At 39.0% G+C, this 288358-nt stretch overlaps 1 protein-coding gene across 1 annotated transcript; it reads left to right on the top strand.

The window, feature by feature from the left end:
• The first annotated feature begins 62081 nt into the window (after window positions 1-62081).
• LOC150080823 (LHFPL tetraspan subfamily member 6 protein-like) lies at window positions 62082-204046 on the top strand. The gene is made up of 3 exons (XM_090381346.1): window positions 62082-63033; window positions 198829-198927; window positions 202506-204046. The coding sequence occupies exons 1-3, from the start codon at window positions 62649-62651 to the stop codon at window positions 202622-202624; spliced, it is 603 nt and encodes a 200-aa protein (XP_090237472.1). The 5' UTR covers window positions 62082-62648; the 3' UTR covers window positions 202625-204046.
• Window positions 204047-288358: the final 84312 nt, after the last annotated feature.

Raw genomic sequence — 288358 nt, forward strand, 5'->3', positions numbered from 1 at the left:
AGAAGAGGTCTTGTTCCTTGACATTTTGTAGAGAAGACCCCACTGGTTTGCGTTGGCAGAGCTGTGGACGAAATTCATCCAGGTCTCTCGTTTTCGAGAAGCTATAACTTTTACGTATGTTTTTTAAGAGATGTATATAATGAGTGAAGGTGCTCCGCATCAGCAGAAAGCCAATGCCGATGTCGTTGGTATCTACGACGGGCTTGAAGGTCAGATTTTCTAAGTGTTGTGAGTTCTTGGGACCACCACGAACAAGTTTTGAAATTGATCTTTTTTTCCCTTGAAGACTTGTATGAGGCTTTAATAATCGCACTTTGGATTGCAATAGCAGTTTCATTAGAAGAGAAGTCCTGAAAAATATCTGTATTTTTCTCGGGAAAATCCATGCAGATTGAGGCATCAAAAGATGGCCAGTTAATATTTTTTATTGAAAACCTAATAAGGTCTTGTTGAGGAGTATAATTTTCGTCGGAAGTTCTGGAGCTAGTTACGTAGAAAGAGATAACTCGGTGATCGCTTGTTGTCCAATCATATATATTCGGACTGAAATTATAAGTAGTAAGGGTCACATCGATATATGAGTCCCCTGAATAACTTGAAAACGTAGTAAATTGTTGTGGTCTGTTAACAATAGATAAGTTATGATTAATTATGAACTCTTCCAGAAGTTGGTCTCTTGTATCAGAACTAGTACTAAACCACATACCAGATTCAGCATTTACATCAGATGTGATTATTATATTTTTAGGTCCCAAGAAGTTTAATGGAGATTCAAGGTAATTCAGGGAATTATTAAAATCCTCAGAAGGGGGACAATATAGAGCCAAAAGGTAAAAAGTAAAAAAAGTTATTCAACCTGAATGGCTCGGATGGGAAGCGATATGCCAAAAGACGAAAATCGGAGGCATACCATCCTGACTGCATAACACCGACTGTAACGTTCCCCGCCGGTCAGATGGTCTGGGGATGCATAAGAAGAAAGGGGGGGGGTGGAGAATTAAGTTTATTAATGGAACGGTGAATGCAGAAACCTACACTGCTACCTTGGAGGAGTGCCTGAAACTCGTTATTAGTGATCACCATTTGGACGTCCAAAACTGCATTTTTCAACAGGACTTGAGCACCTTGCCACACAGTAAAATTGATAAGTTTTAAGCTAATTAGATTTAATGATCAGTTTGTCTTCTTGTCTCACAAAGCTTAAAACATACTTAAGCAATGTTTTCCCTCGTTTTTCTCCCTTGAGGTGCAGTCATCCTCAGACATGCTGGCATTAACAGTGTTGGATTGGCCCGGCAGCAGTCCAGATTTGAAAATTGCTGGTACATAATGTCATCAAAATTGCTCAGAAGAAACCAATAAGTAAGTTTCAGCTGCAGAAGAGCATTGTAAGGGTATGGTACCACGAAATTGGGCAACCGTATATCCAAAAATTGATTAACTCTATGCCAGATCGTTGCAAGGCTGTAATTGCAGCTCGAGAAGGAACAGCAAAATATTGAGGACTTATTTTGCTGATTTACATTACATAAACTATTACGTTAACTCGTCATTTCAGTTTGTACACGTAAATGCAATAAAATATATGTTTGGTCATGATTGCCATTTGGATGATTTCTCGTATTTCCATTAATTAAGCATTCTACCCTTTGGGGAGATATTTATGGCAATTAGGTATATCAGGTGGAGTCTTTTTATTGTATTTCATTCACAGAGATATATATCCCATCTAACAAATGCATTTCGAACATTTCTGCAACCCACAATGCAGCGCAAAACACATTATTTTCAAAATTCACGAGTGATGCAGTTTTTTTGTTCGCCACTGTATATAACTTAACAGAAAAAAAAGAGATAAATCATAAGGAAAAGTATAAAAATAGAAGGCAAGTAGAATGAGAATGCAGATTATGAATGAAGTAAATGTGTGTCTCTCCCACCCTTTCTCCTGGTGGGTTACCCACGGACAGCTAACATATCCCACCCCCAGAGCGGGATGGGTAGTTTGACCTTCCTACCGGGTTCGACACTACATGGACCTGACAACCATCACCGACGAAGACATACTGCGGCTTGCTGCCGACATGCCATCTGGCGATCTGAACTGGATACTCTAACCTGGTTCCCTTTAAAACCCCATCTCCAGGCGGGGGAGGGAGGAAATGGGTCTCTGTCTTCCCCCTCCCTGCCTCTCTCATACTTCGCCTGGTGGGGGTCGTCCCCATTGACGAATGGTTTCGGGATGCCTACTCTATCATCCTCATCCTTCTACCTGTTTTCCCCCAGTCTTCAGTCTCCTTCCCCACTTTAAGTACGCCCCTACAATGTAGCCAAATTCTAATCAACGTCTAAATTCAATCGCTTTCTCGTAAACCTCTTTCGGCTTTCGAAATTCTAGAGTTCACTCATTTTTATATATATAGGCCTTGCCACTGAAATCCTCGGAAATTAAGTGGCAAGGCCTGCCAGAGTACTTAAATAATGTACTGGGTGCCTAACCTGCCTCCTCGTGGCAAAGTAGTAATGGTCAGAGAAACAACAGAACATAACACCAAACAACAAACCACTCCCCACACACTTTTTAAATCTCTGGCCTCCACAGAGTTCTGTGTCACTCACAAAGAATACAACGCGGAGATGGGGGAACTCCCTGGTGCCGTCAGACAACTAACAAACTTTACACTTTGCGCCTTATACACAGCGAAGATGGGAGTAACCCCTGGGACCGTTTGACAAAAAACATTTATTAATTAAAAACTGTTTATTCTCTAAAAGTGTGTTTTATTATAGTTACATGCATAAGCATCCATTGAATTCACTATGACCGTCCGCTGTTCTGCATGTAAACTGGACTAGCAGGGGACGACGGATATTCCAGAAATTTTGTATTTGGGCCTTTAAATAATATTTGTCGAGCTATTCCAAATAGAAATCCGGCAATTAGTATTTCTTTTATTCCATACAAATTGTAAGCAAAAAAAAAAAAAGAAATTCATATATTAAACGCAGCTTCAATGCAGTATTGTCAGCTTTAGAAGTCCGTGCACACCTCGCGGAAGAGAAAAGAGACTTAAAAATATATATGAGAGAAGGAAAATAAATATTATACAATTGTAATTAAACTGAACAGTTAAATTTGGAGGACGTAAACTTATAGTTTTTCTTAAAATGTTCTATAAAGTTATAATCTTAGTAGTGAATTCAAAAAGAAGATAACTATATTAGTCTTCATTTCTATTAATCAAATAAAAAACATCAAATAATCTATTAATCAAAAAAAAAAAAAAATATCCGAACGCGCTTGAAATGTAACGCACAGCGTACATTAAATAACTTGTTTGTGAATTCTTCTGGTTGTTGTATTTCTATGTTTAAATGCTGATTTAATCTCTGGAATGCGATGTTGGTTCTCGCAAGTTTTGAGATACTAAATGTCAGCATGCGAATGGCTTTAGCACGGCAACAAAGAGGATTACCGATAGCACCCCCAACTTATGGCACATCCCTACATTCTTAGCATTCTGAGTACGAATCACAGTGAGTCACTAATAAAGGATAAATAAATTTTCTGTTTATACTCCGGGACGACCACGGGGTCAGAAGAATTCAAAAGATAGAGAGAATACAAGAAACAGCGCCATACACTGGAAGGACAGAATTCATGGGATACAAGACCTGGTTCCTGGGCAACGCGACGCTGTCATCCTCGCTAGTGGACGATCCCACCGCTTGGCAGGTATATAGGTACACTACATCCCTGCATTCACGTAGACGGTAATTCGATATTAGCATGATAAACGTCGTGAGTTAATCGACTTTGAAAGAGGGACGATAGTAGGTGCCCGACGTATGGGTCAATCTTTCTCGGAGGCGATACAGATATTGCACTATTCCCGTTCGACAGTATCAGGAGTGTATCGGGAATACGCCATTTCCGGAATAACATCTCATCGTGGACAGCGCTGTGGGCGGAGAAAGGTGATGGATGAACGTGGCCATCGACGTCTGTCTCGCATTGTTTCAGTCAACCGGAGAGCGACAGTGACACAAATCACCGCCAACTTCAACAAGGGAGGTACCAGAAACATCTCCACCAAGACCATCAGGCGATCATTAGCCGCAATAGGTTATGGGAACCGCCGACCCACCAGAGAATGGTGGGTCGGCGGTTCTGGACTGGACCTTGGATGATTGGAGACGGGTCTCCTGGTCCGATGAGTCCAGTTATTTCGAGCGAACGGGAGGGTGCATTTCTGACGAAAACCGCACGAAGCTATGCATCCATCATATCAACATTCACTATGACCGTAGGTGAACGGTCAGTAATGGTCTGGGGCCTGTTCAACTGGCGCACGTTGGGCCCTCTGGTTCGTCTAGACGCATCTCTGAAAGGTCCAGGTTACGTGTCCATCCTTGCAGACCATCTGCATCCCTTCAGGGTCATCGTGCACCTACAGGACAATGGACTCTTCCAACAAAACGCACCTCCCCACAGAACTGTGGCGACTACAACATGGTTCGAAGAGTATTTTGCAGATTTTACCACCATGGAATGACCTCCCCGTTCACCGAACATGAACCCTGTGGAGCATCTTCGGGATGCTGTGGAAAGGTCCGTTCGAATTTTGGATCCTACACCCAGGAATGCGACGGAATTACGGACAGCGGTGCAGCAAGCATGGATGGAAGATGGAAATACCTGTGGAACGCTTTCGTGAACTAGTGGATTCAATGCCTCGCCGTGTGACTGCCCTTATCCGGTCGAAAGATGGGCCTACCCGTTACTAGGTAGGTATCCCATCATTTCTGTATTTAGCAGTCACAGGTGGTCAATCTAAGGCGGGGTTTAAAATATTTGTATTATCTTGTAAATATTTGTATTTCTTCTATGTAAAAATATGTTTTAAGGATGTGTATAAGAATTAATAAGGATAATTTCCCATAAAATGATGTAAAGCTGTATGATGTATTAATTGTTTAAGATCAATTTTATATTGACCAATACTGAAATAGTTCTAAAACGTCCCTGGTGAGACCAAGGCATGATGTTGTTCATCTTCGCCCACCTATAAAGACGCTGGGGAAAGGAGCAAGAGTATCTATGATTTACTAGAAACTTTTGATTGAAAAAAAAAAAAGCTGCACTAAAACCTCTTAATGCCATTTATACAAATAATTTTCAGAGCACAGAGCAAGATGTCCACGGCTGGAATTGGAGGAGTTAGCAACATGCAAATATGGAATTTGAGAAACATAAATATAACATTGCGCGGAATTTAACGGAGACGTTATTTTAACAGCATCGTTTAATTCGCTGTAAAGATAAAAAGAGCGATTAAACACGATTGTTGATTTGTAATGAGAGAGAACAATTTCACTCGCATAAAGTAGTTGGCAAAATCCAGTGCGCTCTTCCGCGGTGCAGCCAACGAAGGGGATCGAACACTTGTGTGCAAGCAGTGTAGGCAGTTAAGAGGTTCTTAATAAGTAAGCGCTCCACGCTTCATTGCAGCGTAGTCGAATATAATCCCATGAGTGATGGTGGAAGGCACTGCAAGACGTCCGACTTCCTCGTCCGTTACCGAATCTCGTTAAGTAATAGCCAGACGACTGATTTAGCAGAGGCATCCTTTGAATACGTTCCATTTAGCCTGTAACTCGGGGCTTTCTTTCGTCTCGTGTAATGTAGTCGGAACAAACGGACCGTGGCGTGCATACATAAACAGGAATGGTTATTTCACGGATGATAGTTCTGCCATAAGTTTAAAGAGGAAAGTTAACTGGTTACTGTGGTAACTGGTGTGGGATGCGACTCCGGCCTTCGCACTTACAGCAGGTACGCCACCTTGTCGGTGTTCCGTTTGATCCTCTCACTAATGGGAAGGGAGGGGGGGGGGAGTTAACGTCATTCTCTGCAAAACCACAATGGCACAGTGATATACTAGGTTCAATTAATACGATTCTATCTCCCCCATTCACGGTCAAGTATAGGCCGAAGCGGTTTATGTTGTGAAATGGATTAAATGATCCGCATTTTTTCTTCCCCATTCATCTGCTCCAGCCCCATTGTGACCTGTAAGGTAATTACAATCGCATGGTTTGTAGGAAATTGCTGATAGCCATGCTCTCTCGCGAGAAGTACGAAATTATCCAGCATAATTCACGAGCACACATACAAATACGTAGATCCACGTAAATAGATAATCAATAATTTGCCGAATTAGACATGAATTTAAATTATTTGTTGTGCTTTTTATTTTTCTCTTCCTTAGAAATGATGCAATAGCCATCTGTGAGGAAAGTTCGTTTTTCTTGATCTGTTCATTCGAATTTTTAATAGTTTAAGACCATTAAGAATGGGGCGAACCTCTCGAAAGACATGTTCCCTTGATCCATGCACACGTCCTAATGAGAATAAAGTGTATTTCCAAAAGAAAATATCAATTTATATTTTTTAAATCTATTGTTTAATAAAAACAGGCTACGAATAAAATATCGCGAATCCAATTCATATACAAATGGCAATTGCTCAAGGACTTGTTAATGCGGCAGAAACACAACCAACAGTACTTCGGTACTACTCAATGGTCATCCTTGTGGTGCATGATCACTCTTACCCCAGTGTCTCCTTCTGGGGGCAGTTGGCTTCTATCTTCTCAATCCTACTGGGACATCAATCTGTCTTCTCTCATGATCAGCATACTATATGGGATGAATACCGCTGTCTCAGTGTTTTTCGTTGCATCTCCTTGTGGTGCAATGGAATGTCCATCTTTGAGTTATATCTGAACAGCATCTGGATGGACAGGTTCTGTGAGTATTCTATGATCCGAGTTGTATTCTACGGCTATGTGAGTGTAGGATGCTTGGATACGCAGATACGTATTAAAATTGTACAGTATTATAAATAGGCGGCAAGGATGCCAGAAAAACTGACTGGGACCGCTTATTTTAATAAATAAAAAAGGAACCGCGTAATTATTGGCATATCTCTTACACAGCTAGCCATGCAGAACTGAAATGAATTGTGGACTTTAGAAGTGCTAACGCAAAGGCGTAACTAGGATTTTTGGCACCAGTAGCCAAATATCAAAATATCAGAAATGCGCCTAAAGCAAAAAGTTTGGTTAAAGAAAAACTTTCAATAATCCACTATGTACATACCCTTTTCCCCTTAGTTTGAATTTATACCTCCCATTCAAGTGTTATTAATACATAAAATCTTCGCCTTCATTCATTTTATTATCTCCATTCAGAGACTTAAAACTTCATTCGTATCCCTTCTAAATTATCCAGTTACCACGTTCTGTAGCTCATATATTTGAAGTCAAAGTCTCACCCGATATGGGCGCCCTTTTAACAATTACCAGATGTGTTCCCTTCTTTGGACCAAGACTTTCAGAGCAGGCGTGGAAACTACCTGAGGGTGTAATTGAACCAATTGTGTGTAATTCGTTAAAAAAGGGTTGCACTGAGGCTAACTCCAAAGCAGTGCATTAGAACTGGTTGTATAGGTGGAGATTTCATCTCACTCATGTTCTTAAAGCACTCCAGTGACATGGAAAATTTTTAGGCTATGGAATTACTATCCCTGAATAAGATTAGCATTTCGTTAATAAGAAGAGGCAGGTTACTCAGTTTACCACTCGTATATGAAGTATTAGACTGAAGTTATAATCTATTAGATACATTTACTGGCCAATGTTTTTAGAACTTTTAGAGAGTCGTTTGTAAAAAAAAAAAAAAAAAAAAACATAATCACAACAGCTTCATTGATTTATCATTGCAAATATGCCGCATAAAAGAAATTAAGTGATCCAGAGGAGGGTGGCCTATCAAAAGACATGCAGTCGTAAAATCTGTTGTGGAAAAGTTGTACGTTTGAACACACTCGACGCTCAGACTTCTATGAAGCAATTATATGAAATAATTTTATTTTTACTGTATTGTACATTATGTACTGCACATTTACAGTCTGTGTCTCCGTTAACAGGGCATTGTAGCTTGATCATCTGTATAATTAAAATACGAAATAAACTTATAATAGGCCGCTGTAGCCGAGTTGTTAAATCTCGTGGGTGCAATGAGTATATGCGCTTGACCTACCATAACTGCTAAATACGGTGCTGTTCTCCAATATCTTGCAAACTCCACTGATCTTATGTGGCTGTCCCGGAGTATAAACAAAAATTAATTTTAATTCAGCAATGTGCGTATGCTTTACACAACCCAATTATTGTATGTTTAGTTTAATGCAAAATTAATTGTAAGATAACATCAACCAACACTGCACGTCAAATAAATTTTTAAAGGAAAAATATGATCGAATAATAAGTCCATGTTTTTGATAATAATTATAATTATTATATAAATATTAATTATGTATTACTCTGATCTCCACAGAGAAACAAAAAATTATATAATCACTAAGTCCTCTGCACAAATACCCTCAATTGACGTATCACAACATATAAAGCATCGGGTTTGTAGAGATCTTTATAGCAGGGACTTGTTTTCACCCTCAAAAGGGCAGAAAATAACGAAAGTCAAGTAAAAGACAAGGATATAGCCTCCAGAAAAGATTCATTTGCTGGAGGCTGTATTCTTCTTCCGCTACAACTTAAAACAACAGTACAGTTCACCAGATCGCTACAAAATGGCACGGAGAACATCCAACAGCCAAATCTACCTTTTTCAGGTTTGATAAAATTTATGAAACCATAAAAGTGTCAAACTGATATCGGACAGATCCTTTTGACCGAAATGAATCTTATATAAACGCAAATATTTTACAGATGAGTGCGGTTGACAGGATATCAAAGTGACGTCCCCACCTCTCCTGACTTACAGAATTAAGAGTCGAATTTTGAGGGACCGCCATGTAACATTAGTAGATTCTATATGCCGGTACAACAAATTATTCGTAAGATCTACTCATATAAATAACGAAAGTCATCATCAATGACGAAATTTATGGTACTGTATTTGAATAGGAAATTCATTATAAGTTGGGACTGTATACGGCGCAGATGTCACATTGGAATGGTGCCTACAGAAATGAATAAAAATATTAACTGAGTTTAAATATTAAATATATGAATTTATTGGAAATAAGATTCTATGAATACTATTAATTATTGGACCAGAAATCAACTTAATAAAAACAATTATTCATTAGTAACTAAATTAATATAGTTAGCAGAGATACCTTTGGAAAAATATAGTACGTGTGTACTCATTCGAAGAACATTCTTTTTCAGCATTTTTCTCTCTTTTGGGGAAATATGCATTAATCTAATAAACAGTGAAAACAATAATCCGCGACATTACTGGTACATAGTCACATTTCCTCTTCTGCAGCATCTCTGACGTTAAAGATTATTGTCCAGCACAACGAACATTGCTTATTCACAAGAGCATTGCTATTTGCACTGCTGCCGGACAGACACCACCCAGAGAAACCATCACCCTTGCTTATTTTACGAGTACAGTATATATGTATTAAGACATTTAATATCTTTTGCTTGTTGAAATATATTACAATGGTGTGGCTATCGTTAATGATTCCAGTTAGTGGCGCACGCAATAATTGAACCTGTGACGATTGAAACTAAACAAGGGCGAATGATAACAAAGAGAAGGTCCGTTACTATGTATCCACCGAAATAAATTACACGCAAAGTGCAAAATATTACCTCAGGAATGGCTATCGTGCAAAATATTAAGCTTCTGGGCAAGCGCATACTCCATTTCTTAATGTTACTTAATAAGTTAAAAACTTATTTGTCTGCCATTTCTTGCAGCAAAATTCTTTTATGGGTGGCCATTAGTCTTCTCGCTACAAAGCATAATTTCACTGTTTTCCGAACAATGTATAATTCATAAATAGAACGCTGTGTACATTTTCTTAAGTGTAAGCGAAACCGCAGTGGAGGCTCTTATCGCATCCTCAGCTGCAGCAAGAACATTCGATGTACTTCAGAGGGCCGTATTTGCTAAAAGTAACAGGTTTCATTAAGGACTGCTGTGTGTGTGTGTGTGTGTGTGTGTGTGTGTGTGTGTGTGTGTGTGTGTGTTCGCGCGCTTTTCTGTCGCAGTGGTCGACTCTTTTCTTTCACTCTTGTCTATTTTGCTTCAGTCTATTACTGCAGTGTGCACTCTAATAGGCTTGCTTGTTTGCTCGCGAAAATTGCGGCACATGCAGATGACACATACAGTTATGACTGGTACGGTGAAGAGAGCATATTAGATGCACGTGCAGCAGTTGTGTCAACACATTTTGTTATCACTAATGACATCATTCGTGATTGTCACCGAAAGGCCGTTGAGGGTTTTTATGTTTTAATAATGATGGCAAACAGTTACGGAATCTCCCACGAGATAGGATTAGGCTTTCAAGGTTAATGAATGTAATTATAAAATTACTTCTTGACAAGTACTTTAGTAAGCGGAACATCAACGAATACGTTTTAAACTTCTTAGAGCAACGTTCGGTTCTCTTTGCATACGTGGAACAGCACCATACACAATTCTGCTTTCATCCAAAAACACGACGAAGTGGCTAATTCTATTGTTCGGCTGTATCCGCAAACTGCTTTATGCGGATCGATTTATTCCAGCTCTTTCACTTGACAGGGATCTGTTTCTACCGATTAACCGACCTTTAGAACGCACACATTTACCGGCATAGTAAAACAACGGAATGTTTTCAATATTTCGGTGCATGTGCCTCTCACAATCTTACGAACGGCTTCAAATAAAAGCGCACACATCCAGGAAGGCAGCCCCCAGTCATGATTTCATTTTTAGTTTATTTTCTCACGCTCTGGATAACAGGGAAACAACCTCCTATAATTCAAAGTTTGCGCGACCTTTACGATTCGGCCGAGCATGGTCGGGAGAGCGTACCAGTGGTGCTTCAAGTATTACTCTCGTGGTTACTGAGGCATTGCATTATCGCTGCTGTTAACCCACCCAATAAATGCTCCCGGAGAATGGCTATTTTCTGTTTCACCTTCGGTAGAGTATTTTCTCGTGCCATGCCGCAGCCAAACCTTGTCGAAGTGACAGCAGTCACCATTGCACAGAAGACTTTCGCTGGCCAACACCAGCCCTTCGAGCTGGCACCGAGAGTGACGGAAAATGGATGGGCTATTTCGGTTTCTTTTTCACTGCGTTTCAAGTCGTCATTTTATAACTTTCTGGAAGTTTGCATTAAGTGTAATAACCTTCTAAAAGCAGAAAACTAATGTACACGAGAAACTTGTTTATCAACACAGGTCTTTTTATTAAATTGTAATCAATAATTCTTTCTCTTTTCAATTTGGGAAGTGCTATATAAAAAAAAGGGAAAAAAAGTCGTTTGCATGCATCAGATGTTGTTTTTGCCAATAATAAAAAAACTGCATCAAAACCCTTCCATCTCACGCTTATTTCCTGATAACTCATTTATCGTACTCTATTTTCTTTAATTTTTACTACGAGGGGCCACGCTGCCTGCTCGCTTTGCTCAACAACTCCCGCGCACGCTTTTCTAATGTAGAGGTATCAAATCTTTTCTACATAAATTATACCTGTTGAAACGCACTGATCGATATCTATTCAGGAAATGACCTATGTAATTATTTACCCGTGCATTTCTAACGACGTATTGCCACGCGCACTTGTACCACGTGACCCGCATTCCTCTTCTACCTTTGGCTACCCCACCACGCGGCATTCTCAATGTCCAATAAATATCACTATGTAATTATTTACCTGCGTTTGCATATGTCGCTTAGGAAAAGGCCTTTTGCTTCGGGTTCCATAATGCATGAGGGATATTGTTGCATCAGAAAGAGCAGGACTAAAATATTTACAAACTATGCATATATTTAATATATTTACAAAATATTAAACTATTTACAAACATACAAACTATATGGAGCACAGTTATCTTGCAATGCGTCCCACGTACGCGCTCACATTGTCAACAGCAAGTGTCTGATTCTTCCCAGTAATCTACTTGCGTTTCTTCCATTTAACGTTCAGTAAACTCGTGCACGTGCTTCACTGTCGAAATACATGACCACGCCCGGCATCATTTAATGTTCCAATATAACGTTTTTTGTATATTAATATCAGCTGAAGAAGGAACTCATCTTCCCGATATAGTAGAGGTATGACTGTAAATGGTTTAGTATTTCGTAAATATTTGTATAGTTTTGTACAATAATAACATTATAACGCGCTGATCGAAATCTAATCAGGAAATGAGCTATGTAAGTATTTACCTGCGCATTTGTAGTGACGTAATTTCCCCGCCCTCTTCTCCCATTGACTTGAATAAATATCACTAGGAGGAAAACTTTTTTTTATGTATAGAGAGAGATATGTAATTTTCGCTAATTTCGAGCTCTTTTTGGAATGCCGTTCTACCCATATATACCCTCATTGCTGAATATCCTACTGTTTTATAATCGTTGCTAGTACATTTCTTCTGCAAGCAGAAGACTGATTGTTGGTAACAACTTAATTGTTAACTGACGTCACCCACGAGTAATTTTCATCACGCACTAAAGGGAAATAAAGACTTTAAATTATGTCCGTACTTTGTTAATAATATTAAGTGGAGCTGTCTGTTTCTCACTCGTGAAGAACAGTTATAAAGAAAAAAAAAAGGGCGAGCAAAAACAAGTAAAATACTTAATATTCATCTTGTACCCTCCCAGTTTTATTAGAGTAAAAGTGGTTTCCCAAGTGAAACATTATGAACAAGTTTTTGACTGGGTAAACAATGGAAATGAAGCCGATAAAAAACATTGTAATGCATACCAGACAGCGTGATGGACAGACGGGAAATTCGATTCAATTAGATACCCTCAAAAATGGCAGAGTCCAGCAGACAGCAGTCACATCGAGATCTACTTAATATTATTTACAGCACGTCATTATTCAAATGTATTGACGTGGTTATTAAAACCCTGCAAATCCTACCTTCGCGTATTACTGAGTTTTATGAATATTTACAACAAAAAGTGTGGGTGTTTAAGAGTCCAGCTTGGCCAAACAAACTACGAACACCATTTTGCATAATTGCAGAAACTTTCCGGTTACTTCAATGTCAAAATATTTGTTTCCAGGGGAAGGAACGTGAAAAAAAGGATGAGAAATTCGCAGGAAGAGAAAGCCCTCATATGAGGGAGGGGAAGGGAGTCGCCAGCTCCAAACTAGTCGAGAAACTGTCGTAAATGATTGCCGGCAACGTGCACTACAAACAACTGGCACCGTTTCGATATCTTCAGGCAGTGGGGAGATCCTATTAAATTGTGCACTGTGTATAATACAGTGCACCTAAATAGAAAGCAGCCTTGAAATCAATAGCGTTTTCATTTCAGGAAAATTTGTTCCAGAGCCAATTTTCCTTCCAATTATAAAGAAATACCATTCCCATACTCTGAATCTGGCTTGGACAACAATCACTAGCTGAACTCTTACTTTCGTAATTACTGCTGATACAACTGGCCATATTTCAATAAGCCGTACCTGCAACTGGCTTGAAACACATAACTGGAACTTTCTTAGCATCAAGATTCGTCAAAATCCTTCTGACATGCTTTTGACGGAAGATCACAAGAGGCTTTGAATGGAGCCTGTTGGGAATGGTGGGAGGTGTTTTAACAAGATCATTAATACACGAGTTGGAAGAAAAATGGGATGCTAGCAGGTCAGTTTTATCCTTGGCTGAAGTGACAACAGAACCATCTGGTTTTGACAACGGTAGAAGCAGAAATGGGCAAAAGTTGAGGCCAATAACTTTGGCAAGAGATCACAATGGATCACAATGCTTGGTTACCATTAGGGCAAGAAGCAAGTTTTTTACTCTTAGCCTGTTCAAAATCTAGTTTGGACTGATTAATAACTGCTTTACAATTGTTGCGATCTTTGGTGTAAGCAGAAAATGAAACTGAAGAATTGGAAACAAGCCAATTACGATATGCACTATTCTTCTCTTGAACAATCTCAGCACATTTATTGGAAAACCAAGGTTTAGATAAAAGACGAGATTTTAAAGTGGAGTGTGGAATAAAGGATTCCATTCCTACAAGAATAATTTCACTGACACGATCTGAGCAAATGTTGACATCAGAAGTTTTGAAACAGTAATCCTACCAAGGAAAAGAAATCTCCCAGGTCATCCCATTTTGTATTCTTGTAAAGCCAAACAATACGAGGTTGTGAATAGCCATGAGATAAAGGCTCCATTGGAGAAGAGATAATCACCAAGTTGTGATCTGAGGTGCCTAAAGGACCACTCACTTCGACCGTGTACTTAGAATGTTTAAAAAAAAAAAAAAGATCAAGCGTGTTGGTTGTATGGTTAGGATTGTCCTGTATTCTTCTAGTTAAATGAAAATCTGTGCTAGGTCATTAGTAATTGCAAAAGTCTCAGCATCTCGACCAGCTGGGTCGGTGTGACTAGAAAACGGAAGCCAGCTGGTGTTGTGAACATTAAAATCACCAAGGAAAATTACCTCACTGTTAGGAATGTTGGACTGGAGAAAGTCAAGTTGCAAAGAGAGGATGTCAAAGAGCTCCAAGTGATGAGTGGAGTTGGGAGAACGGTAGAGACAACAGATGAATTTGACACAATGAGGTAGAGAGATTTTAAGCCAGAGCAGATCGAAAAGAGGAGATTCTAACCAAGTCTCTGACAGGGAATATCAGAACGGACATATGCACAAGTACCACCTTTGAGGCGAAAGGAAATCATACAGCGAATAATTTGGGCAACTGAGATCAGCAGTAGTTGAATCAACCGATGACTGAGATTCTGTCAGAAAAAGTACATGGGGTTTCGGAGACTGCAAGTGGAAATTGACATCGTTGAGATTAGAACTGAGACCACGCATATTTGTGAAATGAAATAGGAAGTGATTGAGAGGTTTAGATCTTTTCGCAGATAAGCTTACTCTATTAGTTTGACAATTCATGGTGTATTCAATAGTAAGAAAAAGTTTGGGGGGGGACATGCTGTATGAAGTAATGAAATTTTTGGATATACCTAGATCCTTGACACAACGTGGCCTCGACAATGCCCCCCGTATACTAGGACCCCCTCCAGTCACTATCTGGCAGAGTAGAGGTAGAAAGATTATACACTAGCTGATTCGGAAGCCTCCTAAAGAATTACCAATAGGTTAGATCTGGTGTACTAACTAACGTCCGGCCTGCGAACACCATTTTAGAGCTGTACCCTCAAAATGTAAGGAAGATCGGATCTCGTCATGATGTTCATCATAACCTCAAAAGTCATCAGTCATACTACATGATGGAAGAGATGGAGAAGAACTGACCAGAACTTAGTTCTGGAGACTAAACATGGGTTCCACCACTTCAAGCCTCCAATAGGCAAAGTGATGGTATTGCACCGGTTGATGAAAGTCATCTATCACCTAGTATTGCCTAGTAACAGAGGGGCGGCATTTCTCGACCCCTGCTTACGTTGGTTCATACCTGGGTGGTCACCCACAGTGTGCTTGTGCATGGAGGTTATACCCAGAATTACTAACAGTCCCATCATCGTGAAGGTGTAACCAGAGGATTTGGCTGTCACAGACCGTCCGGAAGTCGCCGAAATTGGGTCTACTCCGCTTGAATGTCGCCCGAATATCAGTTCCATGCGTTTTAGACTCCCAGGTAGCAAGTACAGCTTGTCTGGCAATATCTGAGATAATGTCTGTGAAAACCTCAAGGACTAAATTAAACGGAATAAATTAAAGGAAATATTAAACAAATAAAGCCATGGGTGGTTTTAATTAATTTTATCTTGAGTTATTTTTTCCAAATAGAGTTTTCCAGAAATATGATATAAATATATTTTTTTAGAAAAAATATACATAAACGTATAGTCTTAATTTCTTTCACATCTTGCCTCCCTATAATCAATATGTATACTTGGTTTTACTATCACACAGTACAATTCCATTATCTACAATTGGACAGATTCTCGACTCTAGTCTACTTAATGCACATTTTCATGTTAAATTACTATCTACCTATATGCTGGCGTATAGGTCGACTTCTATTCTCGTCCTTAAATTTGTTTTTAACCATATATTCGTCGTATAAATCGACCCCCCCCCTCTGTGTTTTTAGTTTCCTAATGATATCTAGTTCACACCCAGTCAATGACGCCAAGAAATTCATGGGCTTTTTCACAACGTTGCTGAGTTAGTCGGTCCCAGGCGAGAGTTTAATGGCGTATTATCCCGGAAACTCCACGAAAGTCCAGCAAACCGCCAGAAGAATACATTTAATTACAGACACAATATACAGATGCCTCATAGCCTTTGCTACATCATTTCTCGGCCTTCTGGCTTAGATCGTATTGTAGCCTTCGCTGCTTTGGCAGCGCATACATCTATAAAATCAGCGCATACATCTATAAAATCAGAATTATGAACTTACTTATACTTTTTAAATCAATCAAGTATTTCTGCTCTTTTTTAATAGGTTATATTGTAATATTTTTTTTACACCGCAAAGCAAACTCTAAAGAAAGTGGTAAGCATATATAGTACTTCCTTCTGCAGAACTACACAAAACCAAAACCTCAGTAGTAGGGGACTTCGTTCCTACAAATACTGTATGAGTACATGGAAGGATTTTATTATGCAACCAAAACATTCCTTGTTAGTATTCAAGTCAAATTGGTTTCCCTGCAAAAAAATTACCTCAATATGGAACACCGTATGCTATAAGATACTAAGAGGCCTTGTAAAATTTCTGTTTGGTGGTCAAGAAATTTAGAGAACAAAAAAAAAAAGCAAAATTATCTCTTCAACAATGCACAGTACTTTTCCCACCACATCTATCCAAGGGAATTCACATAGGCGGTCTCAAAATCATGGAATATGTAGAAATCTCTGCAGTTACTGAGAGTACTGTTTGCGTCAAGTGCCGCCGTCTTTTTGGAATGGATACAGGTGATACTGTTAAGGCGTAACTGATATAGTGACGGCTCGCCTGAGATGACTCAGCAGTATATCCAGATGTATTTATTGAGACGAACGCGGTTCGGCCATCCTGGAGACTTTGCGACTCAATTGTTGACGGCGAGCTCATCCGAGACCACCTTTCTTTCACAACTTTGTAAAGTGATGGAACATTTACCTCTTGATGCACTCTACCAAAGAACTACGGATTACAATCACCACGTTAAAGCACAAATTAATTGCTAATCCATGTCTGATTAGCAATTAATTTGTAACCGCCATCGTTTGTATTGATTGATTAACCTTTTTCAGTTTCTTAATAGCATTTATCTGATTTAACAGTGCTGGGATTTTGTTATAATAACTTTCCAATGTGTTAACAGTTTTACTTACAGTGTTAAGCAAGTGTGGGCAGCCATATTGCCAACTACGTCGTTTCAGTACTGTGTAATTTCCAACGTAAAGTTTGTTCAGTGCATTAAGAAACTGCAAGTTAAATTGAAGAAATTCGCATTATTGAAATTATCTGGATTATTGAGGTAATATTTTGCTGATAGTGGCACAATTAAAGCAATAAATGATATTGAATACTTGTGTCCTTACACACCTTGAATATGGATAGTAAGTTACAGTGTAGGAAGTCACAGAGAGAAGGGAGAAGAAGAATTTGGTTCTTTCCCTCCATTGCCATCAAGAGTTCCACGATTGCATTCGGATCCAGCTAAAAAGGTAGTTGAAACTAAATATTTAAAGGAAATGTAAAAAGTAGTAATAATCTAGGAACTAGTGCCGAAGTCAATGAAGGATCTGGGGTCCTAGTAGTGCAATGATTAATTTAGGAACAGGTATCACAATACCTGGGGACACACAGTCAGATATTCAAGGTCAAGGTGTGCACATAGAGGGAATTACAGAGGGTATAGAGGATTTGCAGATAGTTGATGAACCAAAATTAACTGATATAGCTGATCTTCCTTCTGATAGCCTGAGTGCAAATTATGATATTTATGAATTAATATATGAATTAATAGCACGATTTATGAATTAATAACCAAGTTGAAAAAATTGGTAGTAGATTACTCAACAAACGAGGTGAATAAAATTATAAAAGCTGCATCAATTTTTTTAGACGAATGGGTTGATATGGGGATAATAACTACAGCTCTATTAATAGACAATGAACGGATAAAGACTAAAAATGAGGAATTGCATATGATTGTTAGTCTATTCGATGATTTGTTGCACGGCCCACGATAGTTAATGTGGTGGACCAACAACCAGTAACTTATGCTAATAAGGTTAAGGTGATTGAAGACAGAAAATCAGACTGATATGCATAAACCACTTGAATCAAATAAACTGACTATTAAAGGGATTAAACCTGACAGGATTAAGTTATCTAACCCTACAATACTTGTGCAGTTACTGAGAGTAACTGCACATTTAATTTATTAAAATTATTTTAATAAAATTAAAATAATTTTAAGGATTATGGATTTACTGAGAGTGAGGTTCAGGAAGGAACAGTTTTTAGGTTTAATACAGGGACTATGACAAATTGGATTATTGGTTTGACATCAAAACTGTATAAATGGATTTTTGAAAAAGATAGAATCTTTATAGGATTTACATCACATGAGTTCCGTAGATTTACAGTAGTTAGTAAGTGCTTTAAGTGTTTAGATTTTGGTCACGCAGCTAATAATTGTACTCGTAAAGTGATATCGTGTGGGCATTGCGCACAGGGAGGGCATATCTTTGTGGAATGCCCAAATAAAGAGTTATCCCCTAAGTGTATAAATTGCAAGAGAGAGGGTGAAGATTGTGAACATTCGGTAAGAGACAGTAAGTTCCCTGAATATACCAGGGCTATAGAATTAGCCAGTTCTAGGATTTATAATGAATAGTATTGATAGTGGTAATGTTTCAGGTGTTACTGCTTCTATATTGTTAAGCCATGAGGTTATTAAGATTATGCAATTGAATGGGCAAAGGGCGAGAGCTGTGAATGACGAAGCTAGGGTAGCTATGATTGAGAATGATTATGATATTCTATCTTTACTGGAGCCATATTTTGGCACTTTTGAAAATGTATTTGAAGTCACAGGTTTTCCTGTTACTTCACAAGTCATACATGTGATAGATTGCAAATCTAAGACAGCCATAGTAGTGTTTAACAAGAATTTAAATGTAACTGTTATTTCTAAAATGGCAGTCAGACTGCTACTTGTATTCATGTATCAACTGCTGCTATCTCTTTCTATCTGGTATCGGTATATTGCCCCCACCCAACTATGAGTATTGGTTCTTAACAGTATTTCGAAAGGGTAATGAATTTTATTTCAGGTAGTAATGATGTATTTACAATTGATTCTAATGCCAAATAAAATTTGTAGGACAGTAGAGGTATGGCATTTGAAGAGTTTATATTATGTTATTATCTGCATGTGTTAAATTTGAGTGGTAAGCCCTCAACATTTGATAATGTCCACGGACCATCTAATATTGATATAACATTGGCAACGCAGGCTATGAACAGGAGGATCTTTTTTGGAATGTGGTAACTGAATATATTAACAGTGATCACAGAGCTATTGTATCTTACTTATCGTTGAAAAGTGATATTAATAGTTTTCAGATATTTGATGAATGCAGGAGATTTAATTATAAGAAAATAAATTGGGAAAAATTTAAATGTTCCTTAAATGTTAATTTTTCTTACCGAGGTGCTGAAGTTAATAAACAAAATGCTTTGGAATACGCATATTTTGTGCAGAATTCAGTATCTTTAGCTATAGGCTATGCTGCAAAAAGAAAAAAGGAAACTCCATAGTGGTCTAATGAATTGGCTAAATTACGTAGAGGTTTTTGGTTTGAGGAGGTTATATCAAAGGTACAGGGCCTGGGAGTCAAATGAGGCTCAAAGGTATAAAGAGTTATACACATTGAAAAAAAGGAATTATCATAAAGAGATTTATAAGCATTTGTAAAATAATAAGAGAAGTTTACCTCAATATAGTACGTAGAACACTTGCAAGAACATAAGCATAAAATGAAAGCTTGGAAAGATTTGGTATCTAGTGTTGTTAATGATGACCTTTGGGGACTTTTTTTTAAGTTAACAAGGAATAAATTAAGTGTTAATAATATCATCTATACTGTTAATACTGGGGATACAGAAACATCTGAATGGTTATCCACAGTTCAAACAATTACTGATGAATTGTTTAAAGTTGATTGTTATGAGGATGATAATACGGTCCAGAGAAGAATTAGGATAGAAAATAACCAATATTATAGGGCGAATAATACTCAGTTATTTAACATTAATGAATTAATATCAATTTCCTCTTAACTTAATGGTAATAAAACTCCCGGACTGGATATGGTTGGAAATAACAGTATAGTGAAAGCCATTGAGTATTTCCCTGAGATTGTTTTGAATATGTTCAATAAATGTTTTGTGGCAGGGATCTTTCCTAATTTTTGGAATATTGCTCTTTTAAAATTGATTTTGGAGCCAGCTAAGGATAGGTAAAATCCAAGAGCTTATAGACCTATTTCTCTTTTAGAAAATCTGGGTAACGTTTTTGAAAGACTATTGAGATTGCAAGAATAATTTAACATGGCTAATTTGACTTTTCCGTAACAATTTGGTTTCAAAAGAAAATTCCCTGCAGAGGATGGTATAATTAATCTATCGTAGGTTAACTAATAGTAAATATGTGTTAAACTTTTTTGTGGACTTTGAGGGCGCTTTTGATACTGTTTGGTTCGAAAGCGCCCTCAGGTCATTACAATCATTGATTGCCCAGATTTGTTATATAATACAATAAAAAATTATTTAAGTGGTAGACAGTTTGTTGTAAGATCTCAACATTTAGAATTTAAAAGGTTCATTAATAGAGAGGGTCAGTCTGGTCAGTCATAGGTCCAGTGATTTGGAACTTAGTCATAAACCAATGGTTGGAAGATGAATCTCTGGATTGCCACAAAGTGGCATTTGCAGATGATTTGGTTATATGTGTACAAGAAAATTCCAGGTCGACAAAAAAAAACCGAATGAATATTGTAGTTGACAGTTTGATTGACTGGACAAATAATAATAAACTTACTGTGTCATCAACTAAGACTGTTATGATGTTGTTGAGGGATAAATTGGATTGTGGTAGACCTCCTAAATTAATCATAAACGATAGGCAAATACCATTAGTGCCACAGGTTAAATACCAAAGTATTATCTTAGATGATAAGACGTTGTTTGCCCCTCATCTAGATAATGTGAGAAATAAAATAAGAAAAATTTACGACATCCATTGTACGTTTAACAAAGACAGAACGGGGACTCGGAAAAAGAGTTTTTAGATTATACTATAAAGCAATATTTGTACCTGTTGTGACATACGCAGCCCCAGTATGGTACCACAGAATTATAAATAATTTATAATATATTTAACATACTGTAATTTATATTTATAATAATTTATAAACAATTTAACAAGTCATGCTCTTGACAATGGTCAGAGCATGCAGAATGGTATCCACAAATGCACTGCAAATTCTTTTAGGGACATTCAAAACTGCTAAGATATTCTAGAATACTCTAAGATAATCTAGGATACCCCTAGACTTAGCAGTTTTTAATATAGTTTTTGGATACTTTTTAAGGAAGGGGAAACAAATCTCGTGTATAGGTATAACTAATGATTTGCAACTGATGTTAAACAAGAAAGAAGGAATATACTTAAGAGGATGTCGGAAATATGGCAAAAAAGATGGGACAATAGTGACACTGGAGGGGCTGTAACTAAGTTATTTATCCCACAGATTAGTTTTAATTGTGATAATAAGTTGAATAGATGGTTTTATCCAAAAATGGAATTCTCATTTATAATTACTGGACATGAGTCTTTAAGATATAAGTTATACAATCTAGGAATAGAATCTCGCCCTTTTTGTGATTGTGAAAGGCTCGAGAGTTGGGATCACATTCTCTATGATTGCGCCATCTATGAAGAATATAGACATACATTGAGAGGAAAATATGATATCTTAGATAGAGAGGGTATGAAAGATTATTTATTGGAAGTAAGGAAATTAATTTTTTAGTTTTCCAAGAATTCTGTAGTTAGTTTCCAAAAGAGGAAACTTTTGGCAACTTTAATTGGCACGGTATAGATAATTACTATATATTTATTTATTTATTATTATTATTTTATTATTAGTTATTTAATTTTGTTTTGTTTTGTTGAGTTTAGTTATATTTCGTATTATTTATTTTATATTATGTTGATTAATTTGTTTTAATTCTGCTCCGCTGTCTCTTGTGTCGGACAGGGGGAAGGAAATACTATTATTATTATATATTTTTTTATTGTTATGGAGTTTAGTTATATTATGTTGATTAACTTGTTTTTGTTCTCCCTCACTCCCTATCTGTTGTGTCGGACAGGGGGAGAATAATTTTTTAAGCCCTCAGGTGTGGGCAGTCTGACAGTATGATTGTTGGCTCCCACAGGTATTGCACTACCTCTAGTGGGAGTGCGATTCAAGTGCACATTGCACAGAAGGAGTGATGGACCTGGGCTCGGTTCCGCATGCAGGGGAGGGACCCCGGATGCCCTAGTGACATCGGCTCCCTGGTGGCCAGGTAGCTTGATTATAGAAGCTCTACCAAAATTGAATGTAGATTATATTGGTGGAGATAGGCAATAGCCGGAGTGCCACCTAAGCTAAATATATATACAATACAATACAACCCTTCATTCGGCAGGCGGATTTGAACGGACGTTCTGGGAGCTGCCTTACCTATATATACATACATACATACCTTCATTCGGCAAAAATGTTTCCAAGCACTTTAAAATCGAATGCCAGAATTAGGAAAAGAAAAATAATTTTATTTTTAAGAACGTTTTTGTCAAAGGAAAATTATGCCAATAAATATGGTAACAGACTATTAATAGCCCATTTGCTCGTGTTGGCACCTGTAATGAATATGTTGGAATTTTTAATTTGTTTTGTAGTTTGAACCCGCGAAGTTGAAAGATGAGAGCTAAATAAATCCGCGGACTACATTAAATCCTTTGTCTTCATCTGTAAAAATGCAACGACTTCCTATTTGCTTGAATACATTGGATCTTTTGAAGAGCAGGGATGCATGGAGGACAGCAGCAGAGGCATCTCTAAAGGTCATTCCACCAATGCACAAAAAATGGAAAACTTTTGTTTTTCGTTCTCACAGAAAGCCAGCTGTTTGGCTCAGTGGGCAATAGAGTACCAAGACAAAGGATTTACTGCAGCCTGAAGAGATTGAATTATAACTCGCTGCATACAACAGGGAAAGACAGCTTTATTCATTAAGGTCTATTCATTAAGATCTAATTGTCTGAATTTTGTAATATTTGCCAGGATCGATGCACACTCGTAGATTTCTCTTCAGAAAGGATGCATTTCTTCAGGTTTATTAGTGCGCATGAGAGAAGGAGAGACTTAATTTATTGATTGATGCACATTCAAGCTTTTATTCGAAAAACAAAGACGCTGGAAAACTGAGTAAATTAAATTTATACTCGAGAAGTGGTTCTTACCCATATCCCGAGGGTATCGCAGTGATAAATGAAATGTATCCCAAAGTTAAGCTATATCCAAGTCTTTCCGTTTTTTATTGAGTAAATTTTTATACGGAATTTCAATAATTCGGAATATTAAGCCCGACTGGAAGCTCCCGAACACGTTCTTCTGAAATGGCTTCTATAATTCCCCCTCTCTCTTCCGAACCAGTCCGAACACGTGCCGCAACTGGTGAACATCCACATACTGTCCAGCTTTCAAGCTGACAGTATCAACTTTTCTTCTTCCTCATTTATCCCTGCAACTTCCGTTTTCTGGAACAATTTCCCTTCACATTCATTTTCTGAAAATTACGATCTACAGAAATTAAAATTTAATTTCAACAAGTATTGTCTTTCATCTTCTCAACCTTAAACCCACTATAGGTTCTAATACTTTTCGTGTTTGAGGTTTTCCTAAAAAAATCAGAAGGATGTAAATGTGTGAACTACAGCAGTACCATTCTTTATACTCCGGGAAGGTTATATCTATTCTATTCTAAAATAAAATAGAATACAATCTTTAATTGCAGTATAAAATGTATACAATTAATCCCATTACGACGTAGTACTGGTAGAAGTTTACAAATACATATATAATTAAATAATTACAGTAAACTAATAAATAAACACATAAATTGGCACAGGGATATCACTGTAATATTAGAGACAGTGACGTTGTATACTCTTAGCATAACAGTCCAGGACTGGAGCGATGAAATTTGTGCAGTTCGGATCCGAAACCTAGAGCTGAAAAAACGCTCTGAGTCCAGATGGCGTTCCAAGCGTGGTCTGAAGGGATCGCACATACAGACAGCGAATGTCATTTCGAGGACACGTCTGTAGTAGTCACGGGTATCACTATACACAGGTAAAAATGCAGTTGGCTGGGACGTGGAGTTCTAAATTTTTAGTTTAACGAGGATTTCCTCTCTGTATTTCATATTGTCTACCACTTCTTGTGGATTTCTACTTTTCTACCACTTCTTGTGGATTTCTACTTTTCTACCACTTCTTCTCATCTATGAACTGTACCAAGACTACTGTAGTCTTGCTGATAGGATGTCAATTAGCGATCATTACCAGCTCTCTTGTCTGGTACTTTATTCCTCTCCCTGGCAGGGGGAGAGGAGACAGTTTTTTGGTTCCTCCCTCCCTCCCCTAATACCCCCTTTACTTCGCCTGATGAGGCATGGGCATGCCCCACTAACCACTTGGGGTCGCCTTCCCTATCGTCCCTATATTTCTATCTTTCATCCTCCCAGAATTCAGCCTCCTCCCCAACTCTACCTATACGCCAGCGTGCCCCCATAAGTCCAATATTTAAGCACGCCTAAATTAAATCACATTCACAAACTTTTGGCCTTTTAATTCTAGCGTTAACCCCACGATAGGTTTTTTGTTTGTTTGTTTTTATATATATATATATATATACACACACACACACACACACACACATTTCAGAGGGCCCTAGCCACTGAAATCTCAGAAAACTAGGTGGCAGGGCCTGCCAGAGTAAAATAGAGGTACTGGGTACCCGGTCAGCTTCCACAGGCCCAAGTGTGGGCAACGGTGGGTCCCGTCAGGGACCCGACGACTAAATGGCCAGATGGACAACAGAACATAACACTACATCTATCCAATATCCATACACTTTTAAATCTCTGACCTCGCCAGGGTACTGTCTTACACATCTACAATGAAAGCAATGTGGAGATGGGGGAAACCCCTGGTGCAGTTAGACACTATATACACTTTACTTCTTCACATTAGATCTCTTGCAGTGAGAGCAGCATTTACTTAGGCAGCAATCTATCTGTGGGTGCTAGACGGGTATGATTTTCTGATAGCTGTGACAAAGACTGGAGATAAGACGACAAATTCGCCAAGAGCACTGATCCCAAAAATTCAGCTTCGTTATTTTACCAGTGTAGAAAGAAGGTTGCTGTTCACGATCAAGATCGTGAACAACAGCCTTCTTTCTCCGCTGTAGGACCGTATCCTGGGCAGGTGAAGGGCATCTTCTAACTGCGTTGCTTTGATAGAAAGAGGTAAAGTGGAGCGTGATGTTAGCCCAATTTAATTCTGCGCCAAAGATCGTTTAGGTTAAATTGGGTAGCCGAGGCCCATATCTCGGCTACACAGGATCATGCAAGATAGATATATCTTACCAGCGTAAGAAACACACTAGTCCACTATCTTGTGAATTTTAACAAGGCTGAATAGTGCAGTCTTAATACGATAGCATGATTGAGGCTCCTTTAATAACGTCAATTATTAGAGATCAAAATATTGAGGTAGTAGTAGTAGTGGTATGTGATGCAAGAAAGCAAGTGTATGAGCTTATGCAGCATCAGCCAAAAAAAAAAAAAAAAAACAATATCCTCTAAATGTTTGTCCAGTTCCTTCTTAAATTTATTTAACCTATCAACTTCCACAACGACAGATGGAAGTTCGTTCCAGCAATTAACCACCCGCTGGCTAAAGGCAAATTTCCGCACATGTATTCTACATCTGTCCTTCCTCAATTTCAATTTATGCCCCCCTTAGGTTCGTAATCTGAACAAGTGTAAGAATCCCATCTCAGAATTCAGCGTGCTCAACCCATTCAATACCTTATACACCTCAATCAGATCACCTCGCAGGTGCCTAGTCTCCAGCTGCTGCAATTTGCAGAACTTGCCTCCCCTGGTAAGAGGATCCCTTAATTCCCCCCACCAATCTTGTTGCCCTTCTCTGTACACGCTCAAGCAAATCTGCATCCTTCTTAAATGGGGCCTCGAGACCCTGCACGCAGTACTCAAGGCCTGGGCTGACCATTGCCTTATACAGAGGGATAATCATCTCCTTTTCCCTGCTAGAAAAATTCCTGTATATCATTGACAACACCCCATGACCTGCCATGACAGCCTCTCTGCATTGCTCAGTAAAAACTTCATATCTGACTGCACAATTACTCCCAGGTCTTTTTCATTTTCTACTACCTTAAATGTAGTACCACACAGTTGGTACGTTTCTTTGGGGTTACTTCTACCCATATGCAGTACTTTGCAATTTTCAAATGTTAAACTTCAGCTGCCACTTCTCAGACCATCTGTCCAAATTTTCTAGATCCTGTTGCAGTAACATACTGCCATTACTGTCATTAACAACCCTGCCAACCTTTTTATCATCTGCAAACTTCGATTTTAAGCCTGATATACCTTCATCAATATCATTGATAAATATACAAAACACTCTGTGAGACTACACTAATAACATTAGTCCACGAAGAGCAGCACCCATTGATTACCACCCTCTGTCTTCTCCCAGTCAACCATCTTTTATCCATTGTAGCAACTTACCCTTAATACCATTTTTCTCCAATTTGTACAGTAGTCTTCCATGCGCAGCAGTGTTAAAAGCTTTCCTGAAATCCAAGTATATGATATCAAATTATTTTTTGCATCCCTTTTCCTTTGTAACCACATCATAATAACCAATCAAATTTGTCAGAGAGGACTTTCCCTTAACAAACCCATGCTGTGTCTGAATTATTGCTGCAGTCTTGTCTAGATAATCCTGCAATGCATCTTTAACCAGTGACTCCATTATTTTACCCGGAACAGAAGTTAAACTAACTGGTCTGTAATTACTCGTGTCACCCTTCGATCCCCCTTTGTGAATTGGGGATACATTTGTACATCTCCAGTCCTTGGGGACCTCCCCTGAGTCCAAGGATGCTCTCATAATTATAGCTAAGGGTTTGCTTAGTTGCTCTGCCGCCTCCTTTAATATAACTGGATAGATCCCATCCAGCACAGGTGCCTTTCTTATGTTTAACTTCAACAATTTCTCCTCCACTTTGTTCTCAGTTATTACAAAATCATTAAGCACCCTGTTACAATTTGATAACCATGCGGCATTTTCAAACCTTAATAACTCCTCATGTGTGAATGTAGATGCAAAATACTCATTGTTTCTTTGCTATCTGAGCAGGATCATTAACAGTTGAACCATCGATATCAAGTGGATCAATCAGATTCATCCCCTTCCTTTTAGTTTATATTAGTAAATAAATCCTTTCTGTTTTTCTTAGCATCCTTTGCCAAAGATTTCTCGTAATCTGCCTTCGCCTGCCTAACCTCCTTTGTGACTTGATTACAGACTAGCTTATATATATTATAAGTTTCTGTGTCGCCTGATAATTTATATGCATCCCATGCAATTTTCTTCTCTGCCACGAGTCTCATTAGTTCATTACTATACCCCCCCCCCCGACATGTGTAGAGTGAGCTCATGCGGATAAACAGTTCTGCATTTTGTACGCAACTCTGTACTTGGACGCCGCCGCCCGGCTACAGTCGTACCTACAAGCTCATGTGACCAGAGCAATAAATGTGTTGAAAATACTATAGTAATTTCAAAGCTATGACAATATCGAGGCATTTCTAAGGTCTGAGGGCCAATTTTCCAAATAAATGTATCCTCGTGGTGATCTGGTGAACCATCGTGATAAATGGCCATGATAATGAGTTTTACATCTTTGAAGAAGGCACCTTGAATGCTGAAAGATGGATGAGATGAGTCAGCACTATTTGAAGTTTTTGAGGAGGTGGCAGGGACCTGAATTTATTTATTTATTACTTTTTTGGACGATAATCTCTTTTACAGAGCTCCCCAACGAATTCCTTCAAAAATGAAGATGAATGACCAACGAGATATCAAATATGAATTTAGATGGAATGACAACCAGATATCAAGTATGAATCCACTCATACATGTCTAGGATTCCTTAGATATATAAATCAAGGCGCATCGACATTCTTCTAGTACAGTATCTCCAATATTCCAAGTTGAGAAATGGAGTTTATTATAAATAAGGGGTTATGATCATCCTTGTAAACAGCTGGTTACTTAACATGAGAACTCGTTGTGCGAGCCATTTGGCTATCAGGTGTTGGTTAGTTGGTTCTTTGGGTTTTAATGGCTATCAGGGGTGCTCGCATCCCCTATTAATTAAATACTTTGAATTATGTAGGACTGGCATCTCATTTTTGGTAATGAAGAACGCATGATTATGATAACCTTTGACCAAAGATATAAAAGAATTCCATGAAGTACGTACTGTTAGTATATTTTTATTTCTAATATTTGCCGGAATTTAACAGCAGAAAATTCATTTTAATATGACAGTTGAAATTAACCTTCTGGTTATAGATGGTGATGTTATACTTTCGTTTGCTATTTACATAAAATAACAGAGATATTGTGATATACGTGTTCGGACTGTTTCTGCTGCATGCCTTTTCTACAGATACTTCCATGGGCACTGTTCTTCTGAATTGGCTTCTATAATTCCCGCTCTCTCTTTCAAAACAGTCCGAACACGAGCTGCCACCAGCGAACATCCATTTACTGTCCGACTTCAAACTCACAGAACCAACTTTTCATCTTCCTCGTTTATTCATTCAACTGCCATTTTCTGGAACAACCTTCCTTCATACATATTTTCTGAAAATTACAGTCTACAGAAGTTCAACGCTAATGTCAACAAATATCTTCTTTCATCTTCTCAACCTCCAACCCAAGCACGGTACTAAGTACTATAGATTCTAATACCTCTCGTGTTTGTGGTTTTCATAAAAAAAAATACGGCAAACTTCAAAAAGACTCCTCTCAACGCATTCTCTATGACCTTGACTTGGACCTTTACATTTCTACTAATTTCTTCACAAAACTCGACCTATAACTTCACATATTTTCATCAGTTTCTTGGATTTCCTTAAAGTAATCATCTTCTGAAAAGGCTTTCTAAGACATGATTTATAATATCCACGAGTAATCAGACTTCTTTCGAAGTGGTATATCGAAGAGGATTATTGTGCTGCTTCCTAAAGAGTTTCGAACCAGTGGAGAAAATTGCTGAGCTCTAAATATACATTCGAAGTTCATTGTTATCGCTGAAAAGTAATAGGGATTTTTTCTTACCACGCCGGGTAGTATCTCAAGTAACTGAATAAATCGAAACCGCACTCAGCTGGCCCGTCACGAAAATGCATTCTGAATTTCGAATTCGTGTCTGCAGAACGAAACACAATGAATCTCAAATTCCGACCTTTCCGCCGTATTTCAAGTTTCTGTGTGTTCGTAGCGTGGGTTTACAGTCAACAAGCAATTAACGATCGCTGTGTTGTTTCTGTTAGTTTCACAAAAGGGCTCGTTCTTCATTAGAGCGTTCTTCTCAATTGACCTGGTCGATATGGTGTTGCGTAGCTAGCTATCGATTCGGTAGTTTTATGGATTACGCCTTTAGCCTTTGTTGAGATTCGTTATGTCGATAACCGTCTTCAATCGTCGGCAAGGTGCTTAACTAACTGGAGTTGTACGGAGCCACTTTCAACTGCTTCCAGCTTTTCCGGTATTCGAGTCACGTGTCACTGAAACAGCTGGGTCACACGTACACCATACAGATTTATAATCACGATTTTTAAATAAAGTATTCGGTTATTTTAATAGAATATTAAGATTTAATATCAAATCTAGTTTTATATCAACAATAAATTTAAATATTTTAGAACAATTTTAAATTTAAAAATGTCTTTAGTAAATTATATTTATCAAATGAAGCGGATCAGTGTTTAGTATAAATTTCCAGTATGAAAAACAAATGAAAATTAACATAAATGCAGTTTCACTAATTTAGATAAATAAAAAAATAACAAAAACATTAAAAAATGATTGTCGAGTACCCCCACGACATCACGGTGGTGATAAGTAAACATCAATCGCACAACAGAAACTTAACTGTAAGGAATTTTCTAGAAAAAGCAAAAGTGGCCAGGTGGGTCGGCTTCACGAATTTTTCTGGGAGAACGTAGTCAACAGAGTTTAATAAGAAAATTGATCATTATTTTTATATGAGATACTGGCGATAATTTTTCAGGGGTGTCGTCCTCACTGCCAGAGCTAACTGGCTTCCATAGCATAGGGCAGCGTTTCCCAAACTTTTTTGGTAACGGCACACTTTTCATCTCACAATATATTTACGGAACACAAGTTTAGCGGGAGCCAAAGAACTTTTGTAATATTTTATTACATACGACGCACTGTGCATCAGGAGCATCTTTATTTCCAAACATGTAAAGCCGAAATTCAAATAATCGTCATCATACTTTCGTTTTGGTCTTTTATTAGTTGGTTCCTGTTTTTTTCACTTCGGATTTTTGGGGAACAAAAGGCTGCTATTGTTCATCCTCACTTTGAAGTGTGACAATATTGTGTTCGTTTTCATCAACCACAATTGCAATACAAGAAGTACGTGCTTCTCGTTTTAACCACAAATTCGTGTTCATTTATTTTAATAATAATATTTCGAAATACTGATTATCGAAAAATACTGAAATTATCAAAGAAAAATTTATACAAGGAAGTGAGTTTAGCTATGATGTCGATTCGCTTCCCCCCCCCCCCCCACCTCTTCAACCAGTGTACTCCAGGCTAAATCGCATATGAATGGCATATTATACCACCACATTGCTACTTTTTCCTAGATGGCATTACCTCCACGCATACTTTTCTATGCAAAGCCCGCCAAAGTAAAGTGTACCGCGGTCTATTTGATTATTAGTCTATGCCAGCATATTAATAACTGAAAAAAATAATGTTAAAATTATAATGATACAAAAGGTGGTGTACGCCACAAATATTATTTATTTTACTTTTTTAAAATTATTAATTACGAATTTTCTTGGAACACAGTTTGGGAAACGGTGGCATAGGACATATGCTATGGTGTAGCTGGAGAAGCTTCCTACTCTTTTACGAAGAACCATTCGTTCTTCGTACTTCCAAGTTCCGAAGGCCCCTTGAATTTTTACAGCGAGTACCTGACAGACTAAATATTAATCACATAAATACACAAAATTATGTCCATTATCCAAATTCATCTCATTCACGGTGACATTTTCTTATAACATGCGCCCTTCGTGTGATACAATCGCCGCTGCAGCGGGGCCAGGCGCTAGGGGCGAAGGTACAGAAGTACATACGTCTGAGTGACGGTGGACTGTTAATGCGGTACTATTTTTGTAATCTTTCTATCGTGTGTGCACTTCTGACCTTATGCGGTGGTCCCGGATTATAACCAGAAAATTTATTTGTATTACACTCGGAGAGGCACAGAAAATGGTATTTACAATACAAACGTGACGTTCATATACCATTTTCTCCATTGTGATATTTCATTTGTAGGGAAAAAACTGCATCGTTTAACATCACTAGCAGAAAATCGAACTGAAATCAATGCAGACCACAAAATATTCAACATCTGAGCCATCTACATTCATGGAATTTCCTACCATTTGTGCATCTCCTTCTTCAATGCCGCTTAAGTATGCGGTTCTTATTCTTCCAAGTAGTTTGATTACCCACCTTCTTGCTCATTTATCCGTCCTCAAATAGATGTTTTAACTGTAAAACAAATAACGGACAAAAGACTTTACATTTTATTTTCTAACAGAACCAAGGATTTTGCTGCTGCAAAATATCTCCTTTTGTGTTGTCTTGTGTCAACTATTGATGTATGAAATGTGAGGACGATGTGATCCAGTTTGGACGTCGTAGATATTTCAGCGTCTCCAAGTGTTACTCCGAGTCGTGCAATGCGTTTTGTTTGGGATCATCATTACGTAAAGTTTTCTTAGGCACTATGTTTCTTTATTTCAATAAGAATGCAATGGGAAAAATAGCAATCGGAATAAAATTGGCACCGATACGGTTAAAGTGTGCTAGTTAGTCTCAGTGAAAGATCGGAAAATTTTTTTAATAGTTTGAACTTAAACTATTAAAATTTTAGCGACCTTTTGGTCTCTAAAATAAGATAAAAATCTCCTACACATGTGGGTGCCACCGCCGATACTAGCATATTTCAAACGTATCGGTACCAATTTTATTTCAATAGCGATCACGTTTATTAAAACCTTTAATTTAAAAATTTTAATGAAATTTCATTTAATGCCTCTTTAGCATACCAGTGTACCATCAGCCTTGGACTACTAAGCAAGCTTAGTCCAAAAAATATGTAATCATCGTAGAGTCACGATGAGAGAAAACATGTGGGAGATGTGGGATGAGAGAAGACAGCTAGCTACAGATAGCTATAAGTTTCGTGCAAAAAAAGATAGGAGACAACAAAGGTCACGTTTTCGTGATATACTAAGGACAATTGAGGAAAAAGAGACACTTGACATCCGTGTAAAATTTGGAAAAGAAATTCTCTATATAAATAGCTGGTGTCGTAAGCACCAGTATGATGCATTTTGCCACTTGCTAGGATCTGGAATGAATCTTCACCTCACGGAAAATTAATTATTAAGAGATATTTTTGAACTTGGGCCTCCATTAGCAGATGAAGGTAGAATTGTACCTAACATTAGCAAGTTTGAGAGGCACATTGCAAATGTTGCTGCCTGCAAGGCCCGTACAAAGTCACGAAATAAGCTAAGAGACAAGAGAGCAGATGTTGTGCGCTAAAAATCCACTTGGTTTTATTTATTCTATATAAATTGTGTACAAACTACCATGGGCATTCTTCAGTTTGTACAGGAATTAATATATTTCTCCCTGAAACTTAGTTTGTGATATAAAAGATTTGCAGGAATGCTAATCATTGAGCCTATTATAAATTAATGTACAGGTTTACAGATTTACTGTAATATAGTTTGGCTTTTGTAGTTGAAATTATGTACATGCAGATATTTATATTAATGATATTGTACTTTGATTTCGGTTAGTGACGCAACCAACTAGAGCGTATCAAGCGCTGGACCTAATCTTCCACAACTTGCAAGATATCAAACTCCTACCTAGCAACTTTCGATTCCAATCTGATCACTCGCCAATTGCATGTAAACTATCCTTACGGAGCAACTCCCTTGGGTTACCTGACGAGTACTCTGCTGAATTGCCTAGGATAGCCTTCTCTACCAAATATCTGAAGCTAGAGATCATTCTCCAATGCTTGATTGGGTTTGACTGGGGGCGTTTCTATTCTCAGCCGTTGGAGGATGCCGTCATGCTCTTGTCGGAGCAACTGAAGTTAATTGAGCTACAGGGTGTTGTAGAAAATATATCTGCAGCAAGAATCACCAGGATTTGTAACAGGTCGAATCGGGGTTTCAATAAGGAAACTAAGATGGCTTTCATCAAGAAGCAGAAGGCCTACCGAAAATGGCAGAAAACTCAACTTCCCTCAGACCGTTCCATCTTTAAGAAAGAAAGAGCTTGCTTCTTGAAAAAGAAAAGGCAGGTCCTTAACCAAGCTGTTCTCAATAGGTTGAAGAGTGGTAGAAGGATCCTTTCACATCATCATCATCATCTAGCCATTGACAAAAAGCTTGTCCAGGAATGGGCACAGTTCAACTTACTACAGGCAGATTTTCCTGACTCTGATTCCTCTCTCTCTCAGGAGGACTGGCTACCTAGGGCACACTTGTCTGAAATAGAAATAATTAGAGAGGCCCTAATTGATGTCATCAATAAACTACCCAACAAAGCCACTGTAGGTCCAGACATCTGGACCTACAGTGGACAGATGTCTACTTCCTAGACATCTGTCTGTGATCCACAATGACTTTCAAGTAACTATTGACGTCTCAAGAGGCATTCCACAAGGAAGTGTACTGTCAGCTATCCTGTTTGCAGCAGTTTTGGAACCTTTCCTTGCTCAGAATCCGAAACTTTGTCTCTTATGCCGACGATCTGAAGTTCTACGTGAGCTCAGATCATAGTCATCAGATTCATCATATCAATGAACAAGCTTCTAGGCAGATATTAAGCTTGGAAAGTTATCTTGCCACAATTGGGCTGCATCTGAGCTCTTCCAAATCAGCGCAACTGACGATAACCAAGAAGAAAGTCAAAAATTATATCCAAATCTTTGTTAGTGGGGAACCGGTGCAAAAGGTGACCTCTCGTACTGATCTTGGCCTCACCTGGGACGTTGGGCTCACATTTCGGCCTCACTTTGCCAGGATGAGGCAGAAGACGTACGCTGCTCTTTGGGCAGTGCGTCAAGAGCTCGTTGGTGTGCATCAGCCAGCGCTGCTTGTTCGGCACATCCTGAGCTGTATTACGCCGATTCCTTTCTATGCTTCAGAAATTTGGTCATCTGCCCCTGCCTCATACCTTCAGAAGTATCTCAGTTTAGAGTACTGGTTGCTTAGATGGATGAACAGGGTGGTAAGCCACCCCCTAACTATCTCCAGATCTATCCTACAAGCAAATCTGGGCACCACTCCCTGGAGACATATCATCATGACAAAAAATGTCTTCACGCTTGCACGGCTTATAACGAGGCGAATTGATGCTCCATCGGTATCCCCATTAATCTCTGGCCCGAGGAGGGCAAGAGCGGGAAACATGTTCCTCAGGAAATCAATGTTTGACAGCGTAAGGCTACGCCTTACGCTGTCAAACATTGATTCCCTGAGGAACATGTTTCCAGTCAATTGCCTTCGGATCTTCAATAAATTTAGGATCCACCCTGATAGGTTCTGTGAAGACAAGCCCTACAGGAAGGAAATCCACAAGAACTGCTACCAGATTATGAACTTATAATACTCACCTGCTCCTGGACATGACTGCCTGTTTTTTTTTTATTTTTATATTTTGTATATTACTGTTTATTTTGTATATTTTTGTATGTTTAATCCTGTAAATATCTCGAGTCGAGCACGCTTGTACTCTTGTCTATTGTACATGTGTTCCTCGCACCTTAGTCTGTAAATATTCACACCCTTCTGGCACAGAGCCGTCCCAGGGTGACTCAAGGTTTCTTGGGAAATAAACTGATTTAATAATAATAATAATAATAATAATGTGAAAGATTGAAGCAGTGCCATTTATTTTCTGAACTGTGAGATTCAGAATGCTTAGGTCAGTCATCTACTATTCCTTTGAAAGTGCAGTGGGTTCGCCACTTTCCAACAGTTTAGAGTGGTGTGGGTTTGGATGCCACAGAAGAGTGGAGGAATTCTTAAAAACTTCTTCAGCCGCGGCTCTAATTAGCGGATCTCAGGCGGAGGAAGTAGGCAGTTTCCTGTGCGAGTTATTCCAAGCTTCTCTCTGCCTGCTTAGTAGGCAAATCGTTCCATTGATGGATAGGCTTCTCCAAACGTAAATAAATAAATAAGCTTTAGTGGTAAACTAAAATACACACACACACATCTCTTCACAACAAAGGAAAACAAGGGGTTCAATCTGAATGATATAGTCATAAATAACAATTACGTTAATTGGACGATGCCACATGTGAGACTGATTACCATGGATTATAACTTATTACAAGTATGCCATGGGTGGACATGGACAGCTGTTTACAGTCCCTTGGGGGGAGGTGCTGAGGTCATTAGATGATAATACCCAAACATAGGAGACATCAGAAGTGCATCGGAGTATGTATCAGCAGGTGCGGGTACGTCAACTTTATTATGGATCTACAAACGCTTCGCTATTTAAAGCAGAATGGTGTAGGAAAGTCCAAGGATGGTGATGTGGGCTCTGTAAAGTTGATTCGAAAGTACAATTAATTTTACTGAGGGTATCGAGTATTTGGTTCGAAGGACTCTAACATAGAGAGCAAGTCTGTCATGTAACTTGCGGGCTTTGGAGAAGATCTAAGCCGTGGTTGTGTGCTCCTTCAGGAGCAAACGCTAATATCATTTTACACAGAAATACGCTTCTTATTTCATTAATAAAAAGAGGATCCTTCTGATTGGCAAAGCAGCTGCCATTTCAGTGATAGTGATCCTGGAACTGCGATTTTTTGGCATTGGCCCACTTCAGTAGTCATTACTCTCCAGCGTACACCTCTTTATACTAGAGGGAACCGGAGGCCGAAATTTCAGAACCGTACAGCATTGCTATATAGACTGAAGTGAGTAGGAAGGCCGCGAGGATAGAGGGTTCCCGTATATGAAGCAATTGCTCCTTGGCGGCCCACCGGGAATATACTATATGATATTATGCAAGAAATATATTGAAGAGAAGATTAATATTCCTCTGGATATCTTTGTCAGGAACCACTGTTATACAATCATTTTTGTTAATAAAGAATTACTATTATTATAGTAATTCTGTACTATAATAATAGTAATTCTTTTAATGATGATTTCGGAAGCAATGGACATTTCAACAGGCTTTTTTCCTGTAAATATTGTGCCATCAGTTAAAATGTTTTAACAATAAAACAGATTAACTCACAGCTAATGGATTAGCCTTGCTGTTCATCAATACAACTTTAAATAATCTGATAATATACAGTAAAACCTCACCAATTCGGATCCTCTATTGTTCGAACTGCTACCTTCGTTTATATGTTTGTATTTTATTTATTCAGAACGGAGATTTTTCCTAAACGAATTTAATGATGCAGTTTTGAAATTATTTGTGAATAGTTTTACAATAACTTTGTAAAAGAAGTACAATCATTGAAATCAACAAGAAAAATTAAATGCAAATGAAAACATTAAGACATTTTTATTGTTAGATAATACTCCTATTGTTCCGAAGATTTACCAAGCAATGATATCAATATAAAGCACCTTTTCTTACCTCCCAACATCACAGCCCTAATGCATTCTGATTCAGAAAATCATACTTAGCCGAAGATTTAAATCTAAGGAAACCAGCTGTTTTGATGATTTTGACAAGAGCAATGTTAAAATTGTAACATAAACTTTGCTATTTACAACTGGACTGCAATTTGTAACGAAGCAAAGTACAGTTGTAAGTGCATCGAAAAGCTAATAAATAATGACGATGTTCCTATTTATATAGATGCAATTAGAGACAAAGAGCACCAAACTGTGTTTCACAAAAGTGGCAAAAGAAATATTAATTTGGAGAAGTAAGAAGAATGTGCGCAGAAGAAGAAATTACATTTCAAGGGTAAAAATCGGTAAGTGAAGTGCGATGTGAAGAAAAAGAATGAAGTAAAAACGAAAAAGTTAAATTAAGCAAACGACAGAGGTTGCTCGATATTCTTATTAAATTGCTAATTCCGAGAAAATATTTCTACTCTCTAAGAGAAATAAAGATCAACGTTAAGAAATGGCCATACAACAGGGCCTTTATTTAACAGAACTTCCAGTTTCTTTAAAACACAATGATTGAGGGGAACCGCGTACATCTGATTGAACTTATAGTTATTAAAGCTTAACACAAAATTTATCCCACTTGCTTTAAATGTCGACATTTTCATAACTTTTTTTTTGTCATATTTGTGTTCTAATAAGTTTACACGTATTGATAGATTATGCATGAATTGGTTCGTTTTCGGGAATTACAAATTAAAAATATTTACATTAAGACTAAGATGCATTAGGGCTCAAGTCTCATGCTGCAAGAGAATTAGACTACGTACAAGTTAGTGCAAATGCATCATATTAGTGCATAGCTAAACTCTGAATTAGCAAATTTTTGCAAGGCGGCATCGTTTAAGTTATATCTCACATTGTGAGATATAACGTAAACGATGAATACGTTGTGAATACTTTCACAACGAGTTGACATGATATTGCACTACTTCGAATAAGTAACGCTTCACCAAAGGAAAAGACTATTGTCACTTATTCTCAGCGGATACCACCAGCCAGACGGCACCGTTTCAGGGCTGTTTTTTATATGTGTGGGATAATAACTCTACTATCCACTTGTCCCTATTAGACTTAGAAAAGCAAAAAGGTAGAGGGAAAGTAATAGTAGGAGTGGAAGAGGAAAAGAAACGGTGTAGAAGAATGAAAGGGACAGTAACTCCTTCAACTCACACCACTCAAAAACTCCTCGAATAGGCAACGCTTCCCCAGTGGAGAAGGTTGTTGTTACCTATTCTTAAAAACTCCGGGCATCATCAGGCTCCCCCGTGCAGTTTCAGGGCTATTTGGCCCTTCTTCGGTGGGTGGGTAGGTACCCGAGTGATGTAATGATGGCAAAAACAGTTATGAAGTATAACTCCACAATATGAGAGAAGCCTGATGGTGTATAAGATATATTAAAACTAAGATGCATTAAGGGCTTATGCCACAGGCTGCAAGAGAATTAGACTACGTACAAGTTAGTGCAAATAGTCCTGAAATGGTACCTTCTGGGTGGTGGCATCCACTGAGAATAAGTAACAATAGTCTTCTCCTTTGGTAAAGCGTTACTTCTTCGAGGTAGTGCAATATCATGGCAACTCGTTGTGAAGGTATTCACAATATGAGATATAACTTAAATGAGGCCGCCTTTGCAAAAATTTGCTAATTCAGAGTTTAGCTGTGTACTAATATGATGCATTTGCACTAACTTGTACGTAAATATTTACATATAATTATATTCTATAATTCCGACTATCCACCCCCTTCCCCCTCAGAATTACTGAGGCTCTGCTGTAAACATAATAATACAGTTTGAAACATTGCTTTTCATTTTTATAATAAGGGAAGTAATCTGTTATCGAGCTATTTTATATAATTCACATTTTATGTTTCTAAATGAATTTTATTTCAAATATTTTTAACTGTAGTATTTTTTTAAAATTCAAAGTACAGAAATTTTTGATAACATTCTGTTAACTTCGGTGACCATATTAATTTCCTTCGATTCTGTATCAACGCCACAGCTTACCCCATATAGTGCATTAAATAGAGGTTCTAGTTTATTATTATAAACAAAATAAACTGGAAACAAAATAAATCAATCAGCCTATTTTCACCAAGTCGAAAGCACAATTAGGGGGACTCGAGAGATTTCGCAATGTTTTACATCCCTTCCAACTTTGTATACCATAATTCTTACACGGGTGAACGAAATTCTCTTAAATAATTATTAAAAATCATATAGTATTACTAGTTATTAAGAACTTGGAAATAAAACAACGCGTAACATATTTATTTCCTCCTGTTACACTGGCGGAAAAATGTAAAAAGTATAATCGAGTTTGCACATTTAACCTTTGTAAACTGAACTGAACTTGTGCACACAAATCAAGTAACCGATGCAAATGAACATTGACGTTAGCAAATATTACAATTTCCACGAATTGCACGAACATGCCAGGGAATATTGATTCGATAGCAAAAATTAGAACTAGATGAATAACAGGCCAAATGAAAATGATGAAAATAGGTAAAACAGACGGAACATTCTGTCACTTGGTGGAACTTTGTCTTTTCAAAGAGTTTTCTGGTACTGCAAAACCAGGTTAATTAGTTCAATTTAGCGAAGTGCTGTTTATTTACTAAAATCAAGTGAGACACAGATAAACAAGCACATTTTATGCAAATATGTAAGTTATGCAAATACTGTAGTATCTATCATGCAGCTATATATGAAGCTACGGAAGATACAGGCGTCATTTACTATCAGCATGCCACCCGGAAACTAGCTTGGCGAATTTGAACGTTTGCAGGGTGGTGAAGAGCAAGACTATGCATACGAAGTCTATGCATTCCGGGGATTGTTACGATTTGAAGATCTTCGTATGCAAGTGAAAGGCAGCGGGCCATAGCAAAACTGAACACTGACTTGGGATATCGCGTGTTTTGACAGTACATTTTCGAACAGCTGGTCGTTTTTCCGGAAAAAAGAAAAGAAAAGAAAAAAACACACCCAAAGTTTCCGAAGAATCACAAGGGGTTTCAAAGAACATCATCATAAGGGGATAAAGAAAAGTACAGAAAGTTTTCAATCATACACACACAAACACTTCACGAAAGCTGATCCACAGCGACAATTTAAATACCGCGACAAAAGCCATAAAAATTCTTTCCATTTTTACGAGGTTCGAACCCAGACTTTTTCTATATGGTGTGAAAGGATAATGATAGTAACCAGTGCTAGCAGCAAGGTGGAACAATGCATGAGGGATTAATAATGTGGCACTGATGAACTAGGCCGGTTCAAAACACTGAAATGAGCCTACTAGATCGCTATGGGAAGTACTGGTAAGACGTGTACGGGTCCACCCATGAAGACTAACATCACTTGCTCAATTAAAAACTACTGTGATGGAAGAAGAGAAATGTTTCTGGTGAGGTGTCGAACTGGTGGAATCTGTTCCATTGAGACTGCGTGCTATACTGTATGCCAAAGATATTAAGATCTCATCTATAAATTTTGTTATCTTTTATTTTAATGTCCCAATACTTTCAGTAAAGTAGTGCATGTTGCAGTTTGTCTTTTGCGTGCTCATTTAAAGAACTGATCGGGTCTAACGCAGCCCAGCTTTATCATAAACGAGTTTAAATCTTTTAGAACAGCAAGAGTGTTTAATATAGTTTAAATAGCAATCGCATCATATTTAAGAAAAATATAAAATACGAGGAAAAAACATCTGGTCCCATAAATATCACACAATTGCACTTTTGTAGTTATTTTAAAAATTTGTCATTTTTATTACATTTAATTATAGTCAAACGTCCGGAGTCCTGAGGATCACGATGCTCTGTCCCAACCGCATCACTGTGGCAACTAAATCCGGTATCGTCCAGCCAAGTTTTTTATTTAGTGGAATTTCATATAAATGGAATAGAAATGTCCTCTATTGATATCTGTCATTTGCGTAGCGGGCTTTAAATCTTTATTTGGTCCCGTTCATTTTATTACAGGCATGCTTTACAACTCTTCACCCTTGCGTCTTACATAAATGAACCGAGACCGGCGCTGCACTGTTCTAGCTATAAGGTTTTAAAGCGCATATTGGTGTGCGTTGTATTAGTTAACAGCGACTAACAGCTGAAATGCTAACTCACGCGTGAACAGCCTTCTCCCGCAACAACCAATGAAACACTGTTTGACAAATAGCGGTACCTCTATTAAAACACTTTGGAAACAAAACAGCTTCCGACTTCGTCTGGCGACCACTAAACGGAGATGCCGTAACCTCATTGCACCTCAAGAAATGGACGGCAGGAACATCAGAGTCTATAAAAATATAGTGGGCACTCGTGCAACATCTGCTTCTGTTTATAGCTCACACCCCATTAAACCATGTTCAGTTAAACGCTTGGCAAAGCAGCGCCGACAATGGCTATCCACCACACAAACACCGGAGTGTGCACTTAGCAAACAAACTGCACACAACACTCAGCAGTTTGTTGTTCCTGTGGGATGGGGAAACTTGCCTCTTGGCTCGCTATCAGCTGCACTCTTCGACAATAACTGAAACCGTGCAGAAGATTTCAGAGTTTTACGGCTATCATCACCACGCTTACGTCATCCACGGCCTCTGATGAGAACAGAACTCCTGATGGGCACAGCAAATTCAGCCTTTGTGTTCTGAACCATATTTCAGAATCGCATTGTTCACTGGAGCGAAGTTGGCCTATTGAGTGGTGGCCGAGCCACCATAAAATGCAAATATCAGGGAACACAGGCGAGACAAGTCACATTTGGGATGACATTAAGGCGAAATAAAAGCATATTTCCGAAACTTGCGCGATATGCCTTTTACAGTATTGAGATGACCAACGCCACCTAACGACAATCTGGGAAATTACTTAAGATACGTCATTGAAGTTAATGTTTCTTCGAAACATAAATGCAGAATTTTGCAAAACAAGTTAGCGAAACAAACTCGGCATCTCCGGAAGTGACAAACGAGTTTGATTTACTTAACAATTCGACCCATTGCGATGACTGGACTCGATATAAGAGTCTTGTTTAAGGTGTCTCGTGTGGATATCCCCCCGTCGCTCTGTATTGCAAGGCACTCGTGTGTTGCATTCTAATTCGGATACACGTGGACAATGAAGAAGCCCCGTGAAGTGTTCGAACTGTCAAAGGGCCAAACTTCGCTATTTTTCATAAACACATCCGAGAAAAACAGGAACAAAATTCCACTCTGGGAACACGCAATGGAGAAGGGCAAATTCACGATGAATTATAAATGTGTCTCTGCAAGATTCACATGCGCTGAGCGATATGAGAATGTACAAGGACGTCCGTAGCTCAAATTCCTAAGCGCATTTCTGGCCAAGTTGTCATTTGTAGTTGTCTTGCACGTTCGCAACGTCAGAGACCTCCAGGCGGTTCGACCGAGGTTATAAATCAGTCTTAGAGGTTGCTACTGGAGAATAAATGATAACTGCTGATTCTGTGCATTCATCACACACACACGATAATACAGAAATCTCTATTGATGCCACGGGCTGATGCTGTCACCATGAACTGGAAGCTTTTCACTACATGAGTAGGGCACCGAACTGCCTGGAAATAATTAAAATATTACCATTACACTCTGGCAAAGAAAATGCGCTTTGGAAAATTGCTTACGCTTTCTCAGAAGAGGCATAAATAACAATTAAAGAGAATGTAAAAGAAATAGCGTGAATCGCTTTGATTAGCCGTGAGTTATTCTGCATGCACGTCTAACACGAAAGGTTTAGGAGGACTGCAAAAGTATGTTTCCTTTCCATAGAGTGTAAATAACTGTCTTAATGTTCTTAGTTACATCGATATCCTTGATGGCCATTTTTATGAAAAAAATTTTCAGATTGGGATTGACAGTAATACCAAGGTTGGTGTGGATGAATAATAGGGTAAGCTATATGGGGCTGAGGGGAAAAATCAATTTGGGGGTGGGGCTGTTGTTGTTGGTTTAGGGATTTGTTAGGCGCATCGGCAACTATGGCCATAGTGCGCCATTGGGGTTGGGGGCGATTTTTTTTGGAACCTCACATAGCCAAAATTGGAGAAGATATATCGAGACGTCTTCTGTCTCTAAGTGAATAAATATAGCGCAGCTATAGGACTGGAGGCGATATTATTTATATTATCTGCACAGTTGGTGTGTGCAACAAATTTGTCATCTGTGTAGCGGATCAGATCATGCTTCCTGTGCACAAAAGGAATTATCAAAACTCGAAGTAACAGGCCTGAAAGCAGGCCTTGTGGGATAGTTTTGATCATATTGCTGAGAATCTGATTTCCCCATTTTAGGGGTGGGTGTGTGTTTGAGAGAGAAAGAGGGGGGAGATACAAGAATGAGCACGCGTTTCCGGAAATGTAGAGGTGCTTTTGACGCAGTAGGAGTGCTGAAACATCAACAAAGTCAAAGGCGGATTTAAGGTGGAGAATGGTATTATCCGAGTACATTGAGAATGACAATTGCGTTACTGAGCGCAGGTTGGCTGTAGTGGATTCATTTTCTATGGCAGAGCGGATTTTCTGGTGATTTGGCAGAAGATGACTTGTCAGAACTGGTAGGAGTATTTACTTCAGATCGTAGACGTATGCAACAGAAAATGAACTACTGGTAATTGGGTAGCGTTGTGGAATGGATGTCAGGCATATCTTGGAGCTGTAGTCATCTTGATGAGGACAACAGCCCCAGAATGAAAGGAGTAGGGCACTCCACAAATGTTATATCCCGATGTTGCTTAGAAATCAGGACGCCTGTTGAGGGCAGCTGAGAACGATGAAGGTCCTTCGCTCTCTGATGATGAAGTTATTTGTTTGGCGAGTTTGAGACCTTGTAATCAGATCAAACCATTCTGTGGGATTTCCGAAAGAACCCTCTGAGATCGAATATGCCATGCATATGGATTCGAATATGCTATGCATATGCAACACCGACTAACTGTATTTAAAATACAGTACTTTAATACCACTGAATCACTATTTACATAAAGTTGTATAAATAAAAATAAATTGTACAAATAATTTTTTTAAATACATAAAACTGTATATATAAAATTACATTATATTACTATGCAATTAAAATAGTGGAGAGTTAAAATATGAATCAGTAACTTCGGCGCATAAATAGTGTCTTCCTCGACGTAACCATCTTATATTTCCCAATCTGACATGTGGGCTGATCATGCGAGTTCATTGGTACTTAAATAATATCCCTGCCATTTTTCGATAAGTCTATTGAACCGTTCCCCACTTCCCTCTTTTTGTCGACCGCCCTGTTAGCGATTCAAAAGCAAGCTAAATACGAGTTTGCCTGTCTCAGTTAATTATTTTGCGCAATAAATATATGGCTTCGAGCCAGCGTTTTGTTCTTGATCTTTTGCATAATCGATGAGAGACGTTGACTGAGGGATTTTATAGTGGACCCTCTGCAACATGTTTGGCAACTGCCGATATGAAATCGACGTTTCGTATACAAAACCACGTGGTTTCCCAGCCGATCCTTAAAGCCAGAGCCTAATCATACTGTCGCAAGAAGGATGGCAGAGAGCGGGGAATAAACCAGGCGAAAGATCTGCAATCATATGGTATCCCAGGGTGGATCACATTTAAGAAAAGTATAATAGATAGATAAGTATGAAGACTTGGCTGGACAGAGTTCAGGCCCAAAAGAACTTCCAGTCAATGTCGATGTGTCTTGCATCCCATTTTACTCTGGAATGTCACAAAAGATAGAAAGAATATTAAACAGTACAGTATTCACTGTAGGCAAACAACGTGAAGGAAACTACAGGCTACTCTTCCTTCCCAAGTAAATCTGCAACTCCTAAAATAAATAAATAAATATTCATTATTGCAGACATAATAAGTACACCTGCAATATACCCTTCAGGGCCAGCTCGGGCCAAGGGTTTCACAAAACAAAACAGAGGACCTGATAGATTAGTGCCTATATCAGATAATTTCAACAGTCTGCCAGGTGTAAATTAAGAAGTTAAACTGCACGCACGCACGCACACGCACGCACACACACACTGGATGAAAATAGTAATAATAACAATCAACATAAAAATTGTTATCCTTTCAGATAGCAGGAAAGCAGAGATGACAGTATCACGCAGAAGACGTACTGCCACCATCACGGCCCGAAAATTACGTTAGGAAAAAGGAAGGCTATCCAGGATCTTCACACCTATATGTTTTGTTGGACAGAAACTTTCTGCAGTCGCAGCCGAGAGTTTCAAGAGTTTATAACATTTGGGTTGGGAGGCGCATGCCCGTCAGCACCGACTGATAATGATGGTGTCGCTCAGAGGTTGGCCCGTGGAGTCCTCCATGAGCAAAAGTCTCAGAAGTTCGGAGTCTCGACCATTCCGGTGAGGCGGTGTTCCACATGCAGAGCTGGTAGTCTCTTAATTCCAAGAGAATGAATCATCTGGGTTGTCATCTGTTGGGAACAGGTGCGCAGCTTCATCGCAACTCAAATTTCGGCTCCATATAAAATGGTAGAGTATGTGGCTGAATAAATGAAGTTTCTTCCGAGTACTGGATCGTTCACATGCAGCAACTGCTGTTTGGCGATGGTGGTCCAGCTGAGTTGGCGAAAAACGTTGGTTATTCATTTTATCTGAGTTTGAAACGTGAGCTTAAGGTCAAAAGTTATCCCTAGTTTACTGTGAGTTGCGACTATTGGTATTTCTTTTTTTTTTTTTTTTAACTATGGCTCTCCCTGGCAAGCTCAGGCACAGCCCAGGATTTCGCCCCCCCCCCACAACCAAAGAACTCTTTCCTACTCCACTCGGTTGCCTCTCCTAGACGGGGATGGAAACTCGGGTCCCACTAGGGGGGGGACGGGCTCTGGCGGCCAAATGCCGGAGGAACAACAGACCAACCTAACCCAACAACACTAAAACCTACACTAATCTCTGGCATTTACAGAGTTTGAATTGCGTTACAGAGTATATTTTGCGCTTTGTAGGGGGGGGGAACCTCCGGTGCTGCTGAACAACAACACTATACTGTACACTATCGGTATTTTGTCACAACGCAGTACCACCGATTCAAAGACGGGGTGAATATTATATCACCTCTCTCTGCTCATTGTTTTTCGCAATAAATATTCATTGCTTATCAAGAGATAGACTTCTGTGGGACGGTTCTTCAGTGAGTGCACCATTATGGCTGATTTGGATGGATTAATTCTACGGTTAAAGTTATATAAGTATGCCTGTAGACTAATTTCGAGCCGATGACACACGGTTGATATCAGCGCATTGGTCATTCGGACTGATTCTTGAAGATTTTTAGATCTGCGTAACAGATGACGTCACGGTTTTCTTGTAAAAAGGAAAGGAGTGTAGCTACGAATTATAACCTGGAGAGAACGCCCTTTGGGATACACAGCAGAAATGTTTCTTGACCACGTGTTCTGATTATGTCGGAGAATGACTATTCTTTCTTGTAAGATGGCACTGAGGAACCAAAGTACATCACCTATAATATATGTTTAGCAGTGAAGTGATTTATAAAGTCGACTGTCCGGATTATGATGCAAGCTACATCGCCAAAGGAAACAGACAACTTAAGGATCGGCTGGGGAAAGACGTGGACGCCATACGAAACGCGGCTATCAATTCGGCCGTTGAACTCCCAATCCACATCTATCATCGGTTATGATAAGGATCAACAACAAAGACCCTGGCTCGAAGCAATGAATATTTATTGCGAAAAACAATGAGCAGAGAGAGGTGATATAATATTCACCCCGTCTTTGAATCGGTGGTACTGCGTTGTGACAAAACCAGTTGGAAAGCAAGGAGGGGAGATAAGAAAGTGAGTCAACCGGAAAAAAAGGCAGGGATGTTAGTTACCTGTCAACATGAATACCATGATCAGTTCACATATCAGACAGAGCAGGCTGCCAGATTAATACAAGGTGATTATGTTGAGGAAGAACTATCTATGTGCAAAGGCTACCGTTTCATATTTTAACTCTCCAGTATTTTAAATCTATAGTAATATTATATTTTATTTTCATTTATACAGTTTTATGTATTTCAAAAATTTTAATTGTACAGTTTATATTTATTTATACCTTTATCTGAACAGTAATCCAATGGTATTCAAGGTTTTTAAACACAACTGGTCCTTATTAGATAGAATTAATATGCGTTCTGCAGGCTGAGCTGCTCAGATGTTCGTGTCTCAATATTTGCTTCTCAAATTTATGTATAAACATGACATTCTCTCTCTCACCACCAGATGCACAACAGCCCTGAGATTCCTACTCTAGCCGTTAACTAAACAGGCTTTTTATATGCTGACAGATTTCTCAACATACAAATGGTGAAATTTGCTTGATGTAGATCTCCGTAAATTCGTTAAAATAAAATAAAAAAGTTGCTAGCAAATCTTAAGCTACAGGCCAATTCCTATTCCTCAACAAAGTTAACTCTCTCATATTCGCTAATCATTCTACAATCTATCCATCATTAATTCCACCATTCTCTCTCTCTCCGCACTAATCAGTCTGAAATATTCCAAGACAACTTTTGGGCTTCCCAGCTGATCCCGTTCTCTGAGCATCCCTAGTTTTGCGAATCTCTTCTACCCATCTGGCAGATGTGTTGCATCTTATAGTATTTCATATTCCACGTACGTTAAAAACAAGTATGTAATAACTTTTCAAAAGGTTATGTTTAATTTTTCTGTATTTCTTGTCCCTATGAATTTGAGTATGCTAATTCCAAATATCACCGTAGTTTTTGTATAGCATAAATGGTTTTCCCAGGAAGCAAAGTAAAGTAAGAAAGCAATAATTGCTTATTATATTTATTAACAATCTCTAGCTTCTGTATGGAATAAAAGTATTAACCTCTGCTATAATACAGCTGAACAACACGCTAAAAATCACAAATTAAAAACGGGGACACCTTCTTTGGGTTAATATCCATAAAATATACATTCGTAGTGTATGTGGTGTTTTTTTTTTTTTTTTTGTGGCCCGTCGGATTATTCCGAACCAAGAACCAGATAAAGTCGTCCATCAGGGCTTCATCCCACCTGTTTAATATCCCTTCTTTACTGACTGTGGAATCTCACACCATGCGCTCTTCACTAATATCACTCAAGTTTGGTCTGGAAAAAAAAAAAAAAAAAAAAAATCCAGGTGGGAGTATACGTGATGAAGTTTGTTTGGCATTCTTCATCCCATTTTCCATAATTTTCAGTGAACTTGTCTATTAACTCTTTGTAATTTTCACTCTTAATGTTTTCAACCACAGCGGGAATACAGGTCAGGTGTAGAAGAGAGAAGGCAGGATATGTAGGACCTTCCCTTCTACATGCTATGAAGACAGGGCCTACATGTCTGGTTACAAGTAGGTAGGCTGGTAATCCGAGTTTTGGTGGTGGAGAAACCTTAACAGATTAACGGCAGCAAACGTAGCTTCAGTTAGAGGAAGCTATTACCAACAGGGAAAGAAACAGGAAACTACCCTGTAAAGTAAACATATCCCAAGAAATCCATTGAGCGGGGAAGAGAAGACTGAATGAACTGGAAAACACAAAGGTGGAGACAGCTCGTCAGAGGAAGTGACCAGTCAAAAGACAATTACTGGATGGATGATGGAATGTTGCCAGGAAAGCGATTCATTACAAGGATGATTGCCAAACAGTTCGTTCAGCATCAGTCATGTTGACTTCCAGTTCTTGCGAAGCCAACATCTTAACTTGTGAGCCAATGAATATGCAACATCTTAACTTGTGAACTAATGAAACAGTGACTGTATATGCTTCAATTAGTCACCTTAAGTACACAATGCTTTAAAAAATTGTCTGACTGCTCCCAGCAACAGTTTTGTTTCTTAGAATCAAGGGATTGTTTACTACATTGTCTGAGTCAGGTTGCATTCGATCTTCTCTAAAAAAAAATTGAAATTTCTTTAGAGTAAACATAGTGCGCAATAGAAATCGATGGACATACGGTATTACCATTGTGAAGCAATGCAGTTTTCAAACTGTTACTTGACTCGTTGTTGTTGGTTTTTAGGAACATTAGTGATTTAGGCCGTATTGCGCCATTGTGTGTGTGTGCGTGTGTACGCCATGTTCGCAGGCCGATTTTCCTGATTTTTCAGTCTGTTCTGTACAGTAAATCAGAGAGTCTTATAATGGGGGATTTTAATTTCCCAGATATTGATTGGAATTTGTGGGTTGGTCCCTCACACACTAGCAAGGCTTTTGTGGATTTATTGGATGATTGTTTTCTACAGCAGAATGTTCGGGATGCAACTAGAGGGAGTAATACTCTTGATCTGATTATCAGTAGTGATGCTTCATGCATTAAGAATCTGCAGATAAAGGAACCACTAGGTGGCAATGACCACAGGGTGCTGAAGTGGGATTTACTCAAAGAGGTAATTACCATCAGGGGTAAAGGGAAGTGTTTTTGCTTTCGTAAAGGCGACTACGGTGGTCTGAGACAGTATTTAAAAATTCTATACGGTGGGACCAACTGATGATGTTACCAACAGCAAATTCAAAATGGGAAGCATTCAAAGAACTTATCTTGGAAGCTACTAGGCTTTACATACCAACTAAGAAATATTGTTCAAGGTTTAGGCCTAAATGGATGTCAGATGAACTAATGAGACATATGGCATAGAAAAATGCAAGGGATACATATAAATTAATGGGTGACATGAAAGCCTATGATAGATATAAGTTAGTCTGTAACCAAGTCACAAAGGAGATTAGGCAGGCAAAGGTAGATTATGAGAAATCCTTGGCAAAGGATGCAAAGAAAAACAGAAAAGAGTTCTTTACCTATGTAAACTCTAGAAGGAAAGGGATGAATCAGATTGGTACACTGGATATTGATGGTTCAACTGTTGATGATCCTTCTCGGGTGGCTAACAAACTAAATGAGTATTTTGCATCTACATTCACCCATGAGGAGTTATTCAGGGAGAGGAATGCCAGAGGTGAGTTAAACTCTGGCAGTGAGCTAGATGATTTTGTAATAACTGAGAGGAAAGTTGAGGAGAAATTGTTGAAGATAAACATAAAAAAAGCACCCAGAGTGGACGGGATCTATCCAGTTATATTAAAGGAGGCAGCAAAGGAAGTAAGAAAACCCTTAGCCATAATTATGAGAGCTTCTTTGGACTCAGGAGAGTTACCCATGGATCTCTCCACATCATAGTATCCAATTTGATTGGATACTATGATGTGGCCACAAAGGAACTGGATGCAGGGAATAACTTTCATATCATATATTTGGATCTTAGAAAGGCATTTGATAGAGTTGCACATGGAAGACTGCTGAACAAATTGGAGCAGTGTGGCATTGGAGGCAATTTGCTGCTATGGATAAAGGGATGGTTGAGTGGGAGAATACAGAGAGTGGTAATCAATGGACACTGCTCATCGTGGACTATGTTATTATTAGAGTCCGTCAGGGTTCAGTGTTTGATCCATTGTTGTTTTCTGTATTTATAAATAATATTGATAATGGTATATCAAGCTTAATGTCCAAGTTTTCAGACGATACGAAGGTTGGCAGGGTTGTTAAGGACATTAATGACAGTACGCTGCTGCAACAGGATCTAGAAAAGTTGAGCAGATGGGCTGAGAGGTGGCAAATGAAGTTTAACATTGACAAATGTAAAGTACTACATATGGGAAGCAGTAACCCCAGAGTGACGTATCAACTCTGTGGTACTACCCTGACAGTCGTAGAGAACAAAAAGAACCTGGGGGTAATTGTGCAGTCAGATATGAAGTTTTCTGAGCAGTGCAGACGGTCTGCAAGAGTAGCTCGTACTGTCTTGCCAATGATATATAGGAATTTTTCTAGCAGGGATAAGGAGGTGATTATCCCCTTGTATAAGGCAATGGTCAGGCCACACTTTGAGTACTGTATACAGGTCTGGAGGCCTCATTTTAAGAAGGATGTATAGCTGTTGGAACGAGTACAGAGAAGGGCAAAAAGATTAGTGAATGGAACAAAGGGTTGCTCTTACGAAGATAGGCTTACGTTTTGCAAATTACAGTGTCTGGAGACTAGGCACCTGCGAGGTGACCTGGTTGAGGTGTATAAAGCCTTGAATGGTTTGAACATGCTCAATGCTGATGGGATTCTTCCTCTTGCTCAGAATAATCACCTGAGAGGGCATAAATTCAAATTGAGGAAAGACAGATATAGGATAGTTGTGCGAACATTTGCCTTTAGCCAGCGGGTAGTTGGTTGGTGGAACAGACTTCCATCCTTTGTTGTGGAAGTTTATAGCCTAAATAAATTTAAGGCTGAGCTGGACAGGTGTTTGGAACGAACGGAGGGGTGAAATGGGAGCGGTTTTTTTTTTTTTTTTTTTGGCTGATGCTGCATAAGCTTGCTTTCTTGCATCATATGCCTCTACTAATGCTAATGCTAAAAAGCCAGCCATCTTGTGGCTTAATACTAATACCAATTTCTTCATAAAGACAAACAAATCAAAACAATATTACAAGTTATAATAAATGACAATGTATTTTTCAATGAAACAATTTTAGACAATGTATGTTTATAACAGTCCAATGTAACTGTTTTAAACGAGATGTCAAGGGCTATGAATTTATTTGGTGGCTCAAATCCAACATTAACTCATACAGTTCTTGCTGATTAGAGAAATGTGGCGTTTTACTTGAACAAGCTACTGATATGCAATCATACTTGTCCTGTTCACCACATTCATCATCTAATTCTGGAGACTTCTCTGGAAGGTGGATATGGGAATTGGTAGGCCTTCTTTCTGTGGCACTGGAGTAATAGAGGATGGTATATGGGTATACACTACAGCTTTTCAAACTTTGATATGTCCATCATACAAAAGTAGCAGTTGGTTTGTGGGGCTCTCTTCATATGCTCAGTATAGCAAAGGCATACACTTATTACTATCACGAATCCATCCCTCTAATGCTGACCTGCAACTACCACAGCAGAAATGGCGTGCTCATATTTTCTGTTGATCGTTCGTAGGTATTCCAAAAGAGGCTTCAGAAAGATGATAAATTCTCTATAGTTTGTAAATAACGTATCTTTCTTCAATAGCCGTGGAAATTCGTGTATATACAAAGGGTACTAGGAAAATTTTGCAATACAGCTTTGTTTATTTAATTTTTTCAAAGTAATTTCCTCTACATTCAATACACCTCTCCATCCTCCGAAACCAATCTTTAAACCAGTTCTGCCAAATTTCACTAGGGAGTAAAGCACACTCGTTTTCCCAAGCCCGTAGAAGGTCCTCATCACTGGAAAACCGCCTCCCTTTTAGCTTCATTTTCACATGCAGGAACAGTGCAAAGTCGCAGGGAGCAAGGTCTGGACTGTAGGGAGGGTGCTCGAGAAGTTTCAGTCCTGTCGTGGTCAAATATTCGGTGCAGGCTTTGGCGCGGTGAGCTGGAGCATTATCGTGATGGAGGTACCAGGTGTCCATTCTTGACTTTGGCCGCAGGTTCTTCATAGATCCAATGACTTTAGGCAGGCATTGTTCAGTATACCACTTAGCTGTGACTGTCTTCCGCGTGTCCAAAACGACACGTTCCACAATTCCACTCGATTTGAAAAATACAGCTATCATTTTCTTCTTTACAGATCGGGATTTTCTGACAATTACGGGTGTGTCGTCATCATCAAAGACCCAAACTTTGTTTTGAGCCTTGGTCGGCAGATCGTAATAGTACAGCCAAGTCTCGTCACCTGTCACGATGTTGTTCACATACCGAGATTGTCCCTTATCAAACTTTTTTAACATCTCCCGGCACCAAGTCACACGTCGTGTCATCTGCTCTTCAGTCAGTTGATGCGGCACCCAGAGAGAACAAAGTTTCTTCACGTGCAAATGATCTTGCAGAATCGAACGAATTGCTGGTGCATTTAGGCCCAAAGTATCCTCTATCTGTTGGTAGGTCACTCGCCTGTTTTCGTCAAGCATTTTCCTCACAGCAGTAACGTTTTCCTCCGTAACTGACGTTCGTGGCCTTCCCAGCCTCTCAGAATCCTCCAGAGTGAAATTTCCCCTTTGGAATTCTCTATACCACCTGAATATCGTTGTACGATGTGGACAATCATCATCTAGTGCAAGAGTCATTTCTTCTAAGCACTGGTCTATGGTTAAACCACGCACGAAATTATACCGCAAAACTGTCCTTATCTCATTTCGTGACCACGATGCCATCGCAAGCACTTTACACTCTCACTACTAATGAATAACTGAGCCCATCGACTTGGCGCGGCGGCTACTATGTGCGTATGAACATGTCTCAACATGCAGCAACAAGCAGCTTCCTGTGATTCATTGTTGCGTCATATTGCAAAACTTTCCTAGTACCCTTTGTATATACACATATATGTATATATTCGTACGTATATATATATATACACAGTATACGAATACTACAGCAGGCTCTTACATCACAGTATTCGAAGGTACTTACGTGATACATATAATTGTCCCAAGCATAAAACGTTCAAATGCCACCAAAATATTGACACTATGGGAAAACCAGAGATACCATTTAATTCAGCACACAAAGTACATATAAAAATTTGTGTTACCTAATGTAATTGTCTCAGTAAGAGTTTATTAATTTACGGTTATTGAAAAATTATTTAACATTTATTAAATAATACATAATTACATGTTTATTGAAAATAAATATACGCAAAAAATAAACATTTTAAACTGACGTTTATTGAAACTTATCTGATACACCATATATGTTCAATTCGCACAATTCCCCCATTAGAAATACACTCCCCACTGTTAACTGGATGCTGTAGCAATTAAAGTTCTAGGCATATCTTCTTACAGGCTGTTCCAAACTATACAAAGAAACGTTTTATTCTGGAAGGGCAGCAGAACGTGGCAGTGATACGACAAAAAATAAATCATACCTTATTAGTGTAAAAGGGAGGGGGGGGCAATGTACATAGACTGAATTTTTTGTATGGTTAAAACTATGTTTTGTTGCTTTTATTTTTTAGCGACAACGTTTGTAAGAATTCAGTACTAAACAAATCATTTACAGAAGGGTCAGCGGAAATTTTTCCAGAAGCGGGCAGCTGCATTTATAACTGATCTCAGATTTGAAATCCGCAAAATACTGTAAAAATATTTCGTCTTACAAGAAAGGAAAAGTCAATTCTCATATGATCTCTTTATTTGTACAGCACGGTACTCATAAATAAAATTTAATATCCTCTTCGGAGTGATCTATTAGTACATTTACTTACCACTCCCCATTTCTTCCGTGGGACATATTTCTTTCTTCACTACAAATCCAGCCCTTGAACATGGCAATGCATCTCATCTCCACCCAAGTAGAAGTAGCGAAAAGAAATTCAGCAGGCCATTACAACTTGCTGGAGATTACTAACGATAATAGATGGTCCCTAAAATACCTCCCCCGTGGGTTGCAGATATTCATTTATAGTCCATCTTTCATAGACTCAAGACATGAAAGAACCCTGCAAGGTACACGATCACACTTCACCTGAAAACTATTACGGAGTATTAGTTTTCCAAATAACAAAAAAGAGGGTTCTATTGTCCCCCGGAGGGTTTGAATACCAGAGAGCAGAGATCTCGTTGTTAATTACACACGAGAAGATCGTCGTAAAGTTCATTCAGAGAGGAAGTCATCGCTTTCGTTCCTTTTGCTTCTCTTCCCCCAACTCTGCTTTTCCTCTCTCTTTTTTTTTTTTTTTTTTTGTTAAAGAGATTTGAGAGAGATGGAACTAAAGCCAGTCTACCTTATAAATTATTTTTACAGGACAAAGACTTTTGCTCCAATAACAACAGCAACAAGGGACTGGCAGATTGCCAAATACAGACCGTCTGAAGGGTTTCTTGGCCAGTGTAAATCAGAAGAAAATGCGTTACGTGGGCCTCAATGGTTTCCTTATGAACGTCTTCTCTTAACAGGGTGAAGGTCTGGAACAATACGTCAACAAGGTCCAGCTTTTTATTCTTGTTCTTTTCATACGACCAGCACTAAACCAGCCTCTTGAAAGGGAGCTGACGACAAAGACTAATTCACCTAGCACGCCAGAGTTTCTGAACACTCGTGTGACGTCATTCGAAGGAAAAGTGCAACGGCTTTTGTCCTGCCCCTCTGTGGCGCTCAATAGGAGAGAAGTGAAGGCCTGTTAGAAGAAAGAAATCGCACTGTTTAACTCAACTAATAGACGCATTTAGAGGACGACTCATTATCTGAATACTGTTGACCTACCGTAATCCATTTTCGGCAAAGGTCTTTCTCTCAGTGTCTAGACACGTAATGGCTTAAACCCGCCGTTTTGTAACTTTCTACGAAAGGGCGGCCACATTTAACTACCGCGTCTTACAGGTAACCCAATTATGCAAATCGACTAATTTCACGGATGTGGAACAGCCATAATCCTCCTTTCTACTTTCGTTCTTAGACAGCACTCAGACCGAAAATAAGAAACCAATTTTTGTTGGAACAGTTTGCTCAACGATCGCTGTCTGGAAACTCACTGGTCGGTGTGATTATTTGCACGTGAAGCGGCTGCATACAGATCGAGAAATAATGGCCATTGATGACGGTAGCATCGTGGATAAATTTCAATCAGGCCTTTGGAAAGCGGTTCAATTTTCGGTGCCTCCTTTGAATCGTTTCACATTTTCTTAGCATAAGTTTTTCAGAACAGTGTTCTTAGAATATGCCCGATTATCGTCATCTTTGTACTACTGTCTTAGAATATATTTTTTTGAATTACTGTGTTGTTTTATGAATCAAATAATAGAGCGACGTCAGTCACTTTGATGAAAATGATTTAGAAATTCCATTGAAACATCAGTCCCTTCAGTAAATACTGTTTCGTTTTTAAAAATATCAAATAAATAAATAAATTTTCTGTTTATAATCATATTTAACAGTTAGTATTAGCCATATAGTCCAAGGAAACCACCGGCATTTTCTACACTGGCCAACATAAATAATAAAAAGTTAATCGGGCTCGAGCCACAGTCAATTCAATGGTAACCTCGCGTTAACCATTGGGCCACATCAGGCCTATCCTACGTGGTGCCTAATTATTTATTTTTTACCAGTAATTAGAGTATGAATCATACCCGGGATCAGTTTTAAATAAATACATTTTCTGTTTATACTACGAGACGACCACACCGTCAGAGGAGTTCACAAGATAAGAGAGAATACAAGAAACAACACCGCATTTAGTAATCATGTGGACTTGAAACGGAAAAGTCATTCATTAGGACCATATATGAGAAGATATATGACCAATAGAGAAGATATTACTTAGTAGTCAATGTGTACAGGGTGATCATAACGTAAATTAAAGTTATGAAAAGCATTTAACATATTAATTTGCACAGAAGAAAACATAATAACCACTTTTATTGGGGCCGCACTCAATTTACAAATCTACAGATGTTGAAAATGCAGTCTCGTCAGATTCATAAAAGCTTTGATTCCAGAAATGAAATCATGAACAGCGGAGGTAAGCTCATCTCGGGATACATACATTATATCTGTTTGAATCACTATCTTCAGCTGAACGACATGTTTTAGATCTTGTCTGTAGACGCAGCCTATTAGATAATCCCACAAGCAGTGATAATAAGCAACGGGTCGGTCTTGGAGGTCAGTAGGACCGGGCGCAAGAATTAGGGTTGGAGAAAGGACGAAAAGAATGAGGCGTCCTTGCCTAGATTGAGGACCCCTTTGTTGAGATTTAGGGCGCGGATGTCTGCATTCACTGCATCCCCTTCCCCAAAAACTGGCCCTATCAGCGGGGTTCAAATTATGACTGCAAGGCGGATACTTTGCTTCAAAAACTCTACTGATGTCTCTTCCACTAAGTTGTTCTCATATAAATCTAATAACTCCGGTGAACATGCAGTGCTACATCCTGTTGAAAAATCACCTAGTACAATACCACCCGTCTCTAAAAACCGAAATGATACCATTTTTCAGAATATCTGCAAATCTCTGTCTATTCACGTACACAGTAATAAAGTCACAATTAAAAATTTCTTTCTTCAAAAAATGTGATCCGATTATGAAAGTGGATTATAAACGGCATTATACTGTTATTGTCTCATCATTTGATGACGTGTCAATTATTGTATGTGGGTTTTCTTTGTAATACACAACACAGTTATGAATATTAACAGCAGCCGAAGATAATAGTCGAATTATAACACGTAATGTAACCATTGTAGGTCATTGCAGTACACAACAACATACGGGCCCATATTCAAGTTTGGCAATACAAACAAAAGTGAATGAAATTCAGAGGGTTTTCTGGGCTGGAGGGAAAACAGCTCTAACCACTTTGGAGAGGGGCCTGGCTTGATCGCCCCCTCCCAAAAAAAATCAGTGGATACAGTAATGGATCCGAGAACGTTTTGATAGGCACATTTGAGATCCAGTCCGTATTTGTCAGCTAGTATACAATAGTATACTAGCTGACAAAATGAGTTACAGAGAAACTATAAACTCCACTCTCCCAAGCCGCCTTGGGATTGTATTAAGTATAAAAAGGATATTTTTGAATTATAAGGGTGAAGTTTCAGGGTCTTCGTCATTGTTTCGGATAAATGTCTTAGGTATTTATAGGATCCTGGACACCTCGAACTGCATTTTCGTAAGGACAGGGTTACCGGACAGCTGAGGTTAAAAAGGAGGACGTTGAAAGTGAAAATGCAGGAAAAGTACTATGAGTCACATACCATTAAAAAAATGTTTTCCCTTAAGTTTAACACTCGTGCATCAACAGCATTTAGCGATTATTGAAAATAGATTAATAATGCAGGAAAAGCGCAACAGCTAATATTTTTTTAACTAATGTGTTGTTTAATGCAATAAAAATTTGAATACTGCATACATAAGATTGGTTATAAAGCAGGGGAATTCTTACAAAAGAGACTAAGCTAAATAAGTTATGTTTGGAAACCAGACATCTGAATGGCCATTTGACTGAGTTATTTAAGGCTTAAAAGAGTTAGGGAAACAAACCCATCAAAGCATCTTTACTCTTTCTCATATGACATACAGAAGGCGACATAAATTTAAATAGAGGAAGGGTGCGCATGGAATATGTGTGCGAAAATTTCCTTTGTCGAATAAAGGAACTGGCTGTTGGAATTAACTCCTACCTGTTTTTCGGAGGTGGGAAAAATATCTAGAGGGACTAAACAAATACTTGGAGAAAACAGTACGGAGGAGTACTATATAGTATATAGTATACCGTATTATATATATTATACCGTATATTTAAAAAAGAACGAAATTTTAAAGAGGGCATTTAAAATTTACTTAAATATACCGAAACATTAGTGTAAGTCGAGTTTCATCGAGTACACTTCACAATGTACAGTAGAGAAGATACTATGATAAGAATATTTTTAAATTCAGTTTACTGGATGATTTGAAGAATATATTACAAAGGTTTAGTTTATAATAAACTCCAAATCGGCGATAAACTAAACAATTTAGCTACATTTCGGAATTCGTTCCATATTTTGTCTCCAGGCAATGATGAACAAGATTCCCAACATGGAAATGAGGCACATCATTTTGGTATTAATAGAATGATTTTAGAACAGTTCAGTTAATAAATGGATTTGTGACACTAAATATAGGATTAAAATTTTACTATGCATAAGCAACGAAATATGAGTTTAATATTGAAATTGGCTATTGAAACTGTGCCAATTGTCATATATAAAAATAAAATAAAACATATGTACATGGCACAAAGATTTATATCTAAGTTTTTTTAAGATAACGTTAGTTAATTTCAGGAAGCCCCACAATGATCTTTTAATATGTATATTATAAACACCACGTAAGTTATTCTCTAATCGTATCAAAATTCCCCGGTTTCGTGAAAACAGAAATCATAATATCAACAAATATCCCAAGCAATAAATGAACTACAATATAACAGAAGAAACAGCAAACATAAGTTCAGCACAGTTAAAAAAAAACAAAACAAAACTTATGCCTCTGGTCTTGAAAGAGAATAAAAACACTGACTCTCTTTCATTTATTTTTTATTTTATTTTTGCCATCTGACGTTGCAAATAAACCTTTCTCATTACTCTGAAATTAGCTTCATTTAGTAAAATAATTTAACTAAGATACAATAAACTTGTATACGTATAGCACAGAAGCATATATCGTTATCTACCGGTTCCTTAATTAAGAAAGAAATAATAATAATAGAACTGTTTATACTCCGGTACGACTACATAAGTCAAGAGAGTTTAAAACTTGTCATTATGATGAATACACTCGTTACCGTATTTAGTATTCGCGTGAGCTCGAACAAGGACAATTCAAATGCGTGCGCTATCGCATCGTCTCCCCATCCCATGACCAGTCGACTACGTCTCGAATAACAAAAAATCCACGTTTCAGATAATTCGTTTTCTTTCGGATAATCTGCAACCAACTGCATTAATACAGGCATTAAATAAGTAATTATAATATCAGTTAAAACAAATAATAGGTTCAATTATTTTCAGTGAATTGTTTACAATGTTTACATAAAACATTTTATGTTTGCAAAAGATTTGTTTAAAGCCACGACCACAATCTCTGTTCAGATTATAACTTTTCCTCATAAAGAACAGATTATAAGCTTAAAAAAAAAAAACTAGCAGCACATTCGATAATGGGCATCCAAGTGTCCTCGTGACTATAGCACAATACATAAGGGAGAACTATAATATCGGTGTAGATACACCATAGTTTATCCATAAATGAAACTACGTACGTAGTGTGAAGGCATCGTTTTTAATTGTACTATATCCCATATTGTGGCTACTTTCACAATGAGATACCAGGTAATGCACTACTTCGAATAAATGACGCTTCTCTAGTAGAGAAGACTACTGTTATTTATTTTCAGCGGATACCACCACCCAGACGATCGTTTCGAAGCTGTTGGCCTATCATCGGTGGGTGGGCAGGTACCCTGATAATGAAAACATGCCATCACAGTTGTAAAGTGGTTCCACAATATGAGAGATGCCGAATGGTGTCTCCCATAATCCACTGAGAATAAATAGCAGTAGTCTTCTCTACCAGAGAAGCGTTACTTATTCGAAGTAGTGCAATACCTGGTATCTCGTTGTGAAGGTAGCCACAATAAGAGATACAATTAAAAACGATGCCTTCACACTACATACGTAGTTTAATTTATGGGTAAACTATGGTGTATCTACACCGATATTTTATAGTTAATTTAAACCCATATCATATTATGGCTTGCGCATTGAATCTTCAAATATGGAGGAACTGGAATTGTTCTCTCTCTCTCTCTCTCTGTGTGTGCGTGCGCGCGCGCGTGCGGGCTTGATAGATGATGAGGTGTTACATGCCACCGTGAAAAATCTGCAGCCAGTGTGAACCGCTGTTAATGTCCAATTTCGGAAAAGCGATGCTCCTTTCTCGTGAGTTTGACGGCGCCCAACCTTCCCGTACTCTCTGACCCATCGGTAAGCTTACAGACAGTTAACAATGCTAAGTAAGAGAGGTTACCTACACGCATCTCTCGCAGTCAGTCCCCTCCTCTAGAGGAAGGAGCTATAATTACAGGTGACCTTGAAGCACGGACGAAGTCCTAATATCATGGCTTGGGAAAGTGGATGCTCTAGGCGATTTTGTGGAGGGAACGTCGTTGCTAGCTAGGATCTGATTATGCCCACATAAGGGAACTGAAACACAGGTGGCCACCATGAGAGAGAGAGAGAGAGAGAGAGAGAGAGCGAGTACTGAGATTGTTGCTTAATTAAAACGATGGGATCTAATCTTCGATATAACGAACACTTCTACAACAGCTCTGTTTGTGTCCTCCAAATTACATTTCCACAGAATTCTGCTGTCAACCATTCGAGAGTATTTAAGGCGTCGAGAGGCGAACAAAAGAAGACGCCTGTTCTTAGCACGAGACACTTGAGAGGGAGGGAGAGAAAGACCGGACGTTTTGAATCGAATCCTCCAGCGATGCATTCTGATTATGTTAGTGAATTGAATTTTTCTTAGTGGCATTCGTTTCGTTCGTCGTAGCCGTCTCTCTAAATCGCTCCCTATGTAAACGAATGGCGATTGTACACTCGGAAAGGATTACGGCTGTCACAAACATTTACGACAGCGTGACAGAGTCGAGAAACGCACCTCCTCGCAAGCCGAAAGGACTCATTCATTGAGTGCCACACGAAAACCAGCGACGTCAGCTACAGGCCCGCTGATGAAGCATATTTCCCGAAAACTGACAGTCGCCAGGAAGCGCGAGACAGAAAGGAGGAGCTGGCACGTAATTTTGCTTCGTTGACAGAACAAGGAGATTGCGAGAGTCGTAACTGTTCGGACACGGCCGACACGTCATCGCAAACGAGAAACGGCGGTCAAGCAGTATCGAAGAATCGTTCTTGGCAGTCCTGTACAATCGTTACAGTTTTCCATGTTCGCTGATGTCATGCGTGTCCGTTCTAACCACTACGAAGAGAGAGATTTTACACTAAGCACAACTTTTCCACGCGTATTTTCTAATCCGCTGAAGCGAAAGGGCTTCAGGACAGAAACATCCCTCATATTTTCCCGCACTAGATTCGACCGACGAGCGATAGTACAATTCAGGTCATCTTCGACTGCCTCCCTTGTCCATTACAGAAGTACTTATCTCCCAAGTTGGGTTTCTAACCGCCAGAGGCGCCTCTGTCGTTCTTCGGGTCACGTGGTTCTTGAGAAAAGAGCGGCCTCAAGTCAGAAGCGCAGAAACAGACGGCAGTCTGTTGAGTGAGGTGTTCGCTGCATTTCAGGTTCTTTCAGGGCTGCACTGCATGCATCATGCGCGTGTTTCGTTCTGTTTGTTTTATTTTCGTTTGACACTCAAAGTGCAGCGCTGAAGTGCTGTCGAGTCGCATCCTGTTTCGATGGTTCACAGAGGGCGTGTAGTGTGCAGGGATTCCTGGTGAGGCCTGCAACTCGGTCGCACGTGGAACTGCGTAATTCCAACGACTCGATTGCCCTGTCAAAACGTAGCAGAATTTGTTTCCTTGTACGGCGCCATCGCAAGATTTCGTGTGTGCGCGCGAGCGCGGAATTCTTCCATGACCTCGCAAGATCGGCTTCACATTTCTGAAAAGTGGTCGTGTGACGACCCTACCGAAAACGGGAATGCAGTGTTGGATATGAGTAGTCAACAACGAAGCTTTGTGTTGAGTTCGTATGCAGCGCTTTAGTGCGACTCTGAAAGACGCTTCGGGAGTGAAGTGTGCGTGTCTCTCCTCGTGACCTCGTCTGAGTGCCATTCGGCTGCTCTCCGGCTAGCCGCTTCCAGACTCCCTCCCTCTTCCCCATGTCTTGTCGGATTACAGCTGCAGGGGCCTTCTGGGCCTTTTTCTCCCTTGTGGCGTCAGTTATGAACTCCGTTGGTTTCTATTTCCCTTTCTGGATGAGGGGATCCCTGACCAATATCACCGAAGTGACCTTTGGCTCCTTCCGACGATGCAATTACCCTCGGGTGACGGAGGACGGTCAGCTGGAGATGGTGTATGAGTGCGGTCGATATACTACCTTTGCTGACATCCCCAGTGTCTCATGGCAGGTCGTCACAGTGACGGTGGGGTTGGGAGCTGCTACCTCATTTTTGGTGGCCTTTACCGTCCTGGCTTCGTGCTGCGTTTCAGATGTCTTGACATCATCGACAGCGAGAGTTCTAGGACTAATTCAGATGGCTGCAGGTAAGTGCTAGAACCCCCTTCCCATTCCCCATCAAGTCCTGTTCATTCGCTCATAAAACAATGTAATAATCCACTGTCAATCGTGCTTTTCTCTTTATAAAATGCCTACAGGCCCTTGCCACACTATATAGCAACTTGTGACTTAATACGTGGAATAGGTTATAGCCAGAATCAGATGTGTACAGGTTCATGATAACAGGAAGAGATTAGCTATTTATAGTTACTTTTCAGGTCCATCTGGTTTTATTAAGGGCAGTGATGACAGCTAGGGGACTGTTTACTAGGAGCATCATGCAGTCCTTCAGAATGTGTCGGCATTCAGGTCACTTGAGAATGATGCATTAGGTCTGCATTAAAGGAAGCCGAGTGAGTTTTTGTGACGCAAAACCCATTTTGTATTTCACATCTATATAATGTGGACAGCAAAACTGTTCAGAACGTTTGCTGCTGTCTTTATTTACCTGTATCAATAAAAAACGTAAATATGTACTACCTTGCCATAATAAAACATGAGAACCTATGTTAAAAGCCCATGCTTTATCAAATCATCGTTTCCTCGGTATAGAGTTACATTACCACATGCGAAGAACAGACTCGGACATGAAGTAGAAGAGTGTCAGTGTTTCCAATTTTGTTTCATTGCAGTTGCTCAGAACATGCATATCGAACTCATACTGGCGTTGTGGAAGAACCCAAGAAAGCAGCTGGATGCTGTTTTGACTTTCCACGCTGATGTGGTGTTTGCAAAGTGGGAGGCCGTACCACTTTCCTGGAAGGTGTTGGTGCGAAACTATAAATTACCTGTCTGGAACAGCGGCTGAGGGTGATGCCGTAAGTCAACCATGCGATCAGCGGCGTTTAAAGAATCATTAACGAAAACAAGGTCCGTTTTTCCATTGTGGAAAATTCAGCCCATACCACACATGGCTACTGCATGTAATTATTGCTGGCTACAAACAGGATGAATTTGTCGGATGCCATTGCTTTCCCCATAACAAATACGTCGGCTGGAGTAACCTGCCGGAAACAGATTCACCAGAGAACAAGGCAGAACTTCAGAGGATGCTGAATCATTCGACGTGGCAAGAGGTGTTATTATCGCCTTTTATATAATGCTGCTATGAGCAAAGGCCAATATTAAAAAGAATTAAATTGTACGGTTTTCGCCCATTATGTATTATATAATGTAACTATGTAATTATTACATAATTACATTTGAAAGCCAAGGAATTTAGAAACAGAAATATTAAGGTTTTGAGATACAAAAATGTTATGAGCTCTATTGCTAAACTATTTGGAAAAGTGATAAGATAAAAACTGGAACAATAGATTGTTATTTCGGAAGAACAGTGTAGCTTTTCGACTGGACACTCATGTATAGATAATTTATTCACTGTTAAGCAAATTCTGGAAAAATGTCAGGCTACAAACCAAGATGTAGGTATGCTGTTCATAGACAAAGAAAGTGTATGATAATGTGCCAAGGAATCTTCTATGGAAGGCTAGGGCAAAAATGTCAATAAGCCAGCCATTAATTGAAATAATTAGAAGCATTTACAAGAACAATACATGCTGTATAAAAATTGGTTCAAAAATATCAAGAAAATTCGACTTCCAAAGGACAATTTCAAGGATGCTGTTTGTTACCTACTTTGTTTAAGCTGTAAATAGAAGTTGCTCTAAGACCATGGTCACAGAAGTGCAGTCAAATGGGTGTTCCCCTTGGTAAAAATATTGTTTAAAGCCGACCAAGTCGTGGTAGCACAGGATGATGATGAGGTAAACTGCATAGGCAGAAAGTTACTAGAACAATAAAAAACATGGGGACTGACAGTTAATTTTAATAAGACAGAAAGTATATGAATCGAAGTGAGGAGGTTCTGGATTTAGATGGAATACAGGTGAAAACTGTACAGTAATTTAAAGACCTGAGTTCAGTTATTCAGGCTGGCGGATCATCTGCGCAGGAAATTGAGAGAAGACTGGGTGAAGGTAGAAAAGTCATAGGAATGCTTAATTATGTGATATGGAATAAAAATATTATTAATAAAACAAAACATCAAATATATAATGCAATATTACAAAGTGTTTTATTATATGGATGTGAAATTTGGACCTTAACTGAAAGACAAAAAAATAAACTACTGGCCGTTGAGATGGATTTTTGGCAAAGATAGGCAAGAGAGTCTAGGACTGAAAAAGTTAGAAATGAGGTGATAAGGAATACAATGAATGTCCAAAAAAAACCATCATTAATAAAATAGAGGGGAAAAGATTGGAGTGGTTTGGCCATGTGAACAGAATGGAGCACGACAGATTGCCGAGAGGAGTCATGAAATGGATGCCATGGAGAAGGAAAAAGAGAGGAAGACAAGAATGACGTGGATATAGGGTGCGAGAGCAGCCATGAATAGAAGAGGACTGGTGGAGAGAGATTGGGAAGATAGAAGAAAATGGAAAAAAAAAATAAAGGAATGACTTTTCGATGTTAGGTTGAGGAGAACCGTTATAATAACGGAATAAATCCTAAGAAGGGGAAATGGGTCAACCTACCACTTAGAATTTTGTATAATGGGATCAAAAGAATATTCTAAGTAGTCGCATACATTTTGTAGATCACTAATGTTGTTCCAGATTTCTAATAGTGTTTCTGAAGGGTCGGAAATGGATGCTACAAATGGAAATTCGACTTAAACTTCCACACGAACCAAAAAGATATGCTATGAAAATGTAGTTAATGTCCAATTTTTCCTTCTAGAATAATACTCGAGCATCCGAAACTTACTTTATATATATTGACAGACTTCTACGGAGAAGAGGAAACTGTGTATACGGAATTGAAATCGGAACTAAAACTTCCCCCAGGGATTGAAAAACGCGTTTGATCTGACGTTCCTTTTCAACTAATATCCAAAAATACTTAATACTTTCATTTATACAATGTAATTCAAAAGTATATATAACGAGTGTCGAAAAATGGTTTATTTCGAAGCTATTATACTATATCTTTATTGCAATCAGTGAAAAATTTACAAGTATGTCTGATGCAATGCCCATAACAGCAACAATGGTATTTCAATTCTTTTTTTGAAATAAACTTTCAAAAGAATTAAAATAAAATAACCTTAATTTCGAAGGGTCATATACTGATTTTGCAATTATTGTTCAAAGCCCTTGCGTTTGAATAGAGCCTTATTCGACGAGAGACTCGAAGACTCATCGAATTAATTTGCGTTCTGCGATATCCGGAACGCCCGTTTCATACACCTCCTCTTTCAATAATCGCACACGGAATAGTGATAAGGTTCAAGTAGGACGACCGTGTTAGCCAAGCAATAGGGGTTTCCCGACCTCTTCATCCGAGTGAATAGGTAACATCTATCCTTTGGCCGAAATGGGTGGGCGCGTGCATGAACAAAATTGATTGTTTGTTGGAGGCGCATTAGCAACTTAGGACATATTGCGCCGTATATAATGTCCGTAAATTGCGTGCGTTCTGTGGTCGATTTCTGTTTTGATGGGCGAAAAACCCGAGTTTCTGGGAGAAAAAAACCATGTTACACTTGCCTGAGACCGACTAACTCAGCCATTTTGTGAAAAATGGCTAGTAAAAATTTCTCGCATCATTGTCGGGATTCGAAAATGGGTCTTTTCTACCTGGTGGAAAAGACAGTGATTCAACCAACTCTGCTACTCACGAGGGCATGAACCACATTTCACCTCTTGTCTAGAGAGAGAGAGAGAGAGAGAGAGAGAGAGATCGTCAATTAATCCCAAGAAAATACAAGCAAAACGTGTGGATAAGCTTGGCCAATCAGTCCCAGAAGAACATGTGGCCGGATTAACGGATTACCGCACCAGATCAGTTCACAGTGGACTTCTCTTGTGGTTCTTACATTACAACGTGCGGATATGCTTCCACATGCTCATACAAGTTGTGCGAGTCGATGATTCCATGCAATGCAAAGCTGGCTTCATCAGTAAGCAGTATACAACTCACAAAATCAAGATCTTCGGCATGACGACGAAATAGCAATTTCGGATTTTGGATTCCGATGATCCTTGTGCGTATTTTTGCAGAGAACTTCCTCACTCATAAACAACAACAAAGAAAAAAAAAAGGCAAAAGGTATATTTATTTACATCTTTTTGTTATTGTTTTTAAAGTCATTTTATAACGTGATCGAAAAAGGTAAACGTTGCAATAGAGTTCTGTCGATCACAGTTAGATCAAATTATAACAGGAAAACATTAAAAATATGATTTTTTTTCGATTACCTGAACAGTTTTATTTCTTTATTTTATTTGTTTTTTGGGGGAGGGAGGAAATTAAATTTTTGGGCCCTGCCGCAAATTCACTGTTCCCATTAAATCTGGCTTTGCAGGGAAGCCACCAACAGAACTGTCGTCGCTAAGGGTTCATCCGATGGAGTCAATGATTGCAAAAAAAAAAAAAAAGATGTGTAGAGCAGAAATTCGTCGGCTACTGGTCCGTGGATCTTCTTTTACCAGTCAAAAATTTGGTTTCTGACGTCTTATTGGTAGGCCTGCGGTCGCTCAGGCTGCCCTCCAGTGCGAAGAAATATTCGAACCCCCAAATGGCCACAAATAGTTGGCAATTTTTATCATTCTTCTGTTAGGAAAGTTTTTGTGGTATCATCGTCTTACTTCAAGTGAATTTCCTCCGCTGCAACCATACACAAGATGTACATCTGCATATTCAGCGTTGGAAAATGAAATCTGCTCTGAAGCCAAACAACAAATATTATACACAGGACTGACCCGCAAAAGCTTCTCCGTTATTCGTTGTTTTGAGATCGCACTCTTTCGAACAAAACAACAATATCAGCGAATTTTATTTTTTACTTGTTCCGGCTTATCCGCACCTCTGTTCCCTTCATTTTAGTTTTTTTTTTTTTTTTGATTTGGTAGTTGTTGGCGCATCGGCTTCTGTGGCCATATTGCACCTCCCAAGGTTTTTGCAGTACTTTGATCCAAGCCCAAGGCGAGAATCGAACCCGCGACCTTTGGGTTGCCGGGTAGGTACTTTACCCACTCGGCTAGCCCGGTCAGCTCATTTTAGTTGTAAATGAATTTCATGTGTGATAACTCCAAAATAAGCGCTTTCGGAAGCATGCCAATATGGCTTGTTTTCTTCTCTTACTTTGGACCACATACTGTAAAGAATTTTTTTGCGCACACTTTTCAAACATCCTATATAATGCACAGTGATTAAGAATACTGTGTAATTTCAAAAACAAATATCAAGAGTAGAAAATATTACGATGATTTCATCCAGTTTGGTAATTTACTGGGGACGAAGAGCATCCGTAACCGAGTGTGCTATAAGCGGGGAAGTACACGCCACTGTTTTTTGAAACAGCAACGAACAGACACATCTGTTCGTTACTGTTTGTCTGCAAATCGCCATTAAGAAACAGACAGACAACTAAACAAAGGGTGTTTTTTTTTAAAAATAAACTCAATCTTTTAAAGACGAAATCGACAGAATCAAGACGTATAAACATCCTTTAAGCATCTTGCCGAGATAACTGCAAAAGCTAGAAAGTCCACACAAGTGCATAAAATTGATTGCTTCACGTGCAAAAACGATTGTTCATTGTGCAGGTGAAGAAACGGCAATAGAAACGAAAAAACCACATCCGATATCTTTTTCTAATAGCACACGATTTCCATATTGTATCGCACAGAAAACAGAAAAAAGCCCATTCTGAACCAAACATGGGCATCCTAGTAACATTCAGAGAATATTTTCCACTAATAGCAGAAAATTACAACTGGATTCGCAGTCCCTATGAAAAGTATTGCATTTCTAAAGATAATGACTTTAGCACAAAAAGGAAACTTGATAGCTACGAGGAATTCAGCTGATTTGGGCCTAAAAACTTTCTTGAACAGTCCGTTTCTAATGTGCTTCTTTTGGATGGGTTTGAAGCAAGAATATAACAAGAATACTTTACCGAATAGTAATCTGGATCTCGGTAAAAAACTTACATCTCGTTAAAATAAAATTACGTATGGGTCTGGTCTACAACAAAAAGAATGAAGCAATATGGAAACGAATAATATACGTGTGATGCTGTTTTCTCGGTTTTTTTTTTTTTTTTTTTTTGATTTTGTTTTCTATTCGCCTTACGTAGAATCGCCTGCCTTGTTTCTCGAACCCCTTTCCCGCACGAATAACATCGTTGCTTGCTCCACAGTTCGTTCTTTCCAATGTTCTTTCAATGCATAAAATGAGCAATAAGCCAAAGGAGACCATATCTGAAGAACATGGTGGGTGTGACAACAATTCATCACTTAAATCGTTGATAATATCCATGGTTACCCGAGCCCTGTGATGGGAGCGTTATCATTCAGGAAGAGGATTTACCCTTTCGGGGAAATCTGCGAATATAACTCTTCGTTATTTTTTCCAAAGAAACTGTTTTTTATGGAGACGAGATCCTTTATGATTCCACTGCATTCTGTTGTTTGATTTCTGGGTCACATTAGTGAAGCCAAGCGTCATCTACGGTCACCGATGGCTGACAAACTCTTTTGAACCTTAGGCGAATTTTTCAAGAATTGTCTTTACAATTCTCCCTCTTCTAGTCTGCATTCAAGTCATTTGGTAACCGTTTCACTGAATGTTTTTTTTTTCGTACTAAATCCTAGACAATATGATACTCTTTTACACGATTATATGTTTAGTGTCGTTGCTATGTATCGCAAACCAATCTGACAATCTTTCAGATTCAGATCATGAACACTAACAATATGTTCTGTAATTGACAGAGTAACGGGTAGTTCAGACCTTGGTTCGTCATTTGTGACTCTACTGTATGATGGATAGTCGTCATCTAATGTAGCCCTCATATCCTCTGTTGGATTTTCTTCACAAGCAGTCCTTTCAAAAAATGTATTTCATTATTGCGCGACCCTCTTCTTTTGTTATTTCAGTTATCCATGACATGTTTAAGATTAAAAATAATACTTATATTTAGGATATTATTCTGGACTACAAGTATATACACGCTTGTAATTTAATGTTATCCTGTTTAGTGTATATTCATATAATCAATACATGGAAGGAGATATCGCGCTGAGAATGAATACAATTGAACTGTGGTACGCTTTTAAGACATTAATCACAGATGCCTTGAATGCGTATATACCATTAAAAAAATACTCCACGAGAAGGGTTCCAAGTTGGATGAATAGTGAAGTTGCCACATTACTTGAGCAGAAAAAGGTGGCATGGAAAGATTACAGAGCAATAAAAAGTACTGAAGCCTATAACAGCTACAAGGTGATCTGTAATAGAGCCACAGAAAAGGTTCGACAGGCAAAGACAGTTTATGAGAAATCACTAGCAAACAGAGCAAAGAGGGGGGATAAAGAATTCTTCACATATATAAATGCCAAGAAGAGCAGGACAAACCAGATCGGACCTTTACGTAAGGGAAAGGGGATAGTAATAAATACACCAGCTGCCGTTGCAGATGAACTCAACAGTTATTTTGCATCGATATTTACAAATGAAAAGCCTTTTGTGGCAATGGGAAATTGTGGGAGCGAAGTTAAAAAATATGTAATTAATGATATTGAAATTTCGCAAGATTATTTAATGAAAGAACGTTCGAGCCTACAGACCAGTAAGGCTCCTGGAGTTGATGGAATATACCCTATAATCTTAAGAGAGGCGGAAAGCGAGTGCATTGAACCATTGAGGCTAATTATGCGAGCATCACTAGACTCTGGGGAGATTCCCTTGGATTGGAAAAGTGCAAATGTATCTTCCATACATAAGGGTGGCTCTAAAAGTGAAGTTGGAAATTATCGACCTGTCAGTCTGACTTCAGTAGTAGGGAAAATCATGGAGGCAATGATCAAGGGTGGAATTCAGGATCATTTGGATCGAATTGAAATTCTCAAGAATACTCAGCATGGTTTTGTAAAGGGAAAATCATGTTTAACAAATCTGGTTCGCTATTTCGAAAGGGTCACTCACGAGCTGGATTTAGGGAATAATTTCGACATTGTTTATTTAGATTTCAGCAAAGCTTTTGACTCAGTCCCACATGAGCGGTTGCTTTATAAGCTGGAACAGGTTGGAATCACTGGGGAAATCCTTAGATGGATAGAAGGATGGCTTCAGGGCAGGAGGCAGAGGGTTGTGATAAATGGCTATTCCTCAGATTGGGTTGATGTAAGAAGTGGGATTCCCCAAGGATCAGTATTAGGACCACTGTTGTTTTTAATTTTCATAAACGACATTGATGAAGGGATAGAGGGCGTGATGTCTAAATTTGCAGATGATGTTAAAATTGGTAACGTAGTTAATGATCACTGTCAAGCTGAGCTCCTTCAGAGAGACCTAGATAGACTTCAAGAATGGTCAGAAAAATGGCAGCTGTGCTTTAATCCAACAAAGTGTAAGGTATTACACCTGGGAAACAGTAATCCCAAAAAAACTTATTCACTTGGTGCAGTTCAACTAAACCCAGTACTGGAGGAAAGGGACTTGGGTGTTACGATACGGTCAGACATGAAATTCTCTGAGCATTGTAAACAGGTTGCAAGGAAGGCCCATGGTGTCCTATCGATGATCTATCGAACTTTTGCAAGTAGAGATAGGGACGTGATAATCCCATTATATAAGGCTTATGTTAGACCACACTTGGAATACTGTGTTCAAGTATGGAGGCAGCATCTAAAGAAAGACATCGAGCTTCTTGAAAAGGTGCAAAGACGGGTAACTCGCCTGGTGAGATCGGCAAAAGGGCGTCCTTACGAAGAAAGACTTCGAATATGTGGGTTGCAGAGTTTGGAAACTAGACACCTTAGAGGAGATTTGATTGAGGTGTTTAAGACTCTGAGAGGCATCAGTAAAATGAATGAGGACAAAATTTTCAAGATTATAAATGATGCTAGAACTAGTGGACATAAATTCAAGTTACGGGGGGGAAATGTTTAGATTGGACTGCAGGAAGTTTTATTTTAGCCAGCGAGTTATAAATTACTGGAATAAGTTGCCTTCATGGGTGGTAGAAGCCGACAGTTTGGGGAAATTCAAAGGTCATCTGGATAGTACTTTCGGGTAAGGGAAGCGCACAGGATGATAGGTTTAATTCCCTTTTTATTTATATTTTATTCTATTTATTTTTTTTATTTATTAATTATTATTATTTAGTTATTTATTTTATTTATTTATTTATTTTTTGTTTTTATCATTGTTTTGTTCGGTTTTTTTTTTTTTTTTTTTGGCTGGTGCAGCATAAGCCATAGGCTTTCTTGCACCATGCGGCCGTTACTAATACTAATACTCAATATATGGAAGGAGAAACTTTTCAAACACCCCTCATACACCATATATATCTCTTTTGTTAAGGTGGACTGGAAAGCACCATATTTTTCAAAACAAACACAGAAGTTTCATTATTTTAATTAATGATTTTGTTTTAAAATGTTAATTGTGTTTCGAGAATTATATTTTAATATTACTACGAGCCCAGTTACAACTGATAACGCCGACCGGGCTAGCCGAGTGGGTAAAGTACCTGCCCGGCAACCCAAAGGTCGCGGGTTCGATTCTCGCCTCGGGCTTGGATCAAAGTACTGCAAAAACCTTGGGAGGTGCAATATGGCCACAGAAGCCGATGCGCCAACAACTACCAAAAAAAAAAAAAAAAACAACTGATATCAAAATCTAAATTACAATGTAAACGTTAACATATTGTGAGTTATAGTAACTTTGTTTTAACAAACTAAACTTTCAGAAAAGTTTTTATTTTAAATGTTTATTAATAACTAAAATGTGTTAGCTGGAAAAGCCTTTACAACTCAAAGTACTCGTATATTTGTGAGGAGACTGAGTGTTCTGGTATAATTTCCCTTTCAAATTAAGTAGGGTTCCTGAACGTTAGTGACACAGTTGAGAATTCAAGAAACCTTATAATCAATAGTCAGAAATTTAGAGTAGATTAGTCCAAAACCATTCTTCTCCAATTTAGAAAAGCGTTATAGTCCATACCTAAATTTGAAGAATGGTCTGCTCCCGATGGTAAACGGGACATCAAATGTACACACGACGGATTTTGTAAATGCACAAACAATGTTAATGTTGTTCATTGAGCTACAATAGCATTAGTATTGGTCAGCTACGAAATGCGGAGTCTAGATTTTTATAGTGGTGACTTTTCCTATTATTTTCGCCAAAATATATGAGCACACACTTGATATTCTCAAAAGAACCTTGTGTTCGCTTATACTAAAACGATTGGAGGCTTCTCCTCTAAATATTATGCACTCGCACAGTAGATATAATCAATGTCTTCCTCCCACTGGGTGAAAAATGCCCAGGTTCGAATCTCTTCAATGACGCGATAAATTTTATGGACTTTTTTTTTTTTGAACAACATAGCCTAGTTAGTTGATCTCACGCGAGGGTTATATAGTTTTTATTCCAGCAAATAGAAAACCGATCAAAGAATACACGAAATTACAAACACAATAAACTGTCGCCTCACAGCCTTATATGCTTTGGCGCCTCTCTCTCTAAACATTACAGGGAAAGATTTTTATTGACCGTGGCTGCATTACTGATTGTTAACACACTTTAAGCACACTTATCCTCCGTGACAAATATAGTGATTTAGCCACTTACCACTCTTTTAGAGAGCTCTAGGTTCAATTCCCATCATGACTTAGAGAAATTTCTAAAGTACTCTTCTCTAGAAAAAGAAGCTGTATTTAGCCGATCTCAGACGGAATGTTTTTGTTTGTTGTTTGTTTGTTATTTGGTTTTTAGGAGCATTAGCAACTAAGGCCATATTGTTCCTTGGATATGCGGTGGTCATTCCCTGACCTTTCAGAATCCTCCGTATTTGGTGGTCACGGGCTCGAATCCCCGTCTAATCAAGAAGCGTGTGCTACGCACTACTGCTCCTGCCCACCTGGCTACGGAGGCGCCAACAACAACCACCTTGCGTATTTAGTAGCAGTACCTGTCACTGAGTGGAACTCCTCATCCCAATCAGAGACAAATAATAAAAACAATGTTCTTGATTATACTCCAGCATGACCACCAGGTCAGTAACGTTTACATTAAATGATCAATACAAACGTTAATCGTATTTAGCAGTCACGGGCTTGAATCCCTGTCCACTAAGAGAGCGTGTGCTACTGCACTCACGTGCCTGACCACTCGGCTACGTCATAAAACCTTTTTCTCTTTTATGGGATATTTTCTGCGCCATAATGGGTACTGGCACAAAGTGGGGTGTTCGGTTCTGTCCAGTTACCATTTTATTGTTATTATTACTGTTGGTTGAGGAATTCTCTTACTATCCTACAGGTGTTCAGGATTGCAGCTTTCTGGAGTTCCATGTAAATTTTCTCTGGGAAGGCGATTTCTGCTATGTCCTTCTGAAGTTCTTTGGCACCATGCCTGTGGTTGACACGGTGTGGCATATGGAACATTACTTGTTCCATATGCGACATATCTTTGACTTCCTGTCTTAGGTCTGCGTACTTCCTGATCTTTTCCTCGTAGGTTTTCTGGAGGTTGATGGTGTTGGACATCGCTATATCAATCAGGTAGCTAGCAATTTCCCTTTTGTCGACGAGGGTTACGTCTGTTCGTTGTCCGGGATCGTCTTGTCCGTTATTATGGCACGGTCCCAGTATAATATTTAAGTAGAGTATAATATTTAAGTGTCTCTAGTACGATCTGAAGCTCGTACTTTTAATACGGCAAACTATCTTTGATCAGCTAATATTTTTAGGCTACCTTCTGATATATTATCTAGACCACCTGATTTTGTCTGTGTGTGTACTCCGTCTGGGTGATCACACCACATCTTGCGGTAATGTGCTAGATTGTTTCTGGGGAAAGGTGGCATCGTCGGGATGTGTCATCTGTTATTCCGGAATCCTTTCGATGTATTTCCTGTAGTTTATAGCAAGCGCGCGCGAACACACATATTTCTGGCCTTTTACAGAGTTCTGTATCCATCACAGAGTAGCAACGCGGAGATGAACTGACGTTCAGGTGCCGTCCTACACAAGAAAATATGCATGTCTACATACAATACATACATATAGTTTCTAGTGTTTGTGAGGTAGCACAGTGATATCGTCACCGTCCTCCCCACATCGGGTGGAAAAGGTCTGGGGTTTGAATCCCGTCGATGACGCGAGGAACTTTAATGGGCTTTTTTCACTCCGTGGCTGAGTTAGTCGGTCTCAGGAGTAGGTAGCAAGATTTTGCCTCAGAAACTGGGGTTTTTTCATAAAAAAAACCCAGACAAATCGACCACCGCAAAACACACGCAAATAACAGACATAAGACGCACAGCACGGCAAATGAATTTAATTATTCGGGTGGCCTAAAAATAATAATTTTTTTGTAGTTTCTAGTATTGGTTAACTGATCTTGGATGGCGAGCATGAATCCTTCGGTCTCGGAGAAGAGCCTTCCGTTCGTGAGCCAAACGTTGGAAGCCACCTACCTATGTAGTCTTGAGGGAGGTCATTGTAGTGTCTGCCATGGAGTGTCTTCTTCTCCCATCTTCCTGTCTTTGTTTCTTCTGTCTGTATCAGCGAGATCTCCTTGTTGGGGATGAGTGTTTTGTCCCGTTTGTCTATTTTTCTTATGGCTTGGTAGATTGGTGCGGTGTTTTCCTAGAAATAATCCTGCAGATTCTTAATCGCCTTCTCTTGTTCAATATTATTATTATTAACATAAGTTTAATCACAAGTCAACGAGGTCTGTAGGTGGTACATGACTTTCATCAACCGGTGAAATACCACCACTTTGCTTATTGGAGGTTGAAGTGGCGAAACCCATGTTTAGTCTCTAGAGCAAAGTTTCCGGCACCCCTCTCCCCCCATACTTCTCCTTCAACCCATGCACGGTACTAAGTACTATAAGTTTTGATACCTTTCGTGTTTGGGGTTTTCATAAAAAAAAAAGGTCAGTCAATTCCCTCGCTCCGACTTTATGGGCTATGATCAATCTATCGATGGCCAGCTTCGGGTGGTGTTGGCGGCTCTTGGTCATCAGTATCCTGATCGATTCCATAATCTCCTCCAGCTCGGTGTTCGTCCAATCTATAATCCCGAAGGATTATTAGTATTCGGACTGTGTAAGTGTTTACAGCATTGACAATGTTCCCTCCACTCAGCTTTGATTTTAGCAGGCTTCGGTCTCTGATGATATTTTTCACTAAGGCGGGCACCTTTATCTCCTTGTGTTCTAACTGGTGGGTCTGCATCATCACCAGATATTTGTATGTCTCTCCCTCTGTCATAGTTTCAATCCCTTCACCGGTCATCAGCTGGTACTTTTGTTTGACTAGATGTTCTTGATGTAATCCATGGTCTCATATTTGTCGAAGCCAAATTTCATCCTGATGTCGGTGCTTAAGTCTTCGGTGATCCGGAGTATTTTTTTTTTTTTTAGTTAGTTGTTGGCGCATCAGCTTCTGTGGCCATAATGCACCTCCCATGGTTTTTGCAGTACTCTGATCCAAGCCCGAGGCGGGATTCGAACCCGCTACCTTTGGGTTGCGAGGCAGGCACTTGACCCACTCGGCTAGCCCGGTCGGCCTCCGGAGTATCTGTTGGAGTTGATTCTAGGTTACGGCGTAGAGTTTGATGCCATCCATGTACATCAGATGAGAGAGGGTGTACAGGTTCTTTTTAATTTCTTTTTGGGTATATCCTTACTTTCTGTTATTTAGCATGGTGGAGAATGGGTTGAGTACCAGACAGGACCGTAGAGGGCTCAGGGCATCTCCCTGAAAGATTCCTCTTGTTATAGGTATCGCTCTAGTCGTTATGTTCTCGACCTTGATGGTGGTCCTCCATTTTGCCATGGTTGCTTCTATGAAGTGTGTCAGAGTTGAGTTGACTTTGTAGATTTTCAGTGTCTCTATCAGCCAACCTTGTAACATGGAGTCGAAGGAGTTTCGGTAGTCAATATAGATCGTGTACAGGTTGCGGGGCTTCTTGTAAGCTTGCTCCATAATGCAGAATCAATGTTCAATTGTTCCTTCAATCCTTTGCTCGTCTGTTTGCACCCCTTCTGCTATACGGCCATAATGTTCTGTTCTCCAAGTGGTCTGATGTCATTTTAGTAATGCAACTTGTCAGGATCTTGCACATTGTTGAAAAACCGGTGATTGATCTGTACTTTACTGGGTTCTTAGCCTTCCGGTAGCTGATTCCTTGAGTGAGAGACTATGGGACTATGTCAGGGTGTCTTATTATCTTGCTGAACTTCTCCGCTATGGGCCTGTGTGTGTGCAGCTGAACTTCTTGTATCAGTAATTGTAGATGTTATCTATTCCTGGGGTTCACCAGTTGTGGGGCTTACCGATTGCTCGTCAGGATTGCGACTTTCTGGAGTTCCTTGTAGTTTTTCTTCTTATTATTATTACTGTATTATTGTAAACACACCAATCACTTGTTTCTCGATGAGATACTGTTTTATTTTCTCTGTCGTCATTTGCCTAATTCTTAGTTGTACAGTTCCTGTGTAAATTTCTGAAAACCTACAACCGACCAGTTCCATCACTGGAACAATATTGTACCCTTAATTTGAATACTACGTATATTCAAACTAACTGTACAATTTCAAATGGACATATTTCCTGATGGAATATATACTGTATATTCCATAAAGAAAATGGCCATTTGAAAGTATGAAGCAAAATTTTGGACACCCTGTAGAACAAATCTCACATATAGTAGCTTGTTATCAAAGTTGCCTTTTAATATTTTGTGAGAATACACTTTGCTTGAATACAATTGCAAAATCCGAAGATGAACTACAGATAGCAGCAAATGAACTTAATAAAATAGGTAAAAGTACGAGATGAAAATCTCCACCTCAAAAACAAAATCAATGGGATTATGTGGAAAAAACATACAAAGAGTCAAAATTGTTATTGATGATAAAATAATAGAACAAATATCTGACTTCACCTTTTTGGGAAATTTAATATCAAATGAAGGGAAAGACATCCACACTAAACTACAAAAATATAATAAAATGAATGGAACGATTAAACGCCACTTCGGAAAACAAATGACAACTGAAACAAAATTACGACTGCACAACATCACTTCAAAACCAGCCCTCTTCTACAGCTGTGAGACTTGGGTCATAAATAAGAAAGATGCACACAAACTAGACGCAGCAGAAATGAGATTTTTAAGACCATTATTAGGCTTTACAAGACTAGACCACCAAAGAAATTTAGATATCCGCGAGAAATTAAAAGTAGATAACATAGTAAATGACATAAAACGGTATCAAGAAAAATGGACCCTTGTTCTAAAGATCGGAACAAAGACCTTCACGCGCCACATAACTGCCGGTGTACCTCAAGGGGGGGGGTCCTGTCTGGCATTCTCTTCTCAGCAATCATGGTGCCATTTGTGACCAATAAGTGCAATTGGATTACATATGCTGACGATGTCAAGCTCCTTACTAAAATATCGCCATCCAACTCGGCAACCGAAATCACTCAGCAAATCACTAGCAAACTGCAGGACATGGCTGACTACCTCAATACCTTCAACCTCCAAATCAACCCCCCCCTAAAATCAGCACAAATAACTTACTCTCTAAAGGGCAGCCCAACAACGTTGGAGCCTGTGCTTAACGGCTCCTCAGTTCCAAGTGTTCAAACACACAAAGATCTGGGGGTCGTCTTCGACTCCAAACTATCTTTCAACGATCACATAAACCTCATACAGTCGAGGCTGAACTCACTACGCTGGGTCGCCAAACAACAGCTGCTCCACACCACCGACCCACAACTGGTAAAAAGATACATCGTATCAATCCTTTACCCGACAATACTGTATGCTTCAGAGATATGGGCCTCGGCCGCCGAATCCAACATCAAAAGAATATTCTCTGCCGAATTCTGGCTTCTAAAATGGGCCAACAGCAAACTCCACCTTCCCCCAGCTCTCAGATCAACGCAGTTAGCAGAAGCTCTTCAACTACGCAGGCTCCGGTCCTACATCGCAGAAAGAAGGCTGCTGTTCACCATCAAGATGGCCACCGGTAAAATTACAGAGCCGAACTTCTGCGATCACTGCTCTTGGCGCATTCCTCCCCCTTATCTCCGGTCTTCAGCACAGCTGCTAGCAAACCGTAACCGGCTAGTACTAACCGACAGATTCCTGCCAAAGCAAATGCTGCCCTCACTGCAAGCCATCGACGTGGACCTCCAAGAAGTGGTCAATAATAAAAAATACAGGAAGGGTATCCTCGTCGAACTGAAAATGTAAAACTGTGCTTTGTTAATAATCTGATTTATCTTTTTTTCTCATGTGTATCTCTTTTGTAAATATGTTTTGTTAACCCCTGGCACCACCATGCCGTGACGGGACTAATTGTATGACTATCATTGCTGCAATTAAAGATTCTATTCTATATTCTGTTCTATTCTATAAATGGATCAGCCACATAGAAAGAATGAACTCAGACCGGATCTCAAAATTAGCCTTTAACTGCAAACCGACAGGCAAGAGAGATGTTGGTCGACCAAGACAACGATGGCGAGATCAAGACCACCCCCAAGAGCTACAACGGAACAGGTCTTAAAAGACCTAAGCCGGACCAAGTTCATGATGATGATGATGACACTTTGCTTGAAGAAAATTTCCGGTACTTTGCGCCAGAACACGCACACACAGAAGACGAAAAATCAACCATAGTTTTCATAAACTGGAGCATTTCGATTAACTTCTTAACAAATCACGTTTCAAACTGTCACTTAGCCTCTTTCCTTAATATAGTGGATTGGCACAGATTTATCTCCACATTATAACCAATTCTTAAAATCAATTAAATTTCTACCAAAGATCATTTCAATTGAAATTAGTTGACGAAAATCCATGAAATTTGACCCCTTCTTAGTTTAGAAATATTTCCAAATGGAATTTCTTTTGTTTTCGCCTTTGAAAAAAACATTAAGAATACGCGAGACTACCTATGCATTTACATTCTCTGAAGTCAGTCGGATGAGACAGCGGTAGTTCTCAGAAGCATTCTCAACATCTTTTAATCATTATTTTTCGTGCTTTGTAGTGAAGAAAACGTCCCTTAGAAATGATAAATCAGTTGACTCTCTGATGAATCTCTCCTCCTATGTGAAAAGATCGCATCTCAGGTACGTCGCATGATTTAAAACATATTCTTCTATTGTAGTATCTCAACAACAGTATATTCAGACAGTCGGGGGAGGGGCATGAACAACTGTCCTAACGTTTTTTGAGCTATCATGCTTAATATAAAAAGTTATCGTGCAAGAAAATCCACAGCAGGGCTGTGGCTTTTCATTAACAAGGTGAACTGTACAGAGCTGGGAACCACCACTGACTTGTTTGTTTAGGTTAGGTTATGCTCATTCTCTCCCTTTCCCCTCTCTCAATGCTCTGAGACGTAGCAGGCATACTAGTACTTGTCAAAGGATAGTCAACACGGAAAGAGGTTACAGCAACAAAGAGTATGGGGACATGCACTTCATGTATGGTAAAGTCAACGGCAGTGTGCTCAAGGCTGCACATTTGCACCAAAAAGAATTTCCCCGCCGAAGGCAGCTCAACAGGCGCACGTTCATCAAAGTCTTAGAGAACATGGGCGCTTCGCACATGGAGTACAAGCAGGTGGGCCCAGAAGCATAACACCTGATGTTGAGGAAAGGATGTTATAAACAATAGTGGACATAGTGTTTTTTGTTATGCGGTTCCCGTGGTTTCCCACAAATCCGCGTTAAATACTCTGTTAACATAGCAAAGCCAGTCAGTGTGGGTTATGTGTGAGTAGTGTGTTGTTTGTGTTGTTTGACTGGCCTCTTCGTTACTGGGAGGCGCGATCACCAGGAAGCAGCCTCCCAGCATCCGTCCACTGGCACGAGGAGCCGGACCAGGGAGTAAAAGACATCTGACGGGCCGTCCACACTCTTGCAGGAGCGAGAGTGGGGAGGGCCAAGGAAAGAGTGGAGAAGAGACAGGAAAGTGGAAGACAGACAAGATAGCGAGGATGACAGAGCGTAGGCATCCTCCCAGGCGAAACGGAGCAGGAAAAGTGCTAGGTGCAGTTGTGGGAGTCCTGGAGAAAGACTGTGGGTAGGAAGAAGAGAATAGGTAAAGTTCAAATTAAATAGTCCAGGATGGTCACAATGGAGAATCACGGAGCGGCGTCGACAGGGCTGTCCGCCATTTGCAGTTCCATGTCTGGAAGTTTCCGGTGCTGGGTATCAGTTGCTGTCTAGAGGAGGTTATCCAGGAGTAGTGTTCGGGAGTTGCAGGTGATGCCAGCGACGACGAAAGACCTCGTTGGCATAACTGGTCAGTGCACGGAAGGCATCATTAGATTCCAATAACTTGGTTTCTGGCCGAAGTGATGTAGTGTGGAGGTCTAGGAGTAGTTGGATTCTTAGATCTAAGTATACGTTGCATGAGTGCATCACGTGATCCCAGTCTTCAGGTTCTCCGCAGGTACAGAGGGCATCCTCAACTAGGCCGAACTCTAGAAGGCGTCTCTTGAAGGACCCGTGGCCAGTTAATAGGAAGGAAGCATAGACGTTAGGGAAGAACCAAGTGGAACGTTGCTTGTTGATGTAGGTTACCTCAGGAAGGAAAAGTTTAGTAGTTGCACCAGTTGTGGAGTTATTCCAGCGGGTTTGCCATAAGTTTATGAATTGTAGCCACACATGTTTATGTTCCTTTTTGATATCGGTATCGGTACGGGTTTGAATAGTGAGGAATTCAGCTTCCTTATTCTTCTTGATAGCATGAGAAAGTCCGATAAAAGCGACGTGGAGGTCCAAAGGGAGGCGGCCTGTTAGTAGCTGTAGGGCGGCAGTTGATGTCGTTCTACATGCGCGGGTCATTTGTAGTAGCATAAGTCGTTGATTTGCTGAATTTTACGTTGAACATGCACTAAGGTCAATCGGTGGTACCATACTGCAGTCCATATGTGACAATTGGTATAAATACTGCTGAGTATAAAAGGCGTTGAGTTGGTCCTTTAAGACCCCAGTCCTTGCGGGTAAAGCGTGCTAACATAGTAATGTAATTTTTTATCTTTTCTTTGATAGCTTGGATATGAGGAATGAAAGTTCCGTCGTCCAAAATTACTCCCAGGTACTTCACCGATCGGTAGTTTTTCAGTGGGCGGCCATTAAAACGTATGGTAGGAGGTCTGGAGAAGTCCAGTTTGCCTTTTAATAGGAGGGTTTTGCTCTTCTCAGTGGAGACTGAGAGTTTATTTTCCATGGTCTATACGGACAGAGCAGCGAGAACAACCGTAGCCTGGGTTTCTATGGTGGCGCGGATGGGGCCCTCAATGATAATAACCATGTCGTCAGCATAAGAAAGCTGAGTAGTGTGTGGGTAGTCCCTCAGGAGCCAGTCGTCGAGTATCATATTCCAGACAGCTGGCCCCAGGATGGAGCCCTGGGGACAGCCTCGGGTTAGATGTCGGGTGATGCAGTGATATTTTGTTTTGATGCTGACCTTGCGGTTAGAGAAGTAGCTTTTGAGGCAGTGGTAGAAATTCCAAGTACAGTTAGAGACTCTGGCCCTCTGAAGAACGCCCGGCCACCACACTGTGTCAAAAGCTCCTTTGAAGTCAATGAAGATTGCCAGTACATAAGTTGCATCCGACTGTTCTGCAACTTTGAGGGTTTTAGATAGAGCATCAATTGTGGAGCACCCTTGTTTGAATAAAAATTGAAGCGAGGATGCCAAACCACTGGCTTCATATCGGGGTTGGAAGGGGAGAGCAGCAGTCTCTCAAAAACCTTGCCGAGAATGGGAAGCAGCGCAATCGGGCGATATGCCTTGGAGGTACATGTGGGATCCTTAGGTAAGAGCCTCAGGTTAGCGTGCTTCCAACATGATGGAAAGTTACCCTCATTCAGACAGGTGTTGAAGAGCTGAAGATAAAGAATGAACAAAATCCAGGAATTTCGACAAGGAGGGTTGCTCTGCAAGAGTGTGTACTAAGTCATAGCAGTGTGTGGCGAATTTTACATCGCCAATTACTATACCCCTACCATATCCAGCGTGTACAAGGTCTCAGCAATACAGACTACTCTCCCAGAGTGCTGTGCTCCCATAGTCAGTGGCGGATCTTAACAGAAAATGTGCATTATCTCTAATACGGTTCATTTGCGGCTCAATGTTCACTGGGACTTTTTTTTTTTGCTTATTTTAGTTTGTACTTTTCACCTTTAAATTACTGACCATCATTTTTGAAAAACCCTGTATAAAGCGATCAGTGGATGGCACTGCGAATGAAAGCATTCTTGTGCTTCTAATGTATTTTTCTAGGGTTGGCCGGATATCCTTTTAGGAGTGTTGTTTTGAAACACCATCAAGGATGAGGTTTATGCAAGCCTACAAATTACTTCTATTAATCTCCGTACGCAATATGCGTGATACAGTGGAAGCTTATTAATTCTCCCTATTGAGTAAACGTTCGAATTCTTTACGTCCTCCAGATGTCCACGACGATTGTATAAAGTGTAAACATCCTTGAGCATCCTCCCACACAAACAGCAGCTGCTAAAACTATATTCCAATAGTCCCACCCAGATCCTGTTTCTGCCTTCCTTTGTAATGAAACCACACGCACACACTCCACAAGAAATAAGGGGTAATTTTCGTAGGAGGCCAAGAGCCACTCAGGAATGAAAATGGGGAAATCAAGCGCTCCTGGATGATGGCTTAATTTTACTATTGTAACCGACTGAGTGTTTTTTCGAGGTTGACTCTAACATAACTAATCGCTTTAGGATACCCACACATTTCGTTTCGCTCTAGCTTACGTAACGGACGCAAGAAGAAGAATTAATGTTTGTTTTCTTCTGTAAATGCACAGAAAATGGAACAGCTCATTGTGAAGAACAGTATTCTTAAAGATTGTGAAAGGAATCAGATGACCTACTTGTGAACTTCAAAAGTTGGAAGCACACCTTTGGGAATTAATTTTTCACATTTTGTAGATCGTAGCAAATAGGTCAGCGCGAAGCAGTAAAGCACGATGGGGTATTGGTGCTGCCCTCTGGTTTCTTATCTTATGGAAAAAGTGCCAGTTAACATAGAAGGATAAACCGGATATTAAAGATGTTAAATTTCAAACTCGTATTTTTATTCCCATAAAATTAAAGGTTAGTGAAGTAATAGTATCTTTAATTGAAATTATAAGAACACGATCACTCAACGTAGCCGAGTGGTCAAATTAAAAGTATAGTTCAAAATACATGTTTATGCTACATGTGCAAACTCATATATATATATATATATATATTTGTTATCATTTTTATTACTTTTTTTTTATTTATCCCGTGAACAAAGTGACATGTCATGTAGGCATGTTCAGAGCCATTTTCTCATCCCTAATCCTTCTAGGTGGGACACCTCACTACCACAGTTTTTTATTTCTTTCATACTTTCGGAATATGATCATCTATTACGTAACACAAAGTCTTACGCTGGGGTGTAGCCTCTCCTCTCTAAACAGATTAGCAAGCCTTTGGAACCACAACGCCCTCCTCTTTCATTAAATTGTCTGGTCCACCCATCGTAAAAATATTTCTCCACGTCTTGTCGTTAATTACTATGTGTGAATGTTAACCAGCCCTTCACGGTTTGCGTGTAATCACAGGGCCTTCTGTGACAGTGAAACCCTTCACTGTTCCGTTTCTAGGGCGGGAATGATCTGCTATCGACAGGATTGAGGGATATCGCCAATAGGTGGCGCCAGAAACAGGACACTGCAAGCAGCAGTTAGGTGTACCTAGTGACGATGAACTCGCGGCATTTCTTCCTCAAATGCCGCGAGTTCAACAGGCAGCGATAGATGATGTTCCATGGTGATAACGGAGCACGCATGGATGAGAAGACGGGAGAAATTTGTCAATTATTAATTAAATCGTGTGATGGCGTAAAGATCATCGGAATGGACGGTTCTCTCACAACTTTTTTTTTTTCTCCCACTTCTCGAGAAAGTACAGTGCGCATCTTCATGAGGACGCACCTGAGCAAAGACGGCAATGAAGTTATATTTCTTTCAGGGATGGTACGCTGCATGTGACATTTATCGTGGCGAGGTGCAAATATAGATTGAGAATGGAATGTAGGCAATCTAAGCAGCCGGATTTGTAGAATCATTAGACTGCCCCTGAAGACAGCCTGTTTACTTTGTGTTAATATCGATCAGAGCTCAGAATGTCACACCCACATCACAGATCTCGCGCATGGTATCTTTTTAATTCCTACATTTGTTCACGCGGGGTAATATCCAAAATGTTCCCGAGGGTTATTTTATTCTCCTTCCCTCATTCTGGAAGATGGCATTAATATCTCCGCAAACCCACACAGTCATCCTTCAATACGCGTTTCAAAATTAATCAGTGATGCTGCAGTCGCACTTCTAAAAGCAGCTTAAACAGTCCCTTACGTGTAGTCAATGGGATAAACGACGCTTCGGGAGGGCTGTGAAAATCGCGTTAAGCAAGGGACCGATTTTCGCAGATGAACCTTGAGATGGGAAATAGCTCGAAGGGCAGACAATCTGAAATGCCCGGAGAAATACTGCTTCGCGAGGAATTTCACAACAAGAAAAGCTGGCTCCCCGATCACAAACGTGGGTGCGGGAAGGCGATCGCCGATACAAACTAGTCACTGTTTCTCCTTGTGAGAATACCATCCGCCGCCAGCGACGCTCTCTGCTGAAAGCAATTATTTGTACAAAGAAGGAGCGTGGCCAGTGGTTTCTTTAGTGGGGCGCCTAGTGACAATGAACGCTGTGGAGAAGAATGCCACAGGGCTCTTAACGGGAAAATAAAGAGAGGATAGTAACAGCCGTAGCAGGGTTCCGCGCTGCTGGTCACACGACTCGGGCTACGAGAGGCCTCCTAATTGGGGAAAAATTACAAAGGCTCCAAGACTCTTTTCTTCTTTTTTTTTTTTATCTTTTATAATAGCTCTTATGAAAATTTTCTCCTACCTATAAGTTCAAACTGAGAGACACATTAGTGGTGTGTGTGTGTGTGTGTGTGTGTGTGTGTGTGTGTGTGGCGGTGGAGGAATCGAAATGAATAAAAAAAAAAAAAACGAAATGTCATATCTTAAGATACAGTTGTCCTATTTAATTGCTGCACAGTATCTGCACCTAACGAAGATTCGCTAACGATCACAGTAACTGCGAGATTACTGCCTGTCCGTTATAGTAATGGATGCTATTATCTTGAAGGGGCAGTCGATGGTCGGAATGCCATGAGAAAGCGTACTATGTTATCTGAATACAACCAAAGCCACTGCAGTGTATAGAAAGATTCTCTGAACCAGTGGTTACAGGACACGAACAATTACACTCAGTGATCACCGAGTGTAAATGTTGGGCCACTGTTCGCACGGATAACAGCAGCTATTCGCCTAGGCATTGACTCCACTATTTGTCTGAAGACGTCCGTAGGGATCTGCAGTCATGCTGCTTCCATGACTTTCCACAGAATCGAAATAAATGCGGTAGCTTGTCCATACGCCTCACTTCCCCTTCCAAAACATCCCACAGGTGTTCAGCTGGATCCAGGTCAGGCGAATTTAGAAGCTAATCAAGATAGGTGATATCTTCGTTGTGTTCCTCGAACCAATCGTGCACATTGCGGGCCCGATGGCATGGCGTATTATCGTCTTGGAAGATCCCGTTTCTGTCGGAAAAAATGCCACATGGCAGAGTGCACATGGTCTTCTAAGAGTTAACGGTGGACCTCACAAGTGAAACATTGTTCCATACGCACGAGGGGTCCTAGTTCTTGCCAGAAAACTTGTCACATATTACGCAACCATCTCGACCTGTCTATACGCTATGCGGCACAGTCCATTATGGATGGAGTGGTCATGATTCTGTGATCACTCTCATAGGTGTGTATAAGATGCAGTAAGAAAGAGAAAGCCTTAAAAGTGAGCTGGCAGTGTAGTGGCTAAGCCGCAGATAAGTATGCACGTTATCTCCATCACCAGACTGGAGTGATCTATTTCCGTCGGTGAAGGTAACATCTTGTAAAGAACTTTTAAAGTCGATGAGTGAGCTCGTCAGTCTCAGCACGAGGGATTCAGGCTTTTCTTTCGCTACTGTGGTTTTTCATCCAGCAAACATTAACTGACAGCAGAATATACGAAATTTATAGACAGAGTATGCTGATGAACACGATCTTTGTATATCAACAAATAACGGCTGGTTTACGAAGGTTAACGTCTCTCTCTCTCTCTCTCTCTCTCTCTCTCTCTCTCTCTCTCTCTCTCTCTCTCTCTCTCTCTCTCTCTCTCTCATTTAGTCTATTGTAGTAGCTAAGAACAAAACATTCTTAGCTAATGCAATAGACCAAATCATTATACGCTCTCTTATTCTGAGGTGAACAGAACACAGTTCAGGAGGAAAGCTTCTCGAAGTTAGTAGAGTTCATGTAATCACAGTCTTATGGGCTTTTTTCACAACTTGGCTGAATTAGACGGTCTCACAAGAAGTTCCCGAAAATTCGGGGTTTTCGTCCAGCATACTGACCGAAGAATATATACAATTATAGACACAAATATACTGTTGCCTCATAACCTTAGTTAAAACACACACACAGTTCACGAAGGAAAAACGGGAAACCACACAATAAACAACCTTAGAAATATTTCATAGAGTTACTGGATAAACACACAGCTGTGCATGGTTTATAATCGCTACCTCAAAACCAACTTCGCGAATCAAACAAATTATAAATTATCGGCAGAGCAGTTTGAGTGATGCTTAACCATGCGGTGATGTAGCCTAATTACGCTGATTATGTGAGTGTGTCAGTAATGTCTGATTAACTGGTTGACAGAAAGTATCACAGGAAGAAGTTTGTTTTTCAATACTAAGTAAACGGTCATGAAGCGACACTGCACCCCGCTGAGCACGTTCATTACGCCAACAAATCCGACTGAAGTCTTGTATGCCCAAGGGATGTTGTTTCCAGATATTTACCTAAAACAAAGGGGATGGAATAATTATGTTCGGAATAGTCCCAGTATTACAGCAAGAAATTCAGAATCACGAGACTGAAAACCGATTTCTAAGTGAATCAGTATTACCTCGGTGAGTCTGTGTAATGTCGAAAACTTTCGCTCTTTCGAATAGAAACACTGCGATAGACGATTAGAGGATATTGATGTTCGATTATCCGCTCAGTGTCACAGCGAACACTACGGCACCAATACTCCAATACTCAACCTCGCACATTGATGGCGGGTGCTATGGAAGCTTTCTCCCCGTTGGGTCAAGAAATGGGAGATTGACAAGGGAAGAAGAAGATTCGGGAGGGAAAAGAACAACTTAGATAAAAAAAAAGAAAGCAATAATGGAGAGAATGACAACGGAAGAAAGAGAGGAGTGAAAGATAGGAGGAAAGGAAATAAGAGAAAGAAAAAGGCATATTACTATTCGAGGAAGAACTCTGATAAAGCAAGCGATTATCTCGAGCATAGCGGAGTGAGAAAATAGTCAGAAAGTAATCCATCTAAAGTAAGTGCTGTGGGGACAGACAGAACACACGTGAGGCACGTGTAATAGAAACTTTTCTTTATCGGTAACATTTCTGCTAAAATTACTGGAAATAACAGAGTTTCCTTGTTCCGCCTATATTGACGGATTGATCGTACGTGCGCCCTCTGCCGTTACATCATCCCTGTGCGAACTGGCGAACAGAAAAGTCTTTGATGGAAACAATAGTGTGGTGGGCTTTGTGTCACGAGCTCGCGGGCTTCTATTATAGCTCTTCCCTTTCTTCCACTTAATGTCCTGCTCGAGGCCAACACTCTGTAGTTACTGCACAGAAGGGATTTCTTCCCCTTCAAGACACTGCTTTCTCACAAAAGGCTTCTCTTCCAACAATTAGGGCTTAGTTGTGGCTCGTGTGCCGGTACTGAAGAGCAAGCTTTTGTAGTGTGTTTAATCCGACATGCAGAATCCCAAGAGGAAGGGAAGCCAAAGTGTCTTATTTTATACCTTCAAATTTATCTCCTCGTGACAGCGTTCTCAACGCATTATTACGCGCACACTCCTACCTGGACTACCGCGAGGAATGTAACTCTACAGAATCGTTTGGAAATATTTTTGCTTTTGGCTATACTTACACGTTCTCTCACACTTTTCCGCCCTCTAATGTCGTCAGATTGAAAATATAGCGTCTTTCCATAATTTCCCTACTTGTTAAAGAGGTTTCTTTCTGGAGGATCCAATGCTAATGCGTAAAGAATCGTAAGGATATTTCAGAGCGTCACTCTCCAAAATTGAAATGTTGCCTTTGATAGAGGTGAAGTTGTATTCAGCTTCTATATTCTGGATAGTGGCACATCCTTGAACTTCGATATTGAAACGATAATAATTCTTTTGATTACTGCCAAATGTGAAAGCACATCGAACGAATCAGTGGTAAGCGCAGAACTGCTTATGCACTGCCATTGCGAACAATGGCTTCACTTTACTTCATAACCGCATGTCCCAAAACGTAACAAAAAGTAATAAATTTCGTTATATTCGATACAACCACTAATTGGCCAGAATAATTTACATCTTCATCGCAATTATCAATTGGCCGTGAAGTTCTTATAGTGGGGGTACGGATTCAATCTTATAACGAGCATATCAGTGGTCCCGGACGGCTGTGCTCCAATCCAGTCCATTTCATGCAATCAAAAGCCTTACATTAACCCATTCATTTGTATCGTGTTTACGTTCAGCTTACTGAGTAGAACCTGCATATGGCAGCGCTATTGAATATCTGGATGAACATTCACTAGAGAGAACCGTGATGGGCGGTCTCAATTTAAGGGCTGTACCATAGACAGAGCAGACTGGTGCGTGTTACAGCAGCAGAACTGTGTGAATTGGCGGCATTCTCACAGTTCTCGTGTTGCAGACTTATCTTCTCTCCACTCACAAAGTCCTCAGATGTATTCGTAAACTTCTGTTACACATCGGCACAGATAACGCTTTGTTCGCAGAACAGAAGTATTCCTATTGCTACAGCCCGAATGGCCTATCACGTGATGACCACAGAGGTACAGAGAGAGAGAAAGCGGTTTATATTTCTCCCAGAAAACGGTTCAACCTCGAGGTAAATTCTATATATCAATGACGTACTGCGTTTTTCTACACAGTAGCAGTATTTGTCGTGAGCTCCCAAGTACTTTCGAAAAGTGACACATTCGTTTCAGGTGTTTCGGAATGAGTACGTTCAACAGTGCTTTCCGTTTTCAAATGGAACTCATCAGCATCGTAATCTTAAAACTACAAAGCTGCGGTTCTTGACCGATGTGCCGTAATATCAGTGGGCCGCAGAAAGCTGGGAGATGCTGTCCCAAAAATCTGTAATGACTTCTATAGGTAATAAAATTTTAAAATACATTAAAAAAAAAAAAAATACAGTCCCTTTCAAGTTCGACTATTTATGGCATGTGGCATATTGTGCATTTTCAGGTAATTTCGTGTCACGAATAAAATAGGTTGAGCACAATAGAGATAAAGAAATCCAGAGCTATGATTTCCTGGAAACAAAGAAAACAACAAATACAAAAATTACGATACGCAAAATGTCAGACCACTTTCTTCTTCAATTCCTTCTTGGTCTCTATTCTGCAAAAATTATTCTAAAATCTTTTCGCTTCTCTTCTCTTCTCAGCGTCTATTTCTGCTGTTCGTTTTGAAACTAGACGCAGAAAGGATACTTTGCGAGGGTATAAGCACTTATGGGAGGGGGAACCAAAAGTAGCTGGCCTTGCGAAATTTCCTGAAAGAGAAATACTGAGGTTTCTCACTCACTCTATCTCGCATGCAGTGGCATCGGGAATTCTGTTTCTAACGCAAGATTTTAAAATTTTAAAATTGTTCTGCTCAATTCAGCATTCTGCTTTATGTTAAATGCTCTGAATTTCTTCGCTTGGTTTGTCCATAAACTAGATTCCGATATAATATTTGTGACAAATGTCGTTCTGGGTCTCCAGTACATTACTAAAGGCTGATAATGAAAGCGAAAATTGTCTGCTAGGATTCACAACACTGGCAGGCTGTAGCATCTATCAAAAAAATTCTTTCCCATATTTCTTACAAGGCATGGTTCCAGTAACTACGTATGCGTATAAAATATCTGTTGATAATACTAAAATGCAAATGCAATATACAGGTACACCTCGCTTTAACAATCGCTAAGCGAAATCTTGTTAAATGAATAGCGATTTTCCATGTATTACCCCCCCCACCCTTCCGTATTGTAATGATGGGGGCGATATTTGGAAAATCTCTATTCCTTACTTACCTAATTTGCATAAAAGATGAAATAGCAGTAGCCTAGCGATATAACCATATAATAATAAGAAAAGATTGAAACTTCATGTCGTTAGTTTATTTAAAGTGTATCCATTTCCATTAGGCCTATAATCATGGAATAAAGGAATGATATAGTTGTGTGGTTGTTTTCTATCAAGATTGTTACTATAATTAAAACCACGTGAAATGAATAATATAGTTTATTAAGCTAATCGCCTGAGTCACTATACAATTTAAGGTGACTTTTCGGCTTTTTACCGATACCCATTATCAGACTACTGTCAAACTCCTCTTGCCGATGCTCCCAGAAATCTGTATGCACTTCAGGTTTCTGGGAGTGTGGGCAAGAGGAGTCTAACAGCAGCAGCATGATCTGATGATGGGTATCGGTAAGATGCCTGAAACATCACCTTAAATTGCATAGTGATTTCGGTGATTAGCTTAAAAAACTATATTATTCATATCACGTGGTACATGAGTGGTATTAATTATAGTAATAATCTTAAAAAGGAATGAACTTTTTTTAAAATTTATTTTTTATTTTTGATTAGTTGTCCAAAGACAGTAAAGCTTCTCTTACAGGTGGTTGAAGTCGTTTAAATTATGTGCAAATCTCAGAGACCCTAAAAAGTTATCGCAACTGCTTCAGGCTCTCCATTCACATCTATGTACTCTTCTTTTCTACGACAATACTTGGAAAAATTCGGATGCATTAATTCTGCTTCCTGTGCGTGTATTAATTTTAATTTTTCTTTGTAAAGATTGGTCATTGAAATTTCTAAATCTATAAGAGCTTCTGACTTATCCTCGATTACGATTAATTTTTGGGACTGCAGCGTTAGCATTTCTTGAACGCCGTCTTGCATTCCTTCAAGTTGAAGGAGTTTTTCGGTATTCCACTCTTCGCCATGTGATTCGAGTAAACAGACCACATCAGCCTCCTCAACATTATCCAGGCTAATCTTTTTGGAAGTGTCCACTACGTGTACTTCTATATTATGCCCTTGCTCTCCTAATCCAAGGTAATTTCGGATAAAAACACGGCTATAGTTTTCGCTATGATCTATTTACATTTGATGTCTTAACTTCCTTTCATGACCGCTTAAAAGTGTGACCGTTAAAGCGAAATCAATAAATGAATCAAGTAAGCAGAGAACAAGCAAAAATAGCATATACGGAACCTTCTACATATTAAATGACGCTTCGTTTGTCTGTAAATGTCTCAGCAATGATTCATTTTTAATAAACTTGGAGCCCTGCTGTTTGGTGGAACTATATTTCTGGGAATAATGTGTTGAGGTGCTGTTATAACAGAATGAGGGTTGCCGAATATCAAATACTGGTGGTAATTTAAATGTCAGTATAAATAAAGGTCGTATATGCATATACGAATACAGATTACATATCTGCACATGGTAAATATTTTATTGCGTAAAATAGACTTAAAGTAATATTTAAATATACAATCTGTCGTTGTTGTTTGATTTTTCCAGAACAACTAAAACCATATTGTATTGATTCAACATCATATGTTATGCTGATGATTTATATCATCGATCGAAGATACTAACAAGGATTAATTCAGAAGACGAAGTGACAAACATCAACAATAGAATGAATGTAAATCTTCGCAACCCGTGAAGCTAAGTAAAATGCTTCAGAAGTTCAATCAGTTGATTAAAATCAACTCAGATCATCTTCCACAAAACTAATCCAACACTGACATTAGCGCTACTATTGGAGGATCCTAGAAACAAGCCGTCCCCATGCACACGAATCTATTCTTCAACCCTAATTCCTCAATCACATCGAGAAAACACTTGCTAAACTCCACCGAATGCACTGGTTAGTGAAGTGCCAACTAATCAGTGTGCATTACTGTGATAGCTCGTAATTGCATAACCACCTTCGTCTAAGTTGGAAACTTATATGGTGCTGCACTCTGGGCATTAGGTGCCCACACTAACGTAATGCGCATTTATGCCGAGAAATAGTAGTTGGCAAAATGGCTCGCAAATTACAACTTCTAACTGCAAAATAATCAACAGAAATGACACAAGAACTGGGGATAAGAAGGCCACCAAACCTAGCCGAAGAAAGAAGACGTATTCGCTGAAAAAATGGTGACATGCATTATATCTGGAACACCTATTCATGCTGCATCACCCCATGCACTACTAAGATCTACCCCAATGCTTATTATGCAATCCAACAGGCTGGTCTTTCCGGACCATTTCTTGCCCAATCAGATGGTCAAAAGAATCCGATGGTAAACTGGATACTGATCTATTTGCCACCAACGCAGCTTATAGACGTTCTGTGCTTCTTATAACGAGTTCCTATGATGATTCGTCATTTGAGTGAATAGAACCATTCAACATCGGCCGATTTGCAACTGGCTTCGGCACCGCACCTCCAGCTCTGGATGGACAATCCTCCATGACCTCGGGTTTGACTTTCTGTGTATGCCACAGTGCTCCCCAGGACTATTAGGTCTCCTATATTTATACAAACTCATTATGTTATTCCTTCTTATCACGAAAGGAGTTCTGTGCTGCCATAAGAAGCACACGACGTCTATAAACTGTGTCGGTGACAAACAGTTGGAAGTCAGCGTCCACTTCTTAAATTATTTTTTGCATGTGATTATGCAAAAAAAAAAAAAAAAGCTATATTATGGTTACCGAGAACAGCTCATTCACTCACGTTTATTATGTCCATAAATTGCGTGTATTCTTTGATTGATTGACCTGTTTTGCTGAACGAAAAACCCAAGTTTCCGGAATAAACAACCTTGCTATCCTCGCCTGAGATCGACTAACCCATCCATGGAGTTAAAAGCCCATGAAGTTTCTTGCGTCATTGATGGGATTCGAACCAGGTTTAAAGACGGCTATTATACCTACTGTGCTACCGGCGAGGACATCTCATTAGGCAGAAAACGGTTTGATAAATCAAGCCTGTTGGACTGCATAATAAGCGTTGGATTAGTTCTTTGTCGTGATGAGGAAAGGGACGCCATGAATGTGTGTCCTGAACATAAGCATTGGGCTCAGGTATAATACCCGTCACCATTTCTGCAGTGAATACAAGTATTTTGTCTTCAACCAGGTTTCGTAGCCTCCCTTGGCCCCAGTTCTTGTGACATTTCTGTTGCCGGTCGTCATATGATATTTATTATTTCTTTTCTTTGCTATTTTATGCATTTTTCCCACATGCGCTTCTGTGTATGAAATATCCTTTAATTTTGAAAGGTTGATAACTTAGCATGATGGGAACAAAGGTTGTTTATTTACTTATCGTGTTTGCAAAGTTTATGTATTCTATGGTCGGTTTGTTAGTTTTGTAATAACAAAACTAAAAATAAGGTCGTTAATAGAACCATGCTACTCTCGTCCGAGACTAACGATGTGTAAAAAAAGCCCACAAAAGTTTCTTCTATCGAGATGAGATTCGAACTGGGCTTTTTTCCACATGGTGTGGGAGGACAGCGATTATAAGCCCTCTGCTAGTCCTTAGTCGCTAATGTGCCAATAAAACCCAAACCAAACTCTCTGATAGCAGCGAGGATTCTAGGTTTATGTCCAGTCCCAGGTATTGAAATCACATTTTATTTCTGGGATATCTTATTTGATTATGAATACGAACGGCTCTTCCACAAACGATGAAGCAAGAGCTGGTGATAGGTCTAAAAATCAGACGAAAAGTCTAAAAACTTCAGTAATAAAAATAAACAGAAGCACATGCATGTAACAATTATCGGACATAATCAGAAACACTAATAATGTAAAGAACAGGAAACATGCATTGTGAAATCCACTAAGAAGCCGTTAAGTGCATATGAGTTCAAAATTAAATTTAAGCTGTTCCCCAACAAATCCAATTTGTCCATTATTTTCTTAAAATCCATGTTCCACCTATTTGGTGTTTCTTGGGAAGATATGCATTGCGGTTGCTATTGCCTAAAATAGTAACTGCCTTGTTTGTTTCCTACCATACTCGACCTGTCTTACTAGAAGCCCCAAGTCAAAAGATCAGCAGCTGTCTCACCCCTCCCCTATTTTTATGGATCCTGCACAATATTCTAGCTCCCTCCTTGGCATCACACAAAGCAGTCTTCTGGAACAGGGTACTATCTCTCCGACCTACAAATACGTTCTTCTCTTAGTTCTCGAAATAAACCGGCTGCGGACGGATGCATTCACACCCTCACGGCCTCTTCTAACAACAGTCTTGGACCAATGCAGACCGGAGGAAGAAAGAAGGGACAGACAGGTAGAGGCGGAAAAAGACAGAGAAGCGTGACTGGGACCACTAAGGTGATAGCAGCTCGATATCCTTGAGGGTTAAGGAAAGAGGAGGTTAAAAAAAAAAAAAAGTCCTGCAGCACTTGGAGCTGTGTGCTTTCAGAAGTGCACGATGGCCAGCGGGGGAAGAGGGGGGGGGTTTCTGCGAAAAGCTCATGAAGGCAAGGTCATGTGATGTAGGCCAGGGGTATCTGGAAGGTAATTGTCATGTGGATACAGGGAGAGAAGGTCTCCTTTCCTTGTTTATTTTGCGATGTAAATTGCAGCGAAATTGGAATTGCGATTCACAGAAGGATACTGGCATAGATTCAATTAAATTAATATGCACATAGATTATAACGCAGACAAAACATAAGCGGAAAAAAAACGAAACTATTATATTAGGATTGACTGGAAAGTAACTTTTAACTATCCATGTGCATTGTGTCTGTAAATTGCGTGTATTCTCTGGTCGATTTGCCTGCTTTGCTAGACGAAAAACTCTAGGTTTTTTTCGGGGAAAAAGCTTTGTTATCTAAGCCTAAAAAGCCCATAAAAGTTCCTCGCGTCATCGGCGGAATTAGAACCCGGGCCTTTTCCACCAGGTATGTGGAGGATGGTGACAATACAACTGTGCTAACCACGCAGACAATATAGCATAAGGAAGTCTACACAGTACTGTATTTGAGAACACTACAAATAGTATAATACAAATAAAACAGAACATACTGTACAATTAAACTTAAATTAATATAGTCTGTGTAGTTTGTAAAGCCCAACATCAATTAGAAGGCAAGTTCCTGAAAATTACTAGATATTTCATCCGTTTATGAAACATCTTACGGGGAAAAAATGAATTTACATTCTATTTTCCAGTAAGTGATGCAACCTGGATTAGCGGATTGTATTTGATTCGTGGAAGAAGGGTTTAATTTGCTCGCAACTGCATTTGCAAGGTTTAGATTAATATCAGAAACTTCGCACTGACTAAAATAAACTGGGTACCCTTATTTAACCCGGTGCGTGTCTTGTCATACCACCGACTGTCACATTAGCCTTTAGCACGCACGTCATCACGCAGTCTCCGTCTAGTTACTCAAGAAACCGTGGAGTAAACAGATGGAGAAAATCTTACTGTTTTATATGCAAAGTAAAGGAATGAAGTTACTGTCTAATCGCATCCTTGTCGAAGATGCTGAAATCCCACAGTCTTCGGCGTCTTACCACTGACACCGATAAGCCACACGCACGGCAAAGTAGGGGTATGTGCCTGGATGTTCGCGTGACTTTTATATTCATCTTTCTGCTGAACACACACTGCTTTCCAGAAGTAAAGTTACTGTCCCTGCCAATGGAATGATAACATTCGCTCCAGGGTAAAACAAAGGAAATTTGTAATTGATTTTTAATAATTCAACTGATTTTAATAGGACTATTTCCGTCAATGCCTAGGTTAAGAAACAGATGCATTTCGTTTTGATTTTCTCAGTTTATAAAAAACTTAAGTCGATCTTCTCGAATGAGCATGCGTTGTAGTTTAAATAAGTGACTAACTTCGCATTTAACAAAAACTGCATTATGTTTGTTACTAGAAACGTCGGCAATCATTACTAGAGATAATTTTTACTTTTTTTTTTTTTTAACAGTTAGCGCCTAAAAAAATGTGAATAAATTTACATTTACTAACCATAAACATTAAAATAATATTTCATTATCTTCATGTTAACTTTAAGCAAAAGAACTTTTTAAGGAGAAAATATATAGCGAAACTAGCAGCGATATCTGTTATCAAAAGCTAACCTAAAAATGGTATGGGTGGGGTTCGTTAAATCCCTTACGATCTTAGCGAACGTCATCACTAAAATTCTTTCATGATATTAGCGATGAGGCTAACAAATCTATTTCAGATGGTTCTCTCTCTCTCTCTCTCTCTCTCTCTCTCTCTCTCTCTTCATCCGTCTTGTTTGTTTCTAATGCGTACGCTATAAGTTCCTCAGTAATATTTTCCCTCAGTGGGGCGGAAATCTTTCGCGAAATAAACTAACGGATGCTGAAAAAAAGGGGAAAAAAATTGCGTTCCTGAAAAAACTGAAATAAATTAACTATTTTCTTACATTACATACTGGTGTTCTTTAAAAATGTTCTTGTTTATAATTCGGCACAACCGGTCAGAAGAGTTTACAATAAATCTTAAAAAGAATCGTTAATCGTATATAAACCACATACTGATGAACCTAAATTCATTATAGTGTTGTTCGCGCATAAAAATTAGGAAAGTAAAGTTACAGTTATCATCATCTACATCAATACATTTATATTACATATACATGTATCATCAATTACAATTAAATTAAAAGTGCTTTCACTAAAACATATCGTTGTTGAATGCCCAAAATATGCAAGAGAACACCAGAACCTCTTCACTCCAACCACAACAGAAGACTCTCTTTCACTTACTTCACTTTCAGGCAATAAAACAATTGTCTCAAGCATTTTTACCTCTCTCAAAATGATTAATGTATGCCATCTCCTTTAACTTGTTAAAAACTAACTCGCTGGTACTATTTTTTGCAATTATCTCTATCTGACAGGAAACAGCAATAAATTCTTACCATATGTATGGCGCACTATGATCATAGTTGCCGATGCGCCTAATAAATCTCTAACCCAACCAACAACAATTAAATTAAGGAATTCAAACTTTTTTTTAAGCAGCCACATGTAAAAATTAACTTGACACAGCGTCATATCAAATACTGTAGTAATATACTGCTTTTGTTATTTGATGAGCTGCAAACGTCCGCGAGACGTATTTTCTTGTGTTTATAGAATAACAAGGAAAATGGCATTATTACCGCCCACGACAGAAGTCAATGCATACTTCAACAGCTATGGAGAATACGCAAACGAACTTTATCTGGTATTTATAACTTAGCTTTCCAAAATGACCGGCTCTTTCATGTGTTGAAAGAGACAAGAAGTTGAGCAAGAAAGCAAGCAAGTACTATGAAGGATTTTTAAAAAAGACTCCGACACATTGTTTCCTTTCAGCGAAGAAAGAGGCTGTAAAGGAAATTCAGGCATCATTCCTGATTGTTTCCTATTATTCCTCACATGGAGGATTACGTTACGTTACCATCTCTCCCACTTCCATCAATTTATAATAGGACTTCAAAGTTATCTGATACTAACGTGAATCCATCTTTAATGCACTTGTTTGTGGATCAAAAAATACACGAGTTATATGCTGAGGCCCAAGCGTTGTTCAGAATATTTCTCGTATGTGCGTGTCATAACTCCAGAGAAAGATCTTCGTAGAAACCTTACCAGTGTCTCACAGAGAATAATGATGACAATCTTATAACTTCGCGAAATAGCACCCATCATCAAGTATCCTCTTCAGTTTGATGGGTCATTCGCGAATATATCGGGAGGCATACTCCGATGGTTACGTGTCCTGTTCAGCATCTCTAATCGTGTGACAAAGCACGCCCAAACCTATTTGTGAATGTCGCTGAAGTCTCTATTTTTGCCACACCCCAAACTAAGGACGCACCAAAACATACTCTGATGGAATGTTTAATTTAAAAAGAGACGCAGCGGCCGAAGCGAACTACCATTTGAGAGCTTAATGGCTTCCAGCAGACAGACCTGACTGGTCCTAATCACATTGGCCAGGTTGCAAGAAGTTTCTTTCCGATATAGGAAAGAAATAAAGAAAGCGAGTGCGAAAGAGCAAAGGAAGGGAACAGTGACGGGGAAAAGCAGAGTGAATACACAGTAGCCGCCTCTCGTAGATGTGAAAAGAAGCAGTCATCAAGAAAGCATTAAGAAAAGGCTTTAATAAGAAATAAAGAAAAAGAGCACCTGGAAATTGTTTCGGAGAATCGCATTTGGGAAAATTTTCTCTAGAATAATAAATTATTATTACACAGGAGAGAAGTCATCCAGGTAACACAGTGGGCACGATACATCGCCATATACCACTCTTTTGGAAAGGTCTCGGTTCGATTCCCCTCGACGACTGGAGGAATTTCTGAAGTCCTTTCAATTGAGGCTATAATTATCTGATATCCGGAAATTTAGGATTTCTCCGTGAGTTATTCCGGGTGTTTCATCCCGCACAACACGGGAATCGGCCTATAAACGTGCCTTTCTACAGAAAAACATATATGGATATAAGCGTACGCTTTGGAGCCGTTAAAATTAATGCAAGTGAGAGAGAGAGAGAGTTCTGGAACTAATTGTGTATAATGTCAGATTGCTCCTTCCATTACACGGTGATTCTACATTCACGAACCAAATATATAGGCGTCGAAATTTCTCTACGCTATTTATTTCGATTAAGTCTAATCGCGTAATAAACGCAACAGTACAAGCAAGGAACCCGGATGACCTTCAGGCCACACCTAAAGTCAGTACACTTTAGTTCAATGCGCTTTCATGTTTCCCACATCGCAACGCCATTCAGTCAGCGGCTGCTCAAAGAACCGAGCAACCGAACCAGATCGTACAACACAAGAAACTCTATTGATAACTTGTCAGTCGAGTGCTTGCAGGGACGGAAATCGCCCAGACAGATAGAGTATATTGAAGTTTACCGGGGGCTTATCGGAAAACTTTTATCATTGTTTACTTAGCTCTGGAGGTAGAGACTGCCTCTAGCAGATTTTCGCTGACGTCGATTTAAGGATGTTATTGTTCGGTCGCTAATTATTATTCGTGCAGTCAGATACAGCAAGTGTACGCGCTACACCCTATCTCATGCGACAAGGTCGTTGCCCAGCCTCTCAGAATCTAGGCCATCTTCAAGAATTGTTCCAACTTGTTTCCCTTCGAGACCAGCTTAGTTTTGTTGTTGTTTACATTTGGAGAGAAAGAGAGCTGTTTCCAGGTGGAACTGGGAACTAAAAATGCATTTGAACAAACCATCAAAATTGTGCACGTATGCTGTTTGACAAGAAGAACTATACATTTACAGGTTTGCAGAAGAAACATGAAAATGGTTTCCTGGAATTCTTTACATTATTGCTGGTTGCTTTGGCTGAGCCACAGTCACTAATGAAGGGGATGGCATGTGTCTTGTAAGGATTTTTGTCTCGCCCGGGACAATTATGTCGGCTTAATTTTTTTTTTAAGAATTACAGGCTGCTGCCATTTAAAAACAGGCCAGGCGAAAGAAAAAAAGTTAATTTAACGTTGAAGTAAGTCCAAGGGCATTTGAAGTATAGTCGCATGCAAAGTGCCATCATGCCTGTAAGTTCATTGCTGGAACTTAAATTCTTTTGTTGATTGGTCCTTTACTTATTGTTATGGCGATAAATTTTCGGGACATTTACAACCAGAAATTATAGACCAACAGGCCGATGTTGTGAAGAAAGAAAAGTTAATTTTCGTGAGCTCTTTTTACCCTTCTTTCTTTTTTGGGCTTCCCTGGTGAACCAAAACTTTCAAAATTATCGTATTTTCTTAGTTATGTACTGTACCTATGTGTACCAATTGTGCCACTATTGAAGACAAAACACAGTTGGAGTGAAAGATGGCTAACAAGCATTGGGGAGCGATACCATTTATAATGACAAAATTATCGTCATGTATCGAAAATTCCATCAAGATTCAGTGTTTTTCTTTAGAGTAAATAAAAATATCAGAACAGCCATGCTTCCAGCTACAACATACATCAATAAAATTTGCACCAATGTGTTTTATATTTAGAGCGAAGCCAAACAATAATAATGCAGTAATTAAACAAAATGATCTTCGTTCACTTTCCCATTGTCATTTGTTGTACTGTGCAGCTGCAAGCATGACTCTATCATTTCGAATGGATCCGGAGTAGTATTCACGTGGAAGCATATTCTACATGAATCTGTGGGTCATTTTGATACCCTACTCAAGAAAACCGAACAAGTTATATCCTGGAGAATGTCCCTTTATTCCTCATAAAATATTTGAAGAAACGTAAAAAATTTTCTTAGCCAAGTGGTTCTAAACCAAAAATAAGCTATAGTAATTCCTGGCTAGCGACTCTCTTTGTTAAAATGTCAACAGAATAATGAATAACTGTATGTTTAAAGTATTATCAGTATGTAGTGATTTTCCTTTTTAAAATGTAAACTGACAGAATAACGAAAAATTATGTGTTTAAAGTATGTTTATTTTGTCCTGTTGTGATGTTTAGGAAGACACTCAATGTAGAAAAATTCAAAGTTCATTTCTTGGTTTATGAGAGGATATAAATACTTGGATAAGGTTGTGCTCAATGAAAAAGAATCCATCTTCTACACAGCCCATGATCCTCCTGCTCCAATACCTGTTGTGGCCCACCACAAAGAAGTAATCTTCGACAATATACTTCCGTTTTACCAACACGTTGCCACCTTGCACACCGAACTCAGTGTTGGAAAGCAAAATGTGATGATATTTTTAATCAACTGTAATCTCCAGATTTTAATCACATCATATTCTCTATAACGTGGCATGAAATCGACGACAGTACAAAGTATTCAAAGTATTTTTGTTTACTGCAGCCTCCAGGGTTTCCCCTATTGCCGCAATGGTTCTTGTAGGTTTTTTTAAGCCGGCGAGTGTGTGTATGGGGAGGTTTTTGTTTGAGTGTTTGTTTTGTTGAGTGTTGTATGCCGGCACCTGAAGACTTTGCAGCCAGGAGGCAAGAACAGATATATCTTGCGTCCTGACTCCCGTCCCTAGCCACGTGGAGGCGCTCCAGGGAGTCTGGTTTTCACAAAAGGAGGTTCTTGAACCTCTATATGTTTATACAATAATATTAAAATAGAGATAAATATAGCAATAAAAGAGTAAATCATCAAGTGTGGATAGAGTTGGTTTAGTTGAGTGGGGATCAATTAATGGAGTGAATGTTTCTAGTGTGTTTTACATACAATATGGTAATAATTTAAAATAAGTTAAGTTTCGTCAGGAGATTAAAACATAGCGTGTGGATGAATTTAGATTTAGTTAAGGGGAGCAGTAAAGTAGTGGGTGTTTCTAGTGAGTTTAGCATGTTCAATGTTTAGGTTGTCCAATGATCTATACCAAATATTGGCCCTTGTAGGGGCCCATCCTGCCAGAAGAGGGCACGGCGTAACAATCAATTCCATGCACCTGCGGCAGCCACGACGGAGCCGCGGCGACAGACACAAACCAGTGCACCACAACCGCGGCACCCCCGGAGCCACAGCAAACCTGAACAAAAGTGAACACTTCTAAGTTAGTAATTACTACAATTTTACAGTTGACAATATAAATACTTGGCAAAACAGCCACTGTCGCAACAACACTACGGCCGAAGACACAACCAGTGTCCTTAACCACAGCGCTACCGCAACAGCAACTTAACAGTTCTAAGGTAGTTAAGAATATCTTATAATTATCATAGCTATACAGTTCACAGTTATCTTTGCTCGTCCTACAGGGTTTAATTTCATCTTGAGGGGAAGCACCGCATTCAAGACACACATTCTTGCAGGGCTCAATCCTGTCCTAGAGTGTGTGGAGATGAGTTCATTGTGTGTTTTGCGAGTAGAAGGACGGACAAGCCAGTGTGGCAGGGTAGTTAACGGGAAACATGATTATTGCCAGTGGCTTCGACCCAGTCCTGTAGGGCTATAACCAAGTGAAATTCTCGATTGCTCAGCTTCTCGTAGATCTCGGTCCTGTCCTATGAAGGTAGGGTCCTCACTAATAAATAAAAAAAAAAAAAAAAAAAACGCACATACTGAAGACACTATGTGGCCTATGACATCGACCCAGTTCTTTAGGGCATGTTCAGTGTTAGTCACTAATTTCAAGGAAGCTACATCACAGTTATGTGTGCTCCGCTGCTCCTAAGCTGTGGGATGTCTTGTTCTTGAGTCCTTACTTTTGCTTCTTATTCAGTTCAGTATAATTGTGCTTCCGTTCTGCGTTACTTCCTATTTTCTTGTTCTGTTGAGTCCCTTCCACTTCATTCCTTCTTTTCATTTTCCCATTTACCTACTGTCTCTCTGTGCTTCCTGCTGGAGGGCCGCCCTTCGCCTGAATAATTTTCCTGCAAAAGCTGAAAGAAGTTTGAGCGATTCTGCCCCAGCTATCAGTTGTGGGAATTCTCCAGCGTTAGTTACGTTAGTCCCCAATAGCAGGGGATGTCTCAGATCTGTGTAGAGGTAACAGTCAAGTATGAGGTGTTTCACTGTTTCTTCTTCGCCGCATTGACAAAGGGGGGAGAGAGTTAGGCCTAATTTGTGGAGTTTGGAGTTGAGACTACCATGTCCTGTGATTAGAAAAGTAGTATGCATGCTTGGTGTCCACCAGTTCCTGGATTTGTCTCGCAGATATATTTGTGGGAAGAAGGTGAAGGTGTCTCTTCCCTTAGTTGTTGTTTGCCAGATATCCTGCCATTTTGTGCCTATGTCCCTATAAATTCTTGCTTTGTTTTCTTTTATACTTTGGTTGGTGTCGTTGGCAATTCCTCCCAGCGTAGCCTGTATGCCTAGCCGTTGGTTGTGTGCCAGGTAGTGGTAGATTACATCAAAGTATACGGGTGGTCTCCCGCACAGTACCTGGAGGGCCTCAGTAGAAATTGTCCTGCATGCTCTGCAGGTTGCCAGGAGAAAGACTCTTTGTGACTGCAATAAGTATTTTTTGCAAGCCGAGTTCAGTGCTCTGTGTAACCCCAGGCCCCGGCTCCATAGCAGACAATGGGAATGTACAAGCAGGAGTAGTATAGGCTTAGTGTGGAGGATTTAATTCCCCATATGGCTTTTGTGATGTTAATGAGCCATCCTGCTATTTTCCTGATTGATTTGACGATATGCCTGATGTGTGGCAGAAAGGATAGCTTGTCATCTATCCAGATGCCCAGGTATTTATGCTGACGCACTAGTTCAATTCTTTGACCTTCTAATTTAATATTTGGTGGTCTATTGAGGTCGAGGTGGCCTTTGAGAAGGATTTGCTTGGTCTTTGGTATTGATATTATCAACTTATGCGTATTGCTCCATGTGTAAAGTTCCTGCAGGATTGTGTTTGTTTTATCCTCGAGTTCCTTGCGTGAGTTTCCTGGGATTACCAGGGCGAGATCGTCCGCGTATGCGATGGGTATAATCTCTCCATGTGGTAGATTTAGCCACCCGTCCAGCACCATATTCCAGCACAGGGGTCCCAGGACTGAACCCTGCGGGCATCCTCTTGTTATCTTTCGCATAACTGAGCAACAGCCCGAGGAGACTACTGCACGCCGGTCTTGAAAGTAACTGTCCATAAGCTTGTAGATTGGAGCTGATACCCCAGCCTCTCGGAACCTCGCAAGGGCACTCGGCCACCATAGTGTATCGAATGCCCCTTTGAAGTCCACGAAGAGGCCGAGGACATATTTGCGACGACAGTACAGAAATCTCGGCTCCAACTTCATTTCGACCTTAGAACAGGCGAATACTCGCTCTTAAACAAGCCGGCGTTCGAACACCGACTCCAGCCGATGATCCCCACTTCTTATATGATAATGGCTTTATTTGCTTTTGACTATAATTATAGTGGTTTAAATTGGCAAATTATGCACCAATTCTTACGAGAATTGAGCTCATTCTTCTGATAGCCACCATCAAATGGATTGATCGGAGGATTAACATCCCATAATCTGCGATATTTGCCAGTTGGCAATCCCCCAGCCACGACTTAGAGCAAATCAGCCTTATAAATTAATTATTCCAAATTGATAGAACTTGTTAACAATTCCTCCCGATAGCAATGTTCGACAATATCTTGTTTGATGGAATTTGCTAAAATTTTGTGATAATACTAATAAGTAGTACGAGTGATTATAAAATACATTATTTATACACTCATTATTATTTACTTCTTAATTTTAAAGAATTGTTTTTTTACTGTTAGTCCACATTGTTTATCCCTGCTGTTCATGGCCTGCGAGCCGCATCAGAATTATTGTAGGTCCTGCGCAGCATTTTCATTATTAACAATATATTTTTCTGCATGATTAATACTGTCAACAAATTGCCCCGAAAATAATTTCAAGTTCATTTTTCAAATCGGAATATGAATCGTTACACGTATTTATAAGTAACGGCTCAAATTTTTCTGCAACAAGTCAGTCTAATATACCAATAATGGTGTCTCCAGTTTTTATTTCCTGCTGGTACAATTCTCTTTTATAATAATGTAATCATTCCTTTCACCTTGCTCTATCCCTAAGTATCGGTACACACTGAACAATTGCTCTCAACTCACCATTGACAAATTTACCTACCTACTTTGAACGAAACATTATGTGTTTATAAAATTCCAGGCAGAGCTAAGCAATCACCTAACTTTTTGCGTTTGTGTTAAAAAAGTGGCTGGAATCTCACGACGGAGAATATAATTAAGTAGTACCATAGTTCCGTTGCGCTCTTAATCCTGGAGTATGTCCCTTTATTTCTCATGAGAGGAAACTTTTTCCACAAAAGCATTTGAGCCCATCACATTGTAAATAACTTCCACTGCGCGGCTGGTTATTGTTACCCGGGACAAAAGGGATTACATCATTTTTACGTGCTCGAGTCGGAGAGCTCGCGTGTTTTCTTATTTTGTCGCAGGGAATTGGGTCGAGAATATAGACAAGCAGCAAACAAACCATTGTATAAAGAAAACAACGCATTTATTATTACACTGCAGGAAGTAAAATGGTACTAATCACAACACAAATTAAAGTAGATTTAGCCATACGTGGTGGCCAGTATACGCTATTTTACGGTAGGTAAAAGTAAATAAATTAAACTGCACACAAGCTCTTCCAGCATAATTTGCCAATTAAAACCACTGTGCTAGGGTATCTCTTGACAGCCACTATACCAACAAGCTTCTAGGCAGATATTGAGCTTGGAAAGTTATCTTGCCACAATTGGGCTGCATCTGAGCCCTTCCAAATCAGCGCAACTGACGATAACCAAGAAGAAAGTCAAAAATGATATCCAAATCTTTGTTAGTGGGGAACCGGTGCAAAAGGTGACCTCTCATACTGATCTTGGCCTCATCTGGGATATTGGGCTCACTTTGTCAAGATGAGGCAGAAGATGTTCGCTGCTCTTTGGGCAGTGCGTCAAGAACTCGTTGGTGTGCATCAGCCAGCGCTGCTTGTTCGGCACATCCTGAGGTGTATTACGCCGATTCCTCTCTGTGCTTCAGAAATTTGGTCATCTGCCCCTGCCTCATACCTTCAGAAGTATCTCGGTTTAGAGTACTGGTTGCTTAGATGGATGAACGGGGTGGTAAGCCACCCCCTAACTATCTCCAGATCGATCCTACAAGCAAATCTGGGCACCACTCCCTGGAGACATATCATCATGATAAAAAATGTCCTCACGCTTGCCCAGCTTATAACGAGGCGAATTGATGCTCCATCGGTATCAACATTAATCTCTGGCCCGAGGAAGGCAAGAGGGGGGCACCCCGACTCCTGTCTCCCTCCGCATCTTACGCTGTCAAGCATTGATTCCCTGAGGAACATGTTTCCAGCCAATTGTCTTCGGATCCACCCTGATAGGTTCTGTGAAGACAGGCCCTATAGGAATGAAATCCTCAAGAACTGCTACTAGATAATGAATCTATAATACTCACCTGCTCCTGGACATGACTGACTTGTGTTTTTTTTTTTTTTTTTTTTTTTTAATTTGCCTATTTGTATATGACAAAGACTTTGTCTCCATGCAATCATATAATTTGTATATTATTGTATATTTAATCCTGTAAAAGTTTCGGGTCGAGCACGCATGCACTCTTGTTTATTGTGCATTGTGTTCCTCGCACCTTAGTCTGTAAATATTCACACCCTTCTGGCACAGAGCCGTCCCGGGGTGACCCAAGGTTTCTTGGGAAATAAACTGATTTTAATAATAATTATTATAGTCAATAGCAAATAAAAAAGAAAGGAAAAAAATACATTGTCCCTTATCATTTACTGAAACAAAAGCGAAACTTTGTCCAACGTAGCAGTCCACCGTACCAGCTGTCAGAACGATAGATCGCCATCTACCACTCGTCTCGGTTCGATTCCCGTCGACAACTAGAATCGAATGTAGGTATTTCTTAAGTTCCTCTTCAGTACCATAGTTATTGTTCCCTGGGGGATTTGCCCACATGTGTTATTCGGAGTTTTTCAGCCAGTACAACATCGGTCTGTTAGCGCGCGCGCGCGCACACACACACACACACTGGAGTTTGTCCAAGGCACCAAGGAATCCTTAGGTACCTACTAGACAGCGAAGATATACTATCATGCCCAAGGTACCCAAACAGAGTTCCTTGAATAGCTAGTAAATTATTTACCAATAACTTTCCTCCCATTGCATAAAAGGACTATGAAAAGCATGAAAAACTCTGTGCTAATGGAATCATTATCCCTGTCACCCATCTTTCCTCCAGATAAGGCCTTGCCGTTAGTATAATTATTACTGCTATTCTCCCACACCGTGTTTTTAACACACTATAGGTTCAAGACCCTTCCAGACGAAAGGAACTTATTTGATCTTTTATTAGTAGTAGTATTTTTTGTTGTTGTTGTTGTTATATCACAGCGCATGCAAGTCAGTCGGCTGCAGGTGTAGGTTGCATGTTTTTTCTCCAGCACTGATTAGTTTGTGTGTTTTTCAGAACTCATATGCAAATCAGTAGTTGCTTTGACGCTTATTCTAAATAACATAAGTCAACTCAATCCATCCTCGGCACACAAGTTGCATAAATTTCCCATTCAAAGTTCCTTCACGACAATTATCATTAGCTCGACACCATTCTGAGAATAAAAGGAACTTTCACGCTAACTACATATCCCACACTTATAATCTCATTTTCTCCAAGGGCCTCACTGTCCCACATGTTCCACTGCGAAATTTATTTTCTATCTTCTCTCTCCTTGGATTCACTACTCACAAATAAAAACTTCGGAAGAAGCAGTAAGGAAGATAAACTGTCTATACATTTAATGAGCTTCCTCCAATAATCCATCTCTCGATTTTCAAGAGAAGATTACACCATCAGCTTGGACTGTGGGTCACTCCAATCTTCTATAATTAACTGGATCAGGATCAGCTTAAATCTGAAGACAATGGGACAACCATAGTGCCACATACACGATTAAAATTGCAGCAGTTTTAGCGTGGGATTCACTATTTTCAGTTTCTTATTATTTAAATAATTTAACTCAAGTTAAATTCATGCGCTCCAGAAACTATATTAAATATTACCGACAGGAATGCACACTATTATTTAAATGATTTGAGATAAGTGCCTTTATCTAAACTCTTTTTATGTAAATTCTTTTCTGATTAAACATCAGAAAAGAATTTAATCTTATTCACCTACACATGTTACGGTCTTCCAACTAACACTAAAGTTCTGCTTTGGCAATGGCATTCCAATGTTTCAGGCATATAATGCATGCACACCTATATTTTGGTTGCCTTCTGGCAAAACGCGGTTCTTGGAACTGAGTCTGTTGTTCAAATATGCTCGTCTAATCGATTCGACCGAGCTTGACATTTCCATTTACCTCCAGCATCTTTCAAAGAACTGCTATTGAATAAGCTGGAATAGGTGCTTACGCCTAATATGCCAGTCATCAATATTAAATTATCGTCTCGTACTATCTACTGTATTTATCCGTGCATCCTGACCTTTGTTGTTTCTTGTCTCACTATTGACATGATGATGTTCTCATGTTCTGTTCCTCTTGATGCTGTTGGCGCAGCTAGTGACAGTGGTTTGTAGATTTAGCCAGTCAATATATGTTTAGCGTGGAGAAATTCAAAATTTAGCCTTCACTTTGACGCCTTCTCAAGATAAGTGCTTGTAATCACACCCTTAATCTTCAGCTGATTTGTTCTCTTCTGAAATTTTATTCTCTACTATGTGCGCATCCCAAGATTAATAATAACAATTGCGTAAATTGATATTTTCCAGGAACGCTAAGAGATAAAAGTTAAGAACCAAAGGACCAGTCTGCCTTAAATGCATCAGCATTCCTCCACATAAAATTATGTGGTGGCACATCTTTGTGTTCTTACTTTCTTCTCCATGGCACACATAAGATAGGATTACCTAAACTGTAAATGTTTGAGGTTTACCTAAACTATAAAATTAATGTTAATAAAATTAGAATTGTGCATTGTTGTATGTCAAATAATTGAATCCCATAATTTACTGTGAAAAGAAAAAGAAAGAAAGAAAATGAAAGAAACTCACAGAAATATAACATTTAAATAGGATATCAGTAATCCACTTCACTCCTTAATTCGTGTTAATTAAACTAATTTAATGCGCCACATTCACATCCAGCTGGCTGCTATCGTGAATAATTACTGTTCTTCCTACAACAGGTGAAAAAGACACGAGTTAGAATCCCATCAATGAAGCGAGGAAATTATGTCCTTTTTCATAATGTGCTGAGTTAGTCAATCTCAAGCGAGGGCCGAATGGTTTTTCTCTCGGAAAGTCTCGTTTTTCCTCTAGCAAACAGACAAATTGACCACAGAACACACGCAATTTACAGACATAATAGGGTGCAATGCGGTCCAAGTCGCTGATACGCCTAAAACAACAACTGCTATCGTGAACACCAGTACACAATAGTAGCCAGATGGAATTTAATGCCATTTCTCCTTCAAAGCGTTCGTTATCGCTGCAGTCGAAATCGGCCTTAACAAACGCAGCTCTGAGCATGCGTACTGGCGCTCATCCGAAAGGTTTTCTATGGAATTCAGGTCGGGACTCCAGGACAGCTAGTCCAATTATGAATCTTCGTTTTCCCTCAAACCATATGCTTACAAGCCTAGCTTTCTGGAACCACGAGAAGAAACATTATGACCATGATGCACCCTTTTCCGAAATTCATCATTCGGCAAATGCGTTACGGTAGGTTTCACTTAAACATTGTGTAAACCCAAACTGGACCATCAAGCCTGGACATTACATAGCGCGATTCGTTTCTCCATAAAATCTTCCCATTATTTCAGTCCTCGAAAGTGGACTAATAAAAGGCCTTTGAGTTGGTTGGTGTGATGTAGGATTTTTCAGCTGCAGCTTTCATGTAAACCAAACGCGTGAAATTCCCTGAGTGCAATTTACACACACTTACCAACAGTCCAGTTGATGTAAATAAAGTAAAAATAAATTCCCGTTTACTCTCCGGTATGCAGGCCTTTGAGCAAGCATTGGAGTTTACCGTGGACTTTAGCTAGTCAACTGAAATGCTAGTACTATTGTACCATCGCGTTTGACCACTCTATTATGGAGGTCTTCTCTATTTTGAATGCAATTATTGGCTTAAGTACAAACCAATTCCTGTACATCCGTTTCCTTGGTCTCAAATATCATGGTTTTACTACTGTATCAATTATTTCACGACCCCGTCCAATGCTGATTTCGGGCGGTTCAAGGAGTTTGTGTAACACCGCCCTCGAGGTAGCAGAGAGGGTCCTCTCCACACTGAATGGAAAAGACCTGGGCGAAATCCCGTCAGTGATGCGAGAAGTTTTATGGCCTTTTTTCACAGTAACTGGCAAAATTAATTGAAGTTAGTCTCAAGCGAGGATTGTTTTTTCTCCGGCAACTCGCTTTTTTTTTTTTTTTTTTGTTCAGCAAAATAGGCAAATCAACCACAGAATATAAGCCATTTAAACACACAATAAACTGAAGCTGCATAGCCTTCGTTCCTTTAGCGCTTAACACACACGGCTGTAACAACAATGATATCTTATCGTCTTGAAATTTGACCGTTATACAGCTCTTTAGAATTATCACCTTAACGCTAATCATAGTGATTTCCACTGATATGAGCGGTGTTTTTTTCCTGCATATCTTATACCGATTAATTATTTGTACACACCGGTGTTGACAGATATTCAGCTCTGACCTGGACAGGAAGCTCAAATAATGGAGTGCCCGGTTCCAAACTGAACAACTGTCAACCTCTAAATATGCAAATAATTAAGCGGTATAAGAACATGCAGGAAACACCACATCACAGTAGGCAATCACTGTGATTTTCGATAATTCGAATAGAATCAAGTTTTAATCAAGTTTGAGGCCACCCGAAACCCGAATAATTAAATTCATCTGCTGTGCATTATGCCTATAAATTGCGTGTATTCTATTGTCGATTTGCCTGTTTTGCTGGAAAAAACACCCGCGTTGCGCGCAGGGGGAGCGTTGTTATCTACGGTGAGACCGCCTAACTCAGCCACGGAGTGAAAAAAGCCTATCAAAGTTCCTCGCGTCATCGACGGAATTCGAAACCGGGCCTTTTCCACCCGGCGTGGGGAAGACGGTGACGATACCACTGTGCTACCGCGCAGACAGGTTAACGTAACAAAAAAAAAAAAAAAAAAAAAAAAATCAAATTATGATATTAGGGTTCGTGTAAATGAGTACATCTACCCATATATTTATTTTGTCTGTAAATTGCGTGTGTTCTCTGGTCGATTTGCCTTTTTGCTGGACGAAAAAAAAAAAAAAAAACAAGTTTTTGGGGAAAACCTTGCTATCTACGCCTGAGACCGACTAACTCATCCACGGAGTGAAAAAAGCCCACTAAAGTTCTTCGCCTCATCGACAGGATTCGAACTCGGGCCTTTTCCACCCAGTGTGGGGAGGACGATGACGATACCATTGTGCTACTGCGCACAGTTTGTCGATGAATATGCATGAAGTAACTTTTTAATAATTTTTAAAATAAAAACTAGGGAGCTTCGCCCGCGCACGCTTTTCTACATAAATTGCAGAGGTATGACGGAGTAAGTCAAATCTTTTATATGTAAAAGACACACCTGTCGAAATGCGCTGATCGATATCCAATCAGGAAATGACCTATGCAATTATTTACCTGTGCTTTTGTAACGATGTAACTGCCCCGCCCACTTGTACCACGTAACCCGCATCCCTCTTCTCCCGTTGGCTACCCCCACCAAGCAAGCATTCTCAAGGTCGAAAGAAAAGGCATTTTTCAAAAGGATTCCACAACGCATAAGGATTATTGTTGCATCCGAAAGAGCAGGACTAAAATATTTAACTAAAATATTTACAAACTATATAAATATTTAAAATATTTATATAGTTATTTAAAATATTTACAAATATACAAACTATATCGGGACAATGGGTCCCCTTCATCGGCTGACATTAATATACAATAAAACGTTACAATGGAACATCAATGATGCTGGGCATGTATTAAACAGTGAAGCACCTTCAAGAGGTTGGTGAACGTTATGGAGGCAGTTGTCTTGCAAGGCGACGAACGTTGGCATGCGTCCCGCGTACGCGCTCTACATTGTCAATAGCAAGTGTCTGATTCTGCCCAGTAGCTCATTTGTGTTCCATCCATTTAACGTTTATTGTATATTGTCAGCAGATGAAGATCACACCTCTAATATATTGGGACCCATCGTCCCAATATATTAGAGGTATGATTGTAAATAGTTTAGTATTTTGTAAATATTTGTATACTTTAGTTATTACTAACATTATAACACATGATCGAAATCTAATGAAGAAATGACCTATGTAATTATTTACCAGCGCATTTGTAGTGGCATAATTTCCCCGCCCTCTTCTCCCATTGGCTCGAATAAACATCACTACGAGGAAAACTTTTTTAATCTATAGATAGATAAATATATTGTTTGGATGTGAAAAATGTTTTCTGTGCAAAAAAAAAAAAAAGCTGCGAAATAAAAATTTAAATTATAAGTTGCAGGTTATTGCAACTTATAAATTTTGAATAAAATTTCACTTCAATTCCATTATAGGATTCACTCTTGTCCAGGGGTAAATCATACAGGATTAATAAACCGATAGCAATAATAATAATTTTTTTTAATTAGCATTTCTTACAATGAGATCTTTATTATTATTATTTTTTTTTTATTTACGCCGAACTTCCTTCGTATGTTCAGTATTTTCATGGAAGTCATTCAGCAAGCCTATCTACTTTGAAGTAATTACACAAAACCAGACATTTCGGATAAACGAAACCAAAAAGAGAGATATGTAAAGTTGTGGAAAGGTGAAACCGAAAGCGATCAGGTTGACTTGCGTTGTTCACCACCATTTTCGCAGAGACGAGTAAATATTACTGAAAGAAGCCATTATGTAAGACACCAGATTAATTCTTATCACAGATTATGCTATATGTAACTGTGGGAATAAGTTGTGTCTCGGGCGGCACCTAATCTGAGATGAATATAGGAGAGCAAAAAGCATAAACATAAATAAAAATGCCAATAAAAAAAAAATTATTCCTATTTTTATTTATGCCTTTTAACCTTTTTCTTGCAGTTTACATCAAAAACGAAGACATGTTACTATTTTGCTTGCAATCCTGGCAGTTGACGCCTGACGAGAGGCCAGTTTTGTAAGTCGTGTGGCAACATCCTTATTTCGTCATTTTTGTGATATTTATCTCTTATTATACTTTTCTGCTGCCTTCTATCACTCTCTAACTCTCTCACTTTTTTTTTTCAATTTTATACATGTCGCTTCCGAAACAGTGGCTCTCTCAAGCTATTCAATAATTTATCTGTTTGCTCTCCATACACCGTCTTCCCAGTTGATCCAGGTCATGAAGCATCTTGAACTGTTAATTCCCTTTCCTGAAATTGAAATCCTTGCCCTCACTGTTAAATACTACGACTATCTTCTCATAATTAGTACTCCATGTGCGTATACTGGCAACCCTATGATACTATTTGGACTGCAGGTGACAATGGCGAGTTTAGATCGGTTGGGATCTAAACTCGAGTTGGCGAGTTTAGATCGGATCTTATGGCGTTGTGAGATTTTGGAGAACTTATTGCTATCAAATTGTGCACAGTAAAATTTAACTTAAATTCTTGAACCCACCCAAAAGAAATTCGTTGTAATGAACTGTTCGAGATGCGCGAATCATTTCATTATAACGAATCTAGCAAAAAATATTTCAAAGGAATCGTTATTTATATAAACAAATTCTGTTGCACTTTTCTAATATATAAGTAATAAAATTTTGCTTTATTTTACTTAAATATCGATTTTATCTAAAAACATTTTACGTTTGTACTGGAAATGTAAAAATATTTTATTCAGAGAGTACGTTTGAACGCATATTTCAATTTTAAGAAATCACTCTCTACTTTGGTAATACCCCTTGAATTCAATGCAGGTCCTCCGTTTTGAGGGCATAGAAGAGCTTCTTTTCAAAAGAAGAGGGGGGGGTCTTCATTTTAGGATAAAGAATGGTTTAACTCATAGAACCTGCAATTTCACAGAGTAGCAATTGCTTTATGGGATTTGTGTAGAGCATTGCCATGAAGAAGCAGTATACCTCGAATTTTTTTTTGGGCGATAGTGCCCATGGTCGCGCTTTTACTTATATTTTATTTTATTATTATTTTTTTTTTTTAGGAAAGGCCGAGGTAATTTTCCGTGAAATTTATCTCTCTGAATAATATATACTCTTATACCACGTGATTTTTTTTACGAGTTTATTCAGCCTATTCACTAAATATACTATACAATTAGGCAACGTTTTGGGAAGCTTTCCAGAATTTATCCTCAAACCGTACTTGACTGTTCTGTTTACAGCCTCCTTGTACTTAACAGCAAGCAGGATGATGTTAACAGTAGAACCAAGTACTGTTAACTGGAAAACACTATTACTTCTCGGCACTGAACAGATTATCTTCCTTCAATATATTTTTCAATTCTTTTCCCTCACCTGCAGCACGTATATATAATTTAAAAAAATCAGCTTTGAATTCTGTAGAACGAATATATTGAAAACATTATGTATAATTTCAGGATCCTGACTTCTCACTGCTTGTCCACTACGAAATTTCGGCGTTTTAATTTAGAGAAGAAACACTTTTTATGCAGTATATTCAAAGCCCGATTCTAATACGTTGTTTTAGAAGCAGGACGGCATAACGTAATGGTAAATACGGTTTAATTATCGCCTGTGCGGAGCTTAACACTGGTAGCCTTAAAAATACACTATCCGTCTAGTCCATGCTCAATTGTGAACCTGTGCAGGCCTTCCCCACCATTTAAGTTGTTTAGTCATACTTTGCGAATGGACATCTCGATTAGGTGACAACCTACCATCACATCCTTTGAGAAGGAATCTAGGTCCTATTCTAGTCCCGTTGTTCCATATATCTGTCATTGAGTGCGCATGACTTTTATAATCTACTTTAACTGCTATTTCCATATGCTTTTTATGTAACCTCTGGAATTAATTTCCCACATTTTGTGGCCTTCAAAAGTTGTTATGGGTGGCTTTACAAGAATTTCTCTAGATTTTAATCTCTTTACTGATCGTGGGTATCCTGCCAACCCTTCTAAACCTTTCTGGATAAAGAAGGGTGACATTTTCCCCTTGAGCTTGTTCCTTTGTTGAATGGATGATCAGAATAGAACGGACTTCTGTATGAAATATCTCTCTCCCTTCACTCCTTTTTACTGAGTTCGGCTAGGTGATGTCATTTTCCCAATTAGGTTGGGCCTTCAAAGAAGACCAAAAAGGAGCAAAGCTTGCCTTACTCACTTGTGCCCTTTTAAATCTGGGAAGGCGCCTTTCCTCTCCCAGGTTTCCAGCCTGCCACGTGTAGGTAAGAGAGGTACCACTAAGTGACCCAATACTCATGTAAGTAAATTAATATGTACGAGGAAGATAAGGAAAGGAAAGCATACAAATAATACTAGTTTTTAATTGCATTTCTTTTTAGTTTTGTCTAACTGTGAATGCGAAATAACAATTAGAAATCAGGAATAACAACAAGTCACACAGAAAGTCGTTGTGATCACAAGTATAACGCCTGGAACGAACTAAACACTGTGTTCGGATGAGCAACGAAGAATGCATTGATTGATTGATTTATATTTTGAAGAAAACTTGAACCAAGGTATCTGTTAACAGTGCAAAGCATACTGTCTTGCCAGGAAAGCTGAAATATTAAGAGGTGGTGACCTTCTACTCTTGTGACATACTAGATTTCTGCCCAGTAGACTTCCGACGCCAATATCGCCAGTGGAATCTGCTGTACGTTAACTCCCACAGGTTTCTGCTCTCTACCGGAAATTTTATAAATGTATTATTAAAAAAATAATAATGAAAGAAAAATAAAAGGCTATTTATACTTCGGGAGAATCATATAGGCCAGAGGAGTTATCAAAATGGAATACAATAACATCACCGTATTTAGCAGTCATGTGAGCTTGAAGTACGGTCAGTTCAAATGCGTACATATTGTTACGAATATCAATGATAGGATTTTCCTTTTTTTTTTTTTTTTGTCAACTGCAAAATATTAAAAGAAAATCTCGGTTAAACCTTGAGTTGGCAGTAGTCACTCATTAAGTTTCACTCAGCCATGACTGAAAGTTTTACTTAAAAAAAAACAGAAAAAGATTGCCGCAGAAGGCACCTTGCCACCTACCTCTACAAAGTTAATAGTATCTTGTTACAGCGCGTTACCGCCACAACTGACCTTGGAGTCCAATTTGAAATTGTCTCTTCAGTTAACACATCGATGCTCTTATGAGGAAAGCATTTCATCTGGTAGGAATTCATTAAAAGCTACTCTGAAAGCTCTAACAATGACAAAGTAGTTTTAAAATGATACTCCTCTCTTTTACTGCCGATCGTAGACTATGGTGACGTCATCTGGTGCCCTTCTCAATTTTGTTTCGTCGTTAGAGTCGAATATATTCAGAAGGATGTAATGAAATTCCTATGCCCGCAGAATGGTATTACTTATCACAGTGATGATTACAGGCAGCTTTTCATAAATTTAATATGAACTTTTCGTTTCTCGAAAGGGGAGTTATTCATAACCCACAGATGCCGTTTAGATTAATTAGTGGACTGATTAACTGCTCACAATAATTTGCCAAATTATATCTTAATGTCCTAAAAGAATCGCTGTCCAAAATTACAAAGAACAAAAATAAATCTACAATAATAATAAGTATCATTGTGGGCACTATACGATTCAGCAGAACCTGGAAGGCTAATAACTGTGTATTTTATAAGCAAGGATGAATATATGTCAGTGCGCGTTTTGTATTATTCACTTCTTTTGCAAATTTCATGAAATTTGCAAAAGAAGTGAATAATACAAAACTTTGCTGTAATTAGTTTTATTTTTGCTTACCTAGTATCTGTTAAAATAAATAAATAAATAAAACGTCACAAGAAGGTAACATTCCAAGGGACAGCACCCATGCGAGAAGAGGGGAACAGCACGTTATCAAAAAAATATATCGCTTCTGTTCTCGTTATTTAACCTTTCTTCATATAAAAATTGAATTAAGTTAATCGTGCATGATGAAATGTAAATTTAGTTCGTTAATTTTAATAGTTAATTAAAATGTATTCACATCTTCCTACGATAAAAAATTATTCTCATTTGACTTTATGCCAATCACCCGGATTTAATAAATTTGATATTTATAAGTGCCAACTGACAGCATTTTCACGATATTCCATGTTAATGTCTCAGGCTATACAGTGCCCTAAGAAAATATTACAGAAATTATCTAACAGCAAGAATATCTACCTTTAGCGGGAATGACAGTGGAAATCCTGGGTGGCAAATCATGAATTCGATCGGGTGTTCCACAGATTTTTCCATTCATGCTTGGGAGTGATCTTTTGAATCCATCAAATTCGTTGATTTCTGAGGCATATCATGGATATCTCGTTCCAGAGATCCCGCAGATTCTCTATGTGATTTATGTCTGGTGACTGAGCGGACCATGGAAGATGCTGCATTCCTGCACCATTTATGCTCTGTGGGCCGTGACATTATCGTCTTGGAACATCTCATAATGCTGACGTTGTGCCGCTCATTAACGCTAAGGCACAACGTCGACATTATGAGATGAATTTGGTCCTTAAGAACGTTCAGATACGCTCTCCAGTATAACGAAAGGATTCGTGCCGTACCAATAAAATAGTCTCCGCACAAGAACACAACTACCAGCAGCCTGTACTCAGGGTAGGAGCACTCGGGATCCACTGCTTCTTGCACCTTCCTCCATATCGTTATTCGTCCATTAGTGCTGAACAATGTGAACCATGACTTGCCTGACCTCATAACAAGGCAGGCTGGACATCTGCGGTCCTGATCATGGAGTGCCTTCGTCCAGCCAGACTTGTTCTCGTTGATGACTGAAGACCCTAGACACCGTCTTAATCGATGCATAGGGGAAACTCTATTACTACCCGTAAGATGCTCCCGCAATATGATCATGCCTGTTGTGGGGCCACTCTTATCTGCTGCCTTTCCTAGTACACCTTTAGTTATTCTCCATCAAAGCACTGCAGCTCTTCTTAAAGACATTTCGAATCACTTAACTCAGCATGTCACGGATTAAGGATTAATTTGTTTGCCTACGATGGAATGCATGCGCAGATCGAAATGGTAGATTCTGCAATAAATTTATAAGGCAATGTTGTATATCATATAATTATAACACGTGCAGTTTACATGCAAAATAAACTGGAGTATCGCAAGATGTGAATCGCCTTTGATATAAACAATCAAAGCCAAACCACTGGGGTTTAATCTTCACAGTCGCAGCTCCGCCAAGATCAAAAGCTATATCTATTCACAATAGCTAGTCACTTTTCCCCCTAGAACGATTTATAACAAAAGTTGACCTGTTCTGGATTCACTCAGAAATTAAATTATTTACAATTATTTGTAATAGTAAATTGTCATCGTCATCATCATTTAATGCAGTTTATTTAAAAAGCTAAGAGGCGAGGGGAGGTGGATATACTGTAAGAGATTTCCAAAAATGCCATTGTATAAAGAGGATTCGCGAGCACCATAGTTTTGAGTATTGGTCTTTCATTGCCTCTCGTTAATCTATTTTTGAGGAACTCGGGTGAATTTAGAAGTTCATCTCTTCTAATAAAATGGGCTTCGTATTCATGAAACAATCTAGAAAAAGTGAACGGCATTTTGGCACGTATGTTTACGGGAAAAAGAATGAGCCCAGTAATAAAGAGAGACAGTCATGTGGAGAGATGGAGAGCTTTTCCATTATCTAAAGCCTCATAACCATACCATGTTTGTCCTCGAAAAAGCTATGTTCTTGGCCAGCCAGTGTAATGTATGGAAACAGCTTCCCGCTCCACGTGGCATATGGTAGGTCTCCCAGGATTTTCTTATCGTTTACCACTGTCCATTAACACTGTGCTTCCCACGAAAGAAGAAAAAAAAAAAAAGAAAGTAGAACGGAATGGTAGCCAAAAAAGAACAATACACGCTTGCTTTTGCGGTAATTTATTTGATTTTGTTTTCAATCAGAAAATCCAATCCACTTTTGTTGCTCTAAAATTGATGACACACTGAAAGTGGTTTGAAAGGACTGTTTAAAATTAGCACAAGAAAAACGATACTAAGTAAAGAATACAGGGGTTATTGGAACAAATCTAACACATGTAGCATTATTTAACAGCGTCATATTTTAAGAGAAAAATACATGCGTAAGAAGTTGGAATACAAAGGTGAGTAAATAGATCACACTCGGCAGATATTCTTTCGTGTTTTCTTGCACTAAGGTTTACTGCCACAAGAACAGAGCGATAGTGTTTTACTTTCTTTTTTTATCTTTCTGTTTTATGTGGGTAGGCTTAGTAACACGTGGAGTCTGTCATTTTATCCGGATAGCTAAATACGAGAATGTAACTCTAACCAGACGTGATGTGACTGCTCCAGCGTTGTACGGATAAGAGTCGAATTTTTAGTTTTTTTGTTGTTGTTGCTGCTGCTGCCGCCGCCATTGTCTCTGGTTCACAGACCTTGAAAGTAGTTTGTGTGACCCCCGAACAGGCACAGAGTGTCTTAATGGCTTCTTTTTTTTTTTTTCCTTTTTTTTTTTTTTTTTTTCCTTTTTTTTTTTTTTTTTTTAATACATGTAATGAAACGTATTTTACGATTCGGTTCTCATGTGCAGGGCCTGAAGGTAAAAAGTAAATTATAGCTTCCCAGATAGGTCCTATTGAATTGCCCTCTCCTTTATATGAAAATCCCTACACGCATTGCGAATGCCAGATCTATTGTTGTCGAGTTTTGCAAAATTACTTCCACACCATTTTTTTAAATCACTATTATCCAACACATGCTTGGTAATTTACCACGCATGAACCAATATTTATCAATGTTAAAAAGAGGCCAAAATTTAATTAACTTTCTTCGCAAAGGGGCAGTTTATAAAATCGTTTATTTGCTAGAATAACGATTAATTACAATAACACGATTTAATTATTGCTTGCCGTCTATCTTACATAAAATTTCCATTAAGTTTAAGTGCGTTCTTTCATTTTCCCGCCGATCTCACAGAATAAGAGAGGAAATGAAAAATGAATCTGAAGTAGGTGGAAAGAAATGAAAAAATAAAAAAAACTTATAACAAATCATAAGAAGTACTGTAAAGCTACTACCATCTGTTATAAAAACTGGATGCTTTTTGGATTTGGAAATATAGTAAGTGCTGAATACCAACCGGACACCACAGGATACATTGGCAAGTTACATTGATTTCAAGAGGCCTTCGATGTCGCTGTCATTCGGTTTGACACAGTGATGCATTAGGATTCGATGGTCCAAGGTGCAAATGACGAACGTGAACCACCGTACCTCTAGGCTAGCAATCACTGTCCAATTCTGCACACACCTCCTTGGTCTGGTGATACGATACAATCATTTCTCAACGTACGCGATTTTCATTTACATGTTTTCGGTTTAAAGAGGCAAAACAATACATACCACTTTTTACTTTAGGATGCTTGAGTCCTTGCTTTAATGCGGTTAGCGACAAAGCACATACCTAGATTAATGAACGATCGCCAAATAGCTTCTAAGGCTGCGTTCGTATATCGGATATACTATATCCCATAAAATTAAAGATACTTCACACCTCTTTAGTTTTATTTGGTTACTTGGGCGATAAATATGCCAAATCCGCTTCAGTGCCGTGCGTGAACGCAGCCTGACCCTCAACAATTAGCCAATTTATTTGCAGATTATTTGACAGTTTGAACTTAACTTCCATGCAATACAATCCTCACGAAAGAACTGCCCCTAATTCCTTTGATACCTTATCTATAAACCATAAATAGGAAAAAAATGTTCAAAGCGCTTTAAATCTCTTTAAAAAATTAAAGAGAATTTAAAAACGTTTTAAATCTCTTTTAAAAATTACTAACAGGGTCTTCCTGATCAAATTTCATTAATGATCGGGAAAAATGCTCAATCCTCTAATATCATTACTATTTCACATATTTCATGAATCAATTTAAGAAGCAGTTTTTCCCACTCATTTCAAAAGGGCATTTATTATTTCCATTCATAAAAAAATCGAAATCAGAAATTGCAATCTCTCGCCCCATAATTTTATTAAATAATATTGCCAGTAGAAGATCGCGAGCAGTTTTTATCAAATAAAAGTTTCTGGTACGTTCTCTAAAGACTCTACATTTGATGCTGGTGTATTCCAGGGTGCTTCTCTGGGACCTATGTTGTTTATATACGTTAACGACCTTACAGTTATCAATTTACCTTAAGGTATTAAAATTCTAATGTAAACAACAGATTTTTTCTTCCGATAACAATTTAAATCAATATCAATCATTACAACTCGCTCAAATAAACTTAACAGTTGAGCACAAAAATAATTTTAAAATTAATAGAGACAAATGAATGCCCTGTGCTTACTTTAAAAGATATAAAATTAAATGCTTCCCTTTCTTATACCATCAATAGTAAAATAATTAATAAGAACTCAAATAAAAGACTTAGGAGATACGTTTACATATAATGAATACTTTCAAAATCATATCAACCATATCTCAAGCATACAAAAAGTAAAATTTGCGCTTAGCTGTAGGATTAAATAATTCTGAATTAACCAAAATATTACTCTTAATAAGGCCTCCGTAGCCGAGTGGCCAGGAGCCGGAGGGAAGTAGCACACGCTCTTTGAGTAGACCGGGTTTCAAGCCCCTGACTCTAAATACGGTCGATTTGCATTGGACCAGCGTGACAGACATTTTCCTCAACATGAATCATTGAGGAGGCTTCCATCCTGCAGTGGATTGATAATGGCTGCAGTTTATCTTTTACCTTATTGCTGTTATGTAATCCACCCTATATTACAATTGTCCGGTATTGAATCTGAACTACACAGTCATAAGACTAGAAAAATTAAAACAGATTCCATCTTTACCTACAGAAATAATCTATATTTAACTTATTTAAATAAATATCACCTTAAACCACTATCAACCAGAAGGAAAATCCAGGGCCGTGACATAGCTGTTATACAAAATAATCAATAGTAAACATGTTCGCTATCTTATGTAATAAATGATATTCTCAAACATCAGACACTAAATAAGCATACTGTTTTTAAAATAAATTTCAGAACTGAATATTAAAGACTTTCCGTTAATTAAAAAGACTTTTTGGGCATTTGCAAATGCGCGAAGCCTAATTGTCTTTCTCATGTCTATCCGTCAGCATGCAACAACTGGATTCCCAGCGATAAGATTTTTGCGGTCGGATGTTTCGGCATTACTAAATAGAGACAAAACAAATACAAGATTTTCAGCGCATGTCTTGTTGGTACCTTGGGAGGTTCACACCATATTCCAATTTTATGCTCCTCCTCAGTTGTCCTCTGAAAAAAACACTGACAAATTTATAACAGCAGCTCGGATCCTTTTGAAGATTTCAGAACTTACTTCGAATATTCTTAGGAGTGTTAATGAACCAACATTTTATGTCGATATGTTAATTTTCCCTGTGCACCCGAAAAAGTACTGCTATTTAAATCCAACCTCGCAGCTAGTCATCAGGTGAAGTTTTAAAAACACGTCTTGAGTACAGTAGAGAAGTTGTTTTTGATAATCTTAAAGCCCCTGGAAATACACCATAACTTAACCTGAAATGCAATACATGACATAACTCGTTAATATAAGTGATACTTTTGCTTTTGTATTGCATTTGTATTCCATTTAAATACATTTTCTGTTTCCACTTCGGAATGACCACACGGGCAGAGTTCATAAGACACTCTGTAAACTCCTCTGATCGTGAATACAAGAAACAACACCGTATTTAGCAATCACAAGCTCGAATCATGGTCGCTCAGAGCATGTATGTACCCTCGCCCCCTAATGGCATTCGCTATAATCGCAAAATATGAAGATCTAAATAATGTTTCCAACAAATATTTGAGATTTATATCAAATAATCCACGTGTTCTCAATATAATAAACGTTCTTTCGTGATAATTTTAAATACTGTACTTAAAACAACTTTCAGAAGCCCTTCTTTGCTTCCGCAATTTGTTCCGGGCAGGGCAAGAATTGAAGGCAATTCTGTATTAATGAGAAAGCAATTTTCGAAATATATCTAGAGGATAATTCCAATTGGGTAACTGCACTGAAAAAGTCGAACCAATTCTATAAAACTTGCAACAGAAATAAACGAAACTTAAAAGTACACCGTGATGCAGTTTGTTAAAAAAAAAAAAAAAAAAACACACTTGTCGAGTATTTCAGGAGATTCCCATAACCGGCGGTTCTGTGGGCGTGTCCTATAAAGTTTAAGAACCTCATATGTTAAAGTGACTGCAAATATCTACAAAATCAAAGAAATCCAAGCAGCTAATCAGATTAGACAGAATATACCATGCCGACATTTTTTAAATTCTTGTAACCCGTTCCTATAAGAACGAAAACCACCGTCTTCGCTAATTACATAAGGAGTACTTATACTTCGTTTGTCTTATTATAACGACTGAGGACTGACAGCGAGGATTTTCTTCTCCAGATAATGGAATTAAATAATGAGTCAGTCTGCTCGCTTCCCAGCAATTTTTTTAATTTTCTTCCCTTTTTTTCCTGTTTTTATTCGGAAGCAATTATTCACGAGTGGCCACACACTCCCCTAACAATCGCGATACTAATTTACACTAATATAGCGGACGAAAATGCAGCAAAAGAGTTAGAGCTTTCCGACAACATTCCGTGTTCTTAGTCTTAACTACCAGCGCATATTTTTATTGTTATTTCTTTAAATTAGATAATTAGCAACGAGCGCCTCTGGTGGCATAAACTAATTACATGTGACAGCACTATAAATCTCTACCGCTGCAATCTCTCGCAGTAACACTTAAAGAAAGTAAGCTCGACTTAGAAAAGCAGATTCAACTTATAATTGAATGAATAAAAGACAGTTTAAATGGAATTCTTTAATTGAGCAGGAAAATAAAGTGCATTTCTGCGTAGCATTTCGAAATGAGCGAAGGGCATAAACTCTGCTTTAAAAATGGAAGACTTTTTATTGAATTTTTTTTTTTTTTTTTTTTTTTTCCTGGGTCTTGAGATTAATTTTTTTTTCTTTCCATACGGACGTTACTTTTAAAAAGGTTCAAGCGAAAGTGAAAAGAAAGTTGATTTTGGCCCGATGCAGTTGTGAAATCAGTTCAATAATTTGCATATACACGTGTCAGTGAAGTTTCCACGGCCTGAAAAAACAGATGCTCGTTTTGGACCATCGAAATGTGTCTCCACCGAAAACTCCCGGGTGTGTGGGGGGGGGGGGTGAAATAGAAATCAGTTCTTCTCCTCCTCTCTTAACTAAAATTTACTAAAGATTAAAACGTAAATGAAATGAAACATTTTTACACAGAATTTTTGGTAAATTAATATTAGTTTATTGGAATATGTAAGTGTACACATGTCACCTAGACACCTTACCAAATCTAAAATCAATAGACCTGTTTTTCGTTAGAACACGTTTAGAAAAAAAAAACATTTTATCGCCTTATTTTCAATACGAATTTCCTAGAGATTGTGCGACTTCCATCTCCACCAGTTACAGAATACAACAGTTACATTCTACTTGACTGTAGTAGTACAACGCAACTACTGTTAACTGTTTATATACACTACTGTTTTTAAATCTATCAGTATAATTACAAAGTTCATCAGAAAATTTCGTAGCCCAACATAGGGGAAAAAAAAAAGTATAAACTTAAAAATACCTTATTTTTGAACATAATGATCCCTCTTCCCCCGCTACAGGTATTCAAACGGTGTTCAAGCTTTCAATATTTTTCTTCTAAAGAAGTCATTACCTTGGGTCCCAAAATGTCCTACACATCAATTATAACAGCACTCAGGGAAATGTCAATTTGCAACACCACAAGGTGAATGGAGGAGGGGAAGTTGCATAATTTCAAAGACTGCATCATGAATGATATTCAGCCCAAGGCGCAACGACTGTAGGGGCATTGCCCAGATGGAACAAAACTTTTTTTCAGCGTTGCTCTTTTTTCCCTTGCTTGATCCCGCTTGTAAATTAATAATAAAGGATTCATAATACTCCCCTTTCCAAAATAAAATTAAAAGAATACCACTAGCATGAAAAATATGTGGCCATAACCTTTCCACCAGATGGCCAAGTCTTAAACTTGCTGGGAGCAGGTAATGAAGAGTGCTTCCATTGAAAAACTTTGCAATTTTGTTTCTGGGTCATGGATAAACCCCTATTTATGTACAGTTACAAATACTGTATATTCAAAAACCTTCCTTATTTTGGCATAATCTGTTAAAAATGTAACGGTTTCTCAACACGATTTCTTGCGCTCATTGAGATGTGACCCCCCATACTTTTTAAGTTAATCAGTGGTAATTAAGCCGCCTGTACTTTTTTGAGAGATGTAATCCTTCTGCTTTCTTCATAGTGGTTAGTCTTCCATTAGACATAATTATATCTAGTATCTTTTTTTTTTTTTATATATTTTCAGAGGTTGTTGACGTCGATGGTCGACCACTTCGGTTCAAGTCTTCAACAATATGTCGCCCAGTTCATTACATCACATTTTACCACTGAATATGTTATTGCATAAGTGTTACTGTTTCTCTATAAATGCGCATTTCGAGAACTTCATACTTTTCGCCTTCTTCCAGCTGAAAGCCGAACTGTATTAAAATGTTTCTCCCGTTTCACATTTGCTAACAGCAGAAAGTCTGTGACGGGCGATCTTCCTCATGTATTTCATTATGAATAAATAAATAAATTAGTGTTACCTTATGCTTTAATTTTTTTTTAACTTGTTAATGCTCGAAACGCTTATACCGCTCAGTTTGAAAATTTCTACAGTGAAATACAGGCGAATACAATATATAGACATCGGAATTAGGAAAGTTAATAACAATAAAAAACAATCTGAATGGATAAGATAAATCGCTCTGTATAATCCATGGCATTACTGATTAGTTATTTCTGCGTTACGTGAAAGGAACAAATAAATACTTAATTTTCAGGTACGAGTTTTTAAATACTACTGAAATCATCCCTGACACACATATTTCATCCAGTTCTGGCATTTATTATTACACCGATGTCCATAGTGAACAGACCATATTTGCAACAGCATCCAGTTGGTGTTGTTTCAGATATGAAATAAGATCAACTGGAGAATGCCACTGACATGGATCCGATTTTCACTACCTGATATGAGTGATTCTAAGTTCATAGCGATGCGTGTTGGAAGTGGTGGTGATGGAGGAGTGTGTGTGGGAGGAGGGGGGGGGGGTTATGGACTGCAATACCACTTTCTCCGCTCTGTAAAGAACTGTTTCAAATGTCTAGAATCTAGAGACATAATGAACACAATCCCAGTACTCTGTTCAGTGGGACGACTTAAAATGACCATCGTTGTTTTCATAATTTACTTACTATGGCTGGCTAAATAATTCTAGTATGGAGGTTAACTCCTCCACACAAGAACTGTTTAACCAGCAGTTCATAAACTATGGTATGGTTATTACAGGCTGTGAATTAAATAATTCTGAACTGGAGAAACTGGTAAACGAGAAAAATAGCTGCGTTTAAATGCTGGTATTTATTCGATATGATACTGGTTACACGACATCGCGTTGAAGTTTTTCGAAAATGCTATGAAAAGTTTTAAAATTTTAGCCCAAAAATGAAATAAGTGAAGGTATTACAGGTAAAACTCTTTGCTTGTTTAAAAAAATATAGTATAAGAGGTACTATCCAAAAATATGAGTGTACCTAACATCTAATTTTGCATCATGTCGCCCTAAAATTATCCCACGGACTAAATATACTGAGACCAATGATTCTGCCATCTTTGTAAGCATGTCTGAAATGTTTTTTTCGCAATACTGTCAAGTATCACATGTAATGTCTGGCTAATTTCAATATTGTTGAATTTCTTTTCATCGAGTTTTAATTTCACCTTAGAAACCAACACGTCTCAGGGAGCAAGATCCGAAGAGTAAGGGCGGCGTGAGACCCACAGCATTTGAATAAAAACCGTAAGACCGATAGAGTTGTGCGGGATCCCTGTTATTATTAAAATGCCCTGAAGATTTGTGCTTCTGAAGAAGCTATTCGCAACATGTCATGCGTTTCCGAGACTTGAAACAAAAACTTGATGCAAACACATTTAAAAAAAAAATCTTAAAAATCGCTGTACACTGTCTCACCAAACAGCTTTAGATCGTAACTAAGCAACACAGATGAGGAACTACAGAGAAAGTATGCTCGATCAACATCCGGCTGGAAAACTTTGTACAGTATTGTTATCCGTAGTTGTCACGTGATCATTCTCATAACTCCTGAGAAGTATCTAATATTATAAAGTACTTTGTATTTACGGGGCGTTTTCCCGAATGCACCATATTTTTTTAAAATTTATTATAACTCACTGGGATGTAGCTTATAAAAATTATACTGCTCAACTCTTAGACACTAATATGCTTGGCTGAAGAAGCCTGAAAACACCCGTTTTCATGCTTTTGTTACAATATTTGATACAGTTTCGCGGCCACATCTGGTATATCCGGGTGGCTGTGAGTAATTTAGAGAGGAATATTGCTCTCAAAGATTTTCACAAATTAAGGGAAACTGAAACAGTTCCGCTCATTTTTCTTGCCTGTGTGCAGCAAACAGGTCGCCTACAGTAATATAATGCTATCTCAGGTAAATTAATAATGAACAACAAATTAAGAAATTGCGACTAATTCCTGAATACGGCACTGTGCATTTTGTTACTGAAATGCATTTCCGTAATGGTTAAAATTCTGTCACTTTTTATTCGACGGCGACTAATTCCTTCCAGCATGTGCCGCCAGTGGATAACATCGAATCCTCCCATTGTGTTTCCTTTATTTTTTGTTTTGTATCTTAACCGTTTCAAGTAGACCATTATCGTGATTGCAACTATTCTTTATTAGTGAATTCACTAGAGGAAATGAACCGCACATTCTCCCCCAACTCCTTCCCCAGCCACGTGCATATATGAAGTGGGCCTACACTGCGTACAGAGACGATTAAATTGTTGACGTTTGAAGCGGATCGTTGTACACACTTGCTTTTAGCGCAATAAGCTAATTAAATGCCCATAAACAGTATAAAGGTATCTGACACACAAAGCTCGTTTTCCATTAGGAAAACGAGCTTTGTATTTTCATTTTGAGTTTCCATTAATAAAATTACAGTTTTATTCCCCCTTCAGATGCATACAATTGCCAGTATTATCTCAAACACGCGGTTATCACGAAAGGTTATGACTGTGTTTTGCTGTACTGCAATTCCATTTTTCCGTCTATAAAATCGATTCGATTTTTTTTTTTTATTTCAATTATGGCTCTTTCTACTATCCAACAACCACACGATTCAATTTATTCAAACTGATTTTTCATCTCTCACACATCCCCCATCATATTTCACGATGACTTTTCCTCTCTCCAAGTGACCCTTCCCGGTCTTCATTTTCTTTTTACGACAGATCATATCCCCCACCTCAAGTTTAGTATCCTCCAAAGTTTGTATTCGCATTTCTTCATACCTAACGTCAAGTAAGGAGACTTAGTAAAGAAATTAATCGGAGTAACGTCCAAGAAATACTTGTAATTATATATCCTTTATATTATACTCAGGCACAACCACATAAATCAGAGGAGTTTCCAAACAGTCAAGAACTATTATCTTTAATCTTATTTTTGGACCACTTAGATTCAAACCGCGGTCTCCACAAACGTGTATACTATGGTACGTCCGCGTTGACCTCTTTTCTCGGTAAAGTCAGACCGTTTTCTTAAGGTTTAAAATTTATGCCAAAGCAGCAAAGGGCAGGAGGTCAATACATCTTATATGTAAATTGCGTGAATCCTTCGATCAGCTTGCCTGTTTTAGGGGGATGATAAACCCGAAGTTCCGGGAAGAAAAACCATGCAACCCTCGACGGAAACTAACTGGCTCGGCTCTAATGTGAAAAATGTGCATAAAAATTTCTGCTGTCCGACTGAGAATAATTCTCAACTTCAGCTAGTAACGGGATTCGAAATCTAGATATTATTTTTCACACAATGTGAAAACAGGGGGGCACAGTTTGAGAATGTAACGCTACCGACAGCAACGGCGGCACAAGTTTTTAAAATAAGAGCGGAGTCTGATTGCAGGCGTTCTTCAAGGAGCGAAACTATGTACAACAGTTGGGCAGCTACCCCAAAAGATTCCTTTTCGGATACTCAACCTTGGAACATTCGAGGTAGGTTTCCTCCCATAACTAAGAAAGATGTGTTGGACGATAACCAAAACGAAGTTTTGTCAGAACCTTGAGATTGCCGCATGCAGCTTTTATAAATTTCCTTCAGTGTATACAGGGCAGATACTATAGTAGGTACGATGTGACGTTTAGCTGCATCGTCTACGCATCCAGCAGAAAGGGTTTAGAAGTGACATACTTGCAAATGGTCACACATTTGGAAGTATGTCATATGTTTGATAACGAATATGCAGCAGTCTCTTCCACCGAAAATGTTTAAGAGACGCCACAGCTGTCTCTGCCTTTGAGCCATCGATGTGGATATACACGTACGTTGTTATTATTATTTTCTGTTTATTTCTCTTTACACTTTGAGAAAGTGTATTTTCTCCATAGTTGTATACTGTATAGATATTTCAAAGCAATCATCACAAGAATGCGAAAAGAAAGTTCAGACGACTATCTACAAATTAGCAATATTTTCATTTTGTTCTGTGTATCAGCTTTGTGTATCAACTTTGCTAGTCGAGAAGGATGGCTTTTTAGGTTTCAAAATTAGGTTTACACTGGTATAGCATGTTCCTTAAAGATTCAAATAGGTAAGTCCAACTGGGGTGAAAGGAAATACGTTGAATGCATAATTGCATAGTGGTGTTTCCTTCTAAGATAAAGTGCTGGTTCATTTGCTTCTATAACATAAGCTGTGGAAGCTGTCCAAAGAGCACTATACGGGATAATATTTAGGCGTAATAAGGATCCAGCTGCCAGATCATTGATTGGGAAACCAACGTCTAAACGGGAACAATTTAAGGGCTCTGTACAGGTGTAATAGAGAGTTTCTATCAGCACCACAATGGCAGAGATCATTTTTAGAAAGGTTAGTCTCTTCAGATATACAGTATATTCCACAGATAAGCTATATGTACTACAAAGTTCAGTTTATTCTTTAGTAATGAACCTAACAGATGGAAGTGTTAGTAAGTGAAATCAAATTGTTTTTTAAATATATTTCTGACTCAGATTTTAGAATTTTATTCTGCTATGTGATAACTATTCCTTAGTGACCGTTGGGTTGTCGAAAATAATGCTAGTGAGGATGGATCCCTAAAAAATACCCTCTTCATGAACAAATAATTTAGATAAAATTTTAAGCACTTTACACAGATATAATTATTATAATTACTAAAGATAAATTAATCTGAGGGGTAGAAGTTTATATTAATTGGAATAATTGAATTCTCAATCCAAAAGCATGAAAAAAGGCACCACACCGCCATTGAAGCCTTTTTCAATTTCTAAATTAACGATGACGAGATGTGATCTTATGAATGCATTGCGAATGATTGCGTCTGCCTTTATCGCGATTTCTGGTATTAATCAATTCTTCAGAAAATTATACATTATCATTCATTACAATTTCTGTTTCGACGAACCATATGAATTGCTTGCGGAAAAGCTTTAACAAGACTGCTCAAACAGCTGATAAGTGAAATTGGTTTATAATCATATGAAGGAAATTATTCTTTCCGAGCTTTGGGCAGGCTAAACCCTCGGTGGTTGTGGTTATAAAATGCCCTGGTTCGAATGCCATCAATGATGCCAGGAACTTTTATGGGCTTTTTTCACTCCACGGTTGAATGGTCGGTCTCAGGTGAATATAGCAAGGTTTTCTCCTCTGAAAACTCGGGTTTTTCGTCCAGAAAAACAGGCAGACCAGAACACACACACACACAATTTATGGATATAATAGGTGTTTAAGGTTATTCCAGGGTAGCCCTAATATGACTTTGGGACAGGCTAAAACAATTGAGTAACACGAGTGGGGCTAAATATTTTATAAAATGATCTAATTATAGAAGGAAAAAAATGTACCTGTGCTTTTTTTTTTTTATTTAGAGAGAGAATCTTTATTGCAACGACATTTGATTTTAACTGGTTACAAGGTTAAATAGTGTTTCACTTTCCCGTCACGGTCAAAAGGCCAGGGGTTAGCATGATAGGGTAGATACATTGAGGTACATTTAGCATGATAGGGTAGATACAGTCTGGTCCAGCAATACTACTGGATATTTTATTCACAAATTCTTGGAGATCTATGAAAGTGAATGGCCTATTATAGGGGAGGGATTTTTTAGTGGAAAAATTCATTTTGTATCATTCAGCACATACCTTAATTTGTTGAAAGACTGATATGCAAGCACTCACGGCCTCTGTGCTATAGAATAATTCTGCTAGAGTATTTTTTATTTCTGCGGGAGAGGACAAGTTCTGTCCTTTCCAATTTAGCATCAAATCTTAGAACCGCAAGTATTTTCCATTACGAGATTGAATTTTTCTCATCTTGTATTTGTGTCTCTGTTAATGGAGGAAGCAAAATTGATCTATATATATATATATATATATATATATATATATATTTTTTTTTTTTTTTTGCTTTCCTTCATGCTTTCCGGTTTGAGTCTCTTATAAATAATGAGAGCTGGTGGCGAGTATTTTCCGTAAATGTTCCAAGTTCTAATCTTTGATTGTATGACAAGAGTATATGGTGCTGGTTCCACCAGTGGTTGTGATTACATTTTTCTGGAAACCATTCGGGAAATGTAGTGATAGTGGCATTTAAAATATTCAGGGTAACGTATTCAGTTTCATCTATACACTGTAATTGGACCAAAAGATCATCAAAGATAACGAGATTTCTAGTAATGTGGTATATGGGGAGCGGATTTGCCTATGTTTGAAGTGTAGAACTGCTCAGAAGGTGATAAGTCTTAAGTGGGTTATCGAGTACTGTGCACTCAAAATTAGAATATATGGAATGAGAACAAATTGAGAGCAGTCATGATTCCTGTCGGAGAGTGAATGTAGGTCCATGCACGAGAATTTAACAGTGAAAAGTGATAAGCATCCAGCAGAGATTCTATTAACTTTTCCATTCTTGTTCACAGTTGAAGATTCTAAAATGATCACCATTAAAATCCTCAAGTAGGCAGAAATGAGGAGGCAATTGATCTGTCAAGTTTTCCAGACCTCTTGAGGAGTACAAATAATTAAGAGACAGATATAGAAGCTAGGATAATGCCAATTACAATGCCCAGTACCTCTAAGAGTGTATAAAGAAGGATATATTTTAATGGAACTTCATTGCTAACAAGAACCTTCACTTTACAGGACGGCTATTCAATTCTCTTGCCATGTCTGTAGAGGGCATAATTTTTAACCTTAGGAGAAACGAGAAAATTTAAATAATTTGCTTGCAATAATTTTCTAATGGAGCATAGCAATAAAGATCATGAACTGCTTCAAAAGGCTCTACAGTTACACTGAAGATTGCTTCCATTATTTTATTTTATGGACGGAGGTTAGATCAGATTGTTTCCATTGAGTTTGATTTCTTGTATCGATCTATTTTTATTTTCGTTAGGAAAAAGGGCGTTCAGGGTTCATCTCATCGTTTGCATGATGTTCCGCAACTGCACCATCTGGAGCAGCATGTTCAACGGTATCCAATCCGGTGGGGGAAGGCTGCGTCGAGATTCCAACAAAGTTAAATTCAAACGACTTTGAGAGATTGCCAGCTGAAATTGTGACTAGTGCGTTGTTGGCCTGATGGGCAGCTTCTCGTACGGTGGATTTTTTAGTTTTAAAGTAAGGAAAAGTCCAATCAAGGAGGACTGCGTCTGAAGGTGTTACGCACATGTATGGATGCCTACAGAAACAACGGCATAAAGGCGCCTTAAAACAGCTTGAATAATATGTTTTCGGACCTATGAATACATTATTTTGTTTTTCACTTCACATCGCTGAATTTATTTTCCTTTCTGCCAGAGTTCACACGTTTTGGAATATGCCTGATGTCTTCCCTTATAGTTGGGGCAAAGTTATTGTTATTTGGTTTTTTTTAGGAGCATTAGCAACTAAGGCCATATTTCTCCGGGGATATGCGGTGGTCATTCCCTGACCTTTCCGCATCCTCGGTATTTGGTGGGCACGGGCTCGAACCCCGGTCTAATCAAGAAGCGTGTGCTACGCACTGCTGCTCCTGCCCACCTGGCTACGGAGGCGCTGTTGGGGCATAGCTGGGATGTCCTAGTACAATTAGATTGGATGTGCTCCTTGGATTGGTGGGACATATTGCTTCACCTCAAGATGTTTACGGGAGTAGCCCATTTCTGGTAATTACAGTACCTAATTAAGTTGGAAATATATGGTCCAATGTGGCAGTTTATTTATTCATCACTTTTTAAACCAGTTCGAGGAATGAGCCTCACCTAGAAATTAGACTGCACAATGCCGGGGAATTACGTAAGATTTCAGTGCTCCGAGATTGTATTAACTTGCTGTTACTATATTGCTTAAATAATACAGCAATAGCAAGTTAGTTAAAAATATACAGTATATATTTTACATATGTATGCGGTATCAAAAAATTCTAAGGTCTTCGAAGGTTTGTAAAGATCTGTTTTCGAGCAGAACACTTTGAATGAAATGTTTATAGCGGTTGCTAGAATGTGTTATTGTCCAAAGAGTGCCGAAATGTCTTAATTGGCACTGAATACATGAATGCTGTTGATTTTTATCGCTTGGAAAGGTACCTGAAACATTTGCCATTAAGCGTTTAGCAAAGGGAAAATCTTTTGCCTAATTGCCTCAAAGTAATAACACTCTTAATAGAAGCTTCATGTCAACACAGTGCATATGGATATCACTACGCCTTCTCATCCAGTTTATGTCTTTAAACTTATATGCATAGATGAAATAAGGGAATATGCCAGTTTGATTTCCGGTAGATTTCTTAAAATGTAAAATAAAAGCCGGGGGTGGGGGGATCCGTGAAAGAAGAGGAGAAGGAAGTACTCCCAGACAGCAGCAATATTCTTCTGTAAGCCTTGGAGTGAACAGTCTTTGAATGTTCACCTCTGCTTCCTTCACACTGTATTGCAGTTCTTCAAGAGATCATCTGCGATACCTTTACCAGAAATACAAGTGTGTTATGTATGCAGCGGACATGAAACTTTTAAAGTTTAATATCAAGTCGAGTTGCCAAGAGCGTGTATTTACTTACCCTCTCGCTTGACAACTCGGCTACGGGGGCCTCTCCAGAAATAAAACAGAAATAAATTTTCTGCTTATACTGCGGAACGACCACATAAGGTCAGAAGAGTTCACAAAACAGAGGAATACAATAACATTATCGTATTTAGTAATAACGGGGACTTGAACCACGGTCACTCCAGACGCACTTACCTCTGTACCCTTGCGAAGATCACTCGGCTACAGCGGCCTTCTAAGAGTAGTCATGGCTAATAAGAGAAATATTTGCTTTCCGGTTCAAGAATCGTAAAGAGTTCACGAACAGCGATTATATTTCAGAACAGAATGCATTTTATGTTTTTTAGAAATACCTAAAACGCTAAGAAAAATAAACATCAAAAGATTTACGATTAAAAAATAATAGTGGCGAGCATTACAGTTAACTGGTAAACTTGCAAGGAGTGTGTCACTCTGAACTCGAAATATGGTCTAGAAGCGACGTCAGTAACCCATCGATCGTGATGAGGTGAATTTCCAAATGATTCTAAATACCTTAATAATTTTACCAAGGCTGCTAAAGAATAGAAGGCGGTCCTATAAATATTAATACTCTCGTTGATATCTCAAAACATACCGTTGTTAAACAAACAGATATTTGTTTAACAACGTCATTCCAAGCATAATGAAAGTTGTCATTATGCTAGGAACGACGACTGTTCTGATATTTTGAGAATCTTAAAATTTGCGCAATTACTGAAAATACCATTTTCATTAAAATAAAACTGAGGGTGAAAATAATTTCTTTCTGCGTACTAATGTATCATATATCGTAGAGACCTTCGTTTTTTCCGTAATTCATAATGAAATATCAAAGAACGAATATATGAACGCAATGCCATCTAAGTGCATTGTAACGGAATCTACCAAGTTGTTGAAAGAAGTTTATTTATTCGATTACGTTGTTTACCCCCGCGGGGCTGTTTAGTGTCGAGTAGTAGAACAAATCCGTACGCCCTTGATTCCCTCACAAACACGTACAAGCAAGCGCTCATTTACGACACAGGAATACGAAACAATACTAAACGAGTCACGTAGAGCGAAAAAGCAGTGACATGTCATCCAACAGGTACACCTGGACGAACGAGTGCTGCTGGTGGTGCACGAGCCTATAATTTAGCAGCAGGTGAACGCCCTTAGAATTCCTGCTATCGACGTTCTAATATATTATTTATGGAGAGAGAGTTAAAGTTAGCAGGCGGGCTTGGAGGTGATGCAGAGAAATTTCCGTCCACCAAGATAATGCGTTTTTATCTCAGCATCGACCAGACTTGTATCGACAGTACACACTTCGTGCCCTAAAACCGCTTATTAAGGATAGTACCACTCAATATTTCTTTTCGTTTTTTTTTTTTCTTCTTTTTTTTGTTAGGAGACTTAACGGTTCAATCGTTTGATTTCTTGAGTTAAACATTTATTCTATTTTATCGGAGGATGATCATTTTGGGTTAAGTCTTCTCTCATATTGTTACACTCTTCAATTTTTCTGTTTCACTGCCTCTCTGGTACTTCGTTTTTTTTTTTTTTTTTTTTTTTTTGTCATCACATTACCCGCTGTTGTTTCTCGTCAGTCTTATTTCTGTTTCAAAGTAGATCAATACAGTGCCTTCTGCTCCCTCTATTATTATTTGGTTTGTTATCTTTGTTTGCATTTCCTTTCAATATGAGTTATTTATATTTCCGAATATACAGAAAGACGTTTACACACTTAGACTCTGTCTGCGTTATAATATGGTCTTCTTCCACGACGTTAGAAATGAGAATACTTTCTTTTTTTCTATTAGTTCTCCACTTAATAAAGGTCAAGAATTTTTCTTAATTTCAAATTTGCCAATTTCAAATTTTTCTTAAATTACAAACCATGTAAATGGAGAGAAATGATGAATAAAGTAACTACAGCTTTAATTAACTAATCTGTAGTTAATTAAAATTTAATTAAATAACTGACTAGTACTTCAAGCATACCAAATGCCTAAGAGCAGAAATTTTTCCTAATCCTGCTCACTCGGCCACAATCCTCTGGAAAAAAATAAAATAAAATAATAGTAAAGGGAGGGGAGGAAAGGGGGATAAAAGCACCCTTTCACTTGGTGAAAAGCTGAAGTTGCATTGTGCTGCCATCTACTGATCTAATAAAATATTACGTGGGCAGAAATCAAAAAATGAAATATTCTTCACTATAAAAAAAAAAATACACAATTGCAGTAACCCTCGATTTTACAGCCTAAGAGGAGAAAGGGATGTCTGTCACTGGTGAATGTTAAATCAACAGTAACGAACTGAAACCGAAAGTTTTTTTTCGATTTTAATTAATTGAATTATTTTCTCTCTTTTTTTCCTCTGTATGTGTATGTATTAGAAACACTGCAATAAAGTTAAACAATAAAAAAAAAAACAACAACTTTTATTTACCTTGACTTTACTGGTTGATAAGTAATACATAGTAGCGGATAATTTAGTCTGATCATACCACGCAGCGATGCTTGGAAAACCATTTTCAGAATCACAGCTAACAAGCCAAAGCTGATTCCTTAAAAACCACTTAAACTTAGCCTTACTTTTTACGATGGCTGCCTTTTTTCCCACCCCATATTTAAAACAGACACGCCGGATAATAGCTTCCCTAACAGATTTACTTTCTGCACAACATTCAAATGAACATGATAGGCTGTAAGCGCTTCTGTAGATTAGTTAGTTCTCTTGTTTTGGTTTGCCTTAAGTTTTATAGCGACACCAGTGCGTGCTTGGCTCTTCTTCAGCAGTTCACTACGGAAATGCGACCTTTTGGGTGTCGGCATTCATTCTTCCTTTATTTACACACAAAATACAGCCTCGAGATTTATGTACATCAAAATATATATTCACATATATTTAAATGCGCTCTGTGTGTGTGTGTGTGTGTGTGTGTGTGTGTGTGTGTGTGTGTGTGTGTGTGTGTGTGTGTGTGTGTGTGTGTGTGTTCTTGTATCAGAGTGGCTCCCATGCATAAGCCCAACTCTACTTTGGATACCTTTGATGGTGTTCAATCTCTACAGAGCGAGCCTGGAAGTAATATATTGTGTGACTTTGTCTACTATCACTGCAGCGCAATTCGCGCATGAAATCCCGCACCCACCCGAAGCATTGCAATACCGGTGGGTGCCAGCAATCCCACTCCTCGGTTGCCCATACCAGGGAGCCAGAAAAAAAAAAAAAAAAAAACTATTAGTCTATTCTCTGGAGGGCACAACCACACTTCTAGTTGAATCCCGGCGCCTCCGTAGCCAGGTGGGCAGGAGAAGCAGTGCGTAGCACACGCTTCTTGATTACACCGGGGTTCGAGCCTGTGACCACCAAATACGGAGGATGCGGAAAAGTCAGGGAATGACCACAGCATATCCCCGGAGCAATATGGCCTTAGTTGCTAATGCTCCTGAAAACCAAATAACAAACAAGTTGAATCCCGCAGAGCCTTGAACAAAACTCCAAAAGTCACAGTTCAACTGAATATATCTTCATTTGCTGTCCCACAATCACTGGAACATTAAAGTCCAATAAAGATACCATCCAGCAGTTGTCCAACTGTCCACAATTGAAAACGGAACCACTAGAGCACAAGACTTGACACAATGAATCAGGTCCAACACTCCAGCGGCCAGCCAGAGTTAGAATCCAATAAGTGAAGGCAATGTTCTTGAAAATGTCAGATCCGACACAAGGAATCGACAATACGATCTAAGCCAGAAGGCCGAGAAGAGATACGCAAGGAATCGACAGGTGCGCGTGCTCACCTGAAACTATAGCATGCCTAGTGGCATAGTGTTTGGGAGGGGGGGCGCCTCCCGTGTTTCTCACAGCTGCGCCGTATACTCTGTATGGTAAAACAATACTCTATGAAAGCCAGAAGTGTGAGCAGTGTGTTGTTTTTAGTAATGTAGTGTTGGGTTGTGTTATCATCTGGCTTTTCGCCGTGGAACCCCCTGATGGAATCCCACATTTTCCTGAACTAACCTCAGGGAGGTAGCCAGGCAGTCTCAAAATCTGAGCGTATGTGTGCGTAATGTGGCCAAAACGGCACACTTAAACATTTGGGGACCGTCACATGCTCTCTGAAGCAGCGGCTTCCCCATTCTATGTATACTATCCTATTTTGGTTGCTAATTACGGGCCATGCTGAGAGGGAAAGCTCTACAATCCAGTTTATGGCATTTACACTTGTACTTTTCGTTTAATATTTTGGAAAGACTAGTGTTTCTGCTTCACGATCTGGGAAATGGTTCTGCAAATTCCTGTGGAAAAGCTCTTCCTTGAGTTTGTCCGGTGTGAGTTCTCTGTCGACATAATAAATAATGATCGAAGGGTCCTCTCTTTCTGGGTATCACAGCTATCAGTCCTAGTGATTTGATTTTTATATTAGTGTCAGTATGTGGGCTGCATCCTCCTTGGTCTCTGTTTCGATTATTACGCCGGTATTTCTGGTTTTCCTAATCGATTTGATTTTGGTTGTTTTAAGGTCTACTCTCAAGTTGGTTATAACTGTGGTCTTAATTTCTTTACTCGTCTTTGGAAAGACTAGTGTTTCTGCTTCATGGTGTGGGAAATGGTTCTGAAAATTCCTACAGAAAAACTTGGCAGGCTTCGGGACCACAAGGTTGGGATTTGGAAGGAGCACCGTGGTTGTTTACAGTGGTTGTTTTGAGGTGGATATGGAGTTTTCCGTAGTTACAGCTCCAAATGCTACAGCACACTCCTACGTAGGTAGGAGTGCGCTGCAGCATTTCGTTTTCCCCTACAATCAAGATACGCCTCTAAGCTTCCTGCATTTTTCTCTGCCTCAGGAAGAACATTCAATAAGACTGTCTCCAGTTTAGTCCAAATGGGTTCTATCTCTCCACGTAGCGCAGTGGTGATTTGGCTGCTGTCTTTCATTATGTTTTCTAGTTGGCTCCGAAGTGTCGGGACCAGTTAAAGCACTGGGCCATTCGGAAGGGTTGGGTCAATATTTTTCATTGACTCTGTTGTCTTGTTTGTGTCATCATTTGCCACTAATTGAGGGTTTTGGTTACCTTGGGCATCTTTCGGTTCCCTTTGGGACCGTGTTTCTCTTTCCGACTTGGTACCCTCTCCTTTATCTGTCATGACAGTGATATTCCCTTATTTGGGAATCTGCTTTTGTCTTAGGGGACGGATTCCTTCAGTGTTTGCGTCACATAGGTCGTAGCATCGCACCAACCTCGCGAAGGGATAAGGGACTCTTCCGTGGTCTAAGTAGGTTTTCCTGTTTAATTAATTGGTTGATTTTTCAATTAGGTTTTTTTTTTTGGTATAATAACAGCAGTAGTTGCCTAATTGTCGGATGTCATCTGTTCCTGTTTCACCCTATCTCGTAAATATACTCTGGTGGCAGAGAAATATTTCTGTCCGCTGAATGCGAAGTCGTAAAATCGAGGGTTTACTGTATTAAATATGTAGTTAATGCATATTAAAAGTTTTGAATTATAGGATAAAGAATACATTACTAGATCAGGAATATACGATTTCGATTTCAGATTACAAAATCCAAGAATTAAAAAAAAAAAAAAAAAACTTCCGTAGCGGATCTACGGATATAACTAAAGTTTCGATTCTTCTTTATTTATATCTCAAAACGTGTATACCGAAAATAGCATCTCTGAACTTTTCATGTTATCATTTCCCGCTCGCAAAACCGCCGTTATTACGAGAGATTGATACGTATATTTTTTTACAACATACCATATTAAAAATAATTCCAATTCTTACAAGATCCGACCGTAAGAAAAAAAAAAAAAAAAAAAAATATATATATATATATATATATATATATATATATATATATATACACACACACAGTACTGTATACCCGTATTATGCCATTGCTAGTTTCCCTTTTTTTTTTATTTTTGACGTAAACAGGGATCGTTTTCAGTTTTCAGGAATATTCTGTGAAATGTAGTCGGACCGGATTTCGGTAGCCTGGTGCACATATTTTTATAAGTCCTTATTCTAGAGTCTCGATGACTAAAACAACGGTAACTGCAACGTTGGGGTTATCGTTTATCGCATATACAATGCTGACGAAACATGACTGTTCATCAAGCGTTGCCTTCCAAGTCGTTGGAAAAGTTGGATTTCTAGTGAAATGGCAGTTTGTGTTCCGAAGATGATAGGTTTGAAGGAGTAAAGCAATAAACTAGGCATTGCCGTTTTCTTTTCTTTTTTTTTTTTTTTTTTACCCAAGTTAATATGGATGAAAGCGGAGACCACTTGTCGCAGGGAAATCTACAAAGCCTCCTCATTTTAATGGAATAGATTTCACTGAACAGTGCAAATTTTAATAATCTTGGATGATGCAACACATTTTCAGTGCATGGCTAGTAAAATTTGATCCAAAATAGCTGCAAAACGAAGAAAGGTCTTACAGAGGTCAGACAACTATACCACACACTGTCCTTCGTGACATGGATATCGATACGAGACGTCGCCGTCTATCATTTGTGTGGAGAAATCTGGATTCGATTCCTGTCTGCGACTGGAGGAATTTCGGAAGTATTCTCAATAGATCGAGGATGTATTTTTTCGATCTTCAGGTGGCCGGAGCAGCATGTTTTCTTGTATGTTATTCCGAGTTTTTAGTCTCGGCCGGTGAACACATTATTCTACAGACAAAGCACTTTATATGGACATTATGCAACAAGTTCTGGTGCTATTAAAATGATAATTTGAAGTTGCACTGTATGTTAGCAAAAATTAGTATTTTTTTTTTTTTTTACGCGAACATTACTTCAAAGATCCAGCTACTAGACCAAGGCATAATCACAAATTTTGAATATTATTGCCGAAGACCGGCAATCGATACCTACATCTGAATCTGGACAATGGGTCAAAACTGAAGACTTATGAAAATAACCATTGACTTCGTGCGGGATGAATGGAATTTTGACAACGAATCCAGAGCGAAAAATTGTTTTTGAAAAGCTAGTTTTACTGCAATTGGAAATGAAGACGTAACCTTTGATGATGCTGGTATGGCAGAAATGTGGAATGAAGTCACTATTGGTGGTACTTTGATGGACTTTTGTACTGCCAATAGCGACTTGTTTGTAAGTCCCATATTAACAAATGCCGAAATTACTGCTGAAGTTCTAGAACCAAACATGGTGTTTTGGCTGTAGAAGCTGTGTAATGTTTACATACAGTTAAAAGGGTTTTTTTTTTTTTTTTATGTCGCGAGTCATGTATGCTGAGATTGGTGAAGATAAAATGGATTTTATCAAAAACCTTATTTTAACGCAATTGGGATGAATGGTTAATTAAAAAAAAAAAAAAAAAAAAATGTGACTGTGAACACGTCAATTATGTTCTTGTTTATAGTCCGGCACGACCACTAGATCAGAAGAGCTTATACTTTTAACAGTGAATAAAATCGTTAACCGTATTTAGCAGTCACGCGAGCTTGAAACACTGTTCACCCAAACATGTTTATCACTGCATTCCCGCGCTTGGACTACTCGGCTACTTTTTGTTTTATAAGTTTCTTTTTTTGTTTGTTTATTTTTTTTTCAATCAACCTATTTCGAGTTCTTTGTAAACGGATTCGATTTTAGCTGGATTAATGTAAAAAAATTCGATTTATGTTTGTATTTACAGAATTCAAGAAAAAACATGGGCATATCTATAAGTATGAAACCTAAAGGATCAACTTTAATCGTCTTTGCTGTCACTCGAAAGTTATCACCAGCATATTATTTGCGTATACGAATATAATAACTGTATATACAAGTGTAAACTAAACCCTAAAAGTCGTTGCCGCAGCGCTCTCTCTCTGACGGAACAAGCACACGACAGAGCCAAGCAACACAAACAGCAGCAGCACCGCCTGCATATGAGACTAAATGTTGTAGGACCGGTCAAGGCAATGAGTTTTTCTGAGAACTGTCTCAGGTTAACGTACGCACTCTAGCTACATTGTACAAAGCATTCTAACTTTATTTTTCTTTCCGTCTGTTACTGGAATTTCTTTTGCTACGTCTACTGCTTTCTGTTTTTATTCTTTTCTTTTCTGTTGCTGCTTGGATGCAAGAGACGGGATCACAGAAATTAATATTTTTGTGCTGTTTTACGTATACGATGTTTGTAATTCTCCGCACATTTCTATAGCTGCCTGTGAACTCAAAACGTTCCGGTTCACAGGCAGCCAGCCAGAAATGAGCGGTTGCTGATGACAGAACAATGTACGTGGTTAAGCACAGTTCCACAGCTGATGCTGGTATTTGCTAGAGATTCTTAGAAGGTGGACGAAGACGTGAGGTAGGAAAAGTGGGCATATTACGAGAAATAACAAACGCTGCTGATTGGTAGGCGAATCTTCCTTGTGAAATACATGAAACAGTTCTAAACATAGACGCGTGTTAGAGGGTGGCACCCGAAAAGCACCCGAAGAGACGGAGGAGTAAAATGATAGACTAAAAATAGACTACACCACGTTTTACCGATTGCAATATTCACAGTGACTGAGTAATATCGTACAGAACGCAGCCGCTCTCTTTCCTTCCCCACGACTCTCCCATTTTTATAGCGTTTCCTTTTCTCGGTCTCACCTGGCCTCCGTAGCCAGGTGCTGCAGCAGCAGCACTGGGTAGCACACGCTTCTTGATTAGACCGGGGTCCGAGCCCGTGACCACCAAATACCGAGGATGCGGAAAGGTCAGCGAATGACCACCGCATATCCCCGAAGCAATATGACTTTAGGTGCTAATACTCCTAAAAACCAAATAATAACAACTTAAATATTGTTTGTCAAGTTTTCCTATTCCATTTAAGTATTTTTCGTCTTCCCCCTTCCCCATGGTTGTTTGTTTTAATAATTTTTTTTCCACATTTTATTCGTTCTCCCTGTCTTTTGTTAATTTCGTCTTGTTCCTCTTGTCTCATACTTTAAAATCAGTGTCTTTGAGGATATTTTATTCAATTGTAGTACATATTGCATATAGTATTTATAACTCATAAAGCAGGGTATTTATCAAAATGGCACTTAATGTGGCTTTAATATTAACAGGAACAAATAACTTACATTCAAGTTAAAATTACAGATTCCGCTGAATTTTGCCACATTTCATCATGTGGAGAAGAAATACACACACTAGCCAAAAAAAAAAAAAAAAATACTAACCTTTATATTAACGTTTGTAGACAGTCACAGACAGAATAAATGCAAATAGATGTAAAGAAAACTGTGAAGTAGCGTGATGAAGTGTAGCCTCGTTGAGTATAAAGACTGCGCAGGTTTTCAACTGCAGTAATCTGAAGCTAGAATGGGGGAAACGCATGATCTATCACACTGGGTAGAGGTTTAGGAGGAGCCACAATTCAAGAAACGAAAGCATAACTTGGTTTTCAAAATCATCCATCTCAAAGGTTTTTAATGACTGGAAAGCAAGCGGTTCTTGCACATCTCAAAAGAGTAAATCTGGTATAAAAACAATACTTCAAGATCCTAAAGAAAACTGTACGGAAAAATAGGACATCCAGTGTGCAACAAACAACATCTGAATTCAACCAAGCCTAGAACTTCCCTATTTCAACGTACCATGCGCAGGGAATTGAAGAAATTGGGTACTGGAGGTCGCCTGCCTATGCGGAAGTCACTTGTTTCAAAGAAAAACAGAAACATCCGCTCGCAGTAATGTCGAGAACGCCGTAATTGGATAGTGGACCAATGGAATAAAATTATATGGTGAGACGAATCATGACACACTTCGTTTTGCATAGATGGTAGGCAGAGAATGTGGTGAGAACCTCACGAAGTGATGGACCCTGCTTGCCTTGTTAAGACAACCCAAGAATCTGGAGATGATATCATGATATGGGGAATGTTCAGTTGGCACGGACTGGGTCCGTTGATACCGGTGTAAGGCAGAATGTCACCGAGAGAGTGTACCTGAATTTTGTATCGGATATACTGCACAGTGCAATACTATTGTCCGACCAATCCCCAAAACACAAGGAGCGACATCAATTTCACAATTCAGGCCAATAATGAAAGCCTCATGTCTCCTTAAAGTCATGGAGAAGTGCCTTCTTCCTGTCCTAACCAACCAGGTTCTGCCATGTGAATCACCATACATTCACTATGCCTTGAAACGCAGGTCCACCATTACAAACCTATTTCAAACCACCAACACCATTCTGGGGGCTCTACAAGATAGGGCGGAGATGGCAATTGTTTATCTGGATATCCAGTCTGCATTCGACAGTATAGACATCCAGCCCCTCCTGCAACTTTGTGAGGATGGATACCAGATAAAAGGCAATATACTGGAATTCTTGAAGTCGCTACTTACGACCAGGGTCCTTCACTTGACTGTGAATAAAAAATCTTTCACAAGGAAAGTTTGTGTAGGTGTACCCCAGGGCGGAGTTCTCTCAGGGCTCCTCTTTACGGCTGCCATCCACCCATTCCTGTGTCAGCAAACAGAATTTATCAGTTATGCAGACGACTTGAAGCTCCTCTATCGGATCAACGGGACCGCCCGACCTGATTCTGTTTCTGGAAACATTATCAACAGCCTCAAGAATCTGATTACATACTTGGCACAGTTCTCTCTTAAGATAAATCCAAAAAAATCTGCACAAATGGTATTTTCCCTCAAATCAAACCCAACGCAACTAAACCTGGAAATCCACGGAACCCCCATCACCCCAGTCATCAAGAACAAAGATCTCGGCGTTATATTCGACCCTAAACTCAGTTTCAAACACCATGTTGCAGACATTCACAACAAGGTCTGCAGAGCAAGATGGCTTGCCAAACAACACCTCCTTCATGTCACAGAGCCTGAGTACACGCTCCAATACGTATACCGGTTTCTGCAGCCAGTCATCACCTACGGGTCAGAAATCTGGGCGTCGGCAACGAAAACCACGCTAAAAACCATTGCATCTGATGAGTACTGGCTTATTCGGTGGGTCCTCTTCAAGCATAAACTGCCACCACTCATACATACGTCAGATATCACCCAACTTCTAAATTACAGAAAAGTCTCCAAACGGATATTTGCCCTCCGCTTGCTTGTGACAATTAAAATGATAGCGGGTGAAGTCAATACGCCAAATTTTTGGCAGATGTGCAATTGGAGGATCCCACCAAAACCCTTAAGAGCCCTCCCCTCTCTGCAGTCTGTGGCGTGGAGGCTCAGAATAGGGGATAGATTCCTGCCCATGGAGATGCTCCACAATGTCCAGGAGATGGATGTGGACTACAAAAAGTTCATAGAGGACAAATCGTACAGAAGACGCATCATCAGGGACCAGCTTTCGTCTTCAACCGAGTGACTGCCATCCTCTTTTCATCGCTTTTCATTTTTCTTCATTTCACATGTTAATATTAATTTTATATGTAAAATATGTAATTATACGTTTTATGTGCTAATATATGTTTTAAGTAATTTTTCCTGTATAAGTTATTTAATGTTAAACCCCTAGCATTGTCGCTGTTGTGGGTATTATTGCATCAGGCAATCATGTAACCAATCACTGCCTGCAATAAAGATATATTATACTACACTTTTATACCAAAGGTGGTAGCCACTTTATGGATGACAATGCAACAGCGCATCATGCCATAATTGTGCAAAAATGGTTCGGACAACATGACACTGGTTTCCACCATCTTTCCTCCTTCACATTCATCTACTATAAATCCTATTGAGAATGTGTTAGAGAGAGCTATGCTAGAGAGACAGCTATTCGGCAACGAAGTCCTCTTCCTTCAACTTTTTCGCAGCTATGAGATATTTTGCTGGAAGAATGGTTAAAATTAGACCAAAACGCAGTAAAACGACTTATAGAATCCATGCTGCGTTGCACACTTGTTCAAAACAAAGGCGCCCTGATTCGATACTGAATAAAGGTTCGTTTTTATTTTTGGCTAGTGTGCGTATATTTTGTCCAAAGAAATAAAATTATTACTAGTGTTATAAAACAACGGTTTATTGTGTAAGTTATTATTTTGAGAGTCCCTCCTACTTAGTTGTTTTAAAGTAGCAGCCATGTTTATTTCTTGTGAAAAAAATTACCCCAAGGCTGTTTTTTGTTTTTTTTTTTATCGCGAAAAGCAATCTAGAATACAAGCAATTTACAAACACGATATCTAATATCTCAGCGCTTATTGTAAACAACGAAACTAGTTTTATACAGATTCTTACTAGCTTCTAAAACTCTCTTTGTTGATTAGGTTGTAAATATAAGCAGGCAATACCTTCTTTACTTTTTGAACCGACAGGCTCCAGCAGGTGTGCATTTATATGAAAAACGTGCCGTAATTTTATTTCAGAACTGCAAGGTGTATAGCCAAGTCGCAAGGGAGTTAAAGGCTATTTCGAAGAAAGAAGTATCTTACTTTACAGATATTAAAATAGTCATGCCATTTGTGCAGCAGACGAAACAGATGTTCGAATGACGCATTTGCGGAAAAACGAAACACCCACACACAATTTTCTATTTCGTTAAAGTGAACTCCAAACAGGACAGAGAGAACCTGAAGAGAACGCTTAACATAATCAAAACTCCGTATTGAGATAAAATCTTCATTTTCTTCGGAGTATTCAGTATCATAACCGATACCGTCTCCGTTTGACCAAGCGAAATCAGCAGTGGTTTAAAAAACAGAAAGAAAAAAAGACGTTTTTATCATCAGCTTTTTAAGCTAAGCCAGATCCATGAACCCAATAAAAACAGAACGCCATCTCTCGGTAAATTATGAAACTGATAAACAATTGGATGTAATGAACACATTTCAAGATCGAAGTTGCGTTCATTCCATCACTCAAATCTTATCAAGACCATAATGTCGATAAGCGGTCCTTATTTTTGTTTGCCTCCATACACTGCACAGAAGTGTACTCAGACAGACCACTTTTATCAGAAGCCATTACTGATTGCTTTTACGAGGACATAAACTTCAAATGTACGATTACTTATCAACATTTTGAACGAGTGGAGAACCGTTAATGCTGTGAAATGGAGGTTTTATATATCCGAAGTTTAATTTATTTTAATAACATGGCATTAACGCGTTAAGGAAGAGGGCACCACTTTTTAACCACTAAATGCGCGTACAGTGGATTCTGACTATCTTCACCGCACACTGCGGCAAGAACTTTAATAGACTCATCGAAAATTAACGAGTTAATTAAACGGAATTTGGGGGGTATCCGATCCGCATTCTCAACTGTGAAACCTGCACATCATCGAGATGGTATGGGATTTATCTCTCTCCACGATATAACGTTTTTCTTCTTTGACGTAACCTGTGGAAGAAAATGCAATTGGAACTATATTACTACATTGAACAATTTCGTGCGCACCAACCCGTTATACTTTATCTATTGCTTGTTACCATAGCAACAAGGCAATGTTTATTCATCTTCACTAGCTAAATATAACAGAGAGAGGAGATTAGCGTATTAATTAAGAAATTATTGCATCCATCACATGCACAGCTAGTGGAGTTAAAAGTGCACCGTTCTTTAACTGGATCTGGCGTTCGCGGCTAATTAGCACAATCACAGCCAACACATGGATCAATGAACTTCCTCTGATACGAATTCAAAATCTAATAATCTCACTTTGGGAACAGAAATTATTCTGTACGCGTGGAAATACGCATGCACACAGTGCGCAAATGGATCAGGATTTTAGCCGTATCTCTACCCGACAACGTAATGCAGACAGGAGTTAGATTTTTTGTTTAATCAATGAAGAACCCATTAGTGGGTGTTCTCTGTCCACCCACTAACTTCACTAAAAAAGGCGGCGGAACTCTTTTTTTTATATCAATTTGTCGATGATTCCATTGGCTTATCTTAAAACTAATTTTCAAATAGCTTGATTTGCATAGTTGCTATAGAAACGCAACCGAAGTAACATTTGTAATGGAAGAAAGAGCAGTACAATAGACTCTGCCCAAGATTGGGCGAATAAATGTTAGAAATGGTAAACTTTAATATGTTTAGTAGTAGTAACGACTTGTTTATGATTTTATCACGTTGTACGAATCTACTTCTTTGTAAACTCGAAGTTTGCTAATGAACTGACGAAATTTTAAATATAAATCAAACTGCGCAAACTGTCTGTATTTTGGCGTTGTTTTTGTAACAAACGTAAATGGTCCAGTTTTTTTTTTTTTTTTTGTTTGTTTCTTTGCATGCAAGCTTCATTTTTGCACATAATGAACGGAAGGATTCAACACATCATCATCGCCTTTGTTAAGTAAATAAAAATGGAACGCCCGAGTACGCTCCTAAGTATCCACATAACAGCAAACCGGTACAGGATATTGAACACATATCGATACTAACACAGTGCCACATAATTTTTGTACCAATAAATCATATAAATAGCATGTTTTTTGTTTTTTTTTTATGAGAACCCCAAACACGAAAGGTATCAAAACCTATGGTACTTAGTACCGTGCATGGGTTGAAGGAGAAGTATGGGGAGAGGGGGATGCCGGAAACTTTGCTCTAGAGATTAAACATGGGTTTCACCACTTCAAGCCTCCAATAAGCAAAGTGGTGGTATTTCACCGGTTGATGAAAGTCATCTGCCACCTGAGCATGTACACGTTATTCTCTAGACCAGTACGTATTCCCAACCGGTGTGCAGCGAGGTTAGGAAAAACACCATTGAGTTCGGGGGAAATTCTTATTTAGGTGTGCCGCGAATATGCATCTTTTAACTTCAGGTGTGACTTGAGTGACAAAAGATTGGGAACCATTGCTCTAAACGGCCGAGGCCAAAATGGTTTAAAAATTCATTGCGACTGTATACATATTAAATTTTTAACGGCAGCCAGACTTTCAGCGCCTCCTTACATGTGGCCGCACACCCTAATCACAGGACCATGGTTAACCCATTATACTGAAAGTACCTATTATGTAATGTCTTTCTTTCAATATACAGTATAATACTTTTTTGTAACTCTGGAAACTGTACATACAAATCGACTGAAATAATCTTTTTCGTATCATTATTGAATGAATTTTATTTACCTCAGAATTCAGGTTTTGAGATTTATTGTTGTCCAGTTAGCGGCTGACTGCCGTTTCATTATGGAGTCTACGAGGAAAAGAATAATAATATAAAAAAAATCACTTAAATGATAAGACGAGGATTATTGGTGACATATTTTTTGACAAAGAAGGAAAGATCTGTAGCAAATTGAAGAAGACATCGATGTGGCATCGAACAAGGAAATTGCACGATCAAGTGACGGGCCAAGTGCTAAAGAATACTTGAAGGACACCAAACCCATTAACTCGCTGTTACGGAACACCGAACTCAGATCGAATACTTACCTCCATGGAGTTTGACGTTAAACGTTCTCCTGGGCATGACAGTATATGACGAAAAAGAACTTAAGTGAAAGTTGGCGATCGATTTTCGACTCCGGTACATTTATCTACCGATGGTCAATAATTTCTTGTAGTGTTAATAAAATTTTCAGCTTAAGAGTAAGTGTCACTTAAAATTTGCCGCAATTTACGGTTCTTGGAAACAGTGGGACGTTACCTGAACAATAAAGCTGAAGGAAGTTGCGGGTAAAAATTTCAGAAGGGTCCTCAAGGCAAAAACATGCAATTCTACTTTAAGTGTGTGATAATGAACTAACCCAGACACGCGTAAAAGTTCATTATTCAGAAATTCTCGGAAGCACAACGTTGGAACGCTTAGGACAAACATTACTAAACAATACAAAAAGAAAAAAAAGTTTATAAGCGGCAGCTGAACAACTGTAACATACCTCTCAGGGTTATAGTGTACCACAGTGACTGCAGTTAATAGATCTGCATGAATTCCAGAAGCCATATATTTCACTCAGATTTCTAATACATTTTCACTTCACTTTCTTTACCGAAGACCCACTCACTCAATCGCTCGATGAACTATCGAGTCTGTAGAGATCTTTCAAAAGAGAATTCTCTTTCAAAAGAGAATAATATCGCTGCAAGAATGCTAGTTGAAGGCAGCGGTAGTCGTAAATTGAGTCCTACAATGGTAAACATTCCCTTTAACAATCAGTGTAACTTGGCTAATCACCGTTTGAATCTATCTTATGTGCCTATAGGCCAATCTCTCTTCTTCCTTTTCTTGGGAAAATTCTGGAAAAACTTCTTGTTGCAAGATTTAAAGACTACTATGTTTCTAGGAATCTCTCCTCTTCTTCCCAGTTTGGTTTCACGAAGGGCAGATCAACTACAGATGCTATAAATCTTCTTTTAAATACTGTTAGAACATCTGCAAAATACGTTCTCGGTCTCTTCGTGGACTTCAAAGGGGCCTTTGACACCTTGTGGTGGCAGAGCGTCCTGGAGAGATTCCGAAGGGCCGAGGTTTCCTGTCCTATCTATAGCCTTATTTCCAGCTACTTTCAAGATAGGAACCTTGTGGTCTCATCGGGCTTCTGCTCGGTTTCGAGACCGGTTTCTAGGAGTTCTCCTCAGGTATCCGTTCTTGGCCCAGTCTGCTGGAACGTGGTCCTTGATGGATGGCTAAATGCCCCTCATGGCGATATTGTTAATATTGCCTATGCTGATGATCTTGCCCTGCTGATCCCTGGGAATTCTCGCCTTGAGCTTGAAACAAAGGCTAACCACATCTTGGATGATCTACACATATGGTGCTCACTTCATAAACTTTCGATTTCTGTATCTAAGACAAAGCAGCTTCTCTTAAGAGGTCTGTTAAATCGTAATCGTCCTCCTGTGGTGAGGCTTCTCAACCAGACAATCAAGCTTGTACGTGAATTTAAATACCTTGGGGTGGTGATTGATGATCGTCTTTCTTTCATTCCACACTGCAAATTCCTAAAGGTAAAAATTAAATCAACTACTGGTTGGTTAATTCACATTGCCAGATCTCTTTGGAACCTCAAATCTAGAACATTGGGTTTATACTACAAATCTATATTCCTCCCAATTATTACATATGGAGCGGGTGCATGGGGTTCCCGTGTTCAAAACTCTCTCATCATAAAATTCTTCTACAGACGCAAAGATCCTTCCTTTTGGCCACGAGCAGGGCATGTAGAACTGTTTCTACTGATGCCTTGCTAGTTCTGAATGGGCGCCTTCCCATTCATTTAGAAATTATCCTTGCATTTCTTAAATTTCACAGGAGGCATCTTACCCCTGCTTCCATTGGTGTTTTTGAAAATAATTATAATAACTCTACCGACCTTGAAGTTTCTCGACTGCTCAGTTTAGCCCTTGATGAGTGGCAGCTCTCTTGGGATGACTCTTCCCTTGGCAGAATTACTTTCTCCTTCCTTCCTAAAGTCTTTGTAAAATCTAAGAATCTTTCCTGGCTTCAACCTGGACTTTTTTCCTCTTTTCTTCTTACGGGTCACGGCCTTAACTCCCGCCTTTTTAGGTTTGGACTGGTCCCCTCTCCTCTTTGTCATTGTGGAGCTGAGGAGACGGTTGAACATTTAGTCCTAAATTGCAACATATATTTAGATTTACGTTACCAGCTCATGTTAGACACTAATGTTTACACCCTAGATGATTTCCCAAAATTTTTGGAAACATCAGAATCCTTCTCAGCTTTTTGTAACTATGCTAACTCCGTGTTTAGAAGACGAAAGATGCTAAACACAGCTCATCCTGTTTAACTCAAAATTTTGGATTTAAAAAAAAAAAAAAAAAAATTATTGTTTAGAATTACAACTTCCTCTTTTTATGTAATTGTGATCTTAATTTTATTATGACTCTCGGAGTTAATAGCCTTGTTAAATCTCAAGTTTTCCTCATTGTGTGTGTTACTAGAGATACTAGAATTGCAGTTCTAACAAAATCACTGAAGGTTATTAGATTGCTTGTTATTTAGTGTAACTGTTTAAAACTCTTACCAACTATTGTTCAGACAAGTTCTTCTGGGCTTCTCAGAAGTCTCGTCTTCTCACTGTAAATTTTTGGAAAATTTTGTAATTAGATGCTAAGTTAAGTTATTTTCTTGGTGTCTCAGACACAATTAAATTTGTTTCTTGAGTTTTCCTTTCTCTGGCTGGCTGAGGTTGGGCTCCTCTTCCAGTCGGAGAAAACCTAACTTTCCTCTCTGTTCTTAGTTGTTAATTCATCCTACCGTTTTCTGCTCCTTTCTTAAGAGAATATCTCTCTTTCTTTGTCCTACTTCTCCTTCCCATAACTTTCACGGGTTTACCACTGGTTGGAAACCCTCTTTGCGGTTACTAACCCCTGGAGCGCCTCCTCGTGGCAAGGTACGGGAGTCTGGACGCAGGTGGCTTCCCCCCTGCCTCCAGGCTGCAAAGTCTCCAGGGCCGGCAAACAACACCCATCAGAACCTACACTAAAACATACACACATACATTTACACACACTTGCCGGCTATAAATAAAGTACAGAAGATACAGCGGTATATAGGGGAAACCCTGGAGGCCGCAATCATTACACGAATACCTTGTACCTTATGTGCATGAAGTTGTGTGTGCACCCTAATAATAACGTGTATATATATCACGATCAAATGCAGAGCTTTATGACTTCCCACTTTCGGGGTACTGCCCAATAGTTTCCAGCCAGATGGCAACTTTTTTTTTTTAATAGAAATTTCACTTACCGATCATTCTATAGTGTCCCCTTTCCAAGCAATACGCCATAAACGACACAAAAGCTCTAACACGACTGCGTGCGAACGACTTACGATGCACAATTACCTTGTAGAGAAAAATAGTCACGTCAGGGTTTCGCGTTACATCATGGTTCTACGTGCTTTCACATATTGCAAAGAACTCAGGGCTGGAAGTTAATTGTCAAGCTCATAATACGGTATTTCAATTTTCTTTAGATTTTGCTTTACCACAGTTAAATGAAAGTTCCTCGTACAGTATTTCACAAAGCTACACCCTGGGCAAGTTGGCCACGATAACTATTCTTCTACACTGTATGGAAAAGGCCTTGGTTCTATTCCTGTCTCGACAGAAGGAACTTTTATGCGATTTCTTTTCAGACAGTGGCAAACTGGTAGGCCTTAGTGGATTTTCATCTTGAAGCACAAAGAGTCAAATTGACTGCGGAATATGTGAAATTTACAGACTCTATATCAGTGGTTCTCAAAGTGGGTGCCACTTACTCTTTATAGGAGTGCGGCGCCTCCGTAGCCAGGTGGGAAGGAACAGTAGTGCGTAGCACACGCTTCTTGATTAGACCGGGGTTCGAGCCCGTCACCACCAAATACGGAGGATGCGGAAAGATCAGGGAATGACCACGGTATATCCCGGAGCAATATGGCCTTAGTTGCTAATGCTCCTAAAAACCAAAATAACAACAACAACAATATAGGAGTGCCGCGACGTCAAATTTAGCATCGGCTTACATCGTGGCCGTCGCTACAAAAGGTCGTTGAATTTCATGCAACTGTGTAAATTCGAAGTCGTCATGAAATAATTGCTGACCGCATCGCAGTGTTTATGTACATACACCCACATATACGGAACAGCCGAGCCGTCCGTCGCGTACACTGTATTTGAAACAGCACCACCTTACAAAATATTCTGCCAGTACCATTGCACTCGGTGCTGGGGGTGCCAGACATTTTTCATAATGGATTTAGGGTGCCTTCACATTAAAAAGTTTGAGAACCACTGCTCTATATACTGACATCTCATAGCCTTAGTTGCCGTTGTCAGTATTTGCATATCCCAACTCGCTAAAATAGTTAAACCATTAAAAAAAAACATAAATAAATAAACATGAAACTGAATACTCATTTTTAGGGTTCCATCTTGTCGATTTAATGAAGTTTATTCTCAGCGACATCCTATAAAACTCCATCCTGAAAAATGTATCCGGACAACCTCCCAATAAATTATGAGTCATGTTTACGATCACGCTTCAAGTAGGGCGTCCAAGTGTGAAGAATGCTCGGAGGACGTCATATACATCACACCTCATTGCCCACGATGCAGTTTCGAGAAGACAAGTTCACGATGTGGGGCTCCTTCTCGCGGTTCGGATTGAAATCTTTGGTCGTAGTGCCAAAAACAACCAAGGAGAGTCATACACTAACATTTTGGACAATTCTGTTCTATCCACATTCTGGTAGCACCATACAAATTGGTACTCCATTTTACAACACGATGAGGAGGAAAACAACGTTCGACAATTCGCTTGGCCGACCCAGAGTCTAGACCTGAATCCGATCGAAAATCCTACTGGTGCAGCTAATACGCCCTGCATACTTCTATAGCTGAACTGGCGCGTGAGGGGGAATGAACACAAATTCCACAATGAATTTTTGTTTCCACAGGATTTCAAAAATGTTTGATACTGTCACTGGGAGTCAAAAGCGGGCCTACACCTTATTTAATTTGTTCCTTAAATCCCGTGATTTTCCAAAATTGATGGTGTCTGAATAATAAATCACTAAGATGTGTTATTTATAGTAGCATAACAAAACGATCCTGCCTTTTCGTGCTTCCAAAGTATATCAGGGCTTCTGATTTATTTTGTTTTAAAATATTCCCCATGCTCCGTTTATGTATGCGTTGTTTGATATTTATTTTAATACTTTTATGTATAACGAGTTTACTATATGAATATCGAGATTATAAACTTCATAACTCAGTTGGCAAGAGTGCCCAAATATAAATCGGTAGCTCAGGCCCTTGTGGGCGGGGCCTGAGATACTGATTCATTTATTTATTTGTACTGTATCTTGCTCCTAGTACTAAGGAATGACAGAGAAAGCTATACCGCTTGTGTGGATGCAAAATGATTTTAGCAGCTTATGAATGCAATTTTAGCAGTTTTAAAGTTCAATTATGATTCACCAAATAGAAGCCGTCTGTTCCGCCAATTGTTTTTCCTGTTTACGCATTCAAAAATGCGATATTCACTCTGGAATACTGACAACTACAAAACATATTCTCCAAATGAACAGTAAAGGGAACTTTAAACTCGCAACAGCATCTCATGAATCCACTCCACGACACTTTGTTACTTCCTCTCAAGCGATTGAACACTCCACAGTGATATCGTCCTGGGTTCCTTTCCCATCAGGACGCTATTAGGACATTTTCGTATTTTTTTCTTATGTAAGTGTGGGTATGATGCTGTCTTCACTAACACATTCACTCGATACTCGTGCCAGGAATATTAAATGTCGACATTTTTAGCACGTGTTAGCGACCTCGCGTACAGTAGGAATGAGAAGGGGTGGGGGAAGAGTTTCTTGTGCTTCATCGTGATTCCGACCACTTCACAAGACGAAGCAAACAAGAAAAAATATTCGCTGAAACACAGAAAAATGGCGAGGCGGTCAGAATGAACTGACCTTTGTTCAACAACGGATATTCAGACAGGTGTGCGGTTAGAGGGGAATCGTTGTGTCAATACTGCACGTACACGAAGATGTCAGACGGGGTCTTAAGTACACACAGCTATCTTAGAACTGCGATTTACGACAATGTTCGATCTCCTCAGTTCGTCGCCCAACCCTTTTCGTATCATGACCTGTTTGTAGACTAAGTATAACGTGATGTTTGCAATAAAGTGAGTTTATTTAGTCTCATTAGCAAGGGCAAACAAGAGTTGTGCACGCCAGAAATCGGTAACGTACGTTTTGCCGGTAGCTATCCGTAAAACAGATGTATCCATCTTAGTTACTTCATATGCACACCAGATGGCACTAATGCCAACACTTATCTTCGTGAACTATTACTGCTGGAAGTAATGCCTTACCGGCGAAGATATCGATGAAAGGAATCCCAATTAAATTTTAAGTTTTAATTAACTTCTGTAATTATTTTCATTTATGTCTTTCGAAGCGGTGGTTGTAAATCGCAGCGAGGTCTGGGCAGATCGACAATATTCATTAAGTACACATCCCCATCTTCCTTTCGCGGAGTAAATTTATTTTAGTTCCTTCTTTTAACACCGCTGGCGCTAGCAGTTACGAGTCACTGTAGATCGAATGTGTGGATATTTAAAATTAGTGGTCATTTCTTATTAAACAACGGCATCAGCTGGGATTCGAAGAGGAATTTTAAATATGGTCGCTAAGTAATGTATTATGATGCAAACGGTATTATGGAGCAGCGACTGCTACGTGCCGTCTGGGGAAAAGGTTCAGACAATCGCGATAAACCAATTTATCGTGCAGCAGCGCATCCAATAGAAAAGACGTAAACTGAATATATGCCCAGTAAGAGTTGCAATCCAAACTGTATTTCTTTCACTGGAAAGCCATAAAAATCTAATGCGACTAGATACAGTAATTAAATAAACATTCAGGCATCGTCCCCGATGCATCACAGAGGATCTGCTAATTATGTTTGCAATCTAATGGCCCAAGAATGTCGTCAAATATTTAATACGAAACGATGCGAATTAATGCGAAGGCAAGAATCTACTGAAGAGATGTTTGACAGCGCCTAACGCTTCACATTCAACGTTGATGGAGGGGGAGCGCAATAGGACAGCTTAGTTTTATGTGCAATCTTTTACAGCGAAAAGACTGCAGTTATCCCTAATTTATGTCGATTTCGTGGCGATCTGCAAAAATAACTCAAATATGCGGATAAAATCTGACGAAAAGAAGAACATTTTCTTAGGAGATGAGTGTTCGGACTCTGACTCACGAACGAAAAGAATGAATGATCCAAGAATCAAAACTAATACGAAATCTGTTTGTGTTTTTTAATGATGCCAATAGCAGACTGGAATCGCGCGGTCTGAGTCATAATCCCAATTGTCGGATTGTCATTCTGGACAACCGCCTCAAGAAGTTGCAATTTATAGCTTCAACTTAACGAAATCAATGGGGTCAACTTCACTTCGACTTCCAGCCGAGACCTCGCACTCCATTACTAAGTTTGTGTACAAAAGACATACGAAAACGGAGATCAGTCGTGTTCCAGTAGTGTCTTCTGGGGTGTGCGGTTAAAGTTAAGAAAAGAAAGGGTAGGCTATGTTGATCATAGCGCCATCTAGTAGCAATTTATTCCAGCCTGATGTAATAACCGTACCTGTATAACCCGCCTGTCAGAGATGATTTGTTAGTGGTGTCTCACATTTCAGAAACTGAACCGATATTTCCATTCCCTAGTGTGGCCGAGGTTTTATTAAAACCATCTATCTCGGTAAGTCTCGCTAGCCTTGAACTACTCCATGATTCGTTAGAGAACCTTAAATTCCACTTTATTCGTATTTTTTTTAACAACACCCACACAATTAAAAGAAATAAAGACTTTGGCGTAACGGCACAGTTATACTTTTTATGCGCCAACCCCTAGAGTCAGACTTTTTATGCGCCAACCCCAACTCCTAATTCGATAAAAATTTAATTCTGTCGTATTTAGCGAGTAAGCAATATGACCGTTTGCTAAGTACAATGGAATATTCTGAATTCAGGAAAAGGTCGTAATCTTGTTGGTCACCACTGCCCAGAAAACTTGTTTCCCAGAATATTCTGTGCTCAAGCACATGTGGCGTTGTTTTTGAGCGTTATTAGAGAGCCCCTATTATTGAGTGAATAAGTGAAACAGAAATTGTTTAATAATGTTTCATCGTTACCATTGTGGTAGGAAAATAATTTTGCCATATTTTTATTTAAGTGATGTTGGGAAGAAGTACTGTACATCTTTAACACCAATCTGCTCCGCACAAACGCCATCTTTTTATTGTGAATCTCCTTTTAGATTGCATGCTCGGGGAAAGAATTTCGCTTTTAACTTAGCAAGTTAATTAATTCTTTCATTTCTCCTATTTAAAAACTACTTTTTCTTAATGCCATCAAGCAGTCGGGGAACAAATGCGTCTCACTCACCAAACTGAGACGGTAACGACTGTTGTCAAGGCGATGCGCATATTTAAGGCACGCAACAGACATTGGACTTATTCTGTTGGATTAATGTCGTATACAGTTAATGTTCGTTCGACTTCGTGGATAATTACATAAACTTACTGTGGCCTAACATATAGTACCCTGAAATGTCTTATTCGGACGTCTTTAAATGCAAGTCGGTTTTACATATTAGTGGACTCAGTGGATGGGGAGAATGAAATGTATTAAAAGAGCGCCCCCCTCCCTTTCTTTGTAATATTCTCTAAGGTAATCACTGGAGACCATTTTAACAGTTGCAGCGCTTCATTTCTTAATAGTGAATAAGTAATTATTTAAGACTTCAGGAATTCTTTCAGTCAAGGGATATTATTGGCCTTAGAGATGACTATTTCAAGAATGATAAGTTTAAACTTTTCCATCTCATTAGCTGGCTAAAAATTTAAATGCATAGTGAAGTAACCTACATCTCCTAATGGGGTTCGTCTGGTTAAGGTTGTTCAGAAGCCTGGAAGAACAACGGAAATATCCGATATCTGCAAGAACCTACCCACCAACTTTTTTCCGCCTTATCTGTAAGTACTTACTTCCCTTGACATGCAACAGCCTGCATGTTCTTACGTCACTCCAAACCATGTGACTCTCACACACAAACAAGCTGAGAGAGCAAATCCCACCCACATCTCTCGACCAGCATATGGAAAGTATCTACTTTCAGTTAACACTCCAAGTTACTTGCGCATTATCATCGGTGTTCATTGTTGCTATGGCAACGTTTCCAACAATAAAATTATTTTTCTCTTCTCTCTTTCCTATTGCATGTCGCTATTCTTCTTTCATTCATCCCCTTTTCTCCTGGTTAATTTTTAAAACAATGATTTTTCTTCTCTACAGTTTTTTTTCCTACCTTCACTCCCCCCCTACCCGAAATAGGAGTACAAATGCGCTAACTGAAACGCAAATATAAGAACAAGAAAGCGGGCATTTTTTGAGAGCGTTCTAGGAAGGGAGCTCGTATAAATCCTGGTCTGGTACCTCCTGTTACATAATGTATAAACAACACTGCACTACTTTTTCTTTAGGCGGCTTTGGACTTACGATGCTCCAAAGTTATAGCAAGGAGAGCCCTCTGCATTTCCCTTCCAAACAATACAGATTAACATTTTAAATTTTAAACAGGGTTTTCGGGTTTATGCATAGTAAGAAATTGATTGAAGGAAGTTTCCCAGAATACTCCAGGCCTGGATAGACAATATACTGTGTTCTTAAACAACCGGAAGGCTTTTTTCGTTGCTTGCCAAATTTCATCTACCAGTTATGCACGTAAACAAAGAATATTGCTGTTGTCTTGGTTACCGTTATGTCTGGTGTGAATGCGAGGAAAGGTCACCCAGTAAGGGATTGGTAATATTTTGCTTCTTACGCTAATGGAAGTATTTCTGCTAAAAAATTTTACCGAGATTGTAAAGTAATTGGGATCCGACCAGGTTAAGGGAAAAAAAAAAACATTTTCAAATGACTTATCTAATCTCCCAATCGAAATGATATATGTACAACGTATACATAAAAATTTATACTGTATATATAAAGTTCTTCACTATCTACCCTGAAATGAATATTTAAAGATAAGAGAGGCGGCACTTTTCTTAACCACTTAACTGATTCCCAGGATGTCTGGTCGTGTGTCATCCTCTAAGTATAGGCGGTCAGGAGACTATTTTGTCTCCTCGAACAAGTGGATAGAGGCAGTAGAAGAGAGAGGGGGTGGATATAGAAAACCCTCTACTAAGAAAGGGAGACTAAAAAAAGAAAATTTGACAAAAATAAACGCCAGCATACGTAGGTACATACCTTATATGGATGCATCAGTACCAAGTGGTATTCACAAGAAAACATAAATACTGTACGAGATTCCCATACAAACTTCCTAATGCTGTGCGCGTGCATTTTTAAAATCTCATATTGAATTTTAAGAGTAGATAATATTTACTATAGCAGAGCCATTTAAAATAATCAGGCAAAATAATGCACCTTAAATAACAATGGCATTAATGAAAACGTTAAATAAATGATGAACCACACAACGAAAAAATGAATCATAAACAGAATAAGATATTGAAGGTTTAATCGTTGAATGTCATGCTACGCAATATTTGGGAAAGGACTTTCGTTTTCTGGAAAATGGTTCACTTTCCTTGAGAGAACATGTTTTGTATGAGGACAAGCAAAGAAATGTACTTCAGGTGCTTTATAGCGATGTAAAAGATTGTTAAAATGGACAGGACCTCGGACGAGAATATTTTATAAATGAGCAGTTCCCGATTGTCTAATTTTCTTATTCAAATATTTTTGGAATGAAACTTCCAGTGTATCTAACGCTGTACCAAAAATTGAAATAAGAAAATCTCTAGAATAAGAAAAGCTCTTTAAATTTCAAAGTAACTTTTTGTGCTTTGTGGCTCCCTACTTAAATAAGTAAGTATACAAAACAGATTCTGGAATACTAGGTGGAATACACCTCTTAGCTGCCATTACCATCTTCTTCGGAAAAATGCGTGAGACCCTCACGCATTATTCCGAAATTCAAACTGATTTCAAGAGGGTCTCCTTAGAAGGAAATGACATTTAAAATTACAATATATACAACGTGATTGCTCAAGAAGGGTGACAGCTTGAGTAGATCTATAATATCAGTTCTCTAAGGGAATTATTCTTGTTCTAAAGGTCGGCATGTTTGCCTGTCTTAACAGATAAACGGAACGTTTGTAATGTCTTTCCTTAATCCAAAATAGCTTAACGTCATTTTCCTTACACATTTTCCATTAAACACAGGAACAGCAAAACTACTTAAAACAAAAAGCACGACTATCTATACAAAACAGATTCTGGAATACTATGGGAGCATCTCTTAGCAGCTTCTTCTCTGCTATTTTCTGGAACCACCCGACAATAGCAGAGAAGGTAAGCAAAAACTAACTTTGTGTTAATCATAAGTCTATGGAGAATTCACGCTTCTCTAGACAGTTTTTTGTGTTGATGTAAAACAAGATTAAAATTTAAATACAAGTATAATTGTATAAATTACACAGACAAGTTACTTCGGCCAACATTCTGCCTTTCTAAAACTAGTGAAGAGTTTTGAAATGCAGAACGAAACCATTATTTATGTAACTGTGGCCATTTACTATAAAAGATGAAAACGTCGGCAATATAAGGAGTTAAATAGATAGTATACGAGTTATGACAATAAAGTGACCAGACCAATGTGAAAACTTGAAAAGCAGATGCAGATTTCATCATAAAAGTAAAGTTTAGGAACACGATTCCTATGATATCTAAACAGTGCTAGGAACCGCAGAGACGTTGCGATGTACATGTATACTGTACCCTCTCTACTTCTAACTTTATACATACATCACAACATCTCTGCTGTTTCTGGAACCACTTTTATATCGTAGTAATCGATCGTCCATTATGAATTCGTTATTTACCAAGAAATAGTCAAAAAATATTCTGCTTCAAGTTTTGAAATGTTTATTATGGAAGGAGATTGGTTAAAAAGACCTAATACTTGGCTGGACAAGTAGCTTTGCATTATGACAATGCACCTTCTTGCACAGCTTTTTTGATATTGCAATTTTTTGGGAGATAAAGTGGTGGAAGACCCACTGAAGTAAACATCGTGCTCCGTGCAACTTTTTTCTCATGTTCATAAAACTGGCAAGCTAAAGGAACTCATTTTGAATGAATTAAAGACATTCACGGAGATGTAATAATTTAAAAACGTACTCACCGCAACGCAGTGTTTCTGTGATAGACACATTTGAAATGTGCGCATTTAATCAGAAAGATTGTAATTGCAAGGCGACCACACTCACTGTAATAAGAGTTTTTTTTAAGGAATAGTGCGAGTTAAAAGCAACCAGAAATCAGTAGCAGAAATAAGGTCGAAAATCTGTGCTAAGTGATTATGATCGGCAACAAATATCGTATCTAGTAAACGAAAAAAAACGATTTCCAGATAAGAACTGTTGCAAACAGTTAATCAAAAATTGCATCAATCGATTTCTAAAAGAATACTGCTAAGAGAATTACATAACACAGATATCTGAGTTGGGCCAACGTAAAAAAAAAACAATGTTAACAACTGTACATAAAAAAAGTTAATGACTGAAAAGGCATGATGTGGCCTGACGAACCAAGATTTTGCCTGTACGTTAATTATGCTAGCAACCGAGTTCACAGGAGAAGCAGTAAAAGAATAAAAGCGTTTATTAACATTTTTTAAAAATTTTTTTGACACAAAACAGCCATAAACCCATAAATTTATGAATAAAAACATAGTAAATTAAGATCTATAATAAACAGCGCATATAGTAAAAAAAACATCTGAACTAAGGAAAACCAGTAAATAAAATTACTAACAATACATATTATAAAAGTAAAGTTTATGAATAAAGTGAAATTAAAAGCATTTTTTTTCCCATTCATAAGTAAACCTTTTCATATAAAAACAGTACATTAAAATGTAAAGCTATATGGATAACTGTATGAAATGCATTTTGTTTCAGATATTTTAGGAAAAACTTTACGTTTTATATGCTTAATAAAAAAAAAATAAGGGCAGAAGAGATCAAAATCGGTCTGACCAAAGCCTTACGTCATTCTGAAAACACTGAGCCTGTACTCCAGAATGACAACTGTCAAGGCCCTTACTCTTTTAATTGGACAGCCCAGTCATCAGATTTAATTCCCATAGAGAACGCATGGAGCCTTCTTGGACGGAAAGTTAAAACACAACCATAGCATCGACGAAGCTTGAGTGAATTACAGGCTCAGTTGTTCCTGAATGGCCTCATATTGATATAAGCTATTTAATGGGATATAGTTGGATCCATATCAATGAGAATTCAAGAAGTGATTCGTACTATAGGAGGAGTTGGTTCATTTAAAAATTCTACAGATGACCAATTTTTTTTGTGCCTGTATACGCACATACAGTGGACGTCGCTTTTTGTGATCACTTCGGGACACAGCTTAACTGAAAACAACCTATTGACAATAAGAATACAGCTGTTCAGCACTGTTTATTGAAGTAGAGCAGTAATATACACAAAAAAAGTGGAAGCGGATAGAAATAAAAATCAAGCAATATGAAATATTATTTTTATTTGCCTGTCCGCTCTTTCTTCGAGAAAGAGCATCAAAACTGTCACGATGTTTCTTAAAATCATAGAAACAATTAAATAAAAAATACTCCATTAAAATCAAGAATTAGAAAAGGGTTATTGCTCTATTGCAAAACAGTCAGGTTGGTAGGACTACAGATACAGTACTTTCTTTCACGGAGTAACGACACCGAAAACCATACGAGGTAACAGCAGTAACTGCCACGCAACTTGTCGAAGTACAAGAACGAATCGAGATGTTACGTAGTCACTTACACTGCACATGCGTAAACCGCGATAAGGCAAAAAGCGATAACATAAACTGAAAGCAAGATTACTGTACAATAAACGGAGTTTTTTTTCATTGTATTCGTAGATGTCCGATCAGAACTTTATAAAATTGATAACATTATCTCTGATGACAATAAGCAGCGGGTATTGTATATACTAGCATTGCTCATGGCAAAACTATGCAATGCTAAATTCATCATAGAACACTTCTTCATACACCAGGAGCACTCAATTTTTATGTATAAAAGAAAATACATCAGTCAACTTCTTCAAAATAAGCAAGTTAAATTTTCTTCATGACGATGTAACAGGAACTCGATTAAATAATTAACTATTTAAAAAATACAACTTAAATAAAATAGATGAAAAATTCAAATCGCCTTGATCGTAAGAAGCGTTACAGACCCTAAAATGACAGAATGAATTCGATTTCAGTGAAATTTATATATATATATATTAAAAAAAAAAAAAACTTACCTTGAATTGTGAGCCATCGTAGCAGCATTGATCGTCTACAACAGGAGACCAACCCGCGTCACACATGCCTCTTGTGGAACGCCTGTCGATGTGAAAAAAAATCGTAAAACACATTATTTTTATGTAAAATAAGTAATAAACAATAATGTAAAAAAAGAATTTTTAAAATAACATTGTTTGACGTAATAATAATTCTCCACCTAAGCCCCTCCCCCCACAATGTTATTAAAATGCTAGCGTCTTCTGTTTCTTCCAAAACAACCATCACCTCTTCCAAAAACTTCTTATACAACCTCTTACATGCAACGATTACACCCTGATCCATCGACTCTATCAGTGAAATAGTGTAGGAGGCAGAAAAACACATTTAATTCTCCCATCTCTGCTAACTAACCTCTCAGTATTAGGATGAGCAGCGCATTATCTAGCAGTAAAACAGCCTTTATTTCATGAGAAGAATTTTCAGCACATCTCTCTGATAGCGTCGACCATCAGATAGATGTGCTGTGTGACGCTATCAGATATAGATTCTAAATTTTTCCTTTAGGACAGAAATTCATGGCCCGTTAAATCGAGGGACTACCGTACTTTAAATTAATCTACTAATTAAATTTAATTACTTTGGAAACTTTGTGCACAAAAATATATTCTCCTCATAAGAGTATATTGTTTGGTATTGCGGATATAAATAAAAGCTGAAATTGAAATAACAAAATTGAAAACATTATTATATCTTTTGGGGTAGGAGATATATTTCCCACTATGCTCTTGTTTAAAAATTGAAAAAGTGAATGAATCTTCAATGTGGATCATTTTCGAAATTATCAATAGTACCTACCACCTTGCGTTTATATCCATATAGTACATACATGTGCGCGCGCACACACACACACTTATTTATTTTTTTCCCCAAATTCTCCACTTTTCTGCCAAGTCCCCACAATTACACGAAACATAATGAACCTTATTGTTTCGCAGAAGAGCAGAAAGCATGATTGCCGTTTGAAAAAAAATGTTTCTCTTGGACTTTTCGGAATAACGTGAGTTTATTAATGATTCATTTGCAAATGAGTCATTAATAAACTCATTTGTTCTTCAGTATAGGTAGAAATCAAAAAAGCCACTTGCTATATACCGTATAAGACATATGTCACTTCACCGAGAAATATATTGTGCAATTTAAATCTTGAAGTCGTTTTATGTTCGTTACTTTATTTAATATTATATTTATGACAATTAAATGAATTGTTCAAATTTTTCTCGGTAAATTACATCTCTTCTTAGTAAACTGACATCCTGTACTTTTCACTTCGGCGCCTTCGTAGCCAGGTGGGCAGGAGCAGCAGTGCGTAGCACACGCTTCTTGATTAGATCGGGGTTCGAGCCCGTGACCACCAAATACGGAGGATGCGGAAAGGTCAGGGAATGACCACCGCATATCCCCGGAGCAATATGGCCTTAGTTGCTAATTTTCCTAAAAACCAAATAACAAACAAACTTTACACTTCTCTCGAAGAGACTTAGTACATTCGTACTTGAGTTTCTAGTTGAAGACTGGATTTTACGGTAGGTTGGAGTACATATTAACTTTTTTCACTAGCGATGCTTGTGTTATTAGTTCTACATCTGGATTTTGTCTGAATAAATAAAATTGACTTTTTATACCTTCAGAAAGAGGTAGTATAAATAAGGCTGCCACCGAAAAGTGACGCGCTTCTGGATTTAGATGGATTTTAAAGACTTGTTGAATAACATTATTGCTGCCAGCTGTTCATGGAAGTTAAACTGTAATTTAAAACTGAGTCCTTACTGAAAGAGGAAGGGAGGAACTGCGTATTTCAGGAGATTATCCCATTTATTTTATGAGGCTCCCTGTACATTACTCCCAACGTGAGGAATCATCACGTTACAGCCACAATTGAGAAAAATCAAAATAGGCAATATTGCGTTTTAACTTAATTTTGTTAAACAGTGGCATACGCGATTCTTCCTGCTGTCCTGCACAGCTGAAAAGCACTAAGATACTATATGGAAGCCGAAGAAATAATAATTCCATGCAACTAATAATTATTTTTCCACAAAGTTTTTGCAGATCGAACTTACAAAGTTCACTTCTGTCTGACCGTAATTTGCATACGCAGCACCAGACCATGTTACTGATTCTCTGTCACTTAGATCGAATGACTTTGTCAGTCTGTCTAAGAAGAATGATTAATAGCTGCTGGTGAAATTTTTCTTTAGATGTGTCTAGAATACCAAACTTCGCCAGCTACTAAAAAGCCACGCACTTGAATTACATTACCTATACAGGAACCGACATGTTAGTTCAATTTTTCATATTCAGGCAAATGATATATTAGTTTCCTGTAATGGATTTTTATGACCTGAAATGCATGTTTTAAGTTTATTATACCGAGCACTGATTCTTAAATTAGCCAATGAAGAAGCTTATACCTGCCAATACGCTAGATTCAGACTTTAGACAGCTGTCATTGTGAAATGATATTTATTTCATGTAAGTAGGAAAAAAATTATTGGCATCAAGCCGGTAGGTGGAGACTGAATCACTTCAGAAGTTAACGCGTCCCTGTTAAATAATTATTGAACTGTGTTTATTTAATTTGGACATTGATCAAAAGCGTAATTTAACTTTTTCCCTGTTTATTCTTCGATAAGGCCACATAGAATCATAGATACGAGAGGATATTTAGCAATCACATAGGCTCGAACCCAATCAGTGTGTTGTTGTTATTTGGTTTTTAGGAGCATTAGCAACTAAGGCCATATTGCTCCGGGATATGCGGTGGTCATTCCCTGATCTTTCTGTATCCTCTGTATTTGGTGGTGACGGGCTCGAACCCCGGTCTAATCAAGAAGCGTGTGCTACGCACTGCTGCTCCTTCCCACCTGGCTACAGAGGCGCCTAATCAATGTGTGTATTATGGATTCAAACATGTGCTGTGCTGTGCTACATCTGCGGATTAACTACTCGGCTATGTCAAGCCAAAATAAAATAAATGTTTACGTAATTCAATCAATTCATATTTGTTCCGCAATTTAATCAAATTAAAGTCCCCATCAATTTGACTAATATAATGGGATTTTTGATAAGTTACCCAAATGAAATTTACTTTATTCTGATTCGCTACTTCCTGCAATTCCCGATGGTGGAGCTTTGATAATTCCGATTTACAAAAAAAAAAAAAAAAAAAAAAACACAACATAATCAGAATAACTTCCTATTTTGCTTATTTTAAATTTCAGAATAGCAGACAATAACACTGAAACGCATCAGTGAGACCAGTTCTTTTTGCAAAGATTGTCAATATGGAATTATTCAAGAAAACTTGTACAGGGTGAGCATAAAGTCTTTCCCTGATTTCTAATATTTATTACACAAGAACTATGCTGGGTACAAACATACAGCTTCTTGCAAATTTTACCTCAACTCAAAACGTTTTTTTTACCTCTTGAGTACACTTCTACATATGCTCCGTTGGTTTCCTGGAGAACGTTTAGTCGATACTCGATTTCTCTCCATGTTTTCTCCAACATCTCTTCAGTAACCGTCGCGAAAGCATCCGTTATCCTCGCCTTTAAAATTTCGGTATCACGAACTGGAGTCGAATACACTTTGTCCTTAATATGCCCCAATAAAAAAAGTCAAGAGGGGTAATGTCTGGTGAACGGGTTGGCCATGGTGCTGGACCCATCCCTCCCAATCCATCGGTTAGGAAACGTAGCATCCAGGAACTCACGAACAACTAAACTCCAGTGTGGCGGTGCACCATCTTGTTGGAAAATTACCCATGGCTGAAACTCTTCTAACTGAAGTACAACGTATTGCTCCAACATGACCAATTCTGCATTAGGCCACACCAAAATTTAGGGCTTTCCCCTCTTTTTCAAAAACAACACGTCGATTCTCTGAAATTCAGACAAATTTCTCCTATCCATCAGAGTTTATCTCACAAGTAGAAAATATAATACGCGAAACAGCGAATTACCTGTTTCTACTAAACGAAAGCCCGTTAAATTCACAGTAAAGATAATATATATACAATAAAAGAGCCTGTGTATTGTTTAGCTTTTGTTTCTTGGCTTTAGTGTACGGGTCTACAAGTTGCGCGTATTCCAGGGGTTGAAATGATAAAGTTTAAAAAAATGGAATGCTCATTAATAATAGGGTATTATTAAATTTGCCTGTGTCAAACCAGAATGGTGTTCCGGTGCGCTCTAGTCCATTCCGAATCCGGGTATATTCTGTGGGATACATTGTTGCTTCCTGGCTGGAGGAAAACCCACATAACCCTCGCCCGACTACATCGTCCACAGCGCGTATTAAAAAAAAAAAAAAAAAAAAGCGAAAAATTTCCACCCAACTAGAACAAACTCAACCCACAACTTAAGCCAGTTTCTAGGTGGTGTACGAAGACAGCGATTGTAACCTTGTGTGTATGTGTGTTGTTTGGGGATTTGTTAGGCGCATCGACATCTGTGGCCATTGTGTGTGTGTGTGTGTGTGTGTGTGTGTGTGTGTGTGTGTGTGTGTGTGTGTGTGTGTGTGTGTGTGTGAGAGAGAGAAAATCACAGATCTAACACCATGAAATATTTTACCTTTTGTCAAAAGCCAATAAAGAAGGAAAACACGTATTTTCTCATCCGACAGTTTCGTGTCTGCTTTCTGGTCAGTTCGTGTTCCAATTGGCTTAAACAATGCAATCTGCACGACTGCCACCAAAAACCATTATGAAAAGAAAGTGGGAGAGAAAATTTCAAATACTGGAAACTTCACACTATGGGAACCCTATGGATATGCACTTGGACACGGGCGTCCAACTTCTTTTTTTTTTTTTTTTTTTGGCAAAAGTGACCAAAGCACACAAAATTCTGAGAATCGCAACAAAAGTCCTTAGCACTAATTATGCATTTTTCAAAAGAGAATACATTGTATTGTTTGTTTTTTTTTTTGTTAATCAACCTTTATTTGCAGTTAAATTTTTACACACAATAATTAAATGCGAAAAACCGACAATTATTACGTGTTACTAATAACATTTTTATTACACGGTTGTAATAATATTGTCAAATAATCAGAGAGAGAGATACATAAAACATCATAAGAAAACAATACAGAAAAATCGAATATTACTGAAAACGGATATTTTCAAAAGTTAATGTGATATATTTTGTTTTAAGCTGAAGGCGGTGGTGTCACGACGCTTGGAGCTGTCTACATTGCCGTGGACCGAGCAAAATGAGTCATACGCAGCCCGCGGTGGGCGCCTCCGTAGCCAGGAGCAGCAGTGCATAGCACACGCTTCTTGATTAGACCGGGGTTCGAGCCCATGACCACCAAATACGGAAGATGCGGAAAGGTCAGGGAATGATCACCGCATATCCCCGGAGCAATATGGCCTTAGTTGCTAATGTTCCTAAAAACCAAATAACAACAACAACCTGCGGGTAATGGTTAGATACTCCTGCAGGTGATGTTATTTTTTAGGCGAATAAATTAAATCAGCCGTAGCCTAGTGGTTCAGCAAAGAGGATGCATTAGTATACGTACTTTGGATGATCGTGGGTCAAATCCGCGTAACTACTAAATATGGTGCTCTTTCTTGCAAAAAAGATAAGCTTTTAATAATTTATAATTAATATTACAACCTTCTGTAAGAGGGCGTTATTGTGAATTGAGGCGTTGACATGGGAAAGGTAGTAAGTGCCAAAAATGAAACTTTTCAGGGGAAGCAAAAACGGTTTGTGATCACTTTGTTACTGACTTTTTTACAACAAATACTCGCAAATTTAAACCTGTTCTGTATTACTTATGGACTAACTACTTTCTCTGTGCTACTGGCATTGGCATTACCTTTTCCATGCAAAAAATGAAAAGTCGAATTTTTGGCACTTACTACCTTTCCCATGTCAACGCCTCAGTTAAGATATCGTACAAGTTCAAAAGTGTGACTTTAGATTTATTTAAATGATTAACTTTTACTTATGTAGTCAAAATAAGCTAGCACCATATCTAACTTCCCAATCGCCGAGGGAGGGCAGTGCCTGATTTCACCGTTGTTGGGGGAGATTTCGCAAGCATTGTAACTTTAAGCCAAAATTTCGTGTTATAAATGAAACAGGGAGCCATAAATATTACTGGAAACTTCTCAAAGACAAATAAAGTTCAGGGAAGTTGAGAGATTGTCTTATTCGACATTTTAGTTTTTTATTAAGGGAAGCAGTGCGAAACCGAGAACCTTAGCTAATAAACAATAAACGTCATGTAATGAAGCGAAATGACAAATCTATACCTTGATTAAAATAATTCTGTATATCGCACATCTCGATGAAAATAACACGCGGCGACTGCCATTTCTATAATTGTCTTTGTCGTTATTTCAAATAATTTTGATGACAGGCAAGTTTAACGTCGTAACTTGAAAAAAAAAAAAAAAACTTCATTTTAATTTCCAGTAATCAGATGACCACTACGTGTCCAAGATAATTAAACAAGTGTCATCACACAAACTCTGTTTCCATCGATATTCTGTATTAGTATGACGACTGCATCGCCTTTCAATCTTAATTTATGCAGAACTACGGCGTTAAGCTCATTAAAAGTTCACTGGAATAATTTCATAATTCTTCTTCGTTATGCAAGAACCCGAGTTGACACCGTTACGACACCGACTATTTTTAGAAGGTGTTGAAGGAATTCATTAAATGGGATTAAAGAATTCCTAAAAGAAAAACTCTTTAATAGCTTAAAATGGCAAAATTTTTCTGTAAAAGAAAATGACGCAGTGAAAGAGACAACGGCCACTCTTTTTTACGATTTACGGAAAACTTTCTCAGCCTCCTGGGATGAAAGATTGCATCTCACTATGACAGATAACATAGACGGATGGTGACTGTACACCTTCTAACACACAGGCTCCAGGCAATCCAGTTCACATTGCCGGAGATCTATTATGTTATACAATTGATCGTCGAACTGCCTCTGTATACTTACCATCCATCATCCCTGATGACACTGCTTCCGCTAATCACGCAACCATTGTTGGGTTGCATATATTCTGCTGCAAGGACATAGTATCTCTTTGATTACGTAAGGCTTTTCTGTGCCATTTTCTTTCCATTTCTTCTATGTTGTCCAAACGAGTCCCAGATCTGACAAAGACGGCTTTTCGGTACCTTTCTTCTTGAAAAAGAAGAAAGGTACCGAAAGGTACTGAGTGGCTTTAAATGACTTTTTTGCTAGATTGCAGAGGAGGTTAGTTTCCTAAGCCTTTAAGATGCTAAGCGGTTCAGAGTGATCATTTCGAATGAAAATACCTTTGAATTTATAATGTTTATTGTGCCCGACCTTTAAACGTTCTGGTACAGTACACATTATAAATTCAGAAGTATTTGCATTATTCTTATTACATCATGATGTAATAAGAATAATGCAAACTGATGCCTACCAAGAACTATAGAATGTATGGCTACTACAGAATGTATTTCCTGCGCATAGAATCACGTAAAAATAACTCATCATAAATACATTGAACGACTACTTTTTTTCGTCTCTACCGCTTTGAACGAATGCATATTCCCATAGCAACTTGTATCTTGCAATATTCTAGCAATACATTCGTGTTGATTGGATGAATTGATATCTTTGTATTATATTAAAGTTTATTTCAGATATCTCAGTGAATCACACAAGTTAAAATATAAGAAAACAGCATCCTTTTACCCCGAGAAGACATCTTTGTATGGTCGCAGTTCAAGAACATTTAAATACCTCAGAGGAATTCATGGCAGCGACTCATAAAACTTGAGTTAAGAGAACTTTTTCCTTCTCTTGAAAAAGTTCGTACCTTTTAAAAATTTCTGTCACGTCTCAGTATAGGAACTAGTTAAACCAGAAAAAAATAAAAAATAAATAAAAAGCTGGGACTCTAAAAGAATGTATGATATTGAGAATCACGTCGAATAGGATATGCTGAGCGGGTGAAAACATGCTATCGATACTGGTTTGGAGAAAATGCTGATATATTTTAGAAATATATATCTCAGAAACCTTTTTTTTTTTTTTTGCGTTATGAAATCTAAAAGAGAACCCTTGAAACAAAATATTCAGCTGTTTTGTTTCCTCAAAAGTATTCACAAGTTAAAAGATGCTAGAACATGCGTAGCATCTATTAAAAAGATTCTTTACTGAAGTACTAACAAACATTTCAGCATATAATTAATCAACCCATATAAGTTTTGAAAGCAAATTCACGTGATGCTCCGAATATTTTAGTAGGTGCTGCCATCTATTGTAACTGCATGAAGATGAAGATAAACGACCCAGAACTTAATTGAGTATTGTTTCATTTATTAAGATTTCCTTTATTAATAATAATTCCAAAAAGTTAAAATTCATTTTAACCTTTTAGGTTTATTTGCAGAAGTGTTAGGTCAGGAATTTATGCATGAATTTTATCTCAAAACCTCAAACTGCTAGAATTAATACTACTGTATTAATATTTCCAATTCTGGTTGAGTCGGGGAGGAGACAGAATGGTTATTTAGTAACTTCCCATTAGGATGACGCGACTGTAGATTTTTGGGTAAACATGCTATACTGGCTGTCGTGGCTAGCAGAGTAGACATCGCTGTTCTTTCAAACAGTGGGGAGGAGGGAAGGGCCAGGGTTCCAACCACGTCGATACGGCAGAAAGTTTTATGATTTTGTTTCACAGGATGAATTAACAGTGTTTGTCGGATTTCAGGTTTTCGGTCATCAAACACAAACAGATAAAAGTGTGACTACAGGATATATCTAATCTACATATATTTATTTATTTATTATTAATTCACAGATAACAGGATGGTCTTAATTACAATGTATGAAGATAAACAGTTAAATTAAATAATGAATAAAAAATACTGAATATATAAAATAAATAATATACGAAATAAACTAAGGCGCATTTAGGGCTAGAGCCTCAAGCTGCGAACAAGTTTAGACTATGTATATAAAGTGCTTAGCATCATAATACACAGCCATTTCTGAATAAACAGAAAATTTTTAAGGTGGCATCGTTTTAGGTTATATCTCATATTGTGAATGCCTTCACAACGAGTTGCCATGATATTGCACTACTTCGAATAAGTAACGCTTCACCTAAGGAGAAGACTAGTGTTACCTGAGAATAAGTAACACTAGTCTTCTCCTTAGGTGAAGCGTTACTTATTCGAAGTAGTGCAATATCATGGCAACTCGTTGTGAAGGCATTCACAATATGAGATATAACCTAAAACGATGCCACCTTAAAAATTTTCTGTTTATTCAGAAATGGCTGTGTATTATGATGCTAAGCACTTTATATACATATACGAAATAAAATAAATGAAATATATAAGTATACACTAATAAAAGTGCAGTAAAATATAATAAAATATATTATATTTGAAATATTAAAAACAACATATAAAACAGTACTATAAAGAGACAAGTAAAAGTTCAATGCATAAATAATGTGGGTGCAAATAAGATAAACAGAAAAACAAAATTTATGGACATAAATAAGAGTGAATAGGATTATTGCAATTTTTAAAATGGTCTAATTCTAAAATGTTGATTAAAATAAATACTTTAAAAAGGGGACTAAAACGACCGTAATCGGTACGGAAGGACAAATATGTGGTTCTGTCTGGTTGCTATGGAAGAGACGTAGAAATTTATGAGGAAAAGAACATCGGAACAGATGCCCTTACTATTAATGATTATATGGAGAAATCGAAGTCCAGCGATGGTTCTTCTCTTGGAGAGAAGGAGTGTTAATAAGAGGGAATCTCGCCATGTAGTTTACTTGTTTAATAGACTCCCTCTGATTTTTTTTCAAGGGAAATTATAAGAGGTTCCAAGCGACGTGACCACATTATGGCCGCAAAGTCAAGGATAGAACTAGCGACGTAAAAAAAATTCTATAGACAAGAAGACATGTGTATATGTAAAGGGCGGCTCCTAGAACGTTTGTTCAACTCCGCCTCGTATCTCTGTGAAGAACAATATCACTACAAATGGGTCAGATATGTGTGACGTCGGTTTGTGTGTATTATGTGTGTGTTCTGTTGTTCTGTTCTGGTCGCTTGGCTACCCAGAAGCATCAGTCACCTGGACAGATGATTCTGGGCACTCGTCCACACCACGGGAAGGTGAGCCAGTCCATGTAAAGCACGTACTGTCTCAAGAGAGACTCTGACCCACCTAATGTTGTCAGAAGGTAGGCCAGGATCCTCTGGGGGCCCATTCCAGAGGGAAAAAAAAAAAAAAAAAAAACGATCACCCATGATACTGGATTTGGAACCGAAATTATTAAAATAAAACATTTATAAAAATAAATAAATAAATAAAATAAAATAAATAAAAAAATAAAATAAAAAAAAATAAAATAAAAAAAAATAAAATAAAAAAATAAATTTAAAAAAATAAAAATAAATAAATAAATAATATTTATTTTTTTATGGGGTTTTTATCCTTATTTCTGGGCTCTTCTATAGGACAAGAAGAGCCCAGAAATAAGGATTGTCATTTCAACAGGCATTGTCATTTGAAAGCCTCTGTGAGCGTTGTTTTTAATACGGGTAGTAAAATCGCCATTTGATATAAAACCAAAAACACCAAGATCTTTATAGCACTTCACCTTCATTAAGTTTATACAGTTTGCAGAGTAATCATATGCCGTAAAGACGAGTGTTAGGACCAGAGAAACACATCACACAGCATTTTGAAATGTTTATACAAAAGTTATTTTTTTAATGCCCAAGAAGAGAAAATGTTTAAAGCTTTTTGCAGATACAATACGCACACACTTCATCGCTTTTTCCCCTTGACACAAATACTAAAAATAATAACAACATATATTTACGGCTAATGTACGGGCATTGTAATATTAGCCATTTCGTGACATTTGAATTCCCACAATTTCAGCCTTGATCATCCATGCAGTAACTTAACTTATTTCAACAACTCGCTGGATAAAAGAATTTCTTGCAAGCCAGTCTAAATCTCTCCCCCAATTTTAGGTTTAATTCCCTAGTTTCGAAATCATTCATAACATAGCATACATAGTGTTTGGGGAAGAGACGCCACCGATGGTTTCCCACAACTGCGCCATAAGTACTCTTGTGAAGTATACATTACTCTGTAAAAGCCAGACAAAAGTATTGTGTATGGAAATGCGAGTAATATTATGTTGGGTTCTAGATTTTGGCCGCAGGGCCCTTGATAGGACCCCACATGCCCGTACACACCGCTAGGAAGTGTCAGGCTGCCCATTATTCTCTGGCTGGTCTCCTCCAGGGTCGCCTGAGCTTCCTGGACAAAGACCAAGTTAAAAAAAAAAAAAAAGTTATAATGTGAGGAGAGGAAATGTTGGGGAGGGAACAGTCAGAAGTATTGGGGATGTAGAGGGGAAACATCTCCAAGGTAAGAAGGAGATGTCTCCGTTAGGTGTAGGAAAGGGAAAGTAAAGTAGACCGAGCAAGGTTGCTCGGTCTTGACCGCCACTTGGCAGATTCATTGTTGATCTTGGTCGGTTGGTTGGTTGGTTTAGTGTTTAATGGCGTGTTGGCAACTGAGGCTATAATTTGCCAGATCTAGGTCGGTATGAGATGTTTGGCTGGAGGGTCTTGGTTGGTCCCAACCTTTCTGGTTTTGGTCAGGTGGATGTTGTCGTTATTCCAGCGGTAGGGATCTTCTTCTTGTGAAGAGTTCCTGACAGTATTGCGAGAAGGCCTTGTACTCTGTCGCTGCCCAACAAGTAGTGCTCCTGCATTTTTGGACTGACGTTAATTCTGGTAATCAGGATGCAACGAAGGTCCGCGTGCAAGGGGCAATTATACATTAGGTGACTCCAACTCTCCTGCTCTCAGCAGTGGCAGAGAGGATCATCAATAATTCCAAGAGTTGAGAGCTTGGCTCTGATGAATCCGTGTCCTGTAAGCATGAAAGTTGCATACAGGACAGGGGGAGAACCATGGAGGAGACTTGGGATATACCTTGGTGATTTGTGGGATAAATTTCCTAGTGACATCTCCTTTAGTGGAGTTAGCCCATCTATCTCGCCAAGTCTACTGTTGGTGGAGGTTAAGGCGCTTCTCTTCCGCCTTCAAGTTGTTGGTGGGATCAATGATATATTCCATGAAGGTTACTGATGTGCCTTTTGATAAGTGGTAGAGGAACCCGCATTGCATCACCTCCAGGTCCAAAGGGAGGGCGCCTGCCAGCACTTGAAGGGCGTGGGCGCTGACAGTACGGCAGGCCCAAGTAATGAGGATTGGTGTTTGAACTGTTTTGATCTTCTTTCTGTTTACTGCCATTTTTTTTATCTCGGATACCATATCCTTGAGGCGTATGTAATGGCCAGTAGAAATACTGCCCTGTAGAACAGCGAGAGCATGCGGTCCCAGTCCCGCCGCGTAACTCTCGCGACTAAGGCAGTATAGTTCCTTATCTTTTTTCTGCAAGTGTTTCAAATGTGTGAGGAATGCGAGTCCTGAGTCGAGGATTATTCTCAGATATTTAAATTGGGTAGTGAGATGTATTGTGGTACCATCTATCTTAATTTGTGGGGGTCTTTTCGGTGAGCCTTTGAGTAAGATGGAATTGGTCTTCATTAGAGAGATTGGAAGATTACGATACCTTGCCCAGTTTTGTAGTGTCAAGGGAGCCCGATTTGCATAATTTTTTTTAATTTTGCTCTGCTCTCTGAAGCCATGGCCAAGATCAGGTCGTCTGCGTAGGCCTCGGAGATAACTTTATTCAGGTTAGTGGTCAGGAAATCGTCAAGTACGACATTCCAAAGGAGTGGCCCCAGCACCGAACCTTGGGAACAGCCCTGTGAACCTGGCGTTTGTCTGTGCAGGATGGTGCATCGACATGTATTTCTCTGGCTGTGAGATAGCTTCTTATGGTGTTATAGAGGTTTCTAGGAAGACGGGCACATCGTAGACGGCTGAAGACGCTCTGCCACCAGAGGGACGCCCCGGAAAAGTCTATGACAATAATCAGGAAACATTTTCTAATGGAGTTTGTGGAAGTTGTAAGAATATTCTGAAGGGCGTCAACCGTTAAGTCTCTATTTGAAACCATATTGGCTTGTAGAGGATAAATTTGCTGCATTGTAATGTGCTGTAATTCTAATCTATAGGAGGTATTCGAAAAGCTTGCTTAGCACAGATAAAAGGAAATCAGGCTATATGAATATGGGATTTCTAGGAGCTTGGTTTTTCAGAATCAGGCATATGTTCGCTGTCTTTTCCAATCAGAGGGGAAGAGTCCTGTCTGCAGGCAGTGATTAACAGGTCGAGAATGACGTATGCTCCATAATCTTCCTCATGATCTCTGGTTCAAGTAGTCCTGGTCTAGTCCTGGGCATTTATTATTGCGGGTCTAGTAGTTGTGATATGCAACTCCTCAATGGTTCATAACAGTGAACATTTTGCTTTCGTTCATTTTACTATCCCTCTAAGCGCGTTATAGACTTCAGTCACATTTTACCTCTAAAGTCTCTGGTTGCCAAGCTGTGTAGCCCACATATTCGAAGTTTTCACTCGTAGGTGCCCCTTTGCAGGTCTCAACGGATGCGTTGCCCGTCTTTGGATTCCTTCAAGAAATGCAATGTCTTTATTTAGGTGCGGTCTTCGTACCTGAATGCAATACTCCAAGTAGAGCCTTACAATTGTCTTATACAGTGGGGTAATGACTCCCCTATCTCTACAAGAAAAATTTTGCTAAATCATCGATAGGACACTATGCTTCCTTACCGACTGTCTACACTGCTCGGAGAACTTCAAGTTCGTCTTCATGTAATTTCCAAATCCATTTCTTCCTCTACTATTTTAAATTCAATATTACGAAGTGTGTCAGTTATTCTGGAGTTGCTGTTCTAGGGGATTATGACGTCCTTATTTCTACAAGCAAATCAGTTGACAAACAACAAACTAAACATAATGTTAGTAGAATAACGTAAGATTGCCAGGTTGCTGTGCTACAATTAGATTGAAGTAATTAATCAAAAAGATAAATAAAAATATAATCCCGATGTATTTCTAAGACACAAAATCCAAAGCCCGTACAATATTTATTTAATGCGCATTTTCCCACATGTGTATCACTTAGTTGCGTATACACACAAAACATAAGAAAAGAGATAAGAATATCCAGCACACGCTGAAAAATACTTCATCTTTGAGAATGAGCACTAAAAATGGCCTGACAAGATTTTTTTAACGTAGAGTTTCTTTTGTGTGAGGGCACTTAGTAAGATGTACTGTGTACATTATGAACCAAAAGTCAAATGTCAAACGAATCATGTTCATCATCACAGTGAGTTTCTTTAATGATTAAAATGAAAAGAATACAACTTAACTCCATATTTTGAAAGAAATGGTTAGTTCGTTGACTCTGTAATATCGATAAACCGTATATCCAGGATATTTAATGTATTAAGTATTATTTATTTACAGATGACGTTTCTGAATCCACTTTGGATTCTGTTTTTAAATCAATTGCAGATACGACTGTCGAAAAGAATTGAAACAAAATTGAAGCATTCAGAATTAGGGAAGGAAAGGAGGGAAAAGAGATTAAATTCTTATCCAAACCGACAGATAACTACGCAACCCCCAAACCCGAGGTGAACGGGTCCTTCTCCTTCATATGCAGGGTATTCTGGACTATGATGAAGAATGAGTCATTAATGAGTAAGGTCATCCTGCTGCTTATGAGAGAAGTTGATAATGATCACCATGATCACCCTGTGTGCGGAAAACGTACAAATGGAATCATACGACAATTGTTCCTATCTTTATTGAAATGGAAACGAGAGTGCCACGTGTTCTCTTTTCCTTACATCTGTAAACAGCCAACTCATTTAAGGTTCCTCGATTATCCAGTTAAAGAGTAGCAGACCATCAACAATAAAGCACTTTCTGCAGTTTCCAGTAGATATTTGATGTAAATTTCTTCCGCTGATGGCGCTATTTTCATTTCAGCGTACCCTCATATTTGGGCTAATTGAAGCCTTCAAAGCAATTATCATCTTCATGAGTCCTAACCATGATGGCGTCGTCGTACGTCATCTAGATAATTGTATTATTCACCCGACACCGTTGTCGAGCGTAATTTGGTGCACAGCGTCCTTAACGAGCGGTACCATATAATTAACCCCCTCCCCTGTCTTCAAGTATCTCGGAGATACCCAAATACTTCATCCTATTCGGCTGAGGTAATGACTCAGAAAACGATTTTTCAGATAGCTTACCCTAAATGTCTTCACACACCCCACGCTGATGCTCTCCGTGTAAATAATAAGAAAACACTATTGCCGAATGGAATATGATCCGCGGAAGTTAATGTTGCAACCGGCTAGAAATAATGATGGGAGCAGATTATTTTGGCCGTTATTTGATGAAATACTAAACTGTAGTTACTAACCCTTCAAACGTTGCGATGGACAGTTGGTACAATCCACTGTTTTCAAAGAAGAAAAGCAATTTGTGTTCGTCCGAATTGTAACTATGAAATAAATTAAATTTCTGTTGCTATGGCGTGTTCCTTATCGTGTAAAGATGAAAAGAGTGCGCTGTGTACTGTTACTGTCAAAAGCCAATAAAGAAGAAAAATATGATTTTCTTTTCTTGCAGGATTGTTTCATGTTGTTTCCTGGTCACTCCGTGTTTCAATTGCTTTAAAAGATTTATTCTGCACTGATGCCACCGAACTATTATTGATTTCTAACTATGAAATCAATAATTTGATCCTTGATCAATAATTAAATCCTTGATTTCTAACTATGAGGAGTATCTCAATGCCAAGGGTGAGACTCGGCGGTTTCATAGTTTAAATACATTATTACATTTTTCTTATATACATCTTTCTTTTTTCAAAAATGTAACGTTCATATAAACGTAAAATACTGCTAGCATTAATGGAAAAAGCTTTCAGAGGTTGGAAATTGTGCAGTGCATTAAATAAATTTTCTGTTTATTCTCCGGTACAGCCGTATAAGATCAGACCAACATGAAGTGGGGCAAAAAGGAGCTGTTATTCACTGCTTTGCATCAAGTCACAACAGGAAATATTTTTAAGGCATTGCAGCCATTGGGGTTCAGTTTGCTCAGCTGGCTATAAGCGTGATAAGGATACCCATGGAATAAAGACCGTGCAACGTCTATGTTATCATAACACAAATTCTAACGAACAACAGCAATTCGCAATCCTGTGTAATCCGCATACTATGTTATCACAACACATTCTAACAAACGACAGAAAACTTATAAAATAAAATAAATCCTCAAATAAAATATTTGCACTCTCCGGGCCAATCGAAGGAGTTATTTTTTTCAGCTTAACAAAAAAAAAAAAGGCATCTGTCGGGAAAAATGTCTGGTGGCCTCGTACACCGGTTTATCGCACATCGCTAGGGCAAAATGCCTGCACAATATGGAGCGACTCTTTTATTGCCGTAAGAGGCAGAGATTATGTGAAATAATGTTAGGAGAAAGTGCAGCCGAACAGATTAAAATCCATCCCTTGTCAAATAATACGGCCGGCCGGCCGACGAATTGCTGCTCCACCTGCAAATGGAAAAGGACAACTTGTAGAGGAACTGAAGCGGAGCCCCTGTTTTGCATTACAGTTGCATGAATTGGCTGCTATCTTAAATCTTAAACCTGGCTGAGATCTTCTTTTGTAAGATAGTCAAATAACTGTTACGGAGTGTGACATATTAATTTTTACCAAGAAAAGCTGAAATAAGGAAGGTGGTGTCATAATGCGAAATAAGTAAGCGAATACAGAGGGCGTAACCCAGAATCGAAGCGGATCCGCTGCATTACTCGAGAGAGACAGAGAGAGAAGTGTGGCCACTTCGGAAGAGGGAACTCTGTCAAATCATATGTATCAAGTTCTCGAGCAGTGGGCAATTTATTGCACTCGCCAAAAATAAATAAATTTTCTGTATATACCCAGTGATGACCACATAAAATCAGAAGAATTCACAAGATAAAGATAATAAAAGAACATTACCGTATAAATAGTTACGGTCATCCAAACGCGTATATTTATGTACCCTCGCGCTTGACCACAACGACGGCTTAGGCTGTTTAAAACTTCACTGGGTGTTTTTACATTAGTCAATCACCAGACTTCGAATACATCCGTGGTAAAACATAACTGACAAAGTATACGAACACAATACGACCACAAAAGGCCACTATTTCCCGCCATACAATCACTGGCCGAATCAACTACCAAATCAGTGTGATGGCTGTGGTTGGTACACGTATTCGTCGAAGCACTAGTCAACCTATTAATCAGTAACACGATGTGCTTCATCCGTTAAACTTCAAGATGGTTTTTGTTAACCAGTGGCGTTGTTATGTTGTTGTTATTTGGTTTTTAGGAGCATTAGCAACTAAGGCCATATTGCTCCGAGATATGCGGTGGTCATTCCCTGACCTTTCCGCATCCTCCATATTTGGTGGTGACGGGCTCGAACCCCGGTCTAATCAAGAACCGTGTGCTACGCACTGCTGCTCCTTCCCACCTGGCTACGGAGGCGCCTACCAGTGGCGTATCCAGGTATCATCGTAAGGGGAAGGGGGGCATGGCGACTAGACTTTTGAGTTTTTTTTAGAACACCTCCTGCCTTCTGTTTCTTTAATTTCAAATTTTAGATTAAGGGAGCATATGCCCTCTGTCCACCCCTGAATACGCCCCTGCTGTTAACTGTTAATAAATATGTAAATTATCAAAAGTGATTAGCAATTGATTCGGCTAATGAGCGTATGCGGACGAGGAGAACATGCCTTCGAAACATTATTCGTCATTCTGTTCGTTCTTCACCTTTGCCACTTTACACACAACACATTTTAGTATATGAAGGTCTTTGGGATCAGCGTCATGGTAAATAAATCTACGACACTAAAATAACAAAAACTGTTCTTTGGTTACAATTCTGGGATCTATCCAGTTATATTAAAGGAGGCGGCAAAGGAAGTAAGCAAACCCTTAGCCATAATTATGAGAGCATCCTTGGACTCGGGGGAGGTCCCCACGGACTGGAGATGTGCAAATGTATCCCCAATTCACAAAGGGGGATCGAAGGGCGACACGAGTAATTACAGACCAGTTAGTTTAACTTCTGTTCCGGGTAAAATAATGGAGTCACTGGTTAAAGATGCATTGCAGGATCATCTAGACAAGAATGCAGCAATAATTCAGACAAAGCATGGGTTTGTTAGGGGAAAGTCTTGTCTGACAAATCTGATTAGATATTATGATGTGGTTACAAAGGTACTGGATGCAAAAAATAATTTTGATATCATATACTTGGATTTCCGGAAAGCTTTTGATACTGCTGCGCATTGAAGACTATTGTACAAATTGGAGCAGAATGGTATTAAGGGTAAGCTGCTACAATGGATAAAAGGATGGTTAAGTGGGAGGAGACAAAAGGGTGGTAATCAATGGGTGCTGCTCTTCGTGGACTAATGTTATTAGTGTAGTCCCACAGGGTGTTGGGTCCACTGTTGTTTTGTATATTTATCAATGATATTGATGAAGGTATATCAGGCTTAGTATCGAAGTTTGCAGATGATAAAAAGGTTGGCAGGGTTGTTAATGACAGTAATGGCAGTATGTTACTGCAACAGGATCTAGAAAATTTGGCAGATGGGCTGAGAAGTGGCAACATTGACAAATGCAAAGTACTGCATATGGGTAGAAGTAACCCCAGAGAAACGTACCAATTGTGTGGTACTACTCTTAAGGTGGTATAAAATGAAAAAGACCTGAGAGTAATAGTGCAATCAGATATGAAGTTTTCTGAGCAATGCAAGACAGGCTGCCAGGGAAGGTCATGGGGTTTTATCCATGATATACAGGAATTTTGTTAGCAGGGAAAAGGAGCTGATTGTCCCTCTGTATAAGGCAATGGTCAGGCCACGCCTTGAGTACTGTGCACAGGTCTGGAGGCCTCATTTTAGGAAGGATGTAGATTTGCTTGAGCGTGTACAGAGAAGGGCAACAAGGTTGGTGAGGAAAATGAAGGGATCCTCTTACCAAGAGAGGCTTATGTTCTGCAAATTGCAGCGGCTGGAAACTAGGCACCTGCGAAGTGATCTGATTGAGGTGTATAAGGCCTTGAATGGGTTGAGCAAGCTGAATTCTGAAGGGATTCTTCCACTTGTTCAAATTACAAACCTAAGGGGGCATAAATTCAAATTGAGAAAAGACAGATGTAGAAGAGATGTGTGGAAATTTTCGTTTAGCCAGCGGGTGGTTAATTGCTGGAACAAAATTCCATCTGTTGTTGTGGAAGTTGATAGGTTAAATAAATTTAAGGAGGAACTGGACAAATATTTAGAGGGAATTTTTTTGTCTTTATTTTATTTATTTATTATTTATTTATTTTTTTTTGCTGATGCTGCATAAGTTCATACACTTTTGCTTTCTTGCATCACATGCCACTACTACTACTACAACAAATTTATTCAGGAATCTGTTCAGTTTTCGATATACAATAATTACTTTTTATGACATCAAACACAGCAAGTATATTATTGTAGCACCATGAGGTGTGGGGGGAGCTTGCTGGCACCGAACTTGATTTTCTGACGGCTACAATTTTCGAGAAAAACACAAGACTTTTTTTCTTTTCTTTTTTGTTATAAGATGGAACGGCTACTTTCGTGAGTTTGGAGTCCCTGTATTATCTATAGTAAAACAACATCAGCATCCAATAATTATTGGATGCTGATACTTCTGTTATATGAATTGTATTGTTTGGTTATTCAAATGCTTGCTGATGGAGTAATCACATGATACAGAGTGGATTATTTTACATCGTCTGTATCTGGTTACTCACCAAACCTTAATACTGAGCACAGCAAAGAAGCTGTAATTGTTCTTCTGTTTTTTCCTGGGATGTAGACAACGTCGATATGTGTTTACGTCTGCACTAGGCCGAAATCGATGGGAAATTACCGTGCAGTGTCGTCAATGACTGGAGCAAGTCAAAGTTAATATGTGTGAGCGCGGAGGTATGGCACGTGAAGACAAGGTGATTATCGTTAAGGAGTACGAAGGATGAGAAGACTGGAAATCGTCGAAGAGAAATTGTTGCGACACATACAGATAAAAATTAACATCCAGGAGTGTCTTCGCTATGAAAAGGGCGTAATTTGGCAGCTGGTGTGATACACGCGATGTGCATTCCCACTCTCTGGTGCCTGTTAAGAGAGATGTTAAACGCATTTGCATACCGCAGTGTTCTAAATCAAAGTATGCACTTCCGCTTTATCGTGCGATTGCGAAATACCGGAGAGCAAATGGAATAAGCGTGCACTCCAGATGACATTCATTAAATTTTCCTGTTTGTACTGATCACTGAGCACGAGGTTAAAGGAAAATCGTTTTTATTTACTTTCCTCGTGCAATTTGGCGTAGCACTTCGTGTTAGCTGTTTAAACTGTTGCACGTGCTGCGACACAGGTCCTTTGTTAAGGAAATTGAACTTCATGTCACTTCCGCACCGAACAGAACAGCTGCTCTTCGTATTGAAAATAAGGCAATTTCCTCTTTAATCACGTGATGTTGAACTAGCAGATTACGCAAAAAAAAAATAAATAAATAAAAATAATATATATATAAAGCTTCCATCTCAAGTAATACTACAAAGGGAAACAATTGCTGTATAGTTTATTTGTTGCACGGAAGAAACTCATTTCTTTCTCCCAGTCATTAAACTCGATAACTTCTGTTTTGTTTTGTTTGCAATTTCTTTCTGGTTAAGAGCACCAAAGCCTTTTATTATAATTGGACTGCGCCGCTCAGCGTGCACCTTACCCGCTCTCTTGATGCCTCTCCGAGTCATAGTCAATTCGCATAGCAAAATACATTCTAAACAGCTAATATATGTAGGCATATCTAATCAATGGAAATTAGAAGACGAACCGTAATGCGATATTCAGCAAGCGCAGGCACGCAAACCGGAGCCGTTCACCGCTACGCTATTTACCAGTACACATCGCTGCAGTATTCTCATCAATCGTTGTGCAATGCTGATATTTTGCGTGCTTAAAATAAATATTTTAATGCGAGTGAAAGTTCTTTAACTTTCCAGCGTTCGGAGTTTATTTCTACTTATGACCTCTAACCTTTCTTTGTTCCTTGATTTGTATCTGCATTCACAGGATGGAATTTTTTTTTTTTTTTTATGAGATTACAATAGTACTTACATATACATAAGTTTTGCCTATTTTGAACGCTTGGAAAACTTCCAAATGCCTTGTAACTCTGCAAGGAGCTCCGTTAGATTAGAATCTTCCTCTACAAGTAATAACCACCATCTACATATTTCTGTAATAGCGACTTAATAGTGCAGAAGAAGAGCAACAAACGAGTTAAATCAGCAATTTTCTAATTAAAATTTTTTTTTTTGTTGGTTTTGCAAAGAGGACCGGGCAAGTGGAGAACAATTATTTATTAACTGTCCTCTATCATATCGCGAAGTGCTCTTTATGTCCGAATAGTGCTTGGATAATATCCAAAAAAATAAGCCCGGGAATTTTATTCTAATATATCTTAACTAAACATTTCTTAAACTGTTTTTTTAATAACCCTCCCCCTCTTCCAAATAATCAATGGATATCTTCTGTGGGGTCCCCTTCATTATAGATTTTTATGTCAAAATAATTCACTAAAATTTAAATAATTTACTACAATTACATCCGTGGGAGATAGCGCTTCTCACAGTTCTGTAAAATGCCAACTTAAGTAAAACCCTTTATAGTGAGATAACAAGAATAAAATGCTTTATATAAACTTCTTTCTTTTTAATGGTTGCCTTTACTATTACACTGTTGTATCATCAACCAAACAAGTAAGAAAAAAAAAAAATTCCTCATTGCGACGCTTATTTTCATGGTTACCAAAAGGTAAGTTTTGTATATCCACCATCAAAAATCATCGAGTACTGTACTCCATTAATGCAGCCACGCGCATTTGGAAACGACCTCCGATTCTACAGTTACCCGGATGCGCCCAATCTTTCTCTGTTTACCTACCATTGAGAACACACCCATTGCTTACTTTCCTCATTGCATCCCTTAATTATCGAAGAAAGAAAACAATCGATCACCTTGAGACACTACTGGGTATGTGTACAGGCAGGAAAACTGAAGACTCGCAAACCATTAATTTTCTCAGAGGACGACATGGCCGCCCCGTCGAAAGCTTTCTGACGAACGTGCTGCGAGAAACCATTTATTAGTGTCGTAGTGATCTGATACGGAGACTGCCTGCCGTATTTCACAGAGGGAACAGTGCAGCGTTAGGGTGTCATCCGCAGAGGGTGCTACTTGTCATTAACGGAGATACTTTCCAGAAAATGGGATATAAACTCGGCCCTTCGCTAATCACGATGTGGTAAACGTTGTTGTCGCTCACACTGTGTGGGAAAGACCTAAAGACAATTACTCTCAAGGGCCGAAACTAAAAAAAATATCCTATCAGAACGGGGGGAAATTTTATGGCTCTTTTAAACAGGGACTCAATCAGCCGATCTTGAGTGAGTGCCAGAAGGTTTATTCTCAGAGAAACTTGGTTTTTTCACTCCGAAAAACAGGAAACCCGACCATAAATATATATGTAATTTCATCATACTGCTATTTTGAAAAACAAATTGGAATCGTCTACACTACCACACGTAAAGAGAATACATATAAATGACAGTCAAATCAAACTGCTGAATTCATAAAAACTTGATACACCGAAATTTTAACAGTAACATGCTGTTGTTTTTATTCAAAACTGAGAGAGAGAGATAGAGAGATTTGCATAGTGCATCCCTAAGGTGCTCCTGTGAACGGCAACCACATACAGAAAAATTACCAGGATCGAGGTAATTATTCAGGGACCTTCATTGTATTAAATGAAATAAAAATTATTCAAAATCTCATTTTATACTCGGGTGCAGTCACCTAAAAGTGGAGTTTACTCCTCATCGTTAAGGCAGCTAATAACAACATCGATCAGTTTTTTGTTACAGCATATGAATCTGAAAATGCAACGTAAGTACTACCAGCAAGAAAAAATAACAGGCGGCTTAAGGTCATTCACTAGGTCTTCGCTTTCATAGCGTTAGCACTGATTGTAAAGCCAAGTGGGTTATCTTGAACCACCTGCTGTTTTCTACCTACTTTAGTGATCACATCAACTACCCCAAGGGCTATAGCTAGCAGGACAGGTATCTGAAAATAATGAAAAACCTTCGTATGGTTTCCCATCAGTATTGGAATCTATAAAAGAATGTTGAATGTAAAATGAATCTACTAGAAAAATCAATTAGCAGGTATATCAAAGAGCCTCCCATCTTTGCTTGTTGAAAAAAGGAGGAAGGGCCATCATTCACGCTCAAATTGTGTTGTTAAACGGAGGTGGTCGATGAAAGTCTGACTGAGTTTTCTAATCTGGCATACAATCTGAACCAACTTCTTCGAACCAGTGACATCCTACGATTTTTAATTTTTGAGTAACTTTCTTGAAAAATATTTCCGTTGCCACACAGAGCTCCTCATCGTGGCTAACAGAAATAAATTTTTCATTTTTTATTTATTCTAAATAGCATAATTTCTAAGAATAACCGTGAATATTCTCCTAGGATTTTTCTTAATCAGCTTCTTTAAAAAAAGAAGTAATTCAAATTAAAATTGAATTTAGATTCGTATCGGTTTATGATCCAAGGCCTCCGTAGCTAGATGGGCAGGAGCAGTAGTGCGTAGCACCCGCTTCTTGATTAGACCGGGGTTCGAGCCCGTGATCACCAAATATAGATGCGGGAGGTCAGGGAATGATCACTGCATATCCCCAGCCCGGATAAAGGGTGGGGGTTGGAGTCAGGAAGGGCATCCGGCCATAAAAATTGCATGCCAAAACAATAAAAACGCTGATCCCATATATATATAATGGGAAAAGGAGAGGACAAAAAAAAAAAAAAAAAATTGGTTTGTGAGCCAACACGATTCTTTAGTCACATGCTAATTGAATAAAGAAAAACGTTCAAGAACTGCGTTCTGTCTCCCCCCCCCCCCAACAATACATAAGAAGAAGAAGAAGAAGAAGAAAATCTTTATTGTACAGTAAAGATACAATAATGTGCCCGCCACAGCCAGGAGGCCAGGGGCTTGACAATGATATAGGGTAATATAAAAATATGTACAGTATAAAAATATGTGCAGTATAAAAGATTACATAACAATTAAAAACGTAGCATTAGCCATTCAATAGATATGAGTATGTACATAGTTGTGAGGCAGACAGTGCACCAAGGTATGTGCACGTTCATATGTACAAAGCACATATTTAAGCATATTCACACAAGTCAGAATATTTCACAGTGCCAAATTGATGTTCGGTATTGCATTTTCTTGTGAAGACAGTTCGTCGATTTGCCTGCGATGTGCCGTTATGCGCCTCATAGGAGATAGCAGATGGAGATATCGGTATGAGTCGACATCAGGGGCCAAACAAAAGGGGAACAAGTTCGGCCAACGAGCGCCTGTAATTGCGATCAGAAGCGAATTTCTGCAGGTCAACTCCGATCATTAGCAGGGCTTGTACTGTCGGAAGTACTTGTCCAGGTAGGAATCTGTCACTGATCTTCAGCCTGTTCCGTTGTAGCTGAAGAAGAGGGGTGGCTCGTAAGGACGGAAGTGGAACATGCCACTGGCATATATCCCAGAAGTCAGGGGAATTGATTTTTCCAACCAGCATTTTGACTGTGGTCGCAGTTCTCCTCATGCTGATTATTTGAGGCAGCCGCGGGATTTGGAGTTGGTCGGCCATGCTGGTGGTCCTCTGCTGAGGGGGGAGTCGATGCTTGTGGGTTGCCCACTTCAATATCCAGTATTCACTGGCGAAGATGGGCTTCATGAGAGAAGGTACTGCTGATGCCCATATTTCAGAGGCATACAGAAAGGTAGGATACACAATGGTTTCCAGATATCTGATTGTGGTTCTTGCGTCTGTGTTATGAAGAAGATGTTGACGGGCAATCCAGCGCATTCGGTTGATCTTGCGTAGAACACATTCGATGTGACAGTTGAACCTAAGGTTTGGGTCGAAGGTTACACCGAGATCTTTGTGTTTAGTAACACTTGGAATAACTGCACCCTGCAGTGAGGGTTGTATGGATGTGGGACACTTCTTCAGAGAAAAAACCATAATAACGGATTTTTGGGGGTTCAGTTTGAGACCGAAATGGTTGAGATGGCTAGAGAAAGCTGTGATTTTATTACAGATTTCCGATGTGATCACTCCCCTGTCAGCTGATGGTGGTATTTGCGTTAGGAACTTTATATCGTCGGCGTAGGTAATGACATCATCTCTGTTACATACAAACGGAATAAGGAGGGCGGTAAAAAGTAACCCCGATAAAACGCCACCTTGCGGCACACCAGCATTGATGGATCGGGTATAGCAGAGGTTACGATGAGTGAGGTACACTGTTCTGTTCCGGAGGAGCGAGTGCAGAAAAGCGAAAACGTCACCTTTGATCCGAAAGAAATTCGTTAGGAGATTCAGAAGGGCTGAGATGTTGAGGCTATCAAAAGCAGCTTCAATATCGGCATAAACAACCGCCATTTCTGATTTGGCCTCAAATGCATTTAAAATCTCCGTTTGGACTGCCAGAAGGTTGGAGACAGTTGATCTATTAGGGAGAACATAATGGAGTTGTTTTGATGATAGTGGAAGAAGATGGCGTGTTATATGCGGAAGAAGGACTTTTTCCAGTAGCTTTAGGAGCGTGGATGCAGTGGAAATCGGTCTGTAGTGCTTCGGCTGGCTTGGTAGTTGAACTTTAGGTAGTGGGGCAAGACTGTATTTGCTCCAGGATGCAGGAAACACTCTATGAGAGAGGATGGAGTTGAACAAGTAGAGCAGAGGATCAAGGATATATGGACTGAGGCACTTTACGATGAAATGTGGGACATTATCGATGCCAGCGGTGCATGACGGACGCAGCGAGTTGATGGCTTGACGAAGCTGCTGTCGATCGATTTGAATGGAAAACAGCTCATCATCTGGACTTGAAATGGGGTCTGGTTGGTAATCATATGGTTGTGTGATGTTGTCTTGGAATCTGGCTACATAGTTGATCCATTCAACTGGATTGAAATTGGAATCTGGTTCAGAGTTACGGGTATATGGCACTTTGCCTTTGGATAAGGTCTTGTCAGTGTATTCTTTAATGGCTTGCGATTTCAGTCTGTTAAACAGTGCTCTAGCTTTGGAGTACTGAGTTCGGTCATATGCTGTACCAGACTGTTTCCATTGTTTATGGAGGGACTGTTTGCACTTGAAACTGTAATTTAGCTCCGAAGACCACCAAGCATTAGTTCTAGCGGAGATACTGACCTGTTTAGCTGCTGAGAACATAGTAACAGTGTGCAACCATCTAGTTAATATGTCTAGAGCCAGTTCCGGATCTCCTGATTCGAGAACTTCCCAGGGAATTAATCTTGTTGCATAAAGGCATCTGTTCGGTTGTAGGAAGGTGGGAGAGATGATGATCTTCCTTTTGACGTAGTGGGAGACATTAAAGTTGGGCGTTGGGAGCTGCAATAGGACTACGATGGGTTCATGATCAGATTCAAAGTGAGTTTCGGGTTTAATGTCGACGCTACATGAACCAGACGATAATATGAGATCCAGGCGATGAAGACCTCTAGTTGGGCCTTCGTTTATGATCCTGAGGCCACTAGGTGCAATCTTAGCCATTAGTGACTCATGAAGATGTTGGAGATTTGGTGGTAAGTTAAAATCTCCACAGATGAGGTGGATAGCAGATGTGTGAAGCGTATTTATTAGCCAGGATGCAATATCATTGATTGTCTGAGCATCGGGGGTTGGGGGTGTATATATTGCACCGAGATCTAATAAGCAAGAGTTGATCTTGACCGTTACTATCAATGCTTCGAATAGATTGGATTTGCTGGAGACTACATGTACGAATTCAAGTCTACTGGCATTTATGATAACAGCAACGCCCCCACCACAGGTATGAGAGCGGGAGGTGAAGAAAGATTTGTAACCAGCAGCTTGGGCGAAGGCAATTGATTCTTGTTGTGGTTCCAGCCAGGTTTCAGACATGCAGATGACGTCAGCCATTTGGGACAGAAGCATCTGCTCAAGTGTCTCGAGCTTATTCCGAATACTACGAACATTTTGATAAAAAATCTTGAGTGTAAGGTGACACGAGACCTTCACGAGTGCTGATTCGAGGACATTATTTATTTTCTTTGTTGGCTTTTTAGCACGGTTGGTTACAATAGTTGGTATGGGCTGAGGGTGGATTTCATTGTAGCTGTGGTATTGCAGAGATTGATCAGAGGTTTTGTCATTGGGGTATCTATAGGGCTCATCATCATGTGACCCTGATTCCTGGTTTTGGGGCTTCTGAGAATAGGAATGCCTATCAAACCGTCACGCTTGGGAGCAGTCTTGGTGGGATAGCGCATTAGCCATGACTAGGCGTGGGGTGATATTGGATTTAGGTTCATAGTATGGCCTGAGTAGTGATCCAGACGGCCAGAGAGCAGTCGCTGATATGGAGCTGAAATTCTGTGCATCGCACTCAACTTTGAACGATGTATGCAGGGGTGTTTTCTTAAGAAGTGTGACGGACACAGTAAAGTGCAGCTCATGCATTATGTATGACTCGATATCATCGGGAGTTGTATTTGGGGCCAGTCGGGAAACGAATAGACTTCGTCGAAGACGGACAGTTGGTGGATTCATCGCCTGCAGCCTGGAGGTGGCCGAGGTGCCCATTTTAAACGATCGCCTTCTTTTTAGTACATTTGGGGTTCCCATTTTACCCTCTTCAGGATGGCGAGGCTTACTGCAGTAACTGTGGGCCACAAGTGTACGAGGAGGTGCAGCTACAACTTCCGCCCGGGATGGTTGTAATGTTAGCAGTGGGGGGCCGCAATTGTGGATTTCGGGTTTCTTCGGCATTGTAGGTTGATACACTCGGCTTGAGTGCGAGTAAGGCTCGACGATAGTTTCAGGATTGGGTTTCCATTGCAATGTAGTAGATGGCTTCTGTGATTTGTGGAGTGGGACACTAAGTGGTTTACTCCTTGATGTCAAACATCCGGTAATATAAATTGTGTCATGGGCAATTTCATTTAACATCTTTCCGGTGAACTGAATAATTGACACGCAATTTTAAACCGATTTCCTTTAATCATATTAGAAAGAAACTTATTCTGTTTGTGCTTTAATCTGTTGTTACCCCGCGTCCAGCTCACCGTGATAATTTATCTCACTTGAGATCAGGGCGCTATGGAGAAACAACATATGTAATCAACGTGTTAAAAACAAAAGCCAGAAAAGTTCTCAGTGGCGGATTCTTCACAGATAACCTCATATATTCATTACGTCACTCTCAATGGTTCATTATCGTGCGGTTGTCACTGAGGCGTCCGAGTGTCTATTAATGTAGTCGCTTCAACCTCTCCCAATCATCTTTCTTCAGCAATTAAGCCTAATTTCGTAACGCCAAGAATAGTTGTTCTTTATACTACAACAGATTGCTACCGGAGTCGGGTGTAATTATATCGTTGTCGTGGAGACCACCATTAGCTGTCAGGGGCTGTGAACACACATTCGTAACAGCAGTGTATGTGAGTCAGCTGTTTGCGGCAACGCTAAGGCTGGGAAGGGTCAGCTAAACCTTGGTAATTGCTTTTTCCTCTTGGTAACCTTCAGCCGTCGCGAGGTCTCGTTTGCCAGGCGCCTTCTAAATGATTTCTGAGTGGTATATCTTAGACGTATACCGTCTCGCCTCACGATCAACGAATACCGGACTTTGGTCGGTCCTAGTAAGCTTCCATAGTTTCCTCCTTGAAAAGAAAATACGAGGCGTAATGCTAAGCTAAAGTTTGTAATAGCAGAGATCGAAGGAAGACTAAAAACAGGGAGAAAACACGTTTAATAAAGAAAACTGTTAGTACGCTTCGAAGTGTACAAGGCCAAAGCGAAAGTAGGAAAAAGTAGGAATTTTTTTTTTTTTTTTATGTAAATCAAGCGTCAATTACCAGTAAATATTATTCTTCTATAAAAGCGAGATACGATTTTGTCTAGAAGAGTTTGAATTAAAGAATACAATATACTTTGACCTCCTTAAACCATCGCCCCAGAAACAATTTCTCTGTATTTTAGGAGTTAAATTAGTTTCTAGCTGCATAGCAACACTGTAAATAACTGAAATGTAACAAAAAATTTAACCCAAACTCTTATCGTTCGGTTCATTTTGTTTCGCTGCTGTGTACCAGAATTTTTTAACCATGCGGACATCTGATGCCTCCGAAATATTTCAGATGCGTCTCGCTTAAGTATCAAAAATAGTTTTAATTCCGTATCGGCTACAAGAAAACTGTTCTTATCTGGCTGTCGCAACATCACACACAACGGCTGCATAATGCTGCTATTTATCAGTAATACAGTAGCACCGTCCAGGGCCATTTCGATATTTGTTAGCCAAGAATCTCACAATTTAAAATTTCAGGGTCTACAACATTTTTCAGTATACTTAACAGTTCGGTACATAGCAGTGTTAGTACAAAAACGCAAATTTCTGGTATGCTATGCCGTTTACAACCTGTCTTCGGGGGAGGAGGCTGACGTAGGAAAGCCGAGAGGCTGCTACCGATGAAGATAACGGAGTTTAACGGGTAGATGCCGAAAATGTACTGACGACAGAGCTTACTGAAAGGGAATCAGATTAATAGTTCAATTACCAATGAACTTTGTAAGGGCCTGCCGATCCGAAAAATAATCATGAACGATCAAAATGGGACAAAGAATTCATACATAGACTACAGTTATTGATCGCCGTCCATTCCTAGTTGTGGTATGGTGTTCCTACAGGTCCCCATACAATCGAGTCCGGATGAGCCGCGAGACTCATAAGTGGCCACGCATGATTTTTCCTATATAAAAATGTGCAAATACTGTAAACCTCCATCAATTGTTTCTTACTCGCATGTTCATCTGCTGGATTAAGCTCATTACTTGCATCATTACACCCATAACGGCACTAACGCCTGGTTAGTGCCATTATGAATGTCGCATTAGTCGCCCTATAACTTTCCACTTTATATGTAATAAAATGTACGTATTGTTTGTTTCGTCTGCTGCTGTTCCCTGTATCAACCTTCTATACGTATTTGCTTAAAATTACAACCTACAAAAATAAAGTTCAGTGTTAACATTTCTTCCGGCTTCCCAATTCATCCACAATATTACGCTACTATACGTTAAAAATCCCTATATTCTTTCATGCTTATAATCAAGGGAAAAAAGCACAATGTGGGTGGATTGCAAAACATGACTCATTGAATCGAATGATTCAGTGAGTCATGTTCATCTAGTTAAATGAATGACTCGAGTTGAGGAGCAGAGCCATGGTAGATAGGTAGGTATTGGATTTTACTAGCACAATAGCGGCAGTGGCTATTATGCACCAAGACAAACCAGAGCCATGGTCACCTGTTTTGTGTCAATATCGACAGCCGATATATATGCTCCAGTTACAATAAAATGACTAGACAACTATTCATATATACATCTTCTCAAATTGCAAAATCTACGAACAAATCACACTCGATTTGGAAGGATTTTGATTCTACTGTGGCACGTCCTGTTCAAACAAAAAATCGTAGAGGATCAATCATTGATCCTCTACGATTTTTTGAAGTAGAACTGAATTTAAATTCATCACCATTTAGTCAAGACAGAAAAATATAATAAAATAAAAATCATGAAGCCTTGGATAAAAGCAAGCATTTATCCAAGGCTTTATGAATTAGTCCAAATCAGATTTTGCATATCGCAACTTCAGTTCTACGTGGAAGAATTTATTCGAAAGAGGTACAGACGATCATACCGATAAAAGTAGAAGTCTAACAAGTGACAAAGTGTTAAAATCAATTAAATCAGGTGGGCGTTGCGGGATTTTGGGACCTCCCACTACTACAAAATATTATGTACTTATATATATTTTTAAATTTATAGGGCTTCCAAATATTGGTGACCTTTCCGCGCGAGCCAGTGCACCTGTGCACTGGCTCGCCACTGGTTTTAATTTAAATATAAAAAGGTTAAATCTTTTTATTAAAACTAAATAAAGATTTTATTTTTTTGTGTTCTTTAGTCTCTTATTGTACTGTATTATCGATCTATTCATTGTATTTTATGATGCCTTCGCAATACATATAAGTGTTATGTATATTGATAAAAGTTGTTGAAAAGAAAATGGGCGAAGACTAAAAGGAGAGACGAGAATAGGCAATATAGTTACAAATTTAAAAAGTAAAGAGCATAATAATAAAAGATAAAAAATAATACATTTTAAACGCAAGACAGAAATACTCGTATATTATACGCATATTGTCACTTATCGAACAATCCTGGTGTCTCTTCCAGTCAACCACCAGAATTGCACGAAAAAACGACAATATAGTGTTCTCTGTTTCTAACATAAAGTACATGCCTTAGCACAGCAAAATTAATGAGGAGAATTAAGGAAAATGAGGAGGGAATAAATTTTGGCTTATATCTTTACAAATTAGAGATATAAGTAAAATGATGGGTATAAGGGATGATATATAAAGCAGGCATGTAATTCACGATTGACATGACAGCAACAAAAGAAAGATATACAGACAGCTAAAGAACTATTAGTATAGGAACGAGCCCAGAGTTTCAAGCAGCACGTGGTAAGAATAGTAGTAAGAAGCACATGGTAGAGGTATTTAAAATTAAGACAATGATTAGTGAAAACTAAAGAAAATATGGACAAAACAGTAAGAGAAGAGAACTTACCTAATATGACTGAAAATAACCATAGGACAGGAATAGCACTCAAAAGAACCACCTGGGTGAAAGCATACTATTTAAGGATGATGATAGTAGTGACCTCAAGCGGTCAAAAATGTGTGTGGGAGGAAAACGTATCTAAACGGTATCTTCTAAATAATATTTGAATAAAATAAATATAAGGCAAAAGTAGCTCGAATTAAATTCCAGAGAGAGAGATAATTTAGACAGGCACCCAAAAACACCGTGGCCGAAATATGCGAAATATCACCAATAAGATGTCGTTATCCTACCACAAATAAAAAAACCCATTGGATAAAAATAAAGTCAGTGTTCAGTATTTGTGTACAAACATTCTGCAAATTGCGTTCATAGGTACATGTTTTCCACCGTTAAACACAGTAATAATTAAGTGTGTTATGTACAAAATATACACAACTAACAAATGAGATATGGGAAAGGAATTACTGGAAAAAAAAATTATTAGCCAAGCAAAAAATATAAAAATTTTTATTCAAGAATGGACCATAATAAGATGCAAGTTAATTGAGAATTTGATTAAGACAAATCAAATTCTCAATCACCACAGTCCTGCAGTAAAACGGGACTCGAACCCTTTTCCGCATGGCATGGACGGACAGCAATCGAATTCATCGTACTACCCATTCGTCACGTTTTCAATAATGTCTTCGCTGTTGTCATATCTTTTGATAAAGCGAAATTATATAATTTCGCTTTATCAAACCTAGGCGTAGACATTTTAATAAATAAATACAATTTCTGTTTATACTCCAGTACGGACACATAGGGTAAGGGAAGTGTATAAGACAGAGTGCAAGAATACCATATTCTGTGAAGCGGCGTACGTAACTGTATTTCCATCTTTTCAATATGTAGCAAGAAGGAATCAGTTAACTGACTTGAAGGGGGGAAAGTCGGTACATGTGTCAGTGCACCTGCTTGGGTAGTTCACTGCTCTAATACCATTACGGTCCCTGCGTGCCGTACCTTTCGCAGTTTATTCCTTTTCAAGATTCTCGCACTCTAAAAAATGAGAAGTATAGAATGATATTTCAGCTCACAAACACTGCACTAGTAATGAAGAAAGCTGTAAGTTCCCCTCTAATCTTTATGTACAGCTGGAAACACCTCTGAGTATTCACGCTTCTACGTTGTTTCTGCGCAACCTTCAGGTTCTGTTCATTTCACTTATTATCGTTGCCATGGTTACTAAGACAGGTTTGACAGTATTTGCGTGGAAATATTTTTTTACTACCAGTCGCCAAACCGGCGAGCACTGCTAAGGTAAGAAAGCTTTTCGTTAGATCTACGAAAAGAAACCCATCAACGGAGAAGAAATTAAAAATTTAAATCTCGTTATCCTGTTGGATGTGTTCTCAGAAGATCAATGAATGTGCTGTGTGCCCGCTGTATAGAAGCTACTTCAAAATTAGACAATGCCCTCTCTCTTCACGGAATGCCTTGCTTCATCTTCAGATAGGAAATTTAGAGTCAAACACCATGGCACGTTGCAGCATTATTACTATGCGATAATAATATTTTCCTGATTTCTGTTAATTTACTTCTTTAAAAATTAATTCTTAGCATTATTTCCTCACTTGAACGTTGTTACCCATTTTTTTTTTTTTTTTGTTTTATTTTTTCTAGCCCTCGTAATAGGAACCGGTTGCGCCATTTATCCTAATGGATGGAGTAGTCCGGAAGTTCAAGAAACATGCGGAGGAACCTCTGACGCTTATAGTTTGGGTAAGTTGGCCGCCATTCTTTTATTGATGCCATTCTGGTCGAAGTGCTGACCACGAAAGAATGAATTTCTTCCGTAGCTGACACTTCAAGACTCCAGCAGTCATGTCATAAGTTAAGATTTTCAGAAAGTACTTTAACAAAACGTAAGACTCTCCAATTTTAATTTAATCCATTTTACTTTACAAAATATACATAACATGGAAAATGTATTCACAATTTAAAATGTACATTATAGTTTAATACAGAATATCGACAACTGTTTCAATATAATAATTATTTCTGTTTGATTTTTTGTTGTTTAATCTGTAAACAGGCATAATTCCATATTATGTATAATACTTAAAAATCAAATTGAGAACTGGTGGTTCCGTATTCGAGCTATTTCTTTTTAAATAAATTAAAAAAAATTCTTTCGTTTATTTTTGGATAAAATGGATCATGAAAGTGTAAGCAACTAAGAATACATTCATCTAACGCCTGATTATTTGAATTATAATCAATATGTTTTAAAACACAGAAGTATATTAAGGTTTAAACGAGAGGTACATTAGCACTGATCAGCTGCCCAGACAAATAACTTTGTCTATTACTACGTCTTCCCTATTACGGAAAGTCGTGGTGAAGTGGATAAATGTATACCTTTCATTAATTTTAAACAAAATAAAGACAGAAGTACAGTGTATTGCCATAGTATGAAAGTAATAATTGTACTATATTCGTAAACGCAATCCTTTCGTTAGAAACAAAAATTCATCGAATAAAGGAGTTTTTTTTGTTATAATTTTATGCTCATCTGTAAGATACAGAATATATGTTAGAGATCATATTTTTGAAATTACAGTGGACGCCGCTGATTGTGATCATTTCGGGACTCAGCTTAACTGATAACCGATTGGCAACAAGAACTCAAATGTTCAGCGTTGTTTATTGATGTAGAGCAGAAATACAGTATACACATAAAACGGGAAGCGAACAAAAACAATACATGAAAATCAAGCAATATAATATACTTCAATTTGACTGTCCACTATTTCTTCAAGAAAGAGATCGATAAAAAATGAAATTGTCACGATGTTTCTGGAAATCCATACAAACCATTAAAAACAAATAAAGAAAACAAATTAATTTTAACAGCAATTGTTAAAATTAAGAATTAGAAAAGGGTGAATGCTCTACAGCAAAACAGTCAGATTAGTAGGACTACAGATACAGTACTGTACTCTCATTTACAGAGTAACAACACCAGCAACCATACAAACTGTACGAAGAAACACGTTGGAGTTAAGAACACATCAGGATGTTAATCACTTCCACTGCACATGCGTAAACCGCGATAATGCAACAAAGCCATAACATAAACCGAAGCTCTGGTTACCATTAAGGGCGATTTTTTTTTTTTTCCCCTTTTTTTTTTTTGTTTTGCTCGTATACGTCTGATCGGGACTTCATAAAAGTGATAACATTATCAGTAATTACAATAAGCGGAATTAAATGAATTTATGGTAAGTTGGAAGCATATCCATGTGTTGTTATACAGTCCATGTGCGACATGGTTGTGATTTGGGTTCAGTGGGTGGTGGTTCTTTTTCGGATGTTTACGTGGAGTGGAAATGGATCGCCTAGCGAATATGAAATATTATCCATAAACATTTCATATTATCAAAAAAGAATATGAAATATTATTGATAAATATTATTTTCTTATTTTTTGTTTGTCTAATTGTAAATGTAAATTGCTCTTTGAACATTAATTTCTGTAGGGTATTTGAAGTTTTAATAAATAATTCAATTGTGCTTAAGTTTTAATTAAAACAAAAAACAAGTCTATAGGAACTATGCCAAATGAATATTGCGCTGATCGAGCCTGATTTAAAAAGACATAGCAGAAACCTGGAAGTTTCTCCCAAGTCATAGCAAATGGCTTAACTCGATAAACCTATGATAATCCGAAATTAAAGAATAATTCAGGATCTGGTGTTTTTTTTTTTTTTTTATGTAGACGAAACAGATATACCATTAAATAATATCCTTCCCCCACTCCTATGAAGTATCGGCTGGCCGAGGTCAGCATGAAATGTATTCACAGTGTAGCCTGTTGAAGTGCTGCACGTTCGTATATTCCAGCAATTGTTATTGACGAAGGATTCAGAAAGAAAGCCGAATATAAAAGAAATATAACACTGGGAACTACTATATTCATGAATATATCAGTTCCTAATGCTATTCATGTATTCATAACAGACAGTGGCAATATAAATAACACCATTATTCATGCTTGGTTCGAACATTTTCCAAATTACAAACCTGCTGGAAGAGTCCCCCTTCTACTAGATAGGCATGCATCACGTGAAATCCTTATATGCTCAGGAATTTTGTGGAAGTCATGATATAAGAATGTTCTCTACTAGGACATTGCCCCATAGACTACAATTGTTAGACAAGTCATTTTTAACCATATTTTTCAAGCTTCAGGCTATAAGGTGTTTTTCAAGCAAGCAGTGCATGTTTGCAAATCCAAGCAAACCTCTTTCAGCAAGTAGAGATTGGAGGTAACTTTTAAAGATAATTTCAAAGCTTAGGGGTTATCATCAGCAGTTTCGAAGTCTGCCTCCGGATTCAGAGGCACAAGGATCTATCCACCCAACTAGAACCATCACAGTTTTTCAGGCCCAGAAGAAAATTATAATAATACCCAGACTTCAAGATTCTAGTTATTCATCAGTATCATCAACAAATGAAAAGCCTACGCATTGCTGTACATCAGCAATGAAAGAATCGGCGTCAGAGTGTCATTAAAATAATTCTTATATGGTAAACCAAATGTTTCAAAAGTCTAACCATCTCTAGTAAAACACGCTCTAGGTAGCAAGGAAAAACAAGCTCGTTACTTCTCCAGATCATGTCGATTAAGCGCGACGGAAAAAAAAAATGAATGAACTGAAAAACTGCAGAAACAAATGCAATGGGCGTAAAATTTAAAAAAAAAGATGAAACAGAATTACCAACAGAAAAACTTAAAAAGGCCAAAAATATTTCATCAGTAGCAGAATTTCAGAGACCTCTTAAATCAGATTACAATAACCAAATGGTGCGCTATTTGTGGAATAAAAAATTAAACCCTGTCGTCTTTCCAGATGGTCCGGCAGGTTCAATGTATATTATGAAAATGACGGTTTAATGGGTATTGCGTTGGAGCTACAGGAAAAAGTAGTCGTGTGTGTTAGGAATTGTATAGTATAGAGAAAAATATAGCTGCGATCCTATTAATCCCACTTACTAAACATTGGAACACTTCCATTTCACTCAGAGATGGGAATGAAGGAGATAAAAATGAACATATTATGAAATCTGTTACAAATATTATATTAATATTTCATGTCTAAAACTGTTTGTTACAATTGTTACAAATATTATATTAACATTTCATGTCTAAAAACTGTTTGTAATAACAGAACAACTATATACAACATTGATATTAACTTAATAATAAGTTCCTGTGCTTATTAATTATTTAATAATAATTCTTTTTCCTGAAATGATCCAATTCACCCGCATTTACTATTTCCCTGTCTCTTCTAGGTACGTGTCAGCTATCCTGGTCTATGTACCTAATGATTACCGGAGTAGGACTTTTAATTCTGTGCGCAGGATTATCCTTTCGAGCGTCGAGCACCAAACGCCACCCTTACAGGATATAGTGTATGCTATCTGGTGGACGAAATTATAATACGAGCATACACTTAACCGACTGTATGCATCAATATCGACAGCACCTTTCGAAGGTGACAAATGAAATAAAAATGACTGCCAGCACCACCTATTATGTTATCGTTATATTACACTTGAAGGTCAAATTTTGCCGTTTGCAGGTTACAGTGGGAATTCTCTATACAATTAGATTTATCTGTACTTTTTATGGATTAATTATTTTATATGTACATCCATTTACAGTAACCTCTCGCTACAGTGGACAGTAATGGTTGCCATTTAAGGATAATGGGCATAAAATGTGAGAGTTTGTTTTTTATCACAGGAAAGGTTTGGTTTATTATATGGTTTATTTTATTAGAGTCTATTATAGGGAGATCCATGCTATGTCACCTGTTCACACTGCACATCAGAATACATGTATACTCTATATTCGCTCATTTTAACTTTTCCCCGTAAAAAAGGCACTCTTCTGAAGATATGCATTGAAAGATTGTGGGATAGACCTAAAAAGATAATATCACTCTGATATGAAACCTGCGCCAGTCTGCGCAGACTGTTACCAAATTAAATGTATATACGAAGTGCATATAGAGACTAAAATTTTATATACGAAGACACATCTTCGTATATAAAGTTTTAGTCTCTATATGCAGAGATATCCGTCGTGTTATGATGGCGGTGTTTTCTATATATTTTATTCCACTTTTACATTTGAAGGCTTTAGTTGTTTGTTGCATGAAAAACAGGCCATAATGGACCAGTAGTACGGCCTTTGCTCAACGGTGGGAAGAGAGGAGATTATTCTGTATCTATGTGAGATATTGTGATTCGTTATATTACTATTAGCTGATGTCCATTTATACTTCATCAAATCTATCGCATATCTCATTGATATGGACTCAATGTTCAGTTCCCCATTGTATGACATCGTCAGATGATATCTGAGTTGTAATATCTGATTATTAAGGTTAACTGTTGGTTCGCTCAACTATTGTCTAGATATGTCTATCGTGGTGCACTCAACCTAGTCTTGTACCATGTATATGCGATATATATATATATGCACGTGTTACGTGCTTGAATAGCCACTTGTTACCTTAGAGTTGTTTGATAGTTGAATTAATACATGTCTCCGAAATGGGCATTTCGCTTACATTCGTAAGTTCAAGAAGTTGGTCGGTCTGCAGTTAATCGATTCGCTGCAGGTAAAATTGGATGGGAACACATTTGAACAGCCTGCCACATATACGTTTATAAAGCATTACCAACTATTAAACTCGTATCTTTTATCCGAATAGATATTATTTGCAAAAGACAGAATAAAACTTTGAAATGTCTGAATTGGAAATTCAAAATGTTTCAAATTTAAACGATCAATATTTAAAGCCAAAACATCAAATTAAATAAAACTTAACACCAATATAATCAAAATTTAATAAAAATTCTCAAAAATGATGACATTAATAGTTACAACTACTAATAAGAAAACCAATTGACATCATGCGAATAAAATTGAATAAAATTTTGATTACTTTTTTAAGTATATCGTAGTCATGCCTATTTCAGCTAGCCTTAAGAAAGAAACATGGAAAATCCAAGAAAAATTGTAAACATCTCATGATCTATTAAACATTTTAAAAACTTTGCTAGAAGATTTTATCTGTTAACGTTATTTATCTGAGGAGCTTCACCATAATTAAATGGAATGCCAATTAGAATGGTCCTTTAACCACTCTTCCAGAAGGTAGCATCTGTTAAGAAAATGCTCCTTCCTGAACAATGGTACAATGAGTTGTGAAAATTAGCGCTGTGCCTCGACCGTTTAGCTTCTTTAACTAATGACAGAAACCTTTTTTCATGGCTGAGTATTGTAAGGCAGTCTGAACAGGAAACTCCACTTCCTAAAGGGATTGGAACATGCTACTGTTAGTTGTCTTCGAGGGCAAACGCCTTAACCTTCCTTCCGCAACAGAAGCATGTTTACGATCCTTCAAAATTTTAAAACTTTCTAGAATAATATTTCTTAGCTGCGTCAACAGCATCCACAATGTGTAACAATCCCTTGAGATTGTTGGTGCACAATTTCAGAAATTCAAATTGGTTTCTCAACGGTTCTTTAAAAAAAAAGAAGTAACATTACAGTATCAAAAATGGTCTTGTTTTGTAATCTTCTGCGTTATCTTCATTACAAACAATTTCGGGTAATGGTAATCTTTTAAGACTATGACGGGAAGCATGGGTCTGTGATAAAGTGAGAAAATAAGATAAGCTAGAATTGTGAACCTACATTCATCCTTTGAATATCCTTATAGCCAGATAAACATTGTTATCTCTAAAGAGAATGCAGTACAGAGCGTAATCTATTGTATGCTGTGTTTTGCTATCTTTTCTATGCTATGTAATGGTCATGTGACCTTCTTTGATGGAGATAAATAAAATAATTTTGCAGAAAACAGTTACTTGATCTTCATTACACGTGTTTAGATAACGTGCAATCACTTAAAATGAAATCTTAAGAAAATTTGAGTTCCGGTAATTTTTCCACAATTTTAATTTTTATTTATTTACACTTTTTCCTGACTATGCCAACTCTCTTCTCCCTCCCTTTACTATCAGCAATAGCACCATTATAACTTTTACACGTCACGAAGAGCCTTCTTTAAGTTCCTATAGCGAGCAGTCGTTGGACTTGTCCGAGGACATTTTCTATCCTAAAGATGATCGCTACTTTTCCGTGACGCTTTTCAAGTGAACAGACGCATGGAACTGTGATGTACCTTTATGTCATTCCATCGGATACAGTTACGCTCAGGAAGGCAGAAGGTGAGGGGGGGGGGATAGAGTTGATCTGCGAACGCTGCAATTTTCTTCTTAAATAGACTTTCTCAGGTATCGAGAAAATGATCAAGGACACCCCTCGAGGGAAACCTAGCTAGAAAATGGATTCAACATTATCAGTCAGAGATAAAGATGCAGCCCAAACACGCTCATAAAAGTGGGTAACGAGGTTCAAATAAACACGGCTTTAAACTGCGTCGTGTTTAATTGCAATTGATGAACCAAGTGCTCTCGTTAATGACGGTTATACCAGCAAAAACCGCCACCCCCCTTTCTTTGTTTTGATTCAACTCTAAAAGTAATGAGACCTATCAGATTTTTTCTGATCCTGGAAAGAGCACCCATCCATATGAAAAAAAAATAAATAAAATAATGAGAGTATAACTGAGGCCACTTAGTTCCAGAACATCGGAGAAATATTCATCAACTCCATTAACGATTTTTACCCCAGTTGCTAAGAGACAGGAGTGCGTACGCATTAACTTTACATGCTTATTTAAATCTACAGGCATCGGCGATTTGACCAGTTTTATAACAAGCTTTCATAATCTTATCGCAACATTTTCCATGTCAAGACGGTAAGAATGAAAGGACGACCAAATGCGGAGAAAGATATTGCATGCAAATAAAAACACATCTGGAAGTTGTCAGTGCGGGCATTCTTCAGTATTGTGTCGGAATGATGTAGTATAAAGGAATAGCAAAAATGAACTACTGTTCCATTACCACTTCCGCATTGTATCATGGTTGGTGTTAAAGCCGGTATTTGTTTGTGAAATAAAGTAAAAGACACATGAGCAAGAAACTGGTACACTCGGATAATTATGTGAGTAGAAGACACACATAGAAAGGGCAAAGTGTGAGAACAGAACAAGATACGACCGAAGGTGGCACCAAAGAGAGACGCGGGTAAGAACATGAACTTAACAGATTAAGCCAAACACAGACAGAAATAAATAAATCGTGCAGAGTTTAGAATATGAGAAATTAGCGAGACTTGCTTAGTAAAAGTTCCCATCTCCATATTTAAGGGATTCTTATATAGAGTTTTTGAATAGAAAAAGCAGAATAAAAGAGAGAAATTGGGATTAGTCTAATGAAAGCTCTACGTATATTATAGGATAAGCTATCTTCTTTGCTCCAGAGATCAACTTCACAGTATCTAAATACGCCTTCATAAAAAGAGTAATCTACCCCCTCCAATAACATAACATATAAAACAGTCCTCATGTTTTGCAATATCTAAGAAGAGACAGAGTCAACTGTGCGATTTAACCCAATCATTTAAAGTGTAATGTATTCGTCTAGACGTTGTTTCTTATGCGTCTGGAAGGTTTTAAAGGACGTAAGTTATCATTGGAGCTGCTCTACAAACCACATTTTACGTGGGCAATTGATCGCACATTATTTGTCAATATTAGTTTATTAATATTAACTCCTCTGCTTTTGTTTTAAAACAAAATATTATTAGAACAGAGTTTTACAACTAAATAGTCAAAATAACAATCCATGCTATGCCTACCGAGTTTTAGAAATAAAATAAAAAATTAAAAATACTTAACACTGGAGAGAGAGAGAGAGAGAGAGAGAGAGAGAGAGAGAGAGAGAGAGAGAGAGAGAGAGAGAGCTTGAAAATGAATAGAAAAATATAAGTTGTTTCTTATAAAATTAAGGAAACAAACATCATGGTGCATCACTGTGTTCTGTCTGTAAAAATTCTTTCTGTCCCATAGGAAGTATTTCTTAAGCTACACCGACGGCATCAGCTCTTCACATTTGTGGAAGAATAGCGAGGAGACGTTGTCCACTGGACAATCGAACGGATTTGGAATATAAGGAAGCAATGCAATTGGCTAAGTACCACAGTTCCAACATTCTTGGCTACTGTGTAGGTTTCTTTTCCTGGTGTATCAGGCCACTTGGAAATTGGAAATTACAATCGATCTGTCAATCTATCAGATGAGAGACGGAAAGATGAAAGTGGAAAATTAATCTGAACTTTCAAAGTTATAGGGAAAGCACAGGTTTCCGAATTCAAATTGTTCATTGTATTTCGATTTAATTTATTTACTACTTCTTAGTTTATATAGTCATGGGTATTGCTTTATTAGAATGGGGAGCAGCAAATATCTCTCATCCAGAGGAATCAGTACACTCCCTATCACCGAAGTTAATTAGTTTTGGAGACTAAATAGAGATAGTCTTTATTAGTTTTCAGACTAGGCATTTCCAGTAGAGTACCAACAACTAAGTCTCAGAACAGTAACAACGTACGTCGCTATGGATGTTCTGTACATTTTCCCGGAAAATAAAGGATTTTCCTTATGAAGTAAGCCCCAAACTTCTCCTCTCTTGGAGAACAGACTTAACATTAATCACTTTTCCTCTTCACGCATATCTCATTTAATGTCAAGAAGATATTAACTCCGAAGTTCGACGTACTCACTGTCGCGAAAAGATTAAGGTATTATAGCCAATAAACACTAGCGCCTCTCGAGGCAGCTGTGAGAACTACTGAGGCATATAACCAGAGAAAGCAGTGGAAGAAATGGTTCAAGAGCTCTCTATTTGAAGGACGTAGCCTGCTTGGGTCATTCAGTGAGATGGGTCTTATCCATTATTTGTTTCTGGAGAATGCATTGCGTTCTCAAGGAAACAAATAGTATCGGAAAAGAAAATTTATTTATTTGCATACGAATCTTCACAAAGGCACACACACACACACACACACACACACACACACACACACACAGAGTAAACAGAACCTGAATACCGAGATATAGAAGCACGGTGATAAAAGTTAGAATGATAAGTTATTTTTTTATTATTAATTAAAAAAAGCGCAAATTAACAAAAAGTAATTTTTAAAATAAATAGATAGTAAAATCAATGTTATTCTTCCGATGTCAAACAGAACATGGACTAACTGCTACGTAGTTTGTGCGAACAATAAAAAGAAATAGGAATGACGTCTTACTAATATTAACAAGCGTACGTATTATGAAATGAATTTGAACAAGAAGCGAAGGGATGAGGAAGGGGATCGCGATATAATTCCTAAGAACACAAAAATCTGACACTAGGGCAAAGAAATCGGTATGTAGTCACAACGACAGCAGATGAGATAATTGCGAAAATAAAAATCCACTCTGATGGGGTTTAACGGCAATGAATTAAGACTAAAGTGACGCCAAATCACATCACTGCAGTCCAAAAACTTTAAGTAATAATTGTTTGCAGAAAATATTTTAATCATATCATCATGATAAGAACAGATGCATGAATGTATGAACAGATGTATGATCCACTCACAGGAGCATGGAGGCCTGAGAGATAACACAGTTAATATGAGGTGGAGCGAAAGGAAACTCTCAAATCCAATAGATTTGTATTCTCGATGGATGGGGTACCTACTTCCTGCAGTAGCTATAAAGTAAACACTGGAAAAGATCATCAAAATTAAGTCGGACATGGCAAGGAGAGGTGACTCTACTTACACATCACTAATCTTATTTCTACTGATCATAACCAGGTTTGGGATTTCTCCTCTAGACAGCAACTAAGTTATTATTTTAAATGAAACCGATAATATAAACACCTAAATTAATAAAATTTTAAAACAAAGGTTGGGTAAGCAAGAAATAGTTCTTGATATTTAGCAGTGGAATATACTTGTGACATTCTTTACGCGCGAGCACATCTTGAATTGGAGCACAAACCCCAAACTGCAGCCATCTATCTACGGGTGATATAGATCGTCTTCTTCACATCCGTTTAATGGAAACCCGAGTATCATTTACTAGAAAGCATCGTCTCTCATCTCAACGTCTTGGAAAGGCTGCACCGAACACCATAGAAGACAGCATTATCGCATCCAGTGTCAGAGGTTAAGCAGGTTCTCTTCGGAGCAATATATCTTTTCGGATAAAACGCGCTAAGGTCAAAGTGGCGGGGTTTAAACAAGTTTATATATAAGCTATTTCCCTGCTAATCGAAACGATTTTAAACAGAAACTTTCATGTATATTTGCGGTATCGTAAAACGACTAAGAACGTATTTGATAATGACAACATACAATCATGTGAAAATGGCTCTTATACTATTCCTACGTCATCAACCTTTGTTAACTATCACATGCCAATCCTAACATCAGTTCAGGATTGATTTCTTCTACAATTTTAGGATTTAATTGCATCCCTCTCGTCTGTATCTGTTAAGGATTTCTTTTGTCTTCGGACATTTTGCAAACTCCCTCAGTATTCCAACTTTTCTTAATTTAAAGAAAGTCATCAATCATCCCGGTCTTCACAGACAATCGTATATTCTGTGGTTCCGAAGCACGTTTTACCTGCCAGTTCTTTCGTAGGGGAAATTCTTTAAGTTGAAATCCTTTTCTTTCTTTCTTATTTGGTTAGGAAGACTTTGAGAGAAGTTTGTGTACTGTTAGATATTTGGCTACTCTCCAAGTAATTACTCGCAGAAAATTTAACGTTACTGGGGTCCCTTTGGTCTTCTCTAGTTACAACGCAGAAGAGGAACCTGAGCAGAAGACCAGAAAAAAGGATTTTCACTCTAAGTTGATAGTTGCTTAAGGTTAACTTGCACACTAAAAGTTTGAATAAAATAATCGCATATAAACCATATTTTAAAAAAATTTGCCCAAACTTTAGATAGAATAGGAGGGGGGAAGAGGACTGTTGCTGTAGTTATTGTTTGTATTTGCAACCAAAGCAACTAAAGCTATGATGCATTGCTTCAAATTATACATATTCATGGTCAGTTTGTCTGTTTTTGTTGGACGAAAGATGAGTGTTACACTACGGGATTATTAAAATAATAGCAAATATTTCTGAAGGAAGCTCTGTAACTAAAGATACTTCACATAACTATTTTTTGCAAACAGTGTTTAGCTCAAAATCATGTTTCGGAAGCATATTCATGATCAAAAGTGCAAGGGTATGTTTTTGAACTAGAATAAATACATATTACCAAATTGAACCTTCCACTCGGATTAAATGAGGAAAAACAGCAGTGATAACTACCAAGAAATGTGTGTGTGTGTGTGTGTGTGTGTGTGTGTGTGTGTGTGTGTGTGTGTGTGTGTGTGTGTGTGTGTGTGTTATTTTTTATATTAAGTTGAAAAATACAAGTAATAATAGCCGTAATGCATTTCTATCAGAACTGGAAGGAACTAGTATCCAGTATTAACCAATACAATGACTTATACGTTTGCCTTCACACAAATTATTAATGCATACAGAAATTAATAGAATCATAATTCATAATAATAATCTATTGGTATGAAACACTGATCAACGAGAAATACAGCGAGAAATAGCTGCTCAAATAAATCCAAAATATGCAATTTGGAACTCTCACAGAGGTTCATATTAAATAATATAATTACATCTGTCTAGGATGGGCATATAATTGAACTTAGCTAATAGTTTAGTATCCAATGTTAACGGTATTTCACGTTTAATTGACAATTTTGATGATAAAGCCAGCAACAGACGATTTCCAAGTTAAAATTATTCTTTTTTTAACAACCTTGGTTGTTTTCTGTTCCATTTTCAGAAAAAAACTTAAAATTGTCACTATGCTCCCATTTTAACAGCAGTTTCGAACAGCAAAACTTATTTTTACATGAAGTTATATCTCCACCCCTCCACACACCCAGTCTAACATGAGCACTGAATAGTTGGTCAGCGCTCCTGGAAACAAACACTAATATTTATGGATATTTGGGCAGCACAATAGCGTGCTTTTACGTTGTTCTCAGCTAACAATTCTTCGTCTCCTTGAGGTATGAGTGAGAGAAGAGAAAAAAACGGCTTGTAGAAGATTGACAATGTGCTTAATCATGCACAGCAATACGTAAGAAATAATGATAAAACATAATAAAAAAGAACAATAACAGGAATTCAATAAACCTTTCAATACTCCCTAATGGAATAAACACGCCGATTTAATAAAAGATACAACCTGAAACAGAGATAGAACAACAGAGAAAGTTCGTTTACAACCATGAAGTTACTGATAACTAACTTAACTGCTGCAGAATTTGGCAAAGTACAGCGCATGTGACTTCTAAAACGTTGTTGAAACAGCTTTTCAGTTGAGAACCAAAGAAAACTACGCATTAAAGGAGGGAGCAGGCGGATGTAATTAGGGAAACCTCGATAAGGAAAAAATCACTATCAATCTTCACAAATACTGTATATATGTTAGCGAAAAACAATGACTTAAGTTATTGGCAGGCCGGCCAAATCTCGCAGTTTGAAAAAATCCAAGCATCTAACAAAACCGCATGAGAGAATCTGGAACTTTTTTTTTTTTCAGAATAGCTTGTTACAATGGACAGTGACTCTTGATAAGAGAACTGCTCAACTCACAATGTGCAGCTGAATTTGAGAGCAACGACCATAACGTTCATGCTCAATAACACAACCTCAAAGCTTTAGTCATTGGATCGTGCAATTATCACCGCCGCCTGATTAATGAGGTTCTCATAGATACGGAGAACAATCATGGGGCTAAATCTGAGAGTGATTTAGTTACAGCTATTAAAAGGTGTTCAGAGATCGGAGTACGTTAAAATCTACAGCCATCGTTATCTGCTGAAAATACGCATGTTTTTCTTTAATATCGACCGAAGAAGACCAGGAAAAGACTGCTTCAGACTCCAGTTAAACTGATGAAAATGATGGCGCTTTTAATGTTGCTGAGTAACACTATTGTTGATTGAGACTAAAATCTCCAGAGTTAACAAATTCTTTATTAGAATCTGTTAATGTCCACGATGGAATAAGTTTCCGAGGGAGACGGAGGGGCATTATTATCGAAAATCTTCCTCATCCTACAAAACTTACCGGGAGAACAAAAATATGACGCTGTTACCAATGAAGTTCCATTTCCAATGCATTTAAGTGATGCAAAAAAAGTTCTTGAAACATCTTCCTATTTTAGGCCACATGGCAAAGAGGGCTGGCCTCCCATGACAGTATAGAAGTTTTGCCGCTTGTCATTCGTTTGGAGAGATCTCGGTTCGATTCCTGTCGGTGAGGAATAATTCCTGTTCTGTTGTTCTTCGATCTCAGACGGCGCCATAAGGTTTGTCCAGAGAGTTACTACCAGAGAGATTTTCAATCCGAAAAAGATGCCAATCGGCCCATATACATACACACTTATAAGGGATAAATATATACATAGCATACACAGAGTTTTTAAGGGCAAGTTAGATTACAGAAGACCTCCAAATATAAAGATAGACGGAAAGGAAATCCCTTTTGTTCCTGAATTAAAACATCTTGCCTAATTTTAGATGACAGGTTAACCTTGTCCTCTCATATTAATCACCTCACCTCGAATATTAAGAAGTTCACTGCAGCAATTATCCGCATTTCCAAATCGGACAGGGGACTAAATAAGATTCTTACTATATTATACAGCAGTATTCGTACCAATAGCAACATATGCTTCGGGAGTCTGGTTTCATAGAGCCGTTAATGTTGAACTCCGTTCCAAGCTCATCTCCATTCAACAGATTATGCTACTTGCCATGCTCCGGGCCTGCAGGACAGCGTCCTCTGCTGCTCTGCAGGTCCTTGCTGGAGTCATACCGCTAGACCTGCATGTCATCGTCTAAAGCAAAGAGTTCCCGGCATCTCGTGCAACTTAACTGCTAACATCAAAGACGAGAAACGGAGAATCTGGAATGAACTTATCAGTGTGTGGCAATCACGATGGGATTCCAGTAGTACTGGTCAAGTCACCCGCTCTTTTGTTTCTGCAGTTACCTTCTCTCTCAACAAGAACGTCCGCCAATGGTTTTCTCCCAGCCTAACAACATCGTATGTACTTACTGGGCACGGCTCCATCAACTCCAAAATATTTCAATTTGGAAATAGAGAGCCGACCAATATAACGTGGCTGGCACGCTGGTATCTGGCCGTTGACTGGGGAGGTTGCCCTCATAGTGATTGTGTCCTGTGTTAACTTGTACAGAAACAACGTTCCAATATTTCTGGACTGTGTTTAAAGTAATATTATAGAGAAAATCATGACTTTTGTGCTTCCCCCCCCCCCCATAAACTTTCCATGATGACGCGTGAACTTCTTACTCGTGCGACACATTGAAATCGTGATGTCACCATCGTCTTCGGCGTTCCCCGAAAACACCACAGGGAACTAATCCCATCGCTCTGGTTGCACTTTAGCACTTGGCTGTTCCCTCCCCCACCACGTGACCAACGGAAGAACTTAAATTTGCGATTAACAGTTGTAAGACACGTAATAAACCTACGGACTTGTGGTTAGTGTCCATCGACAGCTCTTGGAGCCCTACTTTCAACTAGCACGCCCAAAACCCGATAATCCGGAAAACCTCTTAAATCCGAAATACCAACAAAATGGAGAGAAAATCGGACAGAACTACCGTCGCTGGGGAACAAGATCAAAATAATGATTCGATATTGATAGAAAACCAAGAAGAGGCGGAGAACCCCCGCTCAGGAGCCCCCCGACCAAAGGAAAAAATTGGAAAATGATTGCTCCGAAATCAGAAAGGAAAACACGCTCGCAATCCGAGCAAAAGGAGACAAATGAAGTAGCTGCCACACAGAATGTAATTACAGAGGACAAACGGGATGCCAATGACGCACCAAAAAATGCGGAATCCCCCCCATGGACCCTACGCTGCCCGAAGACTCTGTTCTGGACCAGATGCTGGTTCTCCGGGTGCAGCTCGAAAACAAGTTGAAGGAAACCTCTAGCAGAATAACCACTGCCCTCAGAGGAGAAATTGTGACCATCTGGACCAAGGTGGAAACGGTTTACAGAAGGTCCACGTAGAAGCAATAACAAATAAGGCCAAATTGGAGGCCTACATGGAATGTGGGGCAAAACAAATGCCACAGCGGGCACCCACTTACGCAGAAACGCTGAGGAAACCTACAAAGACCAAAAGAAAAACCCTTCTGCCCACACCCAACATAGTGGTTGTACGACCAGTAGGGAATGAAAAATCCACCAGTGAGGAAATAAAGAAGAAAGTCACAGAGAACTTGAAAGAGGACTTCGGCGCTACTAGAATCAAAGCTATCCGAAAAACCAGGAACCCCGGAATAGTTATTGAAACAGCAACCAGAGAAGAAGCACAGCAGATAATAACAAACCCCAAGATCTTCACCCTAGGCCTTACCGCGGAGGCCCCCAAAAGAAAAGGGCCATCCGTAATCATTTTTGATATTGACCAGGATATGACATCTGAAAGTGTAAGGGAAGAGATATACAGGAAAAACCTCCTAAACCAATTACCTGAGAAGGATGAAAAACAGCTAATCATACCCAAGTACAGAACAAAATCTAGAAATAGTGGAAACTGCAACTGGGTGGTAGAGCTGGCCCCCGAAGCATGGCAGATCCTACGAATGCAAAACACCATATACATAGAGTGGAGCAGTCATAGATGTAGAGAACGTGTGGATGTACCAAGGTGCTTCCGATGCTGCAAGTACGGCCACACAACACACACCTGCGTCCAAAAAGAAGCAACATGTGGCCACTGCTCTGAAATGGGCCACAATTACAGCAGCTGCCCAAAGAAAGAAAAAGATCCCATCTGCACCAACTGCAAATCCCTGAGGTTAGATCATGCCCATTCCACACGAGACACAAACTGCCCAACTTACCAGAAAGCTAAGAGTTCATACCAGTCACGAATCAATTATGGGGATACGCCATAAGAAATTTAATAACGGAATCCTTGTGGGGCACCAAATAAACGCGCAGCGGGCCAGAGCAGTGGCCGACCAAGTACGGAAAAGCGCTGATGAGGCAAACGCAGATGTTATCCTGATACAGGAGCCCTACACTCACACAGGGCAAGTCAGGGGCTATCCGCTCCGATATAAAATTGTACAATGCAACGAAGACACTCCGAGGGCAGCGGTGATAGTACGGAACCCGGAGATAACCACAACAAAAATACTACAACTCTGCACGCCATGGGCAGCATGTGCCCATATTATTAGCTCTGTTGGCAGCCTGTATATGATCTCGCTGTACTGCAGACCCGGAATAGAAATAGATTTCGCTATCACTTACCTACAAACAGTGCAAGAAACCCTAGCAGGAGAAGAAAGAGTCGTAATCAGCGCCGATATAAACTGCCGCTCCCCTGTCTGGCACAGCACTACACCAGACCGACGAGGTACCAGGAACGGACAGAGGCTTGAGGAGTTCCTAGCAAATTCTATCTTCACTGTAAAGAATCAACCCTTCAATCTACCGACATACTGCAACACCTTATGGGAATCAACCATAGACATCACGCTAACCACAAGAAACATAGCAGCTCATGTGACCGATTGGACCACATTGGATCACCGCACAATCACCTTCAATATCAAGAGAACGATGCCAAGACCAAAAAATGGCAAATACATGGCGAGCAGGTTCGCCATCAAAAAGGCAAACTGGGAGCTCTTTCGAGAACAATTGATCCGCAAAGCACAAGAGGAAGTGACCGGATGGGAGAGTGACAGGATGGAAAACGTAGACAGGATGCAGGAGAAAGTCACCCACATTATAACCTCTGCAGCGGAAATGGCGATGAAAAGGAAGGCACCCTCCGTAGGAGCCATGCCGTGGTGGACCCCGGAGTTACAAAGACTACGAAAGCAAGTTCAAATAAAGAGAAAAGAATACCAGAGGGCGCGGAGAACCTGGCCACCCGCAGAGGTAGCCTATCTAAGACATCAATACTAACAGCTACGCAATGCCTACATTGAAAAAATAAAGAAAAATAAGAAAGCCTCCTGGGAGCGACTAGTCTCTGCGACCAGAAATGAGGACCCCCTGGGGGTTGTATACAAAATAACCACAAATAAGCTCCCAGGGGGGAAATAACGACGGCAACAAAAACGCCTCCAGGATCCCTCACTAAAACATGGGATGATTCAATTAATAATATTCTAAATACAATCATTCTAGAACCCTCAGACAACCTCAGTGACAAGCAAGAAGAAATCTCCCATGCGAATGAGGCATACGCATCGCAACAAATGGAGCCGCCCTTCACCATGGAGGAGCTACAAAATGCTGCGGCACAGATGCGAAATAGGAAATGCCTATTTCCTATTTCGGACTTCCTGGAGCCGGAGCTGATCAAAAAGGCTGTGGAACACATACCTGGCCTCCTGCTCAAACTTCTAAACTGCTGCCTGCAAGCGGGGAAATTTCCGACCTCCTGGAAAATCGCAAATCTGAAACTCATCCTGAAGAACCCTAAAAAGCCACCGGAACAACCGGATTCCTACCGACCGATAGCTTTACTGACTACCCTGAGTAAACTATACGAAAGGCTGTTGCATAAAAGAATTATGAACCACTACAAAGCTGCAAACCTAGAATCACCAAAACAATATGGATTCAAACCGGGATTATCAACCATAGAAGCAGTCCAAAACCTTATATTCAAAGCAACCCAATGCGACAGGAAGTACTTCGTAGTCATTGCAGTGGACTTCGCAGGGGCGTTCGACACCCTGTAGTGGCCGAGCGTCCTCGGCCGGCTCCGGGAGGCAGCGCTCCCAACAAACCTCTACAAGTGTATAAAGGATTACCTAACTGACCGAAGAATTGAGGTGGTAACACCTTTTCGAAAAGTGGCTCGATGGGTCCGCAGGGGCTGCCCCCAGGGCTCCGTCCTGGGGGTACTCATGTGGAACATTGTCTTTGACGACTTCCTGGCTCAGGACTTGGGCGAAGTGAGCTGCCAGGCCTTTGCTGACGATTTGGTCCTGATGGTGGAGGCGGACTCCAGATCGGGCCTGGAGACTCATGCAAACCAGGCAATACAGGTGTTACAGGATTGGGCAAAGCTACACATGTTGAAGATCTCACCCACGAAGACGAACTCTGTTCTACTGAAAGGAGTGCTTGATATCCACAGACCACCGCAAATAAAGATAGCAGGAGCAACCATCAAACTTGCAAAACAAATACGATACTTAGGAATTACAATCGACAGTAATATATCCTTCACCCCTCACATCATCCACCTGAAAGAAAAACTAAGGAATTACGCAGCATTAATAGCAAGAGTCTCACGCAGGGACTGGGGATTAATCAGAAAAAACCCTGTCCCTGTATTACAAAGCAATTTTCATCCCAGCCATTACCTACGGATCCCCGATATGGTACAAAAAAGCAGGAACAGTAGTAAATAAAAGACACCTGGACACAATCCAGCGTAGCATTATGCTCATCATCTCTCGTGCATGCAGAACAGTGAACACGCACGCCCTCCAGGTCTTGACAGGAGTCCTCCCATTGGACCTGGAGGTGACTCGCTGCGGGCTCATGTACCACCTGTCTAAGGGAACACCCACTACCATCTATGGACTCACCCTAGAACCAAACAACAACCGCAAAGCAGAAAAGCATAGAATCGTGGCTCACCTGCTACAGCTGTGGCAGGACAGATGGACAGGTTGGCGCATTATGGCCACAGCTGCCAATGCGCCATAAAAAACCAAACCAAACCAAACCAAACAGATGGACAGCATCAAACAAAGGCGAAGTGACGAAGAGATTCATACAACTGGTTGCTAAGACGTATCCAAAAGGCCCCCCCCCCCCGTGGTTTAACCCGGGGTTAAATGCAACGTACTTACTAACGGGCCATGGCCCATTCAAGGCAAAATTGAACATGCTGGGTATAACGGAGGAGCTAACTTGCACCTGTGGTGAGCCTGAAACATGGCATCATATAATGCACGACTGTGAGTGCTATGGGGAACACAGAAGCCTGCTAATAACTAAAATACAGTACATACCAAAAAATAAAGAACACCATCTCTTGGACACAGAAGACGACTACGCGGCTTTCAGCCAATTTGCACAAGAAGTCTTCGACCGAAGAAGAACGGAAATTGCCATCCACAATGAATGAAAGTAAATTACATGCTCGAAGAAAATCGACCACCCCACAAGACTGCAAAGAGTAAGAGGAAATCAAAATGAGCGTGGAAGAAGACAACTCCGACCAAAGTGAGGCCATAAATGGATCAAAGGACCCAACAGGACCTTAAAAGGATCAAGAAAATAGCAAAGTGACAAGGAACCTGGTTAGACACAGCCATAGGAACTAACCGACGAAGATGAGTATATGCAAACAAACCAAGTGACAAAAAGCCCGGACTGGACATAAATGCAGGAACTACTTGCATTACGCCATATGGCGGTCTGAATAGGACTCCCTAGTCCTATTCACCTTTAACTCCCAATCCCCAGGCAGGGGGAGACGTTTTCCTGTTTCCCCCCGCCACTCCCCGCTTCTCTACCTCTGGTGGGGCATGGGCCTGCCCCACTGCTTTTGGGGACACCTACTCTATTGTCCCCATACTTCTGGCTTTTCCCCCCAGTCTTTAGTCTCCCTCCCCTACTCTGTCTATACACCAGCGAACGTCCCACACAATGTTAAAAATTAAAATATGTCCAAATTCAAACCGCGCACGCAAAACTCTTTTGGCTTAAACCTTTTTTCAGCGATTATTTTATTTTTTATTTAATTTTTTTTTTTTTTTTTTTTAAGGCCCTAGCCACTGAAATCTCAGGAAACTAGGTGGCAGGGCCTGCCAGAGTAAAATATCAACTACTGGGTACCTGGTCGGCCTCCACGAGGCTAAGTGTGGACAACGTTGGGCCTCAGCAGGGGTCTAAATGGCCAGAAGCACAACAATACACAACACTACACTTACAAAATCCATACACTTTTAAATCTCTGGCCTTTACAGTGAACTGTTACACCTACAATGAAAGCAACGCGGAGTTGGGGGAAACCTCCGGTGCCGCTAGACACGAATACACTTTACACTTTTTTTTGTCTGCATGGATAACACAGTGGTATAGTCACCGTCCTCTCCACACGGGGTGGAAAAGGCTCGGATTCGAATCCCGTCGATGACACGAAGAACTTTAATGGGCTTTTTTTCACTCCGTGGCTGAGTTAGTCAGTCTCAGGCGTAGATAGCAAGGATTTTCCCCCAGAATCTGAGGTTTTTCATTCAGCAAAACAGACAAATCGACCATAGAACACACGCAATTCACAGACATATGACACACAGGACGGCAGATGAATTTAATTATTCGGGTGGCCTAAAAAAAATAATAGTTTAGATTTTTTTTTTTTTTAGCGGAGACCACTGATACGTTGTTCCACGTGCACCAGGGGTCCAAGTTCCTGCCAGTGAAACATGCTCCACACCATACAACCGCCTCCACCGACCTGCACTTTTGATACCATGCGTGATGGAGCAAGAGCCTCATGTTGTTGAGGCCAAATCCGTACACGACCATTCACGGAGTGGAGTACTTATCCGACCAGCACACCTTCTTCCAGTCTTCTAATGTTCAATTAGAAGCGAGGATGCCGTAAGGGTTTTCTGCTGGTATCGCCCATACGTGCGAGCGTGCGACGGATGGTTATGCCAGATATTGTTCCGGGTTGGTCCATGTTGTATTGGGTAAGCAACTCTTCAGCAGTGCTGCGCCTGTTCTACTGTACGAGTCGTCGGATCCAGCGCTCACCTCTAACATCAACCTTTCACTGACCTTTGCAGTTTTGCCGTCGGATCGTTGTTTCACTTTGACGACAGTCCTGGTACACTTTAACTACGGTGGCACTCGAACACCCCACCAGTTCAGCCGTTTGAGAAATCGAGGCACCAGCTCAACGAGCACCCACAATCTGTCCTTTATCAAAGTCCGATAAATCCATTCTTTTACCCATCACGCTTGCAATTTTACTACCTACTGAACCACTGGCACCTTATCTATGCTACGTAGATCGCCTAACTCCGCTTGTTGTTTGTTGTTATTTTGGTTTTTAGGAGCATTAGCAACTAAGGCCATATTGCTCCGGGATATGCGGTGGTCATTCCCTGACCTTTCCGCATCCTCCGTATTTGGTGGTGACGGGCTCGAACCCCGGTCTAATCAAGAAGCGTGTGCTACGCACTGCTACTCCTTCCCACCTGGCTACGGAGGCGTCCCTAACTCCGCACTCTTGTACCACACATGGTCAACGGGTTGCAATTAGTTTTCACAGGGGTGGTCATAATTCAGTGATCACTCAGTGTATATAGGGTGTCTCCAAAATTTTGGTACAAACCTTTACGGGAGGTAAGTAACATCTAAAGGAATGTGAATCGCATAGTAACCCATAATCGGAAACATCACCGTAAGTCGGTAGACGGCGCGGTAGTCGCCGCACGAAGAGCATGCATCGATATACGAACTGTGAGCTGGCAGACATGTACCTAGTGTATGGATTAGCAGAGGGCAATAGACGAGAGCTGCTCAACGAATTTACGGAGAACGCTTCCCAGATCACAGTTTGTTTGCGCGTGTGCATCAAAATTTGTGCGATTATGGGTCATTTAGAGGTAACAGGAGTAGTGCGGGCAGACCACGTTCGACGCGAACTCCCGCCATGGAAGAAAGTGTGTTGAATGCCGTCCAGAATAATCCTACTACCAGCACACGTGCCGTTGCCTCTGCCTTAGGAGTGTCTCGTTGCAGTGTACAGCATGTCTGGCACGACGATTCCTTACACCCCTTTCATCTCCAAAGGGTTCAGTTACTGCTCCTCCAAGATAATCCTGCACGTGTGGATTTTGCGCAGTGGTTTCTCCAAGAAAGTGTTCAAGACTTGAATTTTCCAGCCTATGTTTTGTTCACGGATGAGGCTTATTTCACCCGGGAAGGCTTATTCAATCAGCACAATGCTCATGTGTGGGCTCACGAAAACCCACACGGTGTGCTCCCCCATGGGGCACAATAAATGTGTGGGTAGGTATGGTCGGTGACTGCTTAGTCGGCCCATACCTGTTACTATCCCGCATGAACTCCGCTAAATATCCAGCCTATGTTTCTTGATCTTTCTTGAACAAGTTTTACCAGTGTTACTTGACGATGTTCCAGCAAATGTGAGACGCAACATTTGGTTTCAACATGACGGAGCACCTGCCCATTATGGAAGATGTGTTCGTGGCCATTTGAACAGGCGTTTTCGGCGTCGATGGATTAGCCGTGGTGGACCCGTTGCCTGCCCCCCACGCTCACCTGATTTATCGAGCCTTGATTTCTTTCTGTGGGGGGCCTCAAATCTATCGTGTATGAATCGCCTGTGGAGAAGGAATTGGCTCTCGTGGCGAGACTCGTCTGCGCTGCTGCTACTGTCAAAGAAACTCCAGATGTGTTCGACCGTGTCCACCAATCCATGTTGCTTTGGTGCCATCGTGTCTCATGGTGGAACCTTCGAACATCTGTTGTAACATCATGAAATGCATCCATCTCGTACTCCATTGTTAATATTATGTCAAATAAATGTTTGCCACTAATTACTGTTTTGTGTCATTTCTGCTTCTTGTGCCGCTGCTATTACTACTTTCCCAGTTATGGGTTCCTATGCGATTCACATTCCTTTAGATGTTGCCTACCTCCCCTAAACGTTTGTACCAATATTTGTGAGACACCCTGTATATATACAGGGTGTTTCAGTTAAACGTTTCAGAACTTCTAAGAGGGGTAGAGTACATCCTGACAACTCGAAATCATATAGCAATGTGGGGTCGGAAATGCTTTCCTGAAGCGGTGTTGTACACAGAAGCACCATAAAGAAAAGAGACCGTAAGTGAGAAATCGTTTTAATAATACATGAAAAGAAGCAAAAGGTACATGGATTAAAGCAAGTGTTCGAAGTTTCTTCCACGGGCTACAATGCACGCCTCACATCTCCGACGCATGGACATCCGAACATTCTGGAATACTCCAGGCAGCGTGTCCAGACATAGCAACCGGAGGATTATGCACCTCGTATTGCTTTCGCACAGTGGTACCTTGGAAAATGTGCTACAAATCCCCTTTTTCCTGCTGAAGTGTTGTTTTCCGATGAGGCATCCTTCACAAGGGAAGGAATTTTCAACACGCATAACGACCATATCTGGGCGGTTGAGAACCCACATGCAATACGACGTCGTGCAGCACAGATTCGATTTTCGGTCAATGAATGGGCCGGTATTATGGGAGATAACCTCATCGGACCTTACCTGTTACCGTGTCGTCTAACCGGACCTATCTACTTGATCTTTCTGCAGCAAGTATTGCCACAACTTTTGAGAGATGAACAGATTTCTGCATCGACGCAACAGACAATGTGGTTCCAACACGATGGAGCCCCTGCCCATTATAGCGGAGATGTTCGTAACTACCTGGATGTCACATTTGGTCAACGGTGGATCGGACGTGGTGGTCCCGTGCGTTGGCCTGCTCGGTCACCCGACCTATCATGTCCTGATTTTTATTTCTGGGGTCATATGAAATCGCTAGTTTATGACACCCCTGTTGACAATGCTGAGGAGCTGGTTGCAAGAATCGCAGTAGCTGCCGAAGAAATTCGAAATTCGCCTGGAGTATTCCAGAATGTTCGGATGTCCATGCGTCGGAGATGTGAGGCGTGCATTGTAGCCCGTGGAAGAAACTTCGAACACTTGCTTTAATCCATGTACCTTTTGCTTCTTTTCATGTATTATTAAAACGATTTCTCACTTACGGTCTCTTTTCTTTTTATGGTGCTTCTGTGTACAACACCGCTTCAGGAAAGCATTTCCGACCCCACATTGCTATATGATTTCGAGTTGTCAGGATGTACCCTACCCCTCTTAGAAGTTCTGAAACGTTTAACTGAAACACCCTGTATAACCATAGAGATAAATTAGAATAGGAATTAAAAATAATGCCAGCAGTATGGCAAGATAAGAACGAAAATTACCAAAATTAAACATAACGATAAACCAACAGGGAGGGAAGAGAGGGGCAACAAGAGTAAAAATATTGCAGCAGAAACTCTAAAATAATTTAGAACATCTAAATGTAAGGATAACAAAATAATAATTGATTAAATTTCGAAAGCCAATGAGATAGAAATTTAACGGCGCCCCCTCTGACGGGCATCAGGTCCAAATTTATGTGAAATATCACTAACAGAGATGTAAACCACTACAATAAAATAAAACAAAAATAAATCAAAAATAGATTGACCATTATGCCCCATCTCAACAGAGGACCACAAGGCCAATAATGGTCAAGGAATCGCTGCATTTCGATCGCTAGACAAATCGCCGCAAAGGCGAGTCGATCGAAAGATCAGTCCACCCCCCCGATCCACAGATCGAACCGCCAATGCAGAGGACTTGATTAGCGATGGTCCTGATGCAGCGAAAATTAAAAATAGAACAGATACGAGCACTTCAATGCAATACCGCTGGCATTATTTTTATTTTTAATTCCTATTCTAATTTATTTCTATGGTTAGATTTCAAGCATCATGTAGAGGAATATGTTTTTTGCTGCCTCGGATGTTTGCTGTACCTTTTTATTTTATTTTTATTATGAAAGATTCAGTTTCCGGCTATTTTAAACGTTATTTAAATATATGCATAATTATATATATATATATATATATATATATATATAAAGACATATCAATAAATAAAATCAATACGATGATAAAAGCAAATTGTATATTTCATATGAGTGTATATATATTAATAAATTTTAAAAATTTAAAAACTGCTGACACATTGTCATTTAAAATCTGACTGAGTGTATATGGCTCAGTCATATGGGTAAAAGCGGTAAGACGAGCATTTCTAAAACTGGTACAATCACATAAAATATGTTGAACGGATAAAATGGTGTCGCATTGTTCGCACATAGGAGGGTCATCAGCCCTCAGCAAAAAGGAGTGTGTCAGATGACAGTGTCCTATGCGGAGCCAAGCAAGAACAACTTCCTCTTTGCGATCCCTGCGTAAGCTGGACCGCCAAGGATGGATCACAGGCTTAATCCGACATTGCTTGTTTGTAGTAACCAGGCGATGCCACGAATCTTGCCACTCAGATTGTAAATTACTGCGGATCATTTGTCTGTAGTCTGTATAGAGGACTAACAGGTCAAGATTATCCCTCAGGGCTGCCGATTTGGCTGCAGTGTCAGCCAAACATTTCCTCTAATCCCGATGTGACTGGGGATCCAGCAGAAGCGCATATCGAATCCAACTACATAGAGGATATATATTATCTGCTGAATTCGGGATAGGGTTGGATGATTAGTGTCTGACACCGCTGATAAAACCTGTAGTGCACTCATTGAATCGGCATATACTGTATAATACACCGTTGGTATCGGTGTTTTCTTATGTGGATCTTGAGCTAACTCTATAGCATGCAGCTCTGCAGTGTAAATGCTGCAGTCAAGGGGTATCTGCTCTGATATGGTATTATTTGGAAAAGCAGCAGCAGATCCCACATACGATTCTGACTTCGAGCCGTCTGTGTAAACTGGCAAGAAGTCAGAATGTTCTGCACGGTATTGTGAATAGAGCTGAAGGTAGACAGAAGACGGAGTATTAGACTTCGTCGTAATCTTAAGCGAGAAGTCACATGCTGCTGTTCGCGCATGCCAGGGTGGAAGGGGCTGCTTTGGTGATCGAGCAACTTTGTCTATCGAGATATTAAGCTCATTGAGTAGCTCTTGAACACGAATGCCGAATGGGCAATTGGCGGTCCGTCGTGTATTATAAAGATTTTCCAATCGTGGCTCAAAAACGGATGTCCACGTGGCGGTGGTGTGGCAGGGACTTCAGCTTGAAGGCATATTGTAGAGACAACTGCATTCGTCAAAGCGACAAGGGCGGTTCATTTGCTTCGACATACAGACTTTGGACAGGCGATGTTCTGAATGCACCAGTAGCAATACGAATGGCTTGATGGTGGATTGGGTCAAGCCAACGAACAGCGCTATTGTATATTGTATATTTCAGGTATATGCATCTGGCAGATGCATATACCTGAAACTCATAATCTAATTTTGAGCATACAAAATTAGATTATGAGTTTGTGTGCACGGTACAGACGGAGTACAGTGTATCGGTCAGCACCCCAAGAGGTAGAAGAGAGAGAGCGGACAATGTTAAGCCCTCTCGTGCACTTTGTTCATAGCTGACGTATGCGTTGGACAAATGTCAGCTCTTTGTCAAAAATGAGTCCCAAGAAAATTATCTCGGATACAACTGGAATGGTGCTTTGTCCAAGTAGTAATTTAAGCTCAGGGTGGAGGTTACATTTGCGACAAAAATGGACGCAAACGGTCTTCTCCGGTGAGAACCTGAAACCATTAGCCGTGGCCCAGGAGTTAAGACGGTCAATAGCTTGTTGCAGTTGTCTCTCAATAACCCTCATATTGCATGATTGACAAAATATGCTGAAGTCATCGACGTAGAGTGCACTGTTTATAGTTGAAGGAAGTTATTCGGAAAGAGAATTTATTTTAATGGCAAAAAGCGTGACACTTAAGACAGATCCTTGTGGTAACCCCTCCTCTTGGCAAAAGGCCCGGGAAAGGGTGGATCCTACACGAACTTGGAAATAACGGCAGGATAAAAATTTTTTAATAAAAACGGGAAGGTGACCTCTTAGACCGAGGTTGTAAAAATCTTTTAAAATATCAAATCTCCAAGTTGTGTCGTATTCTTTTTTCATGTCATACTAGATGGATACCAAGTGTTCTCTTTTTAGGAAAGCATTTCGGATAGATGTTTCCAGCCTAATTAAGTGGTCCAGTGTGGACCTGTTTCTTCGGAAGTCGCACTGAAAGCGGGAGAGAAGGTCATTCGATTCAAAATACCATAAGAGACGAGCATTGACCATTATCTCCAATATTTTGCACAGACAGCTAGTCAGAGCAATAGGACGATAGTTTTTTGGAGATTTAGAATCCTTTCCTCTTTTGGCAAAAACAAGAATAGTTGCTTTGCTCCAGGTATCCGGAAAATGCTCTTAAAGAAAGATTCTGTTGTACAGGAAGAGCAGAAGGTCCATGGATTCTGGTGAAAGATGTTTGATCATTTCATAATGGATGTTGTCTGGTCCAAAAGCGGTAGTCTTTGTACAGGCAAGTGCTGTTTTCAGCTCGTGAATAGTAAATGGCCCATTATATGGGTGGGAACGTTTCGATGTGAAATTAAGGGCCTGTTTTTCAGTGTTCTGCTTTAAGACCAGAAACTCTGGGGAGTAAGATGATGTTAGAAAATGTTTCCCCAAGAGCATTGGCTATTGCAGTAGAGTCTGCGGGACCGATGAGGGGTGTGCTGTGTATTTCCCCTTCATTTTTCCGGATTTTTTCCCAGACCACCTTAGGGCTGGTCGTCTGGGTGAGGGATGATGTAAAACGGATCCACGATTCCTTTTGACTCTGACGGCGGATGTAGCATGCACGTTTAAAGGCTAATAGATTGACCGTGGTAGGATATCGTCGAAATATCCCCCAAGTTTTGTTTTGAGCCTTTTTGGCTGCTGAGCATTCTGGATTCCACCACGGTTTTGGAAACGGAGGAAACCGAGTGGACGTTTTTGGAATTGTAGTTGCAGCTGCATGGACAATATTTTCTGTTATGTACGTGACTGCATCATTGATAGGCTCCTGACTGACTGCAAAGATGTCAAAATTTTCCAGGTGTTGAAAGGCACTCCAGTCAGCCTGATCAAACTTCCACCGTGGTAACCTAAAAGGCAGACATGGTCTCCCAGTGTGTAAGCAGGTTATCACAGGGAACTGATCACTTCCATATGGGTTCTCCTTCACTTCCCAAGTGAGTGAAGGGAGAAGAGAAGTGGATCAGATAGACAGATCAATGGCAGAAAACGTACGGGTAGGCATGTGGAAGAAGGTGGTTGTTCCAATATTTAGAAGGGAGAGGTCATTGTCATTTAGCATACGCTTTATGACTTGTCCCCTTCCATTGATGCTAGCACTACCCCACAGGTTATTATGTCCATTGAAATCCCCGAGAAGTAAAAAAGGGGAAGGCAACTGCATTACAATATCATCAAGGTCTTCCTGGGAGAAGTCAGTCCCAGGTGGCAAATAAATAGAGCACACGGTTAATAAAAATCTCACTGTAAGGCGAATTTGCAACAGCCTCTATGGTGGATGTAATTAGCAAGGGCTGAACTAGGGTCTGGTTGCCCACAAGGATAGCGAATCCTCCATGAACAGGACCATCTGCAATTCTATCCTTACGAAAAATTGAGATGTTATGCATGGTGGGATCATCATTTGCCTTTAGACAAGTCTCCTGCAAGCAAAAGCAAACTGGCTCGTGCTTTTGCAGAGGGCCTCGATGTCATCAGTATTTCGCCGGAATACATGACAATTCCATTGTAGGAATTTAGCCATTATTTTGGCTTGGTGGGTCCATGAGGCGGCTTCCGAGGTGCTGAGGGCTTACATTTGTCAGTCTTGGGTTTGTCTCTTTTGGGGAAGTATGGAGGCTGTCCGATGTCCATTTCTTCCTCCGCAAAGAGTTCCAAGACTGATTCGTCCGGTACCTTCTTGTCCTCTACATCCATTGTTTCTGTTATTAATGGTTGCTCTTCTTTACCACTTGGTTTTGATAGTGGTGGAGCACTAGGAGGTACGGATATAGGAGTGGCAGCTGACTGTGTTTTTTTGGTGGGCTTTTGTGAACTCAATAGCGTGAAACCGGAGTGAATGACTCTCTTGGTGGTACAGTCATCTCAGCTTGTGTACCGATAGAGCACTTCGCAGAAACCTTCTGAGCATATGAAGGCTTCCTGCTATTTATTGGTTATATGCGTTTTCTAGCCTCTGGGTAGGAGATGTTTAGATCAGTTTTTAGTTTCTGAATTTACTTTTCATCTTTCCACTGCTGGCATGCTCGAAAATAAGCAGGGTGTTCTCCTTGGCAGTTAGTACAACTTGGCTTAGAAGCTAAACATTCCTTGCTCTCGTGGTCTTTCTCACCACATCGAGCACAGGCAGGGTTACCACGACAAGCTGTTTGTGAATGGCCGTATTTTTGGCATTTAAAACACCTCAGTGGGTTTGGAATATAAATCCTCACTGAGCAGTTTAAGTACCCTCCCTTGATGGAACTTGGAGGCCGTGGGGTGTTAAACGTTAGGATGAGAACTCGGGTAGGGACGAGATTCAAATCCTTTGGCATTGATATTCTTTTGACAGCCGTCACTCCTTGTTCTTTCAATTCAGAGACATGAAGAAGGTCCCACTCTGAAATGACACCTCGTGAAGAGTTCAAAGTTTTGTGGGGATTACGTTAATAGGTATTCCCCCTATTGATGTGGCTTTCAGAATTTTTTCCGCCTGTTTTTTATTTGCAGCTTCGACCAAAAGGTCGCCAGAACGCAGTCGTTTTACAGATTTAGGTGATCTGCCAACCCTTCTAATCCTTTCTGGATAAAGGGTGACATCTTCCCAATTGACTGCTCTCCGGTGGAATGGAGAATGAGGAAGAGAGGTGTCACTGATGGTGGTGTAAAACACAGAGGTGTTTTCATCTCGATTAGGTAGGAGCCTTGTTGGGGCGCCAGAAGAAATAGAATTTAAATTCTATTTCTTCTGGCCCCTTCTATTATATTAAGTAAGATAAAAATTTCCGATGTCCTAAGTACCTCACTCCCCACGGAGCCCTGCAAGGGGACGCCCACTAGGAGCACCATACTGTCAAGCATACACTCTGTCAAGAAAACCTGAACTACAATACACAAATCATGGAGCCCCCCTTCACCATGGAGGAGCTCAGTCCTGCTGCCGCCCGGATAAGAAAGAGAAAATGTCCCGGCCTAGACATGATAGAACCCGAAATACTTAAAAAAGTAATAGAATATACACCACAACTTCTATTGACCCTGTTCAACAGATGCCTAGAGATAGGGAAATTCCCATCAAAATGGAAAACGGCCAACATCAAACTTATCATCAAGAGTCCGACTAAGAAATCAGAGTGCCCGAAATCCTACAGGCCCATCGCACTTCTTTCAGTAGTTAGCAAATTATTTGAAAGGCTTCTGCACAAACGAATCCTCCAACAATACGAAGCAGCTGGCCTCCTAGTTGGGAATCAGTTTGGATTTAAACCGGGATCCTCCACAACAGAAGCCCTCAGAAACCTAACTAACAAAGTCAAAGAATGTAACAACAAATATTTCCTCGTAATAGCGATTGATTTTGCCGGGGCGTTCGACTCATTCTGGTGGCCGAGCGTCTTGGGCAGACTCAGGAAAGCTAAAGTACCCATTAACCTCTATAAAGTCATAGAAACCTATCTCTCACAAAGAAAAATTGAGATAAACACTCCATACAAAAAGATCTCAAGAACAGTACACAGAGGATGTCCACAGGGATCTGTATTGGGCCCACTCCTCTGGAACCTGGTATTTGATGAGTTCTTGAGAATGGACTTAGGCGCAGCTGGGGTGCAAGCCTTCGCAGATGGCCTGATTTTGACAGTGCAAGCAAACTCCAGAGCCCAATTGGAAAGCCTAGCTAATCAAGCCCTGCAGATACTCCAACAGTGGGCCAAGAAGAATTTCTTAACAATTTCACCGACAAAGACATTGTCGGTTCTGCTCAAAGGAACCCTGCAACTGAGACGACCACCCCAGATTAAGATTGATGGGACAACTATCAAGTTTGCTAGTCAACTAAAACACCTGGGTGTCATACTAGACAATAACTTATCCTTCCAACCACATCTCAAATTCCTAAGACAAAAGATCAGAAACTACTCTGCCATAGTAGCTAGGGTCACAAGGCGAGACTGGGGTCTCAAAAAGCGTACCCTAGCCTTATACTACAAGACAACATTCCTCCCAATAATTACATACGCTTCAGCAATCTGGTATGACAAAACTGCCTTGGTCGTAAATAAGAGAACCCTGGATGCAATTCAACGCACCATCCTCCTCACTACCACCCGCGCCTGCAGAACGGTGAGTAACCCAGCGCTTCAGGTGATAGCAGCAGTACTTCCACTTGATCTTGAAATCGCAAGAACAGGACTCCTCTACTACTTATCTAAGGGAATAACCACCACTTTCTTGGAATTTACAATAGACCCAACAAACAACCATAAGGCAGAAAAGATCCGGCTTCAGTCTCACCTGCTACAGGTGTGGCAGGACAGGTGGGCAGAAACAACCAAAGGAGCAATCACCCACAAGTTCTTACCGCAACTTGAAAAAATCTATCCAAAATCGCCTACTTGGTTCTTTCCGGGGTTTCAAACAACTTGCTAACTGGACACGGCCCCTTTAACGCAAAGTTAATGGACTTCGCCCTTGTAGAGGACCCATGCTGTACATGTGGAGAGATCGAAACCTGGGAACACCTCATGTACGACTGTCCGCAATACGAGGATCTCAGGTGCATTCTAATCACGAGTGTAAGATACCTCCCCAGAGGGCAAGAGTTTCACCTACTGAATTCAGAGGAGGAATACAGAGCCCTGACCAACTTCGCTCAAGAACTCTTCTCAAGAAGGAGAACACTATATGCAATACACCAGGAGTGAAAGACGACCAGCCAGATAACAAATCAAAACATCCTTTAGGACACACCCCAGAATGAAAATTATGAAGAAACCAAGAAACCCTGCCTATGTACCAACAAATATGAGACCTAAGTGAAACTGACAAATATACTGAATGAAGATAGAGAACCAAAAACAAAGACATTCAACTTGGACGGGACACTATCCTACGAGTGACTCTACTACCGGACTTATGACTACACTACGACTGATGCAGCCTCACTGCCATGTAGCCAAATGGAAATCTCTACCAGCTCCCTTGCCTGGTACCTTTTTTTTCCTATCCCTGGCAGGGGGAAGGAGGAGATGGTCTTCCTGTTTCCTCCCTCCCCTACCACCCCATATATTTCGCCTGGTGAGGCATGGGCATGCCTTACTGACCATCTGGGGTTGCCTTCCCTATCGACCCCATACGTCTGTCTTTCCCCTACTCTGACTACGCCAGCGTAAACCCCACATAACTAACCAAAATTAACGATTTCTAAACTGAAAACTGAACCATATCAACCTCTCCTGGCTTTTCTAAACTTAAGTGCCCCCGTTTTTTTTTTTTTTTTTTTTTTTAAGGTCCTAGCCACCGAAATCTCAGGAAATTAGGTGGCAGGACCTGCCAGAGTGCATATAAGCTACTGGGTTCCTGGTCTGCCTCCACGGGGCGTACGTGGGGCAACGTTGGGCCCCAATTGGGGTTTAGCGGCTAAACGACCAGAAGAACAACGGTACATGACATTAAACGATCCAAGACCCACACACTTTTAAATCTCTGGCATTTACAGCGTACTGTAACACACAACAATGTAAACTACGCGGAGATGGGGAAAACCCCTGGTGCCGCTTGACCCTAAACACACTTACACTTAGGAGCACCATACCCACGTTTCCAATAAGCCTTGATCACGTCCCAGAACCAAAGGGAGGGAACGCAGTTGACCCTAGCAGTAAGAACCACCCGCCGATTGATCCCAGTTGGGCCGGTCCGGGACCACCCATCTTGTTAAAGCAGGGGCCAAAGTGGTGTATCAAGGCTGGGCCCCTCAACCACCAGGATCCCCTTTCCGAATTCCACGGGTTGCGGCGCACGGCTGCACACGCCGGATTCCAACGATGTAACCCTGGAACCAAGGTATGGGCGTTAGATCCCAGTGATGCTAATCTGGAAAACTAGCAGCATCACTGGGAGTCCCCTCACCATGTACAGGTGCCCACGTCGAGGGGCATCAAAAGGGGAAGTCACTAGGAGGTTCCTGCCTTAGGTGACTCTTAATTTTCCCCAAACCACCTCCCTGGTTTGTCCCAGGACTATGCCATATTTTTGCTAACAGGGCATGGCTCTCTAAACGCAAAGCTATGTCAACTGGGTCTTACCCAGGATCTTCAATGTACCTGTAGAACTGATGAGGATTGGGCACGTGTCCATTATGACTACCACAGTTACCAGCCCGGCAGATACAGACTCATGACTATGATTGGTCCACCAATATACACCGAGGAGATAAGCAACTACTCGTCTCCGACGAGACACATTACATGGCATTCTATGAGTTTGCTCAGAAAATTGATACCAGGTGAAGCAATAATGCTACAACTACTCAAAACTCTGACCCCCCTACCTAGACATTTATGCTTATCTGAATGTGACATCCCTGCTGGAATGAGTTTCTCGCCCAGTGAGACACTGTTAAATTGACATGTGTACATAAGAGTTCACGCGCGCGCTAATGAACATACGTGTGAGACTACGTATGTAATTGTGATGTACACGAGTGGGTATGTGAGTCCATATGTGTGACTGCGTATGAGTGTTTGCTTGTAAATATGTGAATATGTATCTGTACATGTAGTACAAGTGCGTATGAGTAAATCTAAGTATTAATATAGATTAATATGCGTGGGTTTAGTGGGTCGTTGGGAAATGACTCCACACTTAATTTGCAAAAGAAAAAAATATATATATAAAATGTGAGTGCCATCCTATTCAGGGTAATGTATTGAGTGAGACAAGTGTATAAATAGTGAATGAATGAGAATGTCCAATAAGTGTTAAACGTTGTACCCAGAATATGTATAAAATTTATATATAAATTTTAAAAATAAAAATATATATAATAAAAAATAAATAATATATGAAGGCCTAGGTAGTTTTTATATTTAGGGGGCATCTGCGTCTTGTCTCTGAATGATAGTGAATGTAAGATAGCGAACGTGTGAGAGCTATACTGTTTTTTTTTTCAGTGTGCCCCTAATTATATCAATTAAAAAATAATATTATTATAATTATTATTATTATCATCATCATCGTCATGTTTATTTAACAAACACCCCTGTACAGAAATTATCTGGGAGGGTGGCTTACACTGATTATAGCGTAACATAGAATAAAATATCAGAAAACACAAAATAAATAAATAGAGAGGAAAAATTACATAGGTACTGAAATCACACGTACATAGAAAACTACAAAACATTATACGTATATAGAAAAATTTAAATTACAAAATATTATACATACATAGAAAAATGATATTTACACTATGAATTGATTCTGATAATCATTCTGTTAAATAAAACTAATATCCTCAGTCCTATAAGAGTCTTTTGAAGACACTGTAACACGTTAATTACGTTCTTCGTTATATTTGTAGTTTCGTATACAGATCCGCTGCAATGAGCTTCCTGTAAGTTTTCTCATGGCAGTGCCTGTCCAGGTCTATTTTGAAGTCTCTAAAGAGCTCCACAGCATTGGCAGGAAACATCCGCCTTAATCCTTCCTGTGTGAATCCTGTGTTATGGAGAGCGCTACGAAGAAAATGAGGGTAGTGGAGGCGGGCTCCAGGACGGGGCCTGACCACAAGATTTTCAATTTGAGAGGAATCTAAACTCCCAGTGAGAAGTTGTGCTAGAGTGCAGATGTTACGTAACGCGACCATCTGGATCCACGGAGCTGTGTTCAAGTTTGTATACAGTATGGGTTTTGAAATTTTGAAGGGCTTCCCGGCAATACTATTCACCACCGGAGCAGCCAGTGTTCCAGGCTGAGAAATTTCGCAATATTAGTATTTGGGCGGTTCCTGTATCCTTATATGCTTCGACAATTTTTTCTCTGCCCCAAATACTAATACATTATTAGGAAATTTTTCAGCCTGGAATACTGGCTTTTCCAGTGGTTGAATAGGATTGCCGGGAAGCCCTTCACAATTTCAAAATCCATACTGTATGCAAACTTCATCCAGATGCTCCGTGGATCCAGGTGGTCACATTAAGTAACATCTGCACTCTAGCATAACTTCTGAGTAGGCCTAGTGTACCTGCAGATAAAGTTTCAGAAATTCAGGAAGTGTTTACCTTACAAAATCTTCCCCCACAATATGTACTTCTGTAAGTTGAGAGGTGTGCAATTGGGTTGGGTGCCACTTGTGTAATCGGTGTCTCGATTGCAACTTGTATAATCGAGACCCCGAATATCCGTAAATTCGGGTTGAGTGCGAGAAGAGTGTATGTTATTCTAGCAGGATCCTATACCCCAAATTAGATTTCAATGGGGGAAACCTAGCAGGAAACTTCCCCTGCTGACATCATACTCCCATTGTGGCATGATTTGTGGGTTAGCTGACACTGGCTGGAGCTAGTCTGTCCGAGGTAGAATTGTAAAACAGAGAAGCGCTCTCCACAGTGCGATCTCGCCTACCTTCCCCCTCCACAATATAGGGTGCCTTTTCTTCCCTACAATCCCTGCTTGCCTTCCCCCGCCACTGGTGGCGCCTGACCCCCTAAACACTATATACTACGAAGACCCACACCAAAAAGTCACACTATCTCCGGCATCTACAGAATTTGTATTTCAACACAGAATATTCTACACGGAGTTAGGGGGAATCCCCTTGTGCTGTGTAACAAGAAACACTATACACTAGCAGTATATGAAGCTTCATGACTCAAATCAATTACAAAAATATTTGTTGTCCAAGAGGCATAACTTTCCAATCGATTCTTGTATTATTGTATTACAAAATATAAAAAATATGGGATTAATGACAACAATAGTAGAAATAATGATGTTTCGACCAGAACTTTCTGCTGACCCCATTTCTCAGGGTGGAATGTTGCTAACCCAGTCTCTGGACAGGTTAGGATCCGTGGCTTAATCTATAACAACACCAAAGGCGACCACACCCAGCACTCCTGCTGCGTGGCTTTTCTTCCCCTTCCTTGGGGTTATCCCCCTTCTGGAGAGTTACATGAAGGATAACTGTTAATCCTTCATTAGTAATACTTGTGTACTTGAAGGATGAATGACGTCACAGATATAATATCCAGTATATTAGTTGCAGTCTACGTTCATTTTTTCTGTTTGCACCAGTTGAGTTACATGAAACCCCGTATACGTTCTCATTGCAGTCGAACCAATTTCTTTCCTTGAGTGGGGGAGATGATATAACGAAGATTATATATGTGATTAGGAAAATTAAGTTCGAAATTAGTTTGAATATTATCTCGAAATTTTAACCAGAAGTAACCATAAAACGACTTAATATCATAAAACAAACAGTATTTGTTCCATTTATTTGTTTCAATTGAGGTTGTATAGCTCCTCATCCAGAAAACTCTGATTTTTCATACCATAAAGAAACCGTGGGATACACCCGATTTACGGACACAATATAATGATTTTTCGTGGCCTTAAGTTGCCTCGCTGAAATTTCGAAACCTATGTTTATAAAACGTGTGGGTTTATTCAACTGTTCACCACCGAGAATTTCTTTCCTCAAGGCTCTAAATGGTCTATAAAAGCAATTTATAAGGTGGCAATCCATTTGAGAATGAAATCTTCATCCTTTACAATGACAGTGTTAATTTACTGACGAAGTACTGACATTCGATCAGCCGATGACACGGGCCATTTATCCTATATATATCCTCTGCGCAAGTGATGCAGTTGGCCAGCTTCATTTCGGCGCTATCCGAAAGGTCATCACCAAATGAAGTGAATGAAACACTATTCAGTGCTTTATATTGGAAGCTCCGATATCTGCTGCGTGCACTAGAAAATTCCCCTCTCAGGAGAAATCCGAATAAAGTACAGAATCGCGTGAAGGCTCGTGAAGTTGTTACTTTTGAAAGTTTCTCCCATCAGTCCAACAATTCAGTGCAGATTACGTTTCGTCGTTCGATACGTCTTAAAATTAAAAGTATCAGGTAGCCGAAAATCCCTCACCAAAACAGCCATGTGCGTACTTCGTGTAGCATTTTACGAAACTCTGCAATTAATAATTGCATTATACTTTATTACCAATGTATTTTTAAAGTAATGCTGTCAATTGCTTTGATATTTTGATACTACAACGAGATGATGAAGTAAAATTCAAGTTTCTAGAAAATCATGTACACTCCAATATGGTATAAGTCAGAACTGTGTCCAATTCTGAATGGCTACAAAGCTTTGGTCGCTTGAAATTAAAACATTGGTTATGTATGTTTGAATAATAAAAAATGAATAAAAAAAAATAATAATAACAAATAAGAATAAGCGAGCACGTATTCATAGGAATTAACATTTTTCTCGGTACGTGTCTGCTTATTCTTATATCATTTTTACCATTGAAAACTCGATAGCTATTTTTTAAAACTCATTACATTACAGCCGCTGCAGTGCAATGGGCAAAGATTGCTTCCTGCATCACTTTGCTGCTACTAACTTAAACGTCATGCCGTGAAAGTACATTTACAGGGATTTGCAGTACTACTGCATACGAAGAATAACCGGAACACCGAAAGAGCAGATTATGAGGAATATCAATTAAGAATATTTCATTCGAAGAGCCTTAGTCAGAACAGATAGGCAGGGAGAGAAAAAAAAGATTAAAATATAATATATTTAGTTTTTTGTTATCATTATCTGCGGTTAGTTAGGCCTTCTACCTTACAAATAATCCCTGGCTCTCTCAAATAAAGCTCTCTCAAATTAGAGCTCTGTTTATCAGAAATTCGATGCAGTGTTCCGCGATGTATATTTGAATAATTACAACAGAACAGGAACGTGCCATTTATATACTGAGGCACTCCTCGAGACACAGTTTTAATATTCATGGACGAGCAAGGCAGTTTATCACTTCATATTATACGTCTTCTGCACGAGCTTCTGAATTTTATTAAATCCGGAAGATTTACACTCAAATAAAACAAAATGGAAGCAACCAATCGCCATAGAAACCTAATGAAATTTTGCTGTTTTGTAAGTCCCAGATAACGCGAAAGTACCTCTCGGAGGACAATAAAAAATTCAAACGTAGATGAAGTTATGAATAAGAAATGGAAAAATCTGAAATTTTTATTTAAACCCCTCGGAGAACAATATGTTTTATTCATTGTGCCACAAAAACAATACTGCTGATTCCACTTTCATGCTCAAGAACTTCCAAGTTCATTCATTCTGAAATGTCATCTACTAACCAACATTAATAATAATACTGTATTGTAGTTTCCAGAAAAAATCATGTAAACATGAATGATAATGATTTAATTAATAAAGTAGTAAGTTCATACTGACTTCCTAAAAGAGAACACTTGTCTTTACTTTGGCAAATGAATTTGCAAAGTGCTCAAAATTGTTCTATTTAGCGATGAATTATCAGCTTGAGGGAAAAGATATTTGATTTATTCGATACGCTTGACTATTCTAATTAGTGGCGAGCTATTCAGCTAAAAGTAACTCACATATTCGGAAGCGACTCTGAAATTCCATACACTTCCCTACCAAAATAATAAGTCACGGTTTTATTTTTGATCCGTAAAGAAGGGTCTGCCACTTTCCAACGTATAAAACCAGCTTACCTATAAACAAACGTACACAGCCATACGGTTGTGCTTTACTGAAGGAAAAGCAAACGATACCAATGAGTTACGAGAAGCATGAAAGTCCGTGCACGCGCCAACAGTAGCACCCCTGGAGCCAGAAGTAAAAATAAAAAATATATATTTCTGCTGCAGCTGTTGTTGTATTTGGGGTTTTGTTGTTATATTTGGTTGGTTTATTTATTTATTTTATTTATTTATTATTTATGTTTTTTTTTTTTTGGCATAAGGGCCCATTGGTCTATATTGTGCCTGTTCATGATTTACTTATCACTAATTTCACATGTTATTATGATCAGAGATTATTATACAAATTTATGCGTTTCAAATAGTTAAACAGGGAGACGCCCATTCGGGAAATAGAAGGCGCTGTGTACACGAATGGTACGCTAAGCTCGCTTAAGAGCATCATACCCACGTTTCAAATAAGCCTTAACTGCGTCCCAGGACCAAAGAGAAGGAGACTTATTGGAACGTAGTTGAACCTAGCAGTAAGAACCACCCGCCGATTGATCCCAGTCTGGCCAGTACGGGATTTTCCGTCTTGTCAGGGATCAAAGTGGTGCATTAGGGCTGGGCCCCTTACCAGCCGGGTAAGGGGCCCAGGGTACTTTTTCGAGTTTCCACGGATGGCGGCGCACAGCAGCACACGCCGGATTCCAATGATGTAACCCTGGAACCAAGATATGGGCGTTAGATCCCAGTGATGTTAATCTGAAAGGCCAGCAGTATCACTGGGAGGTCCCCTCACTACAGGTGCCCACTTCGAGGGACGTCTGAAGCAGTGTCGTGAACATCGGCAGTGGTCGTTCGAAGGTTAAAACGTGTAATGTTGTACAACAAAATCATGCTTCAAATCGGCTGCGCCAAGAGACACATGCATGTCCGGAGGAAACCATAGACGTCAGGGATATTGATTACTTGGAGCTTACGGGTTTCCTTGATGTGGATACTGTGTTCCCGACACAGCCCTGATTTTCTAATAATAATACATAAGGACAGTGGAGTGTTTACCGAAAACTCCGGTGTCCTTATGTATTATTGTGTACAGGGTTCTTTTTGCACTGCTGACGTTGTATTTAGAAAAGAATGTCTCTGTATACGAGGAAAGGATGGTTTTAACAGAACTCTAAAGATGCATCAGGAACAACAACAACTGCTAAAGAATATAGAAAATTTGAAGGGAATATTTTTGCAGGAATAGGATAAGCACCACTCGGCACACCTCATAGGATTCATGACAAGAGAGGAAGGGGGGGGAAGTGTTTCATCATGGCCGCTGTTTGTTTGTTGTTATTTGGTTTTTAGGAGCATTAGCAACTAAAGCCATATTGCTCCGGGGATATGCGGTGCTCATTCCCTGACCTTTCCGCATCCTCCGTATTTGGTCGTCCCGGGCTCGAACCTCAGTCTAATCAAGAAGCGGGCAGGAGCCAGGTGGGCAGGAGCACTGCTGCCCCTGCCCACCTGGCTCATGGCCGCTAAAGGAGACAAATTATGGATTAAATGCGTTATCTGCCTTGTTGGATAGCGTATTAAGGGACCGACTGACGATTTCACATGAACTACATAGAAGCGACATTCTTATAAATAATCTTCAATGTTTTTTATGAAGCTTGCTTACCAAGCTTCATAAAAAAACATTGAAGATTGATTACCAAGCGTTTCAACAAATGGCTTCTTGCATACAAGGGTCATCCAATGGAAATAACCTTTCGGATTAAACAGTTGAGGTATACCCGAAACGAATGCACACATCTGCAGAATATATAACGATACTCGCTAGGACTAGTGCGTACATAAGTATACGTGTCGGATAATCAATCAACGCAATTCGGGAACAGCAAAGTTTACATGCTACGAACATCATTGCGATGTCCAGCTTCGCTCCATGCCACGCGAATGAAAGTGATGTAAACATTATTTTTTGATTAATACCACTACTGAGAATCTGTTTGCCCCATGGTGCCATAGTAAATGTCCGTCGTTATAGAGCGCCAGTGACAAAGCGGTCACACAGCTTATGAGTGGCGTGTTTTACTCCACAACAATATGAATTTTAATAGTCCTTGACATCCAAGCTCAGCTACTGTGATACAAATGGGAAGCGTTGAAATACCCCCTTTTTTATGAAAACACCAAACACGGGAGGTATTATAACCTACAGTACTAAGTACCGTGCATGGACTGAAGATTGAAAAGATAAGGGAAGATACTGTTGACAACTCTGATCGATAAAGGTGATCTAAGGTCGTCGCTTTCACTCGAACGTTGGGATGAATGAAAGAGCCACATTGGCTTCACCAATGGCCAGCAGATTTCTATGCTGAGGCCGTAATTAGCCTAGTGACATGATAGAATAGATGTCTCAACCCTGCAGTTGCTTACTTTTAACTAGGTGCGTCTCTGCAAACTGCATTCCAAAAGTCTGTTTCATTTGAGCATCCTTATATTTAGCGTAGGAAAAGTTTGCAAACTCAGCTAAAGAAAACGATACAACATATCATGACATAAAATTAAAAGTAATTTTACCCATATCCGAAAAATAGCAAGACTCGGCAACTCACTAAAAACAATAATTATGTAGCAAAAAAGGCATTGATAATCTACATAAGTTTTCAATTCGAAAAATGATTTATGGCGTATGCATTACAGAGATCTTAAAGCGAAACGCTAACAGCACGAAATGATTCAAGTTACGCAAAGAAACACTAAACAAAACTTCGTTTTCGCTTACTGTTTTAGTGTGTAAGCTGAACTAGTTCGCGCTAAATTTTCAGCCTCTTCTTCGGTGCGAAGGTAGTTTCAACATTGGAACGTAGCCTGAAGAAGAGTTCACAGTACTAGGTAGAGTTTTCGTAACTTTGCCAAAAACTTCAATAAATTAAACTTATTTATCACATGGATATAACTTTTTCTTTACTTTAAAATTTTACAACCCTTTTATTTCTGTAAAAGGCTTTTGATTTTAAATGAATAATTCTTTTGAAAACGATCATTTTTTCCAACTTCCTAATTATTGCGCATTGTTATGGAAAAGAAGCGATCCTCTTCTTAAGTTTTGAAAAAAGCGGTACTCCCGAAGTGCAACTAAGGCGTTTCTGACGTTTTTATAAAACAACTTTACCAGTAAAGCATAAATTTCATCTGCAGTGCCGTGTTGTCTTGTTACTTGCTGCTGTCATCACACCTGCTTTTACCGCATCTAAGATATGTGCTTTATCATTCATCTCATAAAATTTATTCAGATATTAACTGCATTCAGCGCCAAGTGCATCCTGCTGTCAATTTTAGAACTACTTTGGGCCTTTCGTTTCCTCATGGTCTAGACCAGGGGTGGGCAACCTTTTTCCTTATGAATGCCATTTTTGTTCATAACAACCATTGAAATGTTTACACGTGCCAATGGGACAGGTGTGTCCGAAATATATGGAAAATCTAGAAATTATCATACCACTAGCGTGATGCAGAAAATTTTCCTGCGTGCCACCTAGTGGCACGCGGGCATACGACTGCCGATGCCGGGTCTATTTTCATAATGGAGTCTTCATTTATGCCTTTTTTAATTGTTTCTAACCCCCACTCCCTTTTACATATTTCTTATTACAAAATTAACCTTCTTTTAGTACTCCCCTATTCCTTTGTTATGCCCACTTACTAAGGATTTATACAGAATCCTTTACTTATAATATTCAATTATCAACTCCATTATAACGAAGCATAGCAGTACATAAAACTCTCATAAAGTTCTACTGGGCTGTTTCTTAAAATAGCCTATATTATAAACAGAGAAACCCTACACTACTAGCTTGGACATAAATTACATGCCTTTAGTGGTATTCATGCGTGTGGATATCAGCAGTAGTGCCAAATATGGAAATGCGCTTGGTACTTCGGGCCACCGGACAGGGCCGGACACAGAGTGAGAGAAATGGGGGGACATTGTGATCATTCTTTTTCCATCACGTGCCGACCAGGTGCATGAAACGAGCACTGGAGAGTCCAATCATATTTGAGATGCATGTAAACTCTGGAGGATGCTCTCCCTTTAAAAACTGAGCCCTGGGAGATCCGGGAGTTCAGGAGAGTTCATGAGAATAGCATAAGGTTGAATAGAGTGGAGAGTGTCGGGAGGTGTCATTGAAGCAGTTTTTGGCCATAGTGCGCGAAAACTGTTGTGATAGTATTTCTTTGTGATATGGTGTCTGTGTCGTCGCCCAGTTCGTCCGGATGAAGGTGCCCATGAGAGGACAGCAAGGGAACAAGAGAGGAGAATTGGGGTAAGTGAGAATCCCTTTTCATAAGAGTGAAAGGATTGTGAGGAAATGATAACTGAATAGAAAATGTTCATGTTAATTCTTACCCATAAGGAACGATGATTTCTTCCTAAGAATATATATTTCTTCTTAATGTTATGCCTAGTATATCTTTTGATTTTTTAGTATTCTGATAACTTAACAGATATGGCTAATAAATTGATATTTCCAATAAGGCGTTTTTAATGTAAAGCAATGGCAATGGCTATTTATTTGAAATTACTATGATATGGGCTCAAACGAATGACCACTATGACTAATTATTATGATGACTTAATCTCACAAATGTAGCATACGTTATATTAGAATGTTCATGTCTTTAATCTTTTTAATCTTCTTGTATGGAAGGTGTGATGTATGTTTGTTCATTAATTTGTTATATTAAATGTTTTGTTTGAAAAAAATTGTCTCTCTCTCTGCTATCTCTTCATTTACACCATGTAAATCTTACAAATATAATATTTTGTGGAGGAGGGAGATTTATTTAAAGTAAAACTTATAATAAAGCAATATGGGGGAGCGGAACATTACAAGTTAAGAATATTACTAAGATCACTGGCAAGGATTAAATTAGACAACGTTTATGAAGGTCAGCGTTAAGCTTGACAAAGGCTAATGGCAAGGAAGGGGTGTACTTCGGTTCCCAGCGCACAGGAGCATCCAAAACAATGGAAACTGGTTGCAACTGTTATAAGTAAAAGGTGTCAACTCTGGTAAACAATAGCGCGGTGGATCATGTGCTGTCGGGACATTTCTTTAATCGGTTACACCTGGACAGTAAAATACGGAACAATGCTGGGAATTAGATGGAAGTCTGGCTCTGGCTGTCGGTGATGGCAAGTTTTTAGATCGTGGGAAATTAGTCTGCTACAGTATAACTATTAGCGGCTGACTTCAAAGGTACTGACAGCCTGAGAAATTTTACAAATTTCTTAAAATAAGAAGTTAGATCGAGCAAGGAATCAGCGTGAGAAAGATAAAAATTAGCGAATAAGAAGAGAGTAGAAGTTGATAAAATGAGTAAGATTGGTTAAACAGAAAACTAGAGCGGATTTGACATATGTAGGCGGTACAGAAAAGGAGATGATCAAAAAGTGAGTGAACAGGGGAAAACAGAGTCATACCCCGAGTTGAGATTCATGTGGGTGTTTATGGAAATGAGTTAGAAGACACAGAGTTGAGAATTTGGGAGTGTTTTGCGAAGATGAGTTAGTGACAGATCTCCGAGTTATGTGGGTGTTTAGGAAAATGGGTTAGTGGGATTCTAAGTTGAGTTTATGTTGGTGCTAGGGAAAATGAAATAGTCAGCGGACACAGCAGTCGAGATTTTCGACGAGATAAGTAAAATGAGTTAGTAACATGGACAGTTGAGGGTTCTGTTGTGGTAGGAAATATGTGTCAGTTAACAGTGGAGTGTTTGGTCGTGGTGGGAATAAGAAAAGGGTAGCGCCCTGGGAAGTTTTCTTCTTGAAAGAGTTCTTAATAGGTGGGGCGGAAAGACGAGGGTAGCACCCTATGAGTTTTTCCTTGTGATAAGTTTTAATAAAGTGGAGTGGAGAAGGAGATAGTGTGAGATGCCCTATGAGTTTTCCATGTGATAAGTGAATGGATAGTAGCCCGAATAAGGTGGAGAAAGAACGCCAGTTCCATGCAGCAAAGAGTTCCTAAAAACTACCTGTAGCAAATTCAGGTGTAGCAGATGAAGGAGATCCTCAGAGAGGCAAAAATGGAAGGTTGAAACCGCCCCGGAAAGCAAAGGAAAGAAGAAAAAAGATAATAGTAAGTACTGTAAGTTAACAAGGACAGTCAGTGAAACAGTATAGTGATTAATTAATGAAAAACAGAGATAGCACTAGAAGTAACTTGATAGATAAATTATCTCTTAAGTAAATTATATATATACTAACAGAGTTTAATTAATTCAAAAAGGTTATTGTAAAATGCAAGAGAAACGAAAGATAAGTAATATACTAAATTGTTGCTCAAATGATTATAATATGTTAGAAGGATAATAAAGTTTATAGTGAGAATCTTGGAATGTTCTAAAGATAGATAATTGAATATAGTAAATTTTATATGAGAATCTTTGAATGTTCTAAGGATAGATAATTGAATATAGTGTTTGTATTAATGGAGAATTGTTGATCTAACTGAAAGACTAATAACAAATAGAGACTTTAGGAAAGTTAAGATTAGTCTTCAGTTATTGTAACAGAATGGCGAGAACACAGATTATAATGATGAAACACAGAGTATAATGATGAAAATAGCATATTAATTGTTAATATAAGAATAATATATGCAAGGTATCCTTGACTTAACCTTGTATGCATATTACATGTTTTTTTTTTTAATTGTATATTATGTTGTATATACATATGTAAATAAACTTTGTTGTTTGTTAATTTGGAGTTTGTTATTCCTGAACACTCAGCCTTTCCGAAGGGAATTATACACAATTAAGAAGTTCCCACGAATCTGGAATTCTCCTAGGAAGTAAGGTCAGATGCGTAAGTGGGGGAAATAAGAATAAAGTGGACAAACACATAATAGGGAACAAAACGAAATAAGAAAATATATAAATAACCAAATATACTATCATCATCATCATTAATTGTTTTCCACCCCCCACAACCAGAGAAAAACCAGTTGTAGAGCCAAGAAAGGTTTTTGCGGCGTTAGAGATTTTAAGCTAATTTTAAACACAACGCTAATCCAAATCGCGATATTTTATTAGTGGGGTGATTACCCCCTTTTAGCCCCTTTTAGAATATTCAGGATATAAGAGATTATTGTCCTATTTTACCACTAGACTGATATATTAAGATAGCTAGAGGAATGTTCAGAGCTTAATTGCACTGATAGTGAAAAATATTAGGGGCACCTGAACCCCCTATTATCATTTAGCATCACTGGCGCCGTGATAATTAACATTCATCCTCCCCCTCCCCCCCACACACACACTATACACTGTCTATTCAAAATTTAATCTCTGGGTTCCTCTTGGTTTGCACCTATAGATGTCTAAAATAATGCATTTTAATAACGACCATCTGTATTTCTTCGTTGAAAAAAAAATACTGTTTGGGATTTTTAGCTGTGTTCCTGAATATGATAAAGTTAGTTTATCACCACAGCGACGCCACAATCTCTAGACAATTTTATCAAAACATTTATTTTACATAGTTTACGAATATATCAAATAAATGTATATAGAATATTCGTAAATATAATAAATAGCTCTTTGCCTTTTGCTTCTGCTAAAGTAATGGTAAATTTTCGTATTCGGGGAGTATTCGTTCATTCTACCCATTCGCAACAAGGCACCGGCCATTACCATTAAACAGCTTTGCTCAGACACCAGAAAAGCAAGAAACTAATGCCAGAATGGGAACCAAATACGATTGAACAGAAGCCTTTCGTGCACTTTAGTTGATTTGATCATTTTATTACCAACCATCTACACATTTTTGCAATGTCTTATATATAAAATAAAGGATTTTACTTTGGAATTCAGAACTGTGCGAAAGCTGCAATACCTTCAATCGATAGCAACTATAAGCCCAAGATTGATTCCAAGAGACAAAATACAGCACCCAAAGTTGAACAGTTGTGCCAATGAATCAAGTGAGCTTGGGAATGGGTTCCTATAGCTGCAGTAATCGTTTTATCAAATTTTCAAAGAAGACGATTCAATTCCATTTGCAACAATAATGTTGTGGATGCAAGCCCTCGGCAGTAATGAAGGATAACTATATTTTTCTTCTCTTATATCTCAAAACATAGTACTTGTCAACTATCGCAGGGTGCGAATACAGTACCTACTGCCAGATAGAAAAATAATCGCGACTTGGCAATGGTGTATACAGGTAGTTCTCAACTTTACGAGTTAATTCGTTCCTAGCGCCCGCTCGTACAGCGAAAACTTGTTGTTATTGTTATTTGGTTTTTAGGAGTATTAGCAACTAAGGCCACATTGCTCCGGGGATATGCGGTGGTCATTCCCTGACCATTCCGCATCCTCCGTATTTGGTGGTGACGGGCTCGAACCCCGGTCTAATCAAGAAGCGTGTGCTACGCACTGCTGCTCCTGCCCACCTGGCTACGGAGGTGGCTTCGAAAACTCGTAAAGCGCGAATTTATTTCCCACAGACATAACGTTAAAAATAGGAGTTACGTTCTCGACAATGAAACTGGTTAGCTAATTAGTTTGTTTAAACAATGATTGATTTATCCAAAAAAATGAAAACGTAGCCTGTCCAATCAAGCAAATTATAATAATAGAGAACTTATTTACGACTTACAAATGTTAAAGAATGTTTATTCTTTGTCATCATCGACTAAATGCACACTCGTTGATCACTCATTATTGGCTCGGCACTCGTTGGTTTGTTGCACAAGAAGTCGTCTTCTTCAGAAATGTTTCAAGAGGCGTTTGTTTCCAAGCTAATCTTCTCTTTTAATTACAAATTTCACAATTGCATGCATAAGCAATTTAACGACACACACAAATTGCAACTAACACGATTCGCGTGGCGTAACAAGTTTACGAAGCTGAAAAAAAGGAATGAAGAGAATATTCTGAAAATTTATTTATGTTTTTTATACGATTGAAGATTTCAGTAAAGGGGAAACACATTTCACCATAATAATGCAAAAACAACACAATTCCAGCTATCGGTATTTTCGCAAATGCAAGAATATCGAGTTTAATACCCATTTATAATTGCTTGCACTTACAGAAAAGCCCAATAAACCAGAAAGTGCAAATTGTTTTTATTGTTTTATGGTTGTGACCTCCAGAAACGTGCTTTATAAAAATATCACAAAGGCGTTTAAAATTTATTATTATAACGGAACATATGTTAACGATGAAAGTGTAGCGCATTTTAATGATCTGATTTGGTAACTAATACAATTTACAAACCACGCTGACGACCTTTTATATGGCCTTAGCGTCACGCTCGTGACCTTAAAAATAACATTTTAAAGAGATAAATAGCTTAGTTATACAGCGAAAATTTCGATTTCCGAGATCTTAAAACGAATTATCAAAAAACAATATGTTATTGGGTATACATTACGGCATTTTAACGATACGATGGTGTCTCTGGAACGGATTAATATCTTAAAGCTGGGTACACTGTATTGTATAGCTACGCACGTGGTTTGGAATGCGGTATTTATGAATGTTTAACATTCATCAATGTTCATATTTTCGATTTCTTGATACTTGAGGAAAAAAAACTCGTAACCCGGGAACTCGTAAAGCGAGAACTACCTGTAATCAATATCTTAACAAGCGTAAATTTCTTACTTTATAGTGAGTGCTTTGCAGATGTCAAGCCAGGGACACTACACAGTAAACCTTTATGCAAAAGGTGACGAAACCAAAACCTGTATACACAAGTTTTGTCTATAAGTTATGGTGCTATATGTGCACATGGGTGGCTTTGACAATGTGACCGAGTCATTTCAAGTTGCCTGTTTAGCATTGTACTGCAGACTGGTTTCCTCTACAAGCAATGCCTCAATATGTGTGTACTTATGCTATAACAAATCGACAACCTTCTGAAAGCTTATTTTGTACAACTGGAGAAGTAAACCCGAAAGCATAACTCCCGACAAATTCTACGAACTGTTTACATCTGGAGAAGAAGATAAACAAATCATTGGTTTTAAAAGGAGAGCAAAAATATTTATTTCTGTAAAAATATATGCATTTAATTGTAAATATAATGGTATTGATTCGTGTGTTTTCACCATTGATTAGGTACCTTTAATTCAAGCCCAAGATTTTATATCCGGCGTATTTTAAGTTGAGCTTAATTTTAGACAATTCAATTTTTTTTCTTCAAAGGCCGATTTTACAAGCCAGAATATATGGTATTTGATATATGGTGCTAAGTACAGTAAAAAACTGTTTCAAAAATCATACTTTCGTTCCGAAAAAGTAGGATCCGCATGATACTTGAATATATGCAATCGTTCTTATTTCTTTTCTTTTTCTATCGCTTGCAGGCAAGCAAACTACTTTCAGCTATAACGATTATAACAGAAATAGAAACATACGTAGTTCTCTGTGAAAGCTATACGGATTTCAGCGAGTATTTATTTATTGCTACGTCTTTGAATTGAAGATTTTCTAAAAGCTGCAGAGAACCGTTAAATTCCAATTACCTGTTTCCAACTCTACTGGTTCTTCGCATTTACTGAAAGTCTTCCTAACATTTTCACCTTATTAACATTCTCTTTAGATCTAATCAGCTTTCTTCAACTAGTTCGTCGACACAGTCAACTGTCGATGTGAGATTCTTTTAAAAAGTCTCCAACTGGCACTGGTGGAAATTCCAGGCAAGTATAATCGACAAGAAGCTACGGGAAAGATTGATTGTTGTCTTGTTATCCTAGCAGTCCATTATGTAAAGATCTCCGCCATCTTTTTATTATCATTGATGACATGGGTGTTGAATATGGCGCTACTCTCTTGAAAGGCTGATATATCGATTGAACAGGTCGATACAGTTCCATTCATCATTCGCTCACGAATAAGTTCCGTTCCTAAAATTCCTCATGCACTTCTATGACGAAGGAAAAGAGAGGGAAGTCAGTTGCCTGTGTGCGTGTGTCTGTGGGGAGGGAGAGAGAGAGAGAGAGAGAGAGAGAGAGAGAGAGAGAGAAGAAGATGCAAAAATATGATCTGATATGGCTGATTACGTATTACCCCATATCTTATAAAAACATAACGTTCCGAACGTTCTTGACTTATAAAACAACATTATTGGATGTTAGCTAAAACATGACTTACTTTTATACGATTATATCACCAAATATTCAGAGAGAGAGAGAGGTAGTAAAAAGCGTATTATTTAGATAGATAACTGTTTTTATGGTTCTCCTTCAATCTTCGTAACTTTAGTTTGGTAGTTACTATAAGAATCAATTTCTGAATTGTAAGAGTGAGCCAGCCGTCGACATCCTTGGTTCTCATCATCCTTGAAGAAGGGGCAGACAGCATCTTTACAGGCAGAAACAGCTTTCTCTGAAAAGTTTTTTGCTTGCGACATTGATGAAGACTGGATGATTTTAGCTAACAGAAATACTTACTATATTCTACACGTTCCACGTAACATTACCAGGTAAATCTTAACATTTAGAGAGCTCATTTCGAGGAAAAGTAATCTGAAGTTCCCAATTTGTTTAGGCATATGTGAGGCACGCATGCAACATGCTATTTCTGTAGCAGCGTGTGCAGTTCAGCTCCGGTCAAAGATTATTTTGTAGTATTGACGTAAATCGCTTAATTTTCAAAGAAGGATATGCAAAGGTCGTGCGCTACCTAACTGTAAATGGTAAAAGAAAGTGTGAAGAGACAGCTAAAAATGGATATCAATAATTTCTCACTACGCATACTATCAGGAACTTTATTATTCCTACAATAATTAAATATTGGTAACGTTGCTACGAATTAAATCTTCGTTCCTGATGAGGAATTAATGCTCATCAGGAATGATGAAGTACTATCCGCTTTTCTGTTTTGGTCACAACATACCAAATTCAGTATCAGTAAAGCTATACCAATTATTCTTTTCAGTCCAAATACCACTCATCATTAATATTTAGCCAAAGAAACTGTAGTGAAAGGTAGGGTACTATGATCAGCAAATCTATGAATGGAATTTATAGTCTTAAGATCATTGATAAACGGAGGACAAAACAAAAGAGAAAAATCTTGCGGAACTGATAATTTTCATTTTTATAAATATATATAACTGAAAACCAGCACTATATGAAATTGTTAATAATTTAATATAGTGCTTGTATATGTATTATATGTAATTTTTCACGAATAACATATAATGTATATCAGATAAAAAAAAATACTCGCAATTAAAATTGAAGATTCCAATCGTTGTGCAATGGGTAAATTAGCCAGTTTCTTTCTGATACGATACGACTTTTTCTACTTTTTTTTTTTTACCCGCTCCTTTCTTGTCCTGTTTAGAAAACGTGTTGCTTCCCCAAACCACTAATAGAAAGTAGCAAGAGTGCATTATATATTCGAATAAAAACTGTCCTTTTTGTGCCATGAGTTGTTTCCATGGTAACTGCAATTTTCTTGACAGAAAAATTTACCACAACACTTATGGGTTTTCAAAAAGCTGCTGGTAGATACGTTTAGTCAGGAATCGATGTGACATGTTAAATGACGCAAGTATGTCATTATAACCGCACCGTTATACGAACATGGAACAGATTTACCCTTCACATCACCTGCATGACGCTTGATCTGTTTGTCCATTCAACATAAGCTACCATTCATTATGTCTTGAAGTAAAGTTCCAGTACATCACTTAAGTCAGAATTATGTTCCCAAACCCTTTCTGACAAAATGAACAAAACATCGATATATCATAAAGTGACTAACGTAATCGAGCTAACGTAATCTTAGCTCGATACGAAGCCATCATTCAGAAGACAATTTCTGTCTTCTGAACGATCGCTTCGTATTGAATCGGAAAGTCTGCGTACTTTACTGAGTACTTTTTAACATCTTGTTAACTTTTTTGTTGCCTTCAAAACGACGATGAAGAAGCGAAATAACCACAAATGCCATACTGTTCGTCTCTCTTTCCCCTTTCTGTACACGGTCTAATCCACAGGCAACATGAAAATATTCTGATAAATAAATATGTGAATCAAAAACGCATCTAAAAATAAAGATATAAATAACTCTAGTAAAAGTAAACTCTAGAAAGTAACTAAAAGTAACTCTAGAAAGCTAGACATGTCTAGAAAATCAGATCTAAAAACCTAAACACATCTAGAAAAGTAACTACAAAAATAGAGACAACTAAAGCAGATATGAAGAAATCCCCACATCATATAAAGGAACTATAGTAATTTAGACATAACTAAAAAAATATTTTAAAAAACATACGGAGAAGAGTTTGCCTGCCTTTGGGACCACTTTAAAAGTGGTCCCAAAGGCAGGCAAATTTCCATCTCCCATGTCAAAATCTGACACAGCGGGAGCATCTTCTCCTAACTCCACTGCTATCTTATCAGAATAATTTCATTTCATCCAGCAGATCCCATTCATTTACAACGTATTTCTCAAATTATCCACTTTAAAATTCACTTTGGTAACAGAACTGACCACAATTATTCTATAGCCAACATAATAAAATAATCGATTCTATTGGTTCTCTAGCATGAAATATACTGTATAAGTATCGTTAAGAAGAATCCCTTTAAATCATCAATAGTTAGTCGATCTCCCGCTTAAAACTTTAAAGAGCAAGCACAAAAGTAATTGCGAAGATTGACGGGCTTTCGAATTAAAGGTTGAACAGACACAAAATGATACCTTGCTGCGACAGCACAATACTTGTACGTGTTATGATACTGTTATGGAGCACAGTAAACAATATATTTGTACAGCAACGTAATTCTTCCAGGAACAACGTAAGAGATTAAACAGATGAAGTTGTCATGTTAAGGGCCGATGTCATCGTGTAGATATATGCTGCAATCACTGTTACTACAAGCATGAATGGGGAGAAAGGAGGAACAGTCAAAGAAAACTTGTGATAGAATCATTTGCAATGGAAAAAATGTTTTAACAAGAAACGCATTCATAGCGAAAAGCACAAGATAAAAATCAGTACGTTACTCTGCAGTCATCAGCAGTAATAACACAACTAGCTATTCATATGTCATTCAAAAGGTCGATATTCGAGCTTATTCACCAGGGAAGAGAGAGAGAGAGAGTATTTTAATTCCTCCACACTACCGTTGGTAAAACTCCTCGAGTTGAATGGCTTATAGAAAAGATAACGCTGAAACTGGCAAATCCAAAAAACTTGGTTAATAAATCGGTGGTTAACAAAAGAGCAGCCAGGTCACTAGTACACTATGAAATGTAATGTTGTAGAAATAACTCATTTCTTACGAACTGTGTCTAACAATTTACAGTAGTTTTTAATAATGTAATTACAAAAATATATAACATGATTTATTTCCGTTTAGGAACCGGTTGAACCTGCAGCTGCTGACTTGGAATTTTTGTTTTAATACTGTTTTAATAACAGAACTTCTTCCATACAGGGAAGATGCACACAGACATACATTTCCATAAACAGGATTCCTGGCCTTGCGGTAGCGATTGGTATAGTTCAACCTCATCTGTGTATATATATTCCCTTGGCACATATTTTCCTCATAGATATTTGCTTCAATCCCAACAGCTTAGATAAGAGAGCCGTCCATCCTGCGTCTAAAGGACAACAAAGGGTGAGAATGAATTTTTAGTAAAGGGCACGTCAGTGTGCTCACTTCATTCAAATACCAGGAGCACTATATTCGAAAAATTTGCATTAATCACAAGGTGCGAATCTTAAGAGAATCTATATTTTAAGTAATAATATACAAAAAAGACTAATGTCGTCTTAGAATCTCTCGCGTTTCGATAGAACCAGTTAATATAGGCCTGATCAAATATTAGAAACGTGAATTATATGCAACTTTGAATTTCCAAATGCCACTGGGCAACTCTAATAAAAAAAAATGAAAAACATAATCACAAGGATGGAGAGCAACAATGTTCGGACATGATATTTATCTGATGGAGAAGATCACTCAGGATGGTCCTAAACAGGAATATTCTGTTTCCCGAACTTTTTTTAATTTATCCTTAAAAATATGAAAAGCATTTTTATTCTTGAGGGAAGTACGTGGCATTTGGGATGTACACTTGAAGTTACTCGAAGCAGAAATCAAGATGGGAGGGATGCTATCATGTCCTTCCGATGAGCAGTAATTTATTAAATACTATCAGTAGTTAACAAGTGGATCCAAAGGTATAAAAGCATGTAAGGATTGTTGATCGTTCGAAATAAAAGATACCGTCACGTGCTTCAAAATTTGAAGCATGTGAAGGTGGAAGTTTTTTTTTTTATTTATTTTTACTGTTTTTCTTCCCCCTCAACATTCAAGACTGTAGTCAACAAAACCATTCAGTTTATCTGAGTTCGTCATGTCACAGAATAGTTTATATCTCAAGAGGTAACTAAAAGCATGATTCCCAAGGCTTTTCAGATTTAGAATGATTTCAGAGACTTAAATCTATGCAATGGAGACAAGTCAGTAGTCAAAACATCACCGCCAAGTGAAGCAAACTTCCTGTATTTATGGAAACGAGAGAATAAGAAACCCGTTAGTTTTGGGGTAAGATAGTGTGATATTACTTATTTATCATGGTAAAAGCATTAAAGTTAGATATAACCACTGGCATTATTGGCAAGCTGTATTGAAAAGAATTTACTGAAAATATTGAGCACATAGTTTATTCAAAGTCCATTGATTTCTAGGGAGGAGACATATTTCGCTTTTGTTTTTTGAGTTCTAAACCGTCCGCATAAAATTCAGAACAGGAATAGTATATTAAAATCACCTATACAAAAAGGTAGAGTAAAGACTAAATCTGAAAAAAAAACTGAAAATCAACCATACGGTAACATATTGTTTCCATATCCTGCACAGTGGCCTAAAAATCTCTTTAAAATTCCCCAAATTCAGTTTAAAAAAAGCAGTCATGTAAGCCAGTGATCCCTATCTCACTAACTCACTCCAATCTCTAGCATCCAGACCTCTGATTTTGCAAACCTCTTCTAAAGCGTACGGTTCATGCTAACTGTCGTCTCTAATTCCATCAATTTCCTCTAAACCAGTAGTTTTTAATCGTTTTATCCCAACGTACCTCCTGAAGCTTTCATTCTTATGCATTTCACTTCGAAATTAGATTATGGGTTTAAGAGAGTGATGAAGTCAAGTTACCATACTTGCACCCTTGCTTCAGTGTCCTGCATTTAGAGCGGACTACGGAAGTCCTGTTTTAAGGATTACTGCTCTGAAGCGAAAAAAAATCAGCAGCTATTCACAGATCAACTCCAAATTCACTAAATTTTAAATTTACTGACTTGAAATTTTATTTACTGACTGGTTTCCATTACCTGTAACACCTTTCCTCCATGTGTATATGCTGAAAATCACAACCTGCAGATTGCCAGTCAGTGTCATTATGTATATTATAGCTTCTCAGTCGTCTTTACAAGAGTGGACGATTGGAAAATAATAATAATTATTATTACGGCTCCCAAGTGTGACATATTCATTTAAGTGTGTGTGTGTGTGTGTGTGTGTGTGTGTGTGTGTGTGTGTGTGTGTGTGTGTGTGTGTGTGTGTGTGTGTGTGTGTGTGTCGATTTGCATGTTGTGTGGGCTGAAAACACTCCCCCTCCAGCCATCAACTAACTACAGCCTCAATTGAAGAGGATTTGAGAAATTCCTCCAGTTGTCGACGGTAATCGAACCAGACCTATCCAAAGAAGTGACAAGTGGCTAACCTGCTGATCGAAATATAAGAGGGAGTAAGGAAGATTACGTGTGGATTATTATCGTAAAATTTCCACGCCTTTCTTCTCTAAGATCCTGTTTCTGGAGTTCCCCACTATCAGCTCTTAGCGCAGCTAGTAAGCTATTCTCAAAAAAAAAAAAAAAAAAAAAAAAAAAAAAACTGTATTTCACCTTTCAGATCTTACTCTAAACTCAAATGCTCCCACTTGTCCAGGAGCTGGATGCTGATTTCAACATTATTTGTGGACAACAGAATGGAAGGAAAACGAATTCTCAATTAATTCTTCCTTCAACTAAATCCGTCTAGATCGCTAGCTGCCACCAGCTGTGCCGATGTCATCCATCAGATATTTATTATGCCCACTCTCATCATCTATGGGCCTTCTTCATCAAGATAAAACTTTGTGACACTAGCTATATTAGTATAAATAATAAGTATGATCATTATTTATCCTTATTGACACTGCACAGATATTCTTCTATTTATTTCATATCCAATTTTGCTCTTTTCTACTCACGATGTGGACGCCTTTACTTTATGTTGAGCTTAATCCTACTAATTCATCTGTCATTTCCTGTAAAATCTGTGGCCTTGTAGCCATTAAAGGTCAAATCAGTATTAGCAATGCCCACATGGTGCAAGGAAGCATATGGCTTATGCTGCACCAGCCAAAAAAATAATAATAATAAATAAATAAAAATAATAATAAAATAATAAGAATAAAAATAAAATAATAATATGAAAAATTTTTAAAAAATAATAATGATTAATAAGAGAAAATGAAATGGACCACCTATGCGTTTTCCTCCTCTCGTAGGTAATTATCCAACTGCCCTTTAAATTTCCCCAAACTGTCAGCCTCCAGTAATTTATTCCAGTAATTTATAACTCGCTGGCTAAAATAAAACTTCCTGCAATCCAGTTTAGCCATATCTCTCCGTAACTTTAAATTATAGCGCCTTGTTCTTAGAATCATTTATAACTGTGAAAATTTCGTCCTCATTCATTTTGCTTATGCCTCTCAGAGCCTTAAACACCTCAATCAAGGCTCCTCTAAGGTGCCTAGTTTTCAATCTCAGCAACCAACATATTCGAAATATTTCCTCATATGGACGCCGATCTCATCAGGCGAGTTACCAGTCTTTGGACCCCCTTTCAAGAAGCACAATATCTTTCTTTAGGTGCAGTCTTCATACTTCATTACAGTAGTCCAAGTGTAGTCTAACAATAGTCTTATATAATGGGATTATGACGTCCTTACTTTTACCTCTCTCGTCTCTACTAGAAATAATTCGATAAATCATCGATTGGACACCATGGGCCTTCCTTGCAACTACAGTATAGTGGACATAGTGTTATTGTTATGCGGTTCCCGTGGTTTCCCACAAATCCGAGTTATCATCACCATCATCATCATCAGCCATTTCAAATCCACTGCAGGATGGATGAAGGCCTCTCCAGCAACTTTCCATTTCCTTCTGTTTTGAGCACTGGCCATCCATTTACTACCCAAAAACTCATGAATTTCATCTATCCATCTCCGCCTTTGTCTTCCAGGTTTTCTTCTAGCTCCTCTTGGGTACCATTTTGTTATTTTCTTAGTCCATCTGTCATCATGTCTTCGAGCTATGTGTTCTGCCCAAGACCATTTTAGTTCTTTAGTTTTGATAAGAATGTCCTTTACTTGAGTTTGCTGCCTAATCCATGTGTTTCTTTTCTTATCTAACAGTCTGATTCCCAGTATAATTCGTTCCATTCTTCGCTGTGTAGTTCTCAGCTTCTCTTTCATTCTTTTGGTGAGTGACCAAGTTTCACTTACATAAGTCATGGTGGGGAGTATACACTGATTCATTATTTTACGTTTCAGACAAACTGGGATATTGCTCTTCAGTATGTGACTATATTTCCTGAATGCTATCCATCCAAAATTTATTCTTCTCTTGACTTCCAGCCATTTATCATTATTACAGCTAATAACTTGTCCCAGATAAGTATATGACTCCACCTTTTCTATTACTGCTCCTTCAATCATTATTTTCCTTTCCATGGCATACTTGTTGATCATTACTTTTGGTTTAGCCATATTCATCTTTAGTCCAAAATCCTTACTAACTGTGCATAACTGATTAAGATTTTCCTCTAATTCTTTGGGATCGTGGCTTATGACCACAATGTCATCTGCAAATCGTAAATGGTTTAGGTACTCTCCGTTCACATTGATTCCTTTCTGCGACCAGTCTAATCTTCTGAAAGCTTCCTCCAGGGCAGCAGTAAACAGCCTCGGAGATATTGTGTCTCCTCGTCGAATCCGAGTTAAGTACTCTGTTAACATAGCAAAGTTAGTCAGTATGGGTTATGTGTGAGTAGTGTGTTGCTTGTGTTGTTTGACTGGCCTCTTCGTTACTGGGAGGTGCGATCACCAGGAAGGAGCCTCCCAGCATCCGTCTACTGGCACGAGGAGCAGGACCAGGGAGTAAAAGACATCTGACGGGCCGTCCACACTCCTGCAGGAGCGAGAGTGGGGAGGGCCAAGGAAAGAGCAGAGAAGACACAGGAAAGTGGAAGACAGGGAAGATAGTGGGGGATGACAGAGCGTAGGCATCATTCCAGGCAAAAAGGAGCAGGAAGAGTGCTAGGTGCAATTGTGGGAGTCCTGGAGAAGGACTGTGGGTAGGAAGAAGAGAACAGGTAAAGTTCAAATTAAGGAGTCCAAGATCGTCACAATGTAGAATCACGGAGCGGCGTCGGTAGAGCTGGCCTCAAATTTTCAATTTCATGACTGGAAGTTTCCGGTGCTGGGTATCATTGTAGGTGATGCCAGCGACGACGAAAGACTTCGTTGGCATAAGTGATTAGTGCACGGAAAGCATCGTTAGATTCCAGTAACTTGGTTTCTGGCCGAAGTGATATAGTGTGCAGGTCTAGGAGTAGGTGGATTCTTAGGTTTTAAGTATATGTCGCATGAGTGCATCACGTGGTCCTAGTCTTCAGGTTCTCCGCAGGTACAGAGGGCATCCTCGACTAGACCGAACTCTAGAAGGGGTCTCTTGAAGGACTCATAGCCAGTTAATAGGAAGGAAGCATAGACGTTTGCGACCAGGAGGGAGGATATTCAGGGATATTCATGTGTTGTTGTGGCGGATCACAGGGTTCCTCCCATAAGCCGCTATTCTACTCCTTGTGTTGAAGATTATGCCAAAACCGGCCATTTGTATGTAGTGTGTTGGACGTGTAAGTCTTATGATGTGTTCTGTTGTTATGTTATGGGCCTGTGCCTGGCTCTTAGCAGGTAAGAAGCAGTAACACCTGGTCACTACGTCCCACCACCCATCCCCGACACGTGGAGGCAGCCAGGATAAACTATCTCCTGCTGAGCAAGCCCAGTGCATAACGCCTGAGAGTGCCCGAAAAAAGAATGAAGTAGAAAAGGAGGAAAACAGAGGCAGAAGTTTGGGATCTGGGGAGGTAGTAGTAGTGGCATGTGATGCAAGAAAGCAAGTATATGAGCTTATGCAGCATCAGCCAAAAAAAAAAAAAATCAAACCATTCCCTCCAAATGCCTGTCCAGTTCCTCCATAAATGTATTTAACCTATCAACTTCCACAACGACAGATGGAAGTTTATTTCAGCAATTAACCACCCACTGGCTAAAGGCAAATTTCCGCACATCTATTCTACATCTGTCTTTTCTTAATTTGAATTTATGCCCCCTTAGGTTCGTAATCTGAACAAGTGGAAGGATCCCATCGGTATTCAGCGTGCTCAACCCATTCAAGGCCTTATACACCTCAATCAGATCACCGCGTAGGTGCCTAGTCTCCAGCCACTGCAATTTGCAGAACTTAAGCCTCTCTTCGGTAAGAGGATCCCTTCATTCCCCTCACCAATCTTGTTGCCCTTATCTGTACACGCTCAAGAAAATCTACATCCTTCCTAAAATGAGGCCTCCAGACCTGTATGCAGTACTCAAGGCGTGACCTGACCATTGCCTTATACAGAGGGACAATCACCTCCTTTTCCCTGCAGGCAAAATTCCTATATATCATTGACGAAACCCCATGACCTGCCCTGGCAGACTGTCTGCATTGCTCAGTAAACTTCATATCTGACTCCACAATTACTCCCAGGTCTTTTTCATTTTCTACCACCTTAAGTGTAGTACCACACAGTTGGTACGTTTCTCTGGGGTTACTTCTACATGTTGACAAATGCAGTACTTTGCATTTGTCAAGGTTAAACTTCAGTTGCCACTTCTTAGCCTATCTGCCCAACTTATCTAGATCCTCTTGCAGTAGCACCTGCAATTTCTGTCATTAACAACCCTGCCAACCTTTGTATCATCTGCAAACTTCGACACTAAGCCTGATATACATTCATCAATATCATTGATAAATATACAAAACAACAGAGGACCCAACACCGAACCCTGTGGGACTCCACTAATAACATTAGTCCACGAAGAGCAGAACCCATCGATCACCACCCTCTGTCTTCTCCCACTCAACCATCCTTTTATCCATTGTAGCAACTTACACTTAATGCCATTCTGCTCCAATTTGTACAATAGTCTTCCATGCGCAACAGTGTCAAAAGCTTTCCTGAAATCCAAATATATGATATCAAAATTATTTTTTGCATCCATTTCCTTTGTAACCACATCATAATAACCAATCAAATTTGTCAGACAGGACTTTCCATTAACAAACCCATGCTGTGTCTGAATTATTGCTGCAGTCTTGTCTAGATGATCCTGCAATGCATCTTTAACCAGTGACTCCATTATTTTACCCGGAACAGAAGTTAAACTAACTGGCCTGTAATTAACTGGTCTGCTCGTGTCACCCTTCGATCCCCCTTTGTGAATTGGGGACACATTTGCACATCTCCAGTCCGTGGGGACCTCCCCCCTAGTCCAAGGATGCTCTCATAATTATGGCTAAGGGTTTGCTTACTTCCTGTGACGCCTCCTTTAATATAACTGGATAGATCCCATCCATCCCCAGGTGACTTTCTTATGTTTAACTTCAATAATTTCTCCTCCACTTTGCTCTCAGTGATTACAAAATCATTAAGCATCCTGCTACAATTTGATAACCTTCTGCCATTTTCAAACCTTAATAACTCCTCATGTCTGAATGCAGATGCGAAATACTCATTCAGTTTGTTTGCTAACTGAGCAGGATTATCAACAGTCGAACCATCGATATCAAGGTAAATGGATAGAATAGAGGAGAATCAACAGAGGGACTCTCCAATAATTAGAAGTGAGAAGAAGTAAAGCAAGAATAAAGTAGGAAGAAATGGACTAACTTCTCTGATCATGGGAACCTATCCCATGGAAGATCCCATCCTAGGAACTAGGATCAGCAAAACATCTTAATTTACAGTTTTCCCAACCCGTTGTAGGCAGAACGTCTTCAGTTGTTGAAGAAATAATTGATCTTCTAACAAAAAAACACAGTGAAAGCAAATTCCACGAATTCTGAAAAGCTCCACAGAAGGACATTATGTGCAATATCCTCTTCTTCAGGAACACAGCAGAATATATACTATGTACAGATACGTCCAATGTAATGCCAGGGTAATGCCAGGGTAAAAGGTTTCAGGATTAACGCAAAAGTAATATCCAAAGATCACAGATCAAGAAACCCAAATCCCCTAAAGACCTGCGACCAATATTCATCAGTTGTTCTTTACTCAAAATTTTTGAAAAAGTAATTCAGCCAACAATTGCTCAGCATTGCTTTGCACACAGGCCCGAGTACCTATATACCGTTGTACAAAGGAGATCGACAACTACCAATCTTCTTGATACCCTCTTCAGAATTCAGCGCACCCTTAACAACAAATCTCAGATTGATATAATATTCCTCGACATAAAATCGTCTTATGACAGAATACACCTCCCAGCTCTTTTTACCATTCTGAAATACTACTTCGGCTGGCGGATATTTTATTTCAAATTTTGAAGTCTATTTTACTCCCTAGACATTTGTCTGTGACCAACAATAACTTTTAAGTAACTATTGATGTCTCAAGAGGCATCCCACAAGGAAGCGTACTGTCAGCTATCCTGTTTGCAGCAGTTTTGGAGCCTTTCCTTGCTCAGAATCCGAACTTTGTCTCTTATGCCGACGATCTGAAGTTCTACATGAGCTCAGATCATAATCGCCAGATTCATGATATCAACCAACAAGCTTCTAGGCAGATATTGAGCTTGGAAAGTTATCTTGCCACAATCGGGCTGCATCTGAGCCCTTCCAAATCAGCACAACTGATGATAACCAAGAAGAAAGTCAAAAATGATATCCAAATCTTTGTTAGTGGGGAACCGGTGCAAATGGTGATCTCTCATACTGATCTTGGCCTCACCTGGGATGTTGGGCTCACATTTCAGCCTCACTTTGCCAGGATGAGGCAGAAGACGTACGCTGCTCTTTGGGCAGTGCGCCAAGAGCTCGTTGGTGTGCATCAGCCAGCGCTGCTTGTTCGGCACATCCTGAGGTGTATTACGCCGATTCCTCTCTATGCTTCAGAAATTTGGTCATCTGCCCCTGCCATGAGGCAGTATCCTTCAGAAGTATCTCGGTTTAGAGTACTGGTTGCTTAGATGGATGAACAGGGTGGTAGGCCACCCCCCCCTAACTATCTAAAGATCTATCCTACAAGCAAATCTGGGCACCACTCCCTGGAGGCATATCATCATGACAAAAAATGTCCTCACGCTTGCACGGTTTATAACGAGGCGAATTGATGCTCCATCGGTAACCACATTAATCTCTGGCCCTAGGAGGGCAAGAGGGGAGCACCCCGACTCCTGTCTCCCTCTGCGTCTTACGCTGTCAAGCATTGTTTCCAGCCAATTGTCTTCGGATCTTCAATAAATTTAGGACCCACCCTGATAGGTTTTGGGAAGACAAGCCCAATAGGAAGGAAATCTTCAAGGACTGCCACCAGACAATGAACTTATAATACTCACCTGCTCCTGGACATGACAGATTTTTTTTTTTTTTTTTTAACTTGGCTATTTGTATATGACAAAGACTTTTTGTCTTCATGGAATCATATATTTTGTATATTACTGTATATTTTGTACATTATTGTATATTTAATCCTGTAAATGTCTCGGGTCGAGCACGCATGTACTCTTGTTTATTGTACATTGTGTTCCTCGCACTTTAGTCTGTAAATATTCACACCCTGTTGGCACAGAGCTGTCCCGGGGTGACCCAAGGTTTCTTGGGAAATAAACTGATTTTAATAATAATAATATACATGTCCAAATCCTAGATGAGATCACATTAGGCAGAGTTCAAAATTATGATGTTTTAAAAAGTTCTTGCCTAAATACGAGCTCTAAGAGAGCCCAAAAAGTCTAAGATAATCATCCAAGACAGTTAATAAAGACGTTTGGGACCAGTCTACAATGCTCGGAGAACTTCATATCTAACCGAATCGTAATACACAAGTCCCTTTCCTCCACTACCGGCTTTAGTTCAACTCCACCAAGTGTATAAGTTATTTTGGGGTTCCTGTTCCCTAGGTACAATATCTTACACTTTGCTAAATTAAAGCATAGCTGTCATTTTTCTGACCATCCCCGAAGTCCATCTAGGTCATTCTGAAGACGCTCTGCTTGGCGGCGATCACTAACTACTCTACCAATTATTTCATCACGTGTAAATTTAGGCATCACGCCCGCTATCTCTACATCGACGTCATTTATGAAAATCAAAAACCCAATCTGAAGAATAACCATTTATCACAACCCTAAAGCCATCCAGCAGTCCATCTATGTATTTTCCCTGTTATTCCAACCTGTTCCAGCTTATAAAGCAACTGCTCATGTGGGACTGAATCAAATGTTTTGCTGAAATACAAATAAACAATGTTGAAATTATTCCCAAAGTCCAGCTCTCGAGTGACCCTGTCAAAATAGCTAACCAGAGTAGTTAAACATGACTTTCCATTTACAAAACCATGCTGAATATCCTTCAGATTTCCATTTCTATCTAAGTGTTCCTGAGTTCTATCCTTGATTTCTTCCAGTTACATAGCTCCCTGAGGAGCTGTTGTGGCCATCAACAAATTCCTCCAACTGCATCAATCGTGTGTTATACGAGCAGCATCACAAAGTGTCATGCCCAGAAGTTCACTGATCCCATCCTTCCACCTAATTGCAGGTCTTCCTCTGCACCACTTTCCCTCGGTTTTTCCTTCCATTATATTCTTCAACGGAAAATATACCCTTCTTATTATAAGACCAAAAAAACTTAGTTTTCTTCTGTTGATGCTATGAAGAAGAATTTTAGGCCTGCCTATTTTATTCAATACCCACTTCGATCCAAGTAAGTCATACGCAGTATTCTCCTGTAACACCACATTTCAAATTCCTCAATTTTCTTCCTGTCAACTCTTTTCAGATTCCCTCCTTCACATTATAAGTGGCAACCGGAAAAAAATTAACTAATCAATGATTCTCAGTTTCGTCTTTAGGGGCAGATCATGATCGGGACCGGTCTACCAGTACGGCTTTATACCGGGAACGTCGACTGTAGATGCCCTGAAGAACCTCCTTGCACATGCAGCTGCCACATAAAACAAATACTTCCTGGTTATCTCTATCGACTTCGCTGGGGCGTTCGACACCCTTTGGTGGCCGAGCGTCCTGGCTCGTCTCCGGAGGACTGGAATGCCAGGCAACCTCTATGGAGTAATCCAAAGCTACCTCTCCAGTACACTCATCATGGTGAATGTTCCATATAAAATACTCACCAGAAAAATCAACAGAGGCTGCCCATAAGGCTCCGTTTTAGGACCCACGTTATGGAACATCGTCTTGGATGAATTCCTAAATACCGGTATTGGAGAGGCGTCTTCACAAGCCTTTGCAGACGACCACATCCTGATGATAGAGGCAAACAGGAGAATCCAGCTGGAAAGAAAGGCAAATCATGCCCTTAAAATCCTACAAGAGTGGACCAATATCCACTTCCTTAGGATCTCTGTAACCAAAACGGACTCCATTCTCCTCAATGGAGTCCCCATTGAGGAGAATGGGGTGCCCTAGATTACAGGAGACCCCTACTGATTAAGACAGATGTTGTCACACTACGACTTTCCAAGGAACTTATGTACCTGGGAGTAATACTGGACCCCACTCTCTCCTTCCAGGCACACTTGAAACAAATCCGTAAGAAGATACGGGGCTACACAGCCCTTGTTACCAGAGTCGCAAAAAGGGACTGGAGATTGAAAAAGAAGACTCTCAAGCTTTTTACAAAGCCGCCTTCCCGTCCATAGTTTCGAACCTATGCTTCCGGAGCATGGTACCCCAAAGTTACCATGGCTGTAACTCGCAGAATCCTCGACTCTATCCGTAGAGCCATGCTGGTCGCTATAACCCGGGCCTGCAGCACAGTTAGCACCCACGCGCTGCAGGTGCTGGCGGGAACCCTACCTTTAGACCTCGAAGTAGCTAAATGTGGAGTATTATAAGAACTCTCTAAGGGAAGAGCCTGTACCTTCGCCGGCTTCGACGCAGATCCTACCACGAACTATTTGGCTGAGAAAAAGAGACTTACAAATCACCTCATGCAGACTTGGCAAACCAGATGGGAGAATTCCCCAAAGGGAGCAGTCACCAAACGATTCTTCCCCAACGTTGGAAAACTCTACCCGATGGCTTCAGCATGGTTCACACCGGGACTCCATGCGACCTTCCTGCTAACAGGACATGGTGCCTTTAAGGCTAAGCTTTCAGCCTTGGGTATTACAGATGACCCTACTTGCTGCTGCGAAGAGTTGGAGAGATGGCAACACCTCATGCATGAATACCAGCTTTATGATGACCTCCGCTGCCAGCTCATCACCCGGATCACCTTTTTGCCCAGAGATAGAGAACACCTCCTCGACGGGAGGCAGTAATATATTGCCTTCTCCAAGCTCGCTGAAGACTTGTACAGAAGAAGACGGGACCTGAACGCACACTAGCCACATAATGGCTAGAAGCCAAAATGTGCACAACACCAAAGATGACCTACCAAGCAACCATGAAAACAGACAAAAAAAATCTGAATTAAGGACGAATAGCAGCCGTTCTGGCGGCCTGAGCCAAGCACTAACCCGGCTCTCCTTTAATATCCCTTCCTGGCAGGGGGACGAGACGACCAGACGCCTCGCCCCCTCCTGCTACTCCACCTTTCCCTTCTGGTGAGGCATGGGCATGCCTCAGTGACCACCTGGGGGAATCTCCTCTGTCTTCCCCATACTTCTGCCTTTACCCCCCCCCGCCACTCTACCGATACACGACGCGAACGCCATACACACTAAATTTAATCTGCCCCAAAAATAATCTTCGCCCAGTCTCGGCGGCATAATTATCCCACGCATTGCCCTGCTCCTTGCCATATTAATGCATGCACACGTGCTGTATGCAAACATCCAAAATAATTACGACTGCATGGATGCGTACATATTTATATATATAATGTGTCACTGTTGTGTTGTTGTTATTTGGTTTTTAGGAGCACACATATGTACACTTATGTTCTTACATGTGTACGTAAGTGTTTTTTTTTTTTTTTTGTTTTAGGTCCTAGCGGCTGAAAGCTCAGGAAATTACGCGGTAGGACCTGCCAGAGTAATTTAAGTCTACTGGGGTTCCTGGTCTGCCTCCACGGGGCGAAGGTGGGGCAACGCTCGGCTCCAGCGGCTAAATGACCAGATGAACAAGGGTACACGACATTACACAGGTACAATACCCGCACACTTTTAAACCTCTGGCATTCCCAGCAAACTGGTACACCCACAAAGAAAGCAACGCGGAGATGGGGGATACCCTTGGTGCCGCATGACAACAATATACCTTACACCTTATTGTGAGAATTAAAACCATTAAGACTATGCAGTTTAAATCCTTCTGGCTACGAAAACAGGTTAAAGGACAAGAGAGTATGCAAGCATCTTATAAAGACAGAAATGTATTTTTGTTTTTTGCATGGATTCTTAAAGACAAATGTGATCGTTAATACAAAGAATTCCGGATTTTGATGTGTTTACTGTAGTACTTTTTTACGCATAATATCGCTAAGTGCAATATTCCACACGCAATGCCCTACAGTTATCTAAATAATGAATCTTTTAATATAGCGTACATGGGAAGTTCATCGATATTAAGCTAACGAAATTCCAAATAACGTCTGGGAATGAGAATATAAATTTTTCAATCCAGGCCTTATTTGCAGGGAAAGAGCGCTATCTATCTGTACGCTCCACCACTGTCGCCGAGTCGCTACAGCCAATGTTCTCACTGTACTCACATAAAATCTTTATAACTGTAAAAAATTCTTACATTGAGTTTATATCAACAAGCGAATCTTTCCACAGTTAAAACTATTTGTAAATTTTCAAGAGTTTTACATGTGATTTTGTTTTGCATAATCTCTTGAAAATGCAGGTAGTACAGTATTCCTCTTCTATAGTGCTGCCACCTCGATTGATATATGTGTACTACTCATCTTCCACCGTTAAGTCTAGTCCTAAAATAGGCATAAATTTGATATGCTCGTCAAAAATTCCTAACGATCTGTTTTAGAAACTTGAGATGCTAAACCGAGCGATAAAATTCGGCCACGGACACACGTACTTTTATATTTAGTGGTAATACATTACGCGTTTCTTCCCTTAGATCAGTCGTACAGGCCATCAGCAACAGGAAACAAGGAGAAACGCGAGCTGCGTTTGATAAAACCACTTCCCAGTTCCAAATGACCACCGTTGTACCGTCAGATGCGATACGATGTGGCCTCACTGTGTCCACAATGTGGATAAGTATGACATCGCGTGGTAAATATTGATCTAAGATCGATCAATAGCTGTCATCAGAGAAGGAACACGTGAGCCGTGAAATCCACTAGACGTGCCACGAATGATACGCCCCGTCACTCCGAGCTACACACCACACAGTCCGAGATCAACTAAGATGAAAGTAATCCTCATGTATACTAATTCCCTTCGAATTATGAATACCGAGTTCTGCTACATGCATCGCCGCTCGGTGAATGCGTGCTCAGTTTGGACTCCAATTTGTAACCTGAATGGGCTTCTATTTTCGCTCACAACATACAAAACTTCACTTGTGCACTTTCCTGGAAATAATCACGGCATACAGTCATGCATGCAAGCTTTAATATTATGTTTATGTGGAAAAGATACACACTAAAAGATACTCTACGTTGAAAAAATATTAGACGACCAACTTCTGTACGTTATCTACACAATTGTGCAAGTTTGCTACAGTAGCATTAACGCAAAATTTGATCTACTGTTGTCCATGTGACGTGAACGATTACTCGGAGATGATCAATACAGAGAACGAAGTAGAGAAGATGGACGTTAAACTAACTTAATTCTAGAGAGCGCAGCATTAGTATTTCTTTGTCCTCCATGACAATATAGTGGTTTCCCCACTTGTTACTTGTCTGTAGAGATCTGGGTTCAATTCTCATGGACGACTGGAGGAATTTCTAAAGCCCCCTTTCAATCGAGGCCGTAGTTAGCAGATCTCAGGCGAAGGGCTTAGGGTTTTTTCCTGTTAGTTGTTCATAGTGTTTCATCCCGCACAACATGCAAATCGGTCCGTGAACCCACATTTCTACAGACAAACTGATACGGATTTTCAGTTACGCTTGGGAGCTGCTAATATAAGAATAAAAAATAATAAATTGGTATTTCTTTATGTGAAGCGAGAGGCAAAACTTTTAAAATTACATTTGCAAGTGAAATGATGCTAATAATCATTCTTCGCCACTCTTTAACCCAAATACGTTGTCACTGATGGTTCAATTCTAACAATTTATATATTCTGACAGAAATTATAGCTGATGGTTGCTATAATTTTAACGATTTTGTATACGATATAGTTTAGGGCTAGGCCTCGGGATATGTAAAAAGTTTAACTAATGTACAAGTTAGGGCAATTACATTATTTCAGTACATTGCCAACTACTTAGTATTTATAAATTGTATATGTAAAGTATATGTTCAATTGTAACGAATTTGATTTATTCACAATTAATCCTCGTGGCCATAATGAGAGAATTTTCATTGTTTCACGAGGATAAAAAACAGAGAAAATGCTAAACAAGATTTATTTAGGAATATTAATGACGTCAATCTAATTCTTAAATTTCGTTAATCGAATTACATTCCACGGTGCTACGTGCTGTAATCGCATCACCATGGTAACTAACAAAACGAAGAATGAGGATATAGTTTAAAAATAATGCGCTGCCTACAGCTAGCAATCAAAACGATAAAAATCAAAATGGCGAAAATCGTAATTCCGATAATTTATAACGTCAACAACTGTAGGTATACCTACTGTCGAATATACCAACTGTCGAAATTATTAAATCATTTACTTGCAAATTAATTTGGGATTCATCCTCTGGACAAGCAGAATCGGATCATTACCGCCGTACAATAAGTTTATTACTGGTGCAAAGGTTACACAGAAGCGTTCATTTCCTGTAGAGTTTGTTTCCTGCCTGTCCCTCTCTCAACACTTACTTGGAAGCCCTCTGATTCGTTTCCGTCAGGTATTGAATAATTACAACATGGACTTTACCCTTAATCCGTCTATGTATAAGAATTTTCTTCTTACTCTGCTTTGTTAATCTAAATTTTGTATATATTTTAATTCTAGTTTTTATTGATTAAAACTGTTTTATATTGATTCTGTTTTTCTCAGCGTTCTCACCATTATCTAGGATCCGTGTGCCCTGTGAGTAAAAAGTCTGTATATAAATAAATAAATTTGGTTAATCGTTGGGAACAAATGAATGACTATGAATGACCGTATTAAGCGATCATTCATAGTCGATAAATAAAATTATCATTAGCTCAGCGAAATTATTTCAAATGATCGCAAATAGAAACCGATATCGCTCGAATAACGCATATGAGAATTTCAATTGTATCACTGAAAACATTACTTGCCGATTTGCTCTCGCATTACGTACGATCACTTATTACTACAGAAACAAATAACATCTGTATAGACTTTCTTTTTAGCATGACAGTTTCCAGGACCACATTAATGTGTAACTGATATCTGTAGAAAGTAAAGGCCGGGTCCTTCAGTTATACTATCATCGAATAAAGAGCCAGATCCTAACTTTCAACAAAAATCATATCCTCTGTAGGGGATTTAACTGTCACCATCCCTGAGAAAGACTATTTTGGCGTGTGCCCCAGTGCCACGAGGCTTGCTTGGGACTAATGTCGTTCAACTGCTGCTCATCGATTCAGCGGGGCTTTTGGAGAATGTATTGCCCAGAGTTTGTTTCTTGTACTTCGGTTCGTCACAATTTCTTGGTCTACATCAAAGGCATTGAAGATCTCCAAGGTATTCAACAAGGAACATTGTAGTAGACACACAAGGTTCGTTAGCAAAATTTGTAGTGGGAGTGGTGCGGACTGAATTAGTCTCCTTCAGCGCATCACGCAAGCTATGACGTAATCCACTCTGCGAGCGTCGATCCTCCTTGTGCTGAGCTTTAATAGATCAGTTTTGCCTTTTATCCATCTCAGAATCCGATATTCTGTTGCAAAGAATCTGTTTAGGTAGTAAGGTGGCGCCCAGGATCATATCTGGTATGCATAAAGTGGGACCAGGGTTAGTGAGCTTTGATAGGTGATCAAAGTTGTGGATTTTATATTCCTACCAGCCCATGGCGAGTAGCCCACCAAGAAAACAGTCTTTTGATCTGGTGTGGAAAAAATTATTATTCGAAAGAAAGTCTTTTGCACTCGTCACAAGGTTAAAGCACTTACAGTTTATCCTACTAAAAATGCCAGCCGACCACAATGTTATTATGCATAATGCAGGAAGGTATTATTAACGCATTAGTAAAAAAAATAACTGAAGGAATTTTTTTTTTTTGTTTTATAGAATGGCCCTCTGAGTTTGACAATCGCGAAAAAATGTAAATGTAACGCCAAACTAATATTATTATTACCAAATCTCTATTCTACATAAAATTTCTTATTCTACATTTCACAGTTATCTAACGATGTAGAACAACACATGACAGTTGCCCACGAACGCTCGCAGTCCGAAGTTAACATGGATGGAAAAAGAAACAACTAAAAAAAATGAAAGTTAACAATAAGATATAAAGTAAATAACAGATTAAAAAATTAAAAGGGAAAAGACAGCTAAACATAATTAAAGGTACAAGAAACAATACCACAAAAAATTAGACAATTAATTTAAGCAGAGATACTATACAGGCAGAGGCGGATTTAACGGCGGGCGCCCGCCCTGGGCCCCGACTTCTGAAGGGCCCACGCAAAACCCCAACAAATTAGTTGAATATATTAGTTCAACTATAATAATATGTTCAACTATTAGTTCAAAACTTTGTGATTATTATTATGCTATTATTAATTATATTATACATATATTACATTCAAATTTTATCGGAAATAAAACATTAATAGTACATAATATTTTTTATTTATTTAAAATAATGATTAACATGTATTTTTATTTTCCTTGTCTCTTTTTTTTTTAAGGGGGAGGCCCAATATTTTCTTCTGCTCCCGGGGCCTCAACCGACCTTAATGCGCTCCTGTATACAGGCATACTCAGTCTTCTGAGACTATACCTCAGTCGCATCGTTTCTCCTTTTATAGCGCTCATTTTCAGCTGCACTGATTCATTAACCACCTCACTGAAATTTGCAGCCTAATTGAGTTTGATGGTTGGAGCGAGGGGGGGGGGACATCCTACACCCTACGCTAATCACTGAATGATTAGCTTCCCTGGATGAAAAACCCGACTTTTCGGTGTTGAGGGGTGTATACCCCAGGAACACATTACATCAGGCACAGAAACTAGGTGCATAAATTATATGTGAAATGGCTTATTTATAAAACTTTATTCTGGACCTAATAAAACAAAACCTTATTTTTTTTATCTAAAGCCATTTCTACTGGGTGTGACAAAGCAGGGATACTATCTAATGCGCTACCAAAGAGCGCACCTAAGTGAGACTCGTACTGCCAATCCGCAGGGATTATGAGACAAAGCAAGCAAGAAAGCATAATTTTTTGACTCTGATAAGAAGAATACGCAACAGAATTCTACCAGATGCTTTCAAATATTATCTATCGTCATACATGTTTTAACAAGTTATATGATCCTCGTAACAGAAGGCTCTGCACATCTCTCCTGCCCCTAAACTAGTTTCAGCACAATTGTAAAATATTTGCTATTACTATGCTAAAAATATCAACAGCAAGATTCATCAAGATCTCTCTTACTATAAGTTCCAGGAAGGAGGCGTAATAATTGGTTCGTGAGAATTTCAGTTTTTTTCCCACGTTTCCTAGCCACAGCGGATTTTAAAGAAGATAAAAGTTTCATCCACTAATTTTCTGACTTGTAAGCATTAATAAAAAAATATATATAACAGCCCTACCATATCCTAACAACCCTCCACTCAAGTCCTACCTAAACATCACGTCTCAGACAACTACAAATATGCTAGTAGACCTTCGAGGAGACAATAGTACGATTGTGAATGCAAGGTACCGGCATCGATGGAGTTAAACTCCCAGAACGGAATGATAATTGGGTGCCACATAACCAATCGATCTGTACGTGATGTTTCAGCGGCATTGAAGATCCCTACGTCGAAGACTGGTGATGTGATCTGAAAATGAAAGTAGATTGGTGCTGAAACTGTCATGAACAACCTGCAAAACCTCAGAAGCTGGTGAAGCGTGACAGAAGAGTCTTGCAAAGACTCGCCCGCTCGGAATGCGGGTCGACGTCACAGCACACACATACAAGCCCCCGGTGAGACGATTGGGACACATATCAGCAACAGTACACATGCGCAAGAAGCTGCATGATACGGATTACCACAGTCATTCAGCTGTCCACCAGTCACTAATAACCCCGACTAATATCAGACGCCTGTTGCTTGGTGTAAGGACTGCCATTCTTGGACCATAGACCAATGGCAAGCCGTGCTTCGGAGTGACACGGGTCACAGTACATGGTATATCTGTGTGACGGTCGTGCATGGAACAGGTGGTTGCTCGGAGAAATCTACTTGATGGGCTGTATCATGCTCTCAATGAAGTTTAGCAGAGACAGCTTTTCATGGTTTGTTCCGGGACGGCGCCTCCGTAGCCAGGTGGGAAGGAGCAGCAGTGCGTAGTACACGCTTCTTGATTAGACCGGGGTTCGAGCCCGTCACCACCAAATACGGAGGATGCGGAAAGGTCAGGGAATGACCACCGCACCGGAGCAATATGGCCTTAGTTGCTAATGCTCCTAAAAAAAAAAACCAACGTTCCGGAACCCTTGGCTGTTTTGGACAAAACCATGAATGCTGAGGTATATCTACCCGTTCTGGACAACAGTACTTTACCTACGTTAAGGCAACACGTCAGAGAAGATGCATACCTGTATCAGTAGGACAAAGCTTCATGTCATACTGCTTCTGGTGGAAAAGAACTGAGTTCGAATTCCCTCAACGACGTGAGGGAATTTTAAAGGATCTTTTTCACAAAGTGGCTAAGTTAATTGGTCTCCGGCGAGGGTAGCGTGGTTTTTTTTTTTTTTTTTTTCCTAGACGAAAAACCATTTTTCGTCCAGCAAACAGGCCAATCGACCCCAGAAAAAATTCTATTTACAGATATAATACGAGTATATACTGCGCAATATGGTCTAAATCACCGATGCGTCTTAAACCATACAACGTCATATTGTTTGCGTTGTGACAGACTAGTTTGAAGGTATGCGTGTTGAAAACTTGGCTTGCCGACCCTCACCTCAATCCTATAAAGAACCTCTGGGATGAATTGGATCGTTGGGTGCATGTGTGGAGATATTGCCCAAAATCAGAGCTGAACTGGTCACCGCTTTGAAGGCCGAATGGCAGAAACATCAGAAGACCTTTATAAAAAAAAATGTTGAAGGGTTCTACAGGCTGTCATAAAGGCCAGCATATTAGTAGTTATATAAAGAAAGGTTATTTATAGTTATGCTGGTATCCTGATTTTAATGGTAGGACAATGTATATTCACGGCGGCAAATGCGATCCGTTTGCATTGCAACCTCCGCAGTTGATATGAAGTAAATCCATGAGGAGAAAATCCCTACTCCCTCCGCCAGATATTGGATAACCAAAGCCTAATATGATAGCACAGCATATAATACTATTGTCAGAGGATATCTTTATAACCTAGTAAAAGAACAGACGTACTAATACAAGGAATTAGTAGTGGCAATGATGCAAGAAAGAAAGTTTATATAGCATTAAGGGGAAAAAAAAAAAAAAAAAAAACACTTCACATTTCACCTATCCCATGCGCTCCAAGAATGTCTAGTTCTTCCCTGAATTTATTCAAACTATACACTCCCACAACAACAGATGGAAGCCTATTCCAACAATCAACCACCCGCTAGGTGAAGGCATTCCTTTGGATTTAGTAAATGAATCATTTACTAAATCCAAATTTGGCAGCCATGGTTTGGCTACCAATTCGAGGGATCCAAAATACGTTTGAATTTCTCGAAAAGTAAAAAAAAAATTAAAAAGTTTCTCGAAATGGAGAGCAGCTACTCATCAAGTGTAACATACTGCACATATTTCTCCACTTGCTTTCAAATGAAGAATTGTGCTTTTTTAAATTGTTCTTCACCATTTCCAGAATAACTTATGTCATCATGAAATTCCATTTAAGTCGGCCCTTTGATATTAAAACTACGATGCTAAAATATCCCGCATCTTCCTTATTTTAATTCTCTTGGTTTTCTAATTATAAATAATTACAACTTAGTTCCAATATTTTTCGTTGATGTCGCTAATAGTTAGGACTTGAGACTGCCTCTTATTGTGTCAGCTCCACTAGTCTTATTCATAACTTTCTAACTAACTCTTAATTACATCTAAGAATTTATTTTAGTTCGTTTCCCTTAACCCTAATGGGGTTAATGATGATAAATGAGCACATCGTTGGGGATTGGCTATTTATAATTAGCAGTAGTGTTATTATAAGTCTCCTCAAGCCACCAGGAATTTTAAATTCTTACCATAATTAGCGTGCAATAAAGCCAAGAGCGCCTTGGGTATAAAAAACAGGGCCGACTTCCTGCTTGTGGCTGTGTTCAGACAATTTAGATTAACCGATCACGTGTACAACGACTAATAATGAACACATAAAACACCAGGTGGTGCGGCTGCGGTACTTTACGAGATAATGGTCTCGTCTTTTCTTTGAACAGCAAATAAAATTAACTGACAGCATTATTGATTAAATAAACTCTTACGATGTCTGTCCTAGTTGATTTGGTAGTTACATTTATCTTTCCACTTAGGCTGCATATCTGGGGAATGTCTTCAGACATCCATCAGGAAATTGTTTGGTCTCTCTCTCTCTCTTTCTGCGCCGCAGTGGATAATGCAGTCATCACGTAAAAAAAGGCCTGAGCTCGATTCTCATCTCCGCTCAAAGCTTGTAAATACTTCAGGAGAGGAATTTCCACAATTTCCACAATTTCCACATCGTCTACTCACAAAAGCAGCATCACGCTAACTTTTTTGGCTACAAACCATTTATGATCCCTAGCTTTACTGGCAAACCCCAATATTAAAATATTATTTTGTTTTATTGTGATCACCAAAAAAAAAATATTTCTAATCTACTTTAAAATATGCCCTTCCAAGTAGCAAAGTATGCAAATTCAAAAAGTCAAAACATTTGCCTGTTGGTACGCAGTATGATCGATACGTAATTGCTTATATCTTGGTCCCAGATGTGTTAGAGAGGAGAAGGGGAGAGAAAAAAAAAAAAAAAAAAAAAAAAAAAAGAGGCCCAACATGCCTATCAGGATTGGGGGTGACGTGTGAGCTTGCACCTTTTTTTCTATGTATTTCATTCGTGGCGCACATCATGAGCAAGAAGTCCACGGTCTTGTGGACCCTCTGGGGTCCGCGAACTGCACTAGAAAACTGAGAATTTCAAACAATCCGACTGACTGGATAGGCACCTGCAAGTTTCCCTATGATAGTCCTCTGAGAAAGAAACGACAAACTGGTGGCATAGCACAATATCAAGCTGGCCTGAATGTTTCTAGAGCTATGTTAATTCGCGGAGGTTCTTATCATTTATAGTTTTAAACATCGAAGAAAGGGTTGTTCGAAATTTTAAGAATACAGAATAAGAATCTGAGCTGACACGCTAGTTAAATAATCTAATTACCATAAATGTTTATAGCAAATCATTTGCATTAAACAAAGCAACTGTTCATAACCATTAAACTATTATATCAAAACATCATTAATAAAACTGTGGTGGAGCATGACAGTTTGGGGAAATTCCAAGGTCAGCTGGATAGTTACCTACAGGAGGAGGGAAACGTATAGGTTGTCTATTTCCTTTTCTTTTATTAATTATTTATTTTTTAAAATTTTCTTCTTTATTATTATTATTTATTTTTTTTTTTTTTTTTTGGCTAGTGCACCACAAGCCATAGTCTTCCTTGCACCGTGTGCCCATTGCTAATACTAAAACAAAAGTTTTAGCGTAATTGTAAACTACTACATATAGCCTAACCAGCTCATCTGTGTTACTGTTGTAAATTCTAATTTAATCAAGTCAAAGGAGTGTCAACGAAACTGTGAAAACCTTTATTAATAACCTTCCTTCAAAACTCAGTAAAAATGACTAATGGCGTGGTCTTCCGAATACCAATCAAAAATAGTGCTTAACCCACATTGGTTTCCGCACATAAAAATCGCTTAATAGACTTTTAAATGCTGACATTACCTCAGCAACACTTAAGGAGAGACAGACAAATTAGTCAGAATAAATACAAAAATAAATTTGCCAGCATCTTACTACACTTGAAGTATGAGCAAAACCTCCACCAATGCCGTTTGTTTGAAAAATAATAATCTTCAACTACACTTCGCGTATTTATAGTACAAAATTGAAACACATTGCTCTCATTGATACGTCGAAGGCATTTAAAATCTCCTCAAAAACCAAGCGGTGGTTCATCCCTGAGACAAAACATGTTTTTAACCTAAAACAAACAGCCCACAGAACTTGGAAAGGGTCTGGATCCCTGCAAGACCACATCTATTACAACAAACAAAGAACGAATTTCCTGCGCGTAAGGAGGAAGGCCCATCTTCTGTATATCCAAAGAAGGCTCTAGCGTTCTAAACACATCGCTACTACATGTGGGCTTCAGGTGGTAATGGATGAAGAAACTTTCAAACAGTGGGCACAGTCAACCTTCCACCCTGATCTGGATCCACCCTCCCTGTAGCGGCCTTCACAGATACAGCCAGGTACTCACTTTCGCATGTTAAGATCTCGAGAGATATAGAATAGAATCTAGAATAAAATCTTTAATTGCAGCAATGATAGACATACAATTAGTCCCGTCATGGCATGGTGATGCCAGGGGTTTACAAAACATATTTACAAAAGATACATGAGAAAAACATAAGTTACATCAGATTATTAACAAAGCACAGTTTTACATTTTCAGTTCGACGAGGATACATTTCCTGTATTTTTTATTATTGACCACTTCTTGGAGGTCCCCGTCGATGGCTTGCAGTGAGGACAGCATTTGCTTTGGCAGGAATCTGTCGGTTAGTACTAGCCGGTTACGGTTTGCTAGCAGCTGTGCTGAAGACCGGAGATAAGGGGGAGGAATGCGCCAAGAGCAGTGATCCCAGAAGTTCGGCTCTGTAATTTTACCGGTGGCCATCTTGATGGTGAACAGCATATGATAATGAAAGCGATTAATAGCTTACCCAACAAACCTACAGTTGGTCCCGACGGATTTCCACTCTTTATTCTGAAAATTTGCAATGTTTACGTGATCGACCTTTGGCATAACATCTTCAACAGCATTCTCCAGTCTGGTTTCACACCGACAATATGGAAAATCTATCACTCCCTAACAATACCAAAAACTAACAAACTGCATGGCCTAAAAGGCTACAGAGCAATCTCCATATCTTGCGAGCTGCTAAAAGTAAGTTTTTGAAAAAACGATCCAACCCACCTTAGTCGAACACTGTTTCAATGGACTTGTAAGATTTGAAAATCTTACAAAAATAAAATATTTTTTTATTAAGACTTTGAAAGTTAGTTTTCCTTTGATTCTTGCCATTAATAGGATAAATGGGTAATATATGCAGTTTCAGAAATAAGAATTATTCTGGAAGGAGGTATAAAAATTAAAAGGTAGTAGGAACGAAAACAGAGCCATTAGCTTTACTTCCGTTAAAACTGGGAACTGATGGAGACAAACCCAGCAGGGGGTCCGGCGCTACAAAAACAACTTAAGGTTTATGAGGGGTCATAACACCTCACAACACACACACACTAGTTTCTAAAAATAGACGCTATGTATCCAGTGTCACGTTTTGTGGTTTTTTTTTTGAGTGCTATAGAGACAAGCTGTTATGAGACAGAAAGAGTTGTTTTGAAGTATTCGGCCGACATCAAAGAACATAACGGATGTCAACAGGTTGTAACGAAAGGGGTATAGAGAAATCACGTGCTACTGGGCAGGCTGAACTAGGCCTTCCAACAAATGAAAAGAAAGAAAAATGAAAAAGAAAGAGTGATTGGAAGAAAACACTGTGGGAAGGCGTGGAAAACTCCTGGAGAAAATTGTGGATGGATACGGACAAAAAAGGAGAGAGAGAGAGTGAAAAAGGAAGAGAAGGAGAGAGAAGAACTTTTTGAGCGGTGCTAGTGGAAGGGTGAGTCGGGTAGAGTTGCTTGAAAGATGATGAAGAAATAGCCGACGAAAAAAGTCGAAGTGGGGTTATCAGTAATGTAGTGAGTGAGAAATTAGGAGATGAACTGGAAAGGGGTAGTAAAAGGAAGTTCTGCAAACAGTGAGAATGAGAGAAGAAGATTCCCTTAGAACACCCAGTCCACCGAGGAAGGCGATAATATCCTGATATAGTCTTGAAAGGCAAAGGTAGCCGTCCTGATAGGAAAGGTAGCAGATCCTGAAAGCGGAGTAGCAGATCCTGAAAGCGGAGTAGCAGTTGCGAATGCCGTATGATAATGCCCTGGAAGCTGTAAGATGTTGCCCTGGATAGCAGAAGATAGCAGCTCCGGATAAGGATAGGATAGAAGGCCCTTATGAAGACACCTGATCACAGAAATTAAGTAAGTGAAAGTTAATTTGAGAATACTGTAAGTTAACTGCTAGAGAAAGGACTGTAGTGCGATATTTGGGGAATTCAATGATAAGAGAAAGTTATTTTGAAAATACTGTAAGTTAAATACTAGTGAAAGGACTGTAATACGATATTAGGGAATTTAATGATAAAGATAAGATTAGATGGGTGAACCAAAATAGGAGTAAAATCTACTCTAAGGCAATTATGGTTGGTTTAGGCAGTAATTTGGAATAAGGAGGATAGTAATGTAGATGAGAAAGTGAACGGAAGGAATTGTAGAAAAAATAGAAATATTAAATGTGTGGAGATAAAATTTATGTATATTGCCAACCCTTAAAGGTGTGTTTGAATGTAATGTTGTATTTTGGTGATCAAGTTCTGTAACTGATAATGGTTAAAGAAATATATAAGAAAGAGGAATAGGGAATTAAAGAATAAATTGGTAGTTATGATGATACATAAAAGTAATATGATCAATGATATGTTTAACTTTAATGATAAAAAAATGTTATTGACACCTATGAGGTATGATTTGATTGTGTTGTAATAGGAGCAGAAATAAGGTGAGCATATAAAGAGTGTAACTATTTAACCTGTGTATGTGTAATGAGAAAGGTGAGATAAAAAAAAGGGGTCAAGTCTGTAAAGGAGCCTGTTAGATAGGAAAAGACTGGATATGTTGTAAGTACCTTGGTGTTGAAACAGTGTAATTCTATTCTCAATGAGATTTGTTATGATTTAACTGTAAATATGCATAATAAACTTGTTTTTTTTTTGTATAACATTTGTGTAATTATTTGTTGTACTGGACACAAGCCCATCCGAAGGGAATAATATACACCTACAAGTTTCCCCCCCAAAACCTGAAGTCTTCTGTGAAGTTGAATAGTCAGATGCGCAAGTGGGGAGATATTATAAAAGGGAGTTGTTTAAATAGGGAAATAATTAAAATAATATAAATTATATATACACACCCATTAAACCCCACCCACAGACTATCACAGCATCTCCGTAATGTTATTCCTAGAAGGTGCACTGTCTAATCTCTTAATGACCAGCTGGGAAATCCAAAAAAGCCCTAAATGCTATGAAACAACTCAAAATCGTATTCCTGGACATACAAGCAGCTTTTGACACACTTCGCACGACAGAGCTGGTGAAAATTTTGAAACATTACTTCAGAATCGAAGGAAACCTACTTGTTATTCTAAATCGACTTCTTAACAACAGGAAACTTCTTATCAAATATAATCATAGATTGGAGAGCACCACCATGACCTCTGTCAGCATCTCAGAAGGGGGAGTTCTTTCCTCATGGTTCTTTGCCACAGCTTTAGAGCCCTTCCTTGCGAAGCACCCAAACTTCCTCTCATATTCTGATGATCTCAAGATGCTCGTCATATCAGATGATTCAGTCGCCTGCAGTCGCAAATGTGGACGTTCTATGTTTCAAAGGCGACTTTGCAGCCGCCTTTGAAACATAGAACGTCCTGACTGAATTCCAGAATTATCTAGTGTCTCGAGCTAAAGTTGAATCCTCAGAAAGCAGCTCAGATGACCTTCACAAAAAGAAAAACAAAAAATGAAATAACGCTCAAAATCGACAGGTCCGTCATTGAAAAGGTTTACTCTCACACCGATTTGGGGTTGAAGTGGGATGATAGACTGACCTTCAAAGACCACCTCAATATGGCCAGGCAGAAAACGCTCATGGCCCTCTGGGCAATCCGACAGCAGCTGATCGGTCCTAGGCCTCGAGGGTTTCTCTTGGATTAGGTCCAAATAAATTTGATCTCCGTACCGCTATACGCATCTGTGCTTTGGTCAGGAGCCTCCTCTGCTGAACTCAAGAGATTTCTTGGAACAGAGTATTGGTTCCTGAGATGGTTAAACAGGGCGTTGGGCCACTCTTTTCTCGGGGAATGCTGTACGCAAACCTCGGCATGAAACTATGGGAAACTATCATCAAGGAGAGGAATTTGCGCATTTTGGCATGACTGCTTTGTGGCCGAATAGATTCACGCGACATTTGAGAAGTGACGACAAACGCTCGAACTACCGAAAGAACCCGGTGCGGTGCAGTGCAGTGCAACACCTTTTCTTAGGTCTGCACTACCTGGAATCAGCGTTTCTGGCGAATACGTTCGAACCATATACTCCCTGGGAATTGATGCCTCAGCTTTCTGCAGCTCGAAGCTCTACAGACAGGACATCCTGAAAGAAGTGTATAAAGTAGAACTATTGACTGTACCACTTACACAGTTTGAAATTTCAGTGTCTATGTGAGCTTACTTGAAAATACAATATGTTTTCCTTTCTTTTAATTCAATCAATGTAATCGCCTCGAATATTTATAGTGTACACCCCTCTAGCCAAACCAATTTGTTCCGGAGGTGCCCACTGATGTGAAAATAAAAAGATGTTAATAATAATAATAAAATGAAACTTGCTTCTTGTATGAATTGATGTCCATACGCCTCCCTTCATAGCCAAATGAAATAACGTTTCGTTCTGAACCATGTGATACCACAATCCTAAAGGTGTACCATGGGTAAAAGCGAGCGACATAAGTGATCTCACGAGAGAAATGATCATAGCTGGTCGTGAAATGCGACTATTGTTACAGACATTACGGGATTCACATTATATTTATTGACACAAACAATGTGAAAGGTTGGTCGGTTTTTGGTTTTTTATGACGCAAAAACAACTATGGTTATAATGCGCTACGCAACGTGTGAAAGTTGATCAGTGAGGCTACTTTTGAATAAACTAGCAACGAGAACAATTCGATCGAAACGGCAACTGTCCCGCTCACCATGTAAGCAAAAATCTGAAAGAAACATTGCAGGGAAGGAATCCACCTCTCCGGATTTAAGCATACCTTGTTCGTGCTCCTGTTTTTTTTGTAATTTCTCCGGAAAGTAGAATGGCAGAGAATAAAAATAAAATAAATTTTCATTTCATTTTGAAGCGAATATGATATCACTGTATGCTCTTTTTTTTACAATGTACATAACTTACGAAACTATTTAACATTTGCGTCATGTACACCAAAATTATTTAAACTGGAGACAGGCAGCCGTTCGCACTATAGTGACTACTTTTAAAATACTCGTATAAACAGTCATGAGACCGAGCTATCACAATTTCTTACAAGTGTATCCATATTTTAAATAAAGTACGCTAAGTTGTGGAATTATTATTTATAAGTATTATAAAATATGCATTGGGTAAGTAGATACATATAAATCTGAAGTAAACTCAAAATTTATATCAGGGAAGTAATTAAAATGACTTAAGGAACTGGTGTTCTCCATAAAATTATACAGGTCGTTTCAAACTTGTGGAGAACAAATTTAGCATATTCTACAGCTGAAAATAAGAGAAAGGCTCCTACAAACATGTTTGTCTCTATTTTCAGGATATTATACACTGATCATACATTACAAAACCGTATAAACTATTAAATTTATGTCATAAAAATGACTATGGAAAACGGCCTTCTTTAAATAGTACAAAATATGCGTAGTGACTCCGATATGAATAATGTTCTACTTCATGAATCATACTAATTACTCAGTTATGAATGGCCAGTGTATCAGAATACATACTAGCAGTCAACATATACTTGAATTCCAGGTTCCAAGATGACTGACTTGTTTATCGTACAACGTTTATTAAACTAATACTATGGGAGACACTACAAATTACGAATAAAAGCTGATTGAGGAATATTTCGACGAAATGCATATGCTGAAGAGCAAATACTTTGTGCTGTACAAGTATCTCCTACCATCGTACAAAAAGACTGTCAAGGTCGCATAAATATTCCATCTGCAAGAGACAATATTGGCTTTTACACGAACAAGCTTAACTGGGCGCAAGCGTGTTACTGGAACAGTGAAGGTTTGCTCGCACGCAAGATCACAATTTTGAATGAGGTCGGTTAAAAAGCAGCCACATTCTTGCGCGTTTTTTCCTGCGGTTTTGAGTGTAAGTTAAACCTGTGCCGTTTAAGAGCGTGGTACCCAACCTGCAGCAAACTCTTGCGCGCGCGACTGGAGTGAAGATTACAGTACAGCTATCGTTCAAAAATGTGCGTCTAATGCAAAACCTGACGTTTGTACCACGCTCTTCAGTGGCGCATGGGGCGTTCTGATGACACCCAGAGTTTTGAAGTGGACTAGCCGCCGCTGTTTGTAGTTATACTTCTGTGTCCAACGCATTCTGGTTCGTAATCGAGTAAGCCTTCAAGTTAGCAGCGCTGTATGTGCACTGAAATTGAAATCATGTTAAGAAGAAGAAATCGTTGGCGAGTAATCGCACGTGTTGCTCTAAGTTTGTTATCGGACAGAAAAAAAAAAAAAAAAAAAAAAAAAACAGATGCCAAAGTGTGTGGGTTAAGCAGTATAGAAAATGTTTTGGGCATATGACATTAATTGCTGAATTCCAATCCCAATTTTTATAATCCCTATGATTATAAAATTATCTAAGAATGGACAGTGAAACATTTCATCGCTTATTAAATTTGGTTCGAAATGAAATCACTAAAATCAATACAGTGATGAGGAAAGGCATAACCGCTGAAGAACGTCTGACAGCCACCATAAGATTTCTAGAAACAGGAAATTCATACGAAGGTTTTTTTAAATCTTCGTATGAATGTCTACAGCGGCTCTCAGCATTCCAATTCCAGAAACACGCAAAGCAATCTTTGAAGTTCAAAAGGAGGAGTATTTAAAAGAAAGTAAAGAATTCATTTAATTTCAGAGGAAGCAAGATTTTTGTTGAGGTAGAAAACATGTTTATTATACATTGATTATCTTTTTTGTGTACATAAGTTTATTATTTTTTCCAGTTTCCTACTACAAAAGAAGAGTGGGCAGATGTGCCAAAGGGATTCGACGAGAGATGGCAGTTTATAAAGCGTGGAGGAGCCGCGGATGACAAACACATACGAATTATACCACCACGAAATTCAGGAGCGACCTACTATAACTACAATAACGTGCGAGCAAAACCTCGCTGTTTCAGTCCTATTCTTGAGCGCTGTACAGATTGTCCGTGTAAAGGTCGCATTGCTGAGACGAGAGGCAAATATACAAGCATGCTTGCGTTCTTGTCTGTGGTTTCCCGTAGTCTTTACAAACACTATTGAGCGTCAGACTGAGTCAGGGGAACAACAAGAAAGTTTGGGAGTTGAGTTGTTAGGGGAGTTGCGGGTTGAAAGCGAAGTAAGAGGGTTTTTTTTTTTTTTTTTTTTTTGTTCGGAGTTCACAAATCGTGGTAGCAAGATGAAGAAGAAAAAGAGAAAAAAAAAAAAAGGGAGATAGTGAGACGGAGAGAACGCGCGGACTGAAAGTGATGGTTTTTTTTTTTTTTTTTTTTTTTTGGAGAGTACGGACGAGTGGGAAAGATGTATTCTGAAATGTAAAGTAATGGTAGAGTTGCCCATCAGTCGGGTTTATCGGCATGTCTAGCAAAGAAATCGCATGATGTTTTTCCGAAGTCAAGAATGTGTAAGAAACCACAAGTGCATCTAGAGCAGTGGTTCTCAAAAGTTTTTTTTTTTTTTTTCTTTTCCTGGTGGCCGCAAAAATGGCCATGAGGACGCACGATTCCTATTTTACTAAAACATTTATTTTACCGATAACAGCGATAGTTAGATGGAAAATATATGCATATAACAAAAATAAAATTGCTGAAGTGATTGTAAAAACTGTAACTAATAATAATAAGTTATGAAATTTGAGATTCTAGCCTGAAGTCAACTAAAAAACGTATATATTTTTGAATTTTGTAGAACAATGTCATGTAAAATTGTAGCTACTGTGATCCTTTGCTATTAAACTACAAATATAAAAACAAATTTAAAAAAATATCGGATGGGTGGCCAAACACCATTATGTGGTATTTAAGTTTCTAAATTTTTTTTTCGTACGTAACCGAATTATACGAAGAAATAATTATACAATCTTTATTATTAATTACATGGATTATATAGTAATAAACCTTGTTTTGGTTTTTTAAGCTTCAGGTAATCTAACGTATAGTAATAAAGATCTACGAACATACAAAAACGATTTTATTAAAATAAAATGGTAACTTTTCTTAGAAGCGTGCAACTACTATTAACGCCGCATCGCTGATATCTTACATTCGCAAGTTCTTGTAAAACACTGAAAAGTACTGTCTTAATAAATTCAATTACATCCACAATTTCTTTCAAACTAATAAAATTTAAATCCAACCTTTATGTAGTCAATTTTAGAGCTACGCATCTTTCAGCTTAAAGGCGTGTGTCGGCATCCTCTCTGGCTTAGAAAAAGAAGAGCCGACAAATATTGGCAATTCTTTGTCGTTACTTAAAATAAATCTAGTACGTTTTAATAAATTGTACTCTGGATTGACAATCATGCCTCATACTGTTGCATATAGCTTTTAAAAAAGTCCATATGATATTTTATTGTATATAAATTAATTTTTTAAAAATAAAATTTTGATAAATATCAAAAATTTGTCTGGTGGTCACACTTGAGAACTATTCGTCTAGAGTCCGATCCCGTCGAGAGTGAGCCAGGGATGCAGACATGTGAGCCGAGAAATCTACGTGAGGAGTATCCAGTCCACGAGCCCCTGAAGAAGAGATCGACCGCCAAAAAGATTTGAAACGGATGTGAGAAGCCTGTCTGTCATGGAGGAAAACCAGAGTGCAAAGGAATTGAAAGTAGCGGCCAATTTTGTAATGTACAAGTGAGTTATTAAGTTTGGTTAGATTATAAAGTTAATGACCATGAAATGATGTAAGGGTGCTAAAGGGGTAAGGAAGAAAAAATATAAGGGAATTAATAATAATATAAATCATAGGCGCAGTAGGATGAGAATGTGGCAACCTATATTATTATTATTCGAGACAAGATGTTAACATGTGATATAATAGGTAATGTGTGAAGGGAAGAAAAATTTATTTTATTCACACCTAAAGAGAAAAGGAGTAACTAAGATGCTAACTAACGGAGTAACTAAGATATAAATAAGTGATTTGCAGTAAGTATTACTGATGTAAGGGGATGAAAAATTGTAATTGATTTGATGTGTGTTAGGTGATTTGATACAGATAGGCGATTTGATAGAAATAAGCGATTTGTAATAAGTACTACTGATGTAAGTGATTAAAATTGTAATTGATTTCATAGATAGGATGGACATTGGTGATTTATAATAAGTAAGATACAGCTGTGTCAACCTGTCAAGGAAGAGAAGCACCGTTTCCTAAGCAATAGCTGGAATTTATTGCGTGTGAGATTACCAATAACGAAAAAGGAAAGGAAGGGTTGTGTTACGAACATAAATTATGCATACGAGGAATATTTGATGATGTGTGTGAGATTGTGAATTGTTTTGTATCATAGTTCCTCTATATGTAAATTTAAATCTGTATGTATGTAAATTTTGATTTATAATTCTCAAAAAAATTTTTTGTTATTTTTTATAAATTTTGTCATTTAATGCTTATTAAAGGTTTGTTGTTTATGTAATTTTGGTGTGGTCTTTAATGCTCTGCTATCTTACCGCTTTATACACCCTAGAATTTAGAATTTTCTGAAAATTGTAGTCAGAGTTGCGTTTTGTGTCCGCCCGTGACTTCAGTAGGGTAGAAGTGAACAACAAATACTTTAAAAGAAAATAATAATAAATATATAATATATGGGCGACCACAGAACCAGTGCGGTTCTGTGGTCGCCCATATATTATATATTTATTATTATTTTCTTTGTTAACACTGGTTCTGTGGTCGATGCTTAGAGAGATATCATTGCCGAAATTTAAGTCTTCGTAGCCTTTGCCTGTAGCTAAATATCTCAACGTTGAAGTTAAATGTTCGTGAGACAAAATGGCCTTTCTCATTACCGTGTCTTTTTTTTATTATTATTATTATTTTAGTAATAGAGATACCAAAGTAGATAAATGGGCCTGTTGTACTAGATTCCATAGTAGATAAATAGACAAATTCTGTATGATCCAGTGAAGTTTTAATAATAAACGATAAATGACATGTAGCTTTCAGGGTTAAATGGACCCCTTCTTCAGCAAAATTCTAACGTGATAAAGACAAATTTAACAGATACAGAGTTGAGCGTGCATGAGATAAAACATTCAACTACTAGGATGCTGCTCATTGTTGTTGCACGGACTGGTGTAGATTTGCTGCAAGTGTTTATCCAGTTTCAAGATAGTTGCCTCTAAGATAGGGAGTAGCCTTGTACCGATTCATAGTTCTTGAATTGCACGAGTGTTAAGCGACTCTAGCCAGAGGCGATAGTGAAAGTGTCGGAATTGGTCAATCACTTCGTAGTAGCGCTTGGGATTAAGGTCATGGTGGGTCGACCAGAAGTGTTCTGCGATTGCGGATTGATCAGACTCACCAAAGCGAATTGACCTGTCGTGCTCTGCAAGGCGGTCTTGGAGGAGTCTCTCCCCAGCAGCCTACCACAATCTTCCCAAGTTATGCAGTATACCACACCGCCGCGCAAAAGAGGGACGATCGAAGTCTTCACGTTAGAAACCAGAGAACCCAAGCTTCTACCGGGTAGTTGCACGCATTTTATACAGTATTCCCGGAGGATTTTTGAAATCTGGCCCGACATACCCGGATAGTAGGGAATGTGGGCGGTAGGTAGCTCGAGACGCCTTCAAGACCGCCTTGCAGAGTACGACAGGTCAATTAATTCATTTATCAAATAAACTTTTTAGTAAGAAAATCTAAAAAAAAAAAAAAAAAAAAAAAAACTATTTCAAGTGGAAAACTTTCAAGGCTGCTTTTTCTTTTCCTCTCTTCCGTTCCAGTCATCTCTGAGTGAGAGATTTTGAAAACGTACAATTTACAATTGCAGACAAATCAAATCATCAAAACTTTTAACACCCATTTCTACCAGTCCATCCGCACTAGTGTAAGGAACAGCGGCAATGGTGAGTGGAGACTGAAAACGTTATGAATTCACTGAAATTATGGTTCACACTAACACTAATAGACGTAGGAAGGCGTAGCAGTCATACGAAACACAAAATCGCAAATGCATTCAACCCTGTACGTGGATTGCTCGTGGTTGTTCTAGTGCAGGAACTAGTCTCTCGGTACGACACGGATTCTCTCGTTATTCTGAATTGTATAAATCTGAACGTTCTTGCAAATCAATTTCATCCAGTAATGCTGACGTTATAGCATAAGGCAATGAACTACAATTTGATTCTATTCCAAGACGACAGCAGTGCCAGATCCCACAGGCCGTGAGGTGTGCAGCATCTGCCATGGTTCGCACAGCGTCACAAAGCACGACACTGCGCAAACATATCGAAACAAATTGCGAATCTGAGCAATCATCTAGAATGGTGCATTCGAGATAGGCCTCAGTAACCAAGCAATCTGCCTGTTGGAAACACAAGTGATACCTATGCATACCTCAGGAGTCGAATCCTTGTGTCATGCGGGATTGTTGCTATCATCATCGTCACTAAAGGTGGCCCTGTACATGCTCTTATGTATATGTTCTCTAATACTTTGGTACAGCAATGCATTACCTTATATTTGATTAGTGGTCCTCTTCTAATTGCTACGTCATGAACTTCTTAGTGATACTGTTTTGATTTTGAACAGTGAAATTTCTGTCTCTTAGCAAGGTTGTTGCGAAGAGACAAGAATTACGTTTGGAATGTTCGAAGCAGTATTTAAATTTCTCTTCCTGTTTTGCTTTCCTTTTTTTTCCCCCCCTACTTATCAATATGCTCATTTCGAAACCTTTTGGCATAAAAATAGCGAATAATCCAGCGAATTATAGAGCTACTTCATATTGTTTTTCATATAAAAGTCTCACCTACAGGTGACGGAATGGGGCCTGTTTATTGGAGCATATAGAACTCTTACTAAGCAGCATAGCAACAGGTACATTCGGTTGTCAAGGTGATGCCCTGTGTTATTTAAGAACTATTAGCGTTCTTCTTAGATGACGATACGGCACGTGTTTGCATCTTTCTCTCTCTCACACACACAAATTATTCTGCCGATAGTAATAAAAAGAATTACTGAATCGATTAATCATAAATTATGAATTGCAATCTCCTCTCATGCTAGGATTGTATGGCCTTCTTGCTCAGCAAATTTCTATAAGGAATTTAGAACTCTCAGAAAGAATAAGCATGTTCTTCAATAATAATACCGATAAAAGTAAAATTACTGACTCTAACGTTTGAAATTACAGTGGTTAGGTTAACGATAACTATCAGTCTGACAGAACGAGAATGGTTATATAGTTAAACAATGAAAAGTCTGTTGTCACTGTTTTCAAAATTTAGCGGCGCAAGGGAGATTTAGCCAAATTTTCAGTCATTCATTGTTTCTTTTTATGCCATCGTTATATACGACGGCACTATAGACGATGAAACAGTACTAAAATGAGTTGCTAAGTACACTGGTGTTCAAAGAAAGTGCATCACCTAGGAATTTCACATTTCTAACCCTTTTTCGCGATGGTATGTTACATTAATGACTAGCATCACAAATAGAAATATAAA

The sequence above is a fragment of the Mastigoproctus giganteus genome, chromosome 9 (assembly GCF_048544385.1).
Source record: "Mastigoproctus giganteus isolate SK-2022 chromosome 9, ASM4854438v1, whole genome shotgun sequence".
In the NCBI taxonomy this organism is placed as follows: domain Eukaryota; kingdom Metazoa; phylum Arthropoda; class Arachnida; order Uropygi; family Thelyphonidae; genus Mastigoproctus; species Mastigoproctus giganteus.

Excerpts from the sequence above, each read along its gene's own strand:
- LOC150080823 (XM_090381346.1), top strand. The coding sequence starts at position 62,649 with ATGTCTTGTCGGATTACAGCTGCAGGGGCCTTCTGGGCCTTTTTCTCC. Across the intron at positions 63,034-198,828 it reads ACTAATTCAGATGGCTGCAG|CCCTCGTAATAGGAACCGGT; the intron begins GTAAGTGCTAGA and ends TATTTTTTCTAG. Across the intron at positions 198,928-202,505 it reads CTCTGACGCTTATAGTTTGG|GTACGTGTCAGCTATCCTGG; the intron begins GTAAGTTGGCCG and ends TGTCTCTTCTAG.